The sequence below is a fragment of the Lolium perenne genome, chromosome 3 (assembly GCF_019359855.2).
Source record: "Lolium perenne isolate Kyuss_39 chromosome 3, Kyuss_2.0, whole genome shotgun sequence".
Taxonomy (NCBI): domain Eukaryota; kingdom Viridiplantae; phylum Streptophyta; class Magnoliopsida; order Poales; family Poaceae; genus Lolium; species Lolium perenne.
In genome coordinates this window covers 283,620,216-283,908,573 of record NC_067246.2, presented here as the reverse complement: position 1 = coordinate 283,908,573, position 288,358 = coordinate 283,620,216, and the positions used below count along the sequence as shown (strand labels likewise).

The 288,358-nt window shown below is 44.4% G+C and overlaps 4 protein-coding genes, 4 long non-coding RNA genes and 1 pseudogene across 33 annotated transcripts in view; 3 read left to right on the top strand and 6 right to left on the bottom strand.

The window, feature by feature from the left end:
* The first annotated feature begins 52,693 nt into the window (after nt 1–52,693).
* Nucleotides 52,694–54,262, top strand: LOC127344293 (uncharacterized acetyltransferase At3g50280-like). The gene has a single exon (XM_051370523.1). The coding sequence runs from the start codon at nt 52,707–52,709 to the stop codon at nt 54,081–54,083; it is 1,377 nt and encodes a 458-aa protein (XP_051226483.1). The 5' UTR covers nt 52,694–52,706; the 3' UTR covers nt 54,084–54,262.
* Nucleotides 54,263–61,431: 7,169 nt separating this feature from the next.
* On the bottom strand, nt 61,432–70,212 carry LOC127344296 (uncharacterized). Of its 13 annotated transcripts, none has more exons than XR_007877895.2 (14): nt 68,910–70,199; nt 68,722–68,803; nt 67,990–68,051; nt 67,784–67,848; nt 66,664–66,716; nt 66,480–66,556; nt 66,244–66,393; nt 65,877–66,042; nt 64,909–65,132; nt 64,497–64,577; nt 63,676–63,843; nt 63,104–63,174; nt 62,166–62,270; nt 61,432–61,959 (listed from the first exon to the last, which is right to left on the bottom strand). It is a non-coding gene; the product is annotated as an uncharacterized lncRNA (long non-coding RNA). The 13 variants fall into 13 exon arrangements; XR_007877896.2 differs by having other exon boundaries at nt 66,480–66,551; XR_007877889.2 differs by having other exon boundaries at nt 66,480–67,848; nt 68,910–68,994; nt 69,258–70,209.
* A 598-nt stretch (nt 70,213–70,810) lies between these two features.
* On the bottom strand, nt 70,811–84,004 carry LOC127344297 (uncharacterized). Of its 13 annotated transcripts, none has more exons than XR_007877914.2 (17): nt 83,614–84,004; nt 82,717–82,788; nt 82,491–82,587; nt 81,886–82,400; nt 81,561–81,800; nt 81,374–81,419; nt 81,170–81,296; nt 79,229–80,994; nt 77,533–79,078; nt 76,881–77,047; nt 75,421–75,614; nt 75,105–75,249; nt 74,223–74,347; nt 72,961–73,089; nt 72,650–72,713; nt 72,383–72,530; nt 70,811–72,266 (listed from the first exon to the last, which is right to left on the bottom strand). It is a non-coding gene; the product is annotated as an uncharacterized lncRNA (long non-coding RNA). The 13 variants fall into 13 exon arrangements; XR_007877907.2 differs by lacking the exon at nt 72,650–72,713 and having other exon boundaries at nt 70,811–71,532; nt 72,134–72,266; XR_007877916.2 differs by lacking the exon at nt 72,650–72,713 and having other exon boundaries at nt 70,811–71,288; nt 72,134–72,266.
* A 4,496-nt stretch (nt 84,005–88,500) lies between these two features.
* Nucleotides 88,501–90,880, top strand: LOC127344298 (uncharacterized). Of its 2 annotated transcripts, XR_011756090.1 has the most exons (4): nt 88,501–89,120; nt 89,253–89,376; nt 89,996–90,423; nt 90,581–90,880. It is a non-coding gene; the product is annotated as an uncharacterized lncRNA (long non-coding RNA). The 2 variants fall into 2 exon arrangements; XR_007877917.2 differs by having other exon boundaries at nt 88,506–89,120; nt 89,996–90,880.
* A 4,082-nt stretch (nt 90,881–94,962) lies between these two features.
* Nucleotides 94,963–96,760, top strand: LOC127344294 (uncharacterized acetyltransferase At3g50280-like). The gene has a single exon (XM_051370524.2). The coding sequence runs from the start codon at nt 95,031–95,033 to the stop codon at nt 96,405–96,407; it is 1,377 nt and encodes a 458-aa protein (XP_051226484.1). The 5' UTR covers nt 94,963–95,030; the 3' UTR covers nt 96,408–96,760.
* A 3,819-nt stretch (nt 96,761–100,579) lies between these two features.
* On the bottom strand, nt 100,580–103,849 carry LOC127344292 (uncharacterized). Its single transcript, XM_051370522.2, has one exon. The coding sequence runs from the start codon at nt 103,639–103,641 to the stop codon at nt 101,107–101,109; it is 2,535 nt and encodes an 844-aa protein (XP_051226482.1). The 5' UTR covers nt 103,642–103,849; the 3' UTR covers nt 100,580–101,106.
* A 2,079-nt stretch (nt 103,850–105,928) lies between these two features.
* On the bottom strand, nt 105,929–108,638 carry LOC127339982 (uncharacterized). Its single transcript, XR_011754292.1, has 2 exons — nt 107,746–108,638; nt 105,929–106,179 (listed from the first exon to the last, which is right to left on the bottom strand). It is a non-coding gene; the product is annotated as an uncharacterized lncRNA (long non-coding RNA).
* A 1,041-nt stretch (nt 108,639–109,679) lies between these two features.
* Nucleotides 109,680–242,564, bottom strand: LOC139838196 (uncharacterized; annotated as a pseudogene).
* Nucleotides 242,565–288,275: 45,711 nt separating this feature from the next.
* LOC127344300 (uncharacterized) overlaps nt 288,276–288,358 on the bottom strand; it is a 3,124-nt gene continuing 3,041 nt past the window's right edge. Inside the window, exon 2 of the mRNA XM_051370527.1 lies at nt 288,276–288,358. This exon is cut by the window's right edge and continues 234 nt beyond it. The gene's annotated coding sequence lies outside the window, so the exon portion shown is untranslated.

Here is a 288,358-nt window from a genome sequence, read left to right as displayed (position 1 = left end):
AAAATGCACGAATATGACATAAAGTGTGCATAAAACATGTAGATAACATCAATAATGTGGCATGGAACATAAGAAATTATCGATACGTCGGAGACGTATCAAGGAGCGGTAAGGGACCAGCGGCGGGGATGAGGACGGCGATGGCTCTGAGATGTTGGACACGCGGTGGCAAACAAAGGAGAAGTGGCACCGCCCGTCAAGTTTGTCCAAATAATTTCGGATTTTTGCCGTGAACTATTGGTCTTAGACAGATAAAACTCTAGACCGTCTCTACAAGGCCAAATTTTCACATTTTGCCGCCAATTATCCCTCTTAGGCGGGATGACATAGTATCTCCCTTAGACATGAACTATTAGAAACCGTCTCTAAGATTGTACTTACTGCTTTTAATTATTAATTATTCTTTTTGGAGGAAAGGTTCCTAGTTTGAGTTAAACATTTTGGTCCACAAACTGGTTCACAACTATATAATTAAACATTTTGGTCCAAAAATAACTAGCAACAAGTTTATGAGTCAGTGCACATACTCCCTCCAAGTATCTCTACTTCAACGAGTCCAACTATGACCCCGATGACGGCTAATCATTGATGATGTCGATAACGAAAATAATCTGCAGGTGCATGCAAGTCCTTGGAGTGATGAGTATGGCTTATCCAGTTTGTAGATGCTCAGTTTTGAGGAAGTTGTTCCACCCTTCACCTATGAAGGAGATGCGGTCATCAACATCCGTCTTGTACTCGACAATGGTGACGCCACCACATGCTCCAACACGAAGTCCAACCAAGCCATTTGTGGAATCCAAATGTATCAAAGCTAAATGAATTGCAGTAACATGTATACATTTGCAGTTGTGGAAACATACAAGTTAAAATGAAGAAGCATATTTATTTTAATGTAATAATATTATAACATAAATCACTGGAGGTATATAATAAGAATTTAGAGCATACGAGAGAGATAAATAAAGTAAAATACATATTGTATGGTGAACTGAAGAATAACTTCAGTAACCTGACACAAACTGAATCTGGATCATCGACTGGATGAACTAGGTTAAGCTAAGTCACTAAAATAAATATGACCTAAATTGCACATACTAGAGTAACTTGGGGCACTAGTTATGATCAAATTACTCACCACAATGTTGTGGAAGCATGAGTGGTTCATGATGATGGCGAACGAATTTGCCTTCCTTTTTGACCAATGACAGTTTCCCTCGGACTTAACACTATGAGATTTGTTCCTCTCTATTTTTTCCCATTTCATTTAGGCTGACGGCGGTGCTACATTGGTCGACGGCGGCAACTACAATAGTATGATGTTTTTGCTACAATTGTTCTACGTTTGTGCTAATATAGTACAATTTTTCTCTATGATATCTCCAGCAAAGTCGGTGTTTGCTACAATTGTTCTATGATTTTGCTACAATGGTGTAAAACTTTTGTTACTATGTCGCCGCCAGCGCCATATTTCTATGGTGATGTTTCCGATGAGGTCATTTTTTTTGCTACAATAACATAATATTTTTCTACATGTTCTCTGATGAGTTCTTCGGTGAGGTCTATGTTTTCTTTTTTTTGTCGCTGAACCCATTTTTGCTACAAACGCTGCTAGTTTTGCTGCATTGGTAATTTTATAGAAGAAAATTTGGGATTTTTTGAAATTTTGATGGGAACATATTTTTCTACAAACAAAATGTTTTTCCTACATTAGTACGTTTATGGAAGAAAAAATGGGATTGTGGAGGCTGACTGACGACGGGGGACGCCTGAAATGGCAATGTGGGCATCTATAGGGGGAGGTGAATAGGTGCTACACCAGTTTTTAGGTTTTTCAAGTTTTATGGCAATGCAAGGAAATAAAGGTTACAACTTTGAAAGGTAAATGATCCTATATGATGCTACAACAAGTACAAGATCTAGGAACAACGGAGAAATAAAGTGAAGGGAACGAAACAACCGAGCCGATGGCGAAGACGAAACGCGAGGATTGATTCTCGTAGTTCATTTCCAAGGGAAGTGCGACTACATTGAGGAGATGTGGTACCACAAAGGTTGCCAACTGCCACAAAGGCATCACCCTATTCCTGGGTGAGCACACCACGAAGGTATGCCCACTTCTCCACTAAGTTAGCCGGTCAAGGCGGCGAACCTTCACAACGCGTTGGGGCAAGTCTCCACAACATCGGAGGCTCCCAACATCATGTAGGGCTGGTACAAGACCAAGGTAGCCTCTACACGAGATCTTCTTCAAGGGATCCCACAAAAGGAATATTATGGTTTCTAGATCCACAAGAGGACTACGGGGGAGTCATGATTTTCTTTGGTAGATGAGTAGATCGGGCCCTCCTCCTTCGATTCCCAAAGTTTGGGCTTGATTGGTTGGCTAGGTGAAAGTGCATGGAGCCCCCATGTGTGGTTTTGGTAATTAATGACAATCCCTATGGACTAATGTTTGCATTAAGTTATATTTGTAGGTGTTATCAATAGGCAATGCTTGAACCATAGGTTGGCTTCAAGGTTGCAATAAGAAGAAATTGATGAAAGATATCAAGTGTCAAGTATGTCTTGAAAATGAAGATGAAGTGAGACCTCAAGTTACTTCAAGACATCAACATAATGAAGTGCAAGTTCAAGATGAGCCAACTCGAAGAGATCATAAGCTTGAAGCTTGCCATGAAGAAATGAAGTGCAAGATCAAGATGATCCATCTCGAAGAGATCCTTTGCTTGACTCTTGCCATCCATATGGTGATCATGGATATGTGAAGATGTGCCGAAGAAGAAGCTCTCCCATGGTGGATTATGGGGGAGCAATCCACAAGACTTCGTCAAGTAAGCACAATCAAGAAAGGCGTTCCATCTTGTTGCGGCCAAGACCATCATCATCAAGCTCAAGTGGAATGCGCAAGGTTAAGTTTGGCTCTTGATAGGGTTTCTTTCTCACCGGTCTCATGGTGTAGTTGGAGACCGGTTTATAGTTTAGTTGCCGTACTATCAAGAGGGCTCTCGAGTGAGTAACTCGATCGTATCGTTCGGAGAGAGCTCAAACCTTTGCATCCTTGCATCATATTTCTTGGTTGTTATTTGGATCTTATCCATGTGATGTTTTAGAGCTTGTGCTTATTCTCATGACAAGCTCTAGTTCATCGAAAACGGATTTCGCATAGATCACTTGTTGCGTTTTCGAGTTTGGTTCATCACCATATTTATTTTTTGTTATTTGGATCTTGTCCATGTGTTTTTTTAGAGCTTGTGCTTACTTCCGTAGCAAGCTCTAGTTCATCGAAAACGGATTCCGCATGAATCACTTGTTGCGTTTTCGATATTGGAGTTTTTCTCGGTTTCTCGTATTGAGAGGTTTCACTCTAAAATAGATAGAAAAACCTACTCCACTTGTTATTAAGCTTTTCACTCTTTGTGGGGTAGCTCTTGTCATCCCCTTTACAACAAAATTGGTTTCACCTAAATCCGAGTTTCCTAACTCAACTTGTTGCATTTTCGAGGTTGGAGGTTTTACCGGTATGTCTTTTTTATATAGGTCAAACCTTTCGTCTTTTATTTCTATCCTACCTTCCTGGACTATGATGTTTCACTGCATGATCTTGTAGAGCTTGTTACTAGCTTCGAAACGAGCCCAAGATCATCAAAATCGGAGTCCGGATGCAAAAGTTCTTGAGGTTTTCGTATCGGGTGTTTGGGAAAAAACGGGGGGCCGGAACTGCCGCCGGGAGCACCCCGGCACTGCCGGTGTCACAAGGCCGGCACTGCCGGCCACCCCGGCACTGCCGGTGAAACCAGGCCGGCACTGCCGGCCTATCGCGATTTTGGCCCCAACGGGAAGAAATCTGAGACCCCTATTTAAGGCCTTCTTCCTCCTCTTTCTCCCCACTTCTTCTTCCTCCTTTTGCTCTCCACCATTGTTGACCTTGAGAGCTTTCCACATCCCTCTACTCCTCCAATGATTCTTGAATCAGTTTGAGGGAAAAGGAAGAGGAGATCTAGATCTACATTTCTACCAATCAAATCCATCTCTTTGTGAGTGGAACTCTCTAGATCTTGATCTTGGTGTTCTTTGTGAATTCCTTTGTTCTTCCTCTCTTATTCCTCCAATAGCTTTTGTAGCTTTGTTGGAATTTGAGAGAGAAGGACTTGAGCATCTTTGTGGTATTCTTGCCATTGCATTTGGTGCATCGGTTTGAGTTCTCCACGGTGATTCGTGGAGGTGAAAGCAAGAAAGTTGTTACTCTTGGGTTCTTGGAACCCTAGACGGATTCTAGGACTTTGTGGCGATTTGTTGGGAGCCTCCAATTAAGTTGTGGATGTGTGCCCCAATCTTTGTGTAAGGCCCGGTTTCCGCCTCGAAGGAAATCCCTTAGTGGAACCGTGACTTAGGCCTTTGTGGCGAGGGTCACCGGAGATTTAGGTGAGGCGCCTTCGTGGCGTTCGGTGTGTGGTGTGAGTACCGCATCTTGGGGTGAGGCCTTTGTGGCGTTGGTGTGCATCGAGCAACCACACCTCAAGGTGAGCCTCTTGTGGCGTTCGGGAGCACTAAGCAACCGCACCTCTCCACCGGAGATTAGCACTCGCAAGAGTGTGAACTCCGGGATAAATCATCGTCTCCCGCGTGCCTCGGTTATCTCTATACCCGAGCTCTTTACTTATGCACTTTACCTTGTGATAGCCATCGTGCTTGAAGTTATATATATCTTTCTATCACATACTTGCTTGTATTGCTTAGCATAAGTTGTTGGTGCACATAGGTGAACCATTGCTTAGAATAAGTTGTTGGTGCACATAGGTGAACAATAGTATATAGGCTTTGGGCTTGAGAAAGTAAACGCTAGTTTTATTCCGCATTTCTTAAGCCCATCTCGTAAAAGTTTTAAATCGCCTATTCACCCCCCTCTAGGCGACATCCGTGTCCTTTCAATTGGTATCAGAGCAAGGTCTCTCATTCTTAGGCTTCACCGCCTTGAGAGTAAAGATGTCGGCTAGAGGATTAGTGCACGATAACACTCTTATATTAGATGGCACAAATTATGATGTTTGGAAAATTTGCATGCTTAGTAATTTTCGGGACATTGACCCTCATATGGAGAAAATTGTAGATATAGGTTTTTCTCCTCCTATGGATTCACAAAATCTATCTTTAGAGGATGATAAAAATTTATATCTCAATTCTCAAGCTTCTAATGTTCTTATGAATGCTTTGCGAGATGTAGGTCTTTTTCCATACTTGCCTTTTTGGAGCGCTCATGAGTTATGGACAAAAATTCAAGATAAATATGATGTGTCCAATATTATTAAGGATGATTGCATTGCTTCCACTTCCGGCCGTGATGAGTTCTCATCTTCATCCACTTCACCAAAGTGTGTCAAGACACAAGGTAATGATATGGTGAGTGGTGATGAAAATTGCAATGTTGATATTGAGCTTTCTATTGATGATTCTTCATCTCTATCTCATTGCAATGTTTCATCTACGGACTCAAACACATCTAGCACTAGAAATGATTCACATGCTTATGTTGATAGTCCTTGCATATCATGTGTAAGTTGCTTGAAAAAATCTAATGATGATATGCTTGCATTGTCTTGTGGCCATGATAAAAATGATTCTATTTCCTCTAGTTGTTGTGTGTCTAACAATGTAGAGGAAACCAAAGATTCTATTGGTCAAGACAAGATCTTGAAAGGAGCCTCAAGTAACTCCTCATCTTTATCTCACGGTCCTCATATATGCCTTATGGCCAAGGGTTCCACGGTACCTCCTACCATGGAACCTAATATGTCTCGTGGTGATAAGGATGAGGATGAATATGAAGAAGAGGATTGGGTTGTCTCTCTACGCGATAAGGGTAAGAGCGTATTCAAGGTTATTTGCAAAGATAAAATTGCTAGCACTCACTTCTTTGAAATCTTGACTACCGCTATTGAGAGCCAAAAACTTATTTGGATGCATGAGAACACCATTGATAAAAAGGGTGCTCTTGAACGAGAGTATGCCAATGATGTAGCATCCCTAAAGAATGATCTTGAAGAAGAACAAGAGACCATAGCCTCTCTTGAAGAGCAACTTGAAACCCTTGAAGTGTCTCAAAATGAAATAGTTTCTAAACTCACTAAGGAAAGAGACCATGCTAAAGCTCAAGTAAAATACTTAAAAAGGAAAATCCCAAAGTTGGTGTTGGTCATGATAAACTTGTTAAGGATCTAGATGATCTAGACAAGGCCCACAAGGTCTTGGAGAGCGAACACTCTATCCTCACCAAGTCCCATGAGCAACTTCAAGCTTCCTATTTAAAAGAGCATGCTATGTTACCCTCTCTTCTTAATATGTCTTGTGATGATGCTTGTGCTACTAACTCTACTTCTTGTGAAGCATCTATCTTGAAGGAGAATGTTGAGCTAAGGGCTCAACTTGAATTGCTAACTAGAAATTATGGGAAATTGGAAGAAAATCATGGAAAGCTTTCTAGCTCCCATGAGGATCTTCTAGCCTCCCATGATAGGCTAAAGTTAGCTCATGAGGCTATCATATCAAAGGCAACACCTTGTGAGCCTCATGTGGATACTAGCACAACTACCCAAAATGTTATATTGTCATGTGCTAGTCCTAGTAATTCATCCACTCATAGTATTGCTAAATCTTGTGATGAATTATCTTCCTTGCCTTGTTGCTCTAACAACGAAGGTTCTACTTCCTCTAGTACTTGTGTTGTTACTAACCATGTAGAGGAAATCAAAGAGCTCAATGCCCAAGTCACTTCTTTGAAGACCGACTTGGTAAAGAGTCATGAAGGGAAATGCAAACTTGACACGATGTTAAGTGTGCAACAATCCCCCAATGACAAGAGTGGACTTGGATTCAAATCCAACAACAAGAACAAGTCCAAGAACAACAACAAGAAGGGCCAAGTACAAGTCAAAGACCCGGCCAAGATTGTTTGCTTCAAGTGCAAAATTGAAGGGCACCATGTTAGATCTTGCCCTTTGAAGAAGAAGCAAAAAGGGAAGCGGCCTCAAGCTCAAACTCATATTCAACCTCAAGTTAAAGAAATGCCACTTCCCAAGAAGAATCAAGTCAATGCTCCCATTGTGGAGAAATCTAGTGAGAAGAAGGAGAAGAAAAGAACTTGCTACATATGCCGCGAGAAGGGCCACATCTCCTCCTTTTGCACTATTGGTACCTCATCCAACTCTATCACCGTTGATGATGTTTATTCTCTTCGTAAGGATGAGGGTGGCAATGTGTTTGCCAAATTTGTTGGTGCTCAAAGTGGTGTCAAGAAAAGAACCATTTGGGTTGCCAAGCCTATTGTGACTAACCTCTTAGGACCCAACTTAGTTGGGGACCAACAATCCAAAACTTGATCAATAAGGTGCTTGGTGGAGGGCATTGGAGACTTGGCTACATCATGAATAATTAAGGGATCTTCATCATTTATATTATCTCAAGCCAAGTCTTGGTTATCTTGCTTCTATCATATATTCAATGTTCCTCCTTGTGGTAACATGTGCTCAACTCATTTATATTGAAAGTTACTCGCCCCTTTGCATGTGTTAGTTTTTGTTCCTAACATGTGTTTGTATATGTTGTGCTTCCTACTTGCTTTTCTTGAGAAATCAAGTCTATGCATGTTGGGTTGCACACCATGTATTTGTGTTTGTGTTGGAGCCACTTTGCATCTTGTTGTATCTTATATGGCTCTTATGAGCGATTAATGGACTATCCCATTTTGGGGGAGTGATATTCCTTTGGGAATTTCATGATCCTAACAATGTGTGTACATGAGGAATATCACTTAGAATTGATATTGCAAGATTATCTAGTCTCTATGTGGTATGTCATCTTCATGAGAAATTCAAATTCTAAATGTCCATTAATATCTCTAGTTAGATCTTATTTGCCTCTTGTTGAAATAAATTCCTTATCAAATTATGGGGGAGTAATAAGCTTTGTGCATATTACAAGCCTAGAAATTGTGAACTTTTGAGGTTGTGTCACATAGAATTGATATCGTAAATTATCTCTCTCCAATGTGGCATGTTTGCTCAAACAAGCTCCAATTTGCTTAAATAGCTTCATTGCTAATATCTTTGTGGATCTTATTTTTGGAAGTTGTTCTTGGCATGGTTTTTCACAACGTGTCCCTCAATACATTTTTGGAAAACCATGTGCTTCAAGTCATACTATTAATTGCTTTGCATGTTGGTATGAATACTATTAATTGCCTTGCATGTTGGTATGACTAAATGAAGCTATCAAGAAACTATCTTTGCATGATGGTTAACTCTTATCTTTTACCATATGCTTTATTCGTTGTAAATATGATCTTATGTATACTTACAAACTACCACCGGGAAATATTTCCTAATACCTCTTGTCCTAGGACAAGTAGTAATAAATTATGAGGTAGACATTTATTGATCATATCTACATTGGCTCTTGTGTTTAAATTGCCTTATTTATTGCCATGAATTTGTTGTGCTTTGACTCCCATGTGTCTTCCTTGCATCTTATGGATCCAAGTTGTCTATTCAAACATTCTTAGCATTTTTAGAAGATATAGGTAGCGCGATGATCCTAGGTTTGTGCATTTTGTGTTCATATGAAAAATCCTAGAGAATGCACCAATCTTGGGGGAGCTCTTCTATATTTATTAGAATGCCTAACATCTCTTGATCATTATCAAAAATTTGGTTTTGGGAGACATAAAATTTTCTTTTTGGTACTTTGTGCCATCATAAAAAGTGTCGAGGGTTTGGTTTATTTTTTGGAACCTTGCTCTCTTGGGAGTTGGTTATCTCATTCCTTTGTGTTTAGGCTTAATTAACTTCTTATAATGAGATAAGTTTTTGGAGTCAATCTTGTGTTGATTTGATTCTTTGATATAATTTGGGCAACCATTGTCTCTTGATTTATTTGGTGTTTTGTCCAAATTGTATCTCCATTTGGTTCTTGAAAGTATTGTGCATGCATATTTAATATATGTATATCTTATGGCATGTGTTACTTCCTTTGATCCAATATATAGGGTAAACTCCATCAAATCCTAATTTGGCTAAGATGTGCATGAAATTCAATTTCATATCTATATGCACATAGTATTGTGGAGTTTGTCCTATATGTTGTAGTGTGTCTAACTATTTCGGACCCAATTAGTTTGGGACCATTTTATACTTACCTTTGTGTTAGGTACAATGGATATGCATTGGATGCTTGTCTCACTCTTGGGAAGAAGTGGTGACTCAATGGTAACTTGAGGCAATCTAGGATGGACAATGAACACATATCTACTACATCCACACCAATGCTATCTCGGTAACAAGTATCTTCTCATGCATATATTTCTATCATCCAACCATGTGGTTGCATCTCTGCATGAATCTCTTGATTTGCAAATATTGTGCTTCTTGCAAAAGTCTTAATGAAACCTCTTTATTTTGAATGTGAGTAATTTGAGATGAGTGCATTTGTTGGGAAGTATATTAAATCATGCTCATGATTCATCCATCCCGACTATGCCTATCTAGCAATTTTATTGCATATCAATTCCTCAAGCCCCTCACATGTGCAATATCGATGAAAGTGCTTGAGTTATTTGTTTTGATATCCTTTCTTTGTGATACTTGTTGCTCCTCTCAAAGTATCTCAACTATCATCTTTCCCTTTTTTTATATTTGTGATGTCTTTGATGTGTTTGTGGTTGAAGTACATGCATGTACAATAAGATAAAATTGAGCCTTTGGCCATGCTATTAAGCAAAAATTCTTATTGGTATATTGCATGACTTCATTTTGGATATCATGCTATATTTCTTGCGTATCTATTTTGTGTGTACATGTTTCTTTGTGGATAAATATCTTAGTGATTTTGTCCACTTAGAGAAACTTATACACATAAGAGATGATACATCTCCATTTGATATCTTATTTATTTGTTGCGTGTTGATTGGTCATGCTAAGCAATATAATTCATTGAAGACTATGATGATGCTTTTTGCTCATCCATGTAATAGTCTTATAATATGCTTTGTCATGCCTTTCACATATTCTCTTGGTTGAGCCTATTATTATGGTGCATGTTACTTGTTGCTCAACCATTTGTTTATTGCAAGTGTTAAGCTTAATTTTCTATCTATGATCTATTGCAAATGTTTGTGTTTTAAATGGTAATGAGGGAGTGAGGATTCCATGTTATGCATATTGTATTCAAATGCAACATTTTAATTTATGCATGTACCTTGGGGAGATTTCTCATTTTATTTAAGGCACTATTTTGTGGTGATCATTAGAGTTTGATTCACTTGGTATCTTTTGTTTTTGAATGATAATGAGGGAGTGATGATTCCATGTTTGTGCACTTTATACTCCAATGCAAATTGTCTAGTTTTGTGCACAAACCTTGGGGAGCTTTCTCATATTATTTAGAGCAATCTTCTTGATCTTATCATAATATCTAGCTTTCTTTTGGTATCTTCTTTGTGGTTCATTTGGTTGCTTGCTTCATTTGTTGAAGCTTCTTGACTTCGTTATCTTTTTGCGATCTTTGATCCTATCTATAGTGTGATTCCTTCCGAATATTCGTCATTGGATACGTGCATTTGATTCCACTCAAATTATGAGAAATGCACACGCTATGGAGGAACTCTCACTATATTGGTCTTCTAAATTTTTCACCCATTTCGGCAATTGGTGCCAATGGGGGAGAAGTTTGGAGGGTTTAAGGAAATTTGGTTATGTCTTCGCTTTGTGCTTAAGCATGTGCCTTTATTGCATTGCATCTTGTTGCTTTGCATAGTTGAATATTTAGAGGAAACTCCACTAGGCTTTGAATGCCAATATATGCAATGAAAGTCAAGATCATTCACACATGCATATATTATGGGGGAGTTTGCTCTATATATTCAACTTATTTGTTACTTAAATTCCTTATATAAACCCTCTCAAAGAGGTTGTCATCAATTACCAAAATGGGGGAGATTGAAAGTGCATGGAGCCCCCATGTGTGGTTTTGGTAATTAATGACAATCCCTATTGACATAGGCATCCCCAATGGGCCTGCCGAAGATAGTACCCGGGGTTTACTGAAGGCCCACTACCCGAAGAATAAGAAGATTCAGAAGCCCAAGATATTATTAAGGAAAGCTAGAGTTGTAATAGGAAGCATTATTTGTAATCTTGCGGGATGAGTTAGAAACCGTCCCGGACTCTGTAACTTGTACAACACGAATCCCTCGGCTCCGCCTCCTATATAAGGGGGAGTCGAGGGACAAAGAAAGCATCGAATCATTGTCTCTCAAACCCTAGTTTTCATAATCATCGAGTACTTTTCGGCTGAAACCTTCGAGATCTACTTGCCCTCTACTTCCAACTAAACCCTAGTCTACAACCCATAGGCATTGACAAGTTAATACCTTGTCAATTGGCGCCGTCCGTGGGGAACAAGAGAAAAATCTTCGGGATAAAAAAGCAGCATAAACTCCAGCCAAAAGGCTCGGGGGCTCAACGATCAAAAATAGAAACAATACGTATTTTCAGAGTTGACAGCTTTACAATATAGATCATGTTTTCAAATACACAAAGACATATCAATGGTGAAATTACAGCAAGAAAAAGGAGAAAACCCTCAATGGATACCTAGCACATGGTCTATGGTTATTCGCTCATTGGAAGGACGAGTACTATGCTCGGCATAGCTACCCTTCACAAAGAACTCAGCATCCATCCGAAGAAGTTCATCCATCATATCTTCGGCTACAGGAGTCACCAGATCATCAATCTTGCCCATGTTTCTCTTTTTCTTCGACATCTTGGCCAGAGAGTTGAGCCCGCACAAAGCCATGGATTCGAGGAGCATCTCGAAATTTTTCCATTAAAGCAGGAAGAGTTTCTGGCATCTTGTTGCGAGGGAACATGGTTCCATAAACCAAAAACAAAGTCTTCATACAGAAGTCAAGGAAGTCACGGACCTGAGCCGCGCGATCTTGGAATCTGACAATTTGGCGGGTACGCTCAGGGGTAACCCAAAAATTAGAACCATGTTGTGCAGCCAGTCTGAGCAAAACATTGGCTCGAGCTTCAACACGTTGATCTTCGGCAGCAGTATCCAAAAGTGAGCCTGGTACATCAAATAAATTGTCGGGGAAGGAAAAAATAGCGAAAACAACGCCCAACACGGTTATGAACAGGAAACATACTTGTCATGTCCAGGCTGGCGTCAGTCATTAGCTGAAGCATATAATTTTCTCGAGAAGAAGCTTCGGTAGCCTCAGCAACAACAGCATCCTTTGCAGCAATGGCTTCTTTCGCCTGTTGAAGAGCAACTTTCTCTCTCTCGGATGCTTGTCGAGATTGCTCCATCATCGCAAGAGTTTGTTTCTTCATGGATTGGAGTTGTTGGCGAAGTTCTTGCAAATCTTGCGACAAATGTTTACTGGAAAAATCTTCGGTAAGGGTTTTCTTCAAGAATGAAGAAGCAGGCGAAGTATCGGCAGAGCAAGGATTGGCGGAGTAGTTATCAAATATCAACTGGAAAAGAAAATTTTAAACATCAAACGATTGCGCAAGACAGAATTCCATTGATCTTCATGAAATTTACATGGATATTACAGAAGGGGTTCTTCAAAAGGGACTACTAAGGTAATTGTCGCCAAAGCTAATATGGCGACAATAGCTAAAGAAACAGAAAAAATAAAAAGAAGGGGCATTCAACTAGACCTCCGTCTTTGATGAGCTAGGAGTTGAAGATGGCTTGATTCCAAGATAGGACAGGATTTTCTTCGTGTTGGGCTTTGCCGCCTTAATCAGCGATCGCCATTTTGTTTGCTCTATCTGCTCCGTGTCGCCTACTTTTGCCCAGTCGATAGTTTGTTGGCTATCAGCGACCAAGGCAACAGTGTTTTTGACAGCAATCTTCATGTTCTCCTGGCGCATCTTCAGTCCAAGATCCTCTGGTGGGTTGAAGTCCTTGGCAAGAGCAAGGAAAGTCTTGGTTTCCGCTTTCTTCGGGAAGAAGTAGGGGAACAGCCGCAACAATCCTGAATCAGCATGTCCAATGCCTTCGCGAGCTTCGGTTCCATGAAACTCAAGAATAGAGAGCGCGTCAAGAAGAGGATCGTTGTCAGGATCTTCAAGCTCGAATTCTTGGTTTGTTTTACCTGTCGCGGAAAATATATGTTGGTCGACAATAAGTAAAGAAAAGCAAGTCTAAGAAAAATAGAGTGGATCGACAAACTTACCGACAAAGCGTTGATTCTGCGTGTTCAAGCGCTTGATGATCGCCTTTTCACGAGTAGCCTGGGCGGCTTTGTGCTCGTTCAAAGCAGTTTCGGCATCATCAAGTCTTTTCTGAAGATCTTTGACACCAGCAGCTTCTGCCTTGGCCTTATCAGCCTCCGCTCTAGCTTTGCTAGCATCAAGTTCAACCTTCTTGCGAGCCGTTTCACTTTGCTCTAATTTTTGAGCAAGTGTGTCGACAAGCTTGTTGGCCTCCGCAAGTTTTTCTGCCAAAATAGTTAAGAATCGTCAAAATTGCGACAAAACAAGAGCAAGAAGTTATAAGCAAGGGCTAGCAAAGAATTATTACCTTCAGTCTTGCTGGCATACTCACGATACCCAATGAATTGGGCACCGATGCGAACAAGCTCTTTGATCATAGGCTGTCAAAGAAGGACAAAGAAAGAAAATGTCGGTATGGGAAAAGTATGATGGCTTAAAGAAGCAAATAGAGGAAATATAGACAGTGACAAGAAAATTAAGAACTTACATCATCCAAGAGGGGGCTAGAGGAGCTACCCAATTGGAGGGTAGGCTCCGGGATTGTTTCAACCCTTGTACTTTTTGGTGAAGGGACAAGAGGGCTTGAAGGGGGAGTAGGAGCGCCGAAGTTTTGTTGAGGAGGCGAGGATTCCTCTCCTTCGACGGGCGTCTCCGAAACAACCAGAGTATGTGACGTACTCGTTCGAGAAGCCACATCAACAGCTGGTACTTCTTCCTCATCATCACTACGATTAAATGTCGGCAGCATAAAAAGCAAGATAGGCAAAAAAATTCGAGTACAAAAATAAAGGGAAATAAAAGGTGACTTACGAGCTGATGAGGGACTCAAGGTATGGATCGTAAGCTGCCTTCTGGCGTGAAGGAGCAACTTCTTCGGCTTTGGAGGTGCCGGAATCTTCGACATCGTCCCTTTTCCTTTTGTTCTTTGGAGAAACAGCAGGAGGAGGAGATTGTGCCGATGCAGTACCTTCAGAAGATCCCGCAGATTTTTGAGAATCTACGGGTTCATTCACAAAAGAGGGGGCATCTTGGTTGTCGTCGGTGACAACGGCCCTTTCCTCGACTTCTCCACCTTCAGGAAGGGGAGGAAGCGAGACAAGATTTGGATGGTTCTATATAAAAAAAAACAGGGGAAGATGTCAAGGAAGGAGTTACAAAAAAAGATAGCAAGGCAATAACAAATCAATTGACAAAGTTTACCTTGGGAAGTGCATTGGTGGCGCTGTACGGTTTTACACGATAGGAAGAAGGGATAGGATCTTTTTTGCTGAGGGAGGAGATTTTTCGGACAAGCTTTTCTAAGTCCTTGACCTCTAAATCCGCCGACAACCGATCTACGTCCTTGTCGCCAGCATACTTCCAGAGAGGGTATTTGCGAGCTTGAAGAGGCTGCACCCTGGTTCTAAGAAAATACGCTGTGATCTGAATACCTGACAGCTCCTTGCCGCGAGTATTTTGCAACTCATGGATACGAGTCATCAGGGCCTCTGTCGACATTTTTTCTTCTTCGGTAGCCTCTGCATCCCAGGAGCGGCGGCGAAGGATTTTCTCGGCACCATCGAAGGGAGGGATGTTGTCTTCAGCACATCCATGGTTTTCTTCTAGAATGTACAACCACTTCTTGCGCCACCCCTGAACTGAGTCAGGGAGTTTGACGTCGAAGTAGTCGAATGTGGGGCGAACGGAAATAACAACGCCGCCTATATTATAGGCGACATTGGGAGAGCCATTACGGCGACAAAAGAAAATGCGCTTCCATAGCACCCAGTTAGGCTGGACGCCAAGGAAGGCCTCGCAGAGGGTGATGAAAATGGAGATGTGGAGGATAGAATTTGGCGTGAGGTGGTGAAGTTGCAGACCATAAACGAAAAGCAGTCCGCGGAGGAAAGGATGAATGGGGGCGGAGAGACCGCGGATGAGATGGTCGATGAAACTTACCCGATACCCCATTGGAGGGGTTGGGTAGCTTTCTTCACTAGGGAAGCACAGCGCCTTCGGCTTCTTGCTGATCCCCAGCTTCTTCAAGAGATTGATGTCCTGGGTGGAAATTTTGGACCTTTCCCACTCCGCGCTTCCCAGATCTACGGCAGCCATTGACGACTCCGGCATGCTGTGTCTGATCAACCGACGAGGTGGCATCAACAATGGCGCGTGAATGCAGCTAGGAGAGGATGAGCTCTGGGAGTTGTGGGGTGCAGGAGGAAGTTTTGCAGATGAAAGCAGGGGAACGGCGCGAGCGGAAGTGCTCGAGGAAGAAGAAGGGGATCTTATATACAGGTGCGGTGAAGCGGTGAACCGTTGGATGGAAAAAGTGTGCGGCAGATGATAACCACATGGAAACAGGGGTAAAAAAGTATTTAACATTGGAGAAGTTACGGTACGTGCGCCAGGAAAAGCGGAGGACGTGTGTCCCCCACCTGCACGATGTGTCAAGTTAATGATTACTTTGGGCCCGCAAGGCAGCGGGAGAAAACTTCTCGCGATTTTCGGACTCGAAATCGTGGCTATCGTCAGCAATAACGTCACCTTTGCAGGAAAAAATTCGCCTCAACAGTTTCATAAAAAAAGGGCGACATGGAAAGATATTGGAGAGCCTTTGATCAAATACAAGTTTTTGATCAAATGCTCGGGGGCTACTTTTGAAAAATGAAAAGATCAAGAAAGACAAAATAGAAATGGCGAGAGCCTATGATCAAATACAAATATTTGCTCATAGCCTCGGGGGCTACTCCCATCGGGAGTGCTGTTCGCGCACCCGAGAAATTGTAAAACTTCGGGAGAGAAAGAAAATATAGCGGCATAAGACTTGGAGCCTACACCCAAGCACAAGTCCTTGGCTGTAGCCTCGGGGGCTACTCCCATCGGGAACGCTGTTCGCGTGCCCGATGAAATTATAAAAAAGAAAGAAAGAATGAAAAGAAGAAAGATAGAAGAGCAAAAGAGTATATTTTGAGTTATAAATAACTCTGCATATACTCCCATCGGGAGAGCAATATAAGTCATCTTTGACTCAATAAAATGTGCCATTCCAACAGCCGAATAAGCACTCGACAATATATTCTCAGAACGCCAAAGTTGCGATCAATTTCTGAATGCCGCAAAACTTTGCGAAGGTAAGACCCCAGATCCGTTCTGTGAGGCGTGGCGCCATCTCTGACGTCGGTTTGCTACTTTTATCCGTATCAACAGATACGAAGAAAAATCCTAACGGACGCGTTAGGTACCCGATAAATATGACTGGGACTCGACAGAATGGTAAGACCTTAAGCGGCACCTGTCGAAGTTTACACCAGTATCCCGAGATCATGTCCAGGGACGTGATCTTGAAGTAGGTTTTTGCGGATTGCCACTAGAGCAGTTAACTAGTACCTGATCCGTCAGATGAACTAGCCCCAACTACCATTATCCCTGTACAATATAGAAATTTATGAGAAGAAATATAGAAAAGTTTTAAGTTGTTGAGTAAAAATGAACAGTCGAGATTTTCCCTGACTCTACGATTCAAGCAAAATCTCGGGGGCTACTGACATAGGCATCCCCAATGGGCCTGCCGAAGATAGTACCCGGGGTTTACTGAAGGCCCACTACCCGAAGAATAAGAAGATTCAGAAGCCCAAGATATTATTAAGGAAAGCTAGAGTTGTAATAGGAAGCATTATTTGTAATCTTGCGGGATGAGTTAGAAACCGTCCCGGACTCTGTAACTTGTACAACACGAATCCCTCGGCTCCGCCTCCTATATAAGGGGGAGTCGAGGGACAAAGAAAGCATCGAATCATTGTCTCTCAAACCCTAGTTTTCATAATCATCGAGTACTTTTCGGTTGAAACCTTCAAGATCTACTTGCCCTCTACTTCCAACTAAACCCTAGTCTACAACCCGTAGGCATTGACAAGTTAATACCTTGTCACCTATGGACTAATGTTTGCATTAAGTTATATTTGTAGGTGTTATCCATAGGCAATGCTTGGACCATATGTTGGCTTCGAGGTTGCAATAAGAAGAAATTGATGAAGGATATTAAGTGTCAAGTATGTCTTGAAAATGAAGATGAAGTGAGACCTCAAGTTACTTCAAGACATCAACATAATGAAGTGCAAGTTCAAGATGAGCCAACTCGAAGAGATCATAAGCTTGAAGCTTGCCATGAAGAAATGAAGTGCAAGATAAGATGATCCATCTCGAAGAGATCCTTTGCTTGACTCTCGCCATCCATATGGTGATCATGGATATGTGAAGATGTGCCGAAGAAGAAGCTCTCCCATGGTGGATTATGGGGGAGCAATCCACAAGACTTCGTCAAGTAAGCACAATCAAGAAAGGCGTTCCATCTTGTTGCAGCCAAGACCATCATCATCAAGCTCAAGTGGAATGCGCAAGGTTAAGGTTTGCTTTTGATAGGGTTTCTTTCTCACCGGTCTCATGGTGTAGTTGGAGACCGGTTTATAGTTTAGTTGCCGTACTATCAAGAGGGCTCTCGAGTGAGTAACTCGATCGTATCGTTCGGAGAGAGCTCAAACCTTTGCATCCTTGTATCATCTTTCTTGGTTGTTATTTGGATCTTATCCATGTGATGTTTTAGAGCTTGTGCTTATTCTCATGACAAGCTCTAGTTCATCGAAAACGGATTTCGCATAGATCACTTGTTGCGTTTTCGAGTTTGGTTCATCACCATATTTCTTGTTTGTTATTTGTATCTTGTTCATGTGATTTTTTAGAGCTTGTGCTTACTTCCATAGCAAGCTCTATTTCATCGAAAACGGATTCCGCATGAATCACTTGTTGCGTTTTCGATATTGGAGTTTTTCTCGGTTTCTCGTATTGAGAGGTTTCACTCTAACATACATAGAAAAACCTACCCCACTTGTTCTTAAGATTTTCACTCTTTGTGGGGTAGCTCTTGTCATCCCTGAAGGAGATATGCCCTAGAGGCAATAATAAAGTGGTTATTATTTATATCTTTATGTTTATGATAAATGTTTATATATCATGCTATAATTGTATTAACCGAAACATTAGTACATGTGTGATATGTAGACAACAAGAAGTCCCTGGTATGCCTCTTAAACTAGCTTGTTGATTAATGGATGATTAGTTTCATAATCATGAACATTGGATGTTATTAATAACAAGGTTATATCATTATATGAATGATGTTATGGACACACCCAATTAAGCGTAGCATAAGATCTCGTCATTAAGTTATTTGCTATAAGCTTTCGATACATAGTTACCTAGTCCTTATGACCATGAGATCATGTAAATCACTTATACCGGAAAGGTACTTTGATTACACCAAACGCCACTGCGTAAATGGGTGGCTATAAAGGTGGGATTAAGTATCCGGAAAGTATGAGTTGAGGCATATGGATCAACAGTGGGATTTGTCCATCCCGATGACGGATAGATATACTCTGGGCCCTCTCGGTGGAATGTCGTCTAATGTCTTGCAAGCATATGAATGAGTTCATAAGAGACCACATACCACGGTACGAGTAAAGAGTACTTGTCAGGAGACGAGGTTGAACAAGGTATAGAGTGATACCGAAGATCAAACCTCGGACAAGTAAAATATCGTGTGACAAAGGGAATTGGTATTATATGTGAATGGTTCATTCGATCACTAAAGTCATCGTTGAATATGTGGGAGCCATTATGGATCTCCAGATCCCGCTATTGGTTATTGGTCGGAGTGAGTACTCAACCATGTCCGCATAGTTCACGAACCGTAGGGTGACACACTTAAAGTTGGATGTTGAAATGGTAGAACTTGAATATGGAATGGAGTTCGAATATTTGTTCGGAGTCCTGATGAGATCCCTGACATCACGAGGAGTTCCGGAATGGTCCGGAGAATAAGATTCATATATAGGAAGTCATATTCCAAGTTTGGAAATGATCCGGTGCATTTATGGCAGGTTCTAGAAGGTTCTAGAAAAGTCCGGAAGAATGGCACTTTGGAAAGTGGAGTCCCGAAGAGACTCCACTTGCATGACCAGCCAACCCTAAAGGGGAGGAGTCCAAGGTGGACTCCCCTAGGGTGGCCGGCCAACCCACCTCAAGGAAAGGTGGGAGTCCCACCTTGGGTAGGACTCCCTCCTTGAGTAGGTTTCCCACATATGGGAGGTTTTAGTGTTGGGGTCTTATTCGAAGACTTGGACTAGAACTCTTGGGGCTTCCACCTATATAATGAGGGGCATAGAGAGGGGGCTGACGACTTGAAGTCTCAGCCTTGGCCGCACCCCTTAGAGGGCCGGCGCCTGACAAGGTATCAACTTGTCAATGCCTATGGATTGTAGGCTAGGGTTTAGTTGGAAGTAGAGGGTAAGTAGATCTCGAAGGTTTCAGCCGAAAAGTACTCGACGATTATGAAAACTAGGGTTTGTAGACAATGATTCGATCCCTTCTTCGTCCCTTGACTCCCCCTTTATATAGGAGGTGGAGCCGAGGGATTCGTGCTATACAAGTTACAGAGTCCGGGACGGTTTCTAACTCATCCCGCCAGATTACAAATAACACTTCCTATTACAACTCTTAACTTTCCTTAATATATCTTGGGCTCCCGGATCTTCTTATTCTTCGGGTAGTGGGCCTCCAGTAAACCCCGGGTACCATCTTCGGCAGGCCCATTTGGGATGCCTATGTCAGTAGCCCCCGAGATTTTGCTTGAATCGTAGAATCAGGGAAAATCTCCACTGTTTATTTTTATTCGAAAACTTTAACTTTTTTATATTTCCCCACATAAAATTCTATATTGTACAGGGATAATGGTAGTTGGGGCTAGTTCATCTGACGGATCAGGTACTAGTTAACTGCTCTAGTGGCAATCCGCAAAAACCTACTTCAAAATCACGTCCCTGGACATGATCTCGGGATACTGGTGTAAACTTCGACAGGTGCCGCTTAAGGTCTTACCATTCTGTCGAGTCCCAGTCAAATTTATCGGGTACCTAACGCGTCCGTTAGGATTTTTCTTCGTATCTGTTGATACGGATAAAAGTAGCAGAGCGCAGTCTTTGGCGATGCCACGCCCAGCAGAACGGATCTGGGGTCTTACCTTCGCAAATTTGCGGCATTCAGAAATTGATCGCAACTTCGGCGTTCTGAGAATATATTGTCGAGTGCTTTTCCGGCTGTTGGAATGGCACATTTTATCGAGTCAAATATGACTTATACTGCTCTCCCGATGGGAGTATATGTAGAGTTAATTATAACTCGAAATATACTCTCTTGCTTTTCTATCTTTTCCTTTGTTAATTTCATCGGGCACTCGAACAGCGTTCCCGATGGGAGTAGCCCCCGAGGCTACAACCAGGAACTTGTGCTTGGTTGTAGGCTCGACATTTTAATCCACCTTGTCGCTATATTGTCATTATTTCCCAATATGATCTCTCTCTTCTTTTTTTTATCTCTCGGGTGCGCGAACAGCGCTCCCGATGGGAGTAGCCCCCGAGGCTACAGCCAAGGACTTGTGCTTGGTTGTAGGCTCCCGCAATTTCTATATTGCCATACTCGAAATTTCACTTTTTATCCAAGTAGCCCCCGAGCATTTGGGCAAAAACTTGTATTTGATCAAAGGCTCCCGAGGTATTTAATAATTCCTCCTGTCGCCAATCTTCTTTTGTTTTTCTTGTCGACATGCTTCCCTTAATCAAATTGCTTCATCTCTTGGTGATAGTCGTGATTTTTCTGCCTTGTGGGTCCATTGTTTCCACCATGTTGACACGTCGTGCAAGTGGGGGACACACGTCCTCCGCTTTTTTTGGCGCACGTACGGTAACGCCTATCTCAGTAAAAATACCTTTTTACCCTTGTATCTAGAAGATCTTTTTTCACCACACGATTTCTTCATCCAACGGCGCACTGCTTCACCCGATTCTTATATAAACCTTTCTTCAACCTCCGTTCGCTCCCTCGCTTGCACCGCTCATCTGTTCCTCTTCGCAAAAGCTTCCCCTGCGCCCAACTCTCTCTGATCTTCCGCACTCACGAGCATTGCTCTGCCCATTGCCGTTGATGCCACCGCGCACGCGACTCACTCGCCACAGTACTCCGGAATCCAAGATGGCCGCCGAGGATCTTGAGTGGGAGAGATCTAAAATCTCCAACCAGGACACCAACATGCTGAAGAGGCTTGGCCTCATGAAGAAGGAAGACGCCATCCGCTTTCCCAGCGAAGAAAGCTACCCCAAGCCTCCCATGGAGTACCGGGTTAGTTTCGTTGATCACCTCATCCGCGGCCTTTCGGCCCCAATTCATGATTTCCTCCGCGGCCTTCTTTTTGTTTACGGGATTCAACTGCACCAGTTGACCCCCCAATTCCATCCTCCACATTTCCATTTTCATCACACTTTGCGAATGCTTCCTCGGAATCCCTCCTAATTGGGCTCTGTGGAAACGCATTTTCTGCCTCCGCCGCAATGGCTCCCACAACGTCACCTATAACATAGGCGGCGTTGTTATCTGTGTCCGAACTGATGTCGATTACTTCGACGTCAAATTTCCTGATTCTGTCCAAGGATGGCGCAAAAAGTGGCTCTACATTCACGAAGAAAGCGCCAACTCTGTTGAACACAACATAATTCCTTTCGACGGAAGTGCCAGAATTCAGCGTCGCCGCTCCTGGGATGCCGAAGCTTCCGAAGAAGAGAAAAAGGCGACAGAGGCACTCATGTCTCGTATTCATCAGCTTCAAAACACTCGAGGCAAAGAGCTGTCTGGTGTTCAAATCACTGCCTACTTCCTTAGGATTAGAGTGCAGCCTCTTCAGGCTCGCAAAAATCCCCTTTGGACATATTCTGGTGAAAACGACGCCAACAGAATCTCCAGTGATCTTTCTGCAAAAGACTTGGAGAAGTTGATTCGAAGAGTTTCTCGCCTGGGCAAGGACCCTATTCCTTCCTCTTGTCGCGTGGAACCATACAGCTCCGCCAATCCACTCCCCGAGGTATTTTATCTTCTCGAGTTTCTGTCTTGTTCCGCACTTTCTCTGCATCTCATTGTATTGGTATCTCTTTAATTTCCCTTTTGTCACTATTTTTTACAGAACCATCCTACTATGACTTCCCTTCCTCCTCTTCCTGAGGATGGAGAAGTCGAAGAACAGGCTATCGTTGCCGAAGATACTCAAGGTTCTTCTATTCCCGAAAGTGAAGTCGCGGGTTCTCACAAATCTGCGGCTTCCCGTGAAAAAGAAATTGAGTCTGAAGCCAGTGAGTCGACGCAATCCCTTCCTCCTGCTGTTTCTCCAAGGAACAAAAGGAAAAGGAATGATGCCGAGGATTCTGGCACCTCTAAGGCTGAAGAAGTTGTTCCTTCTCATCCGAAGGCAGCTTATGATCCTTATATTGAATCCCTCGTCAGCTCGTAAGTCGTCTTTATTTGAAATATTTATCTTGTCTTGCTTTTTATGCTGCCGATTTTTTGATCAACAGTGATGACGAGGAAGAAGTACCAACTACTGACGTGGCTCCTCGGACAAGCACGTCACGTCATCAGACTTGCCTCGTACACGCTAGTTGAAGGAGAAGAAACCTCGCCTCCTCAACAAAACGTCGTCACCACAACTCCACCAGCAAGCCCCCTTGCTCCTTCACCAAAAAGGTCAAGGGTTGAAAAGATTGTTGAACCTGCCCCTCAGTTGGGCAGTTCGTCGACTCTTCTCTTAGATGATGTAAGCTTGTCGACATCTATATTTTCCTTATTTTGTTTTTTACGCCTTCACTCTCTTTTTCATGCCGATGTTTCTCTTGCTGTGTTCGTCTTGAATAGCCCATGATCAAAGAGCTTCTCCGCATCGGATCCCAATTTATTGGGTACCGTGAATATGCTAACAGAGCCGAAGGTAACGACCTTTATACTTGCCGTTTTTCCTTGACTTTTTGCTCCTGTTGCTTGTCGCGATTTTTGATCTTTCTTCTCTATTTTTTTTTATATCTCGACAGAGAAACTTGCAGAGGCCAACGAACGTGCTGACGCACTTGCTCAAAAACTTGAGCAAAGTGAAGCGGCTCGCAAGAAAGCCGAACTCGCTGCTAGCGAAGCCAAGGCCGAAGCTGATGAAGCCAAGGCGAAAGCTACTGGTGTCGAGGAACTGCAGAAAAAACTTGAGGATGCTACATCTGCCTTAGACGAGCACAAAGCTGCGCAAGCTTCTCGTGAACAAGGGACCCTCAAGCGCCTGAAAACCCAAAGTCGCCGCACTTTCAGTAATATTGCTGACCCCTTCTATTTTTATGAGAATCATTGTTTCTTGTTGCTTGACCAACGCTTTGTTTCCTTGACAGCCCAAACAAACCAAGACTTTGATCTGACGAATCCTGTCGATGACCCTCTCCTTGACGCACTTTCTTATCTGGAGCTTCATGGGTCCGAGATTCGTGAAGGCGTGTCAAATGCTAATGCGGTATTGTCGGCATTGTTCCCCTACTTCTTCCCGAAGAAAGAGGAGCCCGCGACTTTCCTTAACCTTGCCAAGATGTTCAATTCACCGGAAGACCTTGGACTGAAGATGCGCCAAGAAAATATGAAGGTTGCCGTTGAAAACACTGTCGCTTTGGTTGCTGACAGTCAACAGACTATTGACTGGATGAAAGTTGGCGACACCGAGCAGATAGAGCAATCAAGGTGGAAGTCGCTGATTAAGGCAGCCAAGCCCAACACAAAGAAGATCTTGGCCTATCTCGGGATTAAACCAGCGTCGACTCCTAGCTCATCAAGGCCGGAGGTCTAGTTGCATGCCTCTGTTTTTCTTTCTATGTTTCTTTTGCTCTTGTCGCCAAAGTAGTTATTTGGCGACACGTACTTCCTTAGCTCTTCTGTAATGCCTTTGTAATTATTCCGAGAAATTAATGAAAAACTCTATCTTTGCTTGCTGTTTGATGTTGTCTTGTTTAAATTTCAGTTGATATTTGATAACTATACTCCATCTTCCGCTCCTCCCAATATTTCGCCTTCTTCTTCTCGCTCGAGGAGAGCTTTTTCGATATCGCACCTGTCGACGATACCTTGTTGCAAGAACTGGATGAACTTCGACAGCAACTTCAGTATGCGAAGAAGCAAACACTTGTGATGATGGAGCAATCTCGTAAGTCATCTGAAGCCGAAAAAAGTTGCTCTTCAGCAAGCTCGCGAGGCCGTGGCTGCTAAGGAAATTGCTGCTTCCGAGGCTGAAAAGGCAACTACTCGAGAAAATTTCATGCTCGAATTAATGAATGAGGCCAGTGTAGATATGTCGGGTATGCTTGTTTCATCCTCCGATATCTTTCATCTTCGTGCTATGTCTCTTAAAGGTTTCCACTTCGTTGTTTTGATAGGTTCCTTTACTGATGCTGCTGCCGAGGAAGAGAGGGTAAATACTAGGACGAACCTCCTTGTTAACCTTTCCCTGGACCATGGTTCTTTGTTTTGGGCTACCCCAGAGAGGACCCGCCAAATTGTCAGATTTCAAGATCGCACCTCTCAAACTCGCGATTTCCTTGACTTCTGTACCAAGACCTTGTCCATGGTTTACAACTCCATGTTTCCTCGGAACGTCCAACCAAAAACTCTTCCTAAATTGATGGAAAGATTCAAGGATGCTCGCAGTATCCATGATTTTGTCAAAGCTCAACTGGTAGCTGGCGCGCATTTGCTCTTATCATGCTCCAGATCTGCCACTCAAATCTTGACCTTACCCAAGTTGTCGCGAAAGTTCATCAGAAGGTAAAACGTCGAAGAGTTGGTATTGACCGAATTAACACGAAGGTTTCACCTGTAGCCGAAGAAATGATTGAAGACCTTCTTCGGATGGACGCTGACTTTTTTGCCGATGGTCACTATGCTGATTTTCTTGGCGCTGCTCCTGAAGAAAACAGAGTTACCCTTGATGACATACTGAATCAAGACTAGTTATTTTCCTCCTGTAGATAATTCTTCTTTGTAACCCATGACTGTGATTATATTGTGAAGCAATCATTATATTTGTATGTTTGTCTAGCCCCCGAGTATTTCGGTGACTCTTTACTGTATTTGTATATTGCGAGGTTTTGAACCAAGGCATTTATGTATTTATGGCGAATATGAGCCCCCGAGCTTCTTTATTGAGTACTATTTTGTATTTTTACTGACTCACGAGGTATTTTAATACCAAGGCAAGGTTTTTTCTTTTTGATGAACTATATTGAAATTCGTCGGAGCGAAGACTTTGAACATGTCGATAAAGAGAAAGGTATATTGACACTATCTTTATTATATTGCAGCACCGCGAGCCCGCCTCATTAAAAACCTTTCCCGGCCCCACTCGGTGCCCCGAAAAAGGAAAAGAGTGCGTCTGAAAACTCGCGGGCGTTTCAGTACATTGAAGTTTTATAAGGACTATATTTCGACTCTAGGCATAGAACCGCCTGAGTTGCGCCACGTTCCAGGGGTTTGGCTCCTCCACCCCTGTCTTCTTGTCCTTTATCCTGTATGCTCCCCCTCCGATTACTTCCGTGACAATGTAAGGGCCAAGCCACGGTGACTCGAGTTTTTCATGACTTTTTTGCGTGAGCCGAAGAACTAAGTCTCCCACCTGGAAAGATCTTGGCCGCAAACGTCGACTGTGGTAATTCTTCAAGTCCTGTTGGTATTTGGTTACCCGAGACAGTACTTCATCTCGAGCTTCATCAAGTGCGTCGACATCATCTTCTAGCGCTTTTCTCGACACTTCTTCGTCGTATTCGACGACGCGTGGAGAGTTGTGCTCTATCTCGATTGGTAATACTGCTTCTGCTCCATGAACCAAGAAAAACGGAGTTTCTTGTGTTGCTGTGTTTGGTGTTGTTCTGATGCTCCACAACACACTTGGTAGTTCTTCTGGCCAGGTATGTCGAGCTTTTTCCAGTGGTCCTAACAAGCGTTTCTTGATGCCATTGCAGATGATGCCATTGGCTTTCTCGACTTGCCCATTGGTTTGAGGATGTGCAACTGACGCAAAGTGCAACTTGATACCCACCTCTTCGCAATAATCTTTGAATTCACGGGATGTGAAGTTACTGCCGTTGTCTGTGACGATGCTGTGGGGCACTCCAAATCTGAAGACGAGGCCTTTTATGAATTTTACTGCGGATGCTCCGTCTGGTGAATTTATCGGCTTCGCTTCTATCCACTTTGTAAATTTGTCGACAGCTACTAGCATATACTCCTTTCCTCCTGGCCAGGATTTGTGTAACTTTCCCACCATATCAAGTCCCCATTGAGCAAAGGGCCATGACAATGGTATTGGTGCTAGCTCTGCTGCTGGAGAGTGAGGTTTTGCGGCAAACCTTTGACACGCGTCGCAAGTTCTTACTATGTCCTTGGCGTCCTCGATTGCTGTCAACCAGTAGAATCCTGCCCGAAAAACCTTGGCTGCGATAGCTCGACTACTTGCGTGGTGGCCACATATTCCTTCGTGTACATCCTTCAGAATTATTCTTCCTTCTTCGGGTGTGACACACCTTTGCAAGACGCCTGAAATACTTCGCTTATACAATTCTCCTTTGACCACCGTGAAAGCTTTGGAGCGTCGAATTACTCGCCTTGCCTCAACTGGATCATCGGGTATTTCTTTCCTGAGTATGTACGATATGTACGGTTGCATCCATGGTATCGGTATCACCATGACCAGGTCCTGATCTTCTTCTTCTTCTTCTTCTTGCTTTTCCTTGGTAGCCCCCGAGGGTTTCTTCTCCTTCTTTTTTGATTTTGTCGATTTGGTGGACCTCTCTGTTATCTCTTCCCAGAATACACCTGGCGGGACTGCAAGGCATTGCGACCCGATGTTTGCAAGAACGTCGGCTTCGTCGTTGCTCAATCTACTAATATGATTTACTTCGCATCCATCGAACAACTTCTCGAGCTCGTTGTACACCTCCTTGTATGCCATCATGCTATCATTGACTGCGTCACATTGGTTCATAACTTGCTGAGCCACCAACTGTGAGTCGCCAAAGATTTTTAGTCGAGTTGCACCGCAAGCTTTTGCCATCTTCATCCCGTGTATGAGAGCCTCATATTCTGCTTCATTGTTAGATGCGTTAGGGAACGTCATCCGAAGGATGTACTTCAACTTGTCGCCTTCAGGTGATATGAGTACTACTCCTGCGCCAGCCCCTTCTAGTCTCTTGGACCCATCAAAGTTCATGGTCCAGGTTCTCGACAAGTCTGGGGGTCCTGTGTTTTGCAACTCCATCCACTCTGCGATGAAGTCTGGCAGAACTTGCGACTTGATTGCTTTTCTTTTTTCATACATGATGTCCCGAGGGGAAAGTTCTATTCCCCAAAGGGAGACATGACCCGTAGCTTCTGGATTGTTCAGTATATTTGACAAGGGAGCTTCATTGACCACTATGATCGGGTGTGCCGAAAAATAGTGGCGCAGTTTTCGTGCTGTTGTGAACACTCCATATGCTATCTTTTGGTACTGAGGATACCTTTGTTTTGAGGGCGATAAAACTTCGCTAACGAAGTATACTGGCCTTTGCACGCCGTGGAGTTTTCCCTCTTCTTCCCTTTCGACAACTAGCACCGTGCTCACCACTTGGGGCGTGGCTGCGATATACAGCAGGAGGGGTTCCCTTTCTTTTGGCGCCACCAAAATTGGTGGTGTCGAGATTGTGTGCTTCAAATCCTCGAAAGCTCTGTCGGCTTCTTCGTTCCACTGGAATTTATCTCCTTGCTTTATCAGAGCGTAGAATGGTAACGCTTTTTCCCCCAGCCTAGCGACGAATCTGCTCAAAGCTGCGACTCGCCCCGTTAACTGTTGTATTTCTTTTAACTTTGTTGGCTTCCTCATTGTTACGATTGCTTGTATCTTATCGGGATTTGCTTCAATCCCTCTTGCTGAGACTAGAAACCCCAGAAGTTCTCCTGCTGGGACGCCAAAGGAACACTTCGTCGGGTTCAGCTTCAGGCAGAATTTGTCGAGGTTATCAAAAGTTTCTTTGAGATCCTCGATCAGTGTTGTCCCCTTTTTTGACGTTATGACGACATCGTCGATGTATACTTGCACGTTTTTTCCGATCTATGTCGCCAAACACTTCTGCATCATCCTCTGATATGTTGCTCCCGCATTTTTTAGACCGAAGGGCATTGTTCTGTAGCAAAACACGCCGTAAGGTGTAATAAACGTGGTCTTTACTTCATCTTCTTCTTTCAATCTGATCTGGTTATAACCAGAATATGCATCCACGAAGGAAAGACGTTCACATCCAGCCGTGGAGTCGATAATTTGATCGATCCTCGGGAGGGGAAAGTGATCCTTTGGACAATGTTTATTGAGGCACGTAAAGTCGACGCACATGCGAAGGACCTTAGTGTTTTTCTTCGGCACCAGCACTGGGTTTGCTACCCATGTGGCTTCTGTGAATATCTCTTTGATAAAAACCAGCTTCTCGTAGTCGATTGATTTCGATAAAGATGGCCTTGCGGTTTGGTTCAAAAACGCCGCAAAGGTTGTTTGATTGGTCTCGCCATCGGATCCAAGTTTAGGTGGTGCTCGGCAAGTTCCCTGGGTACTCCTGGCATGTCAGCTGGACACCATGCGAAGATTTTCCAGTTCTCACGGAGGAACTCGACGAGCGCGCTTTCCTATGCGATATCCATGTCGTCTGCGATAGATGTCGTCTTTTTCGGGTCTGTCGGGTGAATCTGCACTTCTTTTGAATTTTTCTCGGTACTGAAAGTTGATTCTTTGTTTGGCCTTCCAACGACTGGCAGTACGTCGTAATCAGTCATGCTTTTTGACGCTAAGTACTCAGCTTGCATCCCGAAAGTTTCTGACAGCCGGTGAAAATCCTTGTCGCACTTATCGGCTAAGGCAAAGCTTCCTTTGACTGTGATTGGTCCCTTTGGTCCAGGCATCCTCCACAACAGGTATGTATAGTGTGGCACCGCCATAAATCTAGCATATGCTGGTCGTCCCAACAGAGCGTGGTATTGCGATGGAAAATCCACGACTTCAAATTCGAGCCTCTCGATTCTATAATTTTCTCGGGTCCCAAATTGAACGTCGAGATTGATCTTCCCCAAAGGATAACTTGGTTTCTCCGGTGTGATGCCGTGGAACCTTGTGTCTGTTGGTTTCAAGTTTGCTAGGGATATGTTCATCTTCCTCAATGTATCTGCATACATAAGGTTTAAGCTGCTGCCGCCGTCTATGAACACTCGAGAGACATCAAATCCCGCGATAACTGCTGGCAGAATAAGTGCTGACTGCCCTGGTCGAGGAACTTGCTGCGGATGATCTGCTATTGTGAAGCTGATATCTTGTCCTGACCAATTAAGGTACTCAACTGTTGGTGGAGGCATTTTCTCTGCCATAAACACCTGTCGTGAGATTACTTTCTGAGCTCTATTGGACGGCCTTCCTTTCTGAATCATCGACACTGCTCCGTTGGAGTTAGGATCAACATAAGGTGGTGGTGGAGGTGCTGCCGCTATTCTGAGCTGATGCCGATTGTCCTCTGTAATCGCGGGAGGAGGCGGCAAGTGAATCTCGCTTCTGGGTTCTCGAGGATTTCTCTGTGCTGCCCGCGCGTTAGCGTTCTCTGCATACCGCAACATTGCCTGAAAATTTCGACAGTCTTTCTGCAAGTGCCCTGACTGTCTTTTACCGTTGCTGTCGAGGAAAAAGTGCATCTGGCACGGTCCATTCATCATCTCTTCAGGGGACACGAAAGGCCTTGGGAACCTAGGCCCGCTATTTTGCCTGTTGCGTGAATCATCCCTGTTATCAGCTCGCTGTTCATTGCTTCTCTGGTAATCATCTCTGTTGCTTCCTCCTGTATTTGTCCGAAAACCTGCCGAAATTTGTCCTGGAGCGTCATAGTTCTGGTACTGCCGAGGAAATCTTCGCCTCGGTTGATAGTTTCGACCACGGTCCTCCTCCGGCGACCTATGCCGTTTGTTGTGGACAGCGTCTTCTCCATCTGCCCATTTATTTGCTATCTCCATTAACGCGGATACTGTTTTTGGATTGGTCCTTCCCAAGTCCTCGACAAAATCTCCACGCCTGACTCCTGCGACAAACGCATCTATTGCTCTCTCGTCAGATATGTTTTCCGCCGAGTTTTTGATGATATTCCACCTTTGGATGTACTTTCTCATTGGCTCGTCTGGCTTTTGTCGACATGCTCTCAACTCTTCCAACGACGCAGGTTTTTTGCACGTGGATCTGAAGTTCTTGACGAACACGTCCTCGAAACTTTCCCAGCTGTCGATGGATCCTGGAGTGAGTTTCTTTATCCAAGATCGTGCAGCTCCACTCAGATGCACTTGGATGCTTTGCATAGCTGTTGCCCTGGTTCCTCCTGTGAGCTTCACCGTCTCCAGATAGTCGACTAGCCAATCCTCTGGATCTTGAAGGCCGTCGAACTTCTTGAAATTATCGGGTAACTTGAATCCTGAGGGGACTCGAGTTTTTCGGACTCTCCTCGTGAAGCATGGCAGGCCACACATATCTTCGTCGTTTAGCTCCGGAGATTGTCGATGATCCCTTCTGCTCGCCGCTCCGTCGACTCTTGCTTGTGCTGCCGTGTCTCTTGCTCCGCTTGGCCCTTCGAGTCTTTGCTGCTTTTCTTGCTTGCGGGTCGTGGACTATTTTGCCTTGCCGCTCCTTCGGGAGGCGTTGATACAAACGCTGTCCCCATAGCTCCAACTCCTGCTACCGCCATATTGTACAGTGTTTCCCTTGGATCACCTGGAGGTGGTTTAGATGCAAGGATAAAAGCATGTGTCGCCATATACCCAGCCTCTGGTGTCTTAGGGATGATATTTCCTCTTGTATCTATCGACATGAAGGACATGTCGAGGTTTTGGACCAAGTGCTCTCTTTCTGCTTCGGGTATATGTTGCAGCCTTGATCTTGCTCTGTTCCGCGCCTCCCTGTGGCTATCACCCGTAGTTCTAGATTGTCGACTTAGATCTGCCCTTCTCCTGCTGGATGCAGAAGCTGCCTCCTTTCTCTGTTCAACTCAGCACTGCCTGTTTTTCCAATTCCCTGGCAGCTCGTGCGAGCCTATATTGATATGCTTGTAATTCCTCCGTGTGGCCGTGGTAGCCATTGGTTCTGTACCGTTCATAGCTCTCGCGGCTCTGTCCCACGCTGCTTGTGAAAGTTGAACTCTATCTCGCGGCTCTGGCCCGACGTATTTGTTGCCCAGGCCTTGTCGCAGATTGGAGGGATCGACGTATGCATTTCCCAGACTGTCGAAAGCCTCAGATGTTTCCTCTTGATCTTCAATGGCATAAATCTGATGATACTTTGTACTCAGATCTATGTTGGGTTTGGTGACATCATCGTTGAGATTGATGAAGACCTTGCCCACTGTGATAGATTTGTCGATGAAGTCGTAACTGTCGACATCGCTTGAGCCATCGCTTATATATGAGTCCGCAGATGACTCAAACGACATGTCGTTGAAGATCTTGGCGAGTTTCTCTCTTGCTCTGGTGCTGACGTAGCGTGTCGCCGAAGTTTCTTCTTCTCCTGATTCGGTTGATGATGCATAGTTTGAAAAATCAGAATCGACCGCCGACGATCCCGACGAAATCGGAATTTCGACACGATACGATCCCTCCTTCTCGACGCGAAAGTGAAACCTTCCGAACATCATCTCCATGGGCTCCGCCAGATACGCATATGCATCCAAACGGGAGGGTGGGTGAGGAACAAAATCGACAAGACCAGCAGCGATCTGTTTACCTCGATCCATTGTGTTGCTTGCGGTTGACGATGTCGAAGATCTTGAGCGTGCCATCGAGATCAGATCCTTACGCCTCTAGTTCCCACAGACGGCGCCAATTGACAAGGTATCAACTTGTCAATGCCTATGGATTGTAGGCTAGGGTTTAGTTGGAAGTAGAGGGTAAGTAGATCTCGAAGGTTTCAGCCGAAAAGTACTCGACGATTATGAAAACTAGGGTTTGTAGACAATGATTCGATCCCTTCTTCGTCCCTCGACTCCCCCTTTATATAGGAGGTGGAGCCGAGGGATTCGTGCTATACAAGTTACAGAGTCCGGGACGGTTTCTAACTCATCCCGCCAGATTACAAATAACACTTCCTATTACAACTCTTAACTTTCCTTAATATATCTTGGGCTCCCGGATCTTCTTATTCTTCGGGTAGTGGGCCTCCAGTAAACCCCGGGTACCATCTTCGGCAGGCCCATTTGGGAGGCCTATGTCAGCGCCCAACCCCCCTCTCTCCCCAAACCCTAGCGGTCTCTCTCCTCCACCACATCCCGCACGCTTAAGCGAAGCTCCGCCGGATTTCTCCACCACCACCGACACCACGCCGTCGTGCTGTCGGATTCAAGAGGAGCTACTACTTCCGCTGCCCGCTGGAACGGGGAGGTGGACGTCGTCTTCATCAACAACCGAACGTGTGACCGAGTACGGAGGTGCTGCCCGTTCGTGGCGCCGGAAGCGATCGTGATCAAGATCTTCTACGCGCTTTTGCAAGCGGCAAGTGAACGTCTACCGCAGCAACAAGAGCCTCATCTTGTAGGCTTTGGAATCTCTTCAAGGGTGAGACTCGATCCCCCCTCGTTGCTACCGTCTTCTAGATTGCATCTTGGCTTGGATTGCGTGTTCGCGGTAGGAAATTTTTTGTTTTCTATGCAACGTTATCCTACAGTGGTATCAGAGCCGTGTCTATGCATAGATGGTTGTACGAGTAGAACACAATGGTTTGTGGGCGTTGATGCTCTTGTTATCTTTAGTTTGAGTACTTTGCATCTTTGTGGCATAGTGGGATGAAGCGGCTCGGACTAACTTTACATGACCGCGTTCATGAGACTTGTTCCTCGTTCGACATGCAACTTGTATTGCATAAGAGGCTTTGCGGGTGTCTGTCTCTCCTACTATAGTGAAGATTCAATTTACTCTTCTATTGAAAACATTAGTATCAACGTTGTGGTTCATGTTCGTAGGTAGATTAGATCTCTCTCGAAAACCCTAAACCACGTAAAATATGCAAACCAAATTAGAGACGTCTAACTTGTTTTTGCAGGGTTTGGTGATGTGATATGGCCATGAATATGTATGAGATGATCATTATTGTATTGTGGCAACCGGCAGGAGCCTTATGGTTGTCTTTAAATTTCATGTTGAGTAGTATTTCAATGTAGTTGTAATAGTTGCTACATGAGGTGAACAACCATGAAAACGGCGCCATAAACCTTGACGCTACGCCGACGATGATGGAGATCATGCCCGTTGATGATGGAAATCATGTCCGTGCTTTGGAGATGAAGATCAAAGGCGCAAAGACAAAAGGGCCATATCATATCACATATGAATTGCATGTGATGTTAATCCTTTATGCATCTTATTTTGCTTAGATCGCGACGGTAGCATTATAAGATGATCCCTCACATTAATATCAAGATAATAAAGTGTTCTCCCCTCGTATGCACCGTTGTACAGTTCGTCGTTTCGAAGCATCTCGTGATGATCGGATGTGATAGACTCAACGTTCACATACAACGGGTGTAAGCCATGTTGCACACGCGGAATACTTGGGTTTGCTTGACGAGCCTAGCATGTACAGACATGGCCTCGGGACAACGGAAACCGAAAGGTTGAACACGAGTCATATGGATGATATGATCAACATGTTGATGTTCACCATTGAAGCTACATCATCTCACGTGATGATCGGTTTTGGTGTAGTGGATGTGGATCGTGTACCACTTAACAACTATGAGGGATGTTGTATTAAGTGGGAGTTCATTAGTAATTAGATTAAAACATGAACTATTTATCATGAACTTAGTCTGAGTAGTATTTTGAATTAATTTTGTAGTATTGGCATCCGTTTACTACTATGCGCTAGTCTTGTAATTGAGATAGAAATACTGTTAAAATCTGATAAGAAACTTTACGGATTGGTACCGTATTGTTAAAGAATCAAGAATTGATTAAGTCCTATTGCAAACTTTTAGTAAACCTCATATTGTTGATTCAATAAGCTATGGTTTCAATTAGTACCTAAAGTTATCTTGTCTCCGTGAAACTTGAAGTTCAAATCTGTTTGAAAAGTAAGGAGCTGAAAATTTAGTTTTCAGAAATAATCAAGGTATAAGATATATGTGATATCTAAGACCTTATTGCAAGATGATAGAATATAAATTTGGTGAGACTACATAAACTCATAAGTTTTATGGGAATGTATGAAGGTTGAAGACGCCAGGCGTCACAATCCTCCAACTTTTGGGGAACTAATAATATTCGCATATCCATGAAGTTATCATCCTTAGTATGCACCGTTGCTAAGACTCGTCGTTTCGAAGCATCACGTGATGATCGGGTGTGATAGATTCTACGTGTGCATACAACGGGTGCAAGCCAGATTTGCACATGCGAATACCAAGGTTAAAACTTTACGAGCCTAGCATGTACAGACATGGTCTCAGAAAGTCATCATGATACAATGGATAAAATTATGAGTGAAATTGTTCATCATATTACAAAGTTACTAATAGTGAAATCTGAAACACTTGTCATATGATGATCAACTTCAAAGTAAGAACCTCAAGGTTATTGGTATTAGACCAACAAACCTAGAAGTTATTGATGTTGAAGTGTTTTTCTGAATAATGAGGAAAGCTAAAAGAGAAACTGCAAAAGATATTTTGGCAAAAAGAAAAGAAAAGACTAGAAAGTCTAGCTCAGGTGTATATAAATGATATACATGTTATGGTTGTATTCTTAGTTAAGTTACACTATGAAATTCTTGGGTATTAGTACTATAATTGTTGGTATGAAGTGTCATACAAAACAACGCAATACAAGAATACAATGGCCTAAGTGACTGACAAGGAATATGATAAGAATGCACGTCTGGAACAAAATAAAGTGTTATTATGTTCGTCGTTGGCATTCTATCTAGCCCTTAGGATTTATAATAAAGAACTTAATAATTGTTATTTTGCTCTGGTCAAATGAAAACAATGAGTTGTTCAAATTATGACATTACTCCATGTATGATGGATAAGTTATTATAAATCTTAATGGTGAAACACACATACATAACACTGACGCTAAAATGCCATAAGGCAAATGATTTGAATTCCACTTATTTGTGAAACCGCCGTTTATGTCATGTTAGAAAGGAACGCATGAAGGAACTCCATGCAAATGGATTTTTGGAGTCATTTGATTTTTGAATCATTTGGCGCTTGCAAATCTTTTCTAAAGAGAATGATTAAAATGCCGTTCATAGGCCAAAAGTTGAACGGGCAACTTAGTGAAAAATACATGATGATGTATGTGGTTCACTGGGCATAGTTGTGTGCGGGAGATTCTTCTACTTCATGAAAACTTTCAACAATGAATTGAGTATATATATATGGATATATTCGATAAGGAAGAAGTTTGAAACATTTGAATGGGTTCAAATAAATTTCAACATGAAGTGGAAATCAACGTAATAGAAAAATCAAATATCTATGATTGGATCATGGTGGAAATATTTGAATTACGAGTTTTAGCGAACATCTAAGAGAGTTATGAAATTGTTCTACAACTCACATTTCTTGGAGTATCATAATGATGATATAGTATCCGAGATATGTATCCAAACCTTGTTGGATCAATGATGAGATAAAATATTGATGCCATTATATTTTTGTGGATTATGCTTTAGTGACTACCGCTTTTACACTGAATAGAGCATCATTATGATCCGATGAAATGACATCATACAAGTTATGACATGGGTATAAACCCTAATAGTCTTTTCTTTAAATTTTGGTCTAAGAGTTTACAACCAAAATCGGATGAATGTCTTTGTTGGTTATTGATACGTCTCCGACGTATCGATAATTTCTTATGTTCCATGCCACATTATTGATGTTATCTACATGTTTTATGCACACTTTATGTCATATTCGTGCATTTTCTGGAACTAACCTATTAACAAGATGCCGAAGTGCCGATTCTTGTTTTCTGCTGTTTTTGGTTTCAGAAATCCTAGTAAGGAAATATTCTCGGAATTGGACGAAATCAAAGCCCAGGGGCCTATTTTCTCACGAAGCTTCCAGAAGTCCGAAGGAGAGACGAAGAGGGGCCACGGAGGGGCCACACTATAGGGCGGCGCGGCCCCCCCCTTGGCCGCGCGGCCCTGTGGTGTGGGGCCCCCGTGCCGCCTCTTGACCTGCCCTTCCGCCTACAAATAGCCTCCGTGACGAAACCCCCAGTACCGAGAACCACGATACGGAAAACCTTCCAGAGATGCCGCCGCCGCCGATCCCATCTCGGGGGATCCAGGAGATCGCCTCCGGCACCCTGCCGGAGAGGGGAATCATCTCCCGGAGGACTCTACGCCGCCATGGTCGCCTCCGGTGTGATGTGTGAGTAGTCTACCCCTGGACTATGGGTCCATAGCAGTAGCTAGATGGTTGTCTTCTCCCCATTGTGCTATCATTGTCGGATCTTGTGAGCTGCCTATCATGATCAAGATCATCTATCTGTAATTCTATATGTTGCGTTTGTTGGGATCCGATGAATAGAGAATACTTGTTATGTTGATTATCAAAGTTATGCTTATGTGTTGTTTATGATCTTGCATGCTCTCCGTTACTAGTAGATGCTCTGGCCAAGTAGATGCTTGTAACTCCAAGAGGGAGTACTTATGCTCGATAGTGGGTTCATGCCTGCATTAACACCTGGGACAGTGACAGAAAGTTCTAAGGTTGTGTTGTGCTGTTGCCACTAGGGATAAAACATTGATGCTATGTCTAAGGATGTAGTTGTTGATTACATTACGCACCATACTTAATGCAATTGTCTGTTGCTTGCAACTGAATACCGGAGCGGGTTCGGATGATAACCTGAAGGTGGACTTTTTACGCATAGATGCAGTTGGATGGCGGTCTATGTACTTTGTCGTAATGCCCAATTAAATCTCACTATACTCATCATGATATGTATGTGCATTGTCATGCTCTCTTTATTTGTCAATTGCCCAACTGTAATTTGTTCACCCAACATGCTGTTCGTCTTATGGGAGAGACACCTCTAGTGAACTGTGGACCCCGGTCCAATTCTCTTTACTGAAATACAATCTACTGCAATACTTGTTCTACTGTTTTCTGCAAACAATCATCTTCCACACAATACGGTTAATCCTTTGTTACAGCAAGCCGGTGAGATTGACAACCTCACTGTTTCGTTGGGGCAAAGTACTTTGGTTGTGTTGTGCAGGTTCCACGTTGGCGCCGGAATCCCTGGTGTTGCGCCGCACTACATCTCGCCGCCATCAACCTTCAACGTGCTTCTTGGCTCCTCCTGGTTCGATAAACCTTGGTTTCTTTCTGAGGGAAAACTTGCTGCTGTGCGCATCATACCTTCCTCTTGGGGTTGCCCAACGAACGTGTGAAATACACGCCATCAAGCATATTTTCTGGCGCCGTTGCCGGGGAGATCAAGACACGCTGCAAGGGGAGTCTCCACTTCTCAATCTCTTTACTTTGTTTTTGTCTTGCTTAGTTTTATTTACTACTTTGTTTGCTGCACTAAATCAAAATACAAAAAAATTAGTTGCTAGTTTTACTTTACTTGTTATCTTGTTTGCTATATCGAAAACACAAAAAAATTAGTTTACTTGCACTTACTTTATCTAGTTTGCTTTATTTACTGTTGCTAAAATGGCCAACGCTGAAAACACTAAGTTGTGTGACTTCACAACCACAAATAATAATGATTTCTTATGCACACCTATTGCTCCACCTGCTACTACAGCAGAATTCTTTGAAATTAAACCTGCTTTACTGAATCTTGTCATGAAAGATCAATTTTCTGGAGTTAGTTCTGATGATGCTGCTGCCCATCTTAATAATTTTGTTGAACTATGTGAAATGCAAAAATATAAAGATGTAGATGGTGATATTATTAAATTAAAATTGTTCCCTTTCTCATTAAGAGGAAGAGCTAAAGATTGGTTGCTATCTCTGCCTAAGAATAGTATTGATTCATGGACTAAATGCAAGGATGCTTTTATTGGTAGATATTATCCCCTGCTAAAATTATATCTTTGAGGAGTAGCATAATGAATTTTAAACAATTAGATACTGAACATGTTGCTCAAGCTTGGGAAAGAATGAAATCTCTGGTTAAAAATTGCCCAACCCATGGACTGACTACTTGGATGATCATCCAAACCTTCTATGCAGGACTAAATTTTTCTTCACGGAATTTATTGGATTCAGCTGCTGGAGGTACCTTTATGTCCATCACTCTTGGTGAAGCAACAAAGCTTCTTGATAATATGATGATCAACTACTCTGAATGGCACACGGAAAGAGCTCCACAAGGTAAGAAGGTAAATTGGTCGAAGAAACCTCTTCCTTGAGTGATAAGATTGATGCTATTATGTCTATGCTTGTGAATGATAGGACTAATATTGATCCTAATAATGTTCCATTAGCTTCATTGGTTGCACAAGAAGAACATGTTGATGTAAACTTCATTAAAAATAATAATTTCAACAACAATGCTTACCTAACAATTCTAGTAACAACTATAGGCCATATCCTTATAATAATGGCAACGGCTATGGTAATTCTTATGGAAATTCTTACAACAATAATAGGAGTTCACCCCTGGACTTGAAGCCATGCTTAAAGAATTTATTAGTACACAAACTGCTTTTAACAAATCTGTTGAAGAAAAGCTTGGGAAAATTGATATACTTGCTTCTAAAGTCGATAGTCTTGCTTGATGTTGATCTTTTGAAATCGAAAGTTTTGCCTAATGAAAATCATCATAATAAGATTGTTACTACAGCAAATGCCATTCAAGTTAGAATTAATGAGAATATAAGATTAATGGCTGAACTGCGTGCTAGGTGGGATAGAGAAGAAAATGAAAAACTAGCTAAAGAGAAGAATGTAGCTAAAGTTTGGACTATTACCACCACTAGTAATGTTAATGCTACACATGTTGCTGCACCTTCTACTCATACTAATAAAATAATTGGTGTTAGCAATGTTTCCACTTCGAATGCAAAGCGCGAAAAACTGCCTGAAATCATTGAATCGCTGTGATAAAGCTGCTGAAATTTTTTCCAACATTGGGGATGATGATCCCATTGCTTTAGATTATAATGGTTTGAATTTTGATGATTGCCACATCTCTGAAGTTATAAAGTTCTTGCAAAAACTTGCTAAAAGTCCTAATGCTAGTGCTATAAATTTGGCTTTCACGCATCATATTACAAATGCTCTCATAAAAGCTAGAGAAGAGAAACTAGAGCGTGAAGCCTCTATTCCTAAAAAGTTAGAGGATGGTTGGGAACCCATCATTAAGATGAAGGTTAAAGATTTTGATTGTAATGCTTTATGTGATCTTGGTGCAAGTATTTCTGTTATGCCTAAGAAAATTTATAATATGCTTGACTTGCCACCGCTGAAAAATTGTTATTTGGATGTTAATCTTGCTGATCATTCTACAAAGAAACCTTTGGGTAAAGTTGATAATGTTCGCATTACCGTTAACAATAACCTGGTTCCCGTTGATTTTGTTGTCTTGGATATTGAATGCAATGCATCTTGTCCCATTATATTGGGAAGACCTTTTCTTCGAACTGTTGGTGCTACCATTGATATGAAGGAAGGTAATATAAAATATCAATTTCCTCTCAAGAAAGGTATGGAACACTTCCCTAGAAAGAGAATGAAGGTACCTTTTGATTCTATTATGAGAACAAATTATGATGTTGACACTTCATCTCTTGATAATACTTGATACACACTTTCTGCGCCTAGCTGAAAGGCGTTAAAGAAAAGCGCTTATGGGAGACAACCCATGTTTTTACCTACAGTACTTTGTTTTTATTTTGTGTCTTGGAAGTTGTTTACTACTGTAGCAACCTCTCCTTATCTTAGTTTTGTGTTTTGTTGTGCCAAGTTAAGCCGTTGATAGAAAAGTAAGTACTAGATTTGGATTACTGCACAGTTCCAGATTTCTTTGCTGTCACGAATCTGGGTCCACCTCCCTGTAGGTAGCTCAGAAAATTAAGCCAATTTACGTGCATGATCCTCAGATATGTATGCAACTTTCATTCAATTTGAGCATTTTCATTTGAGCAAGTCTGGTGCCATTTTAAAATTCGTCAATACGAACTGTTCTGTTTTGACAGATTCTGCCTTTTATTTCGCATTGCCTCTTTCGCTATGTTGGATGAATTTCTTTGATCCACTAATGTCCAGTAGCATTATGCAATGTCCAGAAGTGTTAAGAATGATTGTGTGATATGTCAATTTATATTGTGCACTAACCCTCTAATGAGTTGTTTCGAGTTTGGTGTGGAGGAAGTTTTCAAGGATCAAGAGAGGAGTATGATGCAACATGATCAAGGAGAGTGAAAGCTCTAAGCTTGGGGATGCACCCGGTGGTTCACCCCTGCATATATCAAGAAGACTCAAGCGTCTAAGCTTGGGGATGCCCAAGGCATCCCCTTCTTCATCGACAACATTATCAGGTTCCTCCCCTGAAACTATATTTTTATTCCATCACATCTTATGTGCTTTTTCTTGGAGCGTCGATTTGTTTTTGTTTTTTGTTTTGTTTGGATAAAATGGATCCTAGCATTCACTTTATGGGAGAGAGACACGCTCCGCTGTAGCATATGGACAAGTATGTCCTTGGTTTCTACTCATAGTATTCATGGCGAAGTTTCTCCTTCGTTAAATTGTTATATGGTTGGAATTGGAAAATGATACATGTAGTAATTGCTATAAATGTCTTGGGTAATGTGATTCTTGGCAATTGTTGTGCTCATGTTTAAGCTCTTGCATCATATGCTTTGCACCCATTAATGAAGAAATACATAGAGCATGCTAAAATTTGGTTTGCATATTTGGTTTCTCTAAGGTCTAGATAATTTCTAGTATTGAGTTTGAACAACAAGGAAGACGGTGTAGAGTTTTATAATGTTTTCAATATGTCTTTTATGTGAGTTTTGCTGCACCGGTTCATCCTTGTGGTTGTTTCAAATAAGCCTTGCTAGCCTAAACCATTGTATCGAGAGGGAATACTTCTCATGCATCCAAAATACTTGAGCCAACCACTATGCCATTTGTGTCCACCATACCAACCTATACTACATGGTATTTTCCAGCCATTCCAAAGTAAATTGCTTGAGTGCTACCTTTAAAATTCCATCATTCACCTTTGCAATATATAGCTCATGGGACAAATAGCTTAAAAACTATTGTGGTATTGAATATGTAATTATGCACTTTATCTCTTATTAAGTTGCTTGTTGTGCGATAATCATGTTTACTGGGGAACGCCATCAACTCATTGTTGAATTTCATGTGAGTTGCTATGCATGTTCGTCTTGTCTGAAGTAAGGGCGATCTACACTGAGTTGAATGGTTTGAGCATGCATATTGTGAGAGAAGAACATTGGGCCGCTAACTAAAGCCATGCTCCATGGTGGAAGTTTCAGTTTTGGACAAACATCCTCAAATCTCTAATGAGAAAAGAATTAATTGTTGTTGAATGCTTAAAGCATTAAAAGAGGAGTCCATTATCTGTTGTCTATGTTGTCCCGGTATGGATGTCTAAGTTGAGAATAATCAAAAGCGAGAAATCCAAATGCGAGCTTTCTCCTTAGACCTTTGTACAGGCGGCATAGAGGTACCCCTTTGTGATACTTGGTTAAAGCATATGTATTGCGGTGATAATCCAGGTAGTCCAAGCTAATTAGGACAAGGTGCGGGCACTATTAGTACACTATGCATGAGGCTTGCAACTTATAAGATATAATTTACATGATGCATATGCTTTATTACTACCGTTGACAAAATTGTTTCATGTTTTCAAAATCAAAGCTCTAGCACAAATATAGCAATCGATGCTTTTCCTCTATGAGGACCATTCTTTTACTTCAATGTTGAGTCAGTTCACCTATTTCTCTTCACCTCAAGAAGCAAACACTTGTGTGAACTGTGCATTGATTCCTACATACTTGCTTATTGCACTTATTATATTACTCTATGTTGACAATATCCATGAGATATACATGTTACAAGTTGAAAGCAACCGCTGAAACTTAATCTTCTTTTGTGTTGCTTCAATGCCTTTACTTTGAATTATTGCTTTATGAGTTAACTCTTATGCAAGACTTATTGATGCTTGTCTTGAAGTGCTATTCATGAAAAGTCTTTGCTATATGATTCACTTGTTTACTCATGTCATACACATTGTTTTGATCGCTGCATTCACTACATGTGCTTTACAAATAGTATGATCAAGATTATGATGGCATGTCACTCCAGAAATTATCTGTGTTATCGTTTTACCTGCTCGGGACGAGCAGAACTAAGCTTGGGGATGCTGATACGTCTCCGACGTATCGATAATTTCTTATGTTCCATGCCACATTATTGATGTTATCTACATGTTTTATGCACACTTTATGTCATATTCGTGCATTTTCTGGAACTAACCTATTAACAAGATGCCGAAGTGCCAGTTGCTGTTTTCTGCTGTTTTTGGTTTCAGAAATCCTAGTACGGAAATATTCTCGGAATTGGACGAAATCAAAGCCCAGGGGCCTATTTTCTCACGAAGCTTCCAGAAGTCCGAAGGAGAGACGAAGAGGGGCCACGGAGGGGCCACACTATAGGGCGGCGCGGCCCCCCCCTTGGCCGCGCGGCCCTGTGGTGTGGGGCCCCCGTGCCGCCTCTTGACCTGCCCTTCCGCCTACAAATAGCCTCCGTGATGAAACCCCCAGTACCGAGAACCACGATACGGAAAACCTTCCAGAGACGCCGCCGCCGCCGATCCCATCTCGGGGGATCCAGGAGATCGCCTCCGGCACCCTGCCGGAGAGGGGAATCATCTCCCGGAGGACTCTACGCCGCCATGGTCGCCTCCGGTGTGATGTGTGAGTAGTCTACCCCTGGACTATGGGTCCATAGCAGTAGCTAGATGGTTGTCTTCTCCCCATTGTGCTATCATTGTCGGATCTTGTGAGCTGCCTATCATGATCAAGATCATCTATCTGTAATTCTATATGTTGCGTTTGTTGGGATCCGATGAATAGAGAATACTTGTTATGTTGATTATCAAAGTTATGCTTATGTGTTGTTTATGATCTTGCATGCTCTCCGTTACTAGTAGATGCTCTGGCCAAGTAGATGCTTGTAACTCCAAGAGGGAGTACTTATGCTCGATAGTGGGTTCATGCCTGCATTAACACAGGACAAGGACAGAAAGTTCTAAGGTTGTGTTGTCTTGTTGCCACTAGGGATAAAACATTGATGCTATGTCTAAGGATGTAGTTGTTGATTACATTACGCACCATACTTAATGCAATTGTCTGTTGCTTGCAACTTAATACTGGAGGGGGTTCGGATGATAACCTGAAGGTGGACTTTTTAGGCATAGATGCAGTTGGATGGCGGTCTATGTACTTTGTCGTAATGCCCAATTAAATCTCACTATACTCATCATGATATGTATGTGCATTGTCATGCTCTCTTTATTTGTCAATTGCCCAACTGTAATTTGTTCACCCAACATGCTGTTCGTCTTATGGGAGAGACACCTCTAGTGAACTGTGGACCCCGGTCCAATTCTCTTTACTGAAATACAATCTACTGCAATACTTGTTCTCTTGTTTTCGCAAACAATCATCTTCCACACAATACGGTTAATCCTTTGTTACAGCAAGCCGGTGAGATTGACAACCTCACTGTTTCGTTGGGGCAAAGTACTTTGGTTGTGTTGTGCAGGTTCCACGTTGGCGCCGGAATCCCTGGTGTTGCGCCGCACTACATCTCGCCGCCATCAACCTTCAACGTGCTTCTTGGCTCCTCCTGGTTCGATAAACCTTGGTTTCTTTCTGAGGGAAAACTTGCTGCTGTGCGCATCATACCTTCCTCTTGGGGTTGCCCAACGAACGTGTGAAATACACGCCATCAGTTATCCCAGAGATTTAATTGGGAATTCTTCCCACAAGACAAAGACAAAAGTGTTTGTCAATGTTTCTTATTTCGAGAAATTGTTTCTAGTGAAGTATTTGAGTGGGAGGACAATATAATTTGATAAGGTTTATGAATCTGAGCATAATGATCAGAGTAGCGCAGCATCGGAATTGGTTTCGGAAGCGGCCACGACGATCATGGCTCCCATGACTACAAAGTGTTTTAGCCATGGAGATCGAAGTACATATTGAACCTTGTAGGTATGGTTTACTTTGTGATCAAATAAATGATTTGTGGACAAAGGATTGATTTTGAACAATGATAAACCAACTACAAACAAAGAAGTTATGATGGGCCCTGACTCCGTTAAAATGGCTATATGCCATGAAATCCAAGATAGATAAATACTTTTTGAAAGAAAATGGATCTATAAAATTGATGGACTTGGATGGAATATCCTTAAAGAAGCTCGACTTGTCGAAAAATTATTTACGACAAAGTTTAAAGAGTTGACTACGATAAGATTAGATCTTCCGTAGCAATGCTTATAGTCTATGTGGATTATTCTAGTAATCACTACATATTTCTTTTATGAGATATGCTAGTAGGATGGCAAAATACATTACCTATCAGAAGTATGTATACAAGATACAACCAAGAGTTTTGCTGGTCCGTGGAATACTAGATAGGTATACAAACTTCAATTGAATGAAGTGAGTATCGCGGAGTTGAATCTTCACCAGATGAAATAGTCAAAGGTTTTTTGATTTCATCAGAGACGATGAAGAGGCTTGCATTTGCAAGAAATTAAGTGGGAGCGCTGAGACATATTTATAATACTTATGTAGATGACATATAGTTGGTTATAAATGATGTAATTATATACTTGATTAAAAGGTTTCATTGAAAATTAACTTCAATGAAAGGATTTGGACTGAAACATATTTAGTGTCAAGATCTATGAAGATAGATTGAAACACAAAATAAGTTTAAGTCAAAGTACATAGAACGGATATTGAAATAGTTCAATATAGAAATATTAAGAAAATATTCTTTTCATGTTAAGTTTTAACAAGACTTGAGTGTATCTGACACTCAATAAGTAAAAACACATGAGTGATTATAGATCACGAATAATATGTACACAATCAGATGTCATGTGCTATAAAGTGTTATGAGCATATACCAGAATGATTCATATGATGATCATTGGACGACAGTGAGAATATTCTTGAGTACTTTAGAAGAACTAAGGATATATATATAGTTTTATATGGGAAATGACAAACAAATCGCTGTAAGATGTTGCACCGATATTTGTTTTGTCACATATAAAAATAAAATTTCAATCTCAAATTAGAATAAGTGTTGTTTAAAAGATAGCACAAATAAGCTAGAAGTTGTCTATGCTAGATTTAGAAGAGTTCTAAATATTATGACGGATTCTACAAAAGAAGGCAGAATATGTCATTGTTTTGACAATGACAAAGGATGTTAAAGTCAAGAGGTTCTTTGAGAACTTGGTGTAGTTCCGACAGAGTCAGAACTTTGAAGCTATATTGTGTGTGACAATATTAGTGACATATTTCAGACCGCAGAATTAAGGTTCCACCAGAAGATCAAACATATTTAATGCCGACTCATTTGGAAATGAGTGATGCGTTGAGACGCAAATGAATTACAAAATACATACGTTTCTGAGCATGTCAGATCCGTTGATTAAAACCTCTCCCGTGAGCAAAACATGATAAAGCACCAGAAGGCCAAGGTGTTATATCTTTACAAATGTAAACTAGATTATTGACTCTAGTGCAAGTGGGAGACTGAAGGAGATATGCCCTAGAGGCAATAATAAAGTGGTTATTATTTATATCTTTATGTTTATGATAAATGTTTATATATCATGCTATAATTGTATTAACCGAAACATTAGTACATGTGTGATATGTAGACAACAAGAAGTCCCTGGTATGCCTCTTAAACTAGCTTGTTGATTAATGGATGATTAGTTTCATAATCATGAACATTGGATGTTATTAATAACAAGGTTATATCATTATATGAATGATGTTATGGACACACCCAATTAAGCGTAGCATAAGATCTCGTCATTAAGTTATTTGCTATAAGCTTTCGATACATAGTTACCTAGTCCTTATGACCATGAGATCATGTAAATCACTTATACCGGAAAGGTACTTTGATTACACCAAACGCCACTGCGTAAATGGGTGGCTATAAAGGTGGGATTAAGTATCCGGAAAGTATGAGTTGAGGCATATGGATCAACAGTGGGATTTGTCCATCCCGATGACGGATAGATATACTCTGGGCCCTCTCGGTGGAATGTCGTCTAATGTCTTGCAAGCATATGAATGAGTTCATAAGAGACCACATACCACGGTACGAGTAAAGAGTACTTGTCAGGAGACGAGGTTGAACAAGGTATAGAGTGATACCGAAGATCAAACCTCGGACAAGTAAAATATCGTGTGACAAAGGGAATTGGTATTATATGTGAATGGTTCATTCGATCACTAAAGTCATCGTTGAATATGTGGGAGCCATTATGGATCTCCAGATCCCGCTATTGGTTATTGGTCGGAGTGAGTACTCAACCATGTCCGCATAGTTCACGAACCGTAGGGTGACACACTTAAAGTTGGATGTTGAAATGGTAGAACTTGAATATGGAATGGAGTTCGAATATTTGTTCGGAGTCCCGGATGAGATCCCGGACATTACGAGGAGTTCCGGAATGGTCCGGAGAATAAGATTCATATATAGGAAGTCATATTCCAAGTTTGGAAATGATCCGGTGCATTTATGGCAGGTTCTAGAAGGTTCTAGAAAAGTCCGGAAGAATGGCACTTTGGAAAGTGGAGTCCCGAAGAGACTCCACTTGCATGACCAGCCAACCCTAAAGGGGAGGAGTCCAAGGTGGACTCCCCTAGGGTGGCCGGCCAACCCACCTCAAGGAAAGGTGGGAGTCCCACCTTGGGTAGGACTCCCTCCTTGAGTAGGTTTCCCACATATGGGAGGTTTTAGTGTTGGGGTCTTATTCGAAGACTTGGACTAGAACTCTTGGGGCTTCCACCTATATAATGAGGGGCATAGAGAGGGGGCTGACGACTTGAAGTCTCAGCCTTGGCCGCACCCCTTAGAGGGCCGGCGCCCAACCCCCCTCTCTCCCCAAACCCTAGCGGTCTCTCTCCTCCACCACATCCCGCACGCTTAAGCGAAGCTCCGCCGGATTTCTCCACCACCACCGACACCACGCCGTCGTGCTGTCGGATTCAAGAGGAGCTACTACTTCCGCTGCCCGCTGGAACGGGGAGGTGGACGTCGTCTTCATCAACAACCGAACGTGTGACCGAGTACGGAGGTGCTGCCCGTTCGTGGCGCCGGAAGCGATCGTGATCAAGATCTTCTACGCGCTTTTGCAAGCGGCAAGTGAACGTCTACCGCAGCAACAAGAGCCTCATCTTGTAGGCTTTGGAATCTCTTCAAGGGTGAGACTCGATCCCCCCTCGTTGCTACCGTCTTCTAGATTGCATCTTGGCTTGGATTGCGTGTTCGCGGTAGGAAAATTTTTGTTTTCTATGCAACGTTATCCTACAATCCCCTTTACAACAAAATTGGTTTCACCTAAATCCGTGTTTCCTAACTCAACTTGTTGCATTTTCGAGGTTGGAGGTTTTACCGGTATGTCTTTTTTAGATAGGTCAAACCTTTCGTCTTTTATTTCTATCCTACCTTACTGGACTATGATGGTTCCCTGCATGATCTTGTAGAGCTTGTTACTAGCTTCGAAACGAGCCCAAGATCATCAAAATCGGAGTCCGGATGCAAAAGTTCTTGAGGTTTTCGTATCGGGTGTTTGGGAAAAACGGGGGGCCGGAACTGCCGCCGGGAGCACCCTGGCACTGCCGGTGTCACAAGGCCGGCACTGCCGGCCACCCCGGCACTGCCGGTGAAACCAGGCCGGCACTGCCGGCCTGTCGCGATTTTGGCCCCAACGGGAAGAAATCTGAGACCCCTATTTAAGGCCTTCTTCCTCCTCTTTCTCCCCACTTCTTCTTCCTCCTTTTGCTCTCCACCATTGTTGACCTTGAGAGCTTTCCACATCCCTCTACTCCTCCAATGATTCTTGAATCCATTTGAGGGAAAAGGAAGAGGAGATCTAGATCTACATTTCTACCAATCAAATCCATCTCTTTATGAGTGGAACTCTCTAGATCTTGATCTTGGTGTTCTTTGTGAATTCCTTTGTTCTTCCTCTCTTATTCCTCCAATAGCTTTTGTAGCTTTGTTGGAATTTGAGAGAGAAGGACTTGAGCATCTTTGTGGTATTCTTGCCATTGCATTTGGTGCATCGGTTTGAGTTCTCCACGGTGATTCGTGGAGGTGAAAGCAAGAAAGTTGTTACTCTTGGGTTCTTGGAACCCTAGACGGATTCTAGGCCTTTGTGGCAATTTGTTGGGAGCCTCCAATTAAGTTGTGGATCTGTGCCCCAATCTTTGTGTAAGGCCCGGTTTCCGCCTCGAAGGAAATCCCTTAGTGGAACCGTGACCTAGGCCTTTGTGGCGAGGGTCACCGGAGATTTAGGTGAGGCGCCTTCGTGGCGTTCGGTATGTGGTGTGAGTACCGCATCTTGGGGTGAGGCCTTTGTGGAGTTGGTGTGCATCGAGCAACCACACCTCAAGGTGAGCCTCTTGTGGCGTTCGGGAGCACTAAGCAACCGCACCCCTCCACCGGAGATTAGCACTCGCAAGAGTGTGAACTCCGGGATAAATCATCGTCTCCCGCGTGCCTCGGTTATCTCTATACCCGAGCTCTTTACTTATGCACTTTACCTTGTGATAGCCACCGTGCTTGAAGTTATATATATCTTGCTATCACATACTTGCTTGTATTGCTTAGCATAAGTTGTTGGTGCACATAGGTGAACCATTGCTTAGAATAAGTTGTTGGTGCACATAGGTAAACAATAGTATATAGGCTTTGGGCTTGACAAAGTAAACACTAGTTTTATTCCGCATTTCTTAAGCCCATCTCGTAAAAGTTTTAAATCGCCTATTCACCCCCCTCTAGGCGACATCCGTGTCCTTTCACTAGGGAGGGAGTTATAAGGTTTGTGCTCAGAAAAAATAGAGGAGAGAGAGTGAAAAGATCTTAGGTCGGGCTGGGGAAGAAGGCCCCCTTTTATAGGGGTATCCAAATTCAACTGTTTTCTCATATTCGTGCCCAACTGATATTGGCTTGTGGTGGAGCGGTACTACCGCACCCGTGTTACCATTGCAATCCACAATTGACACGTGGGCTCGAACCGATACGGTACATGTACCATTCAGTGTTATGTGAGCTTTGTGACCCCGGGTGGTAGTAACACCGAACGTGATCCCATAATTGGTACTTGACTGGTACCGCGACCGGTACTACCGTGAGTCACATACTTGGTGACTTTAAGCGGTGGTTCTGCTCGTGGTACCGCTCGAGTACCGCGGGGGTTACTGCAAGGTAAACGAGAGTGCGATATCGTATGCGGTAATGGACCCATTACTACCACATCAAAAAAGACACATTAGTACAGGAGAACAGTTCCAGCGCACGTGTACATGTATGTTGGGAGACGGTAGCGGTAACCGCTCCCAACACCGGTAGTAGGAATGGACAAAAACCACAAAATCCTTTATTTTTTCAGCACCTCTCCAACCAAGGTATCACAACACACACACACACACACACACACACACACACACACAGAGAGAAACTAGAAATACCTACACCTACGTCCTAACATAGACTACAACTTCGGTCTTGATCCTTCCGATTTTGAAGGATTAACGAACACTCTGTGTACCTACAAATACATGAGCAAGAATATACACACAATGAATACACATTCGAGTGTTGTTATCCAACACATAAAACAGAAGAGAAGACTTTGTTCTTTCAACGCCAAACACTCCTTTGTTTGATGGAAATTCGCTAAACCGAGAGTTTGAGGGAAAATGGGTACTTTTTCTTATTTGCATTGTGTCATCATACAAAATTACTAGCCCGGTCATGTGGGCAGAGTTGCTAGAACGTTGTCACACTACTAAACATGACAACTAAACACCCTCATTGTCCAATGCTCTAAAATACAAGAAGACTTAATAAAAGACTAAAAATGCATGAGGTTTTTTGCTTGAACATACACATTAAAGGGACACCCCCGCCTCCAGTCCTTTAAAAAGTGTGTCCGGCCAATCATGGCAATAGAAAAATATGTTACGCAACATTTTTTTCCTACCCACGCAACGTAACATTTTCTCTTTCTATGTAAAAAAAAGTGAAACACTTAAAAACATATCAAACACATTCCCGCACCGATCTTCATTGCTCATAACAAATCATTAAAAAAATCAAGATGACAAATGAGTGCATCAAAACGACATTTGCAATCATGTGAAAAACAACTTGTATCATGAAGGCAACAAGTGCAATGGATGTCTAGGATCATTTCAACGTGACACCATGTACATACCGTACATTAGCTTGTAAAAAAAGATGCAACATCCAAAAACCAAAAAAGCTACCCTCGTCTTGACAGACATTTATTATGAATCGGAGGGCGTACTAGTAACCTTATGTAACAACGAATATGGTATTTAGTTTATTTTCAACGTATTCAGCTCGCCGGAGCCAGATCAAACGACCCGATCCTCTCCACACGGTCTCGATCGACTTCTTTCGTAGCTCGCTTGCATCGCATGGACGGATGAACCCAACCCCAAGCTCCACGCACAAGGCTTTGGCGACAGGACAACCTGCGCATGCATATCGACGTGTCAGCTTTAAATTATTGTCCCAATGGTCACGCGTGTATTTAAGATTAATGGCAATGTGGAGTACTCTACTGCAGCATCAACTTGAGAGTGTGACCATTTAGAGCATCTCCACTCTTCCCCCCGACGAGGCCCCCGGCGAGCGTTTTTTCCATCCGGACGGCGTAATTCGGCCCAGTCGCGCCCCCGGTTCCTCGTTTTCGTCTGGATTTGGGCCTAAATCCATCCGGCGATCCCACGCCATCCCCGGCCCCCCGGGGAGCGCTCGGGGACTCCGGACGAAACGAAAGCGCGCGTGGCCCCAACTTGTCGGCGACAATGGCCTCCGATCTACGGCAAAACCCTCGTCTTCCCGATCTACGGCAAAACCCTCGTCTTCCCGATCTACGGCAATACCCTCGTCGAACGAAAGCTTTGAACTCTCAAGTGGTGCAACATAGATAGATTATATATATATTTCGAATATAATTCGAATAAACATAAAAATTACATATAAAAACTTTAAAACTAAACTACTTCTTCTTCTTCTTAGAAGGCCCCGCCTCATCGTCGTCGCGGCGACGCTTCCGGCTCGTCGCCTCCTCGTCGGAGGAAGTTGAGTCCTCGTCGTCGTCCTCATCAGCCTCTTCGTCCTCCTCCTGCTCCTCCTCCTGCTCCTGCTCCTCCTCCTCTTCCTCGGCCTCTTCCTCGGCCTGCTCCACGGCCTCTTCGTCCTCCTCCTCGTCGTCCCACTCGTCCTCGCTGGCCGACGGGGGGGAATCGTCGCTGCTGGACGATGCAGCTGGATCCCACCAATGGCGCCATCCAGGCGGCTTCCCCTCGCTGTCGGTGTCCGATGGCCAAGAGATATCGCTCATGGTTGACGGAGGATGGTGACGAGAGAACAGATGAATGGCGTCGCCCGTCGAAAACCGTATATGTAGGTCTCTCGACGAAAGAGAGCGCCGGTTGCTCTTCCGCGGAGTTCGTGCTCCATTACGGCGGTTCTCGCATCGAGGCCACTTCGACCGTTCCCGACGAGTCGTTTCGGCTCTCCAGTCCACTTCGCGACGGTTCAATGCGTCGAGGGAACTCCGACGATTGCCCTTCCCGGTGACTGCGCCGTCGCTATGCACGCGGTGGGTGCGCGTCCATGGGCTCGCGGCTGGAAAAATGGGCCTCCCCAGGCCAAAAACTACATCCATCCGGCGCTAAATTTCGCCGGATTTGCGCGTGGGGAGCCCAAACGAGTGGGGATGCTCTTAAGCAGCAGTTCTGCTGATACAACTTGCATGAAAGCAGATCTGTCGGGATGGGAAAGCGACGATTTTAACGGCAACCCTACCTACCGGCACCATATCTACCGTTTAATAAGTGCTTCAAGATTGGTGAGGCTATTCAAATTTGTCTAATATAAAATCAATAATAACAAAAACTTTTATGAAACTAAATTGATACACTGATAACATTGTGAAACTGTTTGGCGAAAGTGAAATTGCTGACGTTCCTTATGACGTTACTGTGGTATATTTCACAAAACAAATCGAGTATTTCATAATTTTGTCAAAAAAAAATTGAACACGTGGATGACCTCATCACTGACGTTACTTGGGTAGGTGACAGCGTCTAAAAAGAGGTTTTCGGTCGAGATGAGCAGCAACGAGATGCAGACGGAGACGGGAGCGTGCCCTGTCCGGGTCGTATCCCGGCGCATGATCCAGCCGCCGTCGGAGGAGCCTGTGCTGGACATCCACCTCACGCCCTGGGACCTCCGCCTCATCAGCACAGACTACATCCAGAAGGGCATCCTCCTGCCCAACCCTCCCGCCGGCGTCGCAGGACAGCGCCTCGTCGACGCCCTCGCGTCCTCCTTCGCGCGCACCCTCGCCAGGTTCTACCCCTTCGCCGGCCGCCTCGCCGTGGAGCAGCACGATGGCGGGAAGACCATCGCCGTCCTGTTGCGCTGCACGGGCGAAGGCGCCGAGTTCATCCACGCGGCGGCGCCCGGCGTCACCGTCGCCGACATCACCGGCTCGCTTCGCATCCCTCCGGTGGTCCGTGCCTTATTCTCGCTCAACCACGTGCTCGACGCCGACGCCGCCGCGGACGCGGGGTCACCGCCGCTGCCCGTGCTGTCGGCGCAGGTCACCGAGCTCGCCGACGGCGTCTTCATCGGCATGTCTCTGAACCACTCCGTCGGCGACGGCACCGCCTTCTGGGAGTTCTTCAACACCTGGTCGGAGATCCACCGAGGCGGCGAGATGGCATCGACGGCGCGGCCGGCACCGTTGGTCCAGAGGTTCTTCCTCGACGCCTGCCCCGTGCCGGTCCGCATGCCGTTCGGCGAGCTGCGGGACGTCGTCCGGCGGTTCGAGCGCCCGACTGTGGAGGAAGGCTTCTTCACATTCTCCGCCGCTAGCATACGGGAGCTCAAGGCCAGGGCGAACAACGAGATAATGGCGGCCGCCACGGTCTCCTCACTCCAGGCCGTGCTAGCGCATCTCTGGCGGGCGGTGTCCCGCGCCCGGCGCCTCCCGCTGGGGCAGGAGACTTCTTATACTCTGGTCATCGGATGCCGGGGACGCGTGGACGGCGTACCGGCGCAAGGGTACATGGGCAACGCCGTGGCGTTCGGCAAGGCGAGCTGCACCGCCGGCGAGATCCTGGACAAGGGGCTAGGCTGGACGGCGTGGCAGCTGAACCGCGTGGTGGCATCGTTCGACGAGGCTTCCGTGGAGGAGTGGCTGGATCGCTGGACCCGGGAGCCCGATTTCTTCTACGTGGGTAACCTGTCGTCCGGTGGCGATTCGCTCACCACCGGGAGCTCGCCGCGGTTTGACGTGTTTGGGAACGACTTTGGGTGGGGGAAGCCGGTGGCCGTGAGGAGCGGCGCCGGGAACAAGATAGACGGGAAAGCGACGGTCTTTGAGGGGCCCGAGCGGGGCGGCAACATGTCACTGGAGGTGTGCATTGCCCCAGCCGCGCTCGAGAGGCTTCTCGGCGACGAGGAGTTCATGGACTCCGTGAGCATGCCCATGTGATCAGCTCGGAAACATGTGTGTGCTGCATGTTTCTTCGATGTATCATCTGTTGCAATTCCAACATGTGAGTGCTGAATGATTTAGCAATGCCAATCGCCAGTTCAAATGTTTCCATAGCAGCTGAAATCGAAGTATTTTGTGTGAGTCATTTGACATGGAATAACATGTATATTATCCCATGGATTTATTGGTGCTACACTTTTTTTCTTGGCAGAAACGGCTTCTGATATAATGTGTCTTGTTTATCTGGAAGAACTGGGAGGAATATCTATCTCAATGCCAATTTTTTTTTACTATGTTTAGTAGCTTTTCAATGGCTTCTCTTGCCTCATCAGGAATGAGTGGTTTTGTCGCAGAATTAGTAGTCTTTTTTGGCCTAATTACTAGTCCAAAATTTCTGTTAATGCCAAAAATACTAATTAATTTTGTAATGGCAATAGGAATGATATTAACTCCTATTTATTTATTATCTATGTTACGCCAGATGTTCTACGAGTACAAGCTATTTAATGTTCCAAACGTAAATTTTGTGGATTCTAGACCACGAGAACTCTTTATTTTAATATGTATCTTTTTACCAGTAATAGGAATTGGTATTTATCACACGTGGTAGAACCTCCTCAGGGAATATAAGATTTTCATGAGGCTGATCCTCAGCTGCCATCCACGCACGAATACCCTCGTTTAAAAGAATATTTTTGGTGTAGAAAGTCTCAAATTCACGATCTTCCGCTGCACGGATTCCTGGGAAACAAAATCATAGGCACGTAAGTTCAGAGCCAGGCCTACTACGCCAATAGCACTCATCCATAAACAAGTGGATCTCATAGCCTCAGACAATTCGAAAAGTAGGTCTCAATCTCATTTTTAGATGTCATTTTCCACCGGAAAGAGAATTCCATATTCTTTAAGCCAAGCCACCAATACCAATCCTAGGTCAATGCGGAACAAGGAAACCATTGCTATTTTAGCAGTTAGAGAACCTAAATTTCACTCATTTAGAAATCGATCAGCGAATGCCAGAGGAAGGATAAGGGGAGCCTACACCAACGTAGTCTTAGCCCTAGAACACATGGAGCTTGGAGCACTGATAATAAGTCTGTGTATATATAATACCTTTTATACATTTGTTTTTACTATTTTGTTTTCATATTTTTCATTTTCTATTGAATGAATCGGATTCTAAAATCATTCTTTAAAGCGGAAACCCGCACAAAAGATGACTCCACTTGTAGACATTAAGGATATATAATTACAGTATACCTCTAGCCTGATTCCACCTTCCTTACTGCATATTTTGCCAACTCCATAATAGAGTCTATTCTATCTCCTACAACTCCAGGTTGTATATTCATATGCATTTCTAACTATTTTTTTTGCAACCAAGTCCGTAACCGTGCATGAATTGAACTAAGCTATAAAAAAAGACTAGTCGAAAGGTCTTTTTTTATTCTATTTCACTATTTCACTCCATCTAGATCTAAGAAAGAACCCAATGAAATTCCACTAATATACAAAAAAAAAAGAGAAGAATAGATCCAGGGTATAAAACCTTGCTATAGAGTTTTTGCTTGAAAGAAAAAGACATATCATATGGAGTCCGGGAATGAAATAGAGTCAGCGAATGAATTGTTCTCAGGTATATCAAGATTAAGCCTCCGATTCATATTTCGGCGACCAATCCTTTCTAATTCACATTTTTACTGAAAAAAATTCTTTTGTAATTCCTCACATAAGGACTCCGAAAATACCAGGTCCCCACCTACACAAGCAAATTGTTGATAAAACTCCAAAATAGTTTTTTTCTTTTGACTCAGTCCTCTTCTTTTCCTTAGCATTCGGGAAAGACAAAAAAAAAAAAGCCCCCAACACCGATGATCTCCGGCAGCCGTGAAGGTTGAGGCCGGGCACGCAGTTGTGCTCCAGATCCAAGAACCGGGGCCCGAAGCCGTCGTTGGTGATCGCGCACGAGTTGCCCAGCACGATGCGCGCCCACGTCCTGGAGGTGCCCGTGGGGTGCAACGTGATGTCGTGCGTGGCGTCTTTCGCGCGGTGCAGGCGCCACGGCGCGCTGGTTCTGGGCGTGACCGGGCGCGTTGCAGACGCCGTGACCTTGGCTGCGCCCCACCGCCTTCCACTTCTTGCCCGAGATCCTCCCAGCCCAACATCGGTGTCGTGGATATCACCGCATGCCTCGCCCGCCTCCGCGTTCGCTATTCCCACCTCGCTGCCGACCAGCTCGTCCGCCGGCGCGACGTCCCCGGCCTAATCGGCCACCGGACCGCCCGCCGCTCGCCGTCGCCACGCTCTCCTGGCTCGGTGGTGACCTCCTCACCCTCATTCTGGCGCTGTTATCGTTCCTCCCGTACCACGCCCGCGACGTGCTCTTGGCCGCGGAGCGCCGCCACAAGGCCCGTGAGGCCGCGCTCGAGGGCTAGCTACCCAAGTACCATGTCACGTAGTAAGCTGGCTTGCAAGAAGACCAAGGAGGGGTTCACCCACCGAGATGGTCGTCGAGGAGGTGTGTAAGATGGCGCGCACGACGGGCCGTCCAGCTGCGTTGGATCCGACCTCCCAAGGTGAGAAGCAAGAAGGGGTGGTGCGGGTTGATCTGGGTGGCTGGAAAGCAGAGCGGCAGCATGCGGTGCGGTTGATCTGGAGGATCTTTTCCAACGGTGTGCGAGATGGCGCAGATCGCCGTAGGGAATAAAGGGATCGTCATGGACGGCGCCGCGATGAGCTCCCAGATGTTGGGGTCGCCACCTATGAACTCCATCCGGTGGGGAGCAGCCGTGACGTCTCATTTTCTCTGGCAGCATCGATCCTGGCCACCAGTCTAGAGCGACAGGTTCACCGATGCTCGACGTCTACAATGCCGACGACACCAACGATTGGATAAGGCAAGGTGCCTTCCACCGCTCCTTCAGCAGCGGAACGTCATCGGCAGCATGCTAATGGTGAGTTTTTGCCTGGTATATTCAGTTTTGGTTTGTTTGAGAACATCGGTTTGTTCCTGTAAAACTACAATTTCAGTTCAGTTTGCTGTAGGGATCTACGTGGTCTTAAAGCAGAAGTATCCAGAAGAGTGACAACAATAAAGGATAAAAAGATGTTGCCATCACACGTGCCGGTCCCTTGCCCCTTATCAAACACTGCAAATGCTGGTATGATCTCCAGTTGCTCATTGCAAGAACATACCCAATTCTTCTGTCCTTTGATTTTATCTTTCGTTTTGTTTATGCATGAGAGATCTCTGGATTTTATGTTTCCACCTACAAAATGGTTGAGAAGAGTCATAATTCATTATTTGTCAACATATGAGAGTCACAAATTCAATCTTTGTCAGATATGTGCCAGACAAATTCAGGCCATGTTTTTAGGCTAAAAGTTCATAAACTGAATATTCAGATTTCTTCCTTTGTGTTCAAAAAAGAAAGATTTGATATTCCTTCTGTCGTTATACCATAAAGATCTGAAAGAGCGGAGCGGGAAGCTTAATATTTTGTGGTAATCCAGGTGATATTGTTGGACTTCCCCGTTTAGATGAGGCCTACAGTGCCAGTGTTCTATTTTGGTCCAAGAAATCCTAGCTCTCACTTACTAGGATGATACTTGGTCGTGTAAATGGTGAACTCCAGGCTTTAGCAACTCTAAGGTATATGCAATTCTCTCTTGACATTAAATTTTCTCCGTAAGTTTTCATTTGTTATGGAAATCATGCCGTCAGCTCCTTTATGTGAGAACTGATAACCGAGGTGAATATTTTTGGACTTCTCATTCAGATGAGGCTTGCAGTGCCTGTATTTTATTGGTCTCCGAGAAATCCTAGCTCTGGCTGATGAGATCGGTACTTGGTCCTATAAATAGAGAACTCCAGGTTTTACACCTAGTTATATAGAGTTCTCAATGGAATATCATCCATGTAAGTTCTCATTTGTTATAGACATCATGTAGTTAACTCAACGCAGTTTATAAGTGGCTTTTACTTATGGATAGGGTTAATACAAGATCCCTGCTGAAGCACATAATTTATTTTTGGAAGATTATCTGGCTTTTTCTTATGAGGGATCCCTGCTGTAGCACAGGTATTGTGCAACGAACTCAAATTTGAGACAAAAGATCATATGTTCTTTCAATATTGGAGATGCTGGAAATATCTTTCCTTTGATTTCACATCTACAGACTGTATAAAGGCCTCGGGTAGCACTGTTGCGGTAAGCAATTCGTATCATGTTCACCTTTAAAAAGAAAAAATCTGCAACTGGATATGGTCCCTCAACGGAGAGTAATTCACCTAGGCATAAACTTACTGTGCTTCCAGTATGTTTCGATTTTGTTGTCTTGACAACTTTGAGAGAAGAATAAGAACTGCTTTTTTACTTTCAGTTGTCCGTACCCACTTACCCACTTATTCCTATACTTCTCTTATTAGAAAAAAAAAACATACAAAAATGAAGAAGGGTCCATTTAGTTTAGCTTCCAAGCCATTGGGGAGTGTGCATTATTGCAAACTGCAATTTTTTGTTTGGATAATTAAACATGCTATTTCTGGCTTGACTGATGCAATTTTCCATGAACATTACTTTGGGTCAGGTGCTTTTGTCGTACTAAAGATTTGCGGGTGGGATAAGTATGCAACATAAAATTCTTGATGCATATACTTGGACGGTTTTAATTGAGATTGATTCATGTAGGGTGTTAGGTTCAGACTCACTGATAGACATGTACTATGGCTTCTTATTTTACATTGAGTTATATGTTGACATTTTTACAGTAAACGAATGGTATTTGGATAAACAAGTTAGATGCTTTGTAAACTGTAACGGAGAAGATATTTTATGTTTATAATTTTCACAGCACTTGGACATGACGAGATGGAGGGTCATAGTATTACATGAGTTATTATGGACAACTAGCAAGGTGACCCTCGCAAATGCGAGGACATCATCTATACCATGTCACAAAATAATGGAAAATAAATCTATGATTTTACACATATACTTATGATATATTAGAACCTGATAGAGATCTAAAATCAACATAAATATTATGCTAAAAATAAATACCACCTACATGTGTGGGAAATATTTTTTATTTATGGGCCAGTGATTATTGGGTCATTCCAGAATATAATACTAACAATCTATCGTGTCGTTGATACATGATATTAGCTCAAAACAATTTTAATTTATGCACTCTTTTGAGAATAATAGAAGTTGCACTCATGTTTGTTAGGTCAACGTGCAAGTTCTTGTTTGAATATAAAATAAAAAAATGTGCAAGAATTTCTATATTATCTTAACTTACAATATATTTTTTATTTCTAATTTCTAAGAATAAATAATGTGAAAAGTATGCAAATATAGTCTAGATGCTTAGTCTAATTCAGTAGAAAATTATGCATTCTTGTTTTTCTTACACGAGAGTAGGACTTTGAAAATGTTAAGGATACGATAATCGCGGATCGTTTCTATGTCCATGAAACTCTATTACCTTTAGCGTCCCATGTACTGTTGGGAGGCATGAAACCAAATACCAAAAGGATGTGTGTATGTTACCTATTGTACCTTAAGTAGTGCTTCGGTGCTTTCTAGAAATTTTTTGCGCAACTTCTAAAGCAAAGGTGCTGTTTTCCCAATCACCAGAAAAAAACAGCTTTGTAGGCATCAAACCGCGGCGAGAGCGCGTCGACTGCCGCCGGATGCTGGGCAAGGACAACCATCCCCGGGAGGCTGCAGCACGCCAGCACCAGTAGGCCCTGACATTGTGTAGGAGCACCGCGAGCGCCTCGCCTGCAGCGGACCCTGGCGCCGGCGTTGCCGGTTGCCGGCGGCATCCGCTCCCGCGCCTCGTCCTCGGAGCTCGGCAGCGAGCAGTGACGCTCGCGCGACTTGCAATTCTGAACTCCATGTTAAAAAAAACATCAGATTATAGATGCAAAATGTAACTAGTTTGAAGCTTCGGTGCGCTATTCATCTGAATTCTGAACTCTGAATTCTGAACTCCAGTAGATTAGTTTTCTGTATTCAGTTGTTAATATAATGAATCTCTGTGGATTCCCTCATGCTAACCATGACATGGCATGTTTATGATCAGGTAGAACTACTGCCCTTCTCTATTGTACACTGTAGAAGATATGTTTTGTGTATAATTCCGGAATACCACCGAACTGATGTGCATTCCGACCTCCACAACATAAAAGTTGGCCCTGACCTCAAATGTCAAAAGATCTGATACAATCTCTAATGTTTCTGTTTTATAAATAATCAAATGATGCAAAATTATCCAGAGTTGCATGTTTGATCTCACCAAACCAAGGAAAAGACCGGGTTTCCCCTTTGTTACTTAGCTCCCACTCACATATTGTTACAAACCAATGGATGGACTAGATTTTCGAATTTGGTTTACCTTGATATACCCCAATTCTATCCCGTACTCATCTGCCATATATATGTCCCCAAAACGAAGAAGAAACGGGGATTGGATCTTACCTAAAGAAGAAGATCTGGACAACCGGGAGAAGGGCTCGTCCCCGGTAGCGGGCAACGGATTGAGCGCTCGCCCAAGCCGCACGCGGCCAATATCCCAACGCTCTCCTCTCCTCTCCTCTCCTCTCCTCTCCTCTCCTCGCCCAAGTCGAAGTCACACGCGACGCACGCGTTAGCACCACCCCTGTCTGTATTTGTAGATTAGGAGGAGGAGGCCAGGGTCCACCTTTTCTGGTTCGAATTTTGGAGATGGCCGCCACTTTTTCATCTCACGGATTGCCGCTATTTTCTTCCTTCCAAATTATGGCCTCGTCCACCAGAAATAGACAGGGTTATTAGCTAATTTACAGGAGACGTGAAACAGAGGGGCTATATTAGCTAGAGTGATTTACGGGAGTATTTTTAGGCCAATAGTATTAAGAAAACTTGTCACCCCATGCGTCACATCATTTGCCTCCCTATTATATTCTCATCCACGGAGAAACGAAACAGATAGCTTATTAGCTGGCATAATTTACGGGAGGTGCGCAGATTTTGTACCTACTTTTAGGCTGGTGGTTTTTAATTACGAAATCACGTCGCCCCATGCATCACATCATTTCCTCAGTTTGACTGTTAAATTTGGGGATTAGATTTGGTGCCTTCCTTTATACGGAAGCATATTCCATGATTTCTCCATTATGGTTACTCCCTCCATACTAGTTTATTGGACTTACAAAAAATTTAGAGTGATACCAAAGAATTAGGCTCATATTAGCCATAACTAGCGATAATTAATACCAACTAGATTTAGATGTGCGCCTTGGCGCACGATCCCGTGAAACTCGCATCGATGCACACTTTGTACAACAATGCTAAAATTGTGCAAATGATAAATTTTTTATTAGGATATCGATATAATGATCTTACGATAAAACACACAAAGTTACAAACGAAGTAATTTATATACACCAGGAAAGAAATATATCATGGTAGCAAATACTTGATGGCTATGTCAAGAGCAATAGAAGAAACGAACAACAGTAGAAACATCTACATAAGCTGGGCTATCTACAAAAGGAATAATGTTGGTAAAATCGAGCTAATAAAATCCGCAAGAGCAACGCTGTCACGATCCTCCCATGTTCGATTTGGGATTTCCATGTACTTCAGAGATATCATTGTAGCTAGTGAATGTATACCTAAAATACTAACCATGCGCATTGTTAGCAAAAGGAGAGATAAACATATTTTGCCAGTGTCGAGAAAATCAAGAGGTTAAGCGGTCAAGTCCTACCCCCTTCATCAGTTCGGCTACTCCTTCCCAACCGTTTTTTTTTGTAACTTCCCATAGTTAGTCTCAAGAATGCCCCCGACTTGAAGATGGCAGATCCTAAGACTGGCTCAATCTCCACAAAAGAAGATCAGAAAATGAAGGTATATCAGAATCTTGATACATGACTGGCTCAATCTCTATTTATCAGTGCAAGTAACCTAGAATAACCATTTCAGTCTCAGGATAAACACCGCAAAATGTAAGTAGATCAGAATCTTGATTCAAAGTAAGATGAATCTTGACCTGGATTATAAGAAACAAATAGTTGTAACAACTCACCTAGGGTCTAGGATGATGACAACCATGAAGAGGGGAACCCTGAGTGGTCGGAGCGAGGGGTCACACGATGCTGCCTCGTCTCAAATTCTATGTATCAGCTGATGCCTACCGGTAGATAATTGTATGCCCCAAAATAAAGTCATCATAAGCAATTGAGGGTTCACTTGGAATGATGTAAAATTAGAGTATCCACCATTATTTGGTTCAACTTAGAGGTACAGACAGGAGGCCACACTAATTTTGCTTACATTCCCAGCATCCCAAAGAGAAAATATTACCTATTGACATACTTGAGCAACAACATGTACTGTCAAGGAGAAGAAGTGGTTTAGTATCAGGAGCACCTCCTGAGATGATCATATGTTGGCTTTTATGCCTCCTAGTGAGGACACTATCATTTGAATAAATACGTTTTCAAACAACCATAATAAATAAACTGTATAACCAATTAAGTATTCAGATCACACCAATGTCCTTTTTGATGTGTGGCTAGGCTGCATTTCTAAATTACAGTCAGGTCAGCTAAACAATCCCATGTAAATATTTGTTAGAGCAATAAATTCAGAGATGGCATTGGAAACATTGGGCAATCACCCTGTCCACTATGGCATTCCCACGGAAAGAACAAATCAAGCCATACTCTATTGCTACCACAGGTCTAAGTCTTTCACTGGCCCAACCATGGGGATTTGGGACATAGTGTAGTAAAAATAAATCATTTGTCCTCCATTCCACTGTAGTTATAGAATTTTGTGAGACAGTTACACCGTTTTTGCTAGTTCTAGAGTGACAAAATAGGATGACTTACAATGCCGCAGAACAAGTGATAGCATTAGCATGTATAATATTTTTTCTGTTGATTATTATGCCATAGACCAAATCAAGTGTCACTTAATAAAGTTTTCCACCGTAATCATTGTCGGAAAATAAAGTTTTACCTTGTCACTGGATGATAGAGTTTCAGCTTTGTCAGTCTCATACTGAAGATATATTGCAGAAATCCATTGTCCTGTAAAGAAAATAAAGCCGGACTTTATAACATGCACATGTAATCTAGCACGGTGGAGTACTTCCTCTAAATGAACCTACTGGCAACTTCACGCAGTAAGAATGAGATGGAAAACAACACTGTGCAGCAAGCGGACTTTATAACATGCACATGTAAGCTAGCACGGTGGAGTACTTCCTCTAAATGAACCTACTGGCAACTTCACGCAGTAAGAATGAGATGGAAAACAACACTGTGAAGCAAGCATCCCAGCAAATGAACATAGGAAGAGTAGACAGCGAACATCTTGTGGAGGGAGAGGAACGGAATGGCAAGAAGTGAACCAACACAAAATAGGCAAAACCAAAGGACATACCCTTATTAGAAACAAATCATGTAAAAGCATAGATGAATCAAAGGTCATACCCTTATTAGAAACGAATCATGTAAAATCATAGATGAATCAAAGGTACATAGGTGAAGGATAAACACATGGTGGTATGGGCGAAGAAAGGCAAATACCTGACGAAAAAACAATCTCAGTGATATCTGGCAGCAGCAACGACACTCCTGAAACGAGCAAAACTGAAGTGGGTATGGATAATTTGATGTTTCAACTGGCAGTACGACCATGAGTAGCTCAGAGTGAAGATATCGACCAAACAATCCAGATCCCTTACATACAGAATGCTGCACATACACAGATCAAGTTATTTTCAAATGATCTTATATATGCTCTAAAACCTAAAAAGTATGGGAAAACAATTCATGTACTCAAAAGAATCAACTATCAACTTTATTTCTCAAAGTATATGATACGAAAATATGGATTATAAACTGATAAAAAACATCAAGTTATCGGACTGGAACTGTGAACCAGTTGAACATAAACTGTACTATATTCTAACAAAACGTACAATTGTAACAATGCAGATATATCATTGATTAAGATTAATTAAAAAATGGGTGTCATGTTCCTCAATTATGTATTATTATAAGAGATTGAAAAGTGATGAAGCAAACATAATATGTTAAATTATGTTAGTTTAACAAAGCAGCTCAAGTGATTGACCCAAGAGATGTTTGTTCCTCGAATATGTTTACCGTATATATTATTGTTTATAAAACAAATGTTTAATATCATTGGCTATCGTCTCTATCATGAATCACACTCCTAACCGCTCCAAGAGCAATTTACACAGAATATAAATAACACTGGCCCAGGAAGCAAAGAAACATTATTGTCCTCGAAAAGATACTCAGGTTCAGTCATGAGCTATGAAATCAGCGACATCTATCACATGATATGCTTTGATTGTCTAAAGCTACAAGTAAATAAATACCTATTCTGTGCAAAAGGTTGTGCTCTTGCACCACCGTCACGAGATGGCCTCTGTTAGAGAGTCTGTCACTGATTTTATCACCTAAAACAAAAGACGATGAACCAAAACAACTTTATTCTGTTATTCAATTTTGAAAGGTATTGAAAATTTGACATTGGTAGAGAGAATAAAAAAGGTGAATGGACACCTTTGGTCCACATACACATAGGACATATATATGTAATCTTTCTCTTTGTGAGTATGCATGTTACAGACATATTATTATATGCATATTAGATTGACGCCAGCATGCCCTCGCCGCGGACCAACTCCCCGACCACAGGTGGATCACGGAGCAGACCGAGGACCAACTCCGCGACTATAGGTGGTTTACATGTCTATTCCTCAAATGCTACTAATAGGGTTACTTTACCTGATTGTGGCCTCAAACAAGTCCCTGCTTTGGGTCATCTTATTCTAAAGGCGCCTACTGCCACCACTTGCAGAGACTCCCAGTTGGTCATAGTCGCTGAGCGACACGGAGAATATCACCACCCGTACATCCTCAGATATTTCTACCATTTGCAGCCCTCATTCATGCCCTTGGCGTTTACTCTAATCAGCTGGTATCTGAGTAGCTTTCTGGGATAAAAAATACTGCAGATATCCAAAGGAGAAATTAGTTCAAAGAAGAGAGCCAAGCATTTGAAATTTGCACAAAAACTGCTTGCAAGTTTGAGTAAAATTTGCAGGAGTATATGCTTAGAAGTATTGAAAGGAAAATGAGCTTGACGTGTACCATATAATCATGTGTTAATAATAAATAATCAATCTTGTACTACTAAAATGAATCAAGCACGTGTCAGATCAAATGCATGGGTAATAGGGAAAACCTCGATCTGTTTGATATCTTCACTCCATCTGATGTTTATAATTTGTTACCTAATACAACCAGTGGCAAAAAACAAAATGACTAAAACAACACATTCAAGTTTAAATCTTCTAATATGCAGGGGATCAAACCAATCTCATCATTAAAGAGAAAAGTGCCATCCATTTCAATTGGTCTGAGGGACAGTTTGAGCAGTGCCAACCAGCAGGGCAAGCTCGGTTGCTCTGTTCAAGATGATGCCAAGCCTCATCTTCAACACTGCCCACTGATGTCCTTGATTTTTGAGATAGTAAAGACACAATTTTAAGAAAATTTAAGGGGAAAAGAAGGTAGTGTGCAAGCATAATAAATCGAATCACTGTGAAATCAATGTCAAGCATATAGCTGCACACGAATAGTGTCACAATATCAACCTAAAGTAGAGAACTAAAATATCCGACTCCATCTAAAACAAAAACTGCATGCGTCAATCCTTTCAATCCATATCATGTCGCAATGTACATCTTTACCTAACGCCTTCAGAGTCGATGGCTTGTGAAGTGTGCAGCTGCGCTTCAAGTCGTGGTGCATCATAGCCGGGGATGTCTGCTCATGTCGAAACTCCACGCACAGCCGGGGACACCTGCCACAATCTTTTGAGTTCTACCTCAGTACATGTTACTTCTTCTCAACCTCCTACAAAATCCAAAACAATAAAGCTTGGATTAGCAAGTAATTATCTCATGATATTGATATAGCTAATATACCAATCTAATAATAAGATTTTAACTGGACGGAGGATAATTTTCTTCTTCTACTGATTACAAGGAAATCTCAGGGAAAAGCTTTATAGAAAAAAATGCAAAGAGTGGAGCACAGATGAGCCAAAGAGATGACCTGCATGTATTATCTTTGGTGCTTGTCATTGATGAGCCAAAGAGCACCTTCAATTGCTGGAAAATGTTTCCTCGCGGTGGAAACAACCACAATATTTACCTACGTCAGATCATGATTGCAAAATTCCTAGGAAGAACCCTAGAAAGAAACCTGCAATTGGCCCTCATGAACAAATATAGACCAGAGACCCACAATAAAATCATGAAGGCGAAGTTTATCTAATTACTGAATCTCACCTTGATTTTTTACATTTCAAATCAATCACCACCATTCAATTCTGCAATATGTATATACAACTGCTCCAAGATCTCCTCTTGGTCAGGGAACAACACATTTGCAAACAAAACAAAAAACACATGGTTAGTACAATAGAGGCTGAATGTGATGGGGGCAAGAAAAACAACCATTTTAGCCAATTACCTAGCCTCAAGCACTTGCACACAAACGCTCCCTAAGCTAAAAAATTATCGATCCTGTGCAACTCATGTATTGGTGGAAAAATGTCAATATTATTCTTATAGTCCTAATAATAAAAGAAGAGCAGAGCAGTGGTAAGCCAGGAATATACATTTTTTTTCTTAGAAACACACCACATGACAGAACACACTAAATAACTAAGCAACAGATAGTAGCATTAGCCAAAAGCATTCACATACGAAAGGGTGTAACCACCACCCAGTGGAGATGCAAAGACAACTGTTGCATCATATGTAGATGATCACAGAAAAGGGAGGAACACTATCCTCAGATCCCGGTACGTATATAACAGGAAGCAAACAACTACCAATGGTTTGTGTCGCCTCTCCTCTCAGCAACACTACTAAAAAGCAAACCAAGAAGTAATCAGTGCTAAATCGCAACCTATGGCAAGCAGATGATAAGCCATACAGATCTAACAACTTTCTCACGTGAGAAACCCAAATCATCTATAGGCATAAGTATACCGAACAGCACATGCGAAGAGATATGCAGATCATTTCAAATATTGTAACCGTTTCTAATTCAAGTCTTCTTCTTTTTGCATTATCCCGTCCGCTAGAGCTTTCAGCTGCCTACGCCTATGAATGATTAACACAATATTTGAATCAGCATAGGTCACAAAAGCGTATCGCATATACTAAATATATCAAAGTTTTCCTCGCCACAAAGAACAGTGGCAAAATCACAGGCTTGTGAAGTCAAAGATCTACAAAATCAGTTAGCCAAAATTCATACAGATTGATTACACACCCAAGAGTGTGCGGATTGCGGAAATGAATTAGCAAGCCTAATTCTGACAATACAATTGCAACCGGAAATGCTGATACACTATGTACAGCCTAGAAACATGTAAAAAAAGTTACAGTTCAGTGAGAAGGCACACACCACGCCATTTTAAGAGTTGGATACAAAACATCAAAAACTGCAGTAAATGGTTCCTTAATCCAACTACAAAAATGGTAAAGTAATCTGCCAAAACTTTTATACAGACTATTTTTAACCAGAACGGATGAAATGAGATTATGTGAAATACATGTACAAACAAGAGGATACTTTTTACCTGAAGGAGAGGATGAATATTTGGTACAGCTGAATAGATACACATTATCCTAGATTCACCATAACCTTGAGAACAACGACACAACCATAAAGTTCTGTTAGTCATTCATGTATGTGTTCCTAATCACATTCAGAAGAACTTTGCTCAGTTGCACATCGGATCTGTTAAAATGGAAATTTACAGAGATAAGTGTGTAACTTGCTTACTCTCTCTAATTGCTTTATTATCTCTAGCTGCACCAAAGATGTGTCATCATTATATTCCGTAACTGACATGCATTTCCATTCAACCACATAAATATTGATGCAAAGAGAGTGAACACTAAAGAACATATGCAACTTCGTATAACACATATTTGAGCATTTATAAAAGTTAGCTCTAAGATGAATTAGCTTATAAGAATCGATTTAGTCGATTTAGACAGTTTCTAAAAGGTCCATGCCAACAATAAAATTAGCAGTGTCACTTTTATGACAAAGAACAACATTACTCACGCAACTTGAACGTCACTGTCCCTACAAGCCTACAAAGAGCCAACACAAACCACCTTTTTAATTAGAAATGGAGATGCAGATTCAAGCTTTCACAATTTATACTTTTTAGGAAGCTGGTATTTGTTGTGCTATTGAGAAGTCTAGTTTCGCAAGGCCTGGAAAAAATGCAATTTAGCACCAACAAAATGCTTTACCTTTTCCTCAAAGCACCGAGCATATGATCAGGCTTAAAGTTCAAGATGCATTCCAAGTTCTTTAGTTATAAGCAACAATAGGTATTCTGTTTCTATTTAAGAAGAAATATGGGTTGATACTTAGCAATGGATGAGTCCATAACAAATTGGAATCCAATATGAATAACACAAGCAGCTACCTTGTAATCCAGTAAGAACCAATGGTCAATCATGTATTAAGAAGAGGTGTAAAGAAGAGAAGCAAGCTTACATGAAATAAACAATGGGATTTCCTGTAGAACAGAAGGCTCGACATGTCAGACAATATACCATTGGCACCCTTGTCATATGACCTGCAATTTAAAGTATTAAATTTCAGGTATGCGCATTCCCTCTAGTTATAAGATACATCTCAGATACATTTTCTTATTGTTGTTTTGCTTCAATGTCTTTCCCTACCTGAATAGAGCTGCAAGGGTCATGTACACCTTCCTAAATAGTTTTGCCACTGTTAGTTGTAAAATAACAGGAACCCTTTATCCACCTTACAAATCAAAATGAGCTTGTTTAAAAAATTTAAAAGAGGTAACAAATTGCCATTGAGAACAGAGTGGTATGCTTGGATGCAGAAGGGCACATACTAAATCCATGTTCAGATGAGAAACACCAAACCGTGACCAAAAAAGAAGGAAATATTTATCCCAATCCATGAATACATCGTATATATGGACCAAACAAAGTGGAGTTGGACAAATCTCATGAGGTGGCATCAATAACAGAATAATAGTAGAAGAAGCTCGTGTGCACCTTGAAACTGCTCGCCACCATCCAGCGTCATGTCAAAACACCAAGGAATAAATAATGCACATATGGACTGAAGTATATATGCTGAAACAAAAAAATTATCCCTAAGAGCATCAATCAGTTCTGTAGAGGAGGAGGATGACCAGGAACTACAATGGAATACCAAGTCTTGGAACGCACTAGAGCCATTTTTATGCAAAAAAATGATGCAAAATCTTGGAACGCACTAGAGCTATTTTTTACAGAGAGAAGAACGAAATTATTGAGCAATCAATAGAGTAAAGATATGAAATAGATCAATCTTGCCCTGCATGAATTATGTCAAACACCTTCCCAGCATACATAAAATAGAATCTGAGTAAAAAGAGATGACAAACGAGAGAGGATCCATGGGGCTTCTCATGGAGAGAGAGAGAGAGAGAGAGAGAGAGAGAGATGCCTGAGATGTACGTGCTCCACCGCCCTGGCGAGCGCTGCTGGTCCTCGCACGGTGGGGGCACAAGCGGCGGCCTGCGGCTCATCCCGGCGGCTCGTGCTCTGTGAGAGCGAGGCGGCGGCGCTACAGCCAGCTCGGCCGCCGGAGCTCCACCTGCGGCAAGGATGCCTCCTTCCCGCGCGACGACGCGCACATCAGGGTGATGACGCCTGCATCATGGATGGTTCGGCCTCCTCCTCCGGTGAGCAGGGGAGGCGGTGAGTCGAGGCGGAGAGCTCGGGGCCGGAGGCTGTGGAGCGTGGGCGAGAATACGCGGAGAAGGAACCGGCCGCGTCGTGGGCGAGAAGAGGCGCACGACGCCAGTGGGGATGGGAGGCGCGAGGCGGCGGCGGGATGGGAGGCGCGAGGCGCAAGGCGGCGGCGGGGATGGGAGGCGCGAGCGGCGGCTGCGAGGCGCGCGGGGATTGGGTTTGCTGGGTCACGGCCTATTTCCCCTCCTCCCGATTCTTTTTCTTATTCCCTGAGATGAACCAACCAAAAGCTGGTACGTGGCCGAGCCGGTGGAGAAGAGCGAAGCGAGCGGCCAGCCCGCGCGCGCCGAGTGGCCTAACGTGGATGGCCTCAGAGACCCCCTATGGGGGGCATCGTTTATACCTTTAGATTGCACCTAAAATCACTCCCAGCCAACAATAATGGGTGGCAATTGCTCAGCCGAAAAGAAGAAAGGACTGGTGCATGCGGTTTTGCATGCGCTCAAGCAATTCCAATTGGTTTGCATGCAAAGCGAAGGTGCGCCTATAGATGATTGTTTGGCTTCCCATTTTAATTGCGCATCAATAAACAGAATCAAAGTGCTTTGACAAAAATTTCTTCAACCAATAGAGTGTTACCTTGGTCGCAGCGCTGGATCTATTAAGCCCAATAAACCGGTATAGAGGGAGTACTTTCTTCGTTTCATGATTTCACGCTAGCTTTTGTTACACTCTCTTTCTCGAGGGTGTATTACAAACTTTCTTGTTTTCTGTTTTTGCAAAATAAACTTTCTGATTTTCTTTGTTTTGCTTTCCTGGAGCTAGCCTCAAGATAAACCAGGCCTTAATTTTCTATAATAATAAAGATATTGTAATCCAAGTAGTCAATATATGCATTAGCAAAGAGTGTTACACAATTTGGCATGATCCTCATACACACACACATACTCTGGTTTCAAATCCACATACACAAAAATTTCCTTTGACTCACAGCAACACCAAAGAGAGACAGTAGTAATTTTTCTCCATCATTTTTACATACAACATTTGGACACACTATGTAATGTACTACAAAATTTCAAGAGCTTTTTAACTATCAACAACAAAATTTTACCATATTACATACATCTAATGCCTCCAAAGTCTGACAACTACATCACCTACTCACTATTCCATCAAGGCAAAATTACAACGAGGATATAGACTTGGGACTTGTGTGCACAGAAACACACCCGAAAAAACAAAAGATGTTCCCCAGTTCACCTCACCTCCTGGCCAACTAGATCTTCAGCTATCATATTGATTTGTCAGGCACACATCCCTGAACAGAGTGGCTTAGTGATGGTCCTGCATTGCAAATAGTTACATCCACCACATGCAAGGTTCTACATATAATCGATCTGCCTGGTAGAGCACACGGCGCCATTGCAGGAGCCAAGGAAACAGAGGTTGCACCCACTGGATGAGCCTCATCTATGTGAGCCGTCTTCCACCATACATCGGAACAAGTTGTGAAGAGGCAATCTTCCAAGTATGCAACGTCTCATCTTTAAATTACTAACCAACTGTTCCGTGTTGGCCACATCAGGCTCTTCAAACCAAACGTTTAATGGACATCAAGTGAAGTTTAAAAAAAAAGCAAAGCAAATGTCTTCATTTTATGATTCACTCAAACATGTATCCTAGTAAACAAAGAAATAGGGGAAACAATATACAAATGCAGTGCTAGGCAGTTAAAAAAGGTGACCATGCTAAACTTATTTCCTGCATATTGTAGTTTTGCTGTTACCAAATATATAAAACAACATTTGGCAGCTTTATTTTCTCAAAACTGGTAAACTCTGACATATAGGTTATAATCTTTAACCTAGTTAGGTATTTATAAGCATCTAGGTGACCATTTGATAGGTTCCGGAACGAAAATTTCTTTAACCGGAATTGCAAGTAACTAGTTGTACTTCCCGCCCCACTGACCGAACTCCTCCAGATTGGAACCAAATAGCAAATCAAGAAGATCCACACACATACTGACATTACTAACTTCAAGCGGAAACACATTGATAGTTGAGTAGATGATATTGCAAACTACATGTTACAGAGTTAAGATGGAAGCTGAGACGCGTTCATGCAGCAAATACATATAACATGGTTCGGATCATCAAAGTGGTTTTCACAAGGTACAGTAAGCTTACCGTTGCGCAACTGATGATGAATATATCAGCAAAAAGGGGAGAAGCAACTAAGTAGCCGGTGCCGAGGGGCCAGCTGAGGCAGAACACCAACAGCACAGGACAAAGCCTGGGAGGCCACACCCACCTAGCAACACTGACAGAGATGGAACACAACGAATAATGAACAATTAGTGGATCAGGGATTTCACAGCAGATGCACAATTGCAGTCATGAGGTTCAAAGTGGCTAATACAACTACACGAAGCTTACCATTGCAGCAAAAAGGGAGACACTACTAAGTAGATATGGTGAGACAAAGGCATGGTGTCCGTCTCAGTTGTCCCCGGGTTCTCCAGTTTCTAACTAGTGCAGCTATTGGTTCCAGCTTGCTTGCCATTTACTCCTCCCCCTCCTTGCCCTTGAAGAAAGAAGAACAACACAGTGTCAGTACAGCCCCAGTAAGTAGCATTTTAAATACAAAGATCAGGATACTAGCTAGTATAACAATTAATCATATTAGATCAGTAAGCACGCTACCTATGGTAAAGACACGTCTCAAGCATACTTTTTTTGAACTGTAGAATACCTCTCCCATCGATGCCTATCATTCATAAGCTATTTCCATCAAAAACATCATTTTATTGTTCGTGGACAACATTGTTCTTTACAAACAACTTAAAAATTTGACGTTTTTATCAGATGAAAATGCCACATCAACACTTGTTCATAATCAGATGAAAATTTGACGTTTTTATCAGATGGAAATGCCTAGCAGGTCAGAACATTGCAAATACAAATTAAAATACGAAGTTGAAGCAATTTTCAGGATAGCAGCGAGAGGCACCTACGAGTTGTAGTCGTTCTTGTGCCCGGCGTCCGAGTGGTGGATGTCCCCGGCGTTAGTATACAGAGTGCAAAGTGGAGGCAGATCAGTATGCAAGTTTGTCTGGCATTTACTCCAACCTTGGAACTACACGCTGTGACACACACGACAAAACACAAACTATTTAGACTTCATAACAATCAATTTCGCCTCTGCACAAGAATATAACTGCATCTGATCTTGACACTGTCAAGTATCGAACACGTCAGGCATCAGGCCTACTGCAGAGTAAAATCTAGGCATTGTTTACTCTGAAAATGGAATAATCTGCAAGTGCTCAACTCAAAGAAACAACACAAGATGTCATCCAGATTTCTACTGGAAACAACCGAACTTAACAAACATTAGACATTTCAACATTGTTTAGTCTGATTACTATTAATTTTCCATGATTTTGGTGGAAACAACTAGACTAGCCTGACCTAAGCAACACATATGCCAAAAAAAAGAACTATGATTTACTGGAACATGTATGCACAACGAGTTTAGACGAGGAAGAACTCAAGAACATGCATACAGCACAGGCAATGCCCAAGAATTTACTAATTCTTGAACGGGAGTTTCTAGATTTGTTTCATACAACTAGTCATTTAGTAGGGCAAGCAACAACAATGTGTGAGTTAACTTGTAACCTATTTAGGTTCTATAGATATGAATGTATTAATCAGAAACATGTTACACGTCTCATAACAAAAACTTAATCACAGCTGCTTGATAGCAGATAATTAACATTTCTCCACAACTATGGTTACAACACAATAAATAAGAAGTGCAGAATAAGTATATGTCTCAAAGCGAAACATTCTAGATGATTCAAGGTTTGGCTTTGCAGGTTCCACAAGCACATTAAAGAACAGATTGCTGGACATGAATAATTATTTAGGCTGTTTACTCCAAATAAGTCCATAGCACCCAAGCAAAGGAAAGTAAATGCGTCGACCAGCTAGTAAGCAGCCAACTACTAAACTACACAAGAAGAATGATCCAAACAGACGGCGAGCTTCATAATATAACTATTGATAGTAATAAATAAATGAAACAATCTGGTGCGTTGGTAAAGGGCAAAACTCGACAGTGAATTTCAGAATATCTTGTGTTAAAGATGTCAAATCTTTCTATGAAGCAAGAAAATACTAATGATCGTGTGTTACCCAATAGGTTAGGAAATATAAATTAACACGTAAAATCGAACAGCCTGGGAACTCGCATGAATTTCCAAGGCGATACCTTCATCAAGCTCTTCATGGATGATGATAGGGAACCTCGCTACCATCCCATTGCTCCACACGCTCCCACGGACATCACCGGACCAGTGTAGCTCTCCCCACATTCCTTGCCAAACTCGTACGGCTCTACACGTAATTTCAAAAAAGGTAAGTTAAAATTGTAGACCAATATGTGAGGCAAATATAAGGTATAAAACCCCCAGAATGCATAACTAATCAACCAATTTGTCCCGCCATCACTGTCCCATCAGTATGCATTGCATTGATGTATTATAGTATGAATGTATGATGTTAAGACTGGACCACTTCTATATGCAACCAAAGTAACAAAATAAAGATCCAGTACAAACTAATCCATTGACAAATAGTACCTCATAAGCTTGTAGCAAAGTAGGATCTAGATCGATGTGCGCGCATACAACATTATACAACAAAGTCACTCTAACTTGCTACAACGTAGTAATTAAGTTAGATATTCTATGCATGAACTGAACATGTTGATAATGCTCCTGCTATATACCTTATCCGAAAAATCAATATATACAACACAACTCCAGGTTATAACAAAAATGAGTCAAAAGCGCCCTACTACAGACCAATATGTGGTAAACTATCTTGTCCCGAGTTGCAGCACACCCTCAGTCAACATTCAACATTCATAATGAGAAATTAAATATAAGTTTGTTTCTTCTCTTCAAGAAAAGAATTCAGATTCAGGTGCCAGCGTCAGCAGGTCATCATCTTCAGAATGCCTTCCGACCCACCGTCCTAATGGCTGGAAACTACCCACACAACCAATCTGAACTACTGTGTGTGTTTCACTCAAATTGTGTTCATGGAAGGGATGAGATCAAATTTAAGCAATTGGGAGAGATGGATATACCTTCTTCCACTGCTTCTTGGATGAATACCATGACCGGAGCACCTCGCTACCGGCCTGCTGCTCCACATGGGCAACGACAGACATATACTGCTCCGCATTGATGCTGCCCATCACATCCTGCTTCAAATTGCCAGACTCCTGGCAGCTTTGACATACAACATGCAGATTGAGCAGTAAACATGGACATGTCTATACAAACGACATGTTTTGATTTAGTGAAATGGATTTCCGTCTACCAATACGTGCACACTCTATCTACTGCCTACGCAAAAGGAAACTTTATTTTGCAAGAATAGGATAGAGAGAGAGAGCTCACAGGAGCAGCTGTTTGGGGAGGTGGCCATCAACATCAGCATGAGCTAGAAAATGTTGGGGGTGGCAACATCAACTCTGATAGTTACAAGACCTTCATGACGACAGAGGAGAAGAAGGTGTTGGACTAGCAGGCATACTGCTCCAAGAACTTGTGCATTATCTTCACCGATTTGTCTGACCCATCCATTCGTTTGGCTGCTCAAGATAGAATAAAATAGAATCAATATAACATTTGGTTTAAAGATTTCTAGTCCATTTCATGGACGGTTCAGTGTTTGGTATGCTAAATAATAGCTGAACTTTGTATTGAGTACCCCAACAGAGTTAGGCGCAATACATACAAAGACACCAAGAATACATGGATCAACAACCAACATAATTTTAGTTCAAGAATTCATTTATTATGTGAAAAAGCATACCCAGAGAATGCTACCAATATTAGCATAATACCGTTTCAAGATTTTTACACAGCTAGTGTGTTCAAAAGTTTTAGCTATTATTCTACATTTGGATATTAGGAGTGTGCACAGAACATGAACAACTAGAGTTAATTTTGCTCCCAAGAAACAAAAAAAAAGGATCTAGGTGTACTCCAAATGCCAATATGTAATCTTTTCAGCAGAAGAACCGGTGCAGGTAGCCCAACCAGTAGCAAATATTCCACTGAGAGATAACAACTTAACAAGGTCCTCCATATTTTCTTTCAGATCAAAGTCAAAGAAGCAGGTCCTAAATCTACCGGAGGTATGGCTAGTAACCAATCTTCCTAGAGTCTATCGGAGGCATGGCTAGTAGACAGATAACAAGGTCAAGATTTCCTCAAATTACAGCTAGCACTAACCAATCTGTAAATGTTGCTACCATTACAGAAAATGAATCGACAAATTCATTCGATGCATGTAATTAAGATGATCAAGACAAAGCATCGGGAGTCTAAATCAGCGCATGCTTATTAGATTGGATGGAGAATGACAACTACACTACTACATTTACACAAGTAAAGAATAGTGAGAACCTTGCGATGGTATTTATAGGTAAAAACATACCTATGTGCCAACCATGATAAACAAACTAGCTACCTTATGTGTGCATGTGATGGATCCATCACTTCATGATGATAACGTCCTTGTTAACATAAAAAATGCAGCAGCTCACTAAGACAGAAAATTAGCAGTTAGCTAACTCTTAGAAATTTTTGCCTCGACCTTTGCCTTTTTTGGACATTCTACGGCACATCACAGCAATCAAACAATCAAATATATATAAGTGCACACAACCAAACATGGTAAAGGAACTAGATCACAATCCAGTTGCATCACAAGTCTAACCAACAAACAGAAAAGCAAGCCAAGAACAAAAGGAAACAGTCACAACTACACTATTACATCTTCCAGTTCAGGTATGGGTTGCACTTCCAGAACAAAAGGAAAAAAAGGGAGCAACAGAGAGATAAAGTGAGACCTTCCAAGGGACGCTGAGCTATAAGAGACATCTTAGTTTAAGAAGGCAGGGGAAGCAGGGCATAGTTGATGCCAGCAGCAGCAACTCGGCGACTTACTGCTACGTCTACGACGATGCCATCTCCACCTTTCACATGCTCATGCGCAGGCATCTCCGAAACCATCTGCCTTGACACATGGTAATGACACCAAATTAATTTTTTGTGTCTAACATAGTAAGTAATAAATCTCACACACCATGTATGATTAACTTCGTGGAAAGTAATAAAGCAAATGACAAGAATATGTAGGACATTACCAAAACAGGTCTAAATTCCTATCTTAGTGGCAAAGTCATGTTTCTGTTCTAAACATTGTGAGCTGTGCCCGTTCAAATGGTGACCTTGTATTTGTACTATGTAAATTATAATTGGTGAAATGCTGTTTTAGTGTTGATGTTAGCATATGATTGATTTCACTGTAAGCTGGTGTTTTTTATGAACAAACTCTACTGGAATTGCCAGAAAAGTATCTTGTTCTGATATTGAAAGTACATTTCAGACATGTCAATGGAATTTGTCACAGTGAAGAATTTCTATATAATTTTCCATAACACTGTTGAAATCAAAGATTACACGTTATGGTGCAAGAAGAAATTTGATTGGGCTGGTTACATGTTTCTCCTTGTCGACACTTCCCAATACTAAGATTGTTTGTATCCCATTGCTGAAAGGAATGTATGGTGATGAAGCTTTCAAGCTGATAAGTCAAGTTGTCCCACAAAGCCTAATTTGGTACATGCTTCTTTGATTTATGCTTGACGAATTCTGGGCTGTTAAAAAAATCGTTGCCACTACATCATCTGAACCTACAGGTAAGAACATTAAATATATTAAGGATGACCAATAAAATTGTTTCAACTATACAACATCAATTAAGTAATAATGTTTTAATCGAGATTAAAGATGCAAGATGTTCTTCCAGCATTCATTTCCTTATTTTCCTTCTTCAAAATGCATTCTTAATGTTGGTGTTATTTCCAGGAACCTCCAGTGACATGTAACATTTAGAAAGTAGAGCAATTTAAGTAGTGCATCTCATTAAAAAAAACTATCCACAGGCATGCTCAGGCATGCTCAGTTGCTTACCAAATTGTAAAAGACTAGTGAGCAAACCTGTGAAGCAAAGTTCTTCTCCCGGATTATGAGATAAGAGTGTTGCAAGTAATAAGTAAATTCCATCACCCGAATCTCCAAACATAACAGCAAATAAGAAAGGAAACGTGACAATAGTAAATACACCAGGATTTGCTTCTTGATACTTGGCTACCATGCACCCGACGTAAGGAAAAGTTAGCGCTTACAAAACTTAAGATATTTGACACGAACCCAAGTAACATGAAGACCCCTTATTCATTTCAAATAAGCATTTCATTTTTGTTTAATTCAAAGGAAATGAACTAATATGATTCTAGGCACGTAGAAAAAGCTGCAAAAAAATCTGTTATATTGTAAAACACATTCTCCCGAAAAACACAAACGTAAAACACACAATTTCTAACGGAAAATACCAACGCTTCTTTGGTGAATATGCATAAGATTTTTTCAAGTGCTAAACATGCTTACACAGAAAAATATATTGAAGAACAGAAAATACATGACCAAGAGAGATAACTTGCTTGGGAGTTGGGACAAAAGGCTTTATTGTTATTGCCCAAGAGAGACAACTAGCCCAATGCATGTTTCAGAACAATAATCTAGTGGGGGCCCATGGAGTTTTTCAAATCCACAAGAACAAAGATAGTAAAAAAAAAGTAGTATATCAACTATAGAATAACATTGTACTCTCGAGAACATACCCATAAGCATCAACAGCTCCCTGGAAGGCTGAAGTAAATTTGTTTGTCTAAAAAATATGTTGAAGGAGATTCTTTTGTATTAAGAACTTGAAAAATTGAGCCCACTTGAGATTTACTCTCAAGTGTAGCATGCTAGAGCGCATCCTAAGCGTGCAAATATATGTTGTAAAATCATGCGACCCACACAGAAAAACCAGAGAATCCGGGTGGCAGGCACATAATTAGGCATCAGGCTGAGAGTAAATTTTATTACCTGACTAGCTGCAAAAACTGGATTCCATCCCTCACCAACTAAGAATTTCTTCATCACGTCGGCACTCAACTTGTTTAAAGTGTGGTAAATTTATTTTTCATGTCATTTTCTGGAAGATTGAGCTCTAATTAACAATTTATGACGGAAAAAAATAATACTACTACCACATGCCACTAAAATAACAACCAAACTACATGCAACATTTTTAGATTAAAGAAAAATAGCTCATCAAATGAAGGAACAAGCAGTAGAAGCTCACCACATGGTTCCAATGCACAAACTTCGATGCAATAGATTTAAGTATATTGTCACAATGAGCCAATCCCACGTCAATTGATTCCTTCAACTCCTTTATCTTTCCAAATACCTATCCAATACAAATGAGCTAACAGGATCGAAATAGGCAAGAAGACCATACTTGTACGAAGGATACAGGGAGAGATGCTATATAATTATGTCATACAAATCAATGTTGAATACCAATGAAAAAATCATTAATTTTCCACAAGCTCGAGTGATTCAAAAGAGCGGTACATAACTCCAGTGTTAGTAACAATGCATTGTTAAAATACCAGAATGGAAAAAGCTCCATTTTTATGAAATAAACATGATACAACCACCTGACAAGAGTATTATGTACACTAAATATGCAAACGCAAATACATGAGATTGCGAGCATCCCGATGTGCATGGTGATCTTACTTACAAACGGGATACAGGGAGAAATTAAAAATTATGAATGAATAACCAATTTTAAAACATTGTACCAACAAGTATACATGACCAGTTTCCATTGATTTGGACAAAAGGAATTGAATACAAAAAGAACTAAATCACCGCCATCCATGTATGCATCAATTATGCATGATATCGAATCAATGAGAAAAAGGGGACCTTTGCTCGGTTCTAGCTAGTAACTCCCTAAGCAAGACTTGATCAGGACCAAAAAGTAACAACTAGTTGTGTTCATAACAAATAGTAGCAAACTTAGACCAACAACACAAAACCAGTCGATCACAGTGGCTTACGCTTACCATAAATAGTAGCATAAGAACCTCTAACAACTAAGCCTAGATGAAATATAACCACAATATCATAGAGCTCACATAGAGGAAAAAAGAAAAGAAACCCAAAATCTACCTAAACCTCGGAGACAAAAAGAGGCTATTTGAAAAGTTTCCCATGCTTGGTATTCTTTAGCCATGTAATTACCAAGATTCAGCTACAGAAATACACAAACTAACTTCCAAATAGTAAGATAAAACATTAAGATGTTTAAACAAAACTTGGGAGAAAATTCGGTATGGTGACTAGCTGAATTACTGTCTTGGAAAGGCAAGTAATTTCAGAAAAAGGAAAAATTGCCATAATAGTAGTAATACCTACAAATTGTTACATGTGGTGCTACTGCTGCCTATAACAGCAGTGCTACTAGTATTGGGCAAAAGATAGAATATTTTTCAAATGAAATAAAGTTGTAACCAATATAAGAAAAGGGCGGTTGATATATTTGAATAAACGAATAGATCACACAATGTAAACTCTGAAACATCAGTACCAACAATTTAAAAGAAAAAATTCCAAAAAAAATAGGCAAAAAGAATTGAATAGAAAGAAGTCACAACAAGGCATCAAGTATGCATGATACTGAATCAATGAGAAACAAAAGAGCTAACTATTGCTTGCTCGGTTGCCAGCAAGTAATGGCAGCGTACCTACCTAAAGTGAACATTTCAAGCCTGGAGAATTTTCAATGAAAGCATGACAACATTGATCTGTGGGTGGGCGGATGTTGATCTGTGGGTGGCATGCTTGGAGGATTTTCAACACAAGAGCTAACTATTGCTATTCAGCCGCAAAAAAATGCACGTTGCCAGGCTTCCCGAACCTGCCCAGTGACCTGCACCCAAATGATTTGTGGGTGGGCGGATGTCAATCTCGACCTGCTTCAGCTCCTCGCGCTACTGTAGCATCTGGTGCAGGACATCCTCCCTGAGGCCACTGCTCCCGTCAATTAACAATCAGCTATAGGAAAAAACATTTTTTGTGTTATTAATATGCAGCTCAAGGCATTAAGTAGGATGATAATTAGCTGGTTCCCTATAAATAAATGATAGTACTCGTAATAAATATAAATAAATGGGTGTGTGTCGTGAAACTGCTCCTATATATGCAATTCTATTGGCATGACAGCACTCACTTGGAAGGATGTTGCCGCTGCGGTCGACCAAATTCTGATCGTTGTGGTTGTGCGCAAAAGCCTGGTGTGGTGGCACTATGATGAACGTGACCTGAGGCTGGTAGTTCGCTTCCAGCGACACGCATGCCTGAGACACGTATGAATCGGATCAGAAGGGATTGTGTAAAATCCAAAACAAAATTGGGATAATTGTTTGTTCGTTACCTTTTAGAATAGAACTCGGTAGATCTGGCCTTCACTGAAATCATCCCTGTGAAAGACAGACACCTTTAGTCCCGATGCTCAATAACTCAAGTATGTATATCAATATAAGTATAGTACGCTGGGTACATGTTTACAAATTTTCAAAAGAAGCTCATGATCAGAAAATAAACATGTATTATGCTCTCACCATAAAATAAAACTCAACCAATGTCGCCTTGACTCGGTAAAAAATCAAGACTAACTAGTCGATTCCATTAAAACTGTCTAGGATTTCAAGTGATTTGCCACCTTACTGCGGGTATTTCTTCTGACAAAACAACATTTGGCTTAAAGAATGAGTGTAAGTTTCTTCCATGAAGCATACATATAGAACAGTATCCGCTCAGGCTTTTCTCCGGTTGATCTTTAGAAGGGTATGAGAATCTCCCTGTAGATGCATGCCACAAAGTGTTTACATGACTTGTGCCAGAAAGTAGGATAGAAAAAGGGGGACTTGAGGAACTGAGGGATACCTGATCATGCAACCATGCATGCTTCCTCTCTGAGGATCATGGGTGACATTTTTCAGATCCTCTATCAACTCTTGACTGTGAACTTGAGCAGAGACCAGGCCAACATACTTGGTCACCTCAGGCCAATCCTAGGAGGCCACAACATGCAGGAGAAATAGTTGCAGAAATGTTTTTTTTGTTTTGCAAACACATCGTGTGGAGTGGTGTCGACGAGATCAATAGTGGGATATCTCAGCACGAGGTCGATCTCGTAGATGCGCTTCAGTTCACCCGATAGATACAGGCATCGTATCCATGAGCATTCAGTCTGAACCTCAAGTCTATTAGTGCAGAAACTGTTATGATTGAAAATTTAGATACTATAGAACGAGCCATTATTATCAGTAAGTATTCCGATGAGCAGTTCGAGCTCCTTGTGCTGCGGCCTGACTATGGTCATCGCATCGTGGAACCTAGCTTTCAGAGCTCACTCACCTGGCCCGGACACACGGTAGAACAGGCTCTAGAGATAAGTCCTACAATTGACAGTAATGTTGTTACTGTTGTGAATAAAAGGAAAGAAAATGTCATGTACAATGTGCAAAAGGCATCTCAGGGATACTTGCCATTCCTGAGGCATAATTCGGTAGCCACACTATCTTGCACGTTTCGGTCGAAGTTGACACACATGCAGCTCCTGACATTACCACCATTGCCTATTTTCTACATAAGAACAAATAAAAATGAACAATAAGCCTTGAGATAGAGTAAATACAGTGCATATATTCGAGATACAGTAAACAGAGGCCAAAACTGTTCCATTATTAAAGCTATTCGATGTAGTATTATTACCTTGTTCATCATGTTCCACTGGCCAACTCTAGGCAGACAATCCTTATCTCTACCGGCCTTGATGTACATAAGCTGCACATTTTTAGAAATAAAAGGAGAAGTCACTAAAGGTGTTTACGCTACTTATGTAGTGTGTCCAGATATAACATTTTTCACAAAATGGGATTACTAGCAGAGTTGTGATTCACCATTTGTAGATACTCAAATAATTTATTTTTTGCATAAGCATCTGAACTTGCATTCTTGACTTCTTGCACATAGCTCCAACACTGATGTAATACAAATAAATGCTATATATACTTGAAGTTATGCCATGCTCCCGATCATGTGGGCGTTGGCATGTCTGATCCACGGTTTTAAATAGCCGGCTATAGGCTATAGCCGCGGCGTCCCAAAACAACTATAGGCTAAAAGGAAAGTTACAGTAGTTCATGGTGAACAGTACCATACACATTTCAGAATGACTTTTGCAGATGAATTCTTTGATGAAAATTGTTGAATTTTGATCAAACATTATCACGGCATAACATAGTGGCCATAGAACTGATCAAACACTACTGAAGCATTATCAAATCCTAAGATTTAAGAGGCGAGATATAAACTTTTCATACGGTTCTGGACATAAAAATTCCCAATATTTCGTCAAACTTACAAGCAAGTCTAGTAGCTGCATCATTATTACAAGATAGAAGATGTAGACAACAAAACGGTGGTCCAAATCTGAAATTTTGAATCTGAACAACAATATTGCAATCCTACAGCACATCTAGTACACCTCCTGAACCTACAGCCGGCGGCACTCGGCGTCCAATTGCAAAACAGCGCAACGTCCTGCAAGATCGGTTCGTGCTGCAACCCTACACAACTTCCAAATACGAGGGGCGAGAGAGGGCTCACCAGCTAGGCCATGTTTCCTGCGGGCGAGCACGCTGGAGGGGACGAACGGGGCGAATCCGAGGGGATGTTGCTGGGGTGGAGCCGCCTGCCAACGGCGGCAGGGACTTGACGTCCTCGTGACGCACGCGCGCGGAGGATCTGCGTGTGGATAAGATGCTATGGTCTGCTATTGGAGGCATGTGTGGATGCGGCGCTAGTGAGGGAATCAACCGGAGGAGGAGCCGGAGGACCGGCGGTGGGAGGGGATACAGACGGAGCGGCGGCGAGCGGCCCTCAACCCAACGCGGCGCTGGCAGAGAGAACGAGAATGGAGGGAGTCGGGCGTTGGGTAATTTTCTTGCGTGATTTTGTGTTCCTTTCCGTTTCTTTTTTGCTTTGCCTGCATTGGGTGATTTGCTTGCGTGATCTGCTGGATACAGGTATCAAGGAGGCTGTTTATTCACCCCAAGCGACGCCCTCTTTCGCGCAATGCATTTATTTTAGTCCAAATTTTCTGCAAGCTTTCCTTAATTAATGCATTGGTTATTACGGCATCAGCAGACCAGATTTCCGGAGACTAGGCACAATAGAAGTATCATAATTTGTGTCATGTTAGCAAAAATATGATGTATAGCTCACCAATTAATGAGGTAAGAGATGTGAGTGGTATCATAATATGATACCGTATCATAGCACGTAAAACTATAAAACTTAATAGCAAACACATCATGTATGAAGTACACAAATTTACATTGAGATTCTACAAAATTTAAATGTGATGATTCTATGATACTATCTTATGATACTATGCATTGTGGAGGTAGTATCATAAACTAGTATATGATACTAGTGTATGATACTTTTCATTGTGACAGTTTGAGTAATTTGTGTCTTTCCTTCATTGTACCTATGGATGCATGAGGAGTAGATCTAGCCAACTTATTTTTTCGAAATGGCATCGTGTCAAACAATACGCAACACTATGCTAGATTATTTTTGTTGCAACAAACCTCGAAATGACGTCGTGTCAATTGTCAAACAATACGCAACGCTACCTCGTTGTCAACTGGAACATCGTCTTCATTGAATAATATTCCGCTTTTATGAGACACTAAAGAAACAAACCTAGATTTTGAACTCTAGTGTACTGGAAGTTCCACTGTGCCCTCCTAACCATTCAATTACAGGTTGGTTCTCCACCGTGCAACATATTCAACCCACCCTTAAGCACATGCATTTCCCTATCTACCAAATACACGTACTCTTCCATTCTTCGCGCGTATGTACATATGTTCATGAGCTCCTACATTTTCATCACGGATCAACTAGTGTTTGTGAATCTTTGCCTCTTCACATATTATTGGTTTCCCATTTTACACCAAACTTTATAGTCTACGCCATCCGTTCCAAAATAAATATTATAAATTTATCTAGATTCACATGTATCTAGATATATTTTAGTTCCCTACTTTTAGTTCTTATCTCATGTAACTTTAAATTTTATTTGCATTGCTATAGGTCCTATGAACATGATTTGGGAGCTTGACGCGGCACCCTGCCACACTTTTAAACCAATATTTTGATCCTTCCTTGCCCGGTTTCAGGATGTTGTCAGCCCGATGTTGTCTACGTACCCCTAACAATCCATTCGAAAGAGTATATACCATGTGACTTTAATCTTTATCTTTATTAATATATGTCCTAAGAACATGATCAACCCAGAAAGAGCTCAATTTCTCGCAAGGGTTTATTTGTGGCCCAATGTGCAAGTTCCCTTCCATAAGTGCAAAACCTTCATCTGAGATAGTCATGTTGGTGAAGCAAGTGTCACTTCACATTTATGTATTGGTTTTCCATTTTATACTATTATTTAAAACCCCATGCAATTGAGTGGTTTCACGCAAAACCCAGATATGTTCTCTGCCGTCTACCCCCCAACCATTCCTTCGAAATACACGATCACACACAACTTTAATAATTATTTGTATTATTACATGTCATAGGAACATGATCAAACCCAAAACATTCCAACTTCTCGTAAGAGTTGGATCGGTTGCCCCGATGTACAAGTTTCACATAAGTGCAAAACTTTCATGCAGGATAGTCATGTTTGTGTAGCATGATGTCTCTTCACATATGTTTACTAGTTTTTACACTTTGCGCCAAACTTTATACTTTTATTTAAAACCCATTCAACCGAAGAAGGGTTTTCGACTCTTCCAAACACGGTTTCACATAAAACCGAATTTGTGGGCCCGGCATCATGTACCCCTAGCAACCCAAAAGAGGTTATCCCATGTGAATTTAATAATTATTTGTATTCCTATAGGTCATACGGACATGGCCCGTCCAGAAAGTACCCTAGTTCTCGCTATAGCTAGATCAACTGATGTGCAAGTTTTAGTATATAAGTGTGGAACCTTCATGCGGAATATTCCTATTTATAAAGCAAGTTCTACTTTACATATGTTTTTTTTTCCACTCTAAACTGTAATTTTATACTATTATTGTAAACCACATGCAAGTGGGGAATGGTTCCGACCCTTATAGGCACGACATTATGCAAAACCCCGATGTCATCTACACCCTAGCAGTCCTTTGAAAAAGGTGATCCCATATGACTTTGATCCTTATTTGTATTACTATAGGTGATATGAACATAAGCAACCCAAAAAGAGCTTAAGTTCTCCCAACTGTTGGGTCGGTGGCTCAGACGTGCAAGTTTAGCACTTTAAGAAAAGAACCTTACACCGGGATATTATTATTAACAATCCCATCTCATGCAAGTGGGGATGGGTTTGTGGCCCTCCCCTCACGCGGTTTTAGAAAAAATACGCACGAGGCCGACTACCGGCGAACAATTCTTTATAGAAGTCAACCGGTCTCGTATTCACATGAGGAAATACGAGAATATGTTACGGTTATTTCCAAAACAAAAGTTAGTACCTCGACGGAATCCCCCGTCACATCTAGGATATTCATCTCGATCCGATGCCTCTTATCGAGAATATTACATTTTCACCCACAATGGTTTATGGAATCATAATTAGTGATTTTGTATCCCTGGCGTGAGACTTTCTGAAAACCTAGCACTGTGATAGTTCATACCGCCATCATCTCACCCCCATTCCGACGAACCAAGACCATTCAACTCAAACCCTCACACGACCAGAACAACCTCAACGTCGGGATTCCATTCAGACAAGCAATTACTTGATTCATCAGCTACAACTTCACAAATATCTACGTATACCAGAGCTCGGTTGAAGATTCTTTGCTTAAGTTCATCGCACTCACTAAGAACATTGTGATTGTGCTGATTTATTTAATTGATTAATCAACTTTTTCATTAGATTTTTACCATTATTTATTTATCTTAAAATAATTGGATAACAAACTTTTCCGTAAGTGAGCTAGCTAGTTTGACATGCACGTTCGAGCGAACTAGATAGGTAGTTTTAATCAAAAGCAGCAGTTTGGGAGTGGCGCGCATGCTTGGTTAGAAAGTGTTCGGTTCATGGCACCTACCTCCTCTATATATTCCATCTAAATTCTAGAAAAGTTTGTTTTCTTTCTACCGATTAGTCATATTGACCATACATTGTCCAGTCCATTCCAAGTGGCGTTGTCATGGTAATACCTCGATCGATACCGCCTACCCCAATGTGTAGTTCGTCCATTATCGACGTCGTCCAGACACGATGTCGCCCCCAACCATCCCGGTCCATTGCATATTATAAGGGCATCTCCAATGGGGCAACACAAAAAGGACATCTAAAATTTCCGCGCGCGTCCGTTCGCGTCGGTCGAAATGGTCGAAACTGACCGCGCGTCTGTTTGCGTCGGGGGCTGCCCCTAGCGGCATGACACAATTTCTTTTTGGTTCGCATTGTTTAAAAAGAAAAATATAAACATAATTTACATAGTGATAAAAAGAAAATATAAAATATAAAATATAAAAGCCCTAGCCTACCTCTCATCGTCGTCGAGCACGACGAAGTACGGTACCTGCCACAGCCACTTGGCAACCGGCAGAACCGTATGCCTGTGCCGCCTGGTGGTGGAGGTGGAGGTGGAGGAGCCCACAGGTTGAACAACGGAGGTGGTGGAGGTGGCGGTGGGTGCGGGGCGGAGTTCTGCAGCGCTTGTTGTAGGGCTAGTTCCTCCGTGAGGCCATGCGGCATGAACTTGGTGGCGTACCGGGGCAGCGGCGGCAGCACCGGTCGGTCCACCTGTGAGACGAGGACACCGAGCCTCTCGATCTCCTCATCGGTCATGGTCAGCGAGAAGTGGAACTTTCGGCCCTCCACCATGGCCGCCTGCCAGTTGTGGAAGACGAGGGCGATGAAGTCGTCGCTGTCGTCATTGGCCTTCTCGTCCTGGTAGGCCAGCGCGCACGCGCCGTCTTCGTCGTCGTTGTCCTCTGGAGGTGTTATTTGGAGAAATAAGACGAGGATCCGAATGCCAGACTCATATACATTAGATCCTACAAGGGAGAGAAAGAAAGTGGAATATTTGCTATGTGACTCTCGTTTGTGAGGAATATATATACAGGTGATTAGCTTTTATGGAATGATTATGTTAAATGAGGAGACACGTATAGCTAAATCAAACCAAGTGAAGTCGATCTGACCTACGTGTACACACGTATGTAATTGCCACGGTCGTATCGATCAGGATCCACGTATAGCTATACAAATGGACTTGCACCAAATCAAGGATAACATACGAGTACGTGAACCAAAATGAATCCATGCAATCGATCGAAATAAATCCAGTCGCCAGCTTGTTTCGGTGCAATGTGGACCAACATATTTCGGGTCCCGCGCAGTATTTTGCCAAACGATTTTGGATTTGGGCCCAGCTGGGTGAGACGAAAGTTTGAAAGACAAAAGTTTGAGCCCAACAAACTTCACTAAATTTGCGAGCCCAAACGCAGCACCTTCCACTTCCCTCCCAGAGCCGCTTCACGATCCCCTTTCCTCGCCCGTCGCCGGCACCGCACATCCGGCCCGACTTCGGCGAGTCTCTGCCCCACCGACCGCCGCCCCGGCACCCCCTCCTCCCACTCGCTCTACTCCACTGCTTGGAAGCACCAAATCGGAGCCCCCACCTCAAACCATAGCCCAGGTTCCGGGCTGTCAAGCTTAGATCTTGGCATCCATAGCGGCGGCGCGCGACAGCGGGTGGTGGTGACCGGATTCACCACGCGGAGCAGATGCGGTCGGCTACCAAGCCGCGGCCCTCACAGACGCGGAGACGCCGGCGTCCTCGACTGTCGACAAGCGCGTCCGGCCGCCGCGGATGGCTCCGGCTCCGGCCGGTACTCCTACTCCTCGTTCCCCATGTCCAGGCCACCACCCTCGCCTCCAATGGCAGTTGCTGCACCGGCGACTTGCCGTGTGAGACGGAGAGACTGAGGGGGAGGACCTGCCGTCGGGTGGTAACCACTGCCACGCTCTTGCGGGCGCCGACGACCAGCGCCGTGCGAGCAACCCAGCAGCGGCCTAGCTGCAGGACCACCCAAGGTCGATGGCTCGATGCCTGTCTTGGTTTTACATGTTTGTACTACTAGCTCATTAACTTGCATATCTAGCAGGATTTTGAAAGCAACCAGAAAATTATGCTAACATTTTTCGTTGTATTTTTGCTGTTTGCAGGCTCATTTGAAGCCCATTGTTTCTCAGCTTGTTGTGGAACAGCCTCTTGGACTAGTGCCAGATGCTGCATCAGTTGAAGGAGTGGACGAAATTCTTGCCCTTTTGCTTGGGGGAAATTCTTATAGTAGGTCTTTTCCAAGTCTTGTTCTGTGCAAACATTGAGAGCTCGTGTTAGCATAGCGCGTAATGGGTCATTGCTTTGGTTTGCAGTAGATGATGATGTACCGATGCATGTCTTTAACGAGCAACTACCATGTATATACACTAGTAGAGCATATGGTTACTGATACTGCAATGCAGTACTCATAGTATCCAAATCAGTACAGTCTGCATGTATTTTATGAATATCAATTGATGCTTAAAGTAACAACCCGATGCATATGAAAATTTGATACTGAAGGGTGTGAATGTATATTCTGTCAAAGCAAGGAATATGATTTGTGACAATTCTTTTAACTCCACCATCTGGCTTATAAATGAGATTGAGTTGATATGGTATATTAATGATATGGTATAATTTGTAGTTAACTAAAATGAAGTGTTTCTTGACCTGATTGCTTAGTCTGTTAGCTCAACTGAAATGAAATGTATTTGCCAGTCAGATCAATCCTAGCATGCTGCTGTTCAGCAATACTGAAGATTACACATATTTTACACTGCTTTATATCTTGAATGGTTCATGGTGCTATTTTCCTGCTGCTGTGAGTTATTTTGCTTCTGCTGAGCCTGATAGTTGGCTGCAGGTGTTCAAGGGATTTACCTCTCTGGTCGCTTGTTCGCTCCTTCCTTACCGCCTGGGGTCTGCGTATTGGTTACACCTGTTGGAGCCGAGTTGGACTAGTAGATCAAAGTGGTTTCTCTTTTTGCGCTTGAACAAGCACAATGTTTGCCTAAGATGAGTTCTTTTTGCTGTCTTATACGCTGCTGCTTACTGAAAGATTGATTTTGCTGAAGCCGAATTGTTGCATTTTGTGTAGTTGGTCAATCAATATCCATACACGCTCTGCTAATCAAGTCTGTGTTTGGTGACGGCAATGTGGTCGTGGCATGTCCAGGCAATGCTGGGCTCGGTGCGGTAGCAAGGTTCTGTGCTATATATGGACACACAGTCCAACTGCTGTCCATGACCTGTGACGGAATGTGAAATAAGCTGTGATGCGTGCATCCTAGGGTATATTTTTAAATGTAAATTGCTTGTGTATCCTTGTTGGAAGTTGAATTGTGCGTGTTCAAGTGCCCAGCATAGATATGTGTTGTTATTTTGGAGTATATCTGCATTTGTTTTGCTGACCATGCTTTTTTCTTGCACGGGGATGACTGGACGGAAGGGGTGGCCTTTGCTTGGGTCCAGTGGTTCAGCAGGAGGGTATGGTGCTGGCGGTGAGGAGGAGGTTAACGACCGTCTGCTTTCTTTTGTCTGTGCGACCGACGTTGCATGGTCTGGCGGTGCTGCTGCCGCAATGGCCGCGGCCGCTCGTGTGTTATGAACGGATGAAGTCTTGTAGTAGTAATGTTTTGAGTCAGCGGAAAGAAAGATTGTGTTGTAATAATGATTGTTTCCTTTGCTGCACGTTTGTGGTGTGAGTGTTGAGTTGCATTGGCCGGCAACCAGTTTACGAGTGTTGGAAGTTGAGCTGTGTATGTATCCCCTCCTTGTGATGAAGCTTGTCTAAACATTGTCAAGATCTGGATGTATCTTGACATATCGAAATTTAGACAAAGTTAAGACAAGATTTGATAGGGCAGAGGGAGTAGATTATTTGGTGTTTGATCCAAAAAAAAAAAAATGTAGAGAAACGAGGACGTGTTATGTAAATATTTTTTTTTGTAAAGAATGAAGTTACTTTTTTTTTTTTTACAGAAAGAATGAAGTTACTTGGTGATGAAGGTGCGGTGCAGTGCTGGAAAAAATCGTCCTAGTTTGGCGGACCGATTAAAACAAAATGGATGTGTAGCATGAGCTTGAGAAATCGGCTGAGTAGAAGATAAGCGGAATTCCCTCCCTCGCAGTCGACCGCGCCCGCGGTCGAATCTTTCCGCGCGAAGCGCTGCCGCGAGGCTTGACGAAGCTTTCTGATTTTTTGTCGTTTTGCAGTTAATTATCAACCAGAGCACGTTCACACTGTTCACACCTTGCACGTCGTGTTGCTAGCATGCTAGTCGGTGGATGCCCCTGCAAGAGCTGATCCTGGCCAGCATGCGCGCTGCCAGAGGTAATGGATGCCCCTGCTATTGCTGATTTTTCAAAGTTTGGACGCATGCTCACGTACTGAACCGTGCACGGAATCGATTAATTCGCTCTCCTATTTTTTCTGCAACAGAAATATGCAACTCCCTACAATTCCCTTTTATTAATTATCTTTATTATTTTCTACTTTCTTTTGTTCCTTTTTCTTGTTATTTTTTTGTATCAAAACTTTGGGCTCATTTTTTTCTATTTCCTTTTTACAATTCCCTTTATATAGTTATTTTGAGTTATTTAGTGCTTTTTACTAGGTTTTCTTTTACAATTCCCTTTCTACAATTCCCTTTTATAATAATTGTATATTTTGCTTCTGTGTATCAAAATACATATTATTTAGACTATATTATCTTTTTATTCCCTTTTTTGGGCCAGTGGGTTTTATGGGGGAAATAACGGGTGGGGAAACCCACTTGCAACTCAACTAAACTACCACTTGCAACTTAAATAAATTACTACTGTCCACTCAAATTAAGTACCATTTTTATTAAGGTTGTTAACTTTTCAAATAAAATTAGCTTTCCCGGGTCGATAAATTTTCATATTTACCGCCGATAAATAACTGGTAGAGGGTTTCATAAATTCTAAGCTAAAAATGTCCCAAAAATATTCTAAATAAAATGTGCTTTTCGGGTCGATAAATTTTCACATTTTACCATTGATAAATAACGGGCGGATGGGTTGATAAATTGTGAGCTAAAATGTTTATAAAATATTCTAAATGAAATTAACTTTTCGGGTCGATAACTCTTCACATTTACCATTACTAAATAATGAACATAGGGTTGATAAATTATAAGCTAATAATGTTTCCAAGAATATACTAAATAAAATTAGCATTTTAGGTCGATAACTTTTCACGTTTACCGTTGATAAATAATGGACACATGGGCTGATAAATTGTGAGCTAACAATGTTCCCAAAATATTCTAAATGAAATTAGCTTTACAGGTTGATAATTTTTCACATTTACAACTGATAAATAACGAGTGGAGGGGTTGATAAATTTAAGAGCTAAAAATATCCCAAAAACATTTATATAAAATTAGCTTTTCGGGTTGATAATTTTTTTTATTTACCGTTGACAAATAACTGGCAGAGGGTTTGATAAATTATGAGCCAAAAATGTCACTTAAATATTCTAAATAAAATTAGCTTTTCGGGTCGATAACTTTTTACATTTACCATTGATAAATAGCAAACGGAGGGGTTGATAAATTGTGAGCCAAAATATTTCTAAATTATTATAAGTAAAATTAATTTTTCGGGTTGATAACTCTTCACATTTACCATTGCTAAATTGCGAACAGAGGGGTTGAGAAATTGTGAGCTAATAATATTCTCAAAAATATTCTAAAAAAATTAGCTTTTCAGGTCGATAAATTTTCACATTTTTCATTGATGAATAATGGTCAGAGGGGCTGATAAATTGTGAGTTAAAAATGTTTAAAATATTCAAAATGAAATTATTATTTAGGGTAGGTAACTTTTCGGATTTAACGTTGATAAAAAAACGGGCAGTAGGGTTCATAATTTTGAGTTAAAAAATTTCATCAAAATATTCCAAATGAAATTAATTTTTGGGATCGATAACTTTTTACATTTACCATTGCTAAATAACGGATAGAGGGTTGATAACTTGTAGTCCAAAAAAAAGTTGTCGGAATATATCAACATGTGTGCTATTTTTGAAGATCTCGTCGAAACTAATTTAATGGTGAAAACGAATCTTAAATCAAAATTGTTATTTGAAAGATAAAATGTTTTGAATTTTAAAAGACCAGAGAATCTTGCTGATATCTTCCGCTCGGGTTTTTTTTTTTATCGCGAGTATCAGAGAGGATAGAACACGTCATCCACGCCTTGTTTGCTCGGGCCACGAAGTCGTGGGATGAAATCCTATTCTTAAACAGCTTTAAGTAATACCGTCTCCGTATGTGCTGTGAGACAGCTGTAGCTCATCTTGTCATCACCAGATCGTGAGTGCGCTAGGGCGCGGGTTCGATTCCCGCGAGGTGCCGTGGTATTTTTGCCAGCGCGGAGTGTACACAGCCAGAAACGGAAATGAAGCATCGTACAAAAACGGAAATTGATCTGGTCGGAAATCGACCGCTAAGTTGCTGGCGGGCGGTTGACCGCCAGATAGGGCTGCCCAAGATAAGCTATCGATCGGTTGATTCCCTCGCTAGTCGCTAGAGCTTAGCGCGAGAGGGAAAACGAGGCTACATATTCGAAAAAGAATCTTTGATTTGTTGAGCATCCTCGGGAGGAATCCATGCACGGCTTCACTGGCTGGACCAAGGCCCAATAAAAAAGGGAGCCAATTGACAACCCAGCGAGTTAACTACACTTGTCTGTTTACGCTGAATTGGGCTTCCAATAATCAGTCTGCTTACGGGAGTGAGGGAGTAATAATCTGCGTGCACACATGCGCGGCCGTCCTTAAATAACGGAAGCGAAGCGATGGCGCATCGGTCAAACCAAAAAGCCGTCGCTTCCTTTCCTCCTTGCTCTGCGCAACGCGACGCTGTGGCTTGCGCGCTGTACGAGGCGAGGGGAAGCGATGGCGCATGTGTAGGCGTGCCGCGTGCGTGCGTGCGCGCGCGGGGAAAGAAAAGAAAAGAAAAGAGGGGTCCGCAATCACAATGGAGCGACGATTTTAATTCACTTGCGCGCTGCTGGTCCACAGGTTCTTCCTCCACGCACAAGGCTTCGGCGACAGGACAATCTGCGCATGCATATAGTCAGGGGCGTATCCAGCAGGGTGTAAGGGTGGGGCGTGCCCCACCCTAAGAATTAGGCCCATTGCACATAAATATTTTTGAGCCAGAAAGGAGAATAAGATATTAACGTAAGGATTTAGGCCTGGCCTGCTCGAACGCAAACAATTAGCGACATCCATGTACTTCCAATCGCAAATCCCATCATGCACACGTCTCCCTTCTAGGCGATTCATGATCTACATCGTCTCCTTGCTAGGCGCAGCTGACCGGCGGCCAGTTTCATATGGCACCGGGCAGACAACGCCTCACCGGGCATTAAGTTGGTAACAGTGCACGAATGTAACTGCTATTAGGTGGTGAGGCAGTCACGTAGCAGTTTCTTTTCCTCTCCACTTCATCTCTCCAGGTGCTAGATCCTGGCTCTTTCTCTCTTTCGAAATACAACATTTTTTTGCATTGCAGAGGTGCTATTCATTAATGTTCAATATAATATGTAGATTGATTCAAACTGGAGAATTAACTCTTTTTTTTTGCATAGCAGAACTATAGAAACATGAAGAGTAGTGGCATTGCAGATCTATGAAAGTATGTTGACTCAATATAATTGGAAAAAAAAACATGCTGAATTTGTGTTACATAGGAAAATTTGTTTAGTGGCCTTGCCCCACCCTAGCGTAAAATTCTAGATCCGCCACTGCATATAGTATCGACGTGTCAGCTTTAAATTATGCACACTGGAGCTCACTTGCGCGCCGCTGTACAACATCCAGAAGCCCAAGACGGGTTTTCGGTGGCGATGAGAGCAGCAACGAGATGCAGACGGAGACGGGAGCGTGCCCTGTCCGGGTCGTTTCTCGGCGCATGATCCAGCCGCCGTCGGAGGAGCCTGTGCGGGACATCCACCTCACGCCCTGGGACCTCCGCCTCATCAGCACAGACTACATCCAGAAGGGCATCCTCCTGCCCAAGCCTCCCGCCGGCGTCGCAGGACAGCGCCTCGTCGACGCCCTCGCGTCCTCCTTCGCGCTCGCCCTCGCCAGGTTCTACCCCTTCGCCGGCCGCCTCGCCGTGGAGCATCACGATGGCGGAAAGACCATCGCCGTCCTGTTGCGCTGCACGGGCGAAGGCGCCGAGTTCATCCACGCGGCAGCGCCCGGCGTCACCGTCGCCGACATCACCGGCTCGCTTCGCATCCCTCCGGTGGTCCGCGCCTTCTTCTCGCTCAACCACGTGCTCGACGCCGACGCCGCCGCGGACGCGGAGTCACCGCCGCTGCCCGTGCTGTCGGCGCAGGTCACCGTGCTCGCCGACGGAGTCTTCGTCGGCATGTCTCTGAACCACTCCGTCGGCGACGGCACCGCCTTCTGGGAGTTCTTCAACACCTGGTCGGAGATCCACCGAGGCGGCGAGATGGCATCGACGACGCGGCCGGCACCGTTGGTCCAGAGGTTCTTCCTCGACGCCTGCCCCGTGCCGGTCCGCATGCCGTTCGGCGAGCTGCGGGACGTCGTCCGGCGGTTCGAGCGCCCGATGGTGGAGGAATGCTTCTTCACCTTCTCCGCCGCGAGCATCCGGAAGCTCAAGGCCAGGGCGAACGACGAGATAATGGCGGCTGCCACGGTCTCCTCGCTCCAGGCTGTGCTAGCGCATCTCTGGAGGGCGGTGTCCCGCGCCCGGCGCCTCCCGCCGGGGCAGGAGACTTCTTACACTCTGGTCATCGGATGCCGGGGACGCGTGGACAGCCTACCGGCGCAAGGTTACATGGGCAACGCCGTGGCGTTCGGCAAGGCGAGCTGCACCGCCGGCGAGATCCTGGACAAGGGGCTAGGCTGGACGGCGTGGCAGCTGAACCGCGTGGTGGCATCGTTCGACGAGGCTTCCGTGGAGGAGTGGCTGGATCGCTGGACCCGGGAGCCCGATTTCTTCTACGTGGGTAACCTATCGTCCGGTGGCGATTCGCTCACCACCGGGAGCTCACCGCGGTTCGACGTGTTTGGGAACGACTTTGGGTGGGGGAAGCCGGTCGCCGTGAGGAGCGGCGCCGGGAACAAGATAGACGGGAAAGCCACGGTCTTTGAGGGGCCCGAGCGGGGAGGCAGCATGTCGCTGGAGGTGTGCATTGCCCCAGCCGCGCTCGAGAGGCTTCTCGGCGATGAGGAGTTCATGGACTCCGTGAGCATGCCCATGTGATCAGCTCGGAAACATGTGTGTCTGCTGCATGTTTCTTCGATGTATCATCTGTTGCAATTCCAACCAATGAGTGCTGAATGATTTAGCGCCAATCACCAGTTCAAATGTTTCCATAGCAGCTGAAATCCAAGTATTTTGTGTCAGTCATTGGACATGGAATAACATGTATATTATCCTATGGATTTATTGGTGCTACACTTTTTTTCTTGGTAGGAACGGCTTCTGGTAGAATGCGTCTTGTTTATCTCGAAGAACTGGGAGGAATATCTATCCCAGTGCTAATTTTTTTGTACTATGTTTAGTACCTTTTCAATGGCTTCTCCTTAACAGGAATGAGTGGTTTTATCGTAGAATTAGTAGTCTTTTTTTGCCTAATTGCCAAAAATACTAATTACTTTTGTAATGGCAATAGGAATGATATTAACTCCTATTTACGCCTGATGTTCTACGGATACATGCTATATTTAATGTTCCAAATGTAAATTTTGTGGATTCTAGACCACGAGAACTCTTTATTTTAATATGTATCTTTTTACCAGTAATAGGAATTGGTATTTATCACACGTGGTAGAACCTCCTCAGGGAATATAAGATTTTCATGAGACTGATCCTGAGCTGCCATCCACGCACGAATACCCTCGTTTAAAAGATTATTTTTGGTGTAGAAAGTCTCAAATTTATGATCTTCCGCTGCACGGATTCCTGGGAAATAAAGTCATAGGCACGTAAGTTCAGAGCCAGGCCTACTACGCCAATAGCACTCATCCATAAACAAGTGGATCTCATAGCCTCAGACAATTCAAAAAGTAGGAAGGATAAATTTAGCACTTAGAGAACCTAAATTTCACTCATTTAGAAATCGATCAGCGAATGCCAGAGGAAGGATAAGGGGAGCCTACACCAACGTAGTATTTTGTGTATCTTCATCAAATTTTGTGGGATCTGAAAAAGGCATTAGCATAGGTACCATCTATATATAGAAATCAGATCACTCATTTAGAAAATAACCCACTATATATAGAAGGGGCCGTGTGTGCAGAAATATCATAATTTAGGTCAAACAAGCGGGACAATTTTGTGTATCTTCATCAAATTTTGTGGGATCTGAAAAAGGCATTAGCATAGGTACCATCTCTTTCTCTTATGTTTGGAACTTATGCCTACCTTACTTGCATCACAAACATACATCTATGCCAGAGTACTACCACGGGCGCGGCGTGCCACCGCGCCTACGCTTCCTATTATATACATATGCTATGTTTTTTTTTTGAGAAATCGAGCATGCTTCTGCAGTATGAGATATCCACAATGTTAGTATAGGCGAAGGTAAGAAATAGGGTAGAGCAATATGTTCCATGCCAGATAAGAGTAAGAGGGCAATCGTCAAGCAAGTCACGTTTCTTCTGTATTGTGATAGAGGCAAGGTGAGCCTCCATCTGTATTAGGATTCAGCGAAGGTGCTGTTTTCCCAATCACCAGAAAAAAACAGCTTTGTAGGCATCAAACCGCGGCGAGAGCTCGTCGACTGCCGCCGGATGCTGGGCAAGGACAACCATCCCCGGGAGGCTGCAGCACGCCAGCACCACTAGGCCCTGACATTAATTGTGTAGGAGCACCGCGAGCGCCTCGCCTGCAGCGGACCCTGGCGCCGGCGTTGCCGGGAGCCGGCGGCATCCGCTCCCGCGCCTCGTCCTCGGAGCTCGGCAGCGAGCAGTGACGCTCGCGCGACTTGCAGCGGAGTGGTGGCTGATTCCTGCGATCATAACATATTTCCGGTTGCGAGCTGCGTCTTGTCGCTCCTCCTCTAGTATCAAATCGGATGGCCTCATATATAGGATGAAACCGCAATTCATGGCACACCGCTCAGATCGGCAATGGCAGCAGCACGATCGTTCTGCAGCTTTAAAAGCATCAGCAGTTCATCATGTTCCTGCTTGTATAGAAAAAATGTGCCACAAAAGCTTCATGGGTATGCAATCCCACCATCACATTTTATTTTCCTTCACAAAATGTTTGGCTCCCCGAGCATTTGGGTTCAGGTAGGTTTTGCGTCATCAAGTTCTGAACAAGACATGAAAGGCAGGACTCAGGAGTGACTCCTCGATGGATGGATGGATGGATGGATGGTCAGATCCTGCTCACAAACCAACACTGGTCTGCAAGTGTTGGCAACTTTGCAGAAATACCGACACCCACTCCATGGAGCCTGTGCTCTTACTTGACTGATTCTGTATCTTTGCTTTGGCATCCAACAAGTCTTTGCTGTCAGTACAAGTTAGAAGATACAACTGCTGGCTCAAAAAGGATATTTCTTCTGGGGAACACACTCATTTGTCGACTATGTTGATTTCAACTGGATAGTCTTCATTGAATTTGCGTCGTTCAGCAGTAAATCTTCAGTTTAGACAGGTGAGTCGGGTTCGAATCTCCGCTCACTGGATCTTGGAAAGCAAAAGGGAACTTTATTTGGGGATCTCCTTTAGAACTGTGAGTTTCACTTGCAGTAAGCTCTTCTCCATCCGTAAGTGCAGGGACAGCTCTGAAATCTATAATAACTAAATTAGAGCAACCCACTAAGTGACTTCTCTTAACATGCAAGCTACCCACCTCATCAAGCATAGTAGACCAATCCTAGCTTCCCAAGTCAGCAGCCTGCCATATCATTATATTTTCATTTTTTTGGCACATGATATTCGTTGTGGAACGGTCAGCTGAAAATAGATCAGAAGTGGGATACGTTTCCTCTTCACTATTGTAAATTTGTAACTGACGAGTAAATTGGCCCCTTGCTCTCCTCAAACCGTCTGGCTTTTAATTGCACATATATATGATTTGCTTTGTCTGCTTATTTAACTTGACCTTAGCCGGTTGGCCCCCATCGATCTCTTCGTGGACCAAATCTTCTGCCCTAAATCTCCACGAGCTCTCTAGACACCAGTTGACTGAAAGGGATTGTGATAACCTTGGCTAGGTTGTGATGGCTTCATGGGTTGCAGCATGCATGGTTGGTTCTTTTCTGTGTTTGAACTTTTGAATTTTCGACCACCTGTTGATTTGCTTACATGTTGTCGGGTCGTTCTGCAGTGTCCAACTAATCTGATTTGTGTGTATGATCATCCGTAATACATCATAGCCTTCTTCGATGTCAGATTTTTGCCTAGCTCCTGAGTCTTGATGGTGCTTCTACGATTCTACTTCTATGAACTACCTGGAATTCATTTGCAATATGCACGCTAACCAAGCTAAATCCCGTTTATTTTAGAAGCACTCAAACTTTCAAGGGATAATATATCTATATTAAGCACACTGGAATTATTATGCTATATATATGTTGCAGAATATTTTTGAGGTACAATTCTTTTCCTTCATTTTGAACGATGAATTGCTTAATTGCTCCTCCATATGTCCTGGCATAATTAACTGATTTCTGTTTTTCACTACTGTTGTATCGAAGTCACTGTTTATATTACATGTACCTATGGCTATCTTTGAATTGAAGCTCAAAAGCAACCCCTAAACAAGTTCACTTTTTTTCCCATTCCAGTCATATTCTAATGGCGTGATTAAGAAAACAAGTTTAGAAGCTTTATGTGCAGTTATATTTTTTTTTTGACATATGTGCAGTTCTATTCTCTAATAGTATTTTCTGAAGAGGTTGAGAAACCATGCAGATATGACTTCCTTTTGCGTGTAGGACATTTGGGCAGTCAAAAGCTTTCTTCCATTGCTGAATTTCACCGGTGAAGTTAATAATTGTTTGTACCAAATAAGGCATAGATCAAATATGTTTTATTTTATCCATGTATGTGTTGTATGTGTTTTTTACTTTATATTTTAAAATATTTGTTATTAATTTCCGCAGCAACGCGCGGGGTACCATCTAGTAGTTATGCATCATCAGCACAGGAAATATGCTCAAAGTACAGTCACCAGTCACATGTTCTGCAAAATAAGTTTGGGGGTTTCCAGGAAATAATTAAACTCACAGCTAAAATTTGACTATCTTCAGGGCACTCCGGAGTCCGGATGCTTCCAAGTCACTGGAACAGAAGTTTAGGCCAAAAGCTTGACATGGCAAACAGAGCACAACTATTAAGAACAGGCATGGTCAAGTTAAACAATTCTACAAGTTTATAACGGCAGGAACAGTGACGATAGTACAAAGCCTGTCGGATAACTTTTTTCAGTATTCACATGATGCTATTCATAACTGTCTCAACGGATGGATATCTAATATGTATATCCATGTCAATGGGTTTAATAAACTAGGCCATGATCACAAATGATGTCAGAGCAAATTTCTAAATTATCAATTTACATGAAAGTTTACACTTGAAACATAGTTGTTGCTTACTACTCCCTCTATCTCATCAAACTTGTCGCAGATTTGACAAATTTGGGTGTATCTAGATACATCGGAATTTTGATGAATCTCAGACAACTTTCGTGGGAAGATCGAATGGTGAATTCAGGTATCAGATATAAGAAATGGAGAGTAATGCACACTGCATGTGTACAAGAGCAAGACATTCTCATCAGCAAATGCTTTGACCCCGTCTCCTATGTCACCCAAGGTGGTGTATTTGTGTTTGTCCAAGCAGACAGTTTGGATTTCTTATGCTGGCAGGAGGGCTCTATGTGAGGAAAAAAATCCATGTGCTTTGTCATGAGGTAATCTCATATGTGATCAATCAACTACTCAACCAAGTCCATCGAAGATTTGATACTTTGCAGGGAGCAATTTCATATCCTCCCGATATTTCCCATTCGTTGAAAAGAGAGACAGCATCAACGAAGTAGTTGAAGCTTCAAGCGAGATGCTCTTCCCATCAACTTTAGACAAATAATCTCCGACCTTGGCAATCTTGCCATTTTCCAACAACATTCTAATGACATCATTTATAAGACGGGAGCTCGGAGCACAACCAATCTTCTCCATTGATGAAAAGATATTGTCAGCTTCTTCCAGTGATCCTTCCTTTAGAAGATTTTTTATCACTATGCTATAAGTAAAAACATTAGGTACCAACCCACTGTTTGATATTGCAGCAAATAATTTTTTAGCTTCTTCTCTTCTCCGAACTTTGTACATTGCATCGATCATGATATTGAATGTTTTGATATCAAACTTCACATTCATTTCAGCTAATTTATGGAACAACGTGATTGCTTCGCCGGCACAATTATTTCTGCAAAGCCCTCCAAGAATTATATTGTATATGGAAATATTGACAGCTATTCCACTTTGGATCATCTCATGGAACCTTTTCTTTGCATCATCGGTTCTCCCAGCACGAAATAAACCATCCAATATGATGCCATATGTGACAGTTGTAGGTTTAACTCTCTTGGACAACATTTCTGTGAATAGAGCTAAACCATCATCGAACCTTCCACTTTTAAAATAACTATTCACAAGTGTATTGTATGTAACAACATTAGGCTCAACACCTTCTGATACCATGGCATCAAGCACTCGAAGTGCTTTATCCATCTTGCCGACTAAGCCATACCCGTCAATCAGTGAATTAAAAGTAATGACATCCGGCCTCTCACCAATGTGTATAACTAAGTCAAATGTATCTTGTGCATCCACAACCCTTCCGTCTTTGCATAGACTATTTATTACTGAATTGAAGAACACGATGTTAGGACGAGGAATACCTTTGTTCACCATTTCAGAAACCAACTCTTTCGCTTTAACCAGATCACCATGCATACAACAACCCTGAATTAAGCAATGATAAACAACCTTTTCCGGTTGTATTCCCACAACAATCATCTCACTGAATTTGTCCTTAGCATCTCCCAGTCTACCAATTCTACAAAGTGCGGCTATTACAGTTGAATAGGTGACTAAATCTGGACACACTCCCCGTCCCTGCATTTCGGCAAATATGAGCATAGCTTCATCCATCATTCCACATTTAGCATACGCACCAATTAATATGTTGAAAACACGGCAGTCAGGTACAATTCCGTTGTTTTTCATTGAATTAAAGAGATTAATCATATCAAGTAAAAATCCTTCATTGCCATACCCATGTAGCAAAATAGAGTACGAGGTGATATCAGGTTTGTGTCCTTTGGCAGTCATGGAATAAAAAATTTGTGCAACTTCTTTGCTTCTCCCATGCTTGCAAAGGGAGGCAATTAACGAGCTGCAAGTAATAATATTTGGTACAAGACCCAGGCTTGTCATTTCTTTGAACATTTTAGCTGCCTCTTTCCACCGCTCTGATGTGGAATATCCATTGATCATGCAATTGAATGTCACACTATCCGGTCGAACACCATTATCAGTCATGTGCCGAAGGATTAGCTCTGCCTTGTCCATTGCTCTGGCCTTGCACAATGCATCAATAACCGAGCTGTATGTCACCACACTGGGCACAACTCCTTGCTGCAGCATTTCATGGAAGAGATTGCATGCTTTGCCTATTTCACCCTCCCTAAAGAAGCCATGGATGACCGTGCTGTATGACACCACATCGGGGGAACAGCCACCTCCTTCTCTTGCCAGCGTAAGGAGCAGGTCAAGTGCTTGCTGGCTCCTGCTATCTTCACATAACCTCTTGAGAACTGTGTTGTATGAGATAACATCGGGCACACAGCCAAGCTCAGACATCCTATGAAGCAGTAGGTCCACAGCCTCATCTGTCCGTTTTGCATCGCAGAAGCACTTGAGGAAGGTGTTGGCGATGATCTGGTTTGTTTTCAGACCTTTTTTGAGGAGACAGCCGAAGAAGGCAAGCCCAAGGTCCGGTCGACGTGCGCGGCAGCAGCAGTCCATGAGGATGGCAAAGGTGCAGACTGTGGGCGGCGCCACCTGCAGGCCGGCATCTTCTTGGCACACGCGGTTGAAGAGAGCGACGGCAAGAGCGGGACCGCTTCTGCGGTCGTCGTAGGACGGAGCTCGGGAGAGCGCAGCAAGGAAGCCGTTGAGGGAGCGCTCGGGGACCGGGGTGGCTTGGCGCAGCAATTCGTCGAACAGGTTGTGTGCATCCTCCTGGCTAAGCGTTCCGGTGCGGACACGGCCCGTGGCCGCCGCAAAGGCAGCGTGGGGTGACCAGGAACGTGATGGCGGCGAGGTGGAAGTGGAGGAGGAGCTGCGACGGAGGGGGCGGAGGCGCGACATCGGCGTTGTGGAGTGGTGGCGGAATCGGGAAAGTGGCGGCGTGGAGGTCTGGAGGAGGAGTGGCGGACGGTTAGAGATGTTACCAATGACACCCATCGAGGGATTCAAACATTTTTTATAGAATACTTTAGTATTCTATAAAAAATATTTTCTAGGATTCGGGAAATCGGCAGGGTGGAGGAGGATCGCCGGCGGCGTGCTGGAGCAGAGGCGAGGCGTGGGGAATTCCTTGGTACGCGGTGGGAGGTTGGAGTCGCACAACTGAAGAGCATGGAGTTGCTCAGTCACTTGGCATGAACGAGCAACTTGGTATTTGAGTCGCCAAAGAAAAATGGTTGGAGTAAACCATCCTCTACACGACGCAGACGCTCACAAATACGCACGTACACACCCTACCCCTATGAGTACCTCCGAGGGACTGAGCCGGCATATCTTGAGGTTGACGAAGTCACCACTGGCGCCTCGCTGTTGACGGGCACGTCACCTACCATTGAAAGCATAGCGCCGGTTAAATCCTGGAATAAATCCAGGTAAATGCAAACACCCATGTCAAATCTAGAACTTGAACCTGGATGAGGTCCGAATATAAGGAATTTAGAGCATCTCTAGCAGAAGCGGAACCGCAAATCTCGTATCAACCTATCCAGGACATCTCAAACTGTTTTGGGTTCGACGGAGGTGCGCACAAAGCAGAAACAACAAATAGAATTGCATACTTTTTTTAAAAGGCCCGCAAGACAGAATTGCATTGCATTTAGACAGCTCATGGCATACGTAGAGTTAAATTTGACTACATTACAACAAAAGCAACTCGAATTAATTAAATTCAAGCTAAAATTCGCCGCCACGACAACGTAGAACTCAAAATTGGCGGCGGCGCGTCGGCGGCCTCGTCTCATTCGATGTCGCTGCCAAGGTCGACGAAGACCCTGCCCTGCCCCTCCGTGACGTGCCGCCACTCCTCTGCCTTGTCCGCGTCGCGCTGGCTCGAGCGCGAGACGAGGCCGACGACGATGTCGAGGTTGCGCGAGCCCTGCGTTCACGCCGAGCTGCGGCAGGAGGCGCTCTAGCTCGGCGTCGTCGAGGTAGTCGCCGGGCGCGAACTTCGGCTGCGGGAGGCGCGGCAGCTCAACGTCTTCGTCCATTTTCACCACCAACACCGTCGACGAGTGCTGGCGGCAGCTCGACGAAGAGGACGCCGCGAAAGGGGCGGAGGCGCGGCAGCGGCGGTAGCGGTCCCACTCCCGATTGGCGAAGGCGGACGGCGCCGCGATGCCGTAGTTGCGGTAGCGGTATCTCCCGCGGATGTGTGCCACGTCGGAGCGGATCTTGTTTGCCTCCGTCTTCTTGCCAGTGGGAGGAGGGGTGGAGCTTCCGCCGCGCTCGGTGGAGCTTCTGTTGTGGTCAGTCTGGCCGCCCCCGCGCCCGTTGGAGCCGTGCCCCACCACCATCGTCGCCGGCGGGAGGTGGGGTTGCTCGATCTACGCACGACGGTGCCGATTGCTCGCCGGCGGGGCCGCGATTTGCCGTCGGCGGGAGGTGGAGAAGCGGAGGAGCGGATGGGGTTTGGCCCCCATCCGCCTCGCCAACTGCTATATATGCGGGCTTTTGGGATATCTGGGCTGCGGCCTGGATCCGTTTTCCAGGCCAGACTACCGATGCGGGGTCTGGTCTAACCTAAAAACGGCTGAAACCGCCATATCGGCCCGAAGTTGCATTTCCAAGTTGATATGGGGGCTTGCTAGAGATGCTCTTAGTCCCGCATAGATAACTAGGTTTGTGGAAACCAGGTTCTGTGTATTTTCAACTCTCTCTGTACAAAAAATATATCTTAGATTTATCTAAATTTAGATGTATCTAAACATTAAATAGTGTCTTAATACATTTAAATTTAGACAAAATCTGAGACACCGTTGCGAGGCAAAGGGTGTATATATTTCAATTTATGAATCTGAATAATTTCTATACTCCCTCCGATCCAAATTAACTGAATAGTTGAGTTAATTAATATGAATCGGAGGGGTATAAAAACAAGTCTTGTTATAAGTCAGAATTTACCAAGTGTAATTTTTTATTTAAATGGAGCTTGTAGAGAGATAATAAAGAAAATTACAAATGTATACAATAGGTACAATACTAACAGAAGTCTGGTTAGCCAATCTTGTAGCCCTTGTAAGACTTCCTTTTAGCATCGGCCTTGTGCAACAGTAATACAAAACCAAGGAGAGGACGAGTATTGCACTGGCATGTAAACTTGGTAAAACATTCACAGGATATAATATTTGAGGGGATAAAACAAACATACTCCAATGTGTCGCAAAAAAAAGTTATTCGAGTTTTAAACGAAACATTGGTGCCCAGACTAAGTCAAAGTGGAGGTGGATTATAATAAATTGAGAAAGTCAACACCTCCGAATAACCCAAGCATTACAGAGTTCATTTGACAATTACATATTAGATGAAAAACTAGGCCATAGTTGCCATATTAGATAATTTCTACCAGTAAAGTCTTTAGTTGACAACTACAGTAGATCTGCAGATGTAGCCACAATCATCATACAGTAATACACGAGTTGCATTCCTGATTGCAATACACCATAATAAGCTACTTCCTCCTCAAACTGCTATCCATACCTGTGCACAAACCCATCTTACATTAGTTCGTTCAGCAGTATTAACTTTACACTTATGGAACTTGCAGGTGAATATTTTGGGCCAGATACTTTCAGCATCACTAGATAAACCAACAGAATTAGGAAGTGAAAAAGAGTGTGAAAGAGGAAGATCATTATGAATACACTACCAACCAACAATACAGAAATATCGTGGAAAACATGATATATTTTTACATGAGAGAATGCAACTAATTTAGCTTCAATGTGCCAATATGGTTATCAATTTGACATATCACATGCTTCAGCCTAAGTTTTCAGTGTGTCTGTTGTTGATTTCAAACATTAAGGCAGCTCATGCCATTAGATCAGTAATTTAGCAATATACACAGATCATCTACCATAGAATATTTTACACTATTGCTTACTAAATGTACCCTGGTATGGGCATCATAATTTATGTTTACTGCCACTCATAACTTGGTCAACTAGTATACTTAATCTTAGGGCAATAACAAAATTCATCAAATCCAAAAACAAGATTGCTAGTTTGTACTGATGTGTAAACAAAGGAAATGATATAGTTCAAATATGAATGCTAGTTAACAGATAAGAAACACAAGAAATGCCACAATATTGCATCAACTGAGTACAAAAATCATTTGGCTTTATATTATGCTACTAGTTTATCCTTTACATAGTCAGATATGACTATATGGTACTGTACACACTAGTCGAAACAGAAATTATAAAATCAAACATATAGAACTGTGGTGCCCAGCTAACAGCAGAAATGACGTAAAAAGCTAGCAGCAGAAATATTATTCCATATATGTGTCTTAAGAATACTGATGCTTCTTTCAGCAACTGATAAATATGCAAACAACTTTCTAAGACAGCAGCACATATAGCATGTGGAAAAATCTCAGTAACCCTTGGACTAAACAACTGGAAATGAGAACAAGGTGGCTACTACGCATTTGAAGGCATAGGCAGTTAACTCCTTTATATCACGTACTGCAATTTAAAATCTCTCCCTCACTCAAACACTTACAGAAAAACTCTTGACTAAAAAAGATAGAATAGTAGTACTACTTATTTTAGAAGATATGATAGATATTTCGAATTTATGATTAATAGCAAGATCAACAGTGATAAAAATAGTAACATAATGGTCGTAGATTCAAGTCCTGTTATACCCAAAACACAAATCAAACAAAAACAAATGAATAGAACTACTCCCTTTTGTACTATGTTTCCGACACTTATTGTAGACCGGAGGGACCATATTAACTCGCCAAAATGTGTCAATTAAATTGCTTATTTGGTAAATAATATATCTAATTTAAGTCTACTTTTTTGTCTGTTTGTTGTCAATTTCCACCTGGTATGGGAACTTGTGCTGAAAGATATGTACTTAACTGTATGAAGATGAACATTAGTACATTGAAGGTTCAGCGAGCGTAAAAAGGCATTCATCAGAGAGTTTAAGGTGATACGGAACACTTCAGAAGTACAGTACAGCTACTCCAACAACCATGTATGAAATATAACTGGACTTGGGAGTCCTAGATGAGCAAGCAATTACCTTGAGTATAGAAACTTGTGAAAGGATGATAGATGTGCAATTTATCACTTTGAAAAAGTTCCTTAGACTGCATTGACTCAATCTGAACCATATAGACAGATGAGTGCACCCACAAAAAAAATGGCATTAATATCCTCGGCATAACCCACTATAGATGATAACTCTGTGTCAATCTTAAACCGCAATCCAAGAATCTTCTGCAGTTCAACAGTCTTTCGCAGCTCCCATCTGGTAACACCATAAGAGTTGACCTCCCTCTCCCAGATTTGGAAGCAGGGGGTGTTCCAGGGGCCCGACAAAGTGGCAAAGGCAACACCGCCATCCTCTGAATGGATGATCTGAAGACTGTCATGAAAACCAGGAGGGCTCTCGATCACAGTTAGCCTCTGACTATCCAGATCAAACTGTATGCCACTCGTACCCCCGATAAGCATCCAGTGAATGGTATTACCGACAAGTATACCGGGAGGATTATTACGATAAATACCGAAAGATGAAAATGGTGTTGACAAGAGATCACTCCACATGCCAGTCTTGGAGGAGTAAACAGTTGCCACGGTGAAAACTTGAGCATTGCGCAAGGTGGCCAGCAAAACCACTTGAAAAGGGCTCGAGTGGCAGTCTCCGTGCACGTGCCCCAGCTCGCCGGCAGCGCAGAGCACCGCCCCACTGTAGATGACTGCAAACCCGGATTGGAGGAACTGCGGCGGCTCGACCACGACGCGATAATCATCAGTGATGGGGTCCCACACAACGACCTGCCGCCGCTTCCAATCGTCGAAGAGTAGGCGTCCGTGTCGGCAGTCGAGCAACGACCAGTCCTCGCGGACATTGGGTGGCGGCGGGGAGAAGCGCTCGGGAGGGATACGGTAGGGCGGGTCGAGGGTGGATCTGAACGAGGTTTTTCATTTTGTACCTTTGGATCTAGATCTGATGGTTTGAAACATATGCTACAGTAGTACGTAAACAGTGTCAGTGAACAGGAGAACGCTACAGTAGTTATCGCTACAGTACTGCATGTACAGTATTCCGTGCGATCTGGTCCCTTCGATTATGATCTGACGCCTCCATCAACAAGTTAGAAAACTGTAGCACCGTGACCTGCTTTTTGCAAGTTAGACAATCCGCGCCGTTTCTTTACTACAACCTCTGTATCAAAATTTATCTAAATTCAAATATATCTAGACACTTTTTTGATGCGAGAGGGACCCAAGCAGTGGCGGAGCATGCAACAGTTCTAAGACTGGGCCGGTTCAACAAAATAGGCTTAAGCAACAAACATGGTGACATTTTTTAATTGGTGGGCTAGAATAATACCAGTGATACCCAAATGGAAGGGTGGGCCACGGCCCAGGTTGGTCAACCTGTAGCGCCGCCACTGGACCCAAGCGGGGAGGCAGCATGTCATTGGAGGTGTGCATTGCCCCAGCCGCGCTCGAGAGGCTTCTTGGCGATAAGGAGTTCATGGACTCCGTGAACATGACCATGTGATCAGCTCAGAAACATGTGTCCGTGTGTGTGTGTTGCATGTATCATCTGTTGCAATTCCAACATGTGAGTGGTGAATGATTTAGCAATTCCAATCACCAGTCGTACCCTGTAATTTTATTTTTGCGTTGGCGCTGCCCAACTTATCATTTGGCGGGGTCTAGGCCGAACCCAATCCACGGGCAGGCCGATGGTGGCGCCGGATGAACAAAATAATATCGCAGGCTAGCTCTGTCGGCAATGGCGGCGCCAGGAAAAATTTCTCAAAGCATAGCAAAACATAAGCAAACGGCTATAAATAAAACATATGGCTATATTTACAGTAGGACAATACATTCAGTGGGACTATAATAATTATTCGAGGTTACAATACAAGATATTTAAGTGCATAAATCCATACTAATCGAAGTACAACAACAAATTTCCATGGGCAGAGGCCGTACCTGTTACAATATAACTTTGCAGGCGCCCTTTTGGAAGAGATTGATGACATCCTCATCCTTCACTTGATTGAATAATTCTCTCTCAACAAATATAACTGTGCAATTGTTCAAGTATTTATCACTGATCTTGTTCCTTAGCTTATTCTTCACATAATTCATTCAGGAGAATACCCTTTCAACACTGGCAGAAAGAATAAGTACCAACTTAAGATAAACAATAAAATATTGTGCATGCATATTTATCTCCACAAGCATAATTGAAAGCTCAACTATATTCTTCAAGTTTTTAAACCTTTCATCTCTGCGCACATGAGTAATATACATGTCTAGTTGCCATGAAAGTCTTGCCAATTCATGACTTGCGAAATCAGTAGCATAAAACTTTGAAGCAAGCTTGACCAACTTCTTTTGATCATAAGTAGCAAATGAGCGAACTGGAGAGAATGCTGCCATGCAAGTAAGTAGTTCTGTGTTTACCTCATCAAATCTGCCATTTAGTTCTGAAAGTTTCCTATCAATGACACTCATAAACATATCAACATGGAAGCGATGATAATTATCCGCACCATTAAAGAGATCACCTTTTCTAGGTCGCCCAGCAGGATAGTAATGCGCCTTCATATCAACAACTTTGATCATGTGCTTTGTACAGAAAGATGTTACCTCAATGACGAAATCGTCTCATCCAGGATCAGACCTCAAGCCCGCCAAGTGATACTTCGTATTATCAAGTAGCTCAATAGCATGAACAATATCTTGGTCTTTTGTTTGCAAAGCTCTGCTCAAGTCATATGTGTATCCAAATATTTCTTGCAATAAGTGTGCCATGAAAACAAACTCAAATGGCATAATTGATGTATCCACAGATAGAGCCGCTTGAGCCTCCGCACCATGGTACTCTTTTCCAATCTTCTTTAGGACTCGCCTTATTGCAGCATATAGATAAAGGGCACGGTTCACGGTCCTGAAGTGAGAGCCCCAACGTGTATCACATGGCCTTCCCAAATCCATTTCCTGATTTTTCCCAGTCCCTGTTTGTACTTCTTACAAATCCAATGCATCAATCAGTTCATCGGTGAAAGGACGAGATGTTTCCTAGAGGGGGGTGAATAGGCGTTTTAAAAACTCTTACGGATTTGGCTTGTAAGAATGTGGAATTAAACTAACGTTTATTTTACAAGCACAACCCTAAATATGCTAGGCTCAACTAAGTGCAACAACAACAACTAGAGCTTAGCAAGATAGGCACAATATATATATGAACAACAAGTGATAGCAAGATATAATAAATACTTCAAACTCGATGGCTATCACAAGGGAAAGTAAACTCGGCTATAGAAACAACCGAGGCACGTGGAGACGAAGATGTATTCTCGTTTTCCCTTCCTTTGCAAGAATGTACGTCACGTTTGGAGAGGTGGGGATCCCACGAAGGATTTCCCAACGCCATGAAGGCTCACCTTCTTCTTCGAGCCTATCCCACGAAGGAATAGCCCCTTTCCTTATGGTTAGCTTTTGCTCCACTCTGGAGATGGCTGATACGTCTCAAACGTATCTATAATTTCTTATGTTCCATGCTAGTTATATGACAATACTCACATGTTTTATATACACTTTACATCATTTTGATGCATTTTCCGGCACTAACCTATTAACAAGATGCCGAAGCTCCAGTTCCTGTTTTCTGCTGTTTTTGGTTTCAGAAATCCTACACAGGAAATATTCTCGGAATTGGACGAAACAAAAGCCCACAGTCTTATTTTCCACGGAGCCTTCCAGAAGTCCGAAGAGGAGACGAAGAGGGGACGCGAGGGCCCCTCGGGCACCCCCCGACTCTACCCCTTCGCCTATATATTCTATCCGTCGCAAAAACCCTATCACCGAGAGCCACGATACGAGAAAAGTTACTGAGACGCCGCCGCCGCCAATCCCATCTCGGGGGATTCAGGAGATCGCCTCCGGCACCCTGCCGGAGAGGGGAATCATCACCGGAGGGTTCTACATCACCATGCCCGCCTCCGGACTGATGCGTGAGTAGTTCATCCTTGGACTATGGGTCCATAGCAGTAGCTAGATGGTTGTCTTCTCCTCTTGTGCTATCATGTTTAGATCTTGTGAGCTGCCTATCATGATCAAGATCATCTATTTGTAATGCTACATGTTGTGTTTGTTGGGATCCGATGAATATTGAATACTATGTCAAGTTGATTATCGATCTATCATATATGTGTTGTTTATGTTCTTGCATGCTCTCCGTTGCTAGTAGAGGCTCTGGCCAAGTTGATACTTGTGACTCCAAGAGGGAGTATTTATGCTCGATAGTGGGTTCATGCCTCCATTGAATCTGGGACAGTGACAGAAAGTTCTAAGGTTGTGGATGCGTTGTTGCCACTAGGGATAAAACATCAATGCTTTGTCTAAGGATATTTGTGTTGATTACATTACGCACAATACTTAATGCAATTGTCTATTGTTTGCAACTTAATACTGGAAGGGGTGCGGATGCTAACCCGAAGGTGGACTTTTTAGGCATAGATGCATGCTGGATAGCGGTCTATGTTCTTTGTCGTAATGCCCTAAGTAAATCTCATAGTAGTCATCATGATATGTATATGCATCTCTATTTGTCAATTGCCCAACTGTAATTTGTTCACCCAACATGCTATTTATCTTATTGGAGAGACACCACTAGTGAACTGTGGACCCCGGTCCATTCTTTTACATCTGAATACAATCTACTGCAATTATTGTTCTCTGTTGTTCTTTGCAAACAAACATCATTCTCCACACCATACGTTTAATCCTTTGTTTACAGCAAGCCGGTGAGATTGACAACCTCACTGTTAAGTTGGGGCAAAGTATTTTGATTGTGTTGTGCAGGTTCCACGTTGGCGCCGGAATCCCTGGTGTTGCGCCGCACCACACTCCTTCACCAACAACCTTCACGTGGCCTTCATCTCCTACTGGTTCGATAACGTTGGTTTCTTACTGAGGGAAAACTTGCTGCTGTACGCATCATACCTTCCTCTTGGGGTTCCCAACAGACGTGTGCTTTACCGTCACAAGCAGCTCTTTTTCTGGCGCCGTTGCCGGGGAGATCAAGACACGCTGCAAGGGGAGTCTCTCACATCCAATCTCTTTACTTTGTTTATTGTCTTGCTTTACTTTATTTTATTTTCTATCTTGTTTGCTTTCTTTATATCAAAAACACACAAAAAATTAGTTACTTGTTTTACTTTATTTAATCCGGTTTTGCTTTGTTTATTTTTACTATTGCTAAAATGAGTAATCCTGAAGTTGAAGTTCGTTCTTTTAAGCAACAAGGGGGGGAGTTTTAAAGATGCTTGGTATAGAATTAGTGACGCTCATCATAGGTGCACTAAGAAACACTCCACTATTATCCTCCTTAGGAACTTTTATGTTGGTATATCTAGCTGGAATAGGTATGTTCTTGATACTCTTTCAGGGGGTAATTTCTTAGGTACTCCTGCTTTAGAAGCTAGTTGCATCATTGAGAGTCTAGTTGGAATACCACCTGTTAATGAAGCTAAAATTGAAATTTCTCTTGAGGATGTCATGAAAAAGTTGGAAGCCATAGAGAAAAATCTTCCAAGTGTTGAGACTAAATTAGGAATATTACTTGATAATAATGATAGACTTGATAAATCCCTAGGAGGAATTAATGAAAGAATTGCTATCTTAGAAACTTGTGATATCCATGATAATCAAACCCATAGGATTGGTGAACTTGAAGAAGCTATGGGAACCTTGGGTTCAACTTTTTCTTCTCTTAAGTTTAAGGAGAAAGCTTATGTGGGTAAGGAGCAAAAATTCATGTATGTCTCTAAGGTGCCTAAGCCAAAGAATTATTATAAGCCTAAAATTGATAAAACCCTTAGTACCACTATGGGAAATTTAGATAATGGAGCATCTAAGGTACCCTCTGCGACAAGTTATGTTTTTAAGGAAAATTATGATGTTGATGTTTTTTCTCTTGATAATACTTGATTTGCACTTTCTGCGCCTAGCTGAAAGGCGTTAAAGAAAGGCACTTCTTGGGAGATAACCCATGTTGTTTTTATTTTGCTACTGTTTTGTTGTGCCTTGGAAGTTGTTACTACTGTAGCAACCTCTCCTTATCATGTTGTTGTGCCAAGTAAAGTCTTTGGTAGTAAAGTTGATACTAGATTTGGATTCCTGCGCAGAAACAGATTTTTACCTCACGAATTTGAGTAGATCGCTCTATAGGAAACTTGTAAAATGCTGAAAAAATTCATGCGTGATCCTCAGATATGTACGCAACTTTCATTCAATTTGAGCTTTTCCATCTGAGCATGTTAAGTGCCTCGAAAAAATTCGTCTTTACGGATTTTGACAGATTCTGCCTTTTATTTCGCATTGCCTCTTTTACTGTGTTGAGTGGATTTCTTTGTTCCATTAACTTTCAGTAGCCTTGGGTAATATCCAGAAGTGTTAAGAATGATTGTGTCCTCTCTGAACATGTGAATTTTTTATTATGCACTAACCCTCTAATGAGATTGTTTTGAGTCTGGTGTGGAGGAAGTTTTCAAGGGTCAAGAGAGGAGGATGATATGATATGATCAAGAAGAGTGAAAAGTACAAGCTTGGGGATGCCCCCGTGGTTCATCCCTGCATATTTCAAGAAGACTCAAGCATCTAAGCTTGGGGATGCCCAAGGCATCCCCTTCTTCATCAACAACTTATCAGGTCACCTCTAGTGAAACTATATTTTTCTTATGTCACATCTTATGTTCTTTACTTGGAGCGTCTGTTTGTTTTTGTTTTTGTTTTTGTTTATGTTTGAATAAAATCGGATCCTAGCATTCCTTGTGTGGGAGAAAGACACGCTACGCTTTTTCATATGAACACTGGTGTTCTTAGCTTTACTTTAATGTTCATGGCGAAGTTGAAAGCCGCTTCGTTAATTGCTATTTGGTTGGAAACAGAAAATGCTTCATGTGGTAAATGGTATATTATCTTGAATAATTTGATACTTGGCAATTGTTTTGAGCTCTCATAGATCATGTTTAAGCTTTTGCATCATGTAGTTTAAACCTATTAGTGGAGAACTATTGTAGAGCTTGTTGAAATTTGGTTTGCATGATTGGTCTCTCTAAGGTCAAGATATTTTCTGGTAAAAGTGTTTGAGCAATAAAGAAGACAGTGTAGAGTCTTATAATGCTTGCAATATGTTCTTGTGTAAGTTTTTGCTGTACCGGTTCATACTTGTGTTTGCTTCAAACAACCTTGCTAGCCTAAGCCTTGTAATGAGAGGAAATGCTTCTCGTGCATCAAAAACCTTGAGCCAAAACCTATGCCATTTGTGTCCACCATAACTACCTATATGTGGTATTTTTCTGCCATTCCAAAGTAAATTGCTTGTGTGCTACCTTTAAAATTTAATTCCTTGTCTTTGCAATACATAGCTCATGGGAAAGTAGCTTAAAAACTATTGTGGTAATGAATATGTCGCTTATGTATATTAGTTCTTATAAGTTGCTTGTTGAGCGGTAACCATGTTTCTGGGGACGCCATCAACTTTTCACCTTTGTTGAATATCATGTGAGTTTCTATGCATGTTCGTCTTGTCTGAAGTAAGGGAGATTTCTCATGATTAAATGGTTTGAGTATGCATATTGTTAGAGAAGAACATTGGGCCGCCAACCAAAGCCATGTATCATGGTGGAAGTTTCAGCTTGGACATTAATCCTCAATCTCTTATGAAAATATTATCTGTTGTTGAATGCTTAAGCATTAAAGAGGAGTCCATTATCTGTTTTCTATGTTATCCCGGTATGGATGTCCTCAAGTTGAGATCCATCAAAACTGAGAAATCAAATGCGATCTATCTCCTTGGACCTTTGTACAGGTGGCATAGAGGTACCCCTTTGTGACACTTGGTTGAAACATATGTAATGCAATGATAATCCATGGAAGTCCGAGCTAATTAGGACAAGGTGCGGGCACTATTGGTATTCGATGCATGAGGCTTGCACCTTATATGAGGTTTTATGCATAACACATATGAATTATTACTACCGTTGACAAAATTGTTTCCATGTTTTCAAAATAAAAAGCTCTAGCACATGAGTAATCCATGCTTCCATCTGCGAAGGGCCTTTCTTTTACTTTATGTTGAGTCAGTTTACCTACTTCTTTCTATCTTAGAAGCAAACACTTGTGTCAACTGTGTGCATTGATTCTTACATGTTTACTTATTGCACTTGTTATATTGCTTTATGTTGACAACTATTCATGAGATATACATGTTACAAGTTGAAAGAAATTGCTGAAACGTAATCATCCTTTGTGTTGCTTTAAAACCTTCTATTAAGAATCTATTGCTTTATGAGTTAACTCTTATGCAAGACTTATTGATGCTTGTCTTGAAAGTACTATTCATGAAAAGTCTTTGCTATATGATTCAGTTGTTTAGTCATCATCTAGACCATTGCTTCGAATCACTTCATTCATCTCATATGCTTTACAATAGTATTGATCAAGATTATGATAGTAGCATGTCACTTCAGAAATTATCCTTGTTATCGTTTACCTACTCGAGGGCGAGTAGGAACTAAGCTTGGGGATGCTTGATACGTCTCAAACGTATCTATAATTTCTTATGTTCCATGCTAGTTATATGACAATACTCACATGTCTTACATACACTTTACATCATTTTTATGCATTTTCCGGCACTAACCTATTAACAAGATGCCGAAGTGGCAGTTCCTGTTTTCTGCTGTTTTTGGTTTCAGAAATCCTACATAGGTAATATTCTCGGAATTGGACGAAACAAAAGCCCACGGTCTTATTTTCCACGGAACCTTCCAGAAGTCCGAAGAGGAGACGAAGAGGGGACGCGAGGCTGCCACACCCTAGGGGGGCGCGATCCCAGCCCTGGGCGCGCCGCCCTATGGGGTGGGCCCCTCAGGCGCCCCCGACTCTGCCCCTTCGCCTATATATTCTTTCCATCGCGAAAACCCTATCACTGAGAGCCACGATACGAGAAAAGTTACTGAGACGCCGCCGCCGCCAATCCCATCTTGGGGGATTCAGGAGATCGCCTCCGGCACCCTGCCGGAGAGGGGAATCATCACCGGAGAGCTCTACATCACCATGCCCGCCTCTGGACTGATGCGTGAGTAGTTCATCCTTGGACTATGGGTCCATAGCAGTAGCTAGATGGTTGTATTCTCCTCTTGTGCTATCATGTTTAGATCTTGTGAGCTGCCTATCATGATCAAGATCATCTATTTGTAATGCTACATGTTGTGTTTGTTGGGATCCGATGAATATTGAATACTATGTCAAGTTGATTATCGATCTATCATATATGTGTTGTTTATGTTCTTGCATGCTCTCTGTTGCTAGTAGAGGCTCTGGCCAAGTTGATACTTGTGACTCCAAGAGGGAGTATTTATGCTCGATAGTGGGTTCATGCCTCCATTGAATGCAGGACGATGACGAGAAAGTTCTAAGGTTGTGGATGTGTTGTTGCCACTAGGGATAAAACATCAATGCTTTGTCTAAGGATATTTGTGTTGATTACATTACGCACAGTACTTAATGCAATTATCTGTTGTTTGCAACTTAATACTGGAAGGGGTGTGGATGCTAACCCGAAGGTGGACTTTTTAGGCATAGATGCATGCTGGATAGCGGTCTATGTTCTTTGTCGTAATGCCCTAAGTAAATCTCATAGTAGTCATCATGATATGTATATGCATCTCTATTTGTCAATTTCCCAACTGTAATTTGTTCACCCAACATGCTATTTATCTTATTGGAGAGACACCACTAGTGAACTGTGGACCCCGGTCCATTCTTTTACATCTGAATACAATCTACTGCAATCATTGTTCTCTGTTGTTCTTTGCAAACAAACATCATTCTCCACACCATACGTTTAATCCTTTGTTTACAGCAAGCCGGTGAGATTGACAACCTCACTGTTAAGTTGGGGCAAAGTATTTTGATTGTGTTGTGCAGGTTCCACGTTGGCGTTGGAATCCCTGGTGTTGCGCCGCACTACACTCCTTCACCAACAACCTTCACGTGGCCTGCATCTCCTACTGGTTCGATAATCTTGGTTTCTTACTGAGGGAAAACTTGCTGCTGTATGCATCATACCTTCCTCTTGGGGTTCCCAACGGACGTGTGCTTTACCGTCACAAGCAATGGCAAGCTCCACAACCACTTCACAAGCTCCACAAAGGAGAAGCCCGAGCCCCTTCACAACCTTCCACGAAGGTGGTCACCGGGACACCAACCAAGCCAGCTAGGAGGTCACCCTCCAGGAGTAACAAGCTCACGGTCTCTCACTCGAACTAACCGTGGTGGAGAGCTCAACACTATGCAATGATGCAAAGCAAGAACACCAAAGGTGTTTGATACGTCTCAAACGTATCTATAATTTCTTATGTTCCATGCTACTTTTATGATGATACACACATGTTTTATACACACTTTATATCATTATTATGCATTTTCTGGAACTAACCTATTGACGAGATGTCGAAGTGACAGTTCCTGTTTTCTGTTGTTTTTGGTTTCAGAAATCCTAGTAAGGAAATATTCTCGGAATTGGACGAAATCAACGCCCAGTATCTTATAATTCCACGAAGCTTCCAGAACACCGGAGAGGGGCCAGAGGAGAGGCCCAGGGCCACCACACATGGTGGCGGCGCGGCCCAAGGGGGGCGTGCCCCCTGTTGCCTGGCTGCCCCAGACCCCCTCCGACTCCGACTCTCCGCCTATAAAAGCCTTCCTGACCTAAAAACTTCAGAAGAATAAGCCACGGTACGAGAAACCTTCCAGAGCCGCCGCCATCGCGAAGCCAAGATCTGGGGGACAGAAGTCTCTGTTCCGGCACGCCGCCGGGACGAGGAAGTGCCCCCGGAAGGCATCTCCATCGACATCACCGCCATCTTCATCACCGCTGCTGTCTCCCATGAGGAGGGAGTAGTTCTCCCCCGAGGCTGAGGGCTGTACCGGTAGCTATGTGGTTAATCTCTCTCTCATGTACCCCAATACAATGATCTCATGAATTGCCTTGCATAATTGAGATCCATATGATGAGCTTTGTATCACTATTAATCTATGTGCTACTCTAGTGATGTTATTAAAGTAGTCTATTCCTCCTTCATGATGTAAAGGTGACGGTGTGTGCATCATGTAGTTCTTGGCGTAGGTTATGATTGTAATCTCTTGTAGATTATGGAGTTAACTATTACTATGATAGTATTGATGTGATCTATTCCTCCTTTCATAGTCTGTCGGTGACGGTGTGCATGCTATGTTAGTACTCGGTATAATTGCGTTGGTCTATCATGCACTCTAAGGTTATTTAAATATGAACATCGAATGTTGTGGAGCTTGTTAACTCCGGCATTGAGGTGCTCTTCTAGCCCTACACAATTAATGGTGTTTGTCATCCAACAAGAGAGTGTAGAGTGGTTTTATTATGTGATCAATGTTGAGAGTGTCCACTAGTGAAAGTATGATCCCTAGGCCTTGTTTCCAAATACTGCAATCATCGCTTATTTACTGTTTTACTGCATCTTTACTTCCTGCAATATTACTACCATCAATCGCACGCCAAACAAGCTATTTTCTGGCGCCGTTACTACTGCTCATATTCATTCATACCACTTGTATTTCACTATCTCTTCGCCGAACTAGTGCACCTATACATCTGACAAGTGTATTGGGTGTGTTGGGGACACAAGAGACTTCTTGTATCGTGATTGCAGGGTTGCTTGAGAGGGATATCTTTGACCTCTTCCTCCCTGAGTTCGATAAACCTTGGGTGATCCACTTAAGGGAAAACTTGCTGCTGTTCTACAAACCTCTGCTCTTGGAGGCCCAACACTGTCTACAGGAAAAGAAGTGTGAGTAGACATCAAGCTATTTTCTGGCGCCGTTGCCGGGGAGGTAAGGTAAAAGGTATTCACATCCTCCGACTACTAAGCTATTTCCTAGCACTGTTGCCGGTGTGTGAGTGCTCGAAGCTATCTCCTTTAGATTCTGCAATTATATCTTTTTGTTTCTTGTTTTCACTAGTTAGGCTTAATGGAAAACAACAACAAAATGAGAGATCTTTATGAACTTTATCTTGAATTAGGACATGATGTGTTTGAAGAGAGAATTAAAAAACCCATGGAACTTTATATGCATGCTAATGGGAATGTTATTAGTATGAATGCTTTGAACACCATTGTTGCCAATGCTATGGAAAATTCTAAGCTTGGGGAAGCTCGTCTTGATGAGCATGATATTTTTAGTCCCCCAAGTATTGAGGAGAAAATTTTCTTTGATGATACTTTGCCTCCTATTTATGATGATTATAATGATAGTGGTCTTTTGGTGCCGCCTACTATGGAGAGTAAATTTTATTATGATTATACTATGCCTCCTACACTTGATGAGAATAATAATGATAGCGACTTTGTTGAATTTGCTCCCACTACAACTAATAAAATTGATTATGCTTATGTGGAGAGTAATAATTTATGCATATAGCTCATGATAAGAATGTTTCATTTGATAGTTATATTGTTGAGTTTGTTCATGATGCTACTGAAAGTTATTATGAGAGAGGGAAACATGGTTATATGCATCTTAATAATATTAAGTTTCCCCTCTCTATATTGAGAATCTTGAAGTTGCGCTTGTGTTGCCTTCCTATGCTTGGAGAGGTTGCTACATGACTTGTTTATTTACAAGATTCCTTTTCATAGGAAGTGGGTTAGACTTAAAAGTGTTTCTTAGTTGCTTTTGATGCTCTCTTTTGCTTCAACTCTTATTTCTTGCGGGAGCATCATTAAAATTACTGAGCCCATCTTAATGGCTATAAAGAAAGCACTTCTTGGGAGATAACCCATGTTTTTATTTTGCTACTGTTTTGTTGTGTCTTGGAAGTTGTTACTACTGTAGCAACCTCTCCTTATCTTATTTTATTGCATTGTTGTGCCAAGTAAAGTCTTTGATAGCAAGGTTCATACTAGATTTAGATTATTGCGCAGAAACAGATTTCTGTCTGTCACGAATTTGGGCAGGGTTCTCTGTAGGTAACTCAGAAAAATCTGCCAATTTACGTGCATGATCCTCAGATATGTACGCAACTTTCATTCAATTTGAGCTTTTTCATCTGAGCAAGTTAAGTGCCCCAGAAAAATTCGTCTTTACGGACTGTTCTGTTTTGACAGATTCTGCCTTTTATTTCGCATTGCCTCTTTTGCTATGTTGAATGGATTTCTTTGTTCCATTAACTTCCAGTAGCTTTGGGCAATGTCCATAAGTGTTAAGAATGATTGTGTTACCTCTGAACATGTGAATTTTTGATTATGCACTAACCCTCTAATGAGTTTGTTTCGAGTTTGGTGTGGAGGAAGTTTTCAAGGGTCAAGAGAGGAGGATGATATACTATGATCAAGAAGAGTGAAATGGCTAAACTTGGGGATGTCCCCGTGGTTCATCCCTGCATATTTCAAGAAGACCCAAGCGTCTAAGCTTGGGGATGCCTTGGGCATCCCCTTCTTCATCGGCAACTTATCAGGTCACCTCTAGTGAAACTATATTTTTATTCAGTCACATCTTATGTACTTTACTTGGAGCGTCTGTGTGCTTTTATTTTTGTTTTGTTATTTTCATTCTCTGAATAAATCCATGCTTGTGTGGGAGAGAGACACGCTCCGCTCTTTCATATGAACACTGGTGTTCTTAGTTCTATCTTTAATGTTCATGGCGGAGTTGAAAACCGCTTCGTTAATTGCTATTTGGTTGGAAACAGAAAATGCTGCATGTGGTATGGTATATATAATGTCTTGAATAATTTGATACTTGGCAATTGTTGTGCTCATATAGATCATGTTTAAGCTCTTGCATCATGTACTTTGTACCCATTAATGAAGAACTACATAGAGCTTGTTAAAATTTGGTTTGCATGATTGGTCTCTAGAGTCTAGATATTTTCTGGTTAAGGTGTTTGAACAACAAGGAAGATGATGTAAAGTCTTATAATGCTTACAATATGTTCATATGTGAGTCTTGCTGCACCGTTTTATACTTGAGTTTGCTTCAAACAACCTTGCTAGCCTAGCCTTGTATTGAGAGGGAATTCTTCTCGTCCATCCAAATCCTTGAGCCAAAAACTATGCCATTTGTGTCCACCATACCTACCTACTACATGGTATTTCTCTGCCATTCCAAAGTAAATTACTTGAGTGCTACCTTTAAAATTCTATCCTTTGTCTTTGCAATATATAGCTCATGGGAAAATAGCCTTAAAAACTATTGTGGTATTGAATATGTTGCTATGTATCTTATTTCTTATAAGTTGCTTGTTGAGCGGTAACCATGCTTCTGGGGACGCCATCAACTTAATTTTACACCTTTGTTGAATATCATGTGAGTTGCTATGCATGTTCGTCTTGTCTGAAGTAAGGGCGATTTTCATGATCAAATGGTTTGAGTATGCATATTGTTAGAGAAGAACATTGGGCCGCTAACTAAAGCCATGAATCATGGTGGAAGTTTCAGTTTGGACACAAATCCTCAATCTCTTATGAGAATATTATCTGTTGTTGAATGCTTATGCATTAAAGAGGAGTCCATTATCTGTTGTCTATGTTGTCCCGGCATGGATGTCTAAGTTGAGAATAATCAAAAAGCGAGAAATCCAATGCGAACTTTCTCCTTAGACCTTTGTATAGGCGGCATAGAGGTACCCCTTTGTGACACTTGGTTGAAACATATGCTATGCAATGATAATCCATGTTAATCCAAGCTAATTAGGACAAGGTGCGGGCACTATTGGTAATCTATGCATGAGGCTTGCAACTTATAGGATATCTTATACATAACACATATGCTTTATTACTACCATTGACAAAATTGCATCTATGTTTTCAAAATAAAAGCTCTAGCACAAAAATAGTAATCCATGCTTCCCTCTGCGAAGGGTCATTCTTTTACTTTATGTTGAGTCAGTTCACCCACTTCTTTCTATCTTAGAAGCAAACACTTGTGTCAACTGTGTGCATTGATTCTTACATGTTTACCTATTGCACTCGTTATATTGCTTTATGTTGACAACTATCCATGAGATATACATGTTACAAGTTGAAAGCAATTGCTGAAACTTAATCATCCTTTGTGTTGCTTCAATACCTTCTACTTTGAATCTATTGCTTTATGAGTTAACTCTTATGCAAGACTTATTGATGCTTGTCTTGAAAGTACTATTCATGAAAAGTCTTTGATATATGATTCAGTTGTTTAATCATCATCTTTACCATTGCTTTACAATAGTATGATCAAGATTATGATAGTGTAAGGGTACATTGCCCCTATGTGTGGTTTTGGTAATTAATGACAACCCCTATGGACTAATGTTTCATTGAAGTTTATATGAAGGAATATTCCATAGGTTCTACTTGTACTCCATGTGTTGGATTCAAGTATGGATGCCATGAAGATAAAGGTATATCTTGTGTATTGGCATCAAGATCATCGGTATGAAGATACATATGTGATATGATCAAGAAGAAGAAATGAAGATGGAGTTCTTATGTGGAACTCAATATTAGCCATGCTCTATCTTATGTGAGTATGAGAAGATACAAGGATTGAGTTGGGCAAGTTCAAGATGAGCATCTCAAGTAGATCACATGCTTGAAGCTTGCCGTCCATTTGGTGATAATGGACATGTGAAGATGTGCATCAATGGAGCTTTCCCATCATAGTGTATGGGGGAGTATTTGTGAGTCTTCACGAAGCAACATTGATCAAGTGAGGCATTCCGGCTTGTGTAGAGCTTGAAGAGTTATCATCAAGATCAAGCGGGATGCGCAAGGCAAAGGTATGGCCTTGCTAGGTTTTCCTTTTACCGGTCTCAAGGTGGATGTTGGGAGACCGGATTATAGGATAGATAGCCGCACTATTAAGAGGGGCTTTCGGTTGAGTAACTTGATCACATCGTCTTAGGGAGCTCAATCCTTTGCATACTTTGCATATCCCTATTGCTTCTTGGTGTTTCTCTGTGTGAGGTTCTTGAGCTTGTTGCTAGCTTTACAACAAGCCCAAGTTCATCGAAAACGGAATCCGCATGCATCTTCTATTGCGTTTTCGAGTTTGGACGTCTTTACCGTTTCCTGACGGTGGGAGACTCCCTCTCTAAAATCATCTAAAAATGTTATGTGAGGAGTCTCCATATTTCCAGTTTTTGTTGGGGTTCTATTCGTCGTTATCTTTCCAACAAAATTGGTTTCATGCGATTCGGAGTTCGGGAGCATTTGTTATTAAAGAAAAGGGAAAAAGAGAAAAAGAAAAGAAAAGAAAAAAGGAGGGCGTGGCCGGCCGCCCGGTCTGCCGGGCCGAGCGCCGGCCCACCCGGTCACCGACCGGCCTGGTGACCGGTGCCATCCGGGCCGCAGCCAGAGGCCGTTTGGCCCATGACCGGCCTAAGGCCCGGTCCTCGACCGGCCCGCCCGGCGCCTCCTCCGGTCTGACCGGACCCTTAACCGGGCCGCCATCCGGTCCGGCCCACGCTCCGTCGCCGCCCCCGCGCGGCCCCGAGCTCCGCGCCGCTCGGCGCTGATGGGCCGCCGTGGCCCACGCGGCCAGGCGCCTCCCCCCCGCGCGGCCTGTGGCAGTTTGCCGCCCAAGCGCGCATTTGCCCCGCCCCGGTCGGTGGGCCGGTCCGACCGGGCAGGCCACCGGCCTCTCCGGCCCAGGCTCCGGTTGACCGGCCTGCCAACCGGCTGGGCTGTTTTTTAGCTCGTTTTTAATGCGTTTTTCTCCTGGTTTTTTTCCCCAACAGCTCTATTTCTCCCTTTGCTATAAATAGGCTTCTTCCACCTTGAGCCAAAGTAGTTCTTCCCATTCTCTCTCCTCCATTGCTACTATTTGAAGAACTTGCTCTCCCCCTTGATTCCTCCAATCATTCTTGCTCATATTTGAGGATTTGGGAGAGGAGATCTAGATCTACACTTCCACCAAACCGTTTCTTCTCTAAGTGAGGGAATCTCTTGGGATCTAGATCTTGGAGTCTTTGGTTGACTTTCCCCCTTGTTCTTCCTCTCCAATCTCATCCTAGCATTCGTTGCTTTGGTGGGATTTGAGTGTGAAGGACTTGAACACCTCCGGTGTTCTTGCTTTGCATCATTGCATAGTGTTGAGCTCTCCACCACGATTTGTTCGAGTGAGAGACCGTGAGCTTGTTACTCTTGGAGGGTGACCTCCTAGTTGGCTTGGTGATTGGTGCTCCGGTGATCTCTTCAAGAAGATTGTGAAGAGGCCCGGGCTTCTCCTTCGTGGAGCTTGTGAAGTGGTTGTGAAGCTTGCCATCTCCGGAGCGGAGGAAAAGCTAACCATAAGGAAAGGGCCATTATCCTTCGTGGGTGTGGTTCGGAGAATAGGGTGAGCCTTCGTGGCGCGGGGAATCCTTCGTGGGACCTCCACTCCTCCAAACGTGACGTACCTTGTTGCAAAGCAAGGGAACACGGGAATACATCCTCGTCTCCGCGTGCCTCGGTTATTTCTATACCCGAGCTCTCTTTCCTTGTGATAGCCATCGTGCTTGAAGTACATATATCTTGCTATCACTTGTGCTACATATATCTTGTGCCTATCTTGCTTAGCTCTAGTTGCTATTGTTACACTTAGTTGAGCTTAGCATATTTAGGGTTTGTGCTTATAAACTAAACGATAGTTTTATTCCGCATTGTTACAAGACAAATCCGCGAGAGTTTGTAATTGCCTATTCACCCCCCCCCCCCTCTAGGCGACATCTCGATCTTTCAATTGGTATCAGAGCAAGGTCTCTCCTTGTTTTAGGCTTCACCGCCTTGAGAGTAAAGATGTCGGCTAGTAATTTAGTGCACAATGACACAACTATCTTTGTTGGCACAAATTATCATTTGTGGCGAAATTGCTTGCTTTGTAAACTTCGGACCTTGTGTCCAAACATTGAGCAATTTCTAGATGTAGGTTTTTCTCCTCCGATGGATCCTCAAAATCTATCTTTAGAGGATGAGAAAAACTTACATCTTGAAGCTCAAGTATCTAATGAGCTTTTATTCTCCTTGAGACCCGATTTTCGTAGATTCTTGATATATATAAAGCGAAAGTCGTCTCATGAGATGTGGATCAAGCTTAAGGAAATGTTTGGTGGATCCACTTCTCATTTGGTCGGTGGTGACTCCGAGGAGCTCTCTTCTTCTTCACATCATGAAGAGCTCCAAGTTGCTTCCACCTCCGGTCGTGATGATATATCATCTTCTTCCACTTCACCAACGTGTTGCAAGACACAAGGTAATGATATGGTGAGTGGTGAGGGAAATTGCAATGTTGATATTGTGCTCAATAGTGATGACTCTTCATCTCTATCTCATTGCAATGTTTCCTCTTTGGACTTAAACACATCTAGCATTGAAAATAATCTACATGCTCGTGTTGATAGTCCTTGCATATCATGTGTAAATTGCTTACATAGATCTCATGAGGATATGCTTGCCTTGTCTTGCTCCCATAATCAAAATGCTTCTATTTCCTCTAGTTGCTTGTTGACTAACAATGTAGAGGAAACCGAACACTCTATGGATCAAGACATGATTTCAAATGAGGATTCAAGAATACCTTCATCTTTATCCTCCGGTATGCACATGTGCCTTATGGCAAATGGATCAAAGGTATCTCCTACTTTGACTCCTAACACATCCTCTAATGATGAGAGTGAGGATGATGATAATGATGAAGAGTATAATACCTTGGTGCATAATATGGCAATGATATATGCTTCTCTTCATGGTAATAAAGAAGCTCGTGCTAATCTCGAATACTCTATGGATATCTTGAATAAATATAAGGAAACCATAGTGAAGTTGGAATCCCATGTTGAAAATGAGGAAATGAGATTCACTCTCCTCAAGCATGAGCTAAAAGATGAGAAGCATGCTAATTTCATGCTTACACAAAAAGTTGAATCCTATATGCATGAAAATGAGAAAACTTTTGTTGATGCTTGTGCTACTAACTCTAATTCTTGTGAAGCATCGACCTTAAAGGAGAATGTTGAGCTAAGGGCTCAACTTGAGTTGCTAACTAGCAATTATAGGGAATTGGAAGAAAGTCATAAAAAGCTCTCAAGCTCTCATGATGAACTTCTAATTTCCTATGATGGGCTAAAGTTAGCTCATGAGGCTAGTATCACTAAGGTAACATCTTGTGAGCCTCATGTGGACATTAGCACAATCTCTACTACAAATGCTATATCTTCATGTGCTAGTCCTTGTAATCCATCTAGTCAAACTAGTGGTACACCTTGTGTTGGATTACTCACTTTGCCTTGTTGCTCTAACAATGAAGCTTCTACTTCTTCTAGTACTTGTATTTCTACTAACCATGTAGAGGAAATAAAAGAGCTCGAGGCCCAAGTCCTTTCTTTGAAGAAAGACTTGGAAAAGCGTCATGAAGGGAAATCCGCACTTGACAAGATGCTAAGTGTGCAACAATCCCCCAATGACAAGAGTGGACTTGGATTCAACTCCAATAACAAGAACAAGTCCAAGAGCAAGAGCAACAAGAAGAAGGGCCAAGACAAAGTCAAGGATCCGGCCAAGTTGGTTTGTTTCAAGTGCAAGGTTGAAGGGCATCATGTTAGATCATGCCCATTGAAGAAGAAGAAGAAGCACTTGAGTGAGAAACAACAAGGGAAACGGCCACAAGGTAAAGGTCAAGCTCATGCTCGACCTCAAGTTGAAGATAGGCCACTTCCCAAGAAGAATCAAGATATTGTTCCCCAAGAGAAGAAATCAATAAAGAAGAGAAAGGGGAACACTTGCTACTTATGCCGTGAGAAGGGGCACTTTGCTTCTTCTTGCTTAGGTGGTACCTTATCTAACCCTATAGTTATTGATAATGATTACTCTCTAGGGAAGGATAAGGATGGCAATGTGTTTGCCAAGTTTGTTGGAACTCAAAGTGGTTTCAAGAAAAGAACCATTTCGGTTGCCAAGCCTATTGTGACTAATCTCTTAGGACCCAACTTGGTTGGGGACCAACAATCTCAAACTTGATCAATAGGTGCATGTGGAGGGCATTGGAGATTTGGCTACTTCATGAAGAATTAAGGGATCTTCATATATTATATTTTGACCAAGCCAAGTCGTATGGATTATCATCTATATCTCATAATCCAATGTTCCTCCTTGCGGTAACTTATACTTCAACTCTTCATGTTTATTGTAAGTTACTTGCCCCTTTGCATGTTTGGTTTTGTGCCAAATATGTGTATGTATGTGTTGTGTCTTACTTGCTTATTTGTGTATTCAAGTATGTTTGTTTGACTCACCATATACTTGTGTATTGCTTTGAGCCTAATGCATCTTGATGATATCTTATTTGGCTCTCTTTGAAGTGATTAATGGAACATCCCATTTTGGGGGAGTGATATGCTTTGTGCATCTCTCTTTCTTTAAAATGTGTGTACATGGGTACCACCACTTAGTATTGATATTGCAAGATTATCTAGTCACTATGTGGTGTGCCATACTCATGAGAAATTCAAATTCTAAATATCCATTAATCATCTCTAGTTGAATTTTTGTTGCCTCTTATTTAGAAGAAATGTTTTATCACATTATGGGGGAGTAATATGTTTTGTACATATCACAAGCCTAGAAAATGTGAACATATGAGGTTATGCCACTTAGAGTTGATGCTCTTAATTATCTTGTTCCTAGGTGGCATGTTTGCTCAAACAAGCTCCATTCATAATAAAAATATTTTATTACTCATCTTGTGGGCTCTTGTTTGAATATGAAATTCTTGGTGCGGTTTTTCCTCAAATACATATCTCTATATCTTATTTGGGACATCGTTTGCTTCAAGTTATTCTAATCATTGCCGTGCGTGATTGTGTGACTAGTTGAAGTTATCAAGAATCTTCATCCTTGCATAGTGCTTAATTCTATATACTTATCCTATGCCTTTTATTGTGAAGTTGATCCTTACTATCTTTGTCAATTCACCACCGGAAATTATTTCCAATATACTCTTTGTCTCTGACAATTGATAACCTTATATGTGGTTGAATTTATGGATCACCTTCACCTTGGATTGCTTCTTACTTCCTTATTTTATTTCCAAGAAATCTTTATAGCCCCCATATGTCTTCCTTGTCCCTTTGAAAAATCTTTTGATAAATCCTCTTGATTCATATCAAGTGTTTGTTTTGGAATACATACCTTTTCTTTACGGTACATTGCGCCATTGTGAAAAGTGAGGGTTTGGTTTGTTTGTTCGAACCTTGCTCTTTTGGGGAGTTTGCTATCTCATTCCTTCTTACATATTTTATCAGCTTGAATGAGATAAATCTTTGAGCATGTTTGCTTTATTTTATCCTCTATGCTCAATGGTTTCTTCTTAGTTCATTTGTTGAACTTTGTTGAACAAATCTTTTGTGATTTGCTTCTTAGATATAACTTGGACAACAAATTTGTTTTGTGGCACCTCTATGCCTTATCTAATTCTTTTGGTGTTTTGTCCAAAGTATATCTTTCTTGGATCTTTAAAGGTTTTGGTGCATGCTTATATGTAATTTGTTTATACTTGTAGCATGCTTGCTTTCTTTTGATCCATTATGTAGGATATACTCCATCAAATCCTAAATGGCTAAGATGTGCATGAAATTCAAATTTCATCTAAATATGCACATGTTTATATGGAGTGTGTCCTATATATTGTGGTTAGTCTAACCATGTTGGACCCAATAAGTTGGGGACCAAGATGTACTTGAATGATGTTTTAGGTACATTGGAGATGCAATGGAGGCTTGTCTCATCTATAAGGAAGGTGTTGTCACCATATGAGAATTGGAGTCAAGCTAGGATGATCGATGAACTCTTATCTACTACATCAAGCCATTGCTATCTCGGTAACAAGTATCTTATTCATGCACTCTCATATAGCATCCAACCTCTTGTAGGTTGTATCTTGGCATGAAATTATTTATTTCGAAAATATTGCGGTTCTTGAAAAACCCTTTTAAAGTAAAACTTCTTATTGAACATTTGAGTAATTTGAGAAGATGCATATGATAGGTTATATATATATATATATCATATTTTATGATTCACCTATCACAAATATGCCCTCTAGCAGTTTATTGCATATCATTTCCTCAAAGAGCTCTTGTGTGCAATATTGATGAATTTGGGAAATAAATCCGTATTTGTGATACTTGTTGCCTTTCTCAAAACACTCCAACTAGCTCTACTTCCCTTATTGTTAGTTGTGTTGTTTTTGAGATTTAACTTGGTTGAAGTTCATTCATATACCATAAGTGAAAATTGGAGCCATAGGCTATATATGCTTCTTAAGCAAACATCCTTTGGTATATCTTATGACTTCATCTTGGATATCTTGTCTTATCTATTTTGTTAACCTCTTATGTGTGCATGTCTCTTTATGGATCATTTGTCCACTTTAGAAACTTATATACATAAGAGCGTTAATCCATCACCTTGATATCTTTGTTCTTTGCCGACCATCTTTTATCCTTCTGTTTCTTAGTGGTGTTGGTAAAGGAGATTTATGAGTGCTTGGTTTATTTGTTTTCCTTCTTGCACTCATATCTCGTAATTGTTGGACTAAAGTTGTTCTTGATAAGCATATTCTCTTTATCTTAGTTGTGTTCTAAATGATATATAGGGAGTGAGGATTCCACGTTTGTGCATATTGTATTCAAATGCAAACATTATAAATTGTGCACGAACCTTGGGGAGCTTTCTTATTTTTAGAAGCACTATATCTCTCTTATCATGATATCTTTGTTTGTCCAATTGGATCTTTGATTGCTTGCTTTATTTGTTGAAGCTCACTTCACCATATTATCTTTATGCAATCTTTGATCCTCAATATAGTTTGACTTCCTTCAAGTATTCATCATTGGATATGTGCACTTGATTCCACTCAAATTATGAGAAGTGCACACTTTGGGGAGGAACTCACATTATATTGGCCTTCTAAATTTTTCACCCATTTTGACAATCGATGCCAATGGGGGAGAAGTTTAGAGGGTTTAAGGGATTGGTTTTATACTTAAGCTTGGTTTGTGCTTAAGTGTTTTGCCTCTCATGCATTCCATATTTATATGTCTTGCATGGTTGTATATATATAGTGGAAACTATCCCAAAGATTAATCTTGACAATATATGCAATGAATTCATGTTCATCACACGTGCATACATTGTGGGGGAGTTTTCTCTATATATATTGGTTCTACTCACATCCATTGCATTTGTTGTAGTTGTGTGAGTAGAGCCGGTTTTGATATGGGCTAGTAGCTTTGTGTTACTTGACCATATCAAATACAACCTCTTGTATACAACTTATTCTCGGATAAGTTGCGTACTTGTCACTAATATTCATTATATAAACCCTCTTATTGTGGTTGTCATCAATTACCAAAATGGGGGAGATTGTAAGGGTACATTGCCCCTATGTGTGGTTTTGGTAATTAATGACAACCCCTATGGACTAATGTTTCATTGAAGTTTATATGAAGGAATATTCCATAGGTTCTACTTGTACTCCATGTGTTGGATTCAAGTATGGATGCCATGAAGATAAAGGTATATCTTGTGTATTGGCATCAAGATCATCGGTATGAAGATACATATGTGATATGATCAAGAAGAAGAAATGAAGATGGAGTTCTTATGTGGAACTCAATATTAGCCATGCTCTATCTTATGTGAGTATGAGAAGATACAAGGATTGAGTTGGGCAAGTTCAAGATGAGCATCTCAAGTAGATCACATGCTTGAAGCTTGCCGTCCATTTGGTGATAATGGACATGTGAAGATGTGCATCAATGGAGCTTTCCCATCATAGTGTATGGGGGAGTATTTGTGAGTCTTCACGAAGCAACATTGATCAAGTGAGGCATTCCGGCTTGTGTAGAGCTTGAAGAGTTATCATCAAGATCAATCGGGATGCGCAAGGCAAAGGTATGGCCTTGCTAGGTTTTCCTTTTACCGGTCTCAAGGTGGATGTTGGGAGACCGGATTATAGGATAGATAGCCGCACTATTAAGAGGGGCTTTCGGTTGAGTAACTTGATCACATCGTCTTAGGGAGCTCAATCCTTTGCATACTTTGCATATCCCTATTGCTTCTTGGTGTTTCTCTGTGTGAGGTTCTTGAGCTTGTTGCTAGCTTTACAACAAGCCCAAGTTCATCGAAAACGGAATCCGCATGCATCTTCTATTGCGTTTTCGAGTTTGGACGTCTTTACCGTTTCCTGACGGTGGGAGACTCCCTCTCTAAAATCATCTAAAAATGTTATGTGAGGAGTCTCCATATTTCCAGTTTTTGTTGGGGTTCTATTCGTCGTTATCTTTCCAACAAAATTGGTTTCATGCGATTCGGAGTTCGGGAGCATTTGTTATTAAAGAAAAGGGAAAAAGAGAAAAAGAAAAGAAAAGAAAAAAAGGAGGGCGTGGCCGCCGGCCGGCCGCCCGGTCTGCCGGGCCGAGCGCCGGCCCACCCGGTCACCGACCGGCCTGGTGACCGGTGCCATCCGGGCCGCAGCCGAGGCCGTTTGGCCCATGACCGGCCTAAGGCCCGGTCCTCGACCGGCCCGCCCGGCGCCTCCTCCGGTCTGACCGGACCCTTAACCGGGCTGCCATCCAGTCCGGCCCACGCTCCCGTCGCCGCCCCCGCGCGGCCTGAGCTCCGCGCCGCTCGGCGCTGATGGGCCGCCGTGGCCCATGCGGCCAGGCGCCTCCCCCCCGCGCGGCCTGTGGCAGTTTGCCGCCCAAGCGCGCATTTGCCCCGCCCCGGTCGGTGGGCCGGTCCGACCGGGCAGGCCACCGGCCTCTCCGGCCCAGGCTCCGGTTGACCGGCCTGCCAACCGGCTGGGCTGTTTTTTAGCTCGTTTTTAATGCGTTTTTCTCCTGGTTTTTTCCCCAACAGCTCTATTTCTCCCTTTGCTATAAATAGGCTTCTTCCACCTTGAGCCAAAGTAGTTCTTCCCATTCTCTCTCCTCCATTGCTACTATTTGAAGAACTTGCTCTCCCCCTTGATTCCTCCAATCATTCTTGCTCATATTTGAGGATTTGGGAGAGGAGATCTAGATCTACACTTCCACCAAACCGTTTCTTCTCTAAGTGAGGGAATCTCTTGGGATCTAGATCTTGGAGTCTTTGGTTGACTTTCCCTCTTGTTCTTCCTCTCCAATCTCATCCTAGCATTCGTTGCTTTGGTGGGATTTGAGTGTGAAGGACTTGAACACCTCCGGTGTTCTTGCTTTGCATCATTGCATAGTGTTGAGCTCTCCACCACGATTTGTTCGAGTGAGAGACCGTGAGCTTGTTACTCTTGGAGGGTGACCTCCTAGTTGGCTTGGTGATTGGTGCTCCGGTGATCTCTTCAAGAAGATTGTGAAGAGGCCCGGGCTTCTCCTTCGTGGAGCTTGTGAAGTGGTTGTGAAGCTTGCCATCTCCGGAGCGGAGGAAAAGCTAACCATAAGGAAAGGGCCATTATCCTTCGTGGGTGTGGTTCGGAGAATAGGGTGAGCCTTCGTGGCGCGGGGAATCCTTCGTGGGACCTCCACTCCTCCAAACGTGACGTACCTTGTTGCAAAGCAAGGGAACACGGGAATACATCCTCGTCTCCGCGTGCCTCGGTTATTTCTATACCCGAGCTCTCTTTCCTTGTGATAGCCATCGTGCTTGAAGTACATATATCTTGCTATCACTTGTGCTACATATATCTTGTGCCTATCTTGCTTAGCTCTAGTTGCTATTGTTACACTTAGTTGAGCTTAGCATATTTAGGGTTTGTGCTTATAAACTAAACGATAGTTTTATTCCGCATTGTTACAAGACAAATCCGCGAGAGTTTGTAATTGCCTATTCACCCCCCCCCCCTCTAGGCGACATCTCGATCTTTCAGATAGCATGTCACTTAAGAAATTATCCTTGTTATCGTTTACCTACTCGAGGGCGAGTAGGATCTAAGCTTGGGGATGCTTGATACGTCTCAAACGTATCTATAATTTCTTATGTTCCATGCTACTTTTATGATGATACACACATGTTTTATACACACTTTATGTCATTATTATGCATTTTCCGGAACTAACCTATTGACGAGATGCCGAAGTGCCAGTTCCTGTTTTCTGTTGTTTTTGGTTTCAGAAATCCTAGTAAGGAAATATTCTCGGAATTGGACGAAATCAACGCCCAGTATCTTATAATTCCACGAAGCTTCCAGAACACCGGAGAGGGGCCAGAGGAGAGGCCCAGGGCCACCACACATGGTGGCGGCGCGGCCCAAGGGGGGGCGCCCCCCTGTTGTCTGGCTGCCCCAGACCCCCTCCGACTCCGACTCTCCGCCTATAAAAGCCTTCCTGACCTAAAAACTTCGGAAGAATAAGCCACGGTACGAGAAACCTTCAAGAGCCGCCGCCATCACGAAGGCAAGGGGGGACAGAAGTCTCTGTTCCGGCACGCTGCCGGGACGGGGAAGTGCCCCCGGAAGGCATCTCCATCGACATCACCGCCATCTTCATCACCGTTGATGTCTCCCATGAGGAGGGAGTAGTTCTCCCCCGAGGCTGAGGGCTGTACCGGTAGCTATGTGTGTCGGGGGGAAGACCCCGGGTAGGGCAATGGACGCGGAGCAGCCGGCTGGCCACTGGCCGGCTCGCGGCAAAGGCCGGCTGAGGTGCAGCCGGCTGGCGCCGTGGCCGGCTGGTCCGGAAGCCGGCTGGCTCTAGGTCCTAGTCGGCCTGGCTACGGCCACCAATGCTGTAGCAGGGCCGGCTTCTACAAGCCATATCCGACTGGGGGTTTGTACCTCAGACCGACTCGAGGCTGGCGAGTCTTGCACTGGAAGGAACCGGGTTGGTGATCCGGGTTCCCAAAGTCCACGCTGACTTCATCTTCCGTAAAGCGCGGGGCACTGTGGAGCAATAGTGCCACGCGCCGGACAGGCCATCATGGCTTACGACGATCCGTGCGGCTACGGTGGGCGACGGCGACAGGGACACCTCCTCTCCATACCGCTGACCTTGGCAGCCGGATGGGACAGGCCACGACGCCTCAACGGCTCCTGACGTCACCGCCTCGGGAAGGAGCGGAAGCCGGAGCTGGCCAAGCCGGCCAGTAAACTATAGGGTCTTAGGTGTAAAGTGCCGGTGCCTATATAAGCCGCACTACCCCCTCTCGTGCAGGGGATCGATCATTCTCACCTCATTCCACCCCTAGCGCTGCCCTGTGAGAGAGACTTCAGTCTTCCTTGGCCTCCCAGGGGCAGCCGGACACAGCTCTAGGAGCACCATTGTATTGTGTGATCATCATATACACTCTAGCAGGAGTAGAGGTTTTACCTCCATCGGAGGGCCTCGAACCTGGGTACGTCGCCGTGTCGCTCGTCCCCATACCCGCATCCGGATACCGCCGTGAGATCCCTCAGGAACCACTTCGATTAGCCACCCTATGGCATATGCCGTGACGATACCACGACATTTGGCGCCCACCGTGGGGCCTTCAGCATCCTCGGCCGGTGTCTTCATCCGGACGGGCCTCACCATCACCACCGGCGAGCGAGTCGCTTCAGGCTTGATCTGGAGATTCGGCTCCCTCGACTGCGTCAGTGACAACGCTGGCTGCTTCGCCGACCGGCCCTTCCCAGCCGGCGGCAGCGTCATCTCCTTCGGCGGCCACGACGTCTACGTCGCCACCGTCGCACCGCCGCGCTACCCGCGGCAGGTGCTGCGCTGCGCAAGCCCTCCTCCGCGAGCCGGCAGCAGCGCTCCCGCCAGCCCCGACGTCGTGCAGGTCATGATGGCTGGCAACGAGCTCCCCACCAAGAACCCGCGCACCCGCGGCCCCAACCTGGAGCGCAACATCGACCCCAACGCCTCCGGCTCGGGCGCGAAGGCGCCACCGCCACCGTCACGGCTTGACGAAGTCCGGCGAAGCTGAGCACCCGCTCACGCCCGGCGGCGACCCCACCGCCATCGAGGCGGATTTGGAGGCGCACCGCCAGCTCCTCCTCAAGCAAACCGAAGAACTGGCTGCTGCTGGCGCCAGATGGAGATCACCCGGCGCGAGTACAACCGCGCCCACGGCCTCACTCCCGGGCGGCGACGAGCCAAGCCGAGCCGGCCACATCCGCCGCAGGGGCCGCGACCTTGGCGCCGAGATCGCCCGCGACGGCGCCCCTTCGCCGGCTCCGTCCGCGGAGCTACCCGTCTACAACACCCCCGACAAGAACATGCGCGCGGCACAAGCCGCCGCAGAAGAGCTGAACCGCCTCGAAGGCGAAGAGTTACGCCGCCAGACCAAGCGGGTGACTGAGCTGCTCAACGCAGCCACCAAGCGGCGGCCGACCCCGGGTATGTCAATGCCCCCGAGCCTCTCACGCTCGTGGAGCTGCAGCAACGACAGGGAAGGCGCCGGGGACACGGCCGAGTCCGCCTCCCCGGCACCAAGCCGGCACCGTGACTCCCGAGCCACGCACGCAAGCTCGAGCCGGCCGAGCCACCAGCCGGGGCGGCAGCAGCGGCCAGCCGGCCTCCTCCAAGCCGGAATCAGGAGCAAGACTCCGAGCCCCGCCGTCAGCACCGGCCGGCTCCAGAAGCAAGCGGCGCGCGCCAGCCGGCACGCTCCCGGCTGGGCCCGCGCATCGAGCCCGCCGACGCCCGAGAACGCCTCGACCGGCTGGTCGAATCCCGCATTGCGGAAGAAGAAGCTCCAGCCGGCCCAAAGTGCTTCGGGCCCCGCATCGCCAACGAGCCCACGCTCGAAGGCTTCACGCTCCCCCGCGACACCCCCAAGTACGATGGCACCGCCAAGCCAGAGGACTGGCTGCAGGACTACTCCACCGCAGTCGGCATCGCCAAAGGCAACAAGCGCTGGGCTGTGCGCTACTCCCCCTCATGCTGGTCGGCTCCGCCCGCACATGGCTCAACAACCTGCCAGCCGGCAGCATAAACGGCTGGCTGGACTTCGAAGCGGCCTTCATCAGCAACTTCACCGGCACTTACCGTCGGCCGGGTCGGCCCCAGCAGCTTGAGATGTGCAAGCAGGGCCCCGACGAGACGGATCGCGTGTACCTAACGCGTTGGTGCGAGATGCGCAACTCCTGCGAGGGCGTGCACGAGATCCAGGCCATCAGCTTCTTCATGGGAGGCTGTCGGCCCAACACCATGCTGTGGCACAAGTTGCGCCGCAGCGACCCCAAGTCGATGGCCGCCTTGATGGCCATCGCCGACAAGTACGCGCTGGCTGAGGAAGCCGGCAAGGCGCCGGCTGACATTTCGCCGGCCCCCGCCAGGCGGGAGAACAACAAGCCGGCCGAGGGCGCCTCGCATGGCAGCTGGCGGGACAACTACCGCGGCAAGCATCACAGCGACCAGCCGGACCGCCGGTACGGCTCCGCCCACGTAGCCGCCGTGGCAGACAACGCGGCAGGCGGCAGCCGTCGCCAGAAGCAAGACCGGCAGTGGAAGCCGAAGTACACCTTCGAGCAGATGCTCGACTCGCCGTGCAAGTACCACAGCGGCAAGAACCCCTCCAACCACACCACCCGCGATTGCCACTTCATGAAGCGGCTGACAAGCGGTGAACCTCTCCCGCCTCCACCCCCGCCTCCATCAGCCGGCGGGCCGGGTGGCCAAGCCGACGCAGAGAACGCCAACCTCGAGCACCACGAGGCTAACCAAGTGCACCATGGCCGATACCTGGCCGAAGATGCTACCTACATCATCTTCACCTCCGAGCCCGAGGACAAGACGAGCCAGCAGAGCCGTTCCCTCGAGGTCAACACGGTCATACCGCCGGTCCCCCAGTACCTAAACTGGTCAGAGCAGGCCATCACTTTTGATCGCCGTGACACACCGGCTGTCCTGCCGAAGCCGGGCAGCTACGCCATGGTCCTCGACCCCACCATCGGCACAACCCGGCACAGCGTACGTTTTTCGCGCGTCCTCATCGACGGCGGCAGCAGCATCAACATCCTTTACCGCGACACCGCCCGCAAGCTGGGCATCCAGGAGGCCGAGTTGCGCCCCACCCCCACCGTTTTCCATGGCATCGTGCCAGGCCACTGCTGCCAGCCGATTGGCCGGATCACGCTGGAGGTGATGTTCGGGAAGCCGGACCACTTCCGCACCGAGAGAATCGAGTTCGAGGTGGTGGACCTCGTGAGTCCCTACCACGCGCTCCTGGGCAGGCCGGCCCTGACCAAGTTCATGGCGGTGCCCCACTACGGGTACCTGAAGATGAAGCTGCCGGGCCCCAAGGGGGTCATCACCATAGCCGGCGACTATCGCCGCTCCATGGACTGCGCCACGCAGAGCTCCAAGATGGCCCAAACGCTGGTCATCGCCACCGAGAAGCAGCTCATCCACGACGCCGTCGCCCTCGCCAAGGCCGCGCAGACAGACATGCCGGCTGCAGGCAACCCGGCTGGGACGACTCACTTCCAGCCGGCCGACAACACCAAGAAGATCCTGCTGGACCCGGCACAGCCGGACAAGTATGTCACCATCGGTGCCAGCTTGAGCAAGAAATAGGAAAGCGAGCTCACCAGCTTCCTCCGTGAGAATCGGGACATCTTCGCATGGACTCCAAGAGACATGCCGGGTGTGCCGAGGGAGTTGGCTGAGCACCACCTCCACGTCCGGCCTGAAGCCAAGCCGGTGAAGCAGCACCTCAGGCGCTTCGCCGAAGAACGAAGGAAGGCCATCGGTGAAGAAATCGCCCGGCTGCTGGCAGCCGGCTTCATCATGGAAGTGCTGCACCCGGACTGGTTGGCGAACCCGGTCCTGGTTTTGAAGAAGAACGGCTCCTGGCGCATGTGTATCGACTACACCAGCCTGAACAAGGCGTGCCCGAAGGACCCCTTCCCCCTACCGCGCATAGATCAAGTTATAGACTCGACTGCCGGCTGTGAACTGTTGTCTTTCCTAGATGCCTATTCAGGCTACCACCAGATTCCTTTGAATCCGGCTGATCAAATAAAGACTTCGTTCATTACCCCGTACGGGGCTTACTGCTACACGACTATGCCGTTCGGCTTGAAAAATGCAGGCGCCACCTACCAAAGGTGCATGCAAAATTGCTTGCAGGATCAAATCGGCTGAAACGTTCACGCATATGTGGATGATGTCGTTGTAAAGACCAAGGAGACGACTACCCTCCTTGATGACCTGAGAGAAACCTTCACCAATCTGAGAAGATTTCGGATGAAGCTCAACCCAGCCAAGTGCACATTCGGCGTGCCGTCTGGCCAGCTCCTTGGCTACCTCGTCTCTCGGCGAGGGATCGAAGCCAACCCAAACAAGATCAGTGCCCTGGAGAAGATGGAACTGCCGCAGTGCCTCAAGGACGTCCAGAAGTTCGCTGGCTGCCTGGCTTCCTTGAGCCGCTTCATCAGCCGGCTGGGGGAGAAGGCACTGCCCTTGTATCAATTGATGAAGAAGGCGGACAAGTTCGTCTGGTCACCACAGGCGGATGAAGCCTTCCATGACTTGAAGCGCGTGCTTTCAACCACGCCAATCCTTGCAACGCCGGCTTCAATGGAGCCGATGCTGTTGTACATCGCAGCCACCAATCGAGTGGTTAGCGTTGTCCTGGTGGTGGAGCGCAAAGAAGACGGCAGGGAGCAGCTGGTCCAGCGTCCAGTCTACTACCTTAGCGAAGTGCTCTCCCAGTCGAAGCAAAACTACCCCCACTACCAGAAGGTCACCTACGGCGTCTACATGGCGGCCAAGAAGCTCAAGCACTACTTCCAAGAGCACCCCATCAAGGTGATTGCCACAACGCCCTTGGCGGAAATCATCGGCAGCAAGGATGCCAACGGCCGGGTTGCCAAGTGGGCCCTGGAGCTAGCCGCCCACACCATCCTCTACGAGCCACGCACAGCCATCAAGTCGCAGATCCTCGCGGACTTCTTCGTCGACTGGGCTGAGATGCAATACCTGCCGCCCGTGCCGGATTCCACACACTGGAAGATGCACTTTGACGGCTCGAAGATGCGCAACAGCTTGGGAGCCGGCATCGTCATCACCTCTCCCAAGGGAGACCGGCTGGATTACGTCCTGCAGATCCACTTCGCCGCATCCAACAATGTGGCGGAATATGAAGCGCTCATTCATGGGCTGAAGCTGGCCAAGGAGATTGGCGTGCGTCGCATACTCTGCTTCGGCGACTCCGACTTGGTCATACAACAAGCATCTGGCGACTGGGACGCGAAGGACGCCAACATGGCCTCATACCGCTTCCATGTCCAGCAGCTATCCGGCTTCTTCGACGGCTGCGAATTCCACCATGTGCCACGAGCAAGCAACGAGGCGGCTGACGCCTTGTCCAAGATTGGCTCAACCCGGCAAGCCATTCCGCCGGGCATCGCCTTGGCGGTTCTCAAGAAGCCGTCCATCACACCGTCACCAGATTCGGATTCAATATTCATGCCGGCTGACCCGGGGGCTGCTCAGCCGAACCCGGGGGCTTCATCGCCCAAGTCGAGGGCTAGCAAGCCGAACTCGCCGGCTACCATGCCGAACCCGGGGACTTCTCAGTCCAACCCGGGGGCTTCATCGCCAAACCCGGGGGCTAGCAAGCCGAACCCGCCGGCTAGCAAGCCGAACCCGGCGACCATGCAGTCGAATCCGGAAGCTCCCACGGAGGAGGCCCTGTTGGTTAGCGTATTCGAGATAAGATGCGTACCTTCATGGGCACAAGAATTCCTCTCCTACCTCACCGACGGTGTGCTGCCTGATGATAGAGTCCAGGCCAGGCAGATTGAGAGAAGGGCCAAGGCCTATACAATCATCAACCACCAGCTGTACAAACGCAGCGTAAGTAGGGTGTTCCAGCGGTGCGTCGAGCCGGCTGAAGGGATTGAACTCCTACGGGAAATCCATCAAGGAGAGTGCGGACATCACGCCTCATCCAGAGCCATAGTGGCCAAAGCCTTCCGGCACGGTTTCTACTGGCCGACTGCGCTCAGAGACGCAGAAGAGTTGGTGAAGAAGTGTAACGGCTGTCAGCGCTTCGCAAAGAAGAGACACCAGCCGGCTTCCGCCTTGAAGACCATCCCCATCACATGGCCATTTGCCGTATGGGGCTTGGATATGGTGGGTCCGTTCAAAACAGCGCGAGGCGGCATGACACAGCTCTTGGTGATGATTGACAAATTCACCAAGTGGATCGAAGCCAAGCCAATCAAGAAGCTGGACGGCTCCACAGCCGTCACATTCCTCAAGGAAATCATTGTGAGATTCGGCTACCCCCACAGCATCATCACCGACAACGGCAGCAATTTCTCCCAAGGCATCTTCTCTCGCTATTGCGGGGAAATGGGGATCCGGATGGCCCTATCTTCTGTGGCGCACCCAGAGTCCAACGGACAAGTGGAAAAGGCTAACGGCTTAGTCCTAGCCGGCATCCGGCCCCAGCTGGTGGAGCCGCTTGAGCGAGCAGCCGGCTGCTGGATTGAAGAACTGCCCAATGTGTTGTGGAGCCTGCGCACAACGACAAACCGCTCAGTCGGCTTCACACCATTTTTCCTCGTATACGGGGCCGAAGCCGTCTTGCCAACTGATATCGAGCACGACGCGCCAAGGATCAAGCTCTACACAGAAGCCGAAGCCAAAGAAGCTCGCGAAGATGGAGTCGACCTGGTCGAAGAGGCCCGGCTGCTGGCTGCGTCCAGATCTACCATCTACCAGCAAAGCCTCTGACGCTATCACAGCCGGAAGGTCCAGCCCTTAGCATTCCGAGAAGGAGACCTAGTGCTCCGGCTGATCCAGCGGACAGCCGGACAGCATAAACTGTCATCCCCATGGGAGGGTCCCTTCATCGTGAGCAAGGCAGTAGGCAACGATTCCTACTATCTCATAGATGCCCAAGAGGCTAAGAAAAACAAGCCGGACAAGGCTGACGAGGAGACTAAACGTCCCTGGAATGTCAACTTACTCCGCCCATTTTACACATGAGAGTAGGAATGTATGTATCCCTTGTATCCCTTTTGTAAGCTATGAAAAAGCACGCGCCAAGAGCGCCGTTTCCGACAAGTTTTTCGCGTACTCTACCTTGTTTCGCCAATTGGCTTGAACCCTCTCACGCGGTCGGCTCAGTAACGTGATCCGGTTTCCGACAGCCGGCTTCTGATCCAGCTACAGACCGCAACCCGGCTGTCCGGCTGGCGGGAGTAAGGCCTAGGGAGCCGGCACGCGAAAAACGACTAAGGGAAAGAGTAAAAGCGAGTTGACTTGCAACTTTTCATAAAAGTGTCGGATTGCCGAATTCAGCTCGTTCGACCGAAATACTATCGGCCTCACCCAGCGGCCCGCTCTTGATCCGGCGACGGATCGCAAGTCGGACGTACGACCGGCAAGAGCACAGCCAAAGAGTGGGGCGGATGGGAAAAAGCGAACGAGTCGAAAGAAAGCAACTCGGCACGCAAATGATTAACAAACACATTAAAGTGTGACATAATTAAATGACGATAATATTCATACATATGCACCCGGCATCCCGGGGATTTAATAAATTGTCTTGGCAAAAGAACAACTGAAAGACAGGTAAACTAAGCCGGAGGGGCGTCAGCGGAGCCGGCTGCCGGGTCGTCCTCGGGCGCGTCTTCCGCCTCCTCATCTTCCATGTAATCCTCATCGGATGGAGGAGGGTTCGGGTCCGCGACGAAGACGCCCTTGTCGACGAAGTCGGCGATGGCGCTGGCTCGGGCAAGATGGGCGGTCTTGTGTTCGGCTGGGAGCTTGTCCTCCATGCCGGCTCGCCGGAACTCGAGCTGCCCCAGGTCCACCTCGTTGTACCAGGAGAGGACGAAAGACAGCGCCATGTCGGCACCAGCGCGCGTGGCCGACTCCTTCCAGTCGAGGAAGCGGTTCGGCGCCCGCTCCATCAGGGAGGTGAGGCTGGAGATATCTTGCGGCACCGCCTCCGCGGGCCACAGCATCGGCACCAGCTCCTCAGCCGCCTTCCGGAGCTCCCAGCCAAGCTTGGTGATGGGCTCGACGCGGGCAGCCATGGACGCCATGTAGTCCTCCATGGTGAAGTACTCAGAGCTGCCCTCGCCAGTTGTCCGCCTCCTGGCATCGCGTGCAACGCCAACGGCTGCCAAGGCCGCATCCTGCGTCTCTGGGAAGGCCGCTGCAAGAAGAAGCAAGTCAGAAATCATCGAAGCCGAAATAAGCTGAAAAATGCAAATTTTCGAAGTCCTAAGACAAAGGGAAAAGCCTGGAGGCAGCCGATAAGAACCGACTGCCCCCAGCCCGAAGATGGAGATAGCGAAGAAATCAGAGTTTCTGCCGCCGGCTGCCAACGAAAGCCGGTAGCCGACAGCCGAAAGCCGGCAAAGGGAAAGGAACATAGAGATGCACTCACCCGACAAGCCGCGATCAAGCGCGCCAATCTCGTCCGTCCAGCGCTTGGCGGTAGCCGTCAGCTCCGTGGACTCGGTGGTAACCTCCTCCTGCAGCGCAAGCCGCTGCTTCTCCACCTCCGTCAGCCGCCGGCTCAGATCCTCCACCTTCTCCTTCTCCGCCGTCCGAAGGGAGGCAAGCTCGGTGAGGTGGTTCTGCTCAAGCAGGCGCAGCTGCGTCAGCTCCTGCTCAGCCAGCTTGAGCTTGGCGGTGGCAGATCGGCCCGCCTCCTCGCTCTCGGCGCACTGGGCGCGAGCAGCCCGGAGATCCGACTCCAGCCGCGGGACCTTGGCGGCTTCAACTGCGAGGCAGCCGGAAAGAAACGTCAGCCAACCAAGACTAAAGAGAGAGAAAACATCGAGTCAGAAGAAGCAAGAACTTACCCTTGGCGGCCTCCAGCTCGCGTGCCAAGTCGGCCCGGTCCAGCTTGGCCTTGTGGTAGTGAGTCACGGCGCGGTTGTACAGAGTGGTGCGCCGATCCATCACAGCCTAGGGAAAAAAGAAAACCAGTCAGCTAGGCGAAACCCGGGCCGGCTCCAAGCAGCCGGCCCATGCCTCGGAGGGCTACCAGGATGATAACCAAATCAAAAAACAGACAAAGCTTACCTTGCCGGCTTCCTCCACCTTGGCAACGTTGGCCGCGGCCTCGGCAGCCCTGGCCTTAAGGTTGGCCTGCAGGCTGGAGAAGAACATCTCCACCGATGCTTGGCCGGGGTTCCCCTCCCGGCTGGTCACCTCGTAGGAGTCGGCGCGGAGCCACGCCTGCTCCATAGTGGCAGCCGAGCCAAGGCTGGAGTCGGAGGCGGACGGCACGTGCAGCAGCAGAGCGCCCTTGGCCACGTGCAGGCCCTGCTGCGGCGCCGATGGGGCTCCCATCCTCACCAGCGCGCGCGAGTCGGCGCGCTCCGTACGCGCCGGCTCATCCCTTGCCGGCTCCTGCCTGGCTGGCTCCTCCGTCGCCGGCTCCGGCGGTGGCGACGCTCCGGGTGCAGCAGATGGCCCAGCCGGCGCAGGTGTCTCCGGCGCCTGAGGTGCCCCCTCGGGGCTCTCATCCAGCACCACCACGCTCGGCCTAGCTCCGGCTCCGGTCGCGGGCGGCGCAGCCCTGCCGGCTCCGGCTCCGGTCGCGGGCGGTGCAGCTCTGCCGGCTCCGGCTCCGGTTGAAGGCGGCATGCCCCGGCCGGCCCCAGCAGCGGGGTCAAGAAGGCGAGTCCGGCGCGGGAACATGTCATCCAGCGTCGGCTGCCGCGTCGGCTCGGCCCGCGTGCCGCGATCGAGCGCTGAGGCCAGCGGCACGGCGAAGGAAGGTGCCCCTGCGGGAGGCGGAGTACCCGCAGGCGGCGGCGGCGTAGGAGCGCGCGAGGAAGGCTGCGGCGTCGGCTCCCTCCTCTGGCGCGGAGGCGGCGACACAACGCGCGGAGTCTGCCGGGAGCCGCCGCCCTGGGCAAACTTGATAGGAGCCCTAGCCGGATAAACAAAGAGAAGATAAGCATAAAGAGTAAGGAAAGAAAAGGAATCAAACAAGAAAGAGAAAGAGAGCTCACCCGGCCTGCTCCGGAACCTTCTTCGGTTGCAGCCGGCGGAGTTTCTTCGCCTTCGCCTCCAAGGCGGCAGTAGAGCGAGGCTCGCTTCTTCCCATTGGGCGCCGAAGTCGCCGTGGTGCTTGGCGGCCTCGCACACAGAGGCACGGCGGGGATTGGCCCCGTGGCGGACGTCGCCGGCTCCTCGTCCTCCTGCTGCTCCGGTGAAGGGGGCGGATTGTGCTCCCCCTGGCCGCCTAGATCAGGCGCCTGCAGCAGGTCGTCGTCGCCGGCCTAGTTGCCGGCTTGATCAGCCGGATCGATGTGATCCGGCGTCCACCTCCTCGTCGCCAGGTTGCCGTCCTCGGCGTTCTGGCGCTCAAAAAGCTAGAAAAACAGAGAACATGAGCAAACGAGAAGCCGAAAGTTGGCAGAAGCAAAAGGAAGTCGGCCTTGCAGCCGCAAGCCGGAAGCCGGCGAAAACACAAAACTTACCTGCTCGGGCGGGTGGTCCCTGTCGCGGGACGCCAGCCCGTAGTTCCAATCGTCCGGCATGTTTGCCTTGGTGATATTATTCACCCGGCTGGCCACCTGGGCCTTGGAGAGCAGTGCCTTGGACGTCCGGTTCGGATCGAACCGGCCGGACATATGCCCGATTTTGTGGGTGCGCATTTGGAGCGGCAGCACCAGGCGCTCGGCGATGGTGCAGAGGAGGTCTTCGGCGGTCAGCCCATTCTCGACGGCTGCCCCCAGGAAGTCCCAGAGCTGGTTCACCTCAGCGTCCGGATCCATCGTGCGGGCGTTGTAGCTCCAGTTGATCCGGCCGACTGGAGGAGCCGGGTTGAACTCCGGCAAGTTGATCTGGTCGACGAGCTGCCCCTCGTTGCGCACGTAGAAGAATGACATCTGCCAATTCTTCACCGAGTCGATGGTGGGGATTTTGGGGAAAGGCGTACCAGGCCGGGTGTAGATCGAGGCGGCGCCGCAGGTCCGCAGGCGGCCCTCAGTGGTTTGGGCCTTGAGGTAGAACAGCCGGCTCCAGAAGTCGATGTCTGGCCACAAGCCGGCATAGGCCTCCATGAACGCCACGAAGCAGCTGAGGAGGACGCATGCGTTGGCCGGCAGGTGGTGCGGCTGCAGGCCGAAGTTGTCGAGGAACTGCCGGAAGAATGTGGAAGCCGGCAGGCCCAGCCCGCGATCGAGGTGCGCGCCGAAGACGACGCGCTCGCCGGGCTCCGGCGCGGGCTCCGTCTCCTCGCCGGGCACCCGCGTGACCACCGACCGCGGGATCCGCCGGAGGCGCACCAACCGCTCGATGTCGTCCTCCCGCATGTACGAGCCCCTCCACGATCCGCTGGCGGAGGCCATTGTCGAGGCAGAAGATGAAGATGACCACGAGAGGCGGAAGGGCGAAGAAGAGCCTTGCGACGGCGGCGGTGACGACGGCGGCTGAGGACGCTCCGTTGAAACGCGCGGCCCCGTGGCGCCGGATTGGCGGAGTGGCGGCGGCGGCCCGGCGGAAGAACGTCGGGGCAGCTGCCCGCCGGAGTTCGCCAGGGAAACGGTGGAGGAACCGCGCCGGAGCAGTGAAGAGCTCGAACGAAGAGAAGGAGCGGAGCGGGAGCGCGAGGAGGAAGAAAGGGGCAAGTGGCCGCCTCGATGCCTCCCCCGCGGCATTTATAGCCTCCTGCCGCGGGCGGTTGGCCTCCAAGTGGCGAACGTGGGCCACGTCCCCGGATTTACTGCGCCGTAACTCCTCCCACGACCACAGCGGTTACCGAAAACGGCCACACCACGTCCCCCACTACCGCACCGGATCCGGAGGAGACATTGGTGTGACCAGACGAACCGACCGCAGAGCCAGGCGTCAGACCGGTCAAGTCGGGTGCAGGACCCGAGGCGGCGGAGACTCCGGCGCGACGCAAGCCGGAGCCGGCCAATAAGTTCAACTCGGACCAAAAGTCATCAACAAGGCGGAGACGCCACCAAAATTTGCGAGAAAGCAAAAGCTGCATAAGTGTAAATAGCTGCCGGCTAGAAGCAGCCGGCAGGAACGAGCCGGATGAGGGCGCAGCCGGCTGAATGGAAATTCTCAGTCGGCCCCTCCAAGTGCCGTCAAGTATATTCGAGAAGCCAGGAAAACCTGCCTAGGTCCTTCTGAACGCAGGACCTTGCCAGCTTCGGGGGCTAATGTCGGGGGGAAGACCCCGGGTAGGGCAATGGACGCGGAGCAGCCGGCTGGCCACTGGCCGGCTCGCGGCAAAGGCCGGCTGAGGTGCAGCCGGCTGGCGCCATGGCCGGCTGGTCCGGAAGCCGGCTGGCTCTAGGTCCTAGTCGGCCTGGCTACGGCCACCAATGCTGTAGCTGGGCCGGCTTCTACAAGCCATATCCGACTGGGGGTTTGTACCTCAGACCGACTCGAGGCTGGCGAGTCTTGCACTGGAAGGAACCGGGTTGGTGATCCGGGTTCCCAAAGTCCACGCTGACTTCATCTTCCGTAAAGCGCGGGGCACTGTGGAGCAATAGTGCCACGCGCCGGACAGGCCATCATGGCTTACGACGATCCGTACTGGCTACAGTGGCTGACGGCGATAGGGACACCTCCTCTCCATACCGCTGACCTTGGCAGCCGGATGGGACAGGCCACGACGCCTCAACGGCTCCTGACGTCACCGCCTCGGGAAGGAGCGGAAGCCGGAGCCGGCCAAGCCGGCCAGTAAACTATAGGGTCTTATGTGTAAAGTGCCGGTGCCTATATAAGCCGCACTACCCCCTCTCGTGCAGGGGATCGATCATTCTCACCTCATTCCACCCCTAGCGCTGCCCTGTGAGAGAGACTTCAGTCTTCCTTGGCCTCCCAGGGGCAGCCGGACACAGCTCTAGGAGCACCATTGTATTGTGTGATCATCATATACACTCTAGCAGGAGTAGAGGTTTTACCTCCATCGGAGGGCCTCGAACCTGGGTACGTCGCCGTGTCGCTCGTCCCCATACCCGCATCCGGATACCGCCGTGAGATCCCTCAGGAACCACTTCGATTAGCCACCCTATGGCATATGCCGTGACGATACCACGACAATGTGGTTAATCTCTCTCTCATGTACCCCAATACAATGATCTCATGAATTGCCTTGCATAATTGAGATCCATATGATGAGCTTTGTATCACTATTAATCTATGTGCTACTCTAGTGATGTTATTAAAGTAGTCTATTCCTCCTTCATGATGTAAAGGTGATGGTGTGTGCATCATGTAGTTCTTGGCGTAGGTTATGATTGTAATCTCTTGTAGATTATGGAGTTAACTATTACTATGATAGTATTGATGTGATCTATTCCTCCTTTCATAGTCTGTCGGTGACGGTGTGCATGCTATGTTAGTACTCGGTATAATTGCGTTGGTCTATCATGCACTCTAAGGTTATTTAAATATGAACATCGAATGTTGTGGAGCTTGTTAACTCCGGCATTGAGGTGCTCTTGTAGCCCTACACAATTAATGGTGTTTGTCATCCAACAAGAGAGTGTAGAGTGGTTTTATTATGTGATCAATGTTGAGAGTGTCCACTAGTGAAAGTATGATCCCTAGGCCGTGTTTCCAAATACTGCAATCATCGCTTATTTACTGTTTTACTGCATCTTTACTTCCTGCAATATTACTACCATCAACTGCACGCTAGTGATAGCATGTAACACGCACGTTCGTTGGGAACCCCAAGAGGAAGGTATGATGCACACAGTAGCAAGTTTTCCCTAAGAAAGAAACCAAGGTTTATCGAACCAGGAGGAGCCAAGAAGCACGTTGAAGGTTGATGGCGGCGGGATGTAGTGCGGCGCAACACCAGGGATTCCGGTGCCAACGTGGAACCTGCACAACACAACCAAAGTACTTTGCCCCAACGAAACAGTGAGGTTGTCAATCTCACCGGCTTGCTGTAACAAAGGATTAGATGTATAGTGTGGAAGATGATTGTTTGCAGAAAACAGTAAAGAACAAGTATTGCAGTAGATTGTATGCGATGTAAAGAATAGGACCGGGGTCCACAGTTCACTAGAGGTGTCTCTCCCATAAGATAAATAGCATGTTGGGTGAACAAATTACAGTCGGGCAATTGACAAATAGAGAGGGCATGACAATGCACATACATGATATGATAAATATAGTGAGATTTAATTGGGCATTACGACAAAGTACATAGACCGCTATCCAGCATGCATCTATGCCTAAAAAGTCCACCTTCAGGTTATCATCCGAACCCCTTCCAGTATTAAGTTGCAAACAATAGACAATTGCATTAAGTATGGTGTGTAATGTAATCAATAACTACATCCTTGGACATAGCATCAATGTTTTATCCCTAGTGGCAACAGCACATCCACAACCTTAGAACTTTCTGTCACATCGTCCTGCATTTAATGGAGGCATGAACCCACCATCGAGCATAAATACTCCCTCTTGGAGTTAAGAGCAAAAACTTGGCCAGAGCCTCTACTAATAACGGAGAGCATGCAAGATCATAAACAACACATAGGTAATAGATTGATAATCACCATAACATAGTATTCTCTATCCATCGGACCCCGACAAACACAACATATAGAATTACAGATAGATGATCTTGATCATGTTAGGCAGCTCACAAGATCCAACAATGAAGCACATAAGGAGAAGACGACCATCTAGCTACTGCTATGGACCCATAGTCCAGGGGTGAACTACTCACTCATCACTCCGGAGGCGACTATGGCGGTGAAGAGTCCTCCGGGAGATGATTCCCCTCTCCGGCAGGGTGCCGGAGGCGATCTCCTGAATCCCCCGAGATGGGATTGGCGGCGGCGGCGTCTCAGTAAGGTTTTCCGTATCGTGGCTCTCGGTACTGGGGGTTTCGCGACGGAGGATTTAAGTAGGCGGAAGGGCAACGCAGGGGGCCACACGAGGGCCCCACACGCTAGGCCGGCGTGGCCAGGGCTTGGGCCGCGCCGCCCTATTGTGTTGGCGCCTCGTGGCCCCACTTCCTTTCCCTCTCGGTCTTCTGGAAGCTTCGTGTAAAAATAGGCCCCTGGGCATTGATTTCGTCCAATTCCGAGAATATTTCCTTACTAGGATTTCTGAAACCAAAAACAGCAGAAAACAGCAACTGGCTCTTCGACATCTTGTTAATAGGTTAGTGCCAGAAAATGCATAAATACGACATATAATGTGTATAAAACATGTAGATATCATCAATAATGTAGCATGGAACATAAGAAATTATCGATACGTCGGAGACGTATCAGCATCCCCAAGCTTAGTTCCTGCTCGTCCCGAGCAGGTAAACGATAACAAAGATAATTTCAGGAGTGACATGTCATCATAACCTTGATCATACTATTGTAAGCATATGTAATGAATGCAGCGATAAAAAACAATGGCAATGACATGAGTAAACAAATGAATCATAAAGCAAAGACTTTTCATGAATAGTACTCCAAGACAAGCATCAATAAGTCTTGCATAAGAGTTAACTCATAAAGCAATAAATCAAAGTAAAGGTATTGAAGCAACACAAAGGAAGATTAAGTTTCAGCGGTTGCTTTCAACTTGTAACATGTATATCTCATGGATAGTGTCAATGTAAAGTAATATAACAAGTGCAATATGCAAGTATGTAGGAATCAATGCACAGTTCACACAAGTGTTTGCTTCTTGAGGTGGAGAGAAATAGGTGAACTGACTCAACATAAAAGTAAAAGAAAGGTCCTTCAAAGAGGAAAGCATCGATTGCTATATTTGTGCTAGAGCTTTGGTTTTCAAAACATGAAACAATTTTGTCAACGGTAGTAATAAAGCATATGTATCATGTAAATTATATCTTATAAGTTGCAAGCCTCATGCATAGTGTACTAATAGTGCTCGCACCTTGTCCTAATTAGCTTGGGTTAATGATGGCGTGTATTTCACACGTTCGTTGGGCAACCCCAAGAGGAAGGTATGATGCGCACAGCAGCAAGTTTTCCCTCAGAAAGAAACCAAGGTTTATCGAACCAGGAGGAGCCAAGAAGCACGTTGAAGGTTGATGGCGGCGAGATGTAGTGCGGCGCAACACCAGGGATTCCGGCGCCAACGTGGAACCAGCACAACACAACCAAGATACTTTGCCCCAACGAAACAGTGAGGTTGTCAATCTCACCGGCTTGCTGTAACAAAGAGTTAACCGTATTGTGTGGAAAATGATTGTTTGCAGAAAACAGTAGAACAAGTATTGCAGTAGATTGTATTTCAGTAAAGAGAATTGGACCGGGGTCCACAGTTCACTAGAGGTGTCTCTCCCATAAGACGAACAGCATGTTGGGTGAACAAATTACAGTTGGGCAATTGACAAATAAAGAGAGCATGACAATGCACATACATATCATGATGAGTATAGTGAGATTTAATTGGGCATTACGACAAAGTACATAGACCGCCATCCAACTGCATCTATGCCTAAAAAGTCCACCTTCAGGTTATCATCCGAACCCCCTCCAGTATTAAGTTGCAAGCAACAGACAATTGCATTAAGTATGGTGCGTAATGTAATCAACAACTACATCCTTAGACATAGCATCAATGTTTTATCCCTAGTGGCAACAGCACAACACAACCTTAGAACTTTACCATCCTTTGTCCCGGTGTCAATGCAGGCATGAACCCACTATCGAGCATAAGTACTCCCTCTTGGAGTTACAAGCATCTACTTGGCCAGAGCATCTACTAGTAACGGAGAGCATGCAAGATCATAAACAACACATAAGCATAACTTTGATAATCAACATAACAAGTATTCTCTATTCATCGGATCCCAACAAACGCAACATATAGAATTACAGATAGATGATCTTGATCATGTTAGGCAGCTCACAAGATCCGACAATGATAGCACAATGGGGAGAAGACAACCATCTAGCTACTGCTATGGACCCATAGTCCAGGGGTAGACTACTCACACATCACACCGGAGGCGACCATGGCGGCGTAGAGTCCTCCGGGAGATGATTCCCCTCTCCGGCAGGGTGCCGGAGGCGATCTCTGGATCCCCGAGATGGGATCGGCGGCGGTGGCGTCTCTGGAAGGTTTTCCGTATCGTGGTTCTCGATGCGGGGTTTCGTCACGGAGGCTATTTGTAGGCGGAAGGGCGAGTCGGGGGCCGCACGAGGGGGCCACACCATAGGGCGGCGCGGGCCCCCCCTAGGCCGCGCCGCCACGTGGTGTCGCCACCTCGTGGCCCCACTTCGTGTGTTCTTCGGTCTTCTGGAAGCTCCGTGGAAAAATAGGCCCCTGGGCTTTGATTTCGTCCAATTCCGAGAATATTTCCTTACTAGGATTTCTGAAACCAAAAACAGCAAACAAAGAATCGGCACTTCGGCATCTTGTTAATAGGTTAGTTCCGGAAAATGCACGAATATGACATAAAGTGTGCATAAAACATGTAGATAACATCAATAATGTGGCATGGAACATAAGAAATTATCGATACGTCGGAGACGTATCAGCATCCCCAAGCTTAGTTCTGCTCGTCCCGGCGAGGTAAAACGATAACACGAGATAATTTACGGAGTGACATGCCATCATAATCTTGATCATACTATTTGTAAAGCATATGTAGTGAATGCAGCGATCAAAACAATGTGTATGACATGAGTAAACAAGTGAATCATATAGCAAAGACTTTTCATGAATAGCACTTCAAGACAAGCATCAATAAGTCTTGCATAAAAGTTAACTCATAAAGCAATAATTCAAAGTAAAGGTATTGAAGCAACACAAACGAAGATTAAGTTTCAGCGGTTGCTTTCAACTTGTAACATGTATATCTCATGGATATTGTCAACATAGAGTAATATAATAAGTGCAATAAGCAAGTATGTAGGAATCAATGCACAGTTCACACAAGTGTTTGCTTCTTGAGGTGGAGAGAAATAGGTGAACTGACTCAACATTGAAAGTAAAAGAATGGTCCTCATAGAGGAAAAGCATCGATTGCTATATTTGTGCTAGAGCTTTGATTTTGAAAACATGAAACAATTTTGTCAACGGTAGTAATAAAGCATATGCATCATGTAAATTATATCTTATAAGTTGCAAGCCTCATGCATAGTGTACTAATAGTGCCCGCACCTTGTCCTAATTAGCTTGGACTACCTGGATTATCACCGCAATACATATGCTTTAACCAAGTATCACAAAGGGGTACCTCTATGCCGCCTGTACAAAGGTCTAAGGAGAAAGCTCGCATTGGATTTCTCGCTTTTGATTATTCTCAACTTAGACATCCATACCGGGACAACATAGACAACAGATAATGGACTCCTCTTTTAATGCTTTAAGCATTCAACAACAATTAATTCTTTTCTCATTAGAGATTTGAGGATGTTTGTCCAAAACTGAAACTTCCACCATGGAACATGGCTTCGGTTAGCGGCCCAATGTTCTTCTCTCACAATATGCATGCTCAAACCATTCAACTCAGAGTAGATCGCCCTTACTTCAGACAAGACGAACATGCATAGCAACTCACATGAAATTCAACAATGAGTTGATGGCGTTCCCCGGTAAACATGGTTATCGCACAACAAGCAACTTAATAAGAGATAAAGTGCATAATTACATATTCAATACCACAATAGTTTTTAAGCTATTTGTCCCATGAGCTATATATTGCAAAGGTGAATGATGGAATTTTAAAGGTAGCACTCAAGCAATTTACTTTGGAATGGCGGAAAATACCATGTAGCATAGGTAGGTATGGTGGACACAAATGGCATAGTGGTTGGCTCAAGTATTTTGGATGCATGAGAAGTATTCCCTCTCGATACAAGGTTTAGGCTAGCAAGGCTTATTTGAAACAAACACAAGGATGAACCGGTGCAGCAAAACTCACATAAAAGACATATTGAAAACATTATAAGACTCTACACCGTCTTCCTTGTTGTTCAAACTCAATACTAGAAATTATCTAGACCTTAGAGAAACCAAATATGCAAACCAAATTTTAGCATGCTCTATGTATTTCTTCATTAATGGGTGCAAAGCATATGATGCAAGAGCTTAATCATGAGCACAACAATTGCCAAGTATCACATTACCCAAAACATTTATAGCAATTACTACATGTATCATTTTCCAATTCCAACCATATAACAATTTAACGAAGGAGAAACTTCGCCATGAATACTACGAGTAGAAACCAAGGACATACTTGTCCATATGCTACAGCGGAGCGCGTATCTCTCCCATAAAGTGAATGCTAGGATCCATTTTATTCAAACAAAACAAAAACAAAAACAAACCGACGCTCCAAGAAAAAGCACATAAGATGTGATGGAATAAAAATATAGTTTCAGGGGAGGAACCTGATAATGTTGTCGATGAAGAAGGGGATGCCTTGGGCATCCCCAAGCTTAGACGCTTGAGTCTTCTTGATATATGCAGGGGTGAACCACCGGGTGCATCCCCAAGCTTAGAGCTTTCACTCTCCTTGATCATGTTGCATCATACTCCTCTCTTGATCCTTGAAAACTTCCTCCACACCAAACTCGAAACAACTCATTAGAGGGTTAGTGCACATTATAAATTGACATATTCAGAGGTGACACAATCATTCTTAACACTTCTGGACATTGCATAATGCTACTGGACATTAGTGGATCAAAGAAATTCATCCAACATAGCGAAAGAGGCAATGCGAAATAAAAGGCAGAATCTGTCAAAACAGAACAGTTCGTATTGACGAATTTTAAAATGGCACCAGACTTGCTCAAATGAAAATGCTAAAATTGAATGAAAGTTGCGTACATATCTGAGGATCATGCACGTAAATTGGCTTAATTTTCTGAGTTACCTACAGGGAGGTGGACCCAGATTCGTGACAGCAAAGAAATCTGGAACTGTGCAGTAATCCAAATCTAGTACTTACTTTTCTATCAACGGCTTAACTTGGCACAACAAAACACAAAACTAAGATAAGGAGAGGTTGCTACAGTAGTAAACAACTTCCAAGACACAAAATAAAAACAAAGTACTGTAGGTAAAAACATGGGTTGTCTCCCATAAGCGCTTTTCTTTAACGCCTTTCAGCTAGGCGCAGAAAGTGTGTATCAAGTATTATCAAGAGATGAAGTGTCAACATCATAATTTGTTCTCATAATAGAATCAAAAGGTACCTTCATTCTCTTTCTAGGGAAGTGTTCCATACCTTTCTTGAGAGGAAATTGATATTTTATATTACCTTCCTTCATATCAATGGTAGCACCAACAGTTCGAAGAAAAGGTCTTCCCAATATAATGGGACAAGATGCATTGCATTCAATATCCAAGACAACAAAATCAACGGGAACAAGGTTATTGTTAACGGTAATGCGAACATTATCAACTTTACCCAAAGGTTTCTTTGTAGAATGATCAGCAAGATTAACATCCAAATAACAATTTTTCAGCGGTGGCAAGTCAAGCATATTATAAATTTTCTTAGGCATAACAGAAATACTTGCACCAAGATCACATAAAGCATTACAATCAAAATCTTTAACTTTCATCTTAATGATGGGCTCCCAACCATCCTCTAGCTTTTTAGGAATAGAGGCTTCACGCTCTAGTTTCTCTTCTCTAGCTTTTATGAGAGCATTTGTAATATGATGCGTGAAAGCCAAATTTATAGCACTAGCATTAGGACTTTTAGCAAGTTTTTGCAAGAACTTTATAACTTCAGAGATGTGGCAATCATCAAAATTCAAACCATTATAATCTAAAGCAATGGGATCATCATCCCCAATGTTGGAAAAAATTTCAGCAGCTTTATCACAGGCAGTTTCAGCAGTTTTAGCAGTTTCAGGCAGTTTTTCGCGCTTTGCATTAGAAGTGGAAACATTGCTAACACCAATTCTTTTATTAGTATGAGTAGAAGGTGCAGCAACATGTGTAGCATTAGCATTACTAGTGGTGGTAATAGTCCAAACTTTAGCTATATTCTTCTCTTTAGCTAGTTTTTCATTTTCTTCTCTATCCCACCTAGCACGCAGTTCAGCCATTAATCTTATATTCTCATTAATTCTAACTTGAATGGCATTTGCTGTAGTAGTAATTTTATTATCTAAATCCTCAGGTTTAGCAGCCATTTTATTAATTAAAGAAGATTGTGATGCAGACATGTATGAGATTCGGTTTTCAGCATTAGCAAGTTTAGTTTGCAACCCCGAGATCTCCCTATTCAGATTTTCAAGTTGATTCCCTATATTCTTCAACAAGGTAGATTGCTCATTCAATGTTTTAGTAAACAATTTATTTTGCTCATATTGTGATTGCATAAAGCTCTTAGTGGATCTTTCAATTTCTAGTATCTTCTCTTCATTAGGTGAAACATATCTACCATGAGAATTACCATTAGCAGGATATGGCCTAGAATCATTGTAATTGTTATTTTTAATGAAATTCACATCAACATATTCTTTTTGAGCAACCAATGACGCTAACGGAACATTATTATAATTAACATTAGGCCTACCACTCGCAAGCATAGACATAATAGCATCAATCTTATCACTCAAAGTAGAGGTTTCTTCGACAGAATTTACCTTCTTACCTTGTGGAGCTCTTTCCGTGTGCCATTCAGAATAGTTGATCATCATATTATCAAGAAGCTTTGTTGCTTCACCAAGAGTGATGGACATAAAGGTACCTCCAGCAGCTGAATCCAATAAATTCCGTGAAGAAAAATTTAGTCCTGCATAGAAGGTTTGGATGATCATCCAAGTAGTCAGTCCATGGGTTGGGCAATTTTTAACCAGAGATTTCATTCTTTCCCAAGCTTGAGCAACATGTTCAGTATCTAATTGTTTAAAATTCATTATGCTACTCCTCAAAGATATAATTTTAGCAGGGGGATAATATCTACCAATAAAAGCATCCTTGCATTTAGTCCATGAATCAATACTATTCTTAGGCAGAGATAGCAACCAATCTTTAGCTCTTCCTCTTAATGAGAAAGGGAACAATTTTAGTTTAATAATATCACCATCTACATCTTTATATTTTTGCATTTCACATAGTTCAACAAAATTATTAAGATGGGCAGCAGCATCATCAGAACTAATTCCAGAAAATTGATCTTTCATGACAAGATTCGATAAGCAGGTTTAATTTCAAAGAATTCTGCTGTAGTAGCAGGTGGAGCAATAGGTGTGCATAAGAAATCATTATTATTTGTGGTTGTGAAGTCACACAACTTAGTATTTTCAGCGTTGGCCATTTTAGCAACAGTAAATAAAGCAAACTAGATAAAGTAAATGCAAGTAAACTAATTTTTTTGTGTTTCGATATAGCAAACAAGATAACAAATAAAGTAAAACTAGCAACTAATTTTTTTGTATCTTGATTTAGTGCAGCAAACAAAGTAGTAAATAAAACTAAGCAAGACAAAAACAAAGTAAAGGGATTGAGAAGTGGAGACTCCCCTTGCGGCGTGTCTTGATCTCCCGACAACGGCGCGAGAAAAAGAGCTTGATGGCGTGTATTTCACACGTTCGTTGGGCAACCCCAAGAGGAAGGTATGATGCGCACAGCAGCAAGTTTTCCCTCGAGAAAGAAACCAAGGTTTATCGAACCAGGAGGATCCAAGAAGCACGTTGAAGGTTGATGGCGGCGAGATGTAGTGCGGCGCAACACCGAGATTCCGGCGCCAACGTGGAACCTGCACAACACAACCAAGATACTTTGCCCCAACGAAAGCAGTGAGGTTGTCAATCTCACCGGCTTGCTGTAACAAAGAGTTAACCGTATTGTGTGGAAAATGATTGTTTGCAGAAAACAGATGAACAAGTATTGCGGTAGATTGTATTTCAGTAAAGAGAATTGGACCGGGGTCCACAGTTCACTAGAGGTGTCTCTCCCATAAGACGAACAGCATGTTGGGTGAACAAATTACAGTTGGGCAATTGACAAATAAAGAGAGCATGACAATGCACATACATATCATGATGAGTATAGTGAGATTTAATTGGGCATTACGACAAAGTACATAGACCGCCATCCAACCGCATCTATGCCTAAAAAGTCCACCTTCAGGTTATCATCCGAACCCTCCGGTATTAAGTTGCAAGCAACAGACAATTGCATTAAGTATGGTGCGTAATGTAATCAACAACTACATCCTTAGACATAGCATCAATGTTTTATCCCTAGTGGCAACAGCACAACACAACCTTAGAACTTTTCACATCCTTGTCCCGGTGTCAATGCGGGCATGAACCCACTATCGAGCATAAGTACTCCCTCTTGGAGTTACAAGCATCTACTTGGCCAGAGCATCTACTAGTAACGGAGAGCATGCAAGATCATAAACAACACATAAGCATAACTTTGATAATCAACATAACAAGTATTCTCTATTCATCGGATCCCAACAAACGCAACATATAGAATTACAGATAGATGATCTTGATCATGTTAGGCAGCTCACAAGATCCGACAATGATAGCACAATGGGGAGAAGACAACCATCTAGCTACTGCTATGGACCCATAGTCCAGGGGTAGACTACTCACACATCACACCGGAGGCGACCATGGCGGCGTAGAGTCCTCCGGGAGATGATTCCCCTCTCCGGCAGGGTGCCGGAGGCGATCTCCTGGATCCCCCGAGATGGGATCGGCGGCGGCGGCGTCTCTGGAAGGTTTTCCGTATCGTGGTTCTCGATGCGGGGTTTTCGTCACGGAGGCTATTTGTAGGCGGAAGGGCAGAGTCGGGGGCCAGACGAGGGGGCCACACCATAGGGCGGCGCGGGCCCCCCCTGGGCCGCGCCGCCACGTGGTGTCGCCACCTCGTGGCCCCACTTCGTGTGTTCTTCGGTCTTCTGGAAGCTCCGTGGAAAAATAGGCCCCTGGGCTTTGATTTCGTCCAATTCCGAGAATATTTCCTTACTAGGATTTCTGAAACCAAAAACAGCAGAAAACAGCAACTGGCACTTCGGCATCTTGTTAATAGGTTAGTTCCAGAAAATGCACGAATATGACATAAAGTGTGCATAAAACATGTAGATAACATCAATAATGTGGCATGGAACATAAGAAATTATCGATACGTCGGAGACGTATCAGTTAACACTGATTATCATTGCATAACATATGTTTCAACCAAGTGTCACAAAGGGGTACCTCTATGCCGCCTGTACAAGGGTCTAAGGAGAAAGTTCGCATTGGATTTCTCGCTTTTGATCATTCTTCAACTTAGACACCCATACCGGGACAACATAGACAACAGATAATGTAATCCTCTTTTAATGCTCAAGCATTCAACAACAGTTAATATTCTCATAAGAGATTGAGGTTTTATGTCCAAACTGAAACTTCCACCATGATTCATGGCTTTAGTTAGCGGCCCAATGTTCTTCTCTAACAGTATGCATACTCAAACCATTTGGTTGTGAAACCCGCCCTTACTTCAGACAAGACGAACATGCATAGCAACTCACATGATATTCAACAAAGAGTTGATGGCGTCCCCAGGAACATGGTTATCGCACAACAAACAACTTAATAAGAGATAAAGTGCATAAGTACATATTCAATACCACAATAGTTTTTAAGGCTATTTTGTCCCATGAGCTATATATTGCAAAGGCGAATGATGGAAATTTAAAGGTAGCACTCAAGCAATTTACTTTGGAATGGCGGAGAAATACCATGTAGTAGGTAGGTATGGTGGACACAAATGGTATAGTGGTTGGCTCAAGGATTTTGGATGCATGAGAAGTATTCCCTCTCGATACAAGGTTTAGGCTAGCAAGGTTATTTGAAACAAACACAAAGATGAACCGGTGCAGCAAAACTCACATAAAAGACATATTGTAAACATTATAAGACTCTACACTGTCTTCCTTGTTGTTCAAAACTCAATACTAGAAATTATCTAGACTTTAGAGAGACCAAATATGCAAACCAAATTTTAGCAAGCTCTATGTATTTCTTCATTAATGGGTGCAAAGTATATGATGCAAGAGGTTAAACATGAGCACAACAATTGCCAAGTATCAAATTATTCAAGACATTTTAGAATTACTACATGTAGCATTTCCCGATTCCAACCATATAACAATTTAACGAAGAAGATTCAACCTGTGCCATGAATACTATGAGTAAAGCCTAAGGACATATTTGTCCATATGCAACAGCGGAGCGTGTCTCTCTCCCACACAATGAATGCTAGGATCCATTTTATTCAAACAAAAACAAAAACAAAAACAAACAGACGCTCCAAGCAAAGTACATAAAATGTGACTGAATAAAAATATAGTTTCAGGGGAGGAACCTGATGATGTTGTCGATGAAGAAGGGGATGCCTTGGGCATCCCCAAGCTTAGACGCTTGAGTCTTCTTAAAATATGCAGGGGTGAACCACCGGGGCATCCCCAAGCTTAGAGCTTTCACTCCTCTTGATCATAGTATATCATACTCCTCTCTTGACCCTTGAAAACTTCCTTCACACCAAACTTCAAGCAAACTCATTAGAGGGTTAGTGCACAATAAAAATCCACATGTTCAGAGGTGACACAATCATTCTTAACACTTCTGGACATTGCACAAAGCTACTGGACATTAATGGATCAAAGAAATTCATCCAACATAGCAAAAGAGGCAAAGCGAAATAAAAGGCAGAATCTGTCAAAAACAGAACAGTCCGTAAAGACGAACCTGGAAGGTGCACTTAACTTGCTCAAACGGAAAAACTCAAAACTAATGAAAGTTGCGTACATATCTGAGGATCACGCACGTAAATTTGCAGATTTTTTTGATTTTTTTACAGAGACTTCTGCGCGAATTCGTGACAGACAGCAATGTTGTTTCTGTGCAGCAATCCAAATCTAGCATCAACTTTACCATAGAGACTTTACTTGGCACAAAAACATGATAAAGAGAGGTTGCTACAGTAGTAAACAACTTCCAAGACTCAAATATAAAACAAAGTACTGTAGTAAAAACATGGGTTGTCTCCCATAAGCGCTTTTTTTTAACGCCTTTCAGCTAGGCGCAGAAAGTGTAAATCAAGTATTATCAAGAGATGAAGCATCGACATTCTTACCAGGGGTGTTGGGAGTTTTATCAATTTTAGGCCTATAATAATTCTTTGGTTTAGGCACCTTAGAGACATACATGAATTTTTGCTCTTTACCCACATAAGCTTTCTCCTTATATTTAAGAGAAGAAAAAGTTGAACCCAAGGTTCCCATGACTTTTTCAAGTTCGCCAATCCTATTAATTTGATTATCATGGTCAACCCAAGTTCCTAGGACACTAATTCTTTCATCAATTCCTTCTAAGGATTTATCAAGTTCATCAGTTTTATCAAGTAACATTTCCAATTTAGTTTCAACACTTGGAAAAATTTTCTCTATGGCTTCCAACTTTTTCATGACGTCCTCAAGAGAGATTTCAATTTTAGTTTCATTAACAGGTGGTATTCCAACTAGACTCTCAATGATGCAACTAGCTTGTAAAGCAGGAGTACCTAGGAAATTACCCCCCGAAAGAGTATCAAGAACATACCTATTCCAACTAGATATACCAACATAAAAATTCCTAAGTAGGATAATAGTGGAGTGTTTCTTAGTGCACCTATGATGAGCATCACTAATTCTATACCAAACATCTTTAAAACTTTCTCCACCTTGTTGTTTAAACGAACGAACTTCAACATCAGGATTACTCATTTTAGCAGTAGTGAATAACGCAAACTAGATAAAGTAAATGAAAGTAACTAATTTTTTTTTTGTGTTTTTGATATAGAGAGCAAGACAATAAATAAAGTAAAGCTAGCAACTAATTTTGTGTGTGTTTTGTTTAAGTGCAGCAAACAAAGTAGTAAATAAAATAAAGCAAGACAAAAACAAAGTAAAGAGATTGGATTGTGGAGACTCCCCTTGCAGCGTGTCTTGATCTCCCCGGCAACGGCGCCAGAAAAAGAGCTTGATGGCGTGTAACACACACGTTCGTTGGGAACCCCAAGAGGAAGGTATGATGCACACAGTAGCAAGTTTTCCCTCAGAAAGAAACCAAGGTTTATCGAACCAGGAGGAGCCAAGAAGCACGTTGAAGGTTGATGGCGGCGGGATGTAGTGCGGCGCAACACCAGGGATTCCGGCGCCAACGTGGAACCTGCACAACACAACCAAAGTACTTTGCCCCAACGAAACAGTGAGGTTGTCAATCTCACCGGCTTGCTGTAACAAAGGATTAGATGTATAGTGTGGAAGATGATTGTTTGCAGAAAACAGTAAAGAACAAGTATTGCAGTAGATTGTATGCGATGTAAAGAATAGGACCGGGGTCCACAGTTCACTAGAGGTGTCTCTCCCATAAGATAAATAGCATGTTGGGTGAACAAATTACAGTCGGGCAATTGACAAATAGAGAGGGCATGACAATGCACATACATGATATGATAAATATAGTGAGATTTAATTGGGCATTACGACAAAGTACATAGACCGCTATCCAGCATGCATCTATGCCTAAAAAGTCCACCTTCAGGTTATCATCCGAACCCCTTCCAGTATTAAGTTTCAAACAACAGACAATTGCATTAAGTATGGTGCGTAATGTAATCAATAACTACATCCTTGGACATAGCATCAATGTTTTATCCCTAGTGGCAACAGCACATCCACAACCTTAGAACTTTCTCCACCGTCCCAGTTTAATGGAGGCATGAACCCACTATCGAGCATAAATACTCCCTCTTGGAGTTAAGAGCAAAAACTTGGCCAGAGCCTCTACTAATAACGGAGAGCATGCAAGATCATAAACAACACATAGGTAATAGATTGATAATCACCATAACATAGTATTCTCTATCCATCGGATCCCGACAAACACAATATATAGAATTACAGATAGATGATCTTGATCATGTTAGGCAGCTCACAAGATCCAACAATGAAGCACATAAGGAGAAGACGACCATCTAGCTACTGCTATGGACCCATAGTCCAGGGGTGAACTACTCACTCATCACTCCGGAGGCGACCATGGCGGTGAAGAGTCCTCCGGGAGATGATTCCCCTCTCCGGCAGGGTGCCGGAGGCGATCTCCTGAATCCCCCGAGATGGGATTGGCGGCGGCGGCGTCTCAGTAAGGTTTTCCGTATCGTGGCTCTCGGTACTGGGGGTTTCGCGACGGAGGCTTTAAGTAGGCAGAAGGGCAACGCAGGGGGCCACACGAGGGCCCCACACGCTAGGCCGGCGCGGCCAGGGCTTGGGCCGCGCCGCCCTATTGTGTCGGCGCCTCGTGGCCCCACTTCCTTTCCCTCTCGGTCTTCTGGAAGCTTCGTGTAAAAATAGGCCCCTGGGCGTTGATTTCGTCCAATTCCGAGAATATTTCCTTACTAGGATTTCTGAAACCAAAAACAGCAGAAAACAGCAACTGGCTCTTCGGCATCTTGTTAATAGGTTTGTTGGGGGGATAACCCCCGGTATGCCAAAGGCATGCCAAACCGGATGGTTTGAGCCATCGAGATACCGGTTTAATATTCTTACCAGAACACAAAGGTAAGAGTTTGGGCTAAGTGAAGCTAAGCCGGTATCCCCAACGGGGTATGCCGGAACCCGGTAAAGAAGATACCGGAGAGAAGGGCCTGTCGGCGGCGCTCGTCAAAGATTCTCTTCGGAGCAAGAAGACAAGGATGAGCTAAGCAAAGTGGCTTTAATCAGAGCCCTGGCACCAAAGAGAGAGGTGACGCTGAAAGAAGCCGGAGGATGTCAGTGTCCCTGATTAAAGAAGACTCCGGCGTCATCTATGATTAAAGTAGCTTTGTAAAGTAGTTTGTCCAGTCAAAGATGCCATTAGGTTTTCTTGTTCTGTAAGCCACCCTCTCCCCTATATAAGGAGAGGGGGTACTGCCTCATACAGGCGCGTGTCCACAGAGGAGATTAGACGATAGAACTTGTAACCAAGCACCTGTAATCCTGTTGAGATCAACGAAGCAAGCGATCTAGTAAAGAGTCCTTCCTCTTGTCTCTCTTCTTGCATACCGGCCTTTGGTTGTGTTCTTGAGGAAAGCATCCGAAAGTTCATCCCATCTAGTCGCAAACCCTCCCCCGAATCCTCTAGCGTCCATTCGGCCCCAATCTAAGCCATCCTATGGCATCTGTCTGTTCACCACGACGACAGTTGGCGCCCACCGTGGGGCATGAAGTAGCGCTTGCAGGAGTTCACATTCGGGCAGGCATCCTCGAGGTCGCCGGTGAGCGTACGGTGTCCGCGCTCGTGCAGCGCATCTACGACATGGACTTCATCAACGACAACGCGGGCTGCTTCGCCAACGGCGGCGTCTTCCCCAAGAACGGCCGCACCATCGAGTTTGGCAGCCACCGCGTCAACTTCGGCACCGTCCCTGTGCGCCAGCGCCTCTCGCCGGTGCTGGTGGCACCGGACCCGCCAAGATGGCTCTGTGCTGGCCGCGCCGCCGGCAGCGTCGAGGTAATGATGACTGGCGTGGTTGGTGCAGGAAAAGAAGTTGTGGATGAAGATGTTGGTCGTGCGGCTTCGACCCGTGCGGCCAAGCCACCGCTGGAGCGCGACGCTGGCGCTGCGGGAGCGTCTTCCGCACCACCGGCAACGCCACTCCAAGCGGCGATGAACGTGCTGGCAACGCCCATCGCGCAGAACATCGACCCGGCAGCGGCTCAGGCGGAGCTGGAGGCGCAACGCCAGAAGCTACTCGCAAACGGCGCTGACATCGTCCGGGCGCAGCGCGAGCTGAACCTAACCCTACGTGAGTATAACGCTGCCCATGGCTTTGCTTCTGTTAGCGCTCATGCTGCTAGGATACCAGAGAACCGGCTAAAAGCTCGCAACCTAGATCAGGATTTGCGCAAAGAAGTTCTTGCCGGCAAAAGTACCTCTGCATCTATTAGCATCATGGAAAAACCAAAGTACAGTAGCCCGGATAAAACAGTAAAAGCTGCTAAAGCTGCAGTAGAGCTATGTGAATCGCTTTCCGGAGATGCTTTGGCAAAACAGCAAGAGCGTGTTAGAGAGCTGCTGGAAACTATTGAGCAGCAGAATGCTGAGCAGCTGGCTAAGCTGAACAAGGCCGCGGCCTCAAAATCCGCGCGTTCAACAAAGAATGCCGGAAGCAAGTCCCATGGGCAGGCATCGTCCCCCCATCCGGACAGAAGAAGAGAAAAAGAGATGAACGCACAGCAGATGACTGTGTACGATCCGGTTCTTGCCAGAAAACAACAAGCCGGGCAACACGATGCCGGTAGAAAAAGCCAAGGGGCAGGTCGAGGCTACGCCAGAGGAGCCCATGCCGGGAACAATCATGCCGGTAGATATGAAACCGGGCAAAATTATCGAGCTGCAAGGGCAGCGTATGAGGAGATGCCACCACCAAGGTACCGGCAGGCAAGAGTCGCGGAACCAGAAAGATACGGAGAGGGAGATTCCGAAGTAGAACGAATAAGAGTCTACCGGAACCCCTTGGGGGATCGCCTGGGGGAAAGATGTTTGCCAGACCAGGATGCGAGGCACAGGCTGGACAGAGTACATCTTTCTGAAATGATCGAGTCTGAGGGTCCTCCTAGCCCGAAGTGTTTTGGCCCACGGATCATGGGAGAAGAGCCACAAGTACGCAATTTCCAGCTGCCCCGAGACACAAAAACGTATGATGGCACGACCAAGCCGGAAGATTGGCTGGCGGACTATGTCACAGCTGTTTATGTAGCTGTTGGTGGAGTAAACCGGCGTTGGGCGGTGAGAATCATACCGTCCTACCTGGTAGGCCCTGCACGGATTTGGCTTAACAACTTGCCGGCGGGAAGCATTAACGGATGGCTGGACTTTGAGGAAGCCTTCGTGAACAACTTCAGCAGCACTTACAAGAGGCCAAACCGGCCCCAACAGCTCGCCTTATGCCAACAACGTGCCGGTGAGACAGACAGGGATTATCTTACCCGATGGAACTCAACAAGAAACACGTGTGAAGGAGTGATTGAAGCACAAGCAATTGCTTGGTTCAGTCAAGGATGCCGGAGAGGATCACCGCTGTGGCAAAAGTTGCAGAGAAGCATGCCAGCAACCTTGGCAGAGATGATACGTGTGGCGGATAGCTATGCATTGGGAGACCCATCGCAACCAGCAGTACAAGCTGAGCCGGAGCAGCGATAGGAACAATACCGGGACAACCGGAACAACAAGAGAAGGGAAGATTTCCCGGATCGAAGGTACGCTCCGCAGCACGTTGCTGCCGTGCAGGAAAATTATGATGCCGGCGGCAGCCAAAGGCAAAAAACCGGATCGCACCCATGGGCGGGTCCAAAAAAGCAGTGGGTCGAAAAGAAACCCTGGGGCCAGAAAAAGAATTGGCAGGAACCCGTAAAATACACCATGGAAGCCGCCATGGATCAACCTTGCCGGTGGCACACGCCAAACCCGGATCACCCGTCAAATCACCTGATGAAGGATTGTTCTTGGACCAAGTACTTGATGCAAAAGGGAGCGGTAAAGGACGCGCAAGCACAAGGGTGCTCAACAGTGTTGCCACCATCGCAAGATATGCTGCGTCAGCAACAACTACCACCACCGCCACCACTCACTGGAGCAAATGCTTTACCGGTACAGCATCAGCCAAATAGGCAATAGTACCAGCAAGTTAACCGGGTGGAGCAAAACGATGATCAACCACCTCCACCGGCACCTTTAGGCCGGAATGTTTACGAGGGCCCGCATCTGTGCTGTGTTGTCTTTGTCACTGAGCCGACAGACAGGCAAAGTGTGCATCGCCGCTCCATGGAGGTAAACGCCGTGATGCCGGCAGTCCCCAAATACATGCTGTGGTTAGATCAGGAAATTACCTGGTCATTTAAGGATCACCCCAAAATCATGCCGAATCCGGGTGGATATGCTCTTGTTGTGGACCCAATCATGAAAGGGCCGGAAACTCGAGTAAAATTCAGCAAGGTGCTGATAGACAACGGCAGCAGCATAAACATCATGTACAAGCATACCATGCATACGCTGGGCATAACAGAAAACATGCTTCAGCCAACGCGTACAACGTTCCACGGAATCGTTCCGGGCTTGTCCTGTGCTCCGGTAGGAAAAGTTCGGGTGGACGTAGCGTTTGGAGGACGTGACAATTGCTGGGTTGAAAATGTTGAGTTTGAGGTGGTGGACTTAGACAGTCCTTACCATGCGTTGCTGGGAAGACCAGCGTTGGCAGCTTTCATGGCCACGACTCATACACCATACCTCAAAATGAAGATGCCGGCACCTCGTGGACCCTTGACTGTGGTGGGGAACTATAAGGTCTCACTGGAAACTGCATCTGCCGGATCGAACCTAGCGGAATCGCTGGTGATCGCGGAGGAAAAAAGAAGAATGCAAACCGCGGTTGCGCTGGCTCAGTCCTCACAGTTGAGTTTAGCGGCAATGAGTGGAAGCTTGGGCTCACCGGCATTCAAGCCGACAAATGAAACAAAGGACATTGTGCTGGATCCGGCTTACCCAGAGCGCACCGTTCGCATCGGTGCTGGACTCGATCAAGCATAGGAAAACGCGCTCGTCAGCTTCCTCCGTGAGAATCGGAATATCTTTGCCTGGTCAACTGATGACTTGGTGGGTGTTCCGAGGAAGCTGGCTGAGCACTCTTTAAATGTCCGGAAAGACGCCAAGCCGGTGCGGCAACCCTTGCGCCGGTTCGCTGAAGATAGGAGGAAGATTATTGAAGAAGAAGTGACTAAACTGCTCGTTGCCGGATTCATTGTGGAGGTCACGCACACAGAGTGGCTGGCCAATCCGGTAATGGTCGAAAAGAAAAAAGATGAGAACCTGGAGGCAAAAGCTCCAAAGGTATGGCGCATGTGCATCGACTACACCAACCTAAATAAGGCTTGCCCAAGAGATCCTTTTCCTTTGCCACGGATCGATCAAGTGATTGATTCAACTGCTGGGTGTGAGTTGTTGTCCTTCCTAGATGCGTATTCCGGTTTCCACCAAATTCCCTTGAAAAAGGAAGATCAAATAAAAACTGCGTTCATTACCCCGCATGGGGCTTATTGTTATGTCACGATGCCCTTTGGTTTGCGCAACGCTGGTGCAACGTACCAGCGCTGTATGCAAAAATGCTTGTTTGATCAAATCGGAAAGAATGTGCAAGTCTATGTAGACGACATTGTGATAAAAACTAAGGTAAAGAACACCTTAATCGATGACATCCGGCAAACATTCGATAACCTAAGGCGGTTCCGGATGAAGCTTAATCCGGCAAAATGCACTTTTGGTGTCCCTGCCGGCAAACTGCTCGGTTTCCTTGTGTCAAGCCGGGGCATTGAAGTCAATCCGGTAAAAATCCGGGCAATAGAAAGAATGACTATCCCACGAGAACTAAAAGACGTGCAAAAGTTTACCGGTAGCTTGGCATCGCCAAGCCGTTTCATAAGCAGGTTGGGAGAAAAAGCTCTGCCACTCTATGCTATCATGAAAAAATCTGACACGTTCGTCTGGACCCCTCAGGCAGACGCAGCGTTTAAAGAACTAAAAACAATGCTGGCCACAGCACCTATACTGGCTTCACCTCTAGAAAGAGAGCCTATGCTATTATACATAGCAGCAACAAACCGGGTTGTGAGCGTAGTGGTTGTAGTTGAAAGAGAAGAGGAAGGAAAAACCGTCCAGAGGCCGGTATACTACCTGAGCGAGGTGCTCTCCCTCTCAAAACAAGACTACCCTCACTTCCAAAAGATGACTTATGGCGTGTACATGGCCGCCACAAAACTCAAGCATTACTTTGAAGAACATCCTATGAAGGTGGTGAGTGAAGCACCAATCTCCGATATCATGTGCAACAAGGACGCTAGCGGAAGGATTGCAAAATGGGCAATCCAGATATCACCATATGTACCAGCATACGAAAGAAGAGATGCCATAAAATCACAGGCTTTGGCTGATTTCCTCATCGATTGGGCGGAGATGCAATACAAACCGCCAGATCAGAGGGTAGAATACTGGAAGATGCACTTTGACGGATCCAAACTTAAAGAGGGTCTAGGTGCCGGTGTGGTGCTCACCTCACCAAAAGGAGATCATCTTCGGTATGTTTTGCAAGTACATTTCAGGGCATCAAACAATGTCGCTGAATACGAAGCTTTGATCCATGGGCTTAAGGTCGCAAAAGAAATCGGTGCACACCGGATCATTTGCTACGGAGATTCAGATCTTGTGGTACAGCAGTGTTCTGGGGATTGGGATGCAAAAGATGCCAACATGGCCTCGTACCGGTTTCACGTGCAAAAGATTGACGGATTCTTCGAAGGGTGTGAGTTTCACCATGTGCCACGCGCAGAAAATGAAGCCGCGGATGCTTTGTCCAAGCTGGGCTCGTCCAGGCAAGAAATTCCTCCCGGAATAGCTTTAGCTCACTTAAGAATACCATCGATCAAACCAAGCCCGGAATCGGAATCAATTTTCGTACCGGAATCGCATGTAGTACCCATGGATATCGATGAAGGAAACTCGGGGACTGCTCCCACAAGCTCGGGGACTGCTGCAGCCGTACTGGAAGAAACGATGCTGGTAGATAGCATGGAGATAGATGCACCGGTGTTTTTGGTTCGAGAGACACCGTCGTGGGTTAAACCTATTAAGGAATTCCTGATCAACGGCACCTTGCCGGATGACGAAAATGAATCAAGGAGAATCCAAAGAAGGTCCAAAGCATATACATTCATCAATGGTGAGGTGTACAAGAGAAGCGTTACCGGTGTCCTTCAAAGATGTGTGGAACCGGAAGAAGGGAAAGAAATGCTTGAGGAGATTCACCAAGGAGAATGTGGGCATCATGCTTCATCAAGGGCACTGGTAGCAAAAGTATTCCGGCATGGGTTTTATTGGCCCACTGCTTTGGAAAACGCTGAGGATTTAGTAAGAAAATGCAACGGGTGCCAGAGGTACGCCAAGCAAAATCATACCCCAGCGTCCGGTTTAAAAACAATACCATTAACATGGCCGTTTGCCGTTTGGTGCCTCGATATGGTCGGCCCATTCAAAACTGCAAGGAGCAGCATGACTCACATCTTGGTTATGGTGGATAAATTCACCAAATGGCTAGAAGTGAAACCTATCGCAAAATGTGATGGGCATACAGCGGTGAAGTTCTTAAAAGATGTCATTTTGCGGTATGGATACCCGCACAGCATCATCACTGACAATGGAACCAACTTTGCTCAAGGTGAGTTCAAAAGGTTTTGTGAGGACAACAACATCCGGTTGGATTTGTGCTCAGTGGCACACCCACAAGGCAATGGCCAAGTAGAAAGAATGAATGCTTTGGTACTTTCCGGTATCAAACCAAGGCTCGTTGAGGCGGTAGAAAAGTCACCGGGGCGTTGGCTTGATGAGATACCATCAGTGTTGTGGAGCATAAGAACAACTCCAAACCGGTCTACCGGATACACTCCATTCTTCATGGTTTATGGAGCAGAAGCAGTCATACCAAGTGACATCATTCATGATTCACCAAGGGTACAACTCTATACTGAGCAAGAGGTCAAAGAGGCCAGAGAAAATGATGTGGACTTGCTAGAAGAAGCAAGAGAGCTGGCTTTGGCAAGAACAGCCATTTACCAGCAAAACCTCAGACGCTATCACAGCCGGAAGGTTAACCCGAGAGTTTTCCGGGAAGGAGATCTCGTGCTACGCCTAGTGCAGCGCACTGAAGGCCGGCATAAGCTCTTACCACCATGGGAAGGTCCCTTCATTGTAAGCAAAGTGCTTCACAATGATGCATATTACTTGATCGATGCACAGGAGTGGAAAAAGGCAAGGCGGACAGGTCCGGAGAGGAGAGCAAGCGTCCGTGGAACATAGCTCTGTTGCGTCCCTTCTACTCTTGAAGTTGTGGAGTAAGAAGTTCCTTTTTGTACCTTACATGCTATGAATAAAAGATGTCGGAACCTTGAATGAATCTCGGGGACTACCCCAATAAGGTTGCATGTAACTTGTTTATTTTTTTAGTTCACCGGTTGCTTGGTGAATATTTTTTCTTTTCGGTTTAGTAGCGTGCTAAACCTACTGGAGTCTTCGACTCTGCTGCTGTCCGCAAACCGGCTTCATGGCAAGCAAGATAAACCGGTAGCAACTAAGCACGCGAACCGCGAAGAGAGAGTGGGAACAAACAATCCGGAAAAATTTAACTAACCCCGGTTAAACCGGTTTTTTGCAAAATTTCGAAGTTATTTCTAAGTTCAAGAAAATGCTTGTTTGGTGAAAGAACCTTGTGCTCATACGCCAAAGAACGCCCAGAGAAGGCAGGCAGAGCCAAGGCAAAAGAACCAAGTGTGCATCGAATTGGATGCGGAAACAATTTGGAAATCTTTGCAGTGCAGGATAAAAGCAAAACCAAAAGCAATTATACTAAGGCAAACTTAAGATAATTAACTACCGGTATAACTTACCGGCATAAACTGTTGTACGGCAACCAAAAGCGAATTTAGAGTTTTACATCATAAACCCCGGCATACCGGGGTAGAATTTAATGGGACATTGTTTTAAGATAAGCAGGACCAAAGAGCATGACACAGGTAAATTTTCAACCAAGTGGATGATCAGGCAGCGGGGGCTTCAGGAGGGGCATCGCCAGCACCGACATCGCCCAGAGGCTCCTCCTCCGCTTCATCCTCCTCCTCGTCGAGATAATCTTGGACGTCAGGAGGGGGAGGGATGAAGGTGCGCATGTCAGCGTACTCCGCGATGTGGTACGCGCGATCCTGCCGCTTAGCGGTAAGAATCAGGTCCAGATCGGTTTCCGCGCCTTCGCGCACTCCGGTGAGGGCATCCAAGTTCAGCTCCGGATACCATGAGCAAGCAACGCGGAGGGCAGAGTCTGCTCCAGCGCGGGCAGCAGAGCACTGCCACCCGCGGATCCTCTTGCCGGTGCCCTTAAGGCGGTCGCTAATCAGTGAGAAAGTATCCGGCACCTCCTCGCCAGGCCACAGAGTCCTGAAGAGCTGGGTAGCTACATCAGGAATGTCAGACAGGTTGCGATCTATGGCGCGCATATGAGACACCCGCGCGCTCAGCGCGACCAGATGGTCATAGGGGGTCCATGGCGCGCCAAGATTCTCTTGGCCCTGGGCAGTGCGGCGCTCGTCAACCTTCTTGACAGCAAACCTCTGAGAGTCCGGGAAGAGGCCTGTGCAAGGAAAGAAAAAGGCTAAGGAAAGGAATCCGGAAGAAAATGCAACCGGAAGGAAAGATAACGAAAAGAAAATGCGATCGGAAGAAAAAAGGCTTGTGGGCAGTAGTCAGAAAGTGCAAAAGGAAAGGACTTACGGTAGGCATGTGTGTCAGTTTGCAAAACCAGCCGGTTGCACTCCTTCTGCTCCGCCTCCAGCCGTGCGGCTTTTTCCTCGGCAGCCTTCCGGGCTTTGGCCAGCTCCTCCAGCTCAGCTAGCAACACCATGTTGGCGTTGCCAGCATCTTCAAGAGCCTCATTCATCTTGGCCGCTGCATCAGCTTCAGCAGCTTTGAAGGCCTTAGCATGATCAAGCCCCAGCTGGATGAACTGGGACTTGAGCTCCTGGTAGCTGGTCTTTTGCGCGCTCAGCTCCTCCTGATGCCGCCAGATGAGCTGGTCCTTCTCCCCTGTAACCCGGAAAAGAAGGTGTTAACAAAATTGTGCTGGTTAAGATGAAAAGAAAACCAAGCTAACAGGAAAGAGGAAAAATTGTACGTTGGGCGGCGGCGAGCTGCTCCTTGAGAGCCTCAATGGAAGCTTCCGGGACCACTGTTAAGCAAAAATTATAAATGTTAGGAGGAAAAAAGGTTTCCGGTAAGAAGATGCCGGGGGTACAAAAACTTACCTTGGCACTTATCATGTGCCTCAGCGAGGTCCCGATGTTCCCATAGAAGCTCCTCAAAGAGGGCCTTCCGAGCGTCAGCCGTGAGCTGTTCAAGAAAAAGAGATTAGATAAGTTTTGCGCTAAGAACAAGGTTCTTAACCCGAAACTCGGGGACTGGCAGTGCTAGTTTCGCGCGTTTTAAGTTAAGTTTTGCGCTAAGAACAAGGTTCTTAACCCGAAACTCGGGGACTGGCAGTGCTAGTCTCGCGCGTTTTAAGCTAAGTTTTGCGCTAAGAACAAGGTTCTTAACCCGAAACTCGGGGACTGGCAATGCTAGTTTTGCGCGTTTTTAAGCTAAGTTTCGCGCTAAGAACAAAATTTTTAACCCGAAGCTCGGGGACTGGCAGTGCCGGTTTCACGCTAAGTTTTTAAGTTAAAGTTTTGCGCTAAAAGTTGCGCTCTCACCACAAAACTCGGGGACTGGGAAGATAGACAAGAGAGGAACCGGCATGAAACTAAAGGAAAGATAGCAAAAATCCGGAAGCAAGGAAACCGGTAAAAGTTGAAAAGAGTTAGTAAAGCGTACCATCAAGTTGTTCGTGGCATCATACCACGCGCTGTCAAGCTCCTTCACGGCGCAGCGAAGCCGCATGAAGTGCTCCTCGGAAGACCGGTCCCCAACAGGGTCAGGTGCCGGCAGCCTGTCCTTGCCCAAACTGCGGGTCGCCGGAGTCATATCTGCGGCGTTCCACTTCTGGGCGTAGGGCAGCAGATGCCCCAGCTCCCGGCCCCTGCGCTGGAACTCAGTGATACGGCCAAGCAGGCCGGTGGCCTTCGTGGCCGTATCTCTGGCGGCATTGGAGACGTGCAGCACCAGGGGCTGCTGGCCGCCGGAAGGGGCGTTGGAGGCCGTCGCCTTCCCCTTGATAAGCTTGGAGATCTTGGGCGGCGGCGCAGTTGGAGCGGCCCCGGAGGGCTTGGTGCGAGGAGCATCTGGCGGTGGCATTAGAATAGTTCGTGGAGAAGGGGGAGCGCTAGGCGCGTCACCCAGGTTGGAACTTTCCGGCGCGGAAGTTCCCGGCGCGGAAGTTGTCTTCTTTTCAAGGACGGGAGGAGCCGAAGGCTCCGCCCGCCCGGCAGCTTCTTCCTCGGCGCCGATGTTGCTGGCGCCGGTATCCTGTTTCTCTGGAAGGAAGGAAAGATCCTCCTCCGTGCGGTGTTCTGGCGGTGTAGGGGCCGCACGCCCCAAACTTGTTGTGCCCCCCGAAGGGAAGGCAGAGATGTTGCCGGCACCAGATGGTGCCGGGCTTGAGCGAGGAGGAGGGGTTGAGGTCCTTGCGGAACCTTCAGAGCCCGCTGGCCTTGAGCCAAGCTTGAGCGCGGGGCTGAGAAAAAGAAAGAAAAACAGTTGGAGAAAAGCAACCGGAAAAAGAACTTGGCAAAAAGAGGCAAGCAAGAAAACAAGAAACTTACCCGGAGGCAGTCGGCATCTGCTTGCGCCCGTAGCGGCGCACGCCCACTTCCTTCTCCCCCAAGGGCTCAGTCCGGAAGCGCTTGGCGGGAGGGGCCTGGCTGAAACCGGCATCAGATGCCGGCAGCTTGTTCTTTTGGCCCTGGGCCATGAGTTTGTCCACAAACTCGGAGCCGGCCTCGGCGCGCAAGGGCGGCACGTGCTCGTGGACCTATGAGTTAGAAATGGCTGAGAAGCGATTCGCGAAAAAGCAACAATGAAAGAAGAAGAAGAAACCGGAAAAGAAAGATACCTCAAGCATGGTCAGATCATCCGAAGAACCGGTTGGCTCCGGCGGAGACCTGCCAAGGCGCGAGGCTGGGGTCTTGCCCATCTTCAGATCTTTCCAAAAAATATAGGGATCTGGGTCGACGGAGTCAAGGGCGCGCTTCACGCAGATCCCACGCCGCTCTGCTTGAATGAGGGGGGAGCGGTCCTTGGCCTAAAACACGAAAAAAGAGGGTTAACAAGAGCAAAAAAGTTACCGGCAAAACCGACCCTAATTGCGTGATCTCTTACTTCTTGGGTCGGAGGGTTAGTAGTGCTGAGGGGAAGGAGGCCCCATTCCCAGTCAAACGGCATAGCAGTTTGGCAGATCTACTTAGCCTTGCGGACGACGTCCTTCTTGCTAAGGGGACGGCCTGTGATCTTGGTGGGATCACCAGGACCGTACATCTCGCTCATCATATGCATCCGGCGCTTGAGAGGAAGCACCCGGCGCGAAATAAAAGTGCGGATGATATCATCCGAGCAGATGTTGGTCTCCTTCTTCAAAGAGGCCATGAAGCGTACCACCCGGTTGGTTTCGATATGATCCGCCTTCGGGTTATAGCTCCAGTTGGCTCTACTGGGAGGCCCCACTTTGAACGGCGGAAGATCAATGAGATTTGCGCGACCGTTGTTCTTCACGTAGAAGAAAGTTCCTTGCCAGGCGCGACAGGACTCGAGGCCAGTGAACTTAAAGAAGGGGCTCCCCTGGCGGGAGCCAACGATGCAGGACCCGCACTCCACAGGCGGCTTGGGCTTAGGAATTTCCTTGCCCTGAACGGAATTAATCCGCAGAGAAAAGAAGCGGGCAAACGTCTCACGAGTGGGACGAATGCCGATGTAGGCCTCCATGAAGGTGGCATAGCAGGAAAGGTAAAAAATGGCATTGCCAGGAAGGTGATGAGGTTGGAGTTCATAGAAATCTAAGAACTCCCAGAAAAAAGGAGAGGCAGGAAGGCCGAAGCCACGCTAAAAATGAGCAAGGAAAACAACATGTTCACCGGGCTGGGGCTCCGGTTCAATTTCGTCACCGGGAAGCCGGCAGGTTACTCCTTCCGGAATCCTACGGGACCGGTATAGCCAATCGATCTCGTATTCGCTAACATTGGAGCCCATCCAGGCTCCACGAGTGATGGGGGAAGGCTCTCCGCCGGATGCTTCGCTAGAGCTACCGGATTCTAAGTGGCTACCGGATTCTTGGTGGCTACCGGATTCTTGGCGGCTACCGGATCCCTGCTGGTTGCCGGAGTCGGTATCCATCGGATCTGGAGCCGTAGATCCACCGGAAGGTTGTCTACGCCGGCTACCAGAGAAGGAAGAAGAAGAAGCAGAGGAAGAATCCTCGCCAGACATTGGTTTGGAGGCGAAAAAACAGAAATCCCACGGTTGAACCCCGCGCGAAGATCTACGAGTAAGAAGAAAATCAAAGAAAAAGAGGAAATAAGAACACTATCGACCCAAGATCTAAAAAACAAGCAAATGGCAAGCAAAGTGAGATTGGCACCAACCTCGAGCGGCGCAGTCGCTGGGGAAGACGTTCGCCGGCGGAGGAGCGGACCTACTGTCGCCGACGAGCTCCGTCGACGGCGAAGCGGAGAAGGACGCGAAGAAGCAAGAATGCTGCGGGCGCGACGGAGGTGCTGCGGAAGATTCCCGCACGGCGAGGTCCGGGGGAAACGCGGCGTGAGTTCGCCGGGCGACAGAGCTCAAGCGAACGACGGCAGACGAAGAGCGGCAAAGGCGCGGAGGCGAGGAGTACTGTGCGCGAAGGTTGGGGAATGCAAGAAGAGGAAGAAGAAGGGGCAGTTCTCCTTATAAAGAAGAAAGGAGGTGGGCCGAAAAAGGCCGGGCCGCGGCGGTTCGCCTCGCGGCCCGCGATGGTTCGCACCACGAGCCGCCACGTGGCGAGGAAGTACACGCGAAAAAATATGAAGCCACACGGAGGCACACACGAGATCCGAAGTGGCTAGTGGGATCCGCAGTGGTGCATTTTATGAACGCGCGGGAGTCGAAGCGAAGTGACATCTGACACTGGCGCGCCAGTTAACAGTGCGCATGTCACTGACAGGCGCGGGGCCCGAAATATTCTCGACTTCGCCGAGGAAAGAGTAAATGCGAATGATACCGGAGAAAAGAGATGCCGGGGGATTCCTTGCAAAGAGAGTAAAGACAAATAAGGGCAAAGATGCCGGATCCAAGCCCAAGCCGGAGAGATTAAACCGGTATCCTAAAAACATGAAAACCTGGCATGGTCTGTAGGATAGAATCCGCCAGACTATACCAGCTTCGGGGACTAATGTTGGGGGGATAACCCCCGGTATGCCAAAGGCATGCCAAACCGGATGGTTTGAGCCATCGAGATACCGGTTTAATATTCTTACCGGAACACAAAGGTAAGAGTTTGGGCTAAGTGAAGCTAAGCCGGTATCCCCAACGGGGTATGCCGGAACCCGGTAAAGAAGATACCGGAGAGAAGGACCTGTCGGCGGCGCTGGTCAAAGATTCTCTTCGGAGCAAGAAGACAAGGATGAGCTAAGCAAAGCGGCTTTAATCAGAGCCCTGGCGCCAAAGAGAGAGGTGACGCTGAAAGAAGCCGGAGGACGTCAGTGTCCCTGATTAAAGAAGACTCCGGCGTCATCTATGATTAAAGTAGCTTTGTAAAGTAGTTTGTCCAGTCAAAGATGCCATTAGGTTTTCTTGTTCTGTAAGCCACCCTCTCCCCTATATAAGGAGAGGGGGTACTGCCTCATACAGGCGCGTGTCCACAGAGGAGATTAGACGATAGAACTTGTAACCAAGCACCTGTAATCCTGTTGAGATCAACGAAGCAAGCGATCTAGTAAAGAGTCCTTCCTCTTGTCTCTCTTCTTGCATACCGGCCTTTGGTTGTGTTCTTGAGGAAAGCATCCGGAAGTTCATCCCATCTAGTCGCAAACCCTCCCCCGAATCCTCTAGCGTCCATTCGGCCCCAATCTAAGCCATCCTATGGCATCTGTCTGTTCACCACGACGACAAGGTTAGTGCCGGAAAATGCATAAATACGACATATAATGTGTATAAAACATGTAGATATCATCAATAATGTAGCATGGAACATAAGAAATTATCGATACGTCGGAGACGTATCAGCCAGCAAGCTATTTTCTGGCGCCGTTACTACTGCTCATATTCATTCATACCACTTGTATTTCACTATCTCTTCGCCGAACTAGTGCACCTATACATCTGACAAGTGTATTGGGTGTGTCGGGGACACAAGAGACTTCTTGTATCGTGATTGCAGGGTTGCTTGAGAGGGATATCTTTGACCTCTTCCTCCCTGAGTTCGATAAACCTTGGGTGATCCACTTAAGGGAAAACTTGCTGCTGTTCTACAAACCTCTGCTCTTGGAGGCCCAACACTGTCTATAGGAAAAGAAGCGTGAGTAGACATCAGTGTTCAAATCCTTCACACTCAAATCCCACCAGAGCAACAAATGATAGGATGAAATTAGAGAGGAGGAGGCCTCTTTATAGCCTAGGAAAAAATAGAGCTGTTGGGGAGAAAATCAGGCAGAAACATGACCCAGCCGACCAGCCGGTCGGTTCACCGGGCCGGGCGCCGGACAGGCCGGCGCACAGGCCGGCAGCGCCACCCAACATGCCGAACAGGGTGCAGCAGGCCGGCAGTAGCCAAAAGAGGCCAACCGGCGGGGGGGGGGGGGGGGATCGACCGGGCGCTGGGCCAGCCGGTCCGGCGGCCACCGGGCGGGGTGCCGGACATGGGCCGGGAGACCCCTGGAGTCGGGCACAGTGTGCACGAGTGCCAGAGCCGGTGCACACTGATGACGCGTAAAGCACACGCTCATTGGGAACCCCAAGTGGAAGGTGTGATGCGTACAGCAGCAAGTTTCCCTCAGTAAGAAACCAAGGTTTATCGAACCAGTAGGAGTCAAGAAGCACGTTGAAGGTTGATGGCGGCGGGATGTAGTGCGGCGCAACACCAGGGATTCCGGCGCCAACGTGGAACCTGCACAACACAACCAAAGTACTTTGCCCCAACGAAACAGTGAGGTTGTCAATCTCACCGGCTTGCTGTAACAAAGGATTAACCGTATTGTGTGGAAGATGATTGTTTGCAGTAAACAGTAGAACAAGTATTGAAGTAGATTGTATTTCAGTAAAGAGAATTGGACCGGGGTCCACAGTTCACTAGAGGTGTCTCTCCCATAAGACAAACAGCATGTTGGGTGAACAAATTACAGTTGGGCAATTGACAAATAAAGAGAGCATGACCATGCACATACATATTATGATGAGTATAGTGAGATTTAATTGGGCATTACGACAAAGTACATAGACCGCCATCCAACTGCATCTATGCCTAAAAAGTCCACCTTCAGGTTATCATCCGAACCCCCTCCAGTATTAAGTTGCTAACAACAGACAATTGCATTAAGTATTGCGCGTAATGTAACTAGTGACTACATCCTTGAACATAGCACCAATGTTTTATCCCTAGTGGCAACAGCACATCCATAACCTTAGAGGTTCTTGTCACCCCTCCAGATTCACGGAGACATGAACCCACTATCGAGCATAAATACTCCCTCTTGGAGTTACTAGCATCAACTTGGCCAGAGCATCTACTAATAACGGAGAGCATGCAAGATCATAAACAACACATAGACATAGCTTTGATAATCAACATAACAAGTATTCTCTATTCATCGGATCCCAACAAATGCAACATATAGAATTACAGATAGATGATCTTGATCATGTTAGGCAGCTCACAAGATCCGACAATGATAGCACAATGGGGAGAAGACAACCATCTAGCTACTGCTATGGACCCATAGTCCAGGGGTAGACTACTCACACATCACACCAGAGGCGACCATGGCGGCGTAGAGTCCTCCGGGAGATGATTCCCCTCTCCGGCAGGGTGCCGGAGGCGATCTCCTGGATCCCCCGAGATGGGATCGGCGTTGGCGGCGTCTCTGGAAGGTTTTCCGTATCGTGGCTCTCGGTCGTGGGGGTTTCGTCACGGAGGCTTTAAGTAGGCGGAAGGGTAGGTCAAGAGGCGGCGCGAGGGGCCCAGACCATAGGGCCGCGCGGCCAGGGCAGGGGCCGTGCCGCCCTATGCTCTGGCTGCCTCGTGGCCCCTCTTCGTTTCGTCTTCGGACTTCTGGAAGCTTCGTGGAAAAATAGGCCCATGGGCGTTGATTTCGTCCAATTCCGAGAATATTTCCTTACTAGGATTTCTGAAACCAAAAACAGCAGAAAAACAGAATCGGCACTTCGGCATCTTGTTAATAGGTTAGTTCCGAGAAAATGCACGAATATGACATAAAGTGTGCATAAAACATGTAGATAACATCAATAATGTGGCATGGAACATAAGAAATTATCGATACGTTGGAGACGTATCAGCATCCCCAAGCTTAGTTACGCTCGTCCCGAGCGAGGTAAAACGATAACACGTATAATTTACGGAGTGACATGCCATCACAATCTTGATCATACTATTTGTAAAGCATATGTAGTGAATGCAGCGATCAAAACAATGTATATGACATGAGTAAACAAGTGAATCATAAAGCAAAGACTTTTCATGAATAGCACTTCAAGACAAGCATCAATTAAGTCTTGCATAAGAGTTAACTCATAAAGCAATAATTCAAAGTAAAGGCATTGAAGCAACACAAAAGAAGATTAAGTTTCAGCGGTTGCTTTCAACTTGTAACATGTATATCTCATGGATATTGTCAACATAGAGTAATATAATAAGTGCAATAAGCAAGTATGTAGGAATCAATGCACAGTTCACACAAGTGTTTGCTTCTTGAGGTGGAGAGAAATAGGTGAACTGACTCAACATTGAAAGTAAAAGAATGGTCCTCCATAGAGGAAAAGCATCGATTGCTATATTTGTGCTAGAGCTTTGATTTTGAAAACATGAAACAATTTTGTCAACGGTAGTAATAAAGCATATGCATCATGTAAATTATATCTTATAAGTTGCAAGCCTCATGCATAGTGTACTAATAGTGCCCGCACCTTGTCCTAATTAGCTTGGACTACCGGATCATCACAATGCACATGTTTTGACCAAGTGTCACAAAGGGGTACCTCTATGCCGCCTGTACAAAGGTCTAAGGAGAAAGCTCGCATTGGATTTCTCGCTATTGATTATTCTTCAACTTAGACATCCATACCGGGACAACATAGACAACAGATAATGGACTCCTCTTTTATGCATAAGCATGTAGCAACAATTAATAATTTTCTCATTTGAGATTGAGGATATATGTCCAAAACTTAAACTTCCACCATGGATCATGGCTTTAGTTAGCGGCCCAATGTTCTTCTCTAACAATATGCATGCTTAACCATAAGGTGGTAGATCGCTCTTACTTCAGACAAGACGGACATGCATAGCAACTCACATGAAATTCAACAATGAATAGTTGATGGCGTCCCCAGTGAACATGATTATCGCACAACAAGCAACTTATTAAGAGATAAAGTGCATAATTACATATTCAATACCACAATAGTTTTTAAGCTATTTGTCCCATGAGCTATATATTGCAAAGGTGAATGATGGAATTTTAAAGGTAGCACTCAAGCAATTTACTTTGGAATGGCGGAAAATACCATGTAGTAGGTAGGTATGGTGGACACAAATGGCATAGTGGTTGGCTCAAGTATTTTGGATGCATGAGAAGTATTCCCTCTCGATACAAGGTTTAGGCTAGCAAGGCTTATTTGAAACAAACACAAGGATGAACCGGTGCAGCAAAACTCACATAAAAGACATATTGAAAACATTATAAGACTCTACACCGTCTTCCTTGTTGTTCAAACTCAATACTAGAAATTATCTAGACCTTAGAGAAACCAAATATGCAAACCAAATTTTAGCATGCTCTATGTATTTCTTCATTAATGGGTGCAAAGCATATGATGCAAGAGCTTAATCATGAGCACAACAATTGCCAAGTATCACATTACCCAAGACATTAATATCAATTACTACATGTATCATTTTCCAATTCCAACCATATAACAATTTAACGAAGGAGAAACTTCGCCATGAATACTATGAGTAGAAACCAAGGACATACTTGTCCATATGCTACAGCGGAGCGTGTCTCTCTCCCATAAAGTGAATGCTAGGATCCATTTTATTCAAACAAAACAAAAAAAACAAAAACAAACCGACGCTCCAAGCAAAGCACATAAGATGTGATGGAATAAAAATATAGTTTCAGGGGAGGAACCTGATAATTTGTCGATGAAGAAGGGGATGCCTTGGGCATCCCCAAGCTTAGACGCTTGAGTCTTCTTAATATATGCAGGGGTGAACCACCGGGGCATCCCCAAGCTTAGAGCTTTCACTCTCCTTGATCATGTTGCATCATACTCCTCTCTTGATCCTTGAAAACTTCCTCCACACCAAACTCGAAACAACTCATTAGAGGGTTAGTGCACAATAAAAATTAACATATTCAGAGGTGACACAATCATTCTTAACACTTCTGGACATTGCATAATGCTACTGGACATTAATGGATCAAAGAAATTCATCCAACATAGCAAAAGAGGCAATGCGAAATAAAAGGCAGAATCTGTCAAAACAGAACAGTTCGTATTGACGAATTTTAAAATGGCACCAGACTTGCTCAAATGAAAATGCTCAAATTGAATGAAAGTTGCGTACATATCTGAGGATCATGCACGTAAATTGGCTTAATTTTCTGAGCTACCTACAGGGAGGTGGACCCAGATTCGTGACAGCAAAGAAATCTGGAACTGTGCAGTAATCCAAATCTAGTACTTACTTTTCTATCAACGGCTTTACTTGGCACAACAAAACACTAAACTAAGATAAGGAGAGGTTGCTACAGTAGTAAACAACTTCCAAGACACAAAATAAAAACAAAGTACTGTAGGTAAAAACATGGGTTGTCTCCCATAAGCGCTTTTCTTTAACGCCTTTCAGCTAGGCGCAGAAAGTGTGTATCAAGTGTTATCAAGAGACGAAGTGTCAACATCATAATTTGTTCTCATAATAGAATCAAAAGGTATCTTCATTCTCTTTCTAGGGAAGTGTTCCATACCTTTCTTGAGAGGAAATTGATATTTTATATTACCTTCCTTCATATCAATAATAGCACCAACAGTTCGAAGAAAAGGTCTTCCCAATATAATGGGACAAGATGCATTGCATTCAATATCCAAGACAACAAAATCAACGGGGACAAGGTTATTGTTAACGGTAATGCGAACATTATCAACTTTCCCCAAAGGTTTCTTTGTAGAATGATCAGCAAGATTAACATCCAAATAACAATTTTTCAGCGGTGGCAAGTCAAGCATATCATAAATTTTCTTAGGCATAACAGAAATACTTGCACCAAGATCACATAAAGTATTACAATCAAAATCTTTAACCTTCATCTTAATGATGGGCTCCCAACCATCCTCTAGCTTTTTAGGAATAGAGGCTTCGCACTCTAGTTTCTCTTCTCTAGCTTTTATGAGAGCATTTGTAATATGATGTGTAAAGGCCAAATTTATAGCACTAGCATTAGGACTTTTAGCAAGTTTTTGCAAGAACTTTATAACTTCAGAGATGTGGCAATCATCAAAATTCAAACCATTATAATCTAAAGCAATGGGATCATCATCCCCAATGTTGGAAAAAATTTCAGCAGCTTTATCACAGGCAGTTTCAATAGCTTTAGCGATTTCGAGCAGTTTTTCGCGCTTTGCATTAGAAGTGGAAACATTGCTAACACCAATTCTTTTATTATTATTAGTAGGAGGTGCAGCAACATGTGTAGCATTAGCATTACTAGTGGTGGTTATAGTCCAAACTTTAGCTACATTCTTCTCTTTAGCTAGTTTTTCATTTTCTTCTCTATCCCACCTAGCACGCAGTTCAGCCATTAATCTTATATTCTCATTAATTCTAACTTGAATGGCATTTGCTGTAGTAGTAATTTTATCATCTAAATCCTCAGGTTTAGCAGCCATTTTATTAATTAAAGAAGATTGTGATGCAGACATGTATGAGATTCGGGTTTCAGCATTAGCAAGTTTAGTTTGCAACCCCGAGATCTCCCTATTCAGATTTTCAAGTTGATTCCCTATATTCTTCAACAAGGTAGATTGCTCATTCATAGTTTTAGTAAACAATTTATTTTGCTCATATTGTGATTGCATAAAGCTCTTGGTGGATCTTTCAATTTCTAGCATCTTTTCTTCATTAGGTGAAGCATATCTACCATAAGAATTACCATTAGCAGGGTATGGCCTAGAATCATTGTGATTATTATTTTTAATGAAATTCACATCAACATATTCTTTTTGAGCAACTAATGACGCTAACGGAACATTATTAGAATTAACATTAGGCCTACCATTCACAAGCATAGACATAATAGCATCAATCTTATCACTCAAGGAAGAGGTTTCTTCGATAGAATTTACCTTCTTACCTTGTGGAGCTCTTTTCGTGTGCCATTCAGAGTAGTTGATCATCATATTATCAAGAAGCTTTGTTGCTTCACCAAGAGTGATGGACATAAAGGTACCTCCAGCAGCTGAATCCAATAAATTCCGCGAAGAAAAATTTAGTCCTGCATAGAAGGTTTGGATGATCATCCAAGTAGTCAGTCCATGGGTTGGGCAATTTTTAACCAGAGATTTCATTCTTTCCCAAGCTTGAGCAACATGTTCAGTATCTAATTGTTTAAAATTCATTATGCTACTCCTCAAAGATATAATTTTAGCAGGGGGATAATATCTACCAATAAAAGCATCCTTGCATTTAGTCCATGAATCAATACTATTCTTAGGCGGAGATAGCAACCAATCTTTAGCTCTTCCTCTTAATGAGAAAGGGAACAATTTTAGTTTAATAATGTCACCATCTACATCTTTATATTTTTGCATTTCACATAGTTCAACAAAATTATTAAGATGGGCAGCAGCATCATCAGAACTAACACCAGAAAATTGCTCTCGCATAACAAGATTCAGTAAAGCAGGTTTTATTTCAAAGAATTCTGCTGTAGTAGCAGGTGGAGCAATAGGTGTGCATAAGAAATCATTATTATTTGTGGTTGTGAAGTCACACAACTTAGTATTTTCAGCGTTGGCCATTTTAGCAACAGTAAATAAAACAAACTAGATAAAGTAAATGCAAGTAACTAATTTTTTTGTGTTTTTGATATAGCAAACAAGATAGCAAATAAAGTAAAACTAGCAACTAATTTTTTTGTATTTTGATTTAGTGCAGCAAACAAAGTAGTAAATAAAACTAAGCAAGACAAAAACAAAGTAAAGAGATTGAGAAGTGGAGACTCCCCTTGCAGCGTGTCTTGATCTCCCGACAACGGCGCCATAAATTTAGCTTGATGACGCGTAAAGCACACGCTCGTTGGGAACCCCAAGTGGAAGGTGTGATGCGTACAGCAGCAAGTTTCCCTCAGTAAGAAACCAAGGTTTATCGAACCAGTAGGAGTCAAGAAGCACGTTGAAGGTTGATGGCGGCGGGATGTAGTGCGGCGCAACACCAGGGATTCCGGCGCCAACGTGGAACCTGCACAACACAACCAAAGTACTTTGCCCCAACGAAACAGTGAGGTTGTCAATCTCACCGGCTTGCTGTAACAAAGGATTAACCGTATTGTGTGGAAGATGATTGTTTGCAGAAAACAGTAGAACAAGTATTGCAGTAGATTGTATTTCAGTAAAGAGAATTGGACCGGGGTCCACAGTTCACTAGAGGTGTCTCTCCCATAAGACAAACAGCATGTTGGGTGAACAAATTACAGTTGGGCAATTGACAAATAAAGAGAGCATGACCATGCACATACATATTATGATGAGTATAGTGAGATTTAATTGGGCATTACGACAAAGTACATAGACCGCCATCCAACTGCATCTATGCCTAAAAAGTCCACCTTCAGGTTATCATCCGAACCCCCTCCAGTATTAAGTTGCTAACAACAGACAATTGCATTAAGTATTGCGCGTAATGTAACTAGTGACTACATCCTTGAACATAGCACCAATGTTTTATCCCTAGTGGCAACAGCACATCCATAACCTTAGAGGTTCTTGTCACCCCTCCAGATTCACGGAGACATGAACCCACTATCGAGCATAAATACTCCCTCTTGGAGTTACTAGCATCAACTTGGCCAGAGCATCTACTAATAACGGAGAGCATGCAAGATCATAAACAACACATAGACATAGCTTTGATAATCAACATAACAAGTATTCTCTATTCATCGGATCCCAACAAACGCAACATATAGAATTACAGATAGATGATCTTGATCATGTTAGGCAGCTCACAAGATCCGACAATGATAGCACAATGGGGAGAAGACAACCATCTAGCTACTGCTATGGACCCATAGTCCAGGGGTAGACTACTCACACATCACACCGGAGGCGACCATGGCGGCGTAGAGTCCTCCGGGAGATGATTCCCCTCTCCGGCAGGGTGCCGGAGGCGATCTCCTGGATCCCCCGAGATGGGATCGGCATTGGCGGCGTCTCTGGAAGGTTTTCCGTATCGTGGCTCTCGGTACTGGGGGTTTCGTCACGGAGGCTTTAAGTAGGCGGAAGGGTAGGTCAAGAGGCGGCGCGAGGGGCCCAGACCATAGGGCCGCGCGGCCAGGGCAGGGGCCGCGCCGCCCTATGCTCTGGCTGCCTCGTGGCCCCTCTTCGTTTCGTCTTCGGACTTCTGGAAGCTTCTTGGAAAAATAGGCCCATGGGCGTTGATTTCGTCCAATTCCGAGAATATTTCCTTACTAGGATTTCTGAAACCAAAAACAGCAGAAACAAAGAATCGGCACTTCGGCATCTTGTTAATAGGTTAGTTCCAGAAAATGCACGAATATGACATAAAGTGTGCATAAAACATGTAGATAACATCAATAATGTGGCATGGAACATAAGAAATTATCGATACGTTGGAGACGTATCACACACTGGAAGGGCTGGTGGCAGGCTCGGCCTCGCCGGGCGGTGGGCCAGAAATTGCTTCAGGCCAAAACCTTTTCTTTTTCTTTTAAAACAGAAAATGCTCCCGAACTCCGATTGGCATCAAATCAATTTTGTTGGAAAGATAACGACAAATAGAACCCCAACAAAAACAGTAAAGACGTCCAAACTTGAAAACGCAATAGAAGATGCATGCGGATTCCATTTTTGATGAACTTGGGCTTGTTGAAAAGCTAGAGCTCAAGAACCTCACACAGAGAAATACCAAGAAGCAATAGGGATATGCAAAGTATGCAAAGGATTGAGCTCCCTAAGAAGATGCAAGTTACCCAACCGAAAGCCCCTCTTGATAGTGCAGCTATCTATCCTATAATCCGATCTCCCAACAACCACCTTGAGACCGGTAAAAGGAAAAGCTAGCAAGGCCATACCCTTGCCTTGCGCGACCCGCTTGATCTTGATGACAACGCTTCAAGTTACGTCAAGCCGGAGTGCATCACTTTATCATTGTTGTTTCGTGAAGACTCATGATTTGCTCCCCCATACGCCACTATGGGATAGCTTCATTAAGCACATCTTCACATGCCCATTATCACCAAATGGATGGCAAGCTTCAAGCATGTGATCCTCTTGAGATGTGATACGTCTCCGACGTATCGATAATTTCTTATGTTCCATGCCACATTATTGATGATATCTACATGTTTTATGCACACTTTATGTCATATTTGTGCATTTTCTGGAACTAACCTATTAACAAGATGCCGAAGTGCCAGTTGCTGTTTTCTGCTGTTTTTGGTTTCAGAAATCCTAGTAAGGAAATATTCTCGGAATTGGACGAAATCAACGCCCAGGTTCCTATTTTCCCCAGAAGAATCCAGAACACCCGAGAGTCGCCAGAGGGGGGCCACAGGGGCCCCAGATGATAGGCCGGCGTGGCCCACCTTAGGGTGTCGTCGCCTCGTTGACCTCCTGACGCCGCCTCTTCGCATATATAAAGCCCCTCGACCTAAAACCTCGATACGAAAAAGCCACGGTACGAGAAACCTTCCAGAGCCGCCGCCATCGCGAAGCCAAGATCTGGGGGACAGGAGTCTCTGTTCCGGTACGCCGCCGGGACGGGGAAGTGCCCCCGGAAGGCTCCTCCATCGACACCACCGCCATCTTCATCAACGTTGCTGTCTCCCATGAGGAGGGAGTAGTTCTCCATCGAGGCTCGGGGCTGTACCGGTAGCTATGTGGTTCATCTCTCTCCTATGTACTTCAATACAATAATCTCATGAGCTGCCTTACATGATTGAGATTCATATGATGATGCTTGTAATCTAGATGTCGTTATGCTAGTCAAGTGAATTTTACTTATGTGATCTCCGGAGACTCCTTGTCCCACGTGTGTAAAGGTGACATGTGTGCACCGTGTGGGTCTCTTAGGCTATATTTCACATAATACTTATTCACTGTTATGAATGGCATAGTGAAGTGCTTATTTATATCTCTTTATGATTGCAATGTGTTTTGTATCACAATTTATCTATGTGCTACTCTAGTGATGTTATTAAAGTAGTTTTATTCCTCCTGCACGGTGTAATGGTGACAGTGTGTGCATCCGTGTTAGTACTTGGCGTAGGCTATGATTATGATCTCTTGTAGATTATGAAGTTAACTATTGCTATGATGGTATTGATGTGATCTATTCCTCCTACATAGTGTGAAGGTGACAGTGTGCATGCTATGTTAGTACTTGGTTTAGTCGTATTGATCTTTCATGCACTCTAAGGTTATTTAAATATGAACATTGAATTGTGGAGCTTGTTAACTCCGGCATTGAGGGTTCGTGTAATCCTACGCAATGGTGTTCATCATCCAACAAGAGTGTAGAGTATGCATTTATCTATTCTGTTATGTGATCAAAGTTGAGAGTGTCCACTAGTGAAAGTATGATCCCTAGGCCTTGTTCCTAAATACTGCTATCGCTGCTTGTTTACTGTTTTACTGTGTTACTACTGCTGCGTTACTACTGCTTGTTTACTGTCCTGGGCAAAGCACTTTTCTGGTGCCGTTGCTACTTATTCATACCACCTGTATTTCACTATCTCTTCGCCGAACTAGTGCACCTATTTCGTGTGTTGGGGACACAAGAGACTTCTTGCTTTGTGGTTGCAGGGTTGCTTGAGAGGGATATCTTTGACCTCTTCCTCCCTGAGTTCGATAAACCTTGGGTGATCCACTTAAGAGAAACTTGCTGCTGTTCTACAAACCTCTGCTCTTGGAGGCCCAACACTGTCTACAAGAATAGAAGCACACGTAGACATCAAGCTATTTTCTGGCGCCGTTGCCGGGGAGGAAAGGTAAAAGGCACTCATACTTCGGTCCCAGGTAACTAAGTACTTTTCTGTTGCCGTTGTGTGTGTGCTCGAAGCTATTTCCTTTAGATCGTGCAATTGCATCTTTTTGTTTCTTGTTTACACTAGTTAGGCATAATGGACAACAATGAGCTTCTTATTCTATTTCCTGATTTAAGACATGGATGGTTTGATGCGAAAATTAAAAAACCTATGGAACATATTAGTATGAACGATTTGAACACCATTGTTGCTAATGATATGGAAAATTCTAAGCTTGGGGAAGCTGGCTTTGATGAGCATGATCTTTTTAGTCCCCCAAGCATTGAGGAGAAAATTTACTTTGATGATACTTTGCCTCCTATTTATGATGATTATAATAATAGTAGTCTTTTGTTACCACCTGTTATGGAGGATGAATTTGATTATGATTACAATATACCTCCTATATTTGATGATGAGAATAATAATGATAGCTACTTTGTTGAATTTGCTCCCACTAGTACTAATAAAATTGATTATGCTTATGTGGAGAGTAATAATTTTATGCATGAGACTCATGATAAGAATGCTTTATGTGATGGTTATATTGTTGAGTTTTCTCATGACACTACTGAAAGTTATTATGAGAGATGAAAATATGGTGGTAGAAATTTTCATGTTACTAAAACACCTCTCTATATGCTTAAAATCTTGAAGTTGAGCTTGTCTAGTTTTTCTATGCTTGTTGCATTATGCTTCTTGAATTTGTTTATTTACAAGATTCCTTTGCATAGGAAGCATGTTAGACTTAAATGTGTTTTGAATTTGCCTCTTGATGCTCTCTTTTGCTTCAACTACTATTTCTTGCGAGTGCATCATTAAAACTGCTGAGCCCATCTTAATGACTATAAAGAAAGAACTTCTTGGGAGATAACCCATGTGTTATTTTGCTACAGTACTTTGTTTTATATTTGTGTCTTGGAAGTTGTTTACTACTGTAGCAACCTCTCCTTATCTTAGTTTAGTGTTTTGTTGTGCCAAGTAAAGTCGTTGATAGTAAGGTTCATACCAGATTTGGATTACTGCGCAGAAACAGATTTCTTTTCTGTAACGAATCTGGGCAAAATTCTCTGTAGATAACTCAGAAAATTATGCCAATTTACGTGAGTGATCCTCAGATATGTACGCAACTTTCATTCAATTTGAGAATTTTCATTTGAGCAAGTATGGTGCCCTTTTAAAATTCGTCTTTACGGACTGTTCTGTTTTGACAGATTCTGCCTTTTATTTCGCATTGCCTCTTTTGCTATGTGGGATGGATTTCTTTGTTCCATTAACTTCCAGTAGCTTTGGGAAATGTCCAGAAGTGTTAAGAATAATTGTGTCACCTCTGAACATGTGAGTTTTTGATTATGCACTAACCCTCTAATGAGTTTGTTTCGAGTTTGGTGTGGAGGAAGTTTTCAAGGGTCAAGAGAGGAGGATGATATACTATGATCAAGGAGAGTGAAAGCTCTAAGCTTGGGGATGCCCCGGTGGTTCACCCCTGCATATATCAAGAAGACTCAAGCGTCTAAGCTTGGGGATGCCCAAGGCATCCCCTTCTTCATCGACAACATTATCAGGTTCCTCCCCTGAAACTATATTTTCATTCCATCACAGCTTATGTGCTTTGCTTGGAGCGTCGGTTTGTTTTAGTTTTTGTTTTGTTTGAATAAAATGGATCCTAGCATTCTTTCTGTGGGAGAGATACACGCTCCGCTGTTGCATATGGACAAGTATGTCCTTAGTTTCTACTCATAGTATTCATGGCGAAGTTTCTTCTTCGTTAAATTGTTATATGGTTGGAATTGGAAAATGATACATGTAGTAATTGCTATAATGTCTTGGATAATATGATACTTGGCAATTGTTGTGCTCATGTTTAAGCTCTTGCATCATATACTTTGCACCCATTAATGAAGAAATACATAGAGCATGCTAAAATTTGGTTTGCATATTTGGTCTCTCTAAAGTCTAGATAATTTCTAGTATTGAGTTTGAACAACAAGGAAGACGGTGTAGAGTCTTATAATGTTTTCAATATGTCTTTTATGTGAGTTTTGCTGTACTAGTTCATCCTTGTGTTTGTTTCAAATAACCTTGCTAGCCTAAACCTTGTATCGAGAGGGAACACTTCTCATGCATCCAAATACTTGAGCCAACCACTATGCCAATTGTGTCCACCATACCTACCTACTACATGGTATTTCTCCGCCATTCCAAAGTAAATTGTTTGAGTGCTACCTTTAAATTTCCATTCTTCACCTTTACAATATATAGCTCATGGGACAAATAGCTTAAAAACTATTATGGTATTGAATATGTACTTATGCACTTTATCTCTTATTAAGTTGCTCGTTGTGCGATAACCATGTTCACTGGGGACGCCATCAACTACCTTTTGTTGAATTTCATGTGAGTTGCTATGCATGTTCGTCTTGTCTGAAGTAAGAGCGATCTACCACCTTATGGTTGGAGCATGCATATTGTTAGAGAAGAACATTAGGCCGCTAACTAAAGCCATGATCCATGGTGGAAGTTTCAGTTTTGGACAGGCGGCATAGAGGTACCCCTTTGTGACACTTGGTTAAAACATGTGCATTGCGATGATCCGGTAGTCCAAGCTAATTAGGACAAGGTGCGGGCACTATTAGTATACTATGCATGAGGCTTGCAACTTGTAAGATATAATTTACATGACACATATGCTTTATTACTACCGTTGACAAAATTGTTTCTTGTTTTCAAAACCAAAGCTCTAGCACAAATATAGCAATCGATGCTTTCCTCTTTGAAGGACCATTCTTTTACTTTTATGTTGAGTCAGTTCACCTATTTCTCTCCACCTCAAGAAGCAAACACTTGTGTGAACTGTGCATTGATTCCTACATACTTGCATATTGCATTTGTTATATTACTCTATGTTGACAACTATCCATGAGATATACTTGTTACAATTTGAAAGCAACCGCTGAAACTTAATCTTCCATTGTGTTGCTTCAATGCTTTACTATGAATTATTGCTTTATGAGTTAACTCTTATGCAAGACTTATTGATGCTTGTCTTTAAGTACTATTCATGAAAAGTCTTTGCTGTATGATTCACTTGTTTACTCATGTCATATACATTGTTTTGATCGCTGCATTCATTACATATGTTTACAATATGATCAAGTTTATGATGGCATGTCACTCCAGAAATTATCTTTGTTATCGTTTACCTGCTCGGGACGAGCAGGAACTAAGCTTGGGGATGCTGATACGTCTCCGACGTATCGATAATTTCTTATGTTCCATGCCACATTATTGATGATATCTACATGTTTTATGCACACTTTATGTCATATTTGTTCATTTTCTAGAACTAACCTATTAACAAGATGCCGAAGTGCCAGTTGCTGTTTTCTGCTGTTTTTGGTTTCAGAAATCCTAGTAAGAAAATATTCTCGGAATTGGACGAAATCAATGCCCAGGTTCCTATTTTCCCCAGAAGAATCTAGAACACCCGAGAGTCGCCAGAGGGGGGCCACAGGGGCCCCAGATGATAGGCCGGCGTGGCCCAGGCCCTGGCCGCGCCGCCTTAGGGTGTCGTCGCCTCGTTGACCTCCTGACGCTGCCTCTTCGCCTATATAAAGCCCCTCGACCTAAAACCTCGATACGAAAAAGCCACGGTACGAGAAACCTTCCAGAGCCGCCGCCATCGCGAAGCCAAGATCTGGGGGACAGGAGTCTCTGTTCCGGCACGCCGCCGGGACGGGGAAGTGCCCCCGGAAGGCTCCTCCATCGACACCACCGCCATCTTCATCAACGCTGCTGTCTCCCATGAGGAGGGAGTAGTTCTCCATCGAGGCTCGGGGCTGTACCGGTAGCTATGTGGTTCATCTCTCTCCTATGTACTTCAATACAATAATCTCATGAGCTGCCTTACATGATTGAGATTCATATGATGATGCTTGTAATCTAGATGTCGTTATGCTAGTCAAGTGAATTTTACTTATGTGATCTCCGGAGACTCCTTGTCCCACGTGTGTAAAGGTGACAGTGTGTGCACCGTGTGGGTCTCTTAGGCTATATTTCACAGAATACTTATTCACTGTTATGAATGGCATAGTGAAGTGCTTATTTATATCTCTTTATGATTGCAATGTGTTTTGTATCACAATTTATCTATGTGCTACTCTAGTGATGTTATTAAAGTAGTTTTATTCCTCCTGCACGGTGTAATGGTGACAGTGTGTGCATCCGTGTTAGTACTTGGCGTAGGCTATGATTATGATCTCTTGTAGATTATGAAGTTAACTATTGCTATGATGGTATTGATGTGATCTATTCCTCCTACATAGTGTGAAGGTGACAGTGTGCATGCTATGTTAGTACTTGGTTTAGTCGTATTGATCTTTCATGCACTCTAAGGTTATTTAAATATGAACATTGAATTGTGGAGCTTGTTAACTCCGGCATTGAGGGTTCGTGTAATCCTACGCAATGGTGTTCATCATCCAACAAGAGTGTAGAGTATGCATTTATCTATTCTGTTATGTGATCAAAGTTGAGAGTGTCCACTAGTGAAAGTATGATCCCTAGGCCTTGTTCCTAAATACTGCTATCGCTGCTTGTTTACTGTTTTACTGTGTTACTACTGCTGCAAGCATTACTCGCTTGTTTACTGTCCCTGGGCAAAGCACTTTTCTGGTGCCGTTGCTACTTATTCATACCACCTGTATTTCACTATCTCTTCGCCGAACTAGTGCACCTATTTGGTGTGTTGGGGACACAAGAGACTTCTTGCTTTGTGGTTGCAGGGTTGCTTGAGAGGGATATCTTTGACCTCTTCCTCCCTGAGTTCGATAAACCTTGGGTGATCCACTTAAGGGAAACTTGCTGCTGTTCTACAAACCTCTGCTCTTGGAGGCCCAACACTGTCTACAAGAATAGAAGCACACGTAGACATCAAGATGCTCAACTTGGACCTGCCCAACTCAACCTTGATGACGATAACCACTTGATGTCATCCCCTCATGGGCTATACGAGATCTCACTTTTGATGCATGCTCATGAATGATACCTAACCCACATAGAAAACACAAGGGAACTGATGCGTGCAATTAACACACGTCCGTTGGGAACCCCAAGAGGAAGGTGTGATGCAGACAGTAGCAAGTTTTCCCTCAGAAAGAAACCAAGGTTTATCGAACCAGGAGGAGCCAAGAAGCACGTTGAAGGTTGATGGCGGCGAAGTATAGTGCGGCGCAACACCAGGGATTCCGGCGCCAACGTGGAACCTGCACAACACAACCAAAGTACTTTGCCCCAACGAAATGCAGAGGTTGTCAATCTCACCGGCTTGCTGTAACAAAGGATTAGATGTATAGTGTGGATGATGATTGTTTGCAGAAAATAGTAAAGAACAAATATTGCAGTAGATTGTATTCGATGTAAAGAATAGGACCGGGGTCCACAGTTCACTAGAGGTGTCTCTCCCATAAGATAAATAGCATGTTGGGTGAACAAATTACAGTCGGGCAATTGACAAATAGAGAGGGCATGACAATGCACATACATGATATGATAAGTATAGTGAAATTTAATTTGGGCATTACAACAAAGTACATAGACCGCTATCCAGCATGCATCTATGCCTAAAAAGTCCACCTTCAGGTTATCATCCGAACCCCTTCCAGTATTAAGTTGTGAACAACAGACAATTGCATTAAGTATGGTGCGTAATGTAATCAATAACTACATCCTCGGACATAGCATCAATGTTTTATCCCTAGTGGCAACAGCACATCCACAACTTTAGAACTTTCTGTCACTATCCCAGATTTAATGGAGGCATGAACCCACTATCGAGCATAAATACTCCCTCTTGGAGTTAAGAGTAAAAACTTGGCCAGAGCCTCTACTAATAACGGGGAGCATGCAAGATCATAAACAACACATAGGTAACAGATTGATAATCAACAAAACATAGTATTCTCTATCCATCGGATCCCGACAAACACAACATATAGCATTACAGATAGATGATCTTGATCATGTTAGGCAGCTCACAAGATCCAACAATGAAGCACATAAGGAGAAGACGACCATCTAGCTACTGCTATGGACCCATAGTCCAGGGGTGAACTACTCACTCATCACTCCGGAGGCGACCATGGCGGTGAAGAGTCCTCCGGGAGATGATTCCCCTCTCCGGCAGGGTGCCGGAGGCGATCTCCTGAATCCCCCGAGATGGGATTGGTGGCGGCGGCGTCTCAGTAAGGTTTTTCGTATTGTGGCTCTCGGTACTGGGGGTTTCGCGACGGAGGCTTTAAGTAGGCGGAAGGGTAGGTCAGGGGGCCACACGAGGTGGCCACACAACAGGGCCGCGCGGCCAGCACCTGGGTCGCGCCACCCTAGCGTGTCGTCGCCTCGTGGCCCCACTTCGTTTCCTCTTCGGTCTTCTGGAAGCTTCGTGGAAAAATAGGACCCTGGCCGTTGATTTCGTCCAATTCCGAGAATATTTCCTTTGTAGGATTTCTGAAACCAAAAAGCAAACGACAAGCGGCTCTTCGGCATCTCGTTAATAGGTTACTGCCGGAAAATGCATAAATATGACATAAAGTATGCATAAAACATGTAGATATCATCAATAATGTGGCATGGAACATAAGAAATTATCGATACGTCGGAGACGTATCAGCATCCTGATACGTCTCCGACGTATCGATAATTTCTTATGTTCCATGCCACATTATTGATGTTATCTACATGTTTTATGCACACTTTATGTCATATTCGTGCATTTTCTGGAACTAACCTATTAACAAGATGCCGAAGTGCCAGTTCCTGTTTTCTGCTGTTTTTGGTTTCAGAAATCCTAGTAACGAAATATTCTCGGAATCGGACGAAATCAACGCCAAAGTTCCTATTTTCACCGGAAGCATCCAGAACACCCGGAAAGGACCAGAGGGGGGGCACTGGGCCCCCAGACCATAGGCCGGCGCGGCCCAGGCCCTGGCCGCGCCGCCCTATGGTGTCGTCGCCCTTTCGACCCTCCTGCGCCACCTTTTCGCCTATATAAAGCCTCCGTCGCGAAAACCCTGATACGATTGGCGAAAACCACAGAAACCTTCCAGAGCCGCCGCCATCACGACGCCAAGATCTGGGGGACAGGAGTCTTTGTTCCGGCACGCTGCCGGAGCGGGGAAGTGCCCCCGGAAGGCTCCTCCATCGACACCGCTGCCATCTCCACCGCCATCTTCATCACCGCTGCTGCTCCCATGAGGAGGGAGTAGTTCTCCATCGAGGCTCGGGGCTGTACCGGTAGCTATGTGGTTAATCTCTCTACTATGTACCTCAATTCAATGATCTCATGAGCTGCTTTACATGATTGAGATTCATATGAGTTTGTATCACAATTTATCTATGTGCTACTCTAGCAAAGTTATTAAAGTAGTTCTATTCCTCCTGCACGTGTGTAAAGGTGACAGTGTGTGCACCGTGTTAGTACTTGGTTTATGCTATGATCATGATCTCTTGTAGATTGCGAAGTTAACTATTGCTATGATAATATTGATGTGATCTATTCCTCCTACATATGCATGAAGGTGACAGTGTGCATGCTATGTTAGTACTTGGTTTAGTAGTGTTGATCTATCTTACACTATAAGGTTACTTAAACATGAACATAATTGTGGAGCTTGTTAACTCCGGCATTGAGGGTTCGTGTAATCCTACGCAATGTGTTCATCATCCAACAAAAGTGTAGAGTATGCATTTATCTATCCTGTTATGTGATCAATGTTGAGAGTGTCCACTAGTGAAAGTGTAATCCCTAGGCCTTGTTCCTAAATACTGCTATCGCTGCTTGTTTACTGTTTTACTGTGTTACTACTGCTGCAATACTACCACCATCAACTACACGCCAGCAAGCTATTTTCTGGCACCGTTGCTACTGCTCATATATATTCATACCACCTGTATTTCACTATCTCTTCGCCGAACTAGTGCACCTATTAGGTGTGTTGGGGACACAAGAGACTTCTTGCTTTGTGGTTGCAGGGTTGATGAGAGGGATATCTTTGACCTCTTCCTCCCTGAGTTCGATAAACCTTGGGTGATCCACTTAAGGGAAAACTTGCTGCTGTTCTACAAACCTCTGCTCTTGGAGGCCCAACACTGTCTACAGGAAAAGGAGGGGGAAGTAGACATCAAGCTATTTTCTGGCGCCGTTGCCGGGGAGGAAAGGTAAAAGGTACTCACACTCCGGACCTCGGCTACCAAGCTATTTTCCGTCATCGTAAGTACTCGAAGCTATTTCCTTTAGATCCTGCAATTGCATCTTTTTGTTTCTTGTTTTACACTAGTAAGGCATAATGGAAAACATCTGTGAGCTCTTTGTACTATTTCCTGAGTCAAGACATGAATGGTTTAATGCGAAAATTAAAAAACCCATGGAACATATTAGCATGAATACTTTGAATACCATTGTTGCTAATGATATGGAAAATTCTAAGCTTGGGGAAGCTGGTTTGCATGATATTTTTAGTCCCCCAAGCATTGAGGAGAAAATTTACTTTGATGATACTTTGCCTCCTATATATGATGATTATAATGATAGTAGTCTTTTGTTACCACCTGTTATGGAGAGTGAATTTGATTATGATTACAATATGCCTCCTATATTTGATGATGAGAATAATAATGATAGCTACGTTGTTGAATTTGCTCCCACTACAACTAATAAGATTGATTATGCTTATGTGGAGAGTAATTATTTTATGCATGAGACTCATGATAAGAATGCTTTAAGTGATAGTTATATTGTTGAGTTTGCTCATGTTGCTACTGAAAGTTATTATGAGAGAGGAAAATATGGTTGTAGAAATTTTCATATTACTAAAACACCTCTCTATGTGCTGAAATTTTTGAAGCTACACTTGTTTTATCTTCCTATGCTTGTTACTTTGCTCTTCATGAACTTGTTTATTTACAAGATTCCTATGCATAGGAAGCATGTTAGACTTAAATGTGTTTTCAATTTGCCTCTTGATGCTCTCTTTTGCTTCCAATACTATTTCTTGCGAGTGCATCATTAAAACTGCTGAGCCCATCTTAATGGCTATAAAGAAAAGAACTTCTTGGGAGATAACCCATGTGTTTTTTTACCTACAGTACTTTGTTTTTATTTTGTGTCTTGGAAGTTGTTTACTACTGTAGCAACCTCTCCTTATCTTAGTTTTGTGTTTTGTTGTGCCAAGTAAAGCCGTTGATAGAAAAGTAAGTACTAGATTTGGATTACTGCGCAGTTCCAGATTTCTTTGCTGTCACGAATCTGGGTCCACCTCCCTGTAGGTAGCTCAGAAAATTAAGCCAATTTACGTGCATGATCCTCAGATATGCACGCAACTTTCATTCAATTTGAGCATTTTCATTTGAGCAAGTCTGGTGCCATTTTAAAATTCGTCAATATGAACTGTTCTGTTTTGACAGATTCTGCCTTTTATTTCGCATTGCCTCTTTTGCTATGTTGGATGAATTTCTTTGATCCACTAATGTCCAGTAGCATTATGCAATGTCCAGAAGTGTTAAGAATGATTGTGTCACCTCTGAATATGTTAATTTTTATTGTGCACTAACCCTCTAATGAGTTGTTTCGAGTTTGGTGTGGAGGAAGTTTTCAAGGGTCAAGAGAGGAGGATGATATACTATGATCAAGAAGAGTGAAAGCTCTAAGCTTGGGGATGCCCCGGTGGTTCACCCCTGCATATTCTAAGAAGACTCAAGCGTCTAAGCTTGGGGATGCCCAAGGCATCCCCTTCTTCATCGACAACATTATCAGGTTCCTCCCCTGAAACTATATTTTTATTCCATCACATCTTATGTGCTTTTTCTTGGAGCGTCGGTTTGTTTTTGTTTTTGTTGTGTTTGAATAAAGGGATTTCTATTTTCGTGCCCTCGGTTCCTTAGTTGTGCTCAGTTTTCCCCAGCCCCTTAGTTTTTCCTCACTTTTCCCCAAGTCCTTGTTTGAAACCCGCAGAAGGCAGCTCAGACGGCAGGATTCCCGTTAAGTTGACCGCTCCGTTCTGACGTGTGGGGCCGCGTCGTGTGGGCCCGCGTCGCGTGGGGCTGGTAGAAAGGGACCGCGTGGGACAGGACGAGATAGCGTTTGGTTGCACGTGAGCAGGAGCTGGGTTTTGTCTCTCTCGGCCATTGGCATTTCCCTTTTAAGAGTACCTTTTCTGCCTCCTTCTCTCTGCCTTTTTTCACATAATTAGTATCAAATCTAGAGAAGCTTGCATTTCTGTCTTTCTTCAATTATTATTTGTGCCTTTTGGCCCTGGTTGTTTTCCCAATATGGCAGCAAATCTAGTAGGGAGCCCAATCTAGTACTCCATCTGGTCCATATGTATGTAGTTAAATCTAGAAGCAAATCTACAGGGAATGTACGATAAATTCACAAGGTCATATAGTAGAATAGGGATAGATAATATAGATAATAAGCTGCATTCAGCAGCCAAACATAGTAGGGTTCGAGGTTCTTCACAGCAGTACAGCACCATCATACTAACAACATAACAACGAGGGATCCCTAACTAACAACAAAGGGATCCCAACAACAAAATGGAGGAGGCAGCAGCAGCACACGTCCAGGACTCCGCCTACCCCATCTGCCTCTGCCTCCACTTGTTGCTCCCCTTGGGAGCCTTGGGCTTGAGCGGAGGCATGCGCCCGCCGGAGATCTCCACCCGCTGGATGCTGCGGAGGTGCATGCCGAGCGCCAAGTGCTTGGCGCGGAAGGAGTTGGGGTTCACCGACGCGCCGACCTTGGGGTTGGTGTGGCCGATGTTCTCGGCATGCGTGAGGACGCAGCTTGAAGTCGGTGCCGCCGAGCCTCCTAGTGCGGAAGGGGCACTGTAGACACCCTTGGCGACGTCGAGGTAGGAGACATATCGCCGCCCTGCAGCCTCCGCAGCACCTGGCGAGTCTTGACGTCATGGTGCTCGTCGTCGCTGCCGACGTCGCTGCCAGACAGCTGATCCATATCAAACGGGAATTTATTAGTGAATGAGTTGCAAACGTGCATGATAACAAAGTTAGGAAAAACAGAGGCAGCCTCAGTTAGAGTGGACACGATTATATGTCTACAGGGACGGTGTAAGCGAACCAAAGCTCATGCACAACAGATTTGTACACAGAAATGGTTCGCTGAACCCTCCCTGTAAAAATCTGTGCCCACCGATTCATCATAGGCAAAGAAACAGATTCCAGATCTGAACTTGAACACATTCCAGATTATTTGCAAAATTAAACGGTTGATATCTTTTGATTCGTGCATAAAATAACTGATTGAGATCCTATGATTACTTGCATAAATTAACTGATTGAGATCCCATTATTACTTGCATAAATTAACCGAACGGCCGAAACCCAAATCTTGAACGAAATCAAGGAGGGATCAAAGCAAAATGGAATAAAATCGGCGCAAATATTAGCCCAATACTCATCCATCCACGGATCCATCTACACCAGCACAAATAGGATTCAAAAAGGAATGGGGAACAAAAAAGGAAGCAAACCGTAGTTACCTCGTTCCATGGGTCCTCTATGGAGGTGTCGTAGCGGTTCGGGGGCGGGACGTACGGCACCGGCTCGTAGGGGTCCCATCCCGGCGGGATCTGACCGCGACTGGCGGTAGCAGCCTCCGATGCACCGGCGGAGGCGGCGGCGACGTCCGTTGAGGGGACGGCGGCGACGTCCGTTGAGGGGACGGCGTCGAAGAGGGAGGCGTCGCGCTTGGAGCCGATGGCGCTGTGGACGATGGGATTGGCATTCTCCTTGTCCATCTCGCCGGCAGAGGAGAGGGAGAGGGAGAGGGTTTTTTGCTTTGGAGAAGATGATGGGACGTGAGAGGCGGCGTTGCGTAGGCGAGTGAGAGTGACAGAGATAGTGGGAGGAGGCGTCTATAAAGGCAAGGGGTGGTTAATGCGACCCGCGTCCTACGCGTCCACCGCTGCACGTCTGCACGTCTTGGACTTCTGCAATGCGCCACGCGTCCACGATTGCACGTCTTCGACTTCTGCACCGCGACCGGCGTCTACGCGTCAAATATTGCACGTCTTTCATTTCTGCACCGCAACACGCGTCCTCGAGTCTAACCCTGGAAATTTAGATATACTCAGGTATAACCTCGAGCATTATACTAGCATTTTTTGTGTGCTCAGTTTTCCCCTTGAGTGCTAATACTGGCTAGTGCAATATGCTCAGTTTTACCCTCAAGTAGCTGGTCAACAGACAGTCAACAAATGGGATTAACTAGTTAAATGAGTCATTTAATGTGCAAAAATTCCGAAAAATAGTGGCACATACTCATGGAGTCTTCACCACAAATTGCCAGTTCTCAAAACATAGATAAGTCATAGATAAATCAAGTTTTACCACAAATTGCCACTTCTCAAAGGCCTTCTCAAATCACCTAGTAGCTATGAAGGTGCATGGTTTTCCACAATAAGCCCTTCCCAAAACAGCTTTCCCCAAAACATACTTTGTCTGAATGAGGCCATAATTTTCACACTCATGTATATTTGTATTGCAAATAGTTTGAGGTAGGCCAAGATGGGTTTCATTGTACAAAACACGCATTTTTCATTTTTTAAATCTCATATTTGAATTCCTTAGTCTGTTTACTACTCACTTGCCCTTGGTTTCTTGATACTACTCAGTTTTGCCCTCTCCCTTCACAAATTCTCACAGACGCCCAACATTGCCCTAATTGGTCTAGCCCATGTCACGCGGATCGTGCCCGCCGACCGTTGATCGTATGATTTAACGGGCAGGATAACCCCTATCTCTCTCTAGTCGGGGCCACCATCCTCTCTCTCTCTCTCTGTCGGCGGTTAGCTTCCACCCTCTATGTATGCTAAAGGGCGGTTACCCAGTACGCTAAAGTTTGGTTTTCTGCATTATTTTTCACGAGATAAATTATAAACTCTTTTAGGTATTATTTTTCACGCAAAAAATGATAAACCATCACCGATTTGTACTTTTCACGCAAAAAATGATACACCATCACCCATTTGTTGTAGCCATTACTTTTCACGCAAAAAATGATACACCATCACCAATTTATTGTAGCCATTACTTTCCACGCAAAAAATGATACACCATCACCCATTTCTTGTAGCCATTACTTTCCACACAAAAAATGATGAACAATCACCGATTTCTTGTAGCCATTACGGTAAAATGATAAACTATCATGAATTACCATTTCTTTTAGGCATTACTTTTCACGGTAAAATGATGAACAATCACCCATTTCTTGTAGCCATTACGGCAAAATGATAAACTATCATGAATTACCATTTGAAGGGATCTCGGGATACTAAATTAGTGTCATAAATGCTACTACTTTTTCCTATATATGTGGTCAAAGTTTAAAGGGAAGTTTGACTAAACACAAAACCTAGATGACTACCCCCACAACGATCATGTCCTCCTTAGGCTGGCCATAGTGCTAGTATCTAAATAGATCTTGTACACACATTTTGTATTGAGATTCTACAAAACAATAAATTTAGAAGATTATGATATTACCCTATAATACCACCCACTATAGTGATAGTATCATAGGCAAATACCATATGCATGATACAACAATATGATACTATGCACTATGACTAGCCTTAATTTATTGTGTAAACCCCCACAAGGCCACAACGGTCACCTCCTCCTTAATTTATTGTGTAAACCCCTACAACGGTCATCTCTCCCTTATAAACACCCACAACGGCCATCCCTTGTGTCAATAGGTTCTGCCTCTCTCTTCTTCGTTCACATACACTTGATCCATTGCCATGGCTTCCACGTGGATTATCATCATTGCCACCACCACCGTCAACAGTGCCATTGATCATAGAGGAGTTCTTCATCGTCGTCTATGAAGATCCTTTGGTCAAGAAGGTACGTCCGCGTTTCCACATATATGATGCATGTGATTAATTATGGGGGCTACATGTATTTCGCCCTCCGTTTCGTTTCCAGACTATGTTACTATTGCATAATATCAGTGGCGGAGCTAATAACTAATAACCATGGTGCCAACACATATGGTGAAAATTTGCTATTTTGCAAATAAAACAAAAATTACCACCCTGCAGGTTGCACTTGCATCTGATCTGCCAGTGCATAATACCAGACACTATGATAGCCATAGACATCTTGCATGAAAATTCCACCTAAATTTTTCCATGAAAGAATTAGGCAATAAATGGACTCTATTAATATTACATGTACTACTACTCGGACGACGAAGATACTGACGATGAAAGCGACGACGACGTGAAGCCATGCATCCATCCCCTTTAGATAGGGGAATTATGACCAAGAATATATATGTAGCTTCATATGCATCGATTTAGAGATCTAGCTATATATTATGCATTTAAAAAATTATATCGCAATTTCCACCATGATTCGAGCACCACACCCTCCAAACGATGCCGATATCGGCATGGTCAGAACGGCTATGCTCGCCGCCACTGCTAGGTCACCGTCGGGAAGCACCATGTTTAGCATAAGATTCACTTTAGATTAAGCTGCGAAAATAGTCACCTGCCATTGGCTGAGGCGGCCCCACAGAGCGGCTCTATATGATATTCTCTAAATAAATAGACGACCCCAGCGGTCATTGGCTGCGGAGGCCCCACAGAGCGGGAATATATAATTTTCTCTAAATAAATAGAAGACCCCACTGGTCATTGGCTGCGGCAGCCCCACAGAGCGGTAATATATGTCTTTTCCTGAAAAGTAGACGACCCCACTGGTCATTGGCTGCGGCAGCCACACAGAGCGGTTATATATGTATTTTCTTGAAAAATAGACGACCCCACTGGTCATTGGCTGCGGCAGCCCTATAGAGCGGCCCCATTTGTCATTGGCAGCACCGTGTATATAATCAGGAAATAAAACGGCCCACGCGTCAGCGACAAATGGATGGCTACCCGTCAGCACGAGACGGTCAGAGAGGAACTGCCCTCTGTGCAGCCCCACCTCGATCTGTGCAGCCCCACCCGTCAGAACGGTAACGGTAAGGCCTCTGACCTGACGGCAACCCTCCCGTCCGAGGGGTTTCAAACTAGAGGGAGGAGAAAACTGAGGAAAAGTTAAGAGGCTGGGGAAAACTGAGCACAACTAAGGAACCAGGGGCACGAAAATAGAAATCCCTTGAATAAATTGGATTACATCATGCTTGTGTGGGAGAGAGACACGCTCCGCTGTTGCATATGAACACATGTGTTCTTAGCTTTTAGTATTCATGGCGAAGTTTTCTTCTTCGTTAAATTGTTATATGGTTGGAATTGGAAAATGATACATGTAGTAATTGCTATAAATGTCTTGGGTAATGTGATACTTGGCAATTGTTTTGCTCATGTTTAAGCTCTTGCATCATATGCTTTGCACCCATTAATGAAGAAATATATAGAGCATGTTAAAATTTGGTTTGCATATTTTGTTTCTCTAAGGTCTAGATAATTTCTAGTATTGAGTTTGAACAACAAGGAAGACGGTGTAGAGTCTTATAATGTTTTCAATATGTCTTTTATGTGAGTTTTGCTGCACCGGTTCATCCTTGTGTTTGTTTCAAATAACCTTGCTAGCCTAAACCTTGTATCGAGAGGGAATACTTCTCATGCATCCAAAATACTTGAGCCAACCACTATGCCATTTGTGTCCACCATACCTACCTACTACATGGTATTTCTCCGCCATTCCAAAGTAAATTGCTTGAGTGCTACCTTTAAATTTCTATCCTCTACCTTTGCAATATATAGCTCATGGGACAAATAGCCTAAAAACTATTGTGGTATTGAATATGTAATTATGCACTTTATCTCTTATTAAGTTGCTTGTTGTGCGATAACCATGTTCACTGGGGACGCCATCAACTATTCATTGTTGAATTTCTTGTGAGTTGCTATGCATGTTCGTCTTGTCTGAAGTAAGAGCGATCTACCACCTTATGGTTAAGCATGCATATTGTTAGAGAAGAACATTGGGCCGCTAACTAAAGCCATGATCCATGGTGGAAGTTTCAGTTTTGGACATATATCCTCAATCTCAAATGAGAAAATTATTAATTGTTGTTACATGCTTATGCATAAAAGAGGAGTCCATTATCTGTTGTTTATGTTGTCCCGGTATGGATGTCTAAGTTGAAGAATAATCAATAGCGAGAAATCCAATGCGAGCTTTCTCCTTAGACCTTTGTACAGGCGGCATAGAGGTACCCCTTTGTGACACTTGGTTAAAACATGTGCATTGCGATGATCCGGTAGTCCAAGCTAATTAGGACAAGGTGCGGACACTATTAGTATACTATGCATGAGGCTTGCAACTTATAAGATATAATTTACATGATGCATATGCTTTATTACTACCGTTGACAAAATTGTTTCATGTTTTCAAAATCAAAGCTCTAGCACAAATATAGCAATCGATGCTTTTCCTCTATGGAGGACCATTCTTTTACTTTCAATATTGAGTCAGTTCACCTATTTCTCTCCACCTCAAGAAGCAAACACTTGTGTGAACTGTGCATTGATTCCTACATACTTGCATATTGCACTTATTATATTACTCTATATTGACAATATCCATGAGATATACATGTTATAAGTTGAAAGCAACCGCTGAAACTTAATCTTCTTTTGTGTTGCTTCAATGCCTTTACTTTGAATTATTGCTTTATGAGTTAACTTTTATGCAAGACTTATTGATGCTTGTCTCGAAGTACTATTCATGAAAAGTCTTTGCTTTATGATTCAGTTGTTTACTCATGTCATTACCATTGTCTTGGATTGCTGCATTCACTACATATGCTTTACAAATAGTATGATCAAGGTTATGATGGCATGTCACTCCAGAAATTATCTGTGTTATCGTTTTACCTGCTCGGGACGAGCAGAACTAAGCTTGGGGATGCTGATACGTCTCCGACGTATCGATAATTTCTTATGTTCCATGCCACATTATTGATGTTATCTACATGTTTTATGCACACTTTATGTCATATTCGTGCATTTTCTGGAACTAACCTATTAACAAGATGCCGAAGTGCCAGTTCCTGTTTTCTGCTATTTTTGGTTTCAGAAATCCTAGTAACGAAATATTCTCGGAATCGGACGAAATCAACGCCAAAGTTCCTATTTTCACCGGAAGCATCCAGAACACCCGGGAAGGACCAGAGGGGGGGCACTGGGCCCCCAGACCATAGGCCGGCGCGGCCCAGGCCCTGGCCGCGCCGCCCTATGGTGTCGTCGCCCTTTCGACCCTCCTGCGCCGCCTCTTCGCCTATATAAAGCCTCCGTCGCGAAAACCCTGATACGATTGGCGAAAACCACAGAAACCTTCCAGAGCCGCCGCCATCGCGACGCCAAGATCTGGGGGACAGGAGTCTCTGTTCCGGCACGCTGCCGGAGCGGGGAAGTGCCCCCGGAAGGCTCCTCCATCGACACCGCTGTCATCTCCACCGCCATCTTCATCACCGCTGCTGCTCCCATGAGGAGGGAGTAGTTCTCCATCGAGGCTCGGGGCTGTACCGGTAGCTATGTGGTTAATCTCTCTACTATGTACCTCAATACAATGATCTCATGAGCTGCTTTACATGATTGAGATTCATATGAGTTTGTATCACAATTTATCTATGTGCTACTCTAGCAAAGTTATTAAAGTAGTTCTATTCCTCCTGCACGTGTGTAAAGGTGACAGTGTGTGCACCGTGTTAGTACTTGGTTTATGCTATGATCATGATCTCTTGTAGATTGCGAAGTTAACTATTGCTATGATAATATTGATGTGATCTATTCCTCCTACATATGCATGAAGGTGACAGTGTGCATGCTATGTTAGTACTTGGTTTAGTAGTGTTGATCTATCTTACACTATAAGGTTACTTAAACATGAACATAATTGTGGAGCTTGTTAACTCCGGCATTGAGGGTTCGTGTAATCCTACGCAATGTGTTCATCATCCAACAAAAGTGTAGAGTATGCATTTATCTATCCTGTTATGTGATCAATGTTGAGAGTGTCCACTAGTGAAAGTGTAATCCCTAGGCCTTGTTCCTAAATCGCTATCGCTGCTTGTTTCTTTGTTTCTTGTGTTACTACTGCTGCAATACTACCACCATCAACTACACGCCAGCAAGCTATTTTCTGGCACCGTTGCTACTGCTCATATATATTCATACCACCTGTATTTCACTATCTCTTCGCCGAACTAGTGCACCTATTAGGTGTGTTGGGGACACAAGAGACTTCTTGCTTTGTGGTTGCAGGGTTGATGAGAGGGATATCTTTGACCTCTTCCTCCCTGAGTTCGATAAACCTTGGGTGATCCACTTAAGGGAAAACTTGCTGCTGTTCTACAAACCTCTGCTCTTGGAGGCCCAACACTGTCTACAGGAAAAGGAGGGGGAAGTAGACATCACATCCCCAAGCTTAGTTCCTGCTCGTCCCGAGCAGGTAAACGATAACAAAGATAATTTCTGGAGTGACATGCCATCATAACCTTGATCATACTATTGTAAGCATATGTAATGAATGCAGCGATCAAAACAATGGTAATGTCATGAGTAAACAAATGAATCATAAAGCAAAGACTTTTCATGAATAGTACTTCAAGACAAGCATCAATAAGTCTTGCATAAGAGTTAACTCATAAAGCAATAAATCAAAGTAAAGGTATTGAAGCAACACAAAGGAAGATTAAGTTTCAGCGGTTGCTTTCAACTTATAACATGTATATCTCATGGATAGTGTCAATGTAAAGTAGTATAACAAGTGCAATATGCAAGTATGTAGGAATCAATGCACAGTTCACACAAGTGTTTGCTTCTTGAGGTGGAGAGAAATAGGTGAACTGACTCACCATAGAAGTAAAAGAAAGGTCCTTCAAAGAGGAAAGCATCGATTGCTATATTTGTGCTAGAGCTTTTATTTTGAAAACATGGAACAATTTTGTCAACGGTAGTAATAAAGCATATGTATCATGTAAATTATGTCTTACAAGTTGCAAGCCTCATGCATAGTATACTAGTAGTGCCCGCACCTTGTCCTAATTAGCTCGGATTAACACGGATTATCATTGCATAACATATGTTTCAACCAAGTGTCACAAAGGGGTACCTCTATGCCGCCTGTACAAGGGTCTAAGGAGAAAGTTCGCATTTGGATTTCTCGCTTTTGATCATTCTTCAACTTAGACACCCATACCGGGACAACATAGACAACAGATAATGGACTCCTCTTTTAATGCTTAAGCATTCAACAACAGATAATATTCTCATAAGAGATTGAGGTTTTATGTCCAAACTGAAACTTCCACCATGATTCATGGCTTTAGTTAGCGGCCCAATGTTCTTCTCTAACAATATGCATACTCAAACCATTTGATTGTGAAAACCGCCCTTACTTCAGACAAGACGAACATGCATAGCAACTCACATGATATTCAACAAAGGTAAAAAGTTGATGGCGTCCCCAGGAACATGGTTACCGCTCAACAAGCAACTTATTAAGAAATAAGACACATAAGTACATATTCAATACCACAATAGTTTTTAAGGCTATTTTGTCCCATGAGCTATATATTGCAAAGGCGAATGATGGAAATTTAAAGGTAGCACTCAAGCAATTTACTTTGGAATGGCGGAGAAATACCATGTAGTAGGTAGGTATGGTGGACACAAATGGCATAGTGGTTGGCTCAAGGATTTTGGATGCATGAGAAGTATTCCCTCTCGATACAAGGTTTAGGCTAGCAAGGTTATTTGAAACAAACACAAGGATGAACCGGTGCAGCAAAACTCACATAAAAGACATATTGTAAACATTATAAGACTCTACACCGTGTTCCTTGTTGTTCAAAACTCAATACTAGAAATTATCTAGACTTTTAGAGAGACCAAATATGCAAACCAAATTTAGCAAGCTCTAGGTGTTTCTTCATTAATGGGTGCAAAGTATATGATGCGAGAGCTTAAACATGAGCACAACAATTGCCAAGTATCAAATTATTCAAGACATTTTAGAATTACTACATGTAGCATTTCCCGATTCCAACCATATAACAATTTAACGAAGAAGATTCAACCTTCGCCATGAATACTATGAGTAAAGCCTAAGGACATATTTGTCCATATGCAACAGCGGAGCGTGTCTCTCTCCCACACAGTGAATGCTAGGATCCATTTTATTCAAACAAAAACAAAAACAAAAACAAACAGACGCTCCAAGCAAAGCACATAAGATGTGATGCAATAAAAATATAGTTTCAGGGGAGGAACCTGATAATGTTGTCGATGAAGAAGGGGATGCCTTGGGCATCCCCAAGCTTAGACGCTTGAGTCTTCTTAAAATATGCAGGGGTGAACCACCGGGGCATCCCCAAGCTTAGAGCTTTCACTCTCCTTGATCATATTGCATCATTTCCCTCTCTTTATCCTTGAAAACTTCCTCCACACCAAACTCAAAACAACTCATTAGAGGGTTAGTGCACAATAAAAATTTACATGTTCAGAGGTGACATAATCATTCTTAACACTTCTGGACATTGCACAAAGCTACTGGACATTAATGGATCAAAGAAATTCATCCAACATAGCAAAAGAGGCAATGCGAAATAAAAGGCAGAATCTGTCAAAACAGAACAGTTCGTAAAGACGAATTTTAAAGTGGCACCATACTTGCTCAAATGAAAATTCTCAAATTGAATGAAAGTTGCGTACATATCTGAGGATCACTCACGTAAATTGGCATAAATTTTTGAGTTACCTACAGATAATTAGGCCCAGATTCGTTACAGCAAAGAAATATGTTTCTGCGCAGTAATCCAAATCTAGTATGAACCTTACTATCAATGACTTTACTTGGCACAACAATGCACAAAACTAAGATAAGGAGAGGTTGCTACAGTAGTAAACAACTTCCAAGACTCAAATATAAAATAAGGGTACTGTAGTAAAAACATGGGTTGTCTCGCATAAGCGCTTTTCTTTAACGCCTTTCAGCTAGGCGCAGAAAGTGTATTCAAGTGTTATCAAGAGATGAAGCATCAACATTACCTTGGGTGTTGGGAGTTGCCTCAACAATGCATGTTATCTTATCTATGTAAGTTTCAGAGGTTCTCTTTTCATTACTCTTAGGCTTGCTATTCTCATTAAACAAATTTTCAGGAACAATCCAGTCATAATTCTTTTCTAGTGCCTCGAACATTTCTGCGAGCTTGCAAGGTATTGATGTCTTAATATCCCCTACATCATTAATATTATTAGTGTACCTTACTCTCTCCATATCCATCTTTTCAAGGATACTAGCAAAATTGTTATAAGAGCCAATCATATTGTATTTGATAAAGACCTTTCTAGTCCGAAAATTCAATTCGGCACATGGGAGCATATGCTCCTGCCACCGGAAAAATATTTTGAAATGTTCAAAAAATTCGAACAAAAAATTTCTCACTTGCGTATCAATATTTTACGTGCGCACATCAAGTCTTGCGAAAAACTGACATTTTTTGTGACTTGTGTGAAAAAGATAAACAAAACGTCTCGTACACAACCTTTTTTTACAGAAATTTTTGTCTTTTTTTACATATGACACTCAAAATGTCGGTTTTCTGTGGAACCACTTTGTGAATGTGTAGAATTTTGAAATGTATCCACTAAATTTTGTGTTCAAATTTTTCAACATTTCAAAAGTGCATTTAAATTGAAGTTTAAAAACCGGGAGCATATGCTCCCGGGTGCCAAAACGCCACTCCCTTTCTAGTCTCTCTTGCTACACCACCAAATTCTTTAAGAAGGGTTTCTAAAACAAAATCTTTCTTTTTCCCTTCTTCCATATCACCAAGTGTGAGAAACATGTGTTGGATTATAGGATTAAGATTAACAAATTTTGTTTCCAACATGTGAACTAAAGAAGCAGCAGCGATTTCATAAGTAGGAGCAAGTTCTACCAAGTGTCTATCTTCAAAATCTTCAGTGGTACTAACATGAGTGAAAAAATCTTCTATATTATCTCTCCCAATTATAGACCCACATCCTACCGGTATGTCTTTTAGAGTGTACTTAGGAGGAAACATGATGAAATAAACAAAAAGTAAATAAAGTAAATGCAAGTAACTAATTTTTTTGTGTTTTTTAGAGAACAAGGCAGTAAATAAAGTAAAACTAGCAACTAATTTTTTTGTGTTTTGTTTTAGTGCAGCAAACAAAGTAGTAAATAAAATAAAGCAAGACAAAAACAAAGTAAAGAGATTGGATTGTGGAGACTCCCCTTGCAGCGTGTCTTGATCTCCCCGGCAACGGCGCCAGAAAATGTGCTTGATGCATGCAATTAACACACGTCCATTGGGAACCCCAAGAGGAAGGTGTGATGCAGACAGTAGCAAGTTTTCCCTCAGAAAGAAACCAAGGTTTATCGAACCAGGAGGAGCCAAGAAGCACGTTCAAGGTTGATGGCGGCGAAGTATAGTGCGGCGCAACACCAGGGATTCCGGCGCCAACGTGGAACCTGCACAACACAACCAAAGTACTTTGCCCCAACGAAACAGTGAGGTTGTCAATCTCACCGGCTTGCTGTAACAAAGGATTAGATGTACAGTGTGGATGATAATTGTTTGCAGAAAATAGTAAAGAACAAATATTGCAGTAGATTGTATTCGATGTAAAGAATAGGACCGGGGTCCACAGTTCACTAGAGGTGTCTCTCCCATAAGATAAATAGCATGTTGGGTGAAAAAATTACGATCGGGCAATTGACAAATAGAGAGGACATGACAATGCACATACATGATATGATAAGTATAGTGAAATTTAATTTGGGCATTACGACAAAGTGCATAGACCGCTATCCAGCATGCATCTATGCCTAAAAAGTCCACCTTCAGGTTATCATCCGAACCCCTTCCAGTATTAAGTTGCAAACAACAGACAATTGCATTAAGTATGGTGCGTAATGTAATCAATAACTACATCCTCGGACATAGCATCAATATTTTATCCCTAGTGGCAACAGCACATCCATAACCTTAGAACTTTCTGTCACTGTCCCAGATTTAATGGAGGCATGAACCCACTATCGAGCATAAATACTCCCTCTTGGAGTTAAGAGTAAAAACTTGGCCAGAGCCTCTACTAATAACGGAGAGCATGCAAGATCATAAACAACACATAGGTATCAGATTGATAATCAACATAACATAGTATTCTCTATCCATCGGATCCCGACAAACACAACATATAGCATTACAGATAGATGATCTTGATCATGTTAGGCAGCTCACAAGATCCAACAATGAAGCACATAAGGAGAAGACGACCATCTAGCTACTGCTATGGACCCATAGTCCAGGGGTGAACTACTCACTCATCACTCCGGAGGCGACCATGGCGGTGAAGAGTCCTCCGGGAGATGATTCCCCTCTCCGGCAGGGTGCCGGAGGCGATCTCCTGAATCCCCCGAGATGGGATTGGCGGCGGCGGCGTCTCGGGCCGGTTTTCCGTATCGTGGCTCTCGGTACTGGGGGTTTCGCGACGGAGGCTTTAAGTAGGCGGAAGGGTAGGTCAGGGGGCCACACGAGGTGGCCACACAACAGGGCCGCGCGGCCAGCACCTGGGCCGCGCCGCCCTAGTGTGTCGTCGCCTCGTGGCCCCACTTCGTTTCCTCTTCGGTCTTCTGGAAGCTTCGTGGAAAAATAGGACCCTGGGCGTTGATTTCGTCCAATTCCGAGAATATTTCCTTTGTAGGATTTCTGAAACCAAAAACAGCAGAAAACAGCAACTGGCTCTTCGGCATCTCGTTAATAGGTTAGTGCCGGAAAATGCATAAATATGACATAAAGTATGCATAAAACATGTAGATATCATCAATAATGTGGCATGGAACATAAGAAATTATCGATACGTCGGAGACGTATCAGGAACATATATGTTGGGTTAGTTCATAAAGCATAATTGACAAGGATTACCATACCACATGACTTTACGTGGCACATTCTTCATGCTTCATGTGTTGACCAAACTTGAATCTATTCTTCACTCTTTGTATTGGTCAACCTTGTATCTTCTCATGCTTTATCATACTATCTTTAGGTGTATAAAGAACTCTTCATTTGTTTGCAGGCTCTAAATCTTAGTCAACCCTATCTCAACTTATGAGTCTATCATGACACCAACTTAGAGCCATATCTTGAATTCTTCACTTGGAAACAAGCACTCAACATATTGATCATTCATTGCTTTAACACATAAGCTAGAACATGGCTAATATTGAGTTCCACATAAGAACTCTATCTTCATTTCTTCTTCTTGATCATATCACATATATGTCTTCAAATCGATGATCTCGACACCAATACTCAAGATATATCCTTATCTTCATGGCATCCATACTTGAATCCAACACATGGACTACAAGTAGTACCTATGGAATATTCCTTCATATAAACTCAATGAAAACATTAGTCCATAGGGGTTGTCATTAATTACCAAAACCACACATAGGGGCAATGTACCCTTACACTCGGCTTGAGCAATCCGAAGCATCCTCATATTTTTGCAAGACATGCCAAGAGCAGTTAACAAGTGTGCAAGTTGCTGAAAGAACCAAGTACAATCTCCACTCTCCTGAGCAACAGCTACAAGACTTAGTTGTAGTTGATGGGAAAAGTAGTGCACATAATAGGCTGAAGGAGACTCATCCATAATTAGTTTTTTCAGTTCATTGGCATTACCTTTCATGTTGCTAGCTCCATCATATCCTTGCCCACAGGCCATGGCAAAGTTCAAGTTGTACTCCATAAGCATTTGTTGAGTTACAGCTTTAAGTGTCAAAGAGGTAGTGTCTTCAACATGAGCAAGACCAAGAAATCTTACAACTGCCCTTCCTTTCTTATCAACATAGCACAAGCAAACAGTCAACTACTCATTATGGTACACATTACTAGACTTGTCTGCAAGTATTGCAAAATGACCACCATCAAGTTCTTCAATGAGTAGTTTAGTAGTCTCCCGCGCACCATTTGATCAACTCATGTTGTATATCATGGTGAGTCATCCTGCAATTCTGTGGAGCATTGTTGAGAACCACCTTGTTAACCTCTTCAAAATTTCCTGCAAGCCAATTTAAGAGCTCAAGGAAATTTCCTTTATTTAGTGAATCTTCACTTTCATCGAGTCCTCTAAATGCCAAACCTTGATGCAATAGAAACCTCAAACACTTGAGTGTCCATGTCAAACGCTGCAAATACAAAGCCTTGTATTGTGAGTTGCTTGAAGCAAGAGACTCTCGGATTGATGCTTTTGGTGTATAGAACATATCAAATTTCTCCTGAGCTTCAGCATGAGCACTACTACCACCTTCATGTCTCACCAATCTCTTTTCCATGCTCCAGTTTCTAAACCCATCCTTCACAAATGAATCTCCACCGGGACATTTTGTTGTATCCTTGAACAAATAGCAAACAAAGCAGAAGGCAGCATCCTCACTAGTAGGAAAAGGCTCATTAGTGGCGCACCAAAAAGGCTATTATGTGGCGCATGTTCGGTGTGCCAGATAATCTTCGTCATAAAAATAAGGATTCGGTGGTGCCCCGGCCCATGCGCCATAGAATTAAGACATTCTGTGGCGCACCAGAGACGGTGTGCCACAGAAATAAGAGGTTCTGTGGCGCATGTGGCCCAGGTGCGCCACAGAAATAGGTGCGCCACTGAATTTGTTTTGTGCGCCACTGAATAATCTACACGTACACATGATTTTGTACTGCCTGCTGTAGACATACATGTTTTATACAGTTATATATACAGGTATATACAGATATAATATAGACATCATGTATACTAGAAAGATATAATATAACAAAATTATACATCATCATCACATTACTTAGAGCCCGATCGAGTTATACATATAGCTCCATACAACTCATAATCCATACAAAGTTCATCATCTCGAGATACAAATGAAGTGATACCGGCTGTCGTGGATTTGACCACGGCAGGGTGCTACAGGGTATAGGCACCCCGATCTAGGGTTACATGCAGATAAGTCCGAAACATATCAGTTGCTACAAGCCCGGGATCTGTTATCCCGTGCTCAAGTAATCTAGATCTCTAGTCGCCTGGGCCTTCAGTCCAGTCGCCACCCCAGAGGTTTAGCCCCAGTCGCACCAGGATTTTAGGCCCAGTCGCCTATGTCAACTGGATCTCTCCCTGGGCATTCTCTCGAGCGACGAGTGAGACTGATGATGCACCCCCTTGGGCATATCCCCATCAGTAGTCCCCGAGCACGTCGTGGATTCGGTAAGAGCTTGAGGCAGGGCGCGAAGAGGCTTGGCGATGGATCAAGGCGAATCAGCGGCGAGCTCCTGAAACAAAAAGAACAAACATGACCTCAGTCCTTAGTCGGAACGAGCCAGTCGGAATTGTCCAGTTGGCGTATGCCAGTCGACGTTGGTCAGTCGGTGTAAGTTAATTGCAGAGGACTAGTCAGCGCAGGCTAGTCGGTGTAAGCCAGTCGACACAGGTCAGTCAGCGCGAGTCGTCCAGGGGACGCACATGGCGATTCCAACGGCTAGTTTCACGTTGACTGAGGCACGAGCCGTTTCTCCACAGTTGACCGTTGGGCTTCACGCGAATCTCGGCCGTTGATCTCCGAGCATAGATTGCGGGGCGGCATTGAACGGCAGATATCCTTCCTTATCCGAGGCGAGTAAGAGGGTATAAAAGCTCAATCCGTGACCTAGTGAGAGTCACTTCGCCCCACTTCTTCTTCTTCTTCATTCCTCTCCTTCTCTGCCCGCAACCTTCAATCCGCTCGAGCTCTGATCATCGTGATGGCGGCGAAGGGATGAACAAGGTCCAAGGTGACCAGGGAGGCGCTCATCCCATACATCTCTGCGGGGATTATCCCTGAGATGAATCATGAGAGGTGGCGGGTACCGGCGGCGAACGAGATGGAACCGCTGCCGCGGACGGGGGAGTTCGTGATCCTCATGAGCTTCCTCGACCGCGGTTTCGCAGTGCCGACCTCCGACTTCCTGCGCCAGCTGCTCGCCTTCTACAATATCAAGATCCCCGATCTCGGCCCCCACAGCGTCCAGCAGATCTCCATGTTTGTGGCGACGTGCGAGTGTTACCTGGGCTACCCGCCCTACTTCCCGCTGTGGGTCTCCATATTCCATGGGCGGGCGGCTCGAGTGAGCAAGAGCGACCAGTCGCTCATCCCGAACGTCGGGATCACCTTCTAGGTGAAGTCCGGGGAGGCCTTCATCGACATGGCGCTCCCAAATAAGGCGCAAGCCCAGTGGCATAAATACTGGTTTTATGTCAAGGAGCACACGCGAAAGGGCGACGTCGCCATCCCGCAGTACTCGCCCGAGCCGAGCGTGTCGCGGCGACTGAACGTAGGTCGCGCGAGCAGGAGGAGGTGGTGAAGGAGATACGGACGGTGATCCAGTCGCTAAAGGACCCAAGGCTGGCCGTTGCTAACCTCTACAACTGCTGGCTCGCTCGGCGCCAGATACCCTTCCGGAGTCGGGGTCACTACATGTGGGAGTACAAGGGGCAGAACGGCTGCACCCGCTCCACCGCCGCCGAGTGGACCGAGGCCGAGTACCGGAGGATGCTCTCCAAGATCACCACAACAACGTTCACTTCATTTGACGCTGAGCTGCAACCCTTCTCGAAGGACAAGCCTGCTCCAGAGGTACGTGGCGACTTGCTGCCTTTATGACGAGTAGCAAAGATTCTTCGCATTGTCAACTCATTTCTTGGTCTTGATGCAGCGGTGGCAGAAGATCACCAACCACCTGCCCCCACTCGCCGGAAAGGAGCCTCCGGAGATGATCGAGGGCGAGGAGGGTGAGGAGGGAGGAAGAGGAGGACGAGGGCGAGCGCACGGAATCGGATTCCGAGGCGCCCAACCACGAAGCTATGGGCCGCACCCGGGGCTCGAAGAGAGGGGTGGCTTCCTCCTCGCATACGTCCCTGGAGGAGACCGTGGAAGAGGAGGAGGAGGAGATGACCTCCCCGCCGGAAGGGAAAATGGCTGCCGGCCGGCCTGACGAGCCACAGCCCAAGCGACTGCGCCCAACCGTCTTGGAGGGTGGAATGGCGCTCAAGTGCCCGCTCGGGGCCATGATCAGGGCAGAGGAGTGAGTCGGCCCGGAGTGAAGACACTACCGACGGTGAACTAAGTTTTGCACGCTCCCCGATTCGCTTGTTATTGGTGGGAATTGGCCTGACCCTGATGTCTTGCAGGGCCAAGTAGAAGGTCTTGAAGAAGGCCGCGCCCACACGCGGGGCGGCCGTGACGAAGGCGGTCGTGGCGAAGAAGGCCGATGAGGCGAAGAAAGCGGCCGACGAGGCCACTGAGGCAAAGAGGATGGAAGACGAGGCCGCCGGGGATGCGACGGCGGCGCAAGCGAAGGCAGCGGCTGCAAAGAAGGCCGCCGATGCTGAAGCCGCGAAACAGGCCGCGGAGGCCAATGCGGCGAAGAAGGTTGCCAAGGCCGAAGCAGCGAACAAGGTCGCCGAGGCCAAGGCGACGAAGAAGGTGACTGGGGCCGAGAAGGCCACGACGCCGAAGAGCTCAGAGGCCGAGTCGCCACACGTGGCGATCTCGGTGCTCAAGGAGCAGGTCGCCTCCAAGGGGGCAAGGCGCCAAGGAGTTCTGGTGTGGCATCAGCGGCGTCGCACAAGGAGCAGTGATCGAAGATGACCGCAGACCCTACTCATACTAACGATTCCCCCGTGCAGGAGGTAGACACGGCGTCGGCTGAGGCGGCGATGGACGCTCCCCGCCCGGAAGAGGGAGAAGAACTGTGCACGGCCAACCAGATGCCAATGGCCTCCTTGACGTTCGCCGAGATGTAGGAAGCTCTCGGTGATCTTCATGTGGTAAGTACTTTATTTGCGGAGTATGGCCTCCTCCCAGACCCCGAGGGTCAACTTGGGCTGAAGGGGCGAGTCGAGTCTCTTTCCGCTTGGAGCCACACGACTGACATTTTTCCTATTTTATTTTTGCGGTCTGAGCTTAAGCATCTGAACGTTCTAGTGGAGGAAGCGGCAAGGAAGAACCGTTCCCTCATTGCCATCAGCAGTAAGTTTTCTGTTATTTTCCTCCCTTAGTTTGTGTCGAGTGGGCAATCTTCAATGTGGTGTTTTTGTAGCAGAGGCGCGTGAGAAGACACTCGCCGAGGCCCGTGTGGGTATGTGAAGGAGTCGCTGCTGAAGGAGGCTGAGGAGCGGGCGACTGCGACTGAAGCGGCTGCTAAACGCTCTGAGTCGGAGGTGACGGACCTCACCTAGGTCCTTAACGACAAGAACGAAGGAGCTCGAGGACGTCATCGCCGATTACAAGGGAAAGCTCGCCGCGGCGCTGCAGGAGAGGGATGACGCACATACCGCGACCACCATGGCCCAAAAGCAGCTGACCGCGTGGAAGAAGAAGCATGCCGAAGAAGTTGCCGCAGAGCAGGAGGCCTCGACTTCGACCATCTTGGCGCTGCAGAAGGAGAAGACTACCTTCGAAGCGTTTGTGTGGGAGATGTCACGGCAGCTCCTTGGTGAGTTTTTGTGCGCTCCTCTTCCTTTTTTTTTGTTGGCATCACTATTTAGTCTGGATGGGACGAGTCCCCGGGTGTCAAGTCCCCGAGCGTGGCGAGTCCGATTGGGCGGCCAGTCCCCGGGCGTGGCGAGTCCAATTGGGCGGCCAGTCCCTGAGCATGGTGAGTCCGCTTGGGCGGCCAGTCCCCCGAGCGTGGCGAGTCCGCTTGGGCGACCAGTCCCCAAGCGTGGCGAGTCCGCTTTGGCGGCCAGTCCTCAATCGTGGCGAGTTCGCTTAGGTGACCAGTCCCCGAGCATGGCGAGTTCACTTGGGTGACCAGTCTCCGAGCGTAGCGAGTCTGCTTTGGCAGCCAGTCCCCGAGCGTGGCAAGTCCGCTTGGGCGACCAGTCCCCGGGCGTAACGAGTCTGAAGATGTCCTTTGTAGTTGCTAATTTGGTTGATGTTTCTTTGCTTTCAGGGACATGCGACTTCGTGGAGACGGCAACTCTGCGCGAGTGCCTGGAGAGTGCGACGACCCGCATCATTCAGTGTGCGGCAGATATCTTGGCGGCGTTGCAGTACCTGAGTCCGCGGGAGCGGATCCCGCATGATGCTCCGTCCGTGTTCAAGGCCGTTTCGGACGTCCCTGTTGTTGTGGACTCGCTGCGGCACTCATTATGCCGGGTGGGCATTACCATGGCTTTGAGCATGGTTCTTGCCCACTACTCCGAGGCTTCGACGTGGAAGAGGTGACAGTTGGCTTCCCCTTCAAGACCGGCGAATTTGACGTGGCGGAGGTGCTGCGGCTGATGGAGTTGGTCTGGCCGTAAGGTGACCGTGTGTTGGCTGTGGCCGACCTGGAGTCTCACATCACAAGCCAGACCACCCCGGAGGACGCCGAGAAGGAGCAAGCCAAGGAGAAGCCCCGGGACTTCCCCGTCGAGCGGCTATTCCATGCTGCTGCAAATAAGGCACTGACGACGTACCATGTTGTGAGGTATGTGTCGAAGTTCACCCACGACGACAGCGGTGTGGAGCGGTGTGAAGTTCACCCACGAGGATTGTTCATTGAACTCAAGATCTCGGTCTATATTACCATCATCTTCTTGTCTCGGATCAGATATTGGCCTTTGATTATTATTGTTGACATCAGCACTACTTCTAGCTGAAAAATACCTATTTAAAGCAACTCTTTGTGATTCAATAAATTGATTATCTAGCTTTCTCTTTTTCTTTTCGCATCACCTGACAATTGTTTTGGCATTATAACACATATAATAGTGAAAAAAATTATATCAAATTAGAACCCTAATCAAAATAATAAGTCATGAATTAGATGAAAATTAGACTAGAGATTTAGACTTACACAGGGGCATGCGGGGACGACACCGATCAGCGAGCTGCTGTATGTTGATGAAGCAATCGGCAAAAGGCAAAGATGAAGAAGATCATCTATTCCTAATCCTTTATAGGAATCAATCGAGGCAGCTATGCAGGGAGTTGGATCGATCGGTCATGCGCTCACTAACAAAACAAGTCGTTCCCTGATTAACGAAAGGTTAGTGCAGGGAGTTGGACTGATCGGGTCACGCACTCCGGCACTCACGCGTACTGGTGGGCTGGTGGCAGGGAATTTGTGCCCTCATGAAGACTCCCGATGGAGATGGGAGTTGGACCGACCAGAGATTAGTTGCAGGCCTTGATTCGTTGTCTCCCTTCCGTTTCGTACTGAATTTTTTTCCTGCCTATAGTAAAGAGAAGATCTGGTCCTGGGCCCCCCTCCGGCCTGGGCTCTAGGCGGCCGCCCATGGCTGCCATGGGTCAGGACAGGCCCTGAGTAAACACAAGCTGAACTAAAACAGGCTAAGCTACTACTGCTGCTGCTAAGCTGAACACAAGCATTATCTATAGTATCAGGTTTATATTTGTGTTTGACTAGGTTGCAAGATCATCATGCTTTTTTATATATATGTGGTCTTTCATTTTCCATCAGATGGACAGCAACATCTACTACTATCATCAGTGTACAAATGAACATTTACAGTAAGCTTTAAACCATGTTTTATATGCAGTTCTATAGATCATATCCAACTATATTTAAACCATGTTTTATGTACAGTTCTATAGATCATATTCACCTATATTTAAACCATGTTTTATATGCAGTTCTATAGATCATATTCAACTATATTTACATTAAACTTTAAACCATCTTTATCTATTCAAAATATCATATTCACCTACATTTAAAAGGCAGTTCTATATGCTATTTCCTAACAGAGGGCAAATGCGAGGATATAGAATTGGAGAGGATATAGATCAACTATGGCTTGCAACATTGCTATTTTATAATATTTCATCTCCAAAATATTTAAAATGAACAAATGATCTAGAAATGAATAAATGATCATGTAACTGAACTATGGCTTGCAGTATTTCCTTTTATTAGTTTGCTAATTATTTTGGAGGGTTCATCTGCAAATGAAATATCATTTTGTGTGTTTCAAACTAGTTCAAATATTTCAAACAAACCATTATCAGTATGGCAGATATAGGACATTTCATCTATGGAAATTCACAACTGCAAATTCACTGGCAATTCACTAACCAATATGAAATGACTAGCACTAGCAACTCACTAACCAAATTGAGAACCTATCATTGGCAATTCACAACCGACGGGGAGAGGGAGGGGGCACAGGGGAGAGGCACAGGGCAAAGGGAGGGAGGCACAGGGAGAGGGAGGGGCACAGGGGAGAGGGAAGGATCTCACCGACGGCGGTGCTAGGCGGCGGTGGCGAGCGCAGGCGATGGTCCTCCTCCTCCTGCTCACGGCACGGACGGGGTGGTCCTCCTCCTCCTGGTTAGCGGCGGGGTGGCGGTCCTCCTCCTCCTTTTCCTCCTGCTCGGCGGTGCTAGGCGGCGGTGGCGACGACGGCGAGCGTAGGGAAGAGCTAGGGTTCGACGCGACACGAATGGGGAAGAGAGAGATGGGGGAAGGGCGAACCGCTCATTTCACCAAGTTAGGAAATTCTATGGCGCTCTAGTTGGGCATGCGCCGCAGAATTCCTTAATTCTCCATAGAATTAGGGAAATTCTGTGGCGCATGGCAAATTGGGTGCGCCACAGAATTTTTGACTTAGATTTTTCCTAGATCACTGCATCCCTCATTATTAATACATTTCTAGTTTTATTCTTAACAAATAAATGGAATATGCTTGTCACAAATGCACACACTTTATGCTTGTCACGCATGCACACACTTCAATTATGTTAATATATATAGATGTCAACCGCATACATGTTCACACATGCACACACACACATGTCAACCGCATACATGTTCTTGTCTCTCACACACACATGTACTTGTCACACAAACACACACACACACGTGTGCATAGACCTAAAAAGATCTTCGTCCCGGCTCCGAGCTCTAGCGTCACTTCACAATCTTCTTGCCCTTGTTGTTGGCGGTTGAATACTTTATGCCGGCCACCTTGAGATTTCTTCGCGTGAATGGAGAACCTTTAGAGAGTAGGGAGGTCTTCCTTCTTACTTTACTAGTAGGCATGTCGAAGTGCTTATCAAATTCCTCCTCGATCTTCGGATTATCATTCTTGTGCAAGTCTTCCTCGTTGGCGTCTTCTTGCATTCCTATGATGCTCCTCTTTCCCCTCCTCACGACAACACAGCTGGGCCTCGATGGGTCGGTGATGAAGAAGCATTGGTCAACTTGGCTACCGAGTACCCATGGCTCATTTTTCGTGGATGCGTTCTTAGATTTGGCATCGGGTATAACCATGGTGGTGAAATACCGGCCTTCTTTTCGACCTTCTTGGCCCATCTCACACGGAACATTGGCACCGTCTCTCCACAGTAATTGAGCTCCCATATCTCCTTGATCCTTCCGAAAAATCTTTCCTTGACATTAGTCTCGTCATCGGCGTATGATAGCATAGTTACTCATGAGTTTTAATTTTCGCTATTCCTGTCCTTTTCCTCGGTGTAGAATCTGTAACCATTGATGTCGTACCCCTGATAGGTCCTTACGTTATGCCCGGGGCCCTATGATAAGGTGTATATGAGTTTTTCATCTTCCGTAGAAGGCCTTTTGCTCTGTGCTTGAAGCAGTTGACTTTGCTTCAACCAACGCGTGAAGCTGGAGTTGTGCTCTTTGGTTACGTCTCCCATCTTCCTCGGCCGGCCCATATCGATGTAATTCTGCTCGATTATGCTTTTGTGCTCTTCCACCAAAGGTTCGATCAATTTTAAGTGTTGTAGCGCGACCCAGTGATCCCTTTCAAAGTCGTCACGTCGATTGTCAGTGCTGACATGGACTGAGCAGTAGCCCTCATGGTCACCGACTCCAGCGAGCCTGCCGAGGTGCGTCCTGGTGGGCAAACCAACATCCTGATCGTCCTCGGTGCTTAGATAATTCTGGCAGAAGGAGATGCACTCGTAAGTTAGAAACCCCTTGGCCATGCTTGCGTCTGGACGGGCGCTGTTGTGAACGTATCCTTTCATGACATTGTTTTGTCTTTCGAACAGCATCATGTTGTGGAGGAACGTCGGGCCGAGCTGCCTGATGTCATCAATGACATGGAGAAGGAGATGGAAGCATATATCACAGAATGCGGGCAAGAAGTAAATATCGAGCTCGCATAGTATCACCACGATCTCATCCTCTAGCATCTTGAGCTACCTCACGCCAATCAACTTCCTGGAGATAACGTCGAAAAGTTGCAAAGGCCAAACAGCGTATCACGGACATGCTCGTCGATTATCCCTCGGATCACAATGGGAAGTATCTATGTCATGAGCACGTGACAATCGTGAGACTTCATCCTGTTGAATGTCTTCTTCGATACGTCTGGATATTTGCTTATATTCCCCGAGTAACTGTGAGAAACTTTCACTCCTAGGAGGCACCTGAAAAACTGCTCCAGCTCCTCCAGACTCGTTGTGAAGCAGGCAGCGGGAAGCACCACTATGTTCTTCTTAGCCCTTTTGCGGAAACGTTGGGTCCCTTCCGTCTGATCATCATCACCATCATCGTCGTCGTTATCAGTATATGGGGCTTGAAGATATTTCCTGATGCCAAGATGTTTCAAATCGTATCTTACTTTCGTCTCATCCTTGGACTTTTCCGAGTTGCAAAGAGTGCCAAGCAGACTTTCGGTAACATTCTTCGTAATGTGCATGACATCGAGGTTGTGGGGCGTGTGGAGGACCTTCCAGTACTCCAAGTCGTGGAAAATAGACCTCGCTTTCCATACACCGAGCAGTGGCTCTGGCTTCTGCCGCTTCTTTCCCAGCGCTGGGCACTCCTTCCAATTTTTCAGAAGATCGTCAATTTCTGCGCCGCTCCTCGAGCGCGGGGCTCCATCGGGCTCATCTTTACCAATGAACATATCACCGCGTTTTCTCCACGGGTTATCCAAGCGAAGCCACCTTCGAGCACCTAAGTACACGGTTTTCGAGGACCCGGGATCCCTTGGTAGCTGTAGATGCGGGGTCTCGTCCATGCACTTCACACAGCTGCAGAATCCGTGGCCGACCTAGGCAGATACATATGCGTAACCAGGATAGTCCGTGACCGTCGTGATCAACGCGGCCCTCATATCGAAATAATTTCTAGTGTAGGTGTCCCACGTACGGGGTGGCGTCTTCCACAATGTGTCTAACTCCTCTTTCAGCAGCCCGAATACAAATGCATGTCGACACCTGGTTGTTTCGGCCCCTGAATGAGAATACTTAGGTGTATGTACCTTTGCTTGGTGCACAACCACAGGGGTAGGTTGTAAGGCCATACAAACACAGGCCAGGTGCTATGCGTGCTACTCTGGTTGCCGAATGGATTGAGTCCATCGGTGCTCATACCCAGCCTGTGGTTCCTTGCGTCGCCCCCGAACCTAGGGAAGGCGATGTCCAATGCTTCCCACTGGCCAGCATCTGAAGGGTGTGTCAGGATATAGCCCATCTTCGGATATTCTTCGGGCTTCTCCCTTTCCGCGTGCCATTGCATGTGCTTTGATTCCTTAGGGTCCACGAAATACCACTGTAGACTGGGAGTGATAGGAAAGTACCATACCACTTTTCGAGGTACCTTCTTGTTCCCACCCTTGTACCGTCTGTGGCCGCACACCGGACATGTGGTTCTGTCCTTGTACTCGCCCTGATAAATCACGCAATCATTGATGCATGCGTGGTATTTTTCGTGCGGTAGGTCAAGAGGGCACACGACTTTCTTGGCATCCTTGATACTACTTGGCAATGTGTTCCCCTCTAGGAGATGATCGTGCCAGAATTTCAAGTTCTTGCTGAAGCTGGAGTCGGTCCATTTGTTCTGCGTCTTCATCTGCAGATAATCAAGCGTTACATGCAAGCGCGTATCCTGCGGACGGCACCCAGGAAAGATCGGAGTCATCATGTCTTTCTCCATTTGCGCCAGCTTGGCTTTCTCTCTAGCTGCAGCTCCGTTGTTGCTCGTCTCCTGGAGGAGCAGATCTTGAACATGAGAGTCCAGCAAGGCCGAAATTAGAGGGGTCGCGTCGGAATCTTCTTGTTCATGATGATCTTTTCTGCCGGCATCTTCTTCTTCATGATGATCTTCTCCGCCAACTTCTTCTTCATGATGATCTTCTCCGCCAACATGTGGTGCTTCATCATCTCGCTCGCCATGGTCTACATGTGCACCATTTTTTGGGGCCGGCCGCGCCTGGTTGTCCCCCATGAAATCGCGCCTCAGCAGGTGCTCCTCTAATTGTCCGGAATGAGGGTTGATCCAGCGCACGAGTTTGCATGATCGACACGAACATCTTATCTGGCGCATATTGTTCCGAATCATTCCTCCTTCGCGTCTTTCTTGTATCTAGAGATTTGAGTGGAACTCATCGTGAGGACCATGGTTCCCTGCCAATGGTATACATAGTAGAGCATAGAATTAGAACCGCAACACATGCACACACATGCATGGACCTCTCCTAAAGGTATACATAGAGCGGAAAAAGTCGGCATGACCTCTCCTAAAGGTAGAACGTATGGGTAGTGCAAAAATTTGCCGAAATAGAAATGAATCAACGTTTCGGCAAACATCCATGCACCACACCGGCACACACAAGCGCTTCACATGCAACAAGCATCCACCGACGTGCATATGCATGTCCCCTCCAACTACTCACCTTGTAGATTCGATACCGAGACGAGACCGCGATCGATGAGAGTGTGGTGTGTTGGAGAGGAACAGAGAGTATGGAGAGCCTTCTCCTCACCAACAATTATGTATCAACCAAAGTAAGTGCAATAAGTACCAAAACAAGTGAAAAGTATGACCAAAATAGGATGAGAGAGAAGGGGGAGACGAGCTAGATGGAGGAGGAAGAAGAATGACTTAGGTAGTGTGGTAGGTGGGGGGTGGGGGGTGGCACATTTCTAGATCTGGTTCGCTAATTCTGTGGCGCACCAGGACCAGTGCGCCACAGAATGTTTTATTTCTGTGCGCACCAGGCAAGGTGCGCCACTGTTATGTGGCTGCTAGGTTTGGGAGGGAGAGAGAGGGCTGCGAGGGCGCGAGAGGGCCGGCTGGGGGCCTTGCCCACGGCCGGTGGCAAGAGGGAAGGGATTTCCTTCTTAATTCTTGCTTCATTAGATTGATACGTCTCCTCTCCTTATATAGAGAGGTTTACTTGACCCCTAAGCAAGCAACCCTTATCTCTAATTACCCCTAAGACTAATGGGCTATACCGCCAGCCCAAGCCCATTGCGTACTCTAATACTACATCCCACCTGGACATGCAGCTCGTCCTCGAGCTGCAACCTAAACAAACCATGACTCAACACAACACAAACCTAACACCTAAAAACGAGCCTTTTACATCTCGGCTTGTTTTATTACTCTCAACCTGAAATGGACTGGAACGCTTCATTGTTGACCCTTGAACATAAAGTGGACACCATCCGCCTGTCGGACGTGCACCTGTACAGCCACCTGGATCCCATGGAAACCATCGGGACAAAAGGAGCCCGCGCGGCGGCCAGCGGCGGAATGCAGTGGTGCTATGCGGTGCGCTCCTGTCGGTGACACCATGCATTCTCCCTGCTGGATGACTGTCGATGGCGCAGACTTTGAGGTCGCTGCCCGCGGGAAAAACAGCATGTCCGCCGCCCGTGGGGGAAACCGCACGCCCAAGAACCCCGACGCAGCAGACGAGATCGAGGTCTGTTGCGCAACGAAGCACAACTTGGAGGAGTTGCATATCACGCATCTCCCGCACACGCCAACACACTAGGAGGCCGCACGCAGCAGCCTGCAGCCTCACCGCCGCTGACACGTGACGGATAGCGATCCAAGGCTGAAGCGGTGACAGTGACGGCGACGGAGGGAAACAGACCTGGTGGAAGGGCATCCCGGGCGGTGTCCATGTAGAGCCCGGGGCCAAGGTCGCTCCCACACCGCCGAAAGGCAGGGACGGCGCCGGTGGCGGCATCAGCCGCTGCTGCGGTGTTGGTGGCGACGGCAGCTGCTGTTGTTGCAGCTGCCCACCGAACGGAAGGGACAGCGTCGGTGAGGACAGCAGCTGCAGCGGCGGCGTTGGTGGAGGCAGCAGCTGCTCCTGTTGCTGCTGCAGCGTCCCGGTGGGGAAGAAGGCGGCCTACTGCTGGAGAAGAGGGAACCCCGGCGCCGAGGTAGGGCCCGGCCCGGAGATGGTGGGCAGCGGGGACTGCAGCAGCCCGGCGTCGGGTGGCGGCGACGATAGCAGCAGCGTCGGCTGCAGCGGCCCGACGATCACGGCGGAGGCCGCCTGGTGCATCGGCTGCCATGCCAGCAGCGCCGCCGGCGGCGGCGGCGGCCCGTAGGGAATGGCCAGGAAGAGGCCGATCTCCTGGACAACAGTGGTGAGATCGCGGAGGGCTACGGTGATCTCCGCCGGGGAGAGAACGACAGGAACGTCGGAGTGCAGCGGCGGTGGGTGGGAAGAACTCGGTGGAAGGCTGGACATGATCGAACCCGGGAAAGCTGATACCAAGTATTATGTGGATGCTAGGGTTTGGGAGGGAGAGAGAGGGTTGCGAGGGCACGAGAGGGCCGGCCGGGGGCCTTGCCCATGACCGGTGGAAGAGGGAAGGGATTTCCTTCTTAATTCTTGCTTCATTAGATTGATACGTCTCCTCTCCTTATATAGAGAGGTTTACTTGACCCCTAAGCAAGTGACCCTTATCTCTAATTAACCCTAAGACTAACGGGCTATACCGCCAGCTCAAACCCATTACGTACTCTAACAGCCACATAATCTCTTAATTCGGTGGCGCACCGGTGCTGGTGCGCCACAGAATGCCTTAATTCTGTGGCGCACATGGTCTTATGCGCCACAAAAATAGTGAAACCAATGATTGGGGCTGGCCGGGTGTGGGGCCCTGATACATCTCCGACGTATCGATAATTTCTTATGTTCCATGCCACATTATTGATGTTATCTACATGTTTTATGCACACTTTATGTCTTATTCGTGCATTTTCTGGAACTAACCTGTTAACAAGATGCCGAAGTGCCAGTTGCTGTTTTCTGCTGTTTTTGGTTTCAGAAATCCTAGTAAGGAAATATTCTCGGAATTGGACGAAATCAAAGCCCAGGGGCCTATTTTTCCACGAAGCTTCCAGAAGTCCGAAGGAGAGACGAAGAGGGGCGACGAGGGGGCCACACCCTAGGGCGGCGCGGCCCCCCCCTTGGCCGCGCGGCCCTGTGGTGTGGGGCCCCCGTGCCGCCTCTTGACCTGCCCTTCCGCCTACAAATAGCCTCCGTGACGAAACCCCCAGTACCGAGAGCCACGATACGGAAAACCTTCCAGAGACGCCGCCAACGCCGATCCCATCTCGGGGGATCCAGGAGATCGCCTCCGGCACCCTGCCGGAGAGGGGAATCATCTCCCGGAGGACTCTACGCCGCCATGGTCGCCTCCGGTGTGATGTGTGAGTAGTCTACCCCTGGACTATGGGTCCATAGCAGTAGCTAGATGGTTGTCTTCTCCCCATTGTGCTATCATTGTCGGATCTTGTGAGCTGCCTAACATGATCAAGATCATCTATCTGTAATTCTATATGTTGCGTTTGTTGGGATCCGATGAATAGAGAATACTTGTTATGTTGATTATCAAAGTTATACTTATGTGTTGTTTATGATCTTGCATGCTCTCCGTTATTAGTAGATGCTCTGGCCAAGTTGATGCTAGTAACTCCAAGAGGGAGTATTTATGCTCGATAGTGGGTTCATGTCTCCGTGAATCTGGAGGGGTGACAAGAACCTCTAAGGTTATGGATGTGCTGTTGCCACTAGGGATAAAACATTAGTGCTATGTGATACGTCTCCGACGTATCGATAATTTCTTATGTTCCATGCCACATTATTGATATTATCTACATGTTTTATGCACACTTTATGTCATATTCGTGCATTTTCTGGAACTAACCTATTAACAAGATGCCGAAGTGCCAGTTCCTGCTTTCTGCTGTTTTTGGTTTCAGAAATCCTAGTAACGAAATATTCTCGGAATCGGACGAAATCAACGCCAAAGTTCCTATTTTCACCGGAAGCATCCAGAACACCCGGGAAGGACCAGAGGGGGGGCACTGGGCCCCCAGACCATAGGCCGGCGCGGCCCAGGCCCTGGCCGCGCCGCCCTATGGTGTCGTCGCCCCTTCGACCCTCCTGCGCCGCCTCTTCGCCTATATAAAGCCCCTGGATCGAAAACCCTGATACGATTGGCGAAAACCACAGAAACCTTCCAGAGCCGCCGCCATCGCGAGGCCAAGATCTGGGGGACAGGAGTCTCTGTTCCGGCACGCTGCCGGAGCGGGGAAGTGCCCCCGGAAGGCTTCTCCATCGACACCGATGCCATCTCCACCGCCATCTTCATCACCGCTGCTGCTCCCATGAGGAGGGAGTAGTTCTCCATCGAGGCTCGGGGCTGTACCGGTAGCTATGTGGTTAATCTCTCTCCATGTACTTCAATACAATGATCTCATGAGCTGCTTTACATGATTGAGATTCATATGAGTTTGTATCACAATTTATCTATGTGCTACTCTAGCAAAGTTATTAAAGTAGTTTTATTCCTCCTGCACGTGTGTAAAGGTGACAGTGTGTGCACCGTGTTAGTACTTGGTTTATGCTATGATCATGATCTCTTGTAGATTGCGAAGTTAACTATTGCTATGATAATATTGATGTGATCTATTCCTCCTACATATGCATGAAGGTGACAGTGTGCATGCTATGCTAGTACTTGGTTTAGTCTTTTGATCTATCTTACACTAAAGGTTACTAAAATATGAGCATTATTGTGGAGCTTGTTAACTCCGGCATTGAGGGTTCGTGTAATCCTACGCAATGTGTTCATCATCCAACAAGAGTGTAGAGTATGCATTTATCTATTCTGTTATGTGATCAATGTTGAGAGTGTCCACTAGTGAAAGTCTAATCCCTAGGCCTTGTTCCTAAATACTGCTGCGTTACTACTGCTTGTTTACTGTTTCACTGTGTTACTACTGCTGCAATACTACCACCATCAACTACACGCCAGCAAGCTATTTTCTGGCACCGTTGCTACTGCTCATACTTATTCATACCACCTGTATTTCACTATCTCTTCGCCGAACTAGTGCACCTATTAGGTGTGTTGGGGACACAAGAGACTTCTTGCTTTGTGGTTGCAGGGTTGCATGAGAGGGATATCTTTGACCTCTTCCTCCCTGAGTTCGATAAACCTTGGGTGATCCACTTAAGGGAAAACTTGTTGCTGTTCTACAAACCTCTGCTCTTGGAGGCCCAACACTGCCTGAGGAAAGGAGGGGGAACGTAGACATCAAGCACTTTTCTGGCGCCGTTGCCGGGGAGGAAAGGTAAAAGGTACTCACACTCCGGATCTCGGCTACTAAGCTATTTCCCGGCGCCGTAAGTACTCAAAGCTATTTCCATTAGATACTGCAATTGCATCTTTTTGTTTCTTGTTTACACTAGTAAGGCATAATGGAAAACATCTGTGAGCTTTTTATTCTATTCCCTGAGTCAAGACATGAATGGTTTAATGCGAAAATTAAAAAACCTATGGAATCTTATTTGCATGCTAGTAGCAATGATATTAGTATGAACGCTTTGAACACCATTGTTGCTAATGATATGGAAAATTCTAAGCTTGGGGAAGCTGGCTTTGATGAGCATGATATTTTTAGTCCCCCAAGAATTGAGGAGGAAATTTACTTTGATGATTCTTTACCTCCTATTTATGATGATTATAATGATAGTAGTCTTTTGTTGCCACCTGTTATGGAGGATAAATTTGATTATGATTACAATATGCCTCCTATATTTGATGATGAGAATAATAATGATAGCTACTTTGTTGAATTTGCTCCCACTACAACTAATAAAATTGATTATGCTTATGTGGAGAGTAATAATTTTATGCATGAGACTCATGATAAGAATGCTTTATGTGATAGTTATATTGTTGAGTTTGCTCATGATGCTACTGAAAGTTATTATGAGAGAGGAAAATATGGTTGTAGAAATTTTCATGTTACTAAAACACCTCTCTATGTGCTGAAATTTTTGAAGCTACACTTGTTTTATCTTCCTATGCTTGTTACTTTGATCTTCATGAACTTGTTTATTTACAAGATTCCTATGCATAGGAAGCATGTTAGACTTAAATGTGTTTTGTATTTGCCTCTTGATGCCCTCTTTTGCTTCAAATATTATTTCTTGTGAGTGCATCATTAAAACTGCTGAGCCCATCTTAATGGCTATAAAGAAAAGAACTTCTTGGGAGATAACCCATGTGTTATTTTGCTACAGTACTTTGTTTTATATTTGTGTCTTGGAAGTTGTTTACTACTGTAGCAACCTCTCCTTATCTTAGTTTTGTGTTTTGTTGTGCCAAGTAAAGCCGTTGATAGAAAAGTAAGTACTAGATTTGGATTACTGCGCAGTTCCAGATTTCTTTGCTGTCACGAATCTGGGTCCACCTCCCTGTAGGTAACTCAGAAAATTAAGCCAATTTACGTGCATGATCCTCAGATATGTACGCAACTTTCATTCAATTTGAGCATTTTCATTTGAGCAAGTCTGGTGCCATTTTAAAATTCGTCAATACGAACTGTTCTGTTTTGACAGATTCTGCCTTTTATTTCGCATTGCCTCTTTTGCTATGTTGGATGAATTTCTTTGATCCATTAATGTCCAGTAGCTTTATGCAATGTCCAGAAGTGTTAAGAATGATTGTGTCACCTCTGAATATGTTAATTTTTATTGTGCACTAACCCTCTAATGAGTTGTTTCGAGTTTGGTGTGGAGGAAGTTTTCAAGGGTCAAGAGAGGAGGATGATATACTATGATCAAGAAGAGTGAAAGCTCTAAGCTTGGGGATGCCCCGGTGGTTCACCCCTACATATATCAAGAAGACTCAAGCATCTAAGCTTGGGGATGCCCAAGGCATCCCCTTCTTCATCGACAAATTATCAGGTTCCTTCTCTTGAAACTATATTTTTATTCCATCACATCTTATGTGCTTTACTTGGAGCGTCTGTATGCTTTTATTTTTGTTTGTGTTTGAATAAATTGGATTACATCATGCTTGTGTGGGAGAGAGACACGCTCCGCTGTTGCATATGAACACATGTGTTCTTAGCTCATAGTATTCATGGCGAAGTTTCTTCTTCGTTAAATTGTTATATGGTTGGAATTGGAAAATGATACATGTAGTAATTTGCTATAATGTCTTGGGTAATGTGATACTTGGCAATTGTTGTGCTCATGATTAAGCTCTTGCATCATATGCTTTGCACCCATTAATGAAGAAATACATAGAGCATGCTAAAATTTGGTTTGCATATTTGGTTTCTCTAAGGTCTAGATAATTTCTAGTATTGAGTTTGAACAACAAGGAAGATGGTGTAGAGTCTTATAATGTTTTCAATATGTCTTTTCTGTGAGTTTCGCAGCACCGGTTCATCCTTGTGTTTGTTTCAAATAAGCCTTGCTAGCCTAAACCTTGTATCGAGAGGGAATACTTCTCATGCATCCAAAATACTTGAGCCAACCACTATGCCATTTGTGTCCACCATACCTACCTACTACATGGTATTTTCCGCCATTCCAAAGTAAATTGCTTGAGTGCTACCTTTAAAATTCCATCATTCACCTTTGCAATATATAGCTCATGGGACAAATAGCTTAAAAACTATTGTAGTATTGAATATGTATTTATGCACTTTATCTCTTATTAAGTTGCTTGTTGTGCGATAACCATGTTCACTGGGGACGCCATCAACTATTCATTGTTGAATTTCATGTGAGTTGCTATGCATGTCCGTCTTGTCTGAAGTAAGAGAGATCTACCACCTTATGGTTAAGCATGCATATTGTTAGAGAAGAACATTGGGCCGCTAACTAAAGCCATGATCCATGGTGGAAGTTTCAGTTTTGTACATACATCCTCAATCTCAAATGAGAAAATTATTAATTGTTGTTACATGCTTATGCATAAAAGAGGAGTCCATTATCTGTTGTCTATGTTGTCCCGGTATGGATGTCTAAGTTGAAGAATAATCAATAGCGAGAAATCCAATGCGAGCTTTCTCCTTAGACCGTTGTACAGGCGGCATAGAGGTACCCCTTTGTGACACTTGGTCAAAACATGTGCATTGTGATGATCCGGTAGTCCAAGCTAATTAGGACAAGGTGCGGGCACTATTAGTATACTATGCATGAGGCTTGCAACTTGTAAGATATAATTTACATGATACATATGCTTTATTACTACCGTTGACAAAATTGTTTCATGTTTTCAAAATAAAAGCTCTAGCACAAATATAGCAATCGATGCTTTCCTCTATGGAGGACCATTCTTTTACTTTTAATGTTGAGTCAGTTCACCTATTTCTCTCCACCTCAAGAAGCAAACACTTGTGTGAACTGTGCATTGATTCCTACATATTTGCTTATTGCACTTATTATATTACTCTATGTTGACAATATCCATGAGATATACATGTTACAAGTTGAAAGCAACCGCTGAAACTTAATCTTCTTTTGTGTTGCTTCAATACCTTTACTTTGAATTATTGCTTTATGAGTTAACTCTTATGCAAGACTTATTGATGCTTGTCTTGAAGTACTATTCATGAAAAGTCTCTGCTTTATGATTCATTTGTTTACTCATGTCATTACCATTGTTTTGATCACTGCATTCACTACATATGCTTTACAAATAGTATGATCAAGTTTAAGATGGCATGTCACTCTAGAAATTATCTGTGTTATCGTTTTACCTGCTCGGGACGAGCAGAACTAAGCTTGGGGATGCTGATACGTCTCCGACGTATCGATAATTTCTTATGTTCCATGCCACATTATTGATATTATCTACATGTTTTATGCACACTTTATGTCATATTCATGCATTTTCTGGAACTAACCTATTAACAAGATGCCGAAGTGCCAGTTCCTGCTTTCTGCTGTTTTTGGTTTCAGAAATCCTAGTAACGAAATATTCTCGGAATCGGACGAAATCAACGCCAAAGTTCCTATTTTCACCGGAAGCATCCAGAACACCCGGGAAGGACCAGAGGGGGCACCGGGCCCCCAGACCATAGGCCGGCGCGGCCAGGCCCCGGCCGCGCCGCCCTATGGTGTCGTCGCCCTTCGACCCTCCCCGCGCCGCCTCTTCGCCTATATAAAGCCCCTGGATCGAAAACCCTGATACGATTGGCGAAAACCACAGAAACCTTCCAGAGCCGCCGCCATCGCGAGGCCAAGATCTGGGGGACAGGAGTCTCTGTTCCGGCACGCTGCCGGAGCGGGGAAGTGCCCCCGGAAGGCTTCTCCATCGACACCGCTGCCATCTCCACCGCCATCTTCATCACCGCTGCTGCTCCCATGAGGAGGGAGTAGTTCTCCATCGAGGCTCGGGGCTGTACCGGTAGCTATGTGGTTAATCTCTCTCCATGTACTTCAATACAATGATCTCATGAGCTGCTTTACATGATTGAGATTCATATGAGTTTGTATCACAATTTATCTATGTGCTACTCTAGCAAAGTTATTAAAGTAGTTTTATTCCTCCTGCACGTGTGTAAAGGTGACAGTGTGTGCACCGTGTTAGTACTTGGTTTATGCTATGATCATGATCTCTTGTAGATTGCGAAGTTAACTATTGCTATGATAATATTGATGTGATCTATTCCTCCTAAATATGCATGAAGGTGACAGTGTGCATGCTATGCTAGTACTTGGTTTAGTCTTTTGATCTATCTTACACTAAAGGTTACTAAAATATGAGCATTATTGTGGAGCTTGTTAACTCCGGCATTGAGGGTTCGTGTAATCCTACGCAATGTGTTCATCATCCAACAAGAGTGTAGATTATGCATTTATCTATTCTGTTATGTGATCAATGTTGAGAGTGTCCACTAGTGAAAGTCTAATCCCTAGGCCTTGTTCCTAAATACTGCTGCGTTACTACTGCTTGTTTACTGTTTCACTGTGTTACTACTGCTGCAATACTACCACCATCAACTACACGCCAGCAAGCTATTTTCTGGCACCGTTGCTACTGCTCATACTTATTCATACCACCTGTATTTCACTATCTCTTCGCCGAACTAGTGCACCTATTAGGTGTGTTGGGGACACAAGAGACTTCTTGCTTTGTGGTTGCAGGGTTGCATGAGAGGGATATCTTTGACCTCTTCCTCCCTGAGTTCGATAAACCTTGGGTGATCCACTTAAGGGAAAACTTGCTGCTGTTCTACAAACCTCTGCTCTTGGAGGCCCAACACTGTCTACAGGAAAGGAGGGGGAACGTAGACATCACTATGTTCAAGGAGGTAGTCACTAGTTACATTACGCGCAATACTTAATGCAATTGTCTGTTGTTAGCAACTTAATACTGGAGGGGGTTCGGATGATAACCTGAAGGTGGACTTTTTAGGCATAGATGCAGTTGGATGGCGATCTATGTACTTTGTCGTAATGCCCAATTAAATCTCACTATACTCATCATGATATGTATGTGCATTGTCATGCTCTCTTTATTTGTCAATTGCCCAACTGTAATTTGTTCACCCAACATGCTGTTTGTCTTATGGGAGAGACACCTCTAGTGAACTGTGGACCCCGGTCCAATTCTCTTTACTGAAATACAATCTACTGCAATACTTGTTCTACTGTTTTCTGCAAACAATCATCTTCCACACAATACGGTTAATCCTTTGTTACAGCAAGCCGGTGAGATTGACAACCTCACTGTTTCGTTGGGGCAAAGTACTTTGGTTGTGTTGTGCAGGTTCCACGTTGGCGCCGGAATCCCTGGTGTTGCGCTGCATTACATCCGCCGCCATCAACCTTCAACGTGCTTCTTGGCTCCTCCTGGTTCGATAAACCTTGGTTTCTTTCTGAGGGAAAACTTGCTGCTGTGCGCATCATACCTTCCTCTTGGGGTTGCCCAACGAACGTGTGAAATACACGCCATCAAGCATATTTTCTGGCGCCGTTGCCGGGGAGATCAAGACACGCTGCAAGGGGAGTCTCCACTTCTCAATCTCTTTACTTTGTTTTTGTCTTGCTTAGTTTTATTTACTACTTTGTTTGCTGCACTAAATCAAAATACAAAAAAATTAGTTGCTAGTTTTACTTTATTTGCTATCTTGTTTGCTATATCAAAAACACAAAAAAATTAGTTTACTTGCATTTACTTTATCTAGTTTGCTTTATTTACTGTTGCTAAAATGGCCAACGCTGAAAACACTAAGTTGTGTGACTTCACAACCACAAATAATAATGATTTCTTATGCACACCTATTGCTCCACCTGCTACTACAGCAGAATTCTTTGAAATTAAACCTGCTTTACTGAATCTTGTTATGCGAGAGCAATTTTCTGGTGTTAGTTCTGATGATGCTGCTGCCCATCTTAATAATTTTGTTGAATTATGTGAAATGCAAAAATATAAAGATGTAGATGGTGATATTATTAAACTAAAATTGTTCCCTTTCTCATTAAGAGGAAGAGCTAAAGATTGGTTGTATCTCTGCCTAAGAATAGTATTGATTCATGGACTAAATGCAAGGATGCTTTTATTGGTAGATATTATCCCCCTGCTAAAATTATATCTTTGAGGAGTAGCATAATGAATTTTAAACAATTAGATACTGAACATGTTGCTCAAGCTTGGGAAAGAATGAAATCTCTGGTTAAAAATTGCCCAACCCATGGACTGACTACTTGGATGATCATCCAAACCTTCTATGCAGGACTAAATTTTTCTTTACAGAATTTATTGGATTCAGCTGCTGGAGGTACCTTTATGTCCATCACTCTTGGTGAAGCAACAAAGGTTCTTGATAATATGATGATCAACTACTCTGAATGGCACACGGAAAGAGCTCCACAAGGTAAGAAGGTAAATTCTGTCGAAGAAACCTCTTCCTTGAGTGATAAGATTGATGCTATTATGTCTATGCTTGTGAATGATAGGACTAATATTGATCCTAATAATGTTCCGTTAGCTTCATTGGTTGCACAAGAAGAACATGTTGATGTAAACTTCATTAAAAATAATAATTTCAACAACAATGCTTACCGGAACAATTCTAGTAACAACTATAGGCCATATCCTTATAATAATGGCAACGGCTATGGTAATTCTTATGGGAATTCTTACAACAATAATAGGAGTTCACCCCCTGGACTTGAAGCTATGCTTAAAGAATTTATTAGTACACAAACTGCTTTTAACAAATCTGTTGAAGAAAAGCTTGGGAAAATTGATATACTTGCTTCTAAAGTCGATAGTCTTGCTGCTGATGTTGATCTTTTGAAATCAAAAGTTTTGCCTAATGAGAATCATCATAATAAAATTGTTACTACAGCAAATGCCATTCAAGTTAGAATTAATGAGAATATAAGATTAATGGCTGAACTGCGTGCTAGGTGGGATAGAGAAGAAAATGAAAAACTAGCTAAAGAGAAGAATATAGCTAAAGTTTGGACTATTACCACCACTAGTAATGCTAATGCTACACATGTTGCTGCACCTCCTACTAATACTAATAAAAGAATTGGTGTTAGCAAAGTTTCCACTTCTAATGCAAAGCGCGAAAAACTGCCTGAAACTGCTAAAACTGCTGAAACTGCCTGTGATAAAGCTGCTGAAATTTTTTCCAACATTGGGGATGATGATCCCATTGCTTTAGATTATAATGGTTTGAATTTTGATGATTGCCACATCTCTGAAGTTATAAAGTTCTTGCAAAAACTTGCTAAAAGTCCTAATGCTAGTGCTATAAATTTGGCTTTCACGCGTCATATTACAAATGCTCTCATAAAAGCTAGAGAAGAGAAACTAGAGCGTGAAGCCTCTATTCCTAAAAAGCTAGAGGATGGTTGGGAGCCCATCATTAAGATGAAGGTTAAAGATTTTGATTGTAATGCTTTATGTGATCTTGGTGCAAGTATTTCTGTTATGCCTAAGAAAATTTATAATATGCTTGACTTGCCACCGCTGAAAAATTGTTATTTGGATGTTAATCTTGCTGATCATTCTACAAAGAAACCTTTGGGTAAGGTTGATAATGTTCGCATTACCGTTAACAATAACCTTGTCCCCGTTGATTTTGATGTCTTGGATATTGAATGCAATGCATCTTGTCCCATTATATTGGGAAGACCTTTTCTTCGAACTGTTGGTGCTATCATTGATATGAAGGAAGGTAATATAAAATATCAATTTCCTCTCAAGAAAGGTATGAAACACTTCCCTAGAAAGATAATGAAGGTACCTTTTGATTCTATTATGAGAACAAATTATGATGTTGACACTTCGTCTCTTGATAATACTTGATACACACTTTCTGCGCCTAGCTGAAAGGCGTTAAAGAAAAGCGCTTATGGGAGACAACCCATGTTTTTACCTACAGTACTTTGTTTTTATTTTGTGTCTTGGAAGTTGTTTACTACTGTAGCAACCTCTCCTTATCTTAGTTTTGTGTTTTGTTGTGCCAAGTTAAGCCGTTGATAGAAAAGTAAGTACTAGATTTGGATTACTGCACAGTTCCAGATTTCTTTGCTGTCACGAATCTGGGTCCACCTCCCTGTAGGTAGCTCAGAAAATTAAGCCAATTTACGTGCATGATCCTCAGATATGTACACAACTTTCATTCAATTTGGGCATTTTCATTTGAGCAAGTCTGGTGCCATTTTAAAATTCGTCAATACGAACTGTTCTGTTTTGACAGATTCTGCCTTTTATTTCGCATTGCCTCTTTTGCTATGTTGGATGAATTTCTTTGATCCACTAATGTCCAGTAGCATTATGCAATGTCCAGAAGTGTTAAGAATGATTGTGTCACCTCTGAATATGTCAATTTATATTGTGCACTAACCCTCTAATGAGTTGTTTCGAGTTTGGTGTGGAGGAAGTTTTCAAGGATCAAGAGAGGAGTATGATGCAACATGATCAAGGAGAGTGAAAGCTCTAAGCTTGGGGATGCCCCGGTGGTTCACCCCTGCATATATTAAGAAGACTCAAGCGTCTAAGCTTGGGGATGCCCAAGGCATCCCCTTCTTCATCGACAACATTATCAGGTTCCTCCCCTGAAACTATATTTTTATTCCATCACATCTTATGTGCTTTTTCTTGGAGCGTCGGTTTGTTTTTGTTTTTTGTTTTGTTTGAATAAAATGGATCCTAGCATTCACTTTATGGGAGAGAGACACGCTCCGCTGTAGCATATGGACAAGTATGTCCATGGTTTCTACTCATAGTATTCATGGCGAAGTTTCTCCTTCGTTAAATTGTTATATGGTTGGAATTGGAAAATGATACATGTAGTAATTGCTATTAATGTCTTGGGTAATGTGATACTTGGCAATTGTTGTGCTCATGTTTATGCTCTTGCATCATATGCTTTGCACCCATTAATGAAGAAATACATAGAGCATGCTAAAATTTGGTTTGCATATTTGGTTTCTCTAAGGTCTAGATAATTTCTAGTATTGAGTTTGAACAACAAGGAAGACGGTGTAGAGTCTTATAATGTTTTCAATATGTCTTTTATGTGAGTTTTGCTGCACCGGTTCATCCTTGTGTTTGTTTCAAATAAGCCTTGCTAGCCTAAACCTTGTATCGAGAGGGAATACTTCTCATGCATCCAAAATACTTGAGCCAACCACTATGCCATTTGTGTCCACCATACCTACCTATACTACATGGTATTTTCCGCCATTCCAAAGTAAATTGCTTGAGTGCTACCTTTAAAATTCCATCATTCACCTTTGCAATATATAGCTCATGGGACAAATAGCTTAAAAACTATTGTGGTATTGAATATGTAATTATGCACTTTATCTCTTATTAAGTTGCTTGTTGTGCGATAACCATGTTCACTGGGGACGCCATCAACTATACATTGTTGAATTTCATGTGAGTTGCTATGCATGTCCGTCTTGTCTGAAGTAAGAGAGATCTACCACCTTATGGTTAAGCATGCATATGTTAGAGAAGAACATTGGGCCGCTAACTAAAGCCATGATCCATGGTGGAAGTTTCAGTTTTGGACAACAATCCTCAAATCTCAAATGAGAAAATTATTAATTGTTGTTATATGCTTATGCATAAAAGAGGAGTCCATTATCTGTTGTCTATGTTGTCCCGGTATGGATGTCTAAGTTGAAGAATAATCAATAGCGAGAAATCCAATGCGAGCTTTCTCCTTAGACCTTTGTACAAAGCGGCATAGAGGTACCCCTTTGTGACACTTGGTAAAAACAAGTGCATTGTGATGATCCGGTAGTCCAAGCTAATTAGGACAAGGTGCGGGCACTATTAGTACACTATGCATGAGGCTTGCAACTTATAAGATATAATTTACATGATGCATATGCTTTATTACTACCGTTGACAAAATTGTTTCATGTTTTCAAAATCAAAGCTCTAGCACAAATATAGCAATCGATGCTTTTCCTCTATGGAGGACCATTCTTTTACTTTCAATGTTGAGTCAGCTCACCTATTTCTCTCCACCTCAAGAAGCAAACACTTGTGTGAACTGTGCATTGATTCCTACATACTTGCTTATTGCACTTATTATATTACTCTATGTTGACAATATCCATGAGATATACATGTTACAAGTTGAAAGCAATCGCTGAAACTTAATCTTCTTTTGTGTTGCTTCAATGCCTTTACTTTGAATTATTGCTTTATGAGTTAACTCTTATGCAAGACTAATTGATGCTTGTCTTGAAGTGCTATTCATGAAAAGTCTTTGCTTTATGATTCACTTGTTTACTCATGTCATATACATTGTTTTGATCGCTGCATTCACTACATATGCTTTACAAATAGTATGATCAAGATTATGATGGCATGTCACTCCGTAAATTATCTGTGTTATCGTTTTACCTCGCCTCGGGACGAGCAGAACTAAGCTTGGGGATGCTGATACGTCTCCGACGTATCGATAATTTCTTATGTTCCATGCCACATTATTGATGTTATCTACATGTTTTATGCACACTTTATGTCATATTCGTGCATTTTCTGGAACTAACCTATTAACAAGATGCCGAAGTGCCAGTTGTTGTTTTCTGCTGTTTTTGGTTTCAGAAATCCTAGTAAGGAAATATTCTCGGAATTGAACGAAATCAAAGCCCAGGGGCCTATTTTTCCACGAAGCTTCCAGAAGTCCGAAGGAGAGACGAAGAGGGGCGACGAGGGGGCCACACCCTAGGGCGGCGCGGCCCCCCCTTGGCCGCGCGGCCCTGTGGTGTGGGGCCCCCGTGCCGCCTCTTGACCTGCCCTTCCGCCTACAAATAGCCTCCGTGACGAAACCCCCGCACGAGAGCCACGATACGGAAAACCTTCCAGAGACGCCGCCAACGCCGATCCCATCTCGGGGGATCCAGGAGATCGCCTCCGGCACCCTGCCGGAGAGGGGAATCATCTCCCGGAGGACTCTACGCCGCCATGGTCGCCTCCGGTGTGATGTGTGAGTAGTCTACCCCTGGACTATGGGTCCATAGCAGTAGCTAGATGGTTGTCTTCTCCCCATTGTGCTATCATTGTCGGATCTTGTGAGCTGCCTAACATGATCAAGATCATCTATCTGTAATTCTATATGTTGCGTTTGTTGGGATCCGATGAATAGAGAATACTTGTTATGTTGATTATCAAAGTTATACTTATGTGTTGTTTATGATCTTGCATGCTCTCCGTTATTAGTAGATGCTCTGGCCAAGTTGATGCTAGTAACTCCAAGAGGGAGTATTTATGCTCGATAGTGGGTTCATGTCTCCGTGAATCTGGAGGGGTGACAAGAACCTCTAAGGTTATGGATGTGCTGTTGCCACTAGGGATAAAACATTAGTGCTATGTTCAAGGAGGTAGTCACTAGTTACATTACGCGCAATACTTAATGCAATTGTCTGTTGTTAGCAACTTAATACTGGAGGGGGTTCGGATGATAACCTGAAGGTGGACTTTTTAGGCATAGATGCAGTTGGATGGCGGTCTATGTACTTTGTCGTAATGCCCAATTAAATCTCACTATACTCATCATGATATGTATGTGCATTGTCATGCTCTCTTTATTTGTCAATTGCCCAACTGTAATTTGTTCACCCAACATGCTGTTTGTCTTATGGGAGAGACACCTCTAGTGAACTGTGGACCCCGGTCCAATTCTCTTTACTGAAATACAATCTACTGCAATACTTGTTCTACTGTTTTCTACAAACAATCATCTTCCACACAATACGGTTAATCCTTTGTTACAGCAAGCCGGTGAGATTGACAACCTCACTGTTTCGTTGGGGCAAAGTACTTTGGTTGTGTTGTGCAGGTTCCACGTTGGCGCCGGAATCCCTGGTGTTGCGCTGCATTACATCCCGCCGCCATCAACCTTCAACGTGCTTCTTGGCTCCTCCTGGTTTGATAAACCTTGGTTTCTTTCTGAGGGAAAACTTGCTGCTGTGCGCATCATACCTTCCTCTTGGGGTTGCCCAACGAACGTGTGAAATACACGCCATCAGGCCCATCATATTTTTGTGGCGCATACGTGCCTGGTGCGCCACAAAAATAAGCTATTTCTGTGGCGCACCGTTTCTGGTGCGCCACAAAAATAATTTCTATGGTGCACGCAAAACCGGCGCACCACAGAATAGCATCCCACCTATAGCTAGTTTCCTACTAGTGCCTTTTCCACACTATACTCAGTCTATGGAAATTATGTAAACCAAACGTGGCAAAAGCGGTGATCTTTTTCACTCTTTATTGTGACCACAAACTTGTGATTTTTTGATTGGCATGGCCTCATCTCAATGTATCTCCTTACTCTATCTTGGTCATTGATAGCATATCTTGGTATGGGAATCCGCTTGCCAGGGTCATGTTCGAGGTCCTGCAAATCTGCTTGTATCGCTTCATCATCTTCATCAGTTGATAAACCATCTTCTACAATTGGGGCTTTGTTGTCCGGTTCATGTTTTTCATCCGGTGTTTGCACTAGCGTCAACTGAAGATTGTTCTCAAGTTGATCATGAGAATCACTTGATTCAACAATGTGGATGTTTCATCTACCTTCTTTGCTTTTGAAGCTTTACTCCACAACTCAAATATGCTGCTTCCAGCAGGCCTATCACCATTCTTTTGGTTCATCTACATAACAACCACCAAAACAATGGCAAAATTCAGATATGAATAAATAGTCTAGTTTAATTTTCTATTTACTACTTTTAGTGCTAGTTGAGTAATCTATTGCTCTCCTAAATACTTAAAATACTAATTTGATACTGGTAACTATGAATTAATTAGATAAATATGAGATATGAACATCTAAATCCTAAATCGTAATGGAAAAGAGGACAAGAGGCAAGAGAAAGAGCCAAGAGGCAGGGACGGAGACAAGGGGGGACGAGCAGGGGCTACGCCCCCCTATGATCCTGATTTTCTTTAGAAAAATAGTCATGCTCGATGCTTGTCCATGGTGTTTTAGCTAGTTTTGCTCCCCTTAATCAGATTACAACACTAATACTGACCCCCTTGATGTCAATTCCTGGCTCTGTCCCTGCCAAGAGGGGATCCGTACCTGCGAGTTGGAGATGTCCTCGCCTTGCCCCTCGCCGCTCGCCGGTGAGGCGGTCGCTCGCCGGGTCGCTCGCCGCTGCCCTGCCCAGCTGCCAATCGCCCGTCGCGCGCCTAGGGCTCCTGTTCCCGTCACGTGGCTGTGTCCAGGAGCGTCGAGCACTCGAGCTCGAGTCAATCGATACGGAGACGAGCCGACGAGGCAAACAGCGATGGAGTATGTTGGGCTTTAGCCTGTGTTGTATGGGCTTGGGCCATATGACTAATACCAATTTTTTTTACTGAAATTTATTGGTATTCCTAGGCATACCGGGCCATACCCCCAGCAGTTGGGGCTGTCGGTGAGACTTCCGATAGGGTATAACCTAACCAAAACCGAAAATCGAATCCGAAAAAACCTAACTGCACCTGAAAAATTGGTTTTTTCAGTTTCCGGTTAAGGTTACAGTTAACAGAAACACTAACCATATGAACCCTGGGTTTTTCGGTTTTAAACCAAAAAACCGCGGTTTTTACCGAAATTAACCAAAGTGCCAGCGCAAGGCTAGGCCCAGCCGCGACCTTCCAGCGGCCCAGCCCAACAACCGGCCAAGGTCTCGCTGCTCTCGGCCTCTCGCATAGTCGCACTCGCAGAGGCGAGACCGACCCGCTCACACAGCCCGGCGCGGCGCGAACCCTAGTTTTGTTGGCGGCGCACCTTGCTCGGCCATCCAGTGACGCCTCCTCCTTGCTCCTCTATCCATCAGCTGCCGGCTCCTCTCATCCGGTCATCCCCGCCCCCTCCGGAGCCCGGCTCCTTTCCATCATCTCCACAGCGACCCGCGCCGACCACAACAGGACTCGCGCCGACCACCGCGGATGATGCCTGACGGCCCCTCCTCGGAACCTCGAGGCTCCACACTCCAGTTCTCCTTCAGGGCTCCATCTAGGGGTGGACTAACGAGCTGCTCGGATCGTTAAGGCTCGGTTCCTTAAGCTCGTGATCGTTAAGACTCGAATCGTTAAGCTCGTTAAGAATAACGAGCTGAAATCATTGTTCGGCTCGGCTCGTTATGTTCTTGCGAGCGCTCGCGAGCAGCTCGTTAAGGATCGTTAAGGAGGCAATAAAAAACAAACATGTGTGCATTGTTCTGGTGAGGAAGAGAGAAAGCATAGGTTTTTAGATCCTGATGTAGGACTTTCAAGCATGGTTAAAGAATACTATTTTGCTTGGCTCCTTCCTGCCAAATATTTGAGATAACTAAAGTCACTCGCAGTCAAAACTGGTGAAGCCTAACTTGTTACCGATCTTAACGAGTAGCTCACGAACATAGTCGGTTCGATTGTTTAGCTCGTTAACCTTAACGAGCAAAAACTGATGCTCAGCTCGGCTCGTTAACAAAACGAGCCGAGCTCAAACGAGTCGAGCAAACGAGCACTCATTTAACTCGCCGAGCTTCGAGCTTTTTGTCCATCCCTAGCTCCATCGCCGGTCATCCCCTAGTCTCCTACTCGGTGCTCAGGTAACATTCCATCACTGACTACTCCTCTGAAATTACTTTGAGAAATTTCAGTGTTTTGCATGTTCATGTGTATGATACAGAAATATATTTTTGGTTGTTTAGCAGATGTCCGAGAGTGAGAGCATGGCATACCTTGGTGTTGGTCCTGATGGCACTGCAGCTTCTTCTACACCAGATGAGAGCCCAGACAGTAGTGTTTGTATTTGTATTTGTATTGAATCTCCTACTGAATTAGCATCACGGCCTGAAACAGTGTGCATTTCTATTGCTTATGGATTATGAAACCTTCCATACTAATTACCTTATGGTGTTTCACAATGTAGAATTTGGATGCCTCCAATTGGATGATGATGAGATAATATCGGTGGATTGATCGTCATGCGTGGAGTCTGGAGTGGGAAGCTAAATGTTACTACTTACTAGATCCTGTAGCTGTAGGTTGTTAGCTGTAGCCCGTAGTAGTTGTTCCTGTGTTGCTGACTTGCTGTAGTAGTTGTTCCAGAGTTCCTGATTTATATCTTGTGAGTTTGGGACAGAATATATTATCCTTTGCATCTGTGATTTAGTATTATATCTGTTATATTTTTACATGAAGCAAAAAAAAGGTTATGCCAAAAATATCACTTGACCGAATACTTACAGAAAGTCATGCAAAAAGTTGTCCCTATCCATCGTTCAAAAATTCGTGTCAACTTTGGTTAATTTGGTTATTACCGAAACCGAACCGAAAGTTATTGGTTATTACCGAAACCTAATCGTATTCTCGTACAAAACCGTATTAACCGATGTACTGAAATGGTATTTACCAAAAAACCGGATAAACCGAACTGATTAGCCGAATGCGCAGTTATAGCGAGACTAGCAGAAAACCCTTCTCAACTCTCTGTTTCCACCTCGTGACAGCCTCCCGCACCGCCGCTGCAACCACCCCTCGCCCTTGTTGGCCGTTTGTCTCCGGCAGAAATCCCTCCACGGCCATATATACTTTTCCGCAATTTTCCATTCCAGATTTAAAACTGAATTTTTTAAATCTGAACAATTTTCCATTCCAGCATATTTTCAAAACATGAACATTTTTATAATTCAAATATTATTAAAATTTGAACATGTTCAAAATCTAAACATTTTTGAAATCTAAACATTTTTTTGAAATTTGAACAGAATAAAAACATAAGCTAAAACAAAAACTCTTTAAAAATCAAAATTAAACATTCAAACCCGAACAAAATAAAATCTAACAAATTCAAAAACTGAGCAAAATTAAAATCCAAAACCGCAAAATCGCAATAAACCCGAAAGTAATAAAACAAAGTCGTATAAAGAAATCTAAAAAAGGGCCATGCGTAACATAAATAGTGCAGTGATCGAACTAGCCAGTTCCACTAGACCGACCAAAGAGCAAAAAGGTACACGGTTCCGACCAGGAGGTGCTATATGCCGACCGGGTCGGCACGGATGGGGTGCCGCACACCCCTCCAACCCGGCGGCTGTTAATTGGGTCGCGACCCATGAGGTAAACATCTTTTTATTTTAATTTTTGTCTGTTTTCCTTTTTATAGTTTTGTTTTCAAGAACTAACATTTTTCTGGTTCTTTTTATCTTTTTAAAATTTGTTCAAATTTTTGTGTATATAGATTTTAGAAATGTACAATTATAATTTTTTCCAAAAATAAAAATCATTCAAAATTCAAAATCTGTATAAAATTCAGAAATCGTTCAAAATTTGAAAATAAGTCAAATTTCGAAAAATTCATTTAAAACTTGAAATCTGTTCACATTTCAAAATCTGTTCAAATTTTGAATATGAACATTTTTTATTTTGAACATTTATTCAAACTTGAACATTTTCTAAAATTCAAAAAATTCAAAAAATATTTTTAAAAAGAAAAATAAATCAAGGACAAAGAAACATAGAAAAAGAAAAACTAAAAGAAAAACTTAAAGAAAAACTTAAAAACCAGCAGAGAACTGAAAAAAGAATGGAAAACTAACAACAAACGGAAAACCAATAGACAATATATAAAATATATGAGCCAGGCCCATGCCCCGCAAAGGGTGTGCGGCGATCGCTATAGGATTTGTCGTTCCGACCTTAGGGCATCTCCAACGGGATGACATAAACGGACGCTGAGCAACCGTTTGCGTTCGTGCTTCTGGTACCACCTCCAGCGGGGCGATGCAAATTGACCGGGTCGTCCGCGGCGACGCAAACCTAGCCCAAAATGCGTCAGGTTTGCGTCTTCGTGGACGCTGCGCGGTCGCGGAAAGTGTCCGCGTTCGGTGCATCCGGACCCGGTCGGCAGTGACTAGGTAAGCCAAATATTTTTTCATTACTATTGATTGGCCAAAAGGACCATCTTTACAGAGATGGTTAGTCGAGCTAACCTAAAAACTATAACGGCCGTACCTACTCGCCGTCGCGCGGCCTACCACGGCCTCGGTTACTCGCAGTCGCGCGGCCTACTACTGGCCGCCGGAGGGGTCGGCGTCGTCGTCGAAGCGGGAGCGCTTCACGCACTCCGCGCGCCGCACATGGCGGCGATCGGACATCTCGTCCTGCCGCCTGCGGCGTTCGAGGGCCTTGGCCAGAGAGGAGTCCCACAGGATTCTCCTGGTCATAGAGCTGGCCTCCGCCTCCGCCGCCGCCGCCTGGGCCACCGCCTCGGTCGCCTGGGACGCTTGTTGTAACCCCGCCAGCTGGGCATGGAAGCGGGCCTTGTCCCTAGCCGCCTCCGCCACCGCTTCGTCCCTGGCGGCGATGGCGCCCGCCAGCTCCCGGTTCTCCTGCTCGACCCGCGCGGGAGAAGGGCCCCTCCGCTGGAGCGAGTCCAGGTCGGACCACATGTACCCCCGAGCCATGGTGACCGCATAGCTGTGGGCTTCCTCCTCCGCCAACCAAGCCTGACGGCGCAGGGCGTCCCCAGCCAGGGTCTCGAAGGAGGCGGCCAGAACGAACTGGTCACCGGCGCACTCGAAGCGGTCGGGTACGGGGGCGTCATCGTCGGGGATGTCGTGGATGGCGGCGTCCGCTGGTGGGGCCGCCGGAGGGGCCGCCATCGTCGCCTGCACCTCTGCGAGCGCCGCCCTGGCGTCGGCGATTTCCGCCCTGGACGCCGCGAGCCGCCCTTCCGCGCGCTCTGCCGCCTCCGCAACCTCCGCCTCCGCTGGCGCCTCCTCTAGGTCCAGTTGCTCGGCCTGAACACCGGCGGCGACTAGCTCATCGTCCTCCTCCGGGTGGACGTGTCGGCACATCTGAACTACCTATTCCCAACTAAGGTTGTGTTCGGCCATGGATGGATGCTAGGGTTTATCTTGAGATGTGCTCGTCACCCCCGCCGGTGTCCAGCATATATAGCCACGGTGGGTGATACGTCCAATTTGCATCACTATTTTATATCATAATTTGCTGCTATTCATTGATATATTTCATATTTGGAGATGATACTTATGTTATTTCATCTATTTTGCATATTTCATGATTATTTGGAGATCGCGCACCGGAGCCAGGATTCTGCTGGAAAAAGCACCGTCAGGATGCAATATTTCGGAAGATCAGCAGTTGACGGAAATTATATGAAAAATCCTATTTTTCCAGAAGACGAAGGGAGCCAGAAGGGGGAGCCGAGGGGACCCGAGGTGGGCCCACCTCATAGGCCGGCGCGGCCCAAGGCCTGGCCGCGCCGCCCTGTGAGGAGGGGGCCCACAGCCCTCTCTCGCCTCCTTTTCTTCGCGTACGTCTTCGTCCCGAAAACCTAAGCCACAGAGGATAGTCGCGAGGAGTCACAGCCGCCTCTGCGGGGCGGAGAACACCAGAGAGAAAAGAGCTCTCCGGCGGGCAGGAATCCGCCGGGGAAATTCCCTCCCGGAGGGGGAAATCGACGCCATCGTCACCGTCATCGAGCTGGACATCATCTCCATCACCATCGTCATCATCTCCATCATTATCACCGCCATCTCCACCGCTGCATCTCGTCACCGCTGTAACAATTTGGGTTTGATCTTGATTGTTTGATAGGGGAAACTCTCCCGGTGTTGATTTCTACTTGTTATTGATGCTATTGAGTGAAACCATTGAACCAAGGTTTATGTTCAGATTGTTATTCATCATCATATCACCTCTGATCATGTTCCATATGATGTCTCGTGAGTAGTTCGTTTAGTTCTTGAGGACATGGGTGAAGTCTAAATGTTAGTAGTGAATCATGGTTGAGTAGTATTCAGTGTTATGATATTTAAGTTGTGGTGTTATTCTTCTAGTGGTGTCGTGTGAACGTCGACTACACGACACTTCACCATTTATGGGTCTAGGGGAATGCATCTTGTACTCGTTTGCCAATTGCGGGGTTGCCGGAGTGACAGAAACCTGAGCCCCCGTTGGTATATCGATGCAGGAGGGATCGCAGGATCTCAGAGTTTAAGGCTGTGGTTAGATTTATCTTAATTACTTTCTTGTATTTGCGGATGCTTGCAAGGGGTATAATCACAAGTATGTATTAGTCCTAGGAAGGGAAGTACATTAGCATAGGTTCACCCACACAACACTTATCAAAACAATGAAGATTAATCAGCTGTATGAAGCGAAAGCACTAGACTAAAATCCCGTGTGTCCTCAAGAACGTTTGGTCATTATAAGTAAACAAACCGGCTTGTACTTTGTGCTAAAAAGGATTGGGCCACTCGCTGCAATTATTTCTCTCGCACTTTACTTACTCGTACTTTATTCATCTGTTACATCAAAACCCCCTGAATACTTGTCTGTGAGCATTTACAGTGAATCCTTCATCAAAACTGCTTGTCAACACCTTCTGCTCCTCGTTGGGATCGACATTCTTACTTATCGAAGATACTACGATACACCCCCTATACTTGTGGGTCATCAAGACTATTTTCTGGCGCCTTTGCCGGCGAGTGAAGCGCTATTGGTAAGTGGAATTGGTAAGGAAAACCTTTATTGTTGTGCTGATTTTATTTCTGCCTGCTGCTATAAGTCATTATGGAGAGATCTTCTCTTTAATTTCTATTTGGGAAATCTACTACTACTGCAACGGTAGTGGATGAGGCGCCAGGTGAGGAAGTAATACCATATAAAATACCTATGAAAATTATTGAACGTGTTATGGATAACCGCTATGAAGGGGATGGAACTGTCCATCCTGGTGATCATTTACTGTTTTTACATGAATTATGCGGGTTATTCAAATGTGCAGGTATTGCTATGGATGAAGTTAGAAAGAAACTATTCTCTATATCGCTGTCTGGTAAAGCAGCGCACTGGTATAAATTGCTGAAGAATAGGGATTCTATTGATTGGGAGGACATTGTGCCTTTATTTTATTCCAAATTCTATCCTCCAAGTGAAATTCACAAAGATCGGAACCGCATATATAATTTCTGGCCTCATGATGGATGCCCAATCATGGGGGAGATTGAAGTCTTTAATGCTCAAATGCCCCATTCATGAGCTTCCTGGTAATGTTATTATTGATAATTTCTATGCAAGACTTTCTTTTCAAGACAAGACCTTGCTGGATACTTCTTGTTCTGGATCATTTACACGCTACAAAGAAGAGTTTAAAAGGGACCTTCTTGATCGGATCCAGGAGAATACTGAAGGATGGGAGAACGACAAAGATAGAGAGTCGGGTATAAACTTTGATTATAAATGCATTGAGGTTTTTATGGATACTGATAAATTTCGTAATATTAGTGCTACTTATGGTCTTGATTCTCAAGTCGTTGCAAATCTTTATAAAGCTTTTGCCTCTCATTATGAATTGCCTAAGAAGAATTTTGATAAGTATCATGAACCGTATAAAGATAAAATAGATTCATCTATAAACAAATGTGTTGTAATTGAAACTGTTGATCATGTTATTCCTGAAGCTTATATTGAAAAAACTCCTTTCCCTGCTAAAATGAAGGAGTACTCTGTTATAAATAGTGCGGTTCATAAAAGTGAAAAGAAACCTATAGAACCTGAAGAACAAATAAAAGTTGAACCTGCTGTTGCAATAATTAAAGATCTTGTGACTGAAAATGTGGAGGATGGTCATATTATTTTCTGTGAAGATGCTTCTAATATTGTTTCACATCCTAATAAGTCTAGGAAAGCTAGTGTTCCTATGCTCTCTGTTAGAATTAGTGATCATTGTTATTATGGTTTATGTGACATTGGTGCAAGTATTAGTGCTATCCCTTATGAGCTTTACACGGAGATTATGCACGAAATTGGTTCTTGTGAACTTGAAGATATTGATGTGGTTATTCGACTAGCTAATAGAGAAACTATCTCTCCAATTGGTATTGTTCGAGATGTGGAAGTTCTATGTGGTAAGATTAAATATCCTGCTGACTTTTTGGTACTTGGTTCTGCTGCTAGTAAATATTGTCCTATCATTTTTGGTAGACCTTTTCTAAATACTTGTGGAGCTATTATAGATTGCAAGAAAGAGAAAATTTTGACTAAATTTGCTGGTGAATCTTATGAGTTTAATTTCTCTAAATTTGCCAAAACCCCTTATAAAGCTGATTTGCCTAATAATGATTTTAGAGTTGAACAGTGTGCGTCTATTGCTCTTGCTCCTAATAATCCTTTGCAGCAACATTTGGAGAATAGTGAGAGTGAAGTCTTTAGGGAAGAAAGAAATGAGCTTGATGAAATTTTCCTTCGTCAACCTATTCTTAAACATGACTTGCCGGTAGAAGATCTAGGTACAACACCACCACCAAAGGAAGATCTTGTTTTCGATTTAAAACCATTGCCTGATAATCTTAAGTATGCTCATATTGATGATAAGAAAATATATCCTGTTATTATTAGTTCTAAGCTTACAGATATTGAGGAAGAAAGGTTACTGGAAATATTGAAGAAACACCGAGGAGCTATTGGCTACACTCTTGATGATTTGAAGGGGATTTCTTCCTCTATTTGCCAACATGCTATCAATATGGAAGATGATGCAAAACCTGTTGTTGAACATCAACGTCGTCTAATTCCGAAGATGAAGGAGGTGGTAAGGAATGAGGTATTAAAACTTCTTGAAGCTGGTATTATATATCCTATTGCTGATAGTAGATGGGTTAGTCATGTGCATTGTGTTCCTAAGAAAGGAGGAATGACTGTTGTACCTAATGATAATGATGAGCTCATCCCTCAAAGAGTAGTTGTAGGGTATAGAATGTGCATTGATTTTCGAAAAGTTAATAAAGTTACTAAGAAAGATCATTACCCTTTACCATTTATTGATCAAATGCTAGAAAGGTTGTCTAAAAATACTCATTTTTGCTTTCTTGATGGTTATTCTGGGTTTTCACAAATTGCTGTTAAAACTAAAGATCAAGAGAAAACCACTTTCACTTGTCCCTATGGAACTTATGCTTATAGACGTATGCCTTTTGGTTTATGTAATGCTCCTGCTACTTTTCAAAGATGCATGTCTGCTATTTTTCATGGTTTTTGCGAGAGTATTGTAGAGGTATTCATGGATGATTTTTCTGTCTATAGAAATTCTTTTGATAATTGCTTGCGAAACCTCGATAAAGTTTTGCAGAGATGTGAAGAAACTAACCTTGTTCTTAATTGGGAGAAATGGCACTTTATGGTTAATGAAGGAATTGTATTGGGACATAAAATTTCCGAGAGAGGTATTGAAGTTGATAGAGCTAAAGTTGAAGCAATTGAGAAGATGCCCTATCCGAGGGATGTTAAAGGTATTCGTAGTGTTCTTGGTCATGCTGGGTTTTATAGGAGATTTATTAAAGATTTCTCCAAGATTTCAAAGCCTCTTACTAATCTTCTTCAAAAAGATGTACCTTTTGTTTTTGATGATGATTGTAAGGAAGCTTTTGAAACTCTAAAGAAAGCCTTAACAACTGCTCCTGTAGTTGAACCTCCTGATTGGAATTTGCCTTTTGAAATTATGTGTGATGCTAGTGATTTTCTTTGTAGGCGCTGTTCTTGGACAGCGAGTAGATAAAAAATTAAATGTTATTCATTATGCTAGCAAGACTCTTGATGCTGCTCAAAGAAATTATGCTACAACTGAAAAAGAATTGTTAGCTGTAGTTTTTGCTTGTGACAAGTTTAGATCCTATATTGTCGATTCAAAAGTCACGATTCATACTGATCATGCTGCAATTAGATACCTTATGACAAAGAAAGATGCTAAGCCGAGGCTTATTAGATGGGTACTTCTGTTGCAAGAATTTGATTTACATATTGTAGATAGGAAAGGTGCTGATAATCCTGTTGTTGATAATTTGTCTAGATTGGAAAATATTGCTTATGATCCTGTTCCTGTTAATGATAGTTTTCAAAATGAACAATTGGCTGTAATAAAGGTGAGTTCGTGAGACAGTCCTTGGTATGCTGATTATGCTAACTTTATTGTTTCCAAGTACTTGCCTCCAACCTTTTCAGCTCAGCAAAGGAGGAAATTCTTTTATGACTTGAGGCATTATTTTTGGGATGACCCACACCTATATAAAGAAGGAGTAGATGGTATTCTGCGAAGATGTGTTCCTGAATATGAACAACAGGAGATATTGAGTAAATGTCATGGTAGTGCTTATGGAGGACATCACGCCGGAGATAGAACCGCACAAAAGGTTCTACAATCAGGATTTTATTGGCCAACTCTCTTCAAAGATGCAAGGAAGTTTATTTTATCTTGCGATGAATGTCAAAGGGTTGGTAATATCTCCAGACGCAATGAAATGCCTATGAATTATACTCTTGTTATTGAACCATTCGATTGTTGGGGATTTGACTTCATGGGTCCTTTCCCTTCTTCAGAAGGTAACACTCATATACTTGTCGCTGTTGATTATGTTACTAAATGGGTAGAAGCTATACCCACAAAAAGTGCTGATGGTGAGACTTCTTTAAAAATGCTTTTAGATATTATTTTTCCTAGATTTGGAGTACCTAGATATATTATGACTGATGGAGGTTCTCATTTTATTCATGGAGGTTTTAGAAAAACTCTTGCTAAGTATGGTATTAATCATAGAATTGCTTCCGCTTATAATCCTCAAACTAGTGGGCAAGTAGAACTATCAAATAGAGAGATTAAGTCTATCTTGCAAAAGACTGTTAATAAAACTAGAAAGAACTGGGCTATTAAATTGAAGGATGCACTATGGGCTTATAGAACTGCTTATAAAAACCCCATGGGAATGTCACCTTATAAAATGGTTTATGGAAAAGCTTGTCATTTACCTTTAGAATTAGAGCACAAAGCTTATTGGGCTGTTAGAGAACTAAACAAAGATCCTAAACTAGCCGGTGATAAGAGGTTGTTGCAATTAAGTTCTCTAGATGAATGGAGAAGTGAAGCTTATGAAAATGCTAAACTCTTTAAAGAGAAAGTTAAGAAATGGCATGATAGAAGAATTATCAAAAGAGAATTTAATGTTGGGGATAAAGTCCTATTGTATCGGTCTCGTCTCAGATTCTTTGCAGGGAAATTACTCTCAAAATGGGAAGGACCATATGTCATTGATGAGGTTTATCGATCAGGAGCAATTAAAATTAGCTCTCTTCAAGGTAATGCCACACATGTAGTGAATGGACAAAGACTCAAGCATTATATCGCTGGAGATTCTTATAATGAAGATGTTGATATTATCCAAGTGGTAACTCCGGAAGCTTTCATCAAAAGTCAAGTTGACAGTCCTGCAGAATCCGACTTTGAATAGGTAACAGTTCTGGTAAGAAAAAGTCCGCGATTCACTTTCCGAACAATGTTTTTGCTGTTTTTGGGAAATATGAAAAATTACGAGATCGAAACGGAGTGGAGGAGACGCACGAGGGCGTGCCCCCATAGGCCGGTGCGGGCCCCAGCCTAGCCGCGCCGCCCTATGAGGACACCGCCTCGTTGTCCCTCTCGACTCTTGTTCGATCTGGTACTTTCCTTCTGACGTAAAAATTACTGCTATATAATCCCCCGGACCCCTGGAGGTCTGTATATCGTTTTCTCGACGTGTTTTGTTTCGAGCTGTTTCTGCCAGGATCTATTTTCAATCTAGAAGCACCATGGTCTCCAACAACAAAGACAAGGAGCCTATGGAGGAGGATATTCAAGGTTTCGAGCTGAAAGAAGAATTCAAAGAGGAAGTGGAGGAGACGTCATCAATAAAAAGGAAGCGGCAAACTATGGGGAGTAAACCAATATTGGTGGGATCGGTTAACACTGGACGTTCTTTTTCTCATAACTTGCAGGGACTTTTACCGCCTGCTCTTAGCCTCGACTCTTTCCCTTGTGTGGAAGAAGCATTACGGGTTACCGATGAGTTTTGTGATCAATACCGTGTGCTGAGAAGGGAAGTGGAGATACTTCTTGAGGAGAATAACCAACTTCGCAGAATGCTGGAGTATTACTCAATTCCTATCACAAGGCCGCCACCTCCACTTTCAGATAACAAAGAATCTCTTCGAGTCTTAGTGCAGAATTGCCAAATTGAGAAGCTGAAGCTGAAGGATATCCTTAAGGAACGCAGGAACGGACTATCACCATCACCACCAAAGGAGTAATTCATCATCGGTATTGGCATCCCCTTGGTTTGTTCCAAGCTTGGGGGAGTGCCGCGGTATCACATCATCACTATCTTTTACTTTATATTATCAAGTAGTGTCATATCATGAGTAGGGAAGTTATCATATAAGATGTGTTGCGGTATGGAAGTATCTCTCTTTACTGGTTATCTATGTATCCCTTGGTGTGAGTTATCGTTATGAAATATTAATGAGAAGTTTTATCATTTAAATATTGCACATCTTATTTTAGTTTGCAATCTCTATTATATGATTGATCTTGTTGTTAAGTATTGGTATCACTTTGGGAGCACTGAGTAAATCTATTTGGTTTTGGCAAACTTAGCATTGGTCAATAGCAACAACACTTTGAGTTTTAAGTAGAGAAGAGGAAATACATGTAGATATATTATTATCTTTCTTGTTAGTTCTTAGCTTAGTATTCTGAAGTTAAAATTGTTTGTATTTACAAGGAAGATGCATGATTGCTTCTATCACATGTATATTCGTTTGTTTCCCTCAACTCTTATGCTTGCTAATTAACCTTGCTAGCCAAAGACCTGTACTGAGAGGGAATGCTTCTCGTGCGTCCAAACCTGAACCCAAACTTATGCCATTTGTGTCCACCATATCTACCTACTGCATGGTATTTCCTGCCACTCCAAGTAAATACTTCATGTGCTACCTTTAAACAATTCAAAATTTATCATCCCTTATTTGTGTCAATGTTTTATAGCTCATGAGGAAGTATGTGGTGCTTTATCTTTCAATCTTGTTGGGCAACTTTCACCAATGGACTAGTGGCTTCATCCACTTATCCAATAACTTTGCAAAAAGAGCTGGCAATGGGATTCCCAGTCCCAAAGTAATTAACCAAAATAGACACTCCTCCATGGTATGTGATTGTTGGACGGCACCCGAGGATTCGGTTAGCCATGGCTTGAGAAAGCAAAGGAAGGGAGGAGTGTCATCCAAATAAAACTAAAATAAAAAGACACTCCTTCATGGTATGAGATTGCTGGCAGGCACCCGAGAATTCGGTTAGCCATGGTTTGTGAAAGCAAAGGTTGGAAGGAGTGTCAACCAAAAATAAAACTTTATGGGAGCCGCTCTTTGAGAGTTTGTCTGGCAAGGGGGTTAGAGTACCCGCTACCAGTCGTTGACAACAACAAACACCCCTCAAAACTTTACTTTATTGCTCTCTATATGATTTCAAAACTTGAAAAGCTCTAGCACATGATTTAATCCATGCTTCCCTCTGCGAAGGGCCTATCTTTTACTTTATGTTGAGTCAGTAAACCTATTTCCCTCCATCTCAAGCAAGCATTTGAGTTGTTGCGATCAAACTATTATATTGTGATTTATTTCATCATGTCTTTTACTCTTTCTTGTTTAGTACAAGTTTTATCTAAATGAATATAGCTTTGGAAGTTATCAATGATCATTATGATTGAGTATGCAAAATGAGCCATATAAACTTTAACATGAGAGCGCTGCTCAATAGATAAGTATAATCTGTTAACTGTTCTCTGACCAAGAACAAAGTTTGCCATCACCAATTATGATTCCTTATGCACCTTTATTTGTGATTACCTTATACTTATTTCAAGTTGAATTATATGAGGAAGTTGTTCACTAGAATGCCTTGTGTGAATTAATATGATGCTTCTTGTCCGTATTTTATTTATCGACTCTTCACTCCATAAACATGTGGTCTTGTTTACTGAGCTCAGTTTCGCTTGGGGACAAGCGAAGTCTAAGCTTGGGGGGAGTTGATACGTCCAATTTGCATCACTATTTTATATCATAATTTGCTGCTATTCATTGATATATTTCATATTTGGAGATGATACTTATGTTATTTCATCTATTTTGCATATTTCATGATTATTTGGAGATCGCGCACCGGAGCCAGGATTCTGCTGGAAAAAGCACCGTCAGGATGCAATATTTCGAAAGATCAGCAGTTGACGGAAATTATATGAAAAATCCTATTTTTCCAGAAGACGAAGGGAGCCAGAAGGGGGAGCCGAGGGGACCCGAGGTGGGCCCACCTCATAGGCCGGCGCGGCCCAAGGCCTGGCCGCGCCACCCTGTGAGGAGGGGGCCCACAGCCCTCTCTCGCCTCCTTTTCTTCGCGTACGTCTTCGTCCCGAAAACCTAAGCCACAGAGGATAGTCGCGAGGAGTCATAGCCGCCTCTGCGGGGCGGAGAACACCAGAGAGAAAAGAGCTCTCCGGCGGCAGGAATCCGCCGGGGAAATTCCCTCCCGGAGGGGGAAATCGACGCCATCGTCACCGTCATCGAGCTGGACATCATCTCCATCACCATCGTCATCATCTCCATCATTATCACCGCCATCTCCACCGCTGCATCTCATCACCGCTGTAACAATTTGGGTTTGATCTTGATTGTTTGATAGGGGTAACTCTCCCGGTGTTGATTTCTACTTGTTATTGATGCTATTGAGTGAAACCATTGAACCAAGGTTTATGTTCAGATTGTTATTCATCATCATATCACCTCTGATCATGTTCCATATGATGTCTCGTGAGTAGTTCGTTTAGTTCTTGAGGACATGGGTGAAGTCTAAATGTTAGTAGTGAATCATGGTTGAGTAGTATTCAGTGTTGTGTCGTGTGAACGTCGACTACACGACACTTCACCATTTATGGGTCTAGGGGAATGCATCTTGTACTCATTTGCCAATTGCGGGGTTGCCGGAGTGACAGAAACCTGAGCCCCCGTTGGTATATCGATGCAGGAGGGATCGCAGGATCTCAGAGTTTAAGGCTGTGGTTAGATTTATCTTAATTACTTTCTTGTATTTGCGGATGCTTGCTGTAATATCCCAGGTTTAGAGACAATCGAGGGGTAGATTTTAGAAAGGGATGTGCATTGCATAGTAAATTCTGGGGAAATTTCGCGCTTTTAAACAAAAACTGCATCGAAGGGGAACAAGTTTCTCTCTCGACACCTTACAGGGTTAGGGTTTCGAGAGTGCGACAAACTTGCATCTCACTTCACTACTTTAGGGTTTTGAGAAGAGAGGGGAGAGTTTGCATGATTGAATTCTAAATGAAGTGACATGGTTGAATTCAAACCAATGATGAATTTGAATTTCAAATTCAAATTCAAACACTAAATAATTACCTTAAGTAATTCAATTGTGAGGAAATTCATTAAGTAAATAATCAATAATAAACAAAATGAACAATTATAATATAGTAAAGATCATTAGGGAAAACTTTGAGCTTTATTGATCATCACACAATTTACATTGTCATTACAATATTCATAAGAAAAAAATAAATGAATTACAACACATTACAAGAATTGGTGAAAATGAAATAAATAAAAGAGAATAAAAAGAAAAGTACAAGTAATGACCCTAGTCTAAATACTACAAGATCATCTTCACTTGATCTTGGATTTGATGAACTCCATGTCCAATTTTGATCAATTGTTGATTCCCTGCACAAATCAAAGCAAAACCAGAATTAAGCCAAGTGGCAAAGCCACTTGGCAGGTTAACAAATAAAGGAAATGAAGGGGATATGATCAAGCTGCCGAGCTGATCCATGCCACAGCCAAGTTCCAGGTCCAGGTGCACAGCACATGCCTACACACACACACAGCCTGCTCACAGGGCTGTGTGCATGCAGCACACACACACAGTGAGTCACCAAAGTGACAAGCAAGAGCTGTCGACCAGGGAGAGCAAGGGGGCACCACATATAAGCTTTTCAGAAGCAAACCCTAGCTCATTCATCGGCAGGCAACTTGGTAAGTCATCAGAGAACAAGAACACTTAGAACAGGAAGAACACATAGCCATAAACCTCATCCAGGAACAGCTCAAGCAAGGAACTGTTCCCTGTTGAGAAGTAAACCATGGAGTAGATCAAGCAGCAAGCTTACAAGGAGGAGCAGGGCAAGTCAAACCAACCACCAGAAGCAAAACCTCTACACCAACACACTATTTCTAGGAGCTGGAGTGAGGTATACACATTAACATGAACAAACCAGATGGTTTTGTTCATAAATTGCACAAGCATGATCTCAAACACACCACAAGGGTAGAAACCCTATATGTGAGTCATCATATGGCTACTGGCCAAATTGGTGCAAGAAAACCAGAGAGAAACAAATAGGAAAGCACCCTGGGAACATTGGCTATGCCAAACCAGTGACATAATCAAAGAAATCCAACAAGGGATGATCCTATTTAGCTAGTCAGTTTCACTTAGCACCTATAGCCACTACACCATCAGACAGATAGACTATCAAGTGTCTATTCATGTTTATCAACATCAAAGGGAACTGGAAAAACCACAAGGATTCTTCCAGTGAGATATTTCCCAAATCACAGCAAGCCAACACAGGTAGGAGCAACCATTTCTAAGCAGACAGAGCCTGCTAGGGTCACAACAGCTACCTATCCACTTAAGAAATTCACCAAAGCATCACATCATTATCCAGGGGATTCAGTATGAGCTAGGGTACCCAATCAGTGGTTGGCATCCCTCTAGCTACATCAAATTCATCCATATGATCATTACTGCTAAACAGTTCACATCATTTATCTATCTAATAAAGCAAGGAATTACAGATAAATAAAACAGTAAAGTAACTAAAGCACCAACATCTTGTCAGTGAACCAATGGCTCACTGCAAGCATCAGATGATGCTTGAGTAAGCATTAACACACACCAGCACAAGTACAAGTGTCACATAGACACCAGGTGAAGCACCAGTAAGGCACAGGCAACAAGCAAGTGATGATCATTTGATCATCAGGGCCTGCTAAAGCATGCCAGGGCAGGCTAGAATCAAACACTGTAATCCCACATGAATTCTATGAATTAAACAGCCACAGATAAGCAACATTTGTATTACAGACTAGCACATAACCATTTTTATAATTGTATCCAGAAGCACTCCATCAAGGGATGGAGCTGCCAAGTCAATAACAATGCTCAATTGAGCATGATCATGATTTAAAGCACAGAGATAGCACACCAGGAACACTGGTACTTGCCAAAGGCAAGGATCATGCATTATGATCAAGCCAGGGAGAAGTAATTGCACACACAGGAGAGGCAGAAGCAAGATAGCAGCAGCAGTAATAACTGAATCAAGCAAAGCATCACAGTATGCTCATGAGCAAGAGCTCATGAGTTACAACAGCAAGTTATAGCGCACAATAGCATAGCACAGTAGCCAGAATCCATGGCAAATGCACAGCAGTATCATGAACAGCATGATCAAGCATTGCAATTGCAACACAGCAAGCAGCATACGTAGCAGCAGTGAGCTAAGCGCAGCAGAGCAGCAACAACAGCATGGCAGACCTCCACAGGGAGGAGAGCCATGGCCAGAGCACATAGAAGAGAAGGAAGAACAAGCACAGAGGGTAAGAGGAAGGCGGCGCATGTACCTGGAGCGAGCAGACGGCAAGCGTGGCCGTGGCGGCCACGGCGGCGCGCGCCGAAGGCACGGCGGCACCTGGCCAGGCCATGCCAGGCCCGACGAGCGCCGCAGCGCTCTGCACCTCGGCGGCGAAGGCCCGGCGGCGCCATCACGCCTGAGGCGCCGGTGAGCACCGCACCACCGTGCGGCCAAACGAAAGGGGAATCGGCGATGGGGCGGCTAAGAACCAGATCGACGCCGTGGATCTGGTGCGCCTTCGCGTGGCGGTGCAGATGCACCCCATGGCGAGGGCCATGGCGGCCGGAGATCGCCGGAATCGGCCGGCGACGATGCGGGCGATGAAGTCGCCAGAGCGAGATTGGGGATTAGGGTTAGGTCGAGACGGCGCGAGGTGGTGGGCGAGTGAGCGACCGCTCGGGTCGGTCGGACCCGAGCTGGTTTAGCCCAACCCACTGGGCCACCCTGATAGGTGGGCCCAGGGGCAAAAAGGACTTTTAATAATTCAATAAAAACATGAAATTTTGAAATTCAATAGAAAATTATTAAAGCTCTTAAAAATAACTTAAAAATATGAAAAAGGATCAGCATAAAATTCTCTATTCAAATAAAATATCAAAGAGAATTTTTGAAAACAATTAAGAATAAGTCCTATTTTGATGATTTAAATAATCATTTAAATCACACACCTAATTTTCTATAATGAAAATAAGTCCATTAATGTATTTGGACTTTAAAAACACCTTGTCAACATTTCAAGGTTGTATTTTACTTTAAATCAAGTATCCTCAAATTATTCTTAGTATTAACCTCTTACATGAAATAATAACAACATCGGAAGGGGGGAACAAACCCTAAAACTGGAATCATGCATAACTGCTTCTTTAACCATTGCCCTTATCGGACAATGATGCTATTTTTCAGAGACAGAGGACAAGGGTCAGTCCACACCTTCCAACTGCAAAACTTTGCAGTGTTCAGGCAAGTTCATCACTTGCTCATACCATTTGAGTATTTTTATCAAATTACTTGCAAAGTACTATGGTTATCACTATTGCACAAAAATCAAAACCACTACTTTCATAACTATGAATATGACTATGTGGTGGGCAATGGAACCATGGATTGTGTTGATATGGTGGAGGTTCCATTGCACGGGTTTATATCCATCTAGGATTAAACAACAAATGTCGCCAGTGATTCTTGTGCCGTAATACCCGTGTTAACCATAAGATCTGGAGTGGGACGGAATAGTCAATTGTATTTCCACCTCTTGTACATCAACGGATGCGCTTACCGTAGACAGTTGTATCTTGCGGAGCAATTGGTGGGTGGGGAGCCCCTTCTAATTCCCCACGGTATAGCTGTTGCTTACCGTAGACGGTTGCTGCTTGCGGAACAATTGGTGGGTGGGGATCCCCTTCTAATTCCCCACGGTAATGTGGTCTATGATGGGTTGCAGCTACCGGCGAAGGAGTTTGGTTCAATCCCAGACTATCGTCGTGGTCGGGGTCCACCCTGAAATTACGGGAATAATGGGACCGGCGAGGACCCAGGGTCGGGGTTTGCAACAAAGGGTGGGTGTGCGAGGTAGCGGAGGAATATGATTGACTATGACCTTATACCGGGCCTCACACCGAAGGAAGTGTGAACGGAAAAGCTGCCCGGTTGGCACCAAGGTTAAGATCTCTTATGGGTAAAGCAACACACCTCTGCAGAGTGTAAGAACTGTGACCTGTCACTCCCTGTTCCGGGATTGAGGAACTGCGAACGCGGCCGGAAAGGAGCTCCATGAAGTTCTAGTAAACCGGTGAAGGCTGACGGACATAGCTCTTTGAAATAAAAGCAATCTCTTGAAGAAATGTTTATCAAAACTTGCATTGGTATTAGACTTTCTGGTCTAGTATCGTAGTTAGTGCATTAAACACCTCTTATCTATAATGAACTTGTTGAGTATGCTCGTACTCATACCACTCTTAAATCCCATGCTTAGATTGTCTGAACCGTCTGGAGGAGGACTACGACAACAATGAAGGAGCCGAGATTATCGGCTACGATGAACCTGACCTCTCAGGAGGAGTTGAAGGCGTAGACTATCTCATAGTCTACGGATCCGGGGAGGCTTCCGGTGGAGATCAAGCCTAGAAGAACCTAGTAGTAGTTGTAGCCGAGCAGCACAAACTCTTAATATTTAGCTGCTCGAGGAAATAAATGTATCACTTAATGAGACTTATATATTCTAAACTAAGTTGGGTTCGCCTCGAACCCAGGAGTATTCCTCTGAGGACCCAAGAGGAGCTCCGAGACGACATGTGTATGTTAATTGTAATAATATGTGAATGAGTTATGGACCTTGCTATGTTCTGTTGTACTACTCTGAGGGATGTAATATTTGCGGAATGGTACTTCGTGAATGTTATATCAACGACTGGCATACTACAACATGCAGTGGTATGCAGGGTCACCACAGTTGGTATCAGAGCAAAAGCTTTGACCTTAGTTTGGAACCTAGTAAATGGGACCAAACGTTAGGAGTCAAATAGGACTAGTAAAGAATTCTCTAAAAATATGGTGTATATTCAATTGAGAATACAACAATCATATCTTTTAGTGCGATAATTCTTTATTATCTCTATTATGATGTATTATTACTAATCTTATAATCTTTCTATTTCTACAGCCAACATGGCAAGTTCACGACCGGGAAGAAACGTGAAAGTTATGGATTCCACACTGAACGAATACCAAGGAGGACTTGCTGATATCCTACGAGCCATGTTACTGGAATTTGGGTGTGATCCCCAGATTCCAGTAAAGAAGTACATGTTCTATGATGGTCCGGTATTGGCCAAGTGCAGGGTAGGACTGCGACTTCCCGAATCTTTGGGAATGAGCGTAGTCATGCCAGCTGGAGAAGCTAGGACAACCAACACAGCCTACCATATAGCTGTTATGAGAGCCATAACCGACATACGGGAACATAAGACAAAAGAGCTTATGGATTCCGAGTTCTCCCATATTCCTCATAATCAGGAGGAAGAAGATCCCATGCTCAACCACTACAAATATGCCAAACGCAAACCCATAGCAGCGGCAAAATATATGGATAATAGCCGCAACTTCATATCATTACTCTTTCAGTTGAACCATCATCTGATAGGAGCAATTGATACGATGCTTGAGGAATTTACCGAACCCAAGGAGGAGAGTAGGGGGAAAGAACCTATGGAGAATGTGGTGCACACACCAGTTTATTCAGCTGGTGACTACATCAGTATTGATCCACTTGCACGTGAACCTACACCTGTTACACCTGGGAACTATCTGGGTAGTTCCTATGGGGGATACGAAGGCGGAGAGGAATCCGGAAACAACCAGCGTTCCGAGACTCCTATCGAGAATTCCAGGGGTTGGCGTTGGGGAGATGATACTGGAACTCATAGTACTTCTGTGTATTATGATGGAGAGATGAATGATGACGCAACAACCCAGAACCAGAGCTATCCTAGTAATGAAGGAGTAGATGGAGGATATCCAACACAAGTGGAGCCGGGTATGGGTTTTGGTAACCCATATGGTGGGGCTACAGGGGAGTACACCCGATGGGTGGACTACGATGCACTCAACGATCAGTTTGTGAACACTGATTTCTCCTTAGGATCATCATCTGATTTGGATTACCAGCCAACGGGGAGACCTTATGTTCCAGGGTCTATCAGGAGGACGACACGTTCGACCGGATGGAAGCCTGGAATGTACCGGGAGTGAAGATCGACTAGAGTCCACCAAGGGAGGCGAGGCTATAATACACAAGTACCACGTGTATTATAGTTTGTAATATTTGTATAAGTTTGTACATATACTTTAATAAGTGAGTTTGCATACTCACATCGACTTGAGTATTGTAATAAGACCACTTAAGTATGTATATATAGGGTATATGTTTTGTATGATTTGGATTTGCTTCTTGATTTCCATTGCGTGACTAGTTCTGTGCACAAAGTTGAGCTCAGAAAACTTGCGCATGGAGTAATTATGAGTATCATCTTGTGTTGCAGAACTAGGGGGTTATGTCGGGAACGCTAGGAGATGAGACTGAAGCGCAGCGCATGGAGCGCGAAGCAAAACAAAAGGAAGAGGCTGAGGGTGCAGCCAGAGATCAGTTTCCACCACCACCACCACCCATGACGCAGCAAAATTTCATCCAATACATGCAGCTGGTAGAAGAGAGGCAGCGTGTAATACTGGAACAGCAGAACAAATTCTTTCAGGATTTGTTACAGCAAAACAGGGTGGAGAGACCTGAGAACCAGGGAGTCACATTAGCGGACTTCCAAAACACCAAGCCGATATCTTTCGCATACGCGCCCGAGCCAATGGACGCGGAAGATTGGCTGATGGATACTGAGCGTAAGCTCAACACCGTTGGATGTAACGACCAAGAGAAGGTTCGTTATGCTACCCATCTGCTGTGTGGACCTGCCGCATCATGGTGGGACAATATTGTAGCCGTTTATCCGGCTGGAAAAGTATTTACCTGGGAGGAATTCACGAGGAAGTTCAGGGAATCCAATGTCCCTGAAAGTATTGTGGAACTGAAGCGTCGAGAATTTGAAAGTCTCGAGCAGAAGGACAAGGCAATCCTGACCTATGTCAGGGAGTTCTCTAAACTGTCCCGGTACGCTGTTGAAGAAGTCAACACCGAGGATAAGAAGAAGAAGAGATTTTTGAGGGGGTTAAGTCCCCAGTTCAAGGTACAGCTCCGTATGATGAGAGCGACGGAGTTTCAAGAGTTGGTGGATGCAGCCATCACTCTAGAAGATGATTTCAAGCAATTGCAGGAGGAGCAGAGGAAAAAGGCCAAGTTTGAGACTAAGAGATATGTCAGTAACAAGCCTAATACTGGTTTGAGTTTCAAACCAAGGTACAACAACAACAACAACAACAACAACAACAACAACAACAGCTACAATAACAGGAGGAACCAAGGAAACCAAGCCGCAAACCAGATTGTTTGCCGCATTTGTGGGTTTAGAGGGCATCTTTCACAAGATTGCCGGAAACCCAAGATCATATGCTTTGGGTGTCGTCAGGAGGGGCACATGCTGAAGGACTGCCCCAAGAAAAATAGTGGAGGAGGTCAGTCAGGAGGAGGAGGAGGTCGAGGAGGAAACACCGGAGGCAACTGGAAGAATAAGAAGCCCTTCGGCAAGCTGAACTGTACCAGTCTGGAGGAGGTGGTCAACTCTGACCAGGCGGTGATAGGTACGCTCCAGATACTCACTCATCCTGGCAAAGTACTTTTTGATACTGGTGCAACTACATCATTCATTTCTCAACAATTCATCATCAAACATGGGATTAGTTGCACTAAGTTAGACACACCCATAACCATACTTTCCGCGGGGGGAACGATAGTAGTAACCCATGCCAAACAAAAACAAGTCATTATGATCAATAAGTGCGCGTTTGACGCGGACCTGTTCATTTTACCGATGAAGGACATTGATGTCATTCTTGGTATGAACTGGTTAGAAGCTAATGGAGCATTGATCGACTGTGTGAACAAAACAGTGTCATTGAAAAGTCCCGATGGAAGTAGAATGATCTACCAAGGCGACAAACATACACAGATTGAAGTTGAGTTACAGCTGAACAGCATGAAGGAGGTGAAGTTAGAAGATATACCTGTAGTAAATGAATTCCAGGATGTGTTTCCTGCGGAATTACCTGGTATGCCACCAGATAGGGAGATAGAATTCACTATCGACCTAATCCCAGGAACAGCTCCGATTGCCAAAGCACCATACAAGATGGGGCCCAAGGAGTTAAAAGAACTTAAGGAGCAACTGGATGACTTGGAACAAAAGGGATTCATTCAAGAGAGTGTTTCACCATGGGGATCACCTGTGATCTTCGTGGATAAAAGAGATGGAGGAAGAAGGATGTGCGGAGACTACAGGAATTTGAACAACGTCACAATCAAGAACAAGTATCCACTTCCAAGGATACAAGATCTATTTGATCAAGTGAGAGGCGCAGGAGTCTTTTCCAAGATTGATCTAAGATCCGGTTATCACCAGATAAAGATCAAGAAGGAAGACGTTCCGAAAACTGCCTTTGTCTCAAGGTATGGACACCATGAATACCTTGTAGTACCTTTTGGATTGACCAATGCCCCAGCAATATTCATGAATCTCATGAATAAGATCTTCATGCCATATCTAGACAAGTTTGTCATCGTATTTATCGATGATATTCTGATATACTCCAAGAACAAGGCAGAACATGCCGAACATTTGAGGTTAGTGTTGCAAACACTAAGGGAACACCAACTTTATGCCAAATTCAGCAAGTGTGAATTTTGGCTAGATCAAGTGGAATTTCTTGGTCATGTCATTAGCAAAGATGGAATCGCTGTCAACCCGAGTAAGGTAGCAGCAGTTCTAGAATGGGAAGCACCCAAGACTGTCAAGGAAATCCGAGAATTCCTAGGAATGGCAGGATATTATTGGAGATTCATTGAAGGATTCTCTAAGATAGCTGGACCAATGACAAAGCTGTTAAGGAAGAACACACCATTCGTGTGGTCGGAGGAGTGTGAGAAGAGTTTTCAAACTCTAAAAGAGAAACTCACCACGGCACCGGTGTTAGCAGTTCCAGAAGTTGGCAAGGACTACACCGTATACTGTGACGCATCCAAGCATGGATTGGGTTGCGTACTCATGCAAGATCGGAAAGTGATATCTTATGGATCGAGGCAACTCAGACCTCATGAAGTGAATTATCCAACACATGACTTGGAATTAGCAGCTGTCGTATTTGCACTCAAAACATGGAGACATTTTATCTATGGAGCTAAGTGTGAGCTCTATACAGACCATAAAAGCCTCAAATATTTCTTCACTCAGAAGGAACTCAACATGAGACAGAAAAGATGGCTAGAATTGATCAAGGATTATGACCTGACAATCAATTACACACCAGGGAAGGCTAATGTTGTAGCAGATGCCCTGAGTAGGAAGAGCACCGGAGGAGTGGAACAAGAAATATCACCTGAGTTGAGGAAGGAAATAAGTCAAGCCCAAATACAACTTTGGGAGAAGGAAGCTCATGAAGGACTATCAGCTTTGCAAGTAGCCGATGAGCTTAATGTCAACCTGAAGAATGAGATAATGATGGGTCAGTTGGACGATCCATTCATCGTTGAGGAGATGAGAAGAATAGATGAAGGAAGACCATCAGAATTTCATCGCGGAGAATCTGGATCCTTATGGTTCCAGAAAAGAATTTGCGTTCCGGATATTGCTGAAATTAAGGAAGTAATACTCCGGGAAGCTCATCAAACCCCATATTCCATACATCCGGGAAGTACAAAGATGTACATGGACCTAAAAGAACTATTCTGGTGGAATAACATGAAGAGGGAGATAGCACAATATGTGGCAGAATGTCATACATGCCAGAGAGTGAAGGCTGAACACCAGAGTCCGGCAGGGAAGTTGCAACCTTTACCTATTCCAGAGTGGAAATGGGAGGAAATAGGGATGGATTTCATCACCGGACTACCCATGACCAATAAAAAGAAGGACATGATATGGGTAATCGTGGACCGGTTGACGAAGAGTGCCCACTTCTTAGCGGTAAACCAGCAGGATAAAGGAGAGAAACTCATCGATCTTTACATCAAAGAGATTGTGAGTAAGCATGGAGTACCTAAGAAGATCGTATCGGATCGAGGATCCGTGTTCACATCAGCATTCTGGAAGAAACTTCACGAAGCTTTAGGATCCAAGTTGGACTATAGTACCGCTTATCATCCCCAGACCGGTGGACAAACCGAGAGAACCAACCAGATCTTAGAAGATATGCTTAGGGCTTGTGCCCTAGATTTCGGAGGATCATGGGAGGAGCACCTACCATTAGCAGAGTTCTCATACAATAATAGCTATCAAAGCAGCATCAAGATGGCACCATTTGAAGCTCTGTATGGAAGGAAGTGTAGATCACCGATATGTTGGTATGAAGCCGGAGCAAGCAAAGAGTTCAACCCGGATTATGTCAAGGAAAAACAACAAATCATTGACATTATCAGAGACAGGCTCAAGATAGCCCAAAGTCGGCAAAAGAGTTATGCCGATCAGAAGAGAAGGACATGGGAACCACAAGTTGGAGACATGGTTTATCTTAAGGTAAGCCCGATGAAAGGACTCCAGAGATTTGGAGTAAAAGGAAAACTTAGTCCTAGATATATAGGACCTTTCAAGATACTGAGTCAGAACCGAGGTTTAGCCTTTGAGTTGGATCTACCGGGAAGGCTAGCTCAAGTTCACAACGTTTTCCATGTGTCACAACTTCGGAAATGTTTGAAGACCCCAGATGAACCGATATCACATGATGAGCTGGAGTTACAACCAGACTTGACATACATCGAGAAGCCAGCCAAGATTCTCGAGGAGAGCTGGAAACAACTCAGAAATAAAGCTATCAAGTATTGCAAGATACAATGGAAGCATCACCCCGAGAGGGAAGCCACCTGGGAAAAAGAGGAAGACCTGAGGAAAACATACCCCGAGCTGTTCAGGTATTACAACCACAACTTCGGGACGAAGTTTTCTTTAAGGGGGAAAGGCTGTAATATCCCAGGTTTAGAGACAATCGAGGGGTAGATTTTAGAAAGGGATGTGCATTGCATAGTAAATTCTGGGGAAATTTCGCGCTTTTAAACAAAAACTACATCGAAGGGGAACAATTTTCTCTCTCGACACCTTACAGGGTTAGGGTTTCGAGAGTGCGACAAACTTGCATCTCACTTCACTACTTTAGGGTTTTGAGAAGAGAGGGGAGAGTTTGCATGATTGAATTCTAAATGAAGTGACATGGTTGAATTCAAACCAATGATGAATTTGAATTTCAAATTCAAACACTAAATAATTACCTTAAGTAATTCAATTGTGAGGAAATTCATTAAGTAAATAATCAATAATAAACAAAATGAACAATTATAATATAGTAAAGCTCATTAGGGAAAACTTTGAGCTTTATTGATCATCACACAATTTACATTGTCATTACAATATTCATAAGAAAAAAATAAATGAATTACAACACATTACAAGAATTGGTGAAAATGAAATAAATAAAAGAGAATAAAAAGAAAAGTACAAGTAATGACCCTAGTCTAAATACTACAAGATCATCTTCACTTGATCTTGGATTTGATGAACTCCATGTCCAATTTTGATCAATTGTTGATTCCCTGCACAAATCAAAGCAAAACCAGAATTAAGCCAAGTGGCAAAGCCACTTGGCAGGTTAACAAATAAAGGAAATGAAGGGGATATGATCAAGCTGCCGAGCTGATCCATGCCACAGCCAAGTTCCAGGTCCAGGTGCACAGCACATGCCTACACACACACACACAGCCTGCTCACAGGGCTCTGTGCATGCAGCACACACACACAGTGAGTCACCAAAGTGACAAGCAAGAGCTGTCGACCAGGGAGAGCAAGGGGGCACCACATATAAGCTTTTCAGAAGCAAACCCTAGCTCATTCATTGGCAGGCAACTTGGTAAGTCATCAGAGAACAAGAACACTTAGAACAGGAAGAACACATAGCCATAAACCTCATCCAGGAACATCTCAAGCAAGGAACTGTTCCCTGTTGAGAAGTAAACCATGGAGTAGATCAAGCAGCAAGCTTACAAGGAGGAGCAGGGCAAGTCAAACCAACCACCAGAAGCAAAACCTCTACACCAACACACTATTTCTAGGAGCTGGAGTGAGGTATACACATTAACATGAACAAACCAGATGGTTTTGTTCATAAATTGCACAGGCATGATCTCAAACACACCACAAGGGTAGAAACCCTATATGTGAGTCATCATATGGCTACTGGCCAAATTGGTGCAAGAAAACCAGAGAAAAACAAATAGGAAAGCACCCTGGGAACATTGGCTATGCCAAACCAGTGACATAATCAAAGAAATCCAACAAGGGATGATCCTATTTAGCTAGTCAGTTTCACTTAGCACCTATAGCCACTACACCATCAGACAGATAGACTATCAAGTGTCTATTCATGTTTATCAACATCAAAGGGAACTGGAAAAACCACAAGGATTCTTCCAGTGAGATATTTCCCAAATCACAGCAAGCCAACACAGGTAGGAGCAACCATTTCTAAGCAGACAGAGCCTGCTAGGGTCACAACAGCTACCTATCCACTTAAGAAATTCACCAAAGCATCACATCATTATCCAGGGGATTCAGTATGAGCTAGGGTACCCAACCAGTGGTTGGCATCCCTCTAGCTACATCAAATTCATCCATATGATCATTACTGCTAAACAGTTCACATCATTTATCTATCTAATAAAGCAAGGAATTACAGATAAATGAAACAGTAAAGTAACTAAAGCACCAACATCTTGTCAGTGAACCAATGGCTCACTGCAAGCATCAGATGATGCTTGAGTAAGCATTAACACACACCAGCACAAGTACAAGTGTCACACAGACACCAGGTGAAGCACCAGTAAGGCACAGGCAACAAGCAAGTGATGATCATTTGATCATCAGGGCCTGCTAAAGCATGCCAGGGTAGGCTAGAATCAAACACTGGAATCCCACATGAATTCTATGAATTAAACAGCCACAGATAAGCAACATTTGTATTACAGACTAGCACATAACCATTTTTATAATTGTATCCAGAAGCACTCCATCAAGGGATGGAGCTGCCAAGTCAATAACAATGCTCAATTGAGCATGATCATGATTTAAAGCACAGAGATAGCACACCAGGAACACTGGTACTTGCCAAAGGCAAGGATCATGCATTATGATCAAGCCAGGGAGAAGTAATTGCACACACAGGAGAGGCAGAAGCAAGATAGCAACAGCAGTAATAACTGAATCAAGCAAAGCATCACAGTATGCTCATGAGCAAGAGCTCATGAGTTACAAAAGCAAGTTATAGCGCACAATAGCATAGCACAGTAGCCAGAATCCATGGCAAATGCACAGCAGTATCATGAACAGCATGATCAAGCATTGCAATTGCAACACAGCAAGCAGCATACGTAGCAGCAGTGAGCTAAGCGCAGCAGAGCAGCAACAACAGCATGGCAGACCTCCACAGGGAGGAGAGCCATGGCCAGAGCACATAGAAGAGAAGGAAGAACAAGCACAGAGGGTAAGAGGAAGGCGGCGCATGTACCTGGAGCGAGCAGACGGCAAGCGTGGCCGTGGCGGCCACGGCGGCGCGTGCCAAAGGCACGGCGGCACCTGGCCAGGCCATGCCAGGCCCGACGAGTGCCGCAGCGCTCCGCACCTCGGCGGCGAAGGCCCGGCGGCGCCATCACGCCTGAGGCGCCGGTGAGCACCGCACCACCGTGCGGCCAAACGAAAGGGGAATCGGCGATGGGGCGGCTAAGAACTAGATCGACGTCGTGGATCTGGTGCGCCGTCGCGTGGCGGTGCAGATGCGCCCCATGGCGAGGGCCATGGCGGCCGGAGATCGCCGGAATCGGCCGGCGACGATGCGGGCGACGAAGTCGCCAGAGCGAGATTGGGGATTAGGGTTAGGTCGAGATGGCGCGAGGTGGTGGGCGAGTGAGCGACCGCTCGGGTCGGTCGGACCCGAGCTGGTTTAGCCCAACCCACTGGGCCACCCTGACAGGTGGGCCCAGGGGCAAAAAGGACTTTTAATAATTCAATAAAAACATGAAATTTTGAAATTCAATAGAAAATTATTAAAAGCTCTTAAAAATAACTTAAAAATATGAAAAAGGATCAGCATAAAATGAAGGAGATATGCCCTAGAGGCAATAATAAAGTGGTTATTATTTATATCTTTATGTTTATGATAAATGTTTATATATCATGCTAGAATTGTATTAACCGAAACATTAGTACATGTGTGATATGTAGACAAACAAGAAGTCCCTAGTATGCCTCTTAAACTAGCTTGTTGATTAATGGATGATTAGTTTCATAATCATGAACATTGGATGTTATTAATAACAAGGTTATGTCATTGTGTGAATGATGTAATGGACACACCCAAATTAAGCGTAGCATAAGATCTCGTCATTAAGTTATTTGCTATTAGCTTTCGATACATAGTTACCTAGTCCTTATGACCATGAGATCATGTAAATCACTTATACCGGAAAGGTACTTTGATTACACCAAACACCACTGCGTAAATGGGTGGCTATAAAGGTGGGATTAAGTATCCGGAAAGTATGAGTTGAGGCATATGGATCAACAGTGGGATTTGTCCATCCCGATGACGGATAGATATACTCTGGGCCCTCTCGGTGGAATGTCGTCTAATGTCTTGCAAGCATATGAATGAGTTCATAAGAGACCACATACCACGGTACGAGTAAAGAGTACTTGTCAGGAGACGAGGTTGAACAAGGTATAGAGTGATACCGAAGATCAAACCTCGGACAAGTAAAATATCGCGAGACAAAGGGAATTGGTAATATATGTGTATGGTTCATTCGATCACTAAAGTCATCGTTGAATATGTGGGAGCCATTATGGATCTCCGGATCCCGCTATTGGTTATTGGTCGGAGTAAGTACTCAACCATGTCCGCATAGTTCTCGAACCGTAGGGTGACACACTTAAAGTTGGATGTTGAAATGGTAGTACTTGAATTATGGAATGTAGTTCGAATATTTGTTCGGAGTCCCGAATGTGATCCCGGACATCACGAGGAGTTCCGGAATGGTCCGGAGAATAAGATTCATATATAGGATGTCATTTTATGTGAATAAAATGTCGCGGAAGGTTCTATGGAAGGTTCTAGAAGGTTCTAGAAAAGTCCGGAAGAAACCACCAAGGAAGGTGGAGTCCACAAGGGACTCCACCTCCATGGCCGGCCAGCCCTAGTGGGGGTGGAGTCCCAAGTGGACTCCACCATAGGGGGCCGGCCACCCCCCACATGGGAGGTGGAAATCCCACCTTTGGGTGGGAGTCCCTAGTTGGGCTAGGTTTCCCCTCCTATGGAAGGTTTTTGGTTCGGGTCTTATTCGAAGACTTGGACACCACCTCTTGGGGTTCCACCTATATAATGAGGGCCAAGGGGGAGGGGGCCGGCCACCTCAAACACCACCAAGGTGGCCGCACCCCTATAGTGGCCGGCGCCCCCTTCTCCCCAAACCCTAGCCGCCCGCTCCTCCACATCCCGCATAGCTTAGCGAAGCTCCGCCGGACTTCTACACCGCCACCGACACCACGCCGTCGTGCTGTCGGATTCAAGAGGAGCTACTACTTCCGCTGCCCGCTGGAACGGGGAGGTGGACGTCGTCTTCATCAACAACCGAACGTGTGACCGAGTACGGAGGTGCTGCCCGTTCGTGGCGCCGGAACCGATCGTGATCAAGATCTTCTACGCGCTTTTGCAAGCGGCAAGTGATCGTCTACCGCAGCAACAAGAGCCTCATCTTGTAGGCTTTGGAATCTCTTCAAGGGTGAGACTCGATAACCCCTCGTTGCTACCGTCTTCTAGATTGCATCTTGGCTTGGATTGCGTGTTCGCCGTAGGAAAATTTTTGTTTTCTATGCAACGTTATCCTACAGTGGTATCAGAGCCGTGTCTATGCATAGATGGTTGCACGAGTAGAACACAATGGTTTGTGGGCGTTGATGCTCTTGTTATCTTTAGTTTGAGTACTTTGCATCTTTATGGCATAGTGGGATGAAGCGGCTCGGACTAACTTTACATGACCGCGTTCATGAGACTTGTTCCTCGTTCGACATGCAACTTGTATTGCATAAGAGGCTTTGCGGGTGTCTGTCTCTCCTACTATAGTAAAGATTCAATTTACTCTTCTATTGAAAACATTAGTATCAACGTTGTGGTTCATGTTCGTAGGTAGATTAGATCTCTCTCGAAAACCCTAAACCACGTAAAATATGCAAACCAAATTAGAGACGTCTAACTTGTTTTTGCAGGGTTTGGTGATGTGATATGGCCATAATGTGATGATGAATATGTATGAGATGATCATTATTGTATTGTGGCAACCGGCAGGAGCCTTATGGTTGTCTTTAAATTTCATGTTGAGTAGTATTTCAAAGTAGTTGTAATAGTTGCTACATGGAGGACAATCATGAAGACGGCGCCATTGACCTTGGTGCTACGCCGACGATGATGGAGATCATGCCCGAAGATGATGGAGATCATATCCGTGCTTTGGAGATGAAGATCAAAGGCGCAAGAACAAAAAGGGCCATATCATATCACATATGAACTGCATGTGATGTTAATCCTTTTTATGCATCTTATTTTGCTTAGATCGCGACGGTAGCATTATAAGATGATCCCTCACTAAAATCTCAAGATAATAAAGTGTTCATCCTTAGTAGCACCGTTGCCAAGTCTTGTCGTTTGAAGCACCTCGTGATGATCGGGTGTGATAGATTCAATAAGTACATATGACGGGTGCAAGACAGTTTTGCACATGCGGATACTAAGGTGGCCTTGACGAGCCTAGCATGTACAGACATGGTCTCGGAACACGTGATACCGAAAGGTAGAGCATGAATCATATGGTTGATATGATGAACACTTTGAGTGTTCGCCATTGAAATCACACCTTTTCTCGTGATGATCGGGTTTAGGTGCGGTGGATTTGGTTCGTGTGATCACTAAGACAATGCGAGGATATTGTTTTGAGTGGGAGTTCACTTAGGTTTTTAATTATGTTGAATTAAAATTTGAACTCAATTTGTCATAAACTTAGTCTAAACTATTGCAAATATATGTTGTAGAGATGGCGTCCCCAATCAATTTTAATCAGTTCCTAGAGAAAGAGAAACTTAAGAGCAACGGTAGCAACTTCACCGACTGGTTCCGTCATGTGAGGATCTTCCTCTCTGGCGGAAATATGCAATTTGTGCTTGATGCACCGCTAGGTGACCCTCCTGCAGAAGATGAATCCGATGAAGTAAAAGCTGTTTACGCGACTCGGAAAACTCGGTACTCTCAAGTTCAGTGTGCCATCCTGTGCGATGCTGGAATCCGATCTTCAAAAACGTTTTGAGCACCATGATCCTCATGAGTTGATGAATGAGCTGAAAGCTATATTCGAGACTCATGCGGCGATGGAATGCTATGAAGCATCGAAACATTTCTTCGGTGTATGATGGAAGAAGGCAGCTCCGTTAGTGAGCACATGCTCGCCATGACCGGGCATGCGAAGAAACTCGATGACTTGGGAATAGTGATTCCTAACAGACCAGGGATTAATCGTGTCCTTCAATCACCGCCACCAAGTTACAAGAACTTTGTGATGAACTACAATATGCGTAACATGAACAAGGAGTTACCTGAACTCTTTGGCATGCTAAAAGCTGCTGAGATTGAGATCAAGAAAGAGCACCAAGTGTTGATGGTCAACAAGACCACCAGTTTCAAGAAACAGGCAAGTCTAAGGGAAAATTCAAGAAGGGTGGCAAGAAAGCTGCCACGCCTCCTATGAAACCTAAGAACGGCCCTAAGCCCGATGCTGAGTGCTATTATCGCAAAGAGAAGGGACACTGGAAGCGTAATTGCTCCAAGTATCTCGGCTGATCTCAAGAGCGGCCTTGTCAAGAAGAAGAAAGAAGGTATATTTGATATACATGTTATAGATGTCCATTTCACCTGGTTCTCGTTCTAGTACTGGTATTTGATCTTGGTTCGGTTGCTCATATTTGTAACTCGAAACAGGAACTAAAGAATAAACGACAACTGCTGAAAGATGAAGTGACGATGCGCGTTGGAAACGGATCCAAGGTCAATGTGATCGCAGTCGGCACACTTCCTCTACATCTACCTTCGGGATTAGTTTTAAGCCTAAATAATTGTTATTATGTACCTGCGTTGAGCATGAACATTATATCTGGATCTTGTTTAATGCAAGACGGTTATTCATTCAAGTCTGAGAATAATGGTTGTTCTATTTTTATGAATAATATCTTTTATGGTCGAGCACCACAAAAGAATGGCTTATTTCTATTAGATCTCGATAGTAGTGATACGCATATACATAACATTGATGCTAAGCGAATTAAACTTAATGATAATTCTACTTATATGTGGCACTGTCATCTTGGTCATATTGGAGTGAAACGCATGAAGAAACTCCATACTGATGGATTACTTGAATCACTTGACTTTGAGTCACTTGATAGATGCGAAGCATGTCTAATGGGAAAAATGACAAAGACTCCATTTTCAGTATGATGGAGCGAGCCATCGACTTATTGGAAATCATACATACCGATGTATGTGGACCAATGAGCGTAGCATCGCGCGGTGGTTATCGTTATGTTCTAACCTTCACAGATGATCTGAGTAGATATGGGTATATCTATTTCATGAAACATAAATCCGAAACTTTCGAGAAGTTTAAGGAATTTCAAAGTGAAGTAGAAAATCAACGTAACAAGAAGATCAAATTTCTACGATCTGATCGTGGAGGTGAATATCTGAGTTATGAGTTTGGCATGCATTTAAAGAAATGCGGAATACTTTCACAATTGACACCGCCGGGAACACCACAACGAAACGGTGTGTCCGAACGTCGTAATCGAACTCTCTTAGATATGGTTCGTAGTATGATGTCTCTTACTGATTTGCCGTTATCTTTTTGGAGTTATGCATTAGAGACAGCCGCATTCACTTTAAATAGAGCACCATCAAAATCCGTAGAAACGACACCGTATGAATTATGGTTTAATAAGAAACCTAAGCTGTCGTTCCTGAAAGTTTGGGGTTGCGAAGCCTATGTAAAGAAGTTACAACCGGACAAGCTAGAACCCAAAGCGGAGAAATGCGTCTTCATAGGATACCCTAAGGAAACTATAGGGTACACTTTCTATCACAGATCCGAAGGCAAAATCTTTGTTGCTAAAAACGGAACCTTTCTTGAGAAAGAATTTCTCACTAAAGAAGTGACTGGAAGAAAAGTAGAACTCGATGAGATTGATGAATCTATACTCGTTGATCGAGTAGCGCGATCTGGAAGTTGTACCTGTACCGCCTACACCGGCAACAAGAGGAAGCTAATGATAATGATCATGAAACTTCGAACGAGGAAACTACCGAACCTCGCAGATCGACAAGGGAACGTGCCACTCCAGATTGGTATGATCCTTGTCTAAATGTCATGATTGTGGATAACAATGATGAGGACCCTGCGACGTATGAAGAAGCGATGATGAGCCCAGATTCCAACAAATGGCAAGAAGCCATGAAATCCGAAATGGGATCCATGTATGATAACAAAGTATGGACTTTGGTAGACTTACCTGATAGCCGAAAGGCTGTCGAGAATAAATGGATCTTCAAGAGAAAAACAGATGCAGATGGTAATATTACTGTCTATAAAGCTCGACTTGTCGCAAAGGGTTTCCGACAAATTCAAGGAGTTGACTACGATGAGACATTCTCACCTGTAGCGAAGCTAAAATCTGTGAGGATTTTGTTAGCAATAGCTGCATTTTTCGATTATGAGATTTGGCAGATGGATGTCAAAACGGCGTTCCTTAATGGAGACATTGAGGAAGAGTTGTATATGGTACAACCCAAAGGTTTTGTCGATCCTAAAAATGCTGACAAAGTATGCAAACTTCAGCGTTCAATCTATGGACTGAAGCAAGCATCAAGAAGTTGGAACCGACGTTTTGATAAGGTGATCAAAGACTTCGGGTTTATACAGTGTCATGGAGAGGCCTGTATTTACAAGAAAGTGAGTGGGAGCTCTGTAGCATTTCTGATATTATATGTAGATGACATATTATTGATCGGGAATGATATAGAACTATTAAGCAAAGATGTTAAGGGTTATTTGAATAATAGTTTTTCAATGAAAGACCTTGGTGAAGCATCGTATATATTAGGCATCAAGATTTATAGAGATAGATCAAGACGCCTAATAGGGCTATCACAGAGTACATATCTGGACAAGATTCTAAAGAAGTTTAGAATGGACGAAAGTAAGAAAGGGTTCTTACCTATGTTACTGTGCAAGGTATTGAGTAAAACTCAAGGACCGGCTACTACAGAAGAAAGAGAAAGGATGTGTAACATCCCCTATGCCTCGGCGAGTAGGATCTATCATGTATGCCATGCTATGTACTAGACCGGATATAGCACATGCCGTTAGTTTGACTAGCAGATATCAAAGTGATCCAGAATGGAACATCTGGACAGCGGTCAAGAATATCCTGAAGTACTTGAAAAGAACTAAGGATATGTTTCTTTGTTATGGAGGTGACCAAGAGCTCGTTGTAAACGGTTACACCGATGCAAGTTGGAACACCGATCCCGATGACTCTAAGTCACAATGCAGGTACGTGTTTATATTGAATGGTGCTGCGATAAGTCGGGCAAGCTCGAAGCAAAGTGCACGGTGGCGAAGTCTTCAACAGAATCGAGTACATAGCGGCTTCAGAGGCTTCATCGAAGCGGTATGGATGAAGAGGTTCATTGTAGAGCTCGGTGTGGTTCCTAGTGCATTGGACCCATTAATCATTTATTGTGATAACATGGGTGCCATCGCCAATGCACAAGAGCCAAGGTCACACAAGAGGCTGAAGCATATCAAGCTGCGTTACCACTCGATTCGCGAGTACATCGAAGATGGAGAAGTAAAGATTTGCAAAGTACACACCGATCCGAATGTAGCAGATCCGTTGACTAAAGCTCTCCCTAGGGCAAAGCATGACCAACAATTTAATGCCATGGGTGTTAGGTATATTACAATGTAATCTAGATTATTGACTCTAGTGCAAGTGGGAGATCAAGGAGATATGCCCTAGAGGCAATAATAAAGTGGTTATTATTTATATCTTTATGTTTATGATAAATGTTTATATATCATGCTAGAATTGTATTAACCGAAACATTAGTACATGTGTGATATGTAGACAAACAAGAAGTCCCTAGTATGCCTCTTAAACTAGCTTGTTGATTAATGGATGATTAGTTTCATAATCATGAACATTGGATGTTATTAATAACAAGGTTATGTCATTGTGTGAATGATGTAATGGACACACCCAAATTAAGCGTAGCATAAGATCTCGTCATTAAGTTATTTGCTATTAGCTTTCGATACATAGTTACCTAGTCCTTATGACCATGAGATCATGTAAATCACTTATACCGGAAAGGTACTTTGATTACACCAAACACCACTGCGTAAATGGGTGGCTATAAAGGTGGGATTAAGTATCCGGAAAGTATGAGTTGAGGCATATGGATCAACAAGTGGGATTTGTCCATCCCGATGACGGATAGATATACTACTGGGCCCTCTCGGTGGAATGTCGTCTAATGTCTTGCAAGCATATGAATGAGTTCATAAGAGACCACATACCACGGTACGAGTAAAGAGTACTTGTCGAGACGAGGTTGAACAAGGTATAGAGTGATACCGAAGATCAAACCTCGGACAAGTAAAATATCGCGAGACAAAGGGAATTGGTAATATATGTGTATGGTTCATTCGATCACTAAAGTCATCGTTGAATATGTGGGAGCCATTATGGATCTCCAGATCCCGCTATTGGTTATTGGTCGGAGTAAGTACTCAACCATGTCCGCATAGTTCTCGAACCGTAGGGTGACACACTTAAAGTTGGATGTTGAAATGGTAGTACTTGAATTATGGAATGTAGTTCGAATATTTGTTCGGAGTCCCGAATGTGATCCCGGACATCACGAGGAGTTCCGGAATGGTCCGGAGAATAAGATTCATATATAGGATGTCATTTTATGTGAATAAAATGTCGCGGAAGGTTCTATGGAAGGTTCTAGAAGGTTCTAGAAAAGTCCGGAAGAAACCACCAAGGAAGGTGGAGTCCACAAGGGACTCCACCTCCATGGCCGGCCAGCCCTAGTGGGGGTGGAGTCCCAAGTGGACTCCACCATAGGGGCCGGCCACCCACACATGGGAGGTGGAAATCCCACCTTTGGGTGGGAGTCCTAGTTGGGCTAGGTTTCCCCCTCCTATGGAAGGTTTTTGGTTCGGGTCTTATTCGAAGACTTGGACACCACCTCTTGGGGTTCCACCTATATAATGAGGGCCAAGGGGGAGGGGGCCGGCCACCTCAAACACCACCAAGGTGGCCGCACCCCTATAGTGGCCGGCGCCCCCTTCTCCCCAAACCCTAGCCGCCCGCTCCTCCACATCCCGCATAGCTTAGCGAAGCTCCGCCGGACTTCTACACCGCCACCGACACCACGCCGTCGTGCTGTCGGATTCAAGAGGAGCTACTACTTCCGCTGCCCGCTGGAACGGGGAGGTGGACGTCGTCTTCATCAACAACCGAACGTGTGACCGAGTACGGAGGTGCTGCCCGTTCGTGGCGCCGGAACCGATCGTGATCAAGATCTTCTACGCGCTTTTGCAAGCGGCAAGTGATCGTCTACCGCAGCAACAAGAGCCTCATCTTGTAGGCTTTGGAATCTCTTCAAGGGTGAGACTCGATAACCCCTCGTTGCTACCGTCTTCTAGATTGCATCTTGGCTTGGATTGCGTGTTCGCCGTAGGAAAATTTTTGTTTTCTATGCAACGTTATCCTACATAAAATTCTCTATTCAAATAAAATATCAAAGAGAATTTTTGAAAACAATTAAGAATAAGTCCAATTTTGATGATTTAAATAATCATTTAAATCACACACCTAATTTTCTATAATGAAAATAAGTCCATTAATGTATTTGGACTTTAAAAACACCTTGTCAACATTTCAAGGTTGTATTTTACTTTAAATCAAGTATCCTCAAATTATTCTTAGTATTAACCTCTTACATGAAATAATAACAACATCGGAAGGGGGGAACAAACCCTAAAACTGGAATCATGCATAACTGCTTCTTTAACCATTGCCCTTATCGGACAATGATGCTATTTTTCAGAGACAGAGGACAAGGGTCAGTCCACACCTTCCAACTGCAAAACTTTGCAGTGTTCAGGCAAGTTCATCACTTGCTCATACCATTTGAGTATTTTTATCAAATTACTTGCAAAGTACTATGGTTATCACTATTGCACAAAAATCAAAACCACTACTTTCATAACTATGAATATGACTATGTGGTGGGCAATGGAACCATGGATTGTGTTGATATGGTGGAGGTTCCATTGCACGGGTTTATATCCATCTAGGATTAAACAACAAATGTCGCCAGTGATTCTTGTGCCGTAATACCCGTGTTAACCATAAGATCTGGAGTGGGACGGAATAGTCAATTGTATTTCCACCTCTTGTACATCAACGGATGCGCTTACCGTAGACAGTTGTATCTTGCGGAGCAATTGGTGGGTGGGGAGCCCCTTCTAATTCCCCACGGTATAGATGTTGCTTACCGTAGACGGTTGCTGCTTGCGGAACAATTGGTGGGTGGGGATCCCCTTCTAATTCCCCACGGTAATGTGGTCTATGATGGGTTGCAGCTACCGGCGAAGGAGTTTGGTTCAATCCCAGACTGTCGTCGTGGTCGGGGTCCACCCTGAAATTACGGGAATAATGGGACCGGCGAGGACCCAGGGTCGGGGTTTGCAACAAAGGGTGGGTGTGCGAGGTAGCGGAGGAATATGATTGACTATGACCTTATACCGAGCCTCACACCGAAGGAAGTGTGAACGGAAAAGCTGCCCGGTTGGCACCAAGGTTAAGATCTCTTATGGGTAAAGCAACACACCTCTGCAGAGTGTAAGAACTGTGACCTGTCACTCCCTGTTCCGGGATTGAGGAACTGCGAACGCGGCCGGAAAGGAGCTCCATGAAGTTCTAGTAAACCGGTGAAGGCTGACGGACATAGCTCTTTGAAATAAAAGCAATCTCTTGAAGAAATGTTTATCAAAACTTGCATTGGTATTAGACTTTCTGGTCTAGTATCGTAGTTAGTGCATTAAACACCTCTTATCTATAATGAACTTGTTTAGTACGCTCGTACTCATACCACTCTTAAATCCCATGCTTAGATTGTCTGAACCGTCTGGAGGAGGACTACGACAACAATGAAGGAGCCGAGATTATCGGCTACGATGAACCTGACCTCTCAGGAGGAGTTGAAGGCGTAGACTATCTCATAGTCTACGGATCCGGGGAGGCTTCCGGTGGAGATCAAGCCTAGAAGAACCTAGTAGTAGTTGTAGCCGAGCAGCACAAACTCTTAATATTTAGCTGCTCGAGGAAATAAATGTATCACTTAATGAGACTTATATATTCTAAACTAAGTTGGGTTCGCCTCGAACCCAGGAGTATTCCTCTGAGGACCCAAGAGGAGCTCCGAGACGACATGTGTATGTTAATTGTAATAATATGTGAATGAGTTATGGACCTTGCTATGTTCTGTTGTACTACTCTGAGGGATGTAATATTTGCGGAATGGTACTTCGTGAATGTTATATCAACGACTGGCATACTACAACATGCAGTGGTATGCAGGGTCACCACACTTGCAAGGGGTATAATCACAAGTATGTATTAGTCCTAGGAAAGGCAGTACATTAGCATAGGTTCACCCACACAACACTTATCAAAACAATGAAGATTAATCAGCTGTATGAAGCGAAAGCACTAGACTAAAATCCCGTGTGTCCTCAAGAATGTTTGGTCATTATAAGTAAACAAACCGGCTTGTCCTTTGTGCTAAAAAGGATTGGGCCACTCGCTGCAATTATTTCTCTCGCACTTTACTTACTCGTACTTTATTCATCTGTTACATCAAAACCCCCTGAATACTTGTCTGTGAGCATTTACAGTGAATACTTCACCGAAACTGCTTGTCAACACCTTCTGCTCCTCATTGGGATCGACATTCTTACTTATCGAAGATACTACGATACACCCCCTATACTTGTGGGTCATCAGTGGGGCGGGAAACGGCGTTGCCGCGCGGGGCGTTTCCCGCGCGCGCGAAACGCCGGCGAAACTTGTCAATGTATTGGGCACGCGCGGAAACAGTTAATCGCCGGCGGCAGTCCTCGACGGGACGTAAAACGACATTAACGACCTTGACGCTATCTCCGCTAAAAAAATGTGTCCGCACCGTTGGAGGTACCCGATGCAAACGCTCGGGCCGCATGGCGTCCGCGGCCGATGCAAACGGACACAATCGGACATTCGGCCATCCGAAATGCGTCGGCCCATTGAAGATGCGTGTAACGCTTACACGCCGCTACGGGCGCTGTATAAAATTCGTAGGAATCTCGAAAGGACCAAATACATCACGATAGTGGGCCAGGATTAAACCCCGGTGGTGATGATTCCGGTCGATCCGCGGGGATTTTGTCTCGATTCCGACCGGGTTAGGATAAAACGAACAAGGCCTGAGTGAGTTGGGTCAGAGCCCGGCTCGAAGCCGTACGGATCTAGGGTTCAGTTTGGATATATTGATCGAGATTGAGCAGCCGGTAGCATCCTGCATCCCCAATCAACTCAATCCACCGAAGAAGAAAATCGCTCGGCGGCGAGTCGAGGAACGATGGCTTGTTTCGAGGAGTTTCCAACGATGGCTCAATCTGATGCGCCTGCTGGCAAGCATCGTATCCCCGATGACTACGTTAGGCTCATCCTGGCCCTGAAGAGGGAGGAACCCATGGACCCCGAGGAGAACCCCTACCTGCACCCAGGCTGCTCGGCTGAGGAAGCGAGGCAGAAGCACGAGGAGAAGAGGCCGCCCTTTTCAAGAGGGTCTATGACGACTTCGAGCCGTTCCAGGCAATGGTTCGCAAGCAATGGTATGAGAAGGGCTACGTGGAGGTGGACTACGATTACGTCGCGGGCCTTGCCAAGGTGAAGGATCTGCATAAGGAGGACTGGGATGAGTGGAGGAAGCACCAAGAGAGCTTGGAGTACATCCAGTACGCTGACTCCGACGATGAGACTTACGCTGGCTTTTATGTTCCATACAATCCAGAGGAGGTTCTTGAGCAATTCAACCTAGGCGAAGCTAACCAGGAGATGATTGCTCTTGAATCCAACTGAGGAAGATTCGTACTGTTCGTATCTATCTATCTATACCAACTGCAGCTTAAGTTATACCCAACTATATGTTATTGAACTATCCATGGCTGTCTATCTATCTATGTTAGTATTAGGCTATTAGCACTCCAAAACTAAGTTATGTTTCACAATCAGTCCTCTGCATGCGATTGCCATGTGATTATTGTGTTGTTGCTACTCGTGATTCCTTAACAATGCATCTATGTGCAACTATGTAAGTGAACCAGCCTTGCCTGTCTTTGTGTATATGATTAGAGCATCTCTAACAGACCCATACGTGAATTAAAAACACCGAGTTCAGTTCACCGAACTCGTGTTTACGGGTTGGAGTATGCCATAAAAGGCCCACATGTCAGCTTTTTTTTTCCTTTTTTCCCCTTTTTCCTTTTTCCCCTTGTTCGTCTTCTTCCCAGGTCCGAGCCTCACGCCCGAGCTCGCTGCCGCCCGCCACCAGCCTTGTCGTCGCCCTTGGCCCACCAACGCGCACGCCCTGAGCTTGCAGGCCTGCCGGCGCGCTCGTCCTCTCCCGCCCTGACCCGAGCTCACCGCCCACGCCGCCACGAGCTCGCCCCGCCCCGTGCTGCCCCACGCCGCCGCAAGCTCACCGCCCCGCGCCGCCACGAGCTCGCCCCGCGCTGCCCAACGCTGTCGCGATCTCGCCCCGCACTGCTCCACCTACCATCGGCCACCATGTTCCCGGTCGGATTAGGTTGAGATTCGCCGAAATTTGGCTGTATTGGCCTGATCTGAAATTTCAGCGCCACGAGTAGAGCTTTGTGTTCAGTTCGCCCTTTCAACCCCTACTATTACACGCCGAGTTGGGTTTTCGAGTGCGACCTGTAAACATTTTTTCGTCAAACGTGTTTATGGTTACTGATATGCGCCATTTTCTGAACTGGACCCGTAAATCGGCAGTTATTTTTCAGTTTTCGCACTTTTATGGACACTACTAGCTTAGCACTGCAAAACTAAGTTGTGTTTGACACTTACTCCTCTCTATGCTATTGCCATGTAATTATTGGGTAGCTACCCGCATATGTTTCTCGGGGATTTGAGCTATTCCTTAACAATGCAACTATGTCTGCAATGACTTTACTCCTAGTGCCAAAAGGCCCAAAACCTTGCTAGAATTCATTATTTATGGCCTATTAACCCTGCATTGAACTGTGCCAAACCCACCGGAAAGTGGTATGAAAATAAAGGAACGCCCAGCTCAACGTTGGCCAGCATTTTGTAGAGTTGCGGGAATATCCTCAAAGAATGAAACATTCAGAAGTGCATGCGGTGCTTTCAGGTACAAAAAAGTGAACCCTGTAGGAATGCATGTACTACTCGAATTGGCGGCCAAGTAGCAGAGGCTCTTCGAGCTTGACCCTCGGCGGAGCGTCGAGGCGTCCCGCGAGTGGAGGGGCCAACGCCGCAGGGATGCTTCGTGACTTCGACGGTGATGCTGCATCACCAAATGTGTGAGGCAAGGGCGGCGAGGCGGGCACAGGAGCCGCAGCCACCACGAAAGAACGACGACGAGGCTAGGCCGTTTGCCCTAACCGACGGCGAGTAGGCTAGGTTTAGTTTGAACTTAGTTGTGTTTATTCATTTTTGTAAAAGATAATAAAAATTGAATGAAAAGCTTAATCTATGTCAATTTATTTTTTTGCACACGTCGTTTGGGCGGACGCTGCTCGAAACGGGTGTCCCCCAAACACAGCACTAAGTTGCAACATCTCCCAAACGGTCGATCTGACGCTTTTTCAAACATCGTTTGTGCGGTGTGACTATAGATGCTCTAATGGAGGGGTTTGTGATATGTGAAACTCATTACCCTAAATATTGGTATTTTTTGTGCAAAAGGAAATGGTGGATGTGCTTATGTTAAAAAATTGTCCCAACTGGTGTTGATATGCAATTTCCTCTCTGCAGCGGCCAGCAGGTGAAAGAAATGCTCCTCTCTTTTTTATTTTAATACTGTGAACTTGGTAGTACTCCCTTTATTAACATTCCTCATCTTTCACTGCTGAAATAGTTGACACCGTTTCTAAATAATTTACATGGTGCAACATGCTGAAATAGTTGATCTGTGGATGTGCAATCAAGGGTGCAATACATTCTCCCTTTTTTGGGTGCAATACAGTCTGCAGAGCTTGCGGCACTTTTTCGCAAAAACGTAAAAAGCTTTGCAGTTCTATGCATTGATAGAAAAGAGAGATTTACAAACTGGACGACCTGACACCCACCATACAACTCAACCCACTAAACGTCTAGGCCAACGTAGCACCGGGGATCAAAGCTTGCAAGCCAGTCGCTCCGGCGACGGCCTAAGATCCAGCTTCGGATCCATGTTGAGGAGATTACTCATGGCCGTTGACGCATTATCGAAAACTACAGCGTTGTGATGCTTTTAAATCCACCACGCCGTTAGCATAATAAGCGACGAAGTACCCTTGAGCTATGCCCGGAGGTAGAGTTGGCAGCGCTGTGACACCATTCCATGAAGTCTTCCTCAGCAGCCAGCGGCGCAGCCTAGCCACTTTCAGCTGAACTTGTTTATGTATGGATGTGTGTCATCAGTGAGAAGCCTTTGGTGCTCATGAATGAAACTGCCAAGGCCCCCGCCACTATATTACACTGAATTTCACAGGGCAATAAAGACCAAGGAAAGAAATGCCTGGTAAGTGAATCACATCACAGTAAGGCCGGCTAGGCGAGTCGTCGACGATTTTGACGCCTTGCATACGATAATCATCTGTCATGCCGATCCTGCATTGGCTTCTTCCGCGTAGAGTACCTTGATCTCCTCCACGTCGTCAGCTCGTGAGGAACATGGAATTGCTAAGTTTCAGCTAGCTGAGATATAGCTTATGTCTCAGTCACGTGCTCCTACGTTGGATTTTGTTTCTGCTTGAAGATTCGTGTTTGTTGTTGTTTGAATTTTGTTTAGGCTCACGATAAAACACGCTAAAGTAATTTGACCGAGACATAAGCTAAGTCTCATTTGACTGAGTTCTACATGTTCCATCGTCCAAGACTGAGATGTTCACATGAACCATTCAGTGCTGAACTAGTTGACATGTTTACTCACATGATGCAGGGATAAGTATGTACCACGTATCACCATCCGTGAACTGTTGGAAGGACAAGAAATGCCTGGCATTTGAATCACACCAAGTAATGCAGGGAAGTTATCTTCTGTTTACACGGGGCTTGCCACCCCTAAGGCATCGATCATACAATCCCTTCTTCGGCGTACAGCACTTGGTCTCCTCCATATCATCGCTGCTGCCGATGAATATATATCAGGAGTCATGGCAGCAGCCTGATGCAGTGATAGTTCAGGGGGCAACATGGACAGATTGTAATGTTAACAAATGATTAGGCTACAACAAATATCCAGTGTCAACACCAAGCCACATTGGAGGTGGATTCTAATCGAT

What these genes read in the sequence shown, in the direction of transcription:
- LOC127344292 (XM_051370522.2), bottom strand. Translation starts at nt 103,641, where the DNA reads ATGGGTGTCATTGGTAACATCTCTAACCGTCCGCCACTCCTCCTCCAG.
- LOC127344293 (XM_051370523.1), top strand. Translation starts at nt 52,707, where the DNA reads ATGCAGACGGAGACGGGAGCGTGCCCTGTCCGGGTCGTATCCCGGCGC.
- LOC127344294 (XM_051370524.2), top strand. Translation starts at nt 95,031, where the DNA reads ATGCAGACGGAGACGGGAGCGTGCCCTGTCCGGGTCGTTTCTCGGCGC.